At 45.7% G+C, this 288,358-nt stretch overlaps 1 protein-coding gene across 3 annotated transcripts; it reads left to right on the top strand.

Moving 5' to 3' along the window:
- The first annotated feature begins 20,664 nt into the window (after positions 1 to 20,664).
- Positions 20,665 to 210,963, top strand: LOC147709479 (cysteine-rich secretory protein 2-like). 3 transcript variants are annotated; one of them, XM_086928038.1, is made up of 8 exons: positions 20,665 to 20,723; positions 30,424 to 30,485; positions 37,495 to 37,608; positions 89,069 to 89,159; positions 121,880 to 122,028; positions 146,117 to 146,202; positions 174,412 to 174,500; positions 208,653 to 210,963. In XM_086928038.1, the coding sequence occupies exons 2-8, from the start codon at positions 30,426 to 30,428 to the stop codon at positions 208,775 to 208,777; spliced, it is 714 nt and encodes a 237-aa protein (XP_086784164.1). In that variant the 5' UTR covers positions 20,665 to 20,723; positions 30,424 to 30,425; the 3' UTR covers positions 208,778 to 210,963. The 3 variants fall into 3 exon arrangements, 2 of the variants coding, with proteins under 2 accessions (XP_086784164.1, XP_086784165.1); XR_015296696.1 differs by lacking the exon at positions 146,117 to 146,202; XM_086928039.1 differs by lacking the exon at positions 174,412 to 174,500.
- Positions 210,964 to 288,358: the final 77,395 nt, after the last annotated feature.

Here is a 288,358-nt window from a genome sequence, read left to right on the forward strand (position 1 = left end):
AACGGCCATTAAACGTCACCAGTAAATCCTTTCTCCTTCACAATTAGGTTCCATGGGCCATCGGGGAAATATGGGGTCTCCGGAGCGCAGAATGCAGGCAACAATGGGGAAGTCACCGAGGGGGCCAGCTGCTGCAAGTCCCAAGCAAAGCAACAACAGTAGATCAGTCAGGGCGAGTCAATGGACAGTACGTAAGAATCAGCCTAAGTCAAGAACCACCTTGCCTCCACCCATCCGCCCGGCTATTAAACCATAGAAAGTCTCCTAGCCCTGGCCCGTTCTGGGACACGGCCCCTCACCCCTCCTACATGGTAGTCCAGTGCGGTCCAGGAAGACGATAGGAAGCAACCGCCCTAAGGAGGGGGGCGGTGCGTAGGCGAAGGAGGAATGGCGTCCGCTCCCAGGATATAGTTTTCCCTCGGTATCAATCCCCTCTGGCGTGTCCAGGCCACCAAAGTCACAAAGCAAAGCAATCAAAGTTCGTGACAAGAATGCAGTTGAAAAACCAGGAGGGCAATCCACCGGTAGCCGACTTTCCCACGTCGCAGACAGTAGTACACAGTTGAGCTCGGAGCTAGGGGGAAACTCTGTAGCGACGACCGAGCTGTAAAATGGCAACAATCCGCTACCCTCCACAGATGTAGCAACTGTAACACCCACTGTATCCCTTCGAGGAAATGTTGTGGCAGTAGGCTGTAACAGCTCGCGTCTGGAGCTCTGTGGAAGATATGACCCCTGCTCCTGGCCGAAGGCTTGGGCACAAGCATCGAGCCGTATCCCCAACTCGGTATATGTGGTCTTCATCGCTGATGCCAACTCACCCAGGCCTGCCAGCACATATCCAAGGGTGAAGTCAGACCAAAGTGTTCCCGTTCCCGCACGCCCATGGGGGGAGCCTGCCCCGGCCCCCTCAGGATCAATGCGCTCGCTGTGTCGTGGGGAGACTGAGTAGAGTTCCGTATCATGGCGAGCCGCCGGCATCGCCATCTTGTCTTCTCCCCAACGAGATGTTGTGGGGTGGGGAACGGGGGAAGTCACGGGGCTCGATGTTATTGCCGGATCAGTCCCCGGGCGTGCGACGGTCCGCCCGATCTGGGGTAGTGCCCGTGGGTCCTTAGCCAAGCAGTGAGGCAAGCAGTGCCCTGTGGGGGTTGCAGTCAGCGGCCAGTGGGACGAGGAGAGCGAATATTGCATTCATTTACATAATATTCACTCTTGTTTGCATGTTTACACGATCTCAGCTATGTTCCATGAAACAATCTGTAAGCTATCTGATCCTATTGATGTATTTTCATTCTACCCCCAGGATTACAGCATAAATTTGGGCCTCTGTTTTGACCTACCACAGCACCAAACGAAAAATCACAGGTGTAAGGAAACACAGTATTAAAACTAGGAAAACCTGGTCCCACAAGTCAATCAATAAAATCTAGGGACAGATTTCAGCTCTTTTATTTGTGGGTTCTTCAAAATCTTCAAACCTTTTAGAACAACTAATTAGTCTCAGGCAGGAAGACACCAAAACCAGTGGCACCGAGGTTTGCAAAAGTATCCTAGGGGAACTGCACACATCTCAGAAACTGGAGCAAGCTCAGTGATCAGAGTGGGAAAAAAAGATCATCTTGCTTCTGAAGTTGACAATTATGAGACCCCCCTGCAGCGTATTTAATTGGATTTCCAATCCAACTTATTCTCACCTTAAATACATGTCCACATGGAACGCAAAAAATTCTAAAGTGAGAACAAAGATAATACACAGTCTAATTCTTGAGCTGTGCAAAGCTTTCAGACTGAGTATTAAATATTACATTTTAAGAGCCATAACTTATGCAACAGATTGTCAGGGAAGCTGTATTTTTGGAAAAGACTGTGAAGAAGAATGCACCAAGATGGGGCATAAAGGAGCATTTGCAGTGACTTTGGGAGCCAATGACGGCATTATTGTTTAAGGGCTTTGAAGTGAAATCAATATCATTAGGAAGACTTGATTCAGAATCCTTAATGTTCCCTGTGTCCAGCCCTATATTATACAAATGCTGCTGATCATGAAGGCCATGAGTAATCCCCACAATAGACAGCGTCATCATCACAGTCGCCACATTCAGACCAGCAAAATAGGAAGAGCAAAAATCCTTTTAGATGAGGCCAACCACTTCTCAATGTGATGGGAACTGGCAAATAAAGTGTTTTTCAAATCATTAAGCAGGGCTAAGAAGAAGCTCTGGTTACAGTTATATAACATGCTGCTTTGAGACGGCGGGAGGGGGACTCAATGCCATCCTCCTTTGGTACCTCCTGGCCCAAAGGTGTCAAGGGCCCACCCTTGGGCTTGTCATTAAAGGAATGCCTTAAGACATAATATTATGAAGTTGTAATATGAGAGTACCATTACCAATGATTGAAGAATACAATTAAGTAAAAAGCAAAGCAAAGAAAATGCATTGAAATTCAGATTACCTTTAGATTAACGTTTTACCTCTCTAAACACATTAAGTGAGTCTAGATTGGGGACATTTTTCCTCTTAAGTAAAATGCATCAAATCTAAATAGTAACAACGTCTTGAACCCAGGAGACAATACCCATCAGCACCTAATAACAAGTTTATTGGATTCAAATACCATATGCAATTGGGAGTGTGATTGTCTTATTATTTCCTGATAATAAAGGGCCCACCATCTCCCATGGTGGAAAAATGGACATCCACTGTCACCAGTAGAGACCTGCTTGCTCAATTAGGAGAGTGCACACAAGAAGCCCTCCCTGAGGCTGTATATGCAACATGAATAATACACTGTTCAATGTCATCTTTGTCTTACTAAATTGCACCCACAGCTTGGGCAATACAGTTATCAAGAGTTGAAGTTAGTTTATCTTTCTTTATTACCATGCTCAATGAATAAAGGGGATCTGGTAGCTTTTCTGTTTCCATTGTGGAGAAACTAAAAATGAGAAACTAACTAAATTTCCTAAAAGAAAATCATCCTCACACATACTTCTCGGGTGTCCCTGCGATTCCAATCTTGGAAAAACTAACATCTTTCCTATTTCTTTTGGCCAGAAAATAACAATCTGCCCTGCCAGATCTCATCACCTTGGAGAAACATCAAAAAGTCAAAGTGCTCAATTAACAGCTGACAATAGCGAGCCCTAGTTGGGAAAATAACCCACAAATGTTTTCAAATAATAACACAGAAGAACATTTTCAGTGCAACCTTGAGCCTTTGGTCCTGCCATCAGAACTGGCAGAGCCAACAATACGACCCTGGACTAAGGATAAGAGAAAGAGAAGGAGGAAAAGACTTAGAAAAAGGAACAATTAGCAAAAGCCCTATGACTAAAACAGTCAACCGACATATATATTACTATTTTCAGCTCCACGCATGGTCTCTGCAGCACTGTGGCCCTCATCTGTCTAGACCTCTCCTTAGCCTTCGATGCCTTCTCCCACCGAACACTCACCGCCAGTCTCCATGACGCCAGTATACAGGGAACCGCCCTTAATTGGCTCAGCGTCATCCTCACCGGCAGAACCTAAAAAAAATCAGACTCCGCCCTTCCTCTCCGAACCCACAGAGATCAACTGCGAAGTACCTCAAGGATCATCGCTCAGTCCCAGGCTCTTCTACATCTACATGGCTCCCCTTGCCGCCATTGTCAGACACAAAAGAAACAATTGATGGGTGGAATGCTGGACAATGCAAACATTCACTCCCGGTCACAAGGATCTCGGTTTAATCCATCAATCTTTAGTTCACCCCACCACCCCAGTTTGGACAAAGCCATATGCAAATCAGTCTTGACCCTGTTCCTAATGGGAACAGTCCAGCCCGAACTGCCAAACCAGGTCCTCCCTGGACCGGAAACAAGCATCCTGTGACTGGTTTCAGGGCATCACTCTTCATCAGCCATGCTCACTTGAATCCAGTGATGTAGTGAGCACGGGACCCACGTCTGGGCATACCCTTCCCACTTAGGGTGAAAAAAACAATAGATGAACGGAATTCTCGTCAAAGCAAACATTCAACCCCAGTCACAAGGATCTGGGTTTAATCCATCATTATTTTGCTCACCACACCACCCAAGTTTGGACCCAGCCATATGCAAATCAGTCTTGACCCTGTTCCTTATCGGAACAATCCAGCCCAAACTGCCAAGCCAGGTCCTCCCTGGACCGGAAACTAGCATCCTGGGACCAGTTTCAGGGCATCCCCCTTCATCAGCCAGGCTAGCTTGAATCCAGTGATGTAGTGAGCATGGGACCCATTTCTGGCATACCCTTCCCACTTAGGACGACTGTTAGACCTGACATCATTGGCTTGAGTCTCTCCTCCATTTTTTTCTGTTTTGCCTCTACTGTTTTACGATGTTTTACTGGTATATGCTTTGGGCGCGGTGTCACTGCTGATCAGTGCCACAGCGCAAGTGCTCCCTACGTTAAATTGATGTATCGATTGTATCCATGTTTGGCTTATTTGGTTTACTGTCAGTCCCTAGTCTAGTGCACCAGGAGTGCCGGGGCTTGTAAATACAAATGCCGCTCGTGGGCTTGCAGCACGTGTTGTGCCACCCACAGGAGCGGCCTCGTAAAAGAATGTCTACGGGTCGGTCTTTGCGAGACCCACGTGCAGTCTGGTACTGTCACGCCGGCTGCGCAAGTATACCTACTTGCCAGCCCCTCAAACCTTCCCTTGGCTTCATGTTAGTCACCCCTATGGTAGGCCCACGAACAGGGTGCATTGTAAGTATAAGGTAGGATACGCCTGACCAAGTTGGCACGTCCTAATAGTGAATTACCGCCATCTTCGTTCTTCACTATTGCGAGGTAGCCTGCTCTCCATTAGTTAGAATGGGCCGCCGGGATTATTAACGCTATGATCCTAGCTAGCTCGGGGAGCATGGTGCAATGTCGAGTTTGGTATCCCTGAACTCGGGGTTTAATTGCGCATCCGTTGGTGTGGATGGTTTTTGGACTCTGGGTTTGAAAATAGCACTTTTAGAAAGTGTCTATTTTCTTGTCTAACCATTTCTGGTTTCTGCTGGTCTTGCGTGTGTGTGACAGGAGCTGGGTGGCTCCACAGGTCTGGATGAGTCAGTGTGGGATGAGTGGGACATTTGCGTTGAGAGTAGGGGGGAGAGTAGTTGTTGATAGCCTGCCCTGCTTATACAATGCTGGCTCCACCTCCTGCCAAGCGGCTGATGGCTCTGTGCCTGCCATGGACGATCCTAGCCCCACCTCCTGCCAGGAGGCCGATAGCTCTGCTCCTGCCAGTGTCAATGCTGGCTCCACCTCCTGCTGGGCGTCTGAGGACCCAGCCCTGCGCAATGAATAGGCCAAGTGCTTCTGCCTGGCTCCGCCCACAACAGACCCAGGATGTTGGGAAATTCCCCTGCATGGACAAAGGGATCAAAGCCAGAAAGGGGTATAAGAGAAGGACCCCTGAACCAAGAATTTAGATCACTTCTGACAAGGAACCCTGTAACCAAGGACAAGAGGCCTGCTGATCTGAGGACTTGCCTACCCCTTCTGCCAGTGTGCTGTTTGCTGGGGGGAATCCTGCAGTGCTTCTTTATTTTTGCCAAGGAACCAGGAGAGAGGAACTATGTGTGTACCCTCACGCTTGCTAAGAAAATCTCCAAGGACTGGAAGAGTGCCAGTCTCCTGCTGAATAGAACAAAACTTGCTAGCCCTCCTACTTAATTAGTCTCGCCTTAAGTTCATGAGACAACAAACAAAAATCAACGTTTCTTTGTTTGTATGGGTAATTTTATTTAACCCTTTTGTTCATTATTTTTAGTGAGATTTATCTTTTTCCATAGGCAAGAAGAACACTTTATATACACCTATATACAAATACAAAACATTTATACATATTTACAACAACTATACAAATAACACATTGAATCAAACAGTTATCAACAAACTTCACGTGTGAGAAAATATATAGCAATTCTATGTTCACAAATGGTTAATCTTTGTGAAGTAAACAAAGAGGTGGAAAAGAAATAATGCGACAGGAATCAGAAATTAATTCACAATTAGTTCCACCAATAAAGACTGAACCCGTCAAGGGCAAATATTTTGAACTGTCTGTCTGTCGTTTGCCTTGCCAACGCGTTTCGAATCTGTCAAAGCTTACAGATTCTCCTCAGGGCTCTCTCAATGTTTTGGATCTTTATACAGAGTGCGGACGGCTCTCGTGATTCGGTTGTACACGAAGGGCTGTGCGCCGCATGAAGTCAGTACTTTAGAAGAATAATTCTTAGTCGGGTGTGGCATTAGATGCTATCTTAGGTCCACTGTTTGCTCATTCTATCCTTTCCGAGCGACCTAGATTTCTAGTAGTGATCACGGGGCGTCGATCGCCATGCCGTGTACTCGTTGTCCAACTATCACTCGTTCAATCAGTGGCGGGGGTGCGTATCCCTCGCTGTTGTATGCGTCTTACTCGCGCTTTCTTCCTCGGGAGCAAACCAGGAAATGCAAACACAGGAATTATTCTTCTAAAGTACTGACTTCATGCGGCGCACAGCCCTTCGTGTACAACCGAATCACGAGAGCCGTCCGCACTCTGTATAAAGATCCAAAACATTGAGAGAGCCCTGAGGAGAATCTGTAAGCTTTGACAGATTCGAAACGCGTTAGCAAGGCAAACGACAGACAGACAGTTCAAAATATTTGCCCTTGACGGGTTCAGTCTTTATTGGTGGAACTAATTGTGAATTAATTTCTGATTCCTGTCGCATTATTTCTTTTCCACCTCTTTGTTTACTTCACAAAGATTAACCATTTGTGAACATAGAATTGCTATATATTTTCTCACACGTGAAGTTTGTTGATAACTGTTTGATTCAATGTGTTATTTGTATAGTTGTTGTAAATATGTATAAATGTTTTGTATTTGTATATAGGTGTATATAAAGTGTTCTTCTTGCCTATGGAAAAAGATAAATCTCACTAAAAATAATGAACAAAAGGGTTAAATAAAATTACCCATACAAACAAAGAAACGTTGATTTTTGTTTGTTGTCTCATAAACTTAAGGCGAGACTAATTAAGTAGGAGGGCTAGCAAGTTTTGTTCTATTCACTGTAATTTGGGTCCAGCTGCCCCCTGTCCCAGGACCAAACTCTGTGGTTTTACTAGTCTCCTGCTGAAGTCACAGGGCTAAAGGACTTCATCGGCTAAAGTGCTATTTGCTGGAATCGTGAATCCAGCACCTCTGAAAGAACCAGCAATCTCAACGCCGACGGGCGTCGCCGAATCCAGCTCGACGCAGTGGGTAACGGCCCCAGTGTCCCGCTTCCTCGACGACCGGCCGCCGGGCCTGACCGACGCCAGCAGCAACGCCAGTGAGTGGGAGTACGGCTCTAGCTCCAAGGGACCTCGTGTCTGCACCGCTGCTGATCGCATCGGCCTCGTGCCCTCTCGACGCCATGAGCGCTGCTCACTCCGTGCAACCGCATCATCGACGACGACGCCTGCTGAGGCCTGATCGACACCGAAGACGCGACGCCGGATTGCTCGACGCTGCTGATCATCGTGTGCTTCATTTTCCTAAAGAGTATTTATTACGATTGTGTACATTTTTTGTCGTTATTTGGTCTTGTGCTAAGCCTTATATAAAAATACTTATTTTTATAATACTACGGTGTCGTGTCCATTTGTAGTGTATTCACTTTATTACTGTATGTGGTCATAAATGCTTAACACACAGCCTCTGAGATAAGCCTGTCTGCTCTGCCAAGCTACCAAGGGGGTGAGCAGGGGTTATCGAAGGGTGTGATCCCCTTGCCCTGACTAGAAAAGGGGTGTCCCTATTTGTCAGAAGTGTATACCTCTGCCAACTAGAGACAGCCGGTTCTAACAACGACATATACAAAAGAAACAATTGATGGATGGAATACTGGACAATGCAACCATTCACCCCCAGATGACAAGAATCTGGGTTTAATCTATCATTCTTTTGCTCACATCACCACCCTATTGTCAGACAGCATGGACTCAGCATAGTAACCTACACTGACGACACCCAGCTCATCCTGTCCCTCACAAAGGAACCCAACACTACCAGACTCAGCTTCCAGGACGGAATTAAAGACATTGCATCATGGATGACAGAGGTCCTCGTTCTCTGGCCCACCCCCTCAGCTTAGGACAACACATCACCCAACACCTGCTAGACCTCAACTGGTTCCCCGTCGAGAAGAGAGTAACTTTCAAGCTACTCACCCATGCCTACAAATCCCTCCACAACACCAGACCCAAATACCTTAATGACAGAGTCTCCTTCCACATACCCATTAGAAACCTCGCCCTCGCCGAAACCCCACTCATCCGCAGAACAAGAGTGGGTGGAAGAGCCTTCTCCTACATTCTGGTAAAGACCTGGAACGAGCTCCCGATCAATATCAGATGCTCCCCCACTCTGCACACCTTCAGAAAGAGCCTCAAGACCAGGATATTTGGCCGACTCAGAGCTGCACCACTCCACCTTAGACCCTCGCTTCACAATTTCCTGATTGATTGACATCTCTATAGGGACTAGAAAGTAAAAAACAAGAGAAAAAGCATCTACTTAAGAGCACGTTACTCAAACATTAAACTGGCTGCTAGAAGTTGTAACTTTCCAAATCAATCTTCAACCTCTTCCAGCAAATGTGGGAAGTCCTCTGTGCCACCAAAGAAGGTTAAGTCACGAATACACAGTCATCAGGAAGAAGGTCCCTGCAGAAATATTACCTATCCGCCTGTTGTAAGCCACCTACCTGGATCCCAGGTGATTCCAATGGGGCGGCAATGCTAGTTCTCGAATCCCCTTGAGACTTGCCCTCTGTATACAGACGGTGACACTGCTGCAGTGGCAAATCCCATAGGGAGAGAGGTTGAGATGTAGAGAGCATGTGGTGTCAAAAGATGCTATGACTCGTCTACTTAACGCAACACTGCAGTCTGATGAATGGTATCTGGAGATATGTTATCTATAAACAAACAAATAATAAGTATTTAGCCTAGTATTACTGATATCTTTTAAGGTTTCACCTCAGGAAAGCTTTTTATATCTCACCCAACCTTTAGTTTTGTTGTAAGTTTCGAAACTGTAGTGAGTATGATTCCAGCATCAAACCCACAAGCTTATTTGGACAGGTTTAGTTTCACCCAAGTCCTTTCTGGCAGGGCCCTGCAAACAGAAAGTACGAGTTGAAAGGAAACACTGGTTACCTTGTCTGAAAGCATAATGCTTTGATTGAGCCCAGCGCGTATCGAAATCAAGTACGTTAATGTGCCTCTGCTCTTCTTGTTTTTCCATCCTGGTGCGTGACTGATGCGGGACATCTTTTGCAGTGAGGTTGAAGTGGAAGGAAAAGGGAAGCTGGCAAGACAGTGTCCTGGAAGACAGGAACCAGGTAAGTGGCAAGCGAAGAGGCTAAGCAGAGGGTAGGAGTGAATTCAGTCTTTAAATAAGACTGCTTTAGAACATTCCTTAAGGTCACATTCTAAGCGGTTGTAACAAGGAACAGGTGCAGATAATTTAATTGATGAGACTGTCTTCTACAAGGTGTTCTAGAACCTTAACACAGGTTGCGTTCTAAATGCTTATGGCAAGGAACAGGTGCAGATGATTCATTTAATAAGGCTCTATTCTAGAAGGTGTTTTAGAATTTTCACAAAGGTCATATTCTAATTGCTTATAGCAAGGAACAGGTGCAGCGGATTGATTTGATTAGGGCTGTCTTCCGGAACGTTCACATTGAGGTCATCTATGTTTCCGTGGCCCCTTAAACCTGACCTTGCATATGCATGGTAAAATATTTTAAAAGCTATTAAGCCTTTTTAAACAAGCTGGGGAACAGCAGCTGCAGACAGCTGTTACCGGCAGCATGTAATATGGTCAAAAGTCAGGGTACAAGACGTTTGCTCATTCATAAGTGTTCAGAGGAATGATATGAGTCATGCCAGTATATTGTGATAGTCAAGAGAGTTTAGCTGTGGCAGCAATCCTGACACAATCCATGATAACCCCTGTCTCCCCACACACCGAGACTATCAACATCGCAACTTTCACAGAGAGCACTGGCACAGGAATCAGAGAGACAAAAAACGAGAAACTAACGAAAGCTCTGAGCAACATCTCATGGTCACCCATCCTGTCACACCTTGTAACCTTAAGCATAGCCATTTGACAAACAATAATACAGCTTTTTATCCTGAATGCAAATCACAAGGCCCCTGGACCATCTTGAACAGAGGCAATATATTAGGATTATTAAGAGTGCATAAAAATATAGCACACCCAAGATTCTCAGACACTGAAACAATAGAGCTCAAACCTCCCTCAGATAATCACACCAACAAAACCACCATTGTAACATGGTCTTATGCCCTCCCTGCCAGTCAAATTCTGAAAAATTGTCAACTGTTTGAAGAGTTGGGAATCAAAGTAAGCGCAGCTTCTCCCCCTGAATATCCAGCTGTTTTTCTTCTTGAGAAAGACTTTCTAATTGCCCTGTAACCTTTAGTGAAGGAGCCTCTAAGATCATATTGTCCAATGCAGAAAACACCATCAATGTTAATAAATGCAATAGGGCCACTGTCACTCAGGAACCCTTCAATCTGCTGCAACTTTAGGGATCACTTGGTCGCAAACCAAGGGACGAAATTGACTCTAACATACTGCAGGATGATTGGAGCTCAATTCCACTTTTTCTGAACCACAAGGACTCGGCATGAATTAATGGCCACAGAAAAACTCAAAGAACCAACTCCTCAAATGCCCACTCAATGATTTCCTGGAATGTAGCAGGGATAAAAAGATCTTATTGGACCCAGATTTGGAAGATTTACGATCATCTAATGATATAATATGCCTGCAAGAAACCTGGTTGAATAAGAACTTTCCTTTAAAGGGATATACAGGATTTCATGTGCCAGCCAAACAGGGGTAAAAGGAGGCCAATTGAAGGGAGGCCTCACAATTTACATAGCAATTAATAAGACCCTTAAGATATGAGATCTGAACCTAAATACTTTGTGCATGGTACGTATTAAAATCAGCAATTGGAAGTTTAAAGCAGCCAAATGGGCCCTTCTACCACTGAACATCTATATAAATCCAAGACTTCCAGTAAAGCATCACACGATAACGCAAATAGAGGGCTTGCTAGAACAGTTACTGGCCCCATCCCATAGATGGTAACCAGAGATTTTAACTTAAACTTGGCTAATCAGAGTACACGGGATGGACTCTTGAACAAAGTAGATGCCGGATGGAGAATTCCGCAGCAAGTTTTGCCCTTTACAGACCTACCAAAACCAAAGCACTTATTCCTTCGTTTTCTAGAGGGCTTTGGCCTTTGTGCTCCTAATGACCAATGACCAATGACCTACACTCATAAGGCAAGCAAAAGCAGTTCAACGCTCAATTACACTTTTACATCCCTGCCCTTGTTTGGCAAGCTCAGCTCCTTTAAAATAAACCTCAAATGCGTAAGTGACCATCACCCACCAAAAATAGTACTTCAAACTGATTTATGGTGCTGTTGATGTGTCTGTTTTCTTCTTCAGTCTATCCCTTGCGCCGGGAAACCTACTGCGGGTAGCTGTGCGCATTATAAATTCAAATATAAATAAATAAAAACCGAAACAGCTCTTACAACCGGATACTACACTGCAGCTCGCAAGCCGATACACACTTAAGAAAGCGCGTGCTCTGGAACTATACATTGCAGGGTCCATATGACACCACGCTTTGGGTGGAGGGAAACACACTCCAAGAAGAGCTCACCCAGTACCTCAGAGTTCATGTAGCCTCTGAACTCGTCCAAAGAAAGCCTCAAATTAAGAATTGGTACACAAAGACACTTAGAAATGGACAGAAAAATATGGACAAGCAAGTCAAGGCCATCGCTTCCTCAAGTGACACAATAAGTGTGAAAGATAAAGTCAAAAAACTAAGGAAACCCTACAAAGAAATCACACTGGGCAGTGAAACAAAGTAAAGAAAATGAGTTCTGGATACAAGTCCACAAGGCATGCTCTAGTAAAAACCATCAAGAACTTTGGCGTGTGATCAAGCAATATCAAAATGCACCTCCAAGACTTGAAGGGAAAGTCGTTGAGCTCCGGTCCTGCATATCACACATACAATCCTTGCACTTCAGGGACACACCTGACTCGCAGTTAACTCCTTATTATACAGTCCTTCCACCATTGAAGTACCAGGAAAAAGCCATAGACAACTGCATCTGAAAAAGAAGGGGTGATGGTGCCCCTGGCCCAAATGGCCTGCCAGCATCTATGTTTTAAAAGACACAACGTATTGGACAATAGCATTTTTTACAATATTTGGTCATTGCTAAGCAACAAATTCAGTTTCTACTTCTCGGCCTGGCTGTGTGCGGCACCGCCTTCATAACAAAGGGTCCTTACGCAAACCTTAAGAGCAACCAACTGATTGCCTTATTTTGTTAGGCACCTCCGAGAAGATTTAGAATTGTAGGCAGTGTCTGAAAAGCTCATCTGTTTTAACCAGACCAGTGTAAGGCCCAACTCAGGCACTTTAGACAATCTGGTGGCACTTGAAATGAAAGTGGTCAGAAATTAGCAAAAGCCAGTTGCTCAAAGCTTGTTTTATCGACTTCACAAAGGCATTCAACCATGCCCCTTAAAGTCTAACTCCAAGGGATGAATATTCCATCAAATCTCCTTTGTGCAATTCAGCCCCTATACACAAACACATGGGTCCAAGTCAAGCTGGGCGAAATTCATCCGCTGTCTTATGAAATTCAAACAGAGGACTGAAGCAAGGAAGTGTCCTAGCCCCATTTCTTTTTAACTTATTCTGGGCAGATTGTACAACTCGACTAAACCAAGCAGATTCACATCCCCCAAAATTAGCTCAACAAATGATCACAACCTTGCATTATGCAGACTATACAGTACTACTGAGCCAAATCAGTATCAGTCTTTAGAGGCTACTCAATGCCCTGGATACTTATTGCAAGAAAAAAAAATGTTGGCAATCATTCAATCATGTAGGAGTTGTACAGCGTGGCTTATCAGCCTTGAGGGTATCCAGGCTCTAAGCTGTGGGTCCCTTCCTGAAGTCTGTCAGTGATGATGAAGTTCTGGAGGTGTAGTGGGAGGGTGTTCCAGGACTTGGCGGCGAGGTGGGAGAAGGAGCATCCTATGGCGTGGCAGCGGCAGATGTGCAGTGTCTGTGCAAGGGCGAGGTGAGAAGAGTGGAGGTTTCTGGATGGTTGGTGGAAGTTCAGGCGGTCATTCATGTATGCAGGACCTGGTATTGGAGGGCTTTGTAGGTGTGGGTCAGTAGTTTTACTTTCCAGGAAGGAGAGCCAGTGGAGGTCTCTCAGGTGTTGGGGGATGTGGATCAGTGCCTCATTTGAGCCAGTGGTTTCCGGTGCTCTGTACTGGCACTTATTTGTCAGCGCCGTCTATTATGTCAGCTGCCTCATGGTGGTGCTGTTTGTGTAATTTAGAGACAAGAAGTAGAAAACTTGTTTATTCATTCAGTATGCTTTAAAAAGAACTAATACCTGTTGCCCAAGGAAGTCACTGAGCTGTGGGGGCCTCGAACAGTCTGTATTGTCACACTTGTAGCAATGTGATGGTTAGTAGTTGTGTAGGTGCTGTCATTGGCAGCGCTGAAAGTGGCAGTGGGTGGTGCAAGCTACAGTAACCTCCTGACGAGGGCCCTGGCACTTCTTTTTTTACAGATTAAACACTGACGTGGATCCTTTTGGGCAGGTTGAGAATCAGTCTGGCTGCTGCTCTGGGTCGTCTGGAGTCTTCTCATGAGTTTGCTGGTGGTGCCGGCATAGAGTTCATTGCCGTAGTCTCGAAGGCTGGTAATGAGGGCCTGTGTCACTGTTTTCCTGATGCGGAGCCATTTGTAGATTCTGCGGAGCATGTGGAGCGTGTGGAAGCTGAATGCGTTGAGCTGTCGTTTCATGAAGAGTTTGATGTCCAGGATGATGCAGAGATTGCGGGTGTGGTCTTTCGGAGTAGAGGAGAGTCAGAGTTCTGATGGCCACCAAGAGTCGTTGCAGAGGGATGTGTCGTTGCCGAAATCACCACGCCAGTTTTCCTTGTGTTGAGCTTCAGGCAGTTGTCTTTCATCCAGGTTGAGACGTTCTTCATACAGTTGTGAAAGTTGGACTTCGTCGTTCTAGGGTCCACTGAGAGTCAATCTGGAAAAGACACATTGTTTGGAAATGCCTCATTTAAAAAGGCTCATGGCACATGGGCGGTGCCATTGTTAAGAGAACAAGCTTGTATACACATATGAGTGTTTGGCGCCAGGATCATGCATTTCACCTACAGCAGTTGAATGCCCTGAAGCTTAAACTTGCTTTACTCATTTTCCCCCTCAGGTAATTATCAGACAATACAGCAAAGTTCATTACTTCGTGTTGTAAAAGCCAAACTATTTTGAACCTTGGCCTAGTGTGCCGAAGCTTTTCAGAATAATCTGACATTGTTTCTACATGTTGCACAATGCAAAGTATTCTGCATCCTTTTCGGCCATCGCAGTCCCAAATAAAGCTTGGATTTGTGGTGATCAAAATACCCTTTTGTGCTGTGTGGAGCAGATACCAAGATCCTCAAATTCATCTGATTTGGGAAGAAATGCTCACAGATTCATCCAAGAATGCCTGGACAATTGCGCTACAAGGAGCACTTTTAAGCTCAAATCAGAATCACTATAGGGCCAACTTTTAACACAAAAACAGTTTAAATCTTGGCTTAATATACAAGTTTGAAACATCTGGCTCATTACTGATTGGGAGTCCTTTAGACGCAGACGCCACGCTTGGATGTCCATTCACTTCTACAAGTACTTGGCACTGCAGACATATTTGACAAAGAATTACAGACAGGCAAACACATTTTTAAGATCCGGCTGCTGCAACTCTTTGGCAAAGCCCTGACACTCGATCATCAGCCAAAGTGGTTAGAGTGGTTAGACATTTTGAGTGACTTCTCAAATCCTCTTCTATTTCATTAAAAAATTCTGAAATGCAGACTGAAACATGCACTTTGAATACCAGCAGCAGACTTCCCTGGTGAGCAGTAGCTTTACTACAGTGATCTAATGAGCAACTAGAGTGCTAACATTCAGAGTTTATGGCAAATGTGTGACACATCTGAATGCCTTCTTGATGGAACCAAAGTAACCAAAGTAAACAAGCATTGAAAATGCAATAGATCTCGCCCTCGTTTAATTTAAAGCCATTCTGTTTGCAATGAGGTGGCTTTTTAGCTTTGCTTTTATTAGTGTTTTTAAAACTTTCATGTAAATAACATGCATATGTATGCATATATGTATATGTATGCATGCATTTATATTTGTATTTATATAGATATGCAGATTATATATGTTTATATATGTATGTATATATATATACACATAGATATATATAAATGCATATGTATATATATGCATATATATATGTGTATATGTGTGCGTGTAGAGAGAGGTAGAGGTAGAGAGGTAGAGAGGTAGAGGTAGAGAGGTAGAGGCAGAGAGGTAGAGGTAGAGAGGTAGAGACTAGTAGAGAGAGGTAGAGAGGTAGAGAGTAGAGAGTGAGTAATAGAGTTGAGTGAGTAGTAGAGAGCAGTAGAGAGCAGTCGAGAGAGTAGCAGAGTGAGTAGTAGAGAGTAGTAGAGTGAATAATAGAGTGAGTAGTAGAGAGTAGTAGAGAGTGAGTAGTAGAGAGTAGTAGAGAGTAAGTAGTAGAGTGAGTAGTAGAGAACAGTAGAGAGTGAGTAGTAGAGAGTAGTAAAGAGTGAGTAGTAGAGAGTAGTAGAGAGTGAGTAGAAGAGAGAGAGAATAGTAGAGAGTAGTAAAGAGTGAGTAGCAGAGAGTAGTAGAGAGAGTAGTAGAGAGTGAGTAGTAGAGAGTAGTAGAGAGTGAGTAGTAGAGTGAGTAGTAGAGAGTGAGTAGTAGAGAGAGAGTAGTAGAGAGTGAGTAGTAAAGAGTAGTAGAGAGTGAGAAGTAGAGAGTGAGTAGTAGAGAGTAGTAGAGAGTGAGTAGTAAAGAGTGAGTAGTAGAGAGAGACTAGTAGAGAGTGAGTAGTAGAGGGTAGAGAGTAGTAGAGAGTGAGTAGTAGAGAGTAGTAGATAGTGAGTAGTAGGGAGTGAGTAGTAGAGAGAGAGAGTAGTAGAGAGTAGTAGAGTAGTAGAGAATGAGTAGTAGAGAGTGAGTATTAGAGAGTAGTGGAGTATTAGAGAGTAAGTAGTAGAGAGTAGTGGAGAATATTCCAAAGTTTGGCACAGCACCACTTGCACAATAAGTCCAATCAAATCATATCACTTAGAGTCCTTATTGAAGCACTGAATCTTGGTGTATATTCAAATGCTTTTATTTTCCTGAAGTTTATGTACCACAGCCAGCCAACGCATTTCGTTCGGTACAACAGAACTTCTTCAGGGCGTTCTTATTTCCTTCAAGTTATGTTGGTATCCTGCTGTCATATAACTAGACCCCTGGCGCATACCGGGGGCTCCTGGTGGGCTAGTTGGCCCCCAGGGACCCCCAGTATGCTACGGGAATTAGTTCCCCCTCTGCAAACGCACCAGGGTCTGCATTGCAGAGAGGTGGAAAAAGGGGCATAGCCTCATTACACCTCTGCAATGCAGCCCATTGGCGCATACTGGAGGTTCCAAGTGGGCTAGTTGGCCCCCAGGGGCCCCCAGTATGCAAGGGGAATTAGTTCCCCCTCTTCAAACATTCAAGGGGGCTGTGTTGCAGAGAGGTGTTAAAAGGGGAGTGGCTTCATTACACCCCTCTGCATTGCAGTCCCCTGGCGCATACTGGAGATTCCTGGTGGGCTTTCAGGTCTTATATAGTTAGGAATTAGCATAAAAAAACCTTTGAAATTCACTGAAAAAACAATAGGTTTCAGGCCTTATATAGTTAGGAATTAGCATTTAAAAAACCTTTGAAATTCACTGAAAAAAACATAGGTTTCAGGCCTTATATAGTTAGGAATTAGCATTTAAAAACCCTTTGAAATTCACTGAAAAAACCCTAGGTTTCAGGCCTTATATACTTAGGAATTAGCATTTAAAAAACCTTTAAAATTCACTCAAAAAACTATAAGTTTTAGGGGTGTTAGAGTTAGCTGGACATTTCACTCACACAAAACCATTGAAATTGCTCCTATATAGTTAGTTGTACTAACTATATTTCGCGCACCCGCAATCCACTGCTGATGATGTCACATATTACATCATTCATGACATGGTCAGTGACATCACTGATGACATCTCAAATGACATCACTGATGACATCACTGATGACATCATCCACGTGACAATCACATACACCTTTTCGTACACTAGTAAAATCTTTCATCACTCTTTGTAAAATACAGAGTATCATATTTGAATCCATTGTTACAGCAATACAAGTATCTAAAAACCCACTCAGTGATTCATAGATGTATACACACATCTAATCACTTACCTGTAGATTCACTCATACATGCTGTCAATGAACAATAGAACACTATCAAAAATACTTATACACCTAAATCGACATTACACACCAGCACACATCCTATTCATATATGAAGTAATCCTACTCACTTATGCAAACAATGGATCACACTTACATATTTACTTAGCTACACACTTATACAAACACAACTTCATCTATTCATTTAGATAGTAAGTCATACTTAGTGAATTATAAAATCATTATTACAAGTATAACGTTATCCATACAGTCACTCACACAATCATTGAGTCTTATGTGTACTTATTTATATACAACAACTGACACATACAATGCCTTTTATTTTTCTAGTTTGTTGGACATGTACCATTGAGAAATATATTTGCTCATCACCACACCCATAAAGATATTCACTCACCCAAACAACTGTTAGAACATGAAGTTTTAACTTCATACATCTAGTGAATCAACTATTCACACATCTTTGGGCAGTCGCACACCCCCCACCGAACCACACACACATTCACTCTCCCATACAAATACTCAGTTAACTAATCAATAACTAATATAGACTTTCACATAGCTAGTAACTAACTGGAGAACCAGTTTACACAACAACTGACAAAGTGATACAGATATTCAAACAGTTTAGTCACTATCCACTATATTTAGTGAGACACTATAAATTGGTCAAGTAAACAGTCAATTACACTGCTACTAAATCCTCCATCCAAATATTTATATTTATATATCCACTCATTCTTCAATACAAATTGCTATATATATATAATGCATATTTAAATAACGAAGCAAACCACATTCACTGGATGATGTCATCAGTGATGTTCATCAGTGATGTCATTTGAGATGTCATCAGTGATGTCACTGACCATGTCATGAATGATGTAATATGTGACAACATCAGCAGTGGATTGCGGGTGCGTGAAATATAGTTAGTACAACTAACTATATAGGAGCAATTTCAATGGTTTTGTATGAGTGAATGTCCAGCTAACTGTAACACACCTAAAATTTATAGTTTTTTGAGTGAATTTTAAAGGTTTTTTAAATGCTAATTCCTAACTATATAAGGCCTGAAACCTAGGGTTTTTTTCAGTGAATTTCAAAGGGTTTTTAAATGCTAATTCCTAACTATATATAAGGCCTGAAACCTATGTTTTTTTCAGTGAATTTGCAAGGTTTTTTAAATGCTAATTCCTAACTATATAAGGCCTGAAACCTATTGTTTTTTCAGTGAATTTCAAAGTTTTTTTTAATGCTAATTCCTAACTATATAACACCTGAAAGCCCACCAGGAATCTCCAGTATGCGCCAGGGGACTGCAATGCAGAGGGGTGTAATGAAGCCACTCCCCTTTTAACACCTCTCTGCAACACAGCCCCCTTGAATGTTTGAAGAGGGGGAACTAATTCCCCTTGCATTTTTTAAATGCTAATTGCTAACTATATAAGGCCTGAAACCTATGGTTTTTTCAGTGAATTATATATATATATATATATATATATATATATATATATATATATATATATATATATATATATATATATATATATATATATATATATATCTCAAATCCTGTATTATGACGCCTCGTACACTCCACGCGGATTCAAAGCAGGACACGGACCCAATTTCTTTTTGTGCCTCAAATGTTTATTTCGGCCAGATGTCTGAGACGCGTATATATATATGTATATATTCCATAAGAAAACACCCAACACTTGGGGGCCCTCTCACAAGGTGTTATTCTTTATTTCAGCAAGGCAGCATCAACCAGAAGTACGGTGAGTGCAGCAGGGTTTTGCCAAAGTTCCTGACGCGTTTCAGGCTCATCTCGCCTTTCTTCAGAGGGTTGGCAACAGGGAGAGGCAGCTTGCAGGTGTTACTTGTAGTGCTTAACACGACTGGTTCCGCCCAGTGGGCGTATGCTTGCGCTGCATTCTGGTACTTGAAGTATTTTGGCATTAAAACCTGTAGTAGGGCCAGCCACCAAACTCCTCACAATTGTTTAAAACAACCACAGTGGGTTACAGTGTCACCTGTGCTGCCGTGATGCTGTTTTCTCTACTGACTGGAAAACACGATGTTCTCTTGCCACTACGTACTCATGACGGGCTCGACCTGCTCGCCCACAGAGAGGGGCTCTCCGTGACCTAGCCAGGCCACAATATATTCCATGAGAAAACACCAGACACTTGGAGGGCCTCTCACGATGTATTGTTCTTTATTTCGGCAAGGCAGCGTCAACCAGAAGTACAGGGAGTTGCCATCCTTTTGAAGAAAGGCGAGATGAGCCTGAAACGCGTAGGGAACTTTGGCGAAACCCTGCTGTACTCACCGTACTTCTTCTACGGTGAGCTAAGGTTCTTTTAACAAATTCTATACTTTAGTTTTCAAAATTATCAATGCATGATCAAAAGTAAACTAATTTATTTTAGGTGGCAATTTTTTTTCTTATTTTGACCTTCTGGAATATTGTGATTTGATTAATTATATTTACATTAATTGCAAATGTAATTTAAATTAATTTAAAAGCTCCTTAGCATTTTTTAATGTAGTTAATTACTCAAATTAAAAATATGTTAAATATCTATTTTGAGATTAGTAAGCTTTTTACATGTTCCCTATAGTTTAAAATGCAGAGATCTCAAGCCTTCACTAAAATTGCTCTCTGACTCTTTCCAGCCCTCCACAACCTTAAGTACAAATAACATAAACAGGCACTCACATATATTTGATAACCCACATTACCTTTACAGGTAAGACATCAAATAAACGTACGACACCACTTGGTGGATATGGGAAATGTTCGCTGTTGGACGGAAAAAAACTTTTAAACATGAATGCATGCCTTAGCTGGGGCTTTTCTATTTGACTGGAATTGTGAAAATCCCGAATTAAGGCTTCGGCTGCCAAGCCCTTCCGGGATAGACAGGCACTGTCAGACCGGTTCCGAAGCATTGTTTTGGGAGCCCTCCAGTCTGTCGCCGTAATTATTACAATAAACAACACGCTTTTTTAGGATTGGATTTGATGACATCATTCCATTGTGTTTCGTGCTCTATCTCTAGGGCAATTTAGTTCCCCTTACATAATCGGGAAACCACCAAACAGGAAATATGTGAGCTATATAACCCACAGTGACCAAAGAGCACCAAGCCACAAGAACAGAATCGTTCTGCAGGTACAAGGCATCTCTCCACAGAACCGCCCATCAACAGGTGAGCAGTAACCTGTTTGAAACGTTGTGAGGGAAATGCTGATGAGTGCGTTGTTGAGGATTACACGTATTTAATATGTGACAGAACTTATGCTTCATGCTTCACAGCACTAAATTTATTTGAGAAAATGGATGGGCCCAAATAACGTTCAAATGCAAAATGAGGCACTATCATGTTCCTTTAAGTTTTTTTTATAAAACTACATTTAATTAAGGTGATTCCGGGGACTCATTTCCTTGCTTCATTCCCCATTTTTGTGACCGAAAATATTCAGTGAATTGATTTATTTTTTATGTGAATCTTTACTTAACAATGTCATGATTAATTAATCTAGATAGACCCACTCTCTAAGATTCAAACACATAAACCAGCCCTTAAGCATGAATGCAAGACCATAAAGGCATTTCAGTTTGCCTCGATACGTGGATGTGATGTTTAATTGATGCTATCATCCAACCTCTTTCTAGAAATGTCCCTTAAATTACAGTTGAAATACTTTTTTAATGAAACTCCACTCCATATTCTGCAAGATCTACCTGTGAATTATCTTCTTTTCGCAACACACACAACGTTAGGTCGGATGCCTAATTTGCCAAGGGAAGGAGCATTTGTTCTAAAATATATCTGTTTGCAAATATATTTGCAAGCGTCAGAAAGCCACTTTCACAGCTACAGAAAGCAGTGTAAACACCACAGGGACATATGGGATACCTTGAGCACAACCCAGCACTAATTTAACACTCGCCCGGGGCAGAATAGGAGGAATTTGGTAATTCCGCGGCGTTACTATTGTAACCAAAGTTCCCCCTATTTTTGTTTCATCTGTGTGCTGCAGTGTAAGGTCTCTGTGCACTGCAGCCAAGAATAATTGTGCTTGGAAATTGATCATGTGATCAGTGATATTCAATGGCTAATACCACTTCAAAATGTTTCATCATAGAGTCACCTCTAACACCATCCTCTTCGCCTTCTCTAGTCTAACATTCCTCACCCTCATGCTCCTCTCTAATCAAATGTTATATTTCGTCTCTTGCTGATAGAGCGCGCAGGTCACCCGACCAGCATTGTTACCAAATATGCACACTAGGGCCCATAAAATATTTCTCGTAATACTTTAATCAGGTAACGCACACTCTACTATCAGCAGTTCGGTTCCTTTCTATTTATTTCAATGTACCTGACTTACCAATCCTCATCTCAGGTACCTAAGATCACAATGGACCTAGGAGCTAGCTGTGGGGAAAGTAGACAACACAAATACCATATACCATTTCAATTTCTTTGTACTCTTTATAATAACCACAAACGCAAGGAGTTTCAAAAACCTTTATCTAGTTATCGTTTTCTTCAGTTTTCGTGAGCCACAGGTTAATACAAATCAAACTATCTATTACTAAGATTAAGAAAACAGTATAACAATGAATCAAAGTGAGAAACATTTAGAAATTCGGAAAATAAAGGGAAGGGAAAATAAGGAACACGCTAAATTTAGATCAACAGACTTTTATAACTTTACTAAAGGCGGGTAGGAAAAAGGGAACATACTAGTCAGAGCCAACTTTCAGTTATTACTAACAGTCTATGAGAAACGAAACTTATGCAATTTGACTTATACAGATGTGCTTATTCTCTAAAAGGAGGGTAAGAATGGGACAAACTATATATGCATATGATTCTGAATTCGGCTAAGGGTAGGGAGAGAATGGAACATGCTAATACATCAGTTTATACGAGAAACTTATATGTAGAGAAAAACAGGGTAAAGGACAAATAAGTAATTTGCTTTATTCGGGAAAGGGAAGAGAAGCTTAGACAGACAAACACCCACGCAACTTTATATTTACCTAGGACAGAATGAAGACCAACCCTGGCCACGGGTCGGTTGGAAAAGTAAGGAAAGGACCCTCAAGGACTTAGGCTGCCAGTAGGCGAGCAGTAACAGCTCATGGACAGTCAGGACAGGATAACCTCAGGATTTGGATCAGGACTGGGCTCACCAAAGGGTATGACCAACACCTGCAGCTTCGGATGCAACGCCTGCGCTACCCCCTCTCTGCAGGGAATCTGCCAATAACCCTGATTGGGTTCTCGAATCTCCTAGCAAAGTGCTTCGCCAGCACTTAAGGTTTCCCAAACTCCGACTGAGTCTGGGGAAATTACGGACAGAGTGCTCCGCAGCTCTCTGTATCAGTCACCTATAGAGTTTGTTGAGTCAGTGACAGGTCAGTTATTCGGACAAGTCGGACAATTTCTCTAGCTAAACCTAGGCAAATGATACTGTTTTCGGGACAATGTACCACCCACAAATGTTGCAAGTGAAAGGTTCCCTAATTTCTGATTGGGCAAGAGAGGAGGTTAGGTCATGGTACCTCCTAAAATTTTGACTTTCTCAGACTTAATATTCATTTTCGAACCCACCCCTTTCATTACAGTTCCCATGGCAAGAGAGGTTTTAGCAGACAATGGGGTACACAAAATCTAATACACTTGTTGCCACTGCAGGTACAAATCGGCTTCTTTAGCTGGGTTAGAGAGCAGGTTCCCAGGAGCATCTTGGCTTCTGCTGCCAGCTGGCTGGGTTCCACTGTTGCATGACTTTCTTTCCCCCCGTCACATGACTGGCCCCATTCGGGCTTCAAGATGGAGTAGCGGTGCTTCCCAGGCCCCCCCTCCCGAGGATGGTACATGAAAAGTAAGCGAAAACAATTTAGAAATACAGGAAAAAATGAATACACTGTATACTGTGAATGGCTATACTACATCCCTTACTTTATATTAACTATAGCGTTAGGAGTTAAGCAGAATAAATAGCTTTGCTAAAGCAGCAGTGCAAGCACGGAGCATGTAAAAAACAAAGCGGCCATATTTAGCAATACTGCGCATGAGCGACAAGTTCCCTCCAGAACTGCGAGTGCGTCACATCACGTGGGTATGACCGACGCATGCGCAGACTAGATTCCCGCAAAGCAGCAACCATATTATTAGCAAGCTTCATTATTATGAGTAAACACATAGGCAAGCGTCACTGGGACACCCCCGTGTAGTGTAAAAAGGCAATATTAGAAAGACAAAACATATTGAATTCGTTTTATTAATGTTATTCGAGGTTCTTGATACAAGCAAGTCGCGTCACATGCAAATACTTGCTCCATCATTGCCTTCTACTCACTCTCTTGCTCACCCACCTCTTCCTTTACCACTTAGCCATCTTTTTCTTTTTTCTCACCTTCATCTTTTTTATCCTCACACTCTACTATTATCACCCTCCTCCATTTCTCATCCCTGCACCTCATCAACATTTCCTTGTCAAGGCTCTACAATTATTGATCATGTTCGCTGACCTATAGAGCCACAGGTATGGAAGCTGTTCACCCGGGGCCGTATTACACATTATCATTGTTTGCGCCCGCCACACCTTGCAAAGGGTGCGCTGGGCGCAAACAATGATAATGCCCCCTATTATGGTGAACTCACAATGCCCTGGGGGCAGCACATTCATGTGAAAACACAGAGCAGCTGCTCTGTGTATTCACTGTGCAGGCGGCACCCGCCTGCACTTTCCAAGGGGATTAGGGATCACTTTGCAGGCGGGTGCAGTCGCTGAGTGCACCCGCCTGCAAGGGGATGTCTGGGGGGTCCACAGAACCCCCTTTTCCCTCCGCAGAGGGCTGCTCTCGGGGGGCGCACTGATAGTGCACCACCTCTTAAATGGCGTACTGTCAGTGCGCCTGCTGCGGTCTTCTTTGATTTTGCACCCATGTCTGCAATATGGCTGGGGTGCAGAGTCAAAGGAATTTCCTCATTTGCATAGGGTACGCCCCTATGCAAATGAGGGCATACTCTCTGAAGGTAATGCTGCCGCATTCAGTAGGCCAGCGCTAGCAGCATTATAGAGGGGACACACACGCGTCTGCTCCCCTTCTATAACACCAAAGAGCACAAGGGACACGCACAGCAGACACAAATGCCGATTGCGCCCCCGGGGCACATTTTGTAAAATGGCCCCTGGGTTTTCTGGACTACTCATGAAAGGCTGCCACCCCAGCTACTAGTTAATCGGTAGCTAATAACATTCGTGAGGTATGTGTTCTACCTTTCAAAATGCCCAAGAAATAATACAATTATTTCAAGTTCAAAGCACTGTCTTGTTATCCAGATCTGAGACTATGAGCAGTTCAGAATTTTTATATTGATGGCAGAAGATACAAGTTGTCAGAAATGAAAAGCTGACAAGATTTGAATATACCAAGTCACAGATTATAGGAACATATTGGCAGCAAGTGCATTAACCCACTGGGTGATCTTATCTATTTAGAATCCGTCAGCTCTATCTATGTTCCATTTCTATCTAAGCATATGGCAAACAAGAGAATGTGTTGGGACAAAGTTAATGCACAGTCACCGTCGGCCAAAAAGTGCTGTGTTTGCGCCTTATGTTCCTTCTAATTATGTTAGACTCACCGAGTGCCTCTGGAAATTAAGAGTAGGCAGTGCTGCCACAGGAGAGCCGCCAGTGCTGTTTTTCTTTAAATGGGAACTTTACTGCCCCTGCTGATGCTGTGTATGTGTTGTGTTGTGTTGTGTTAGTGAAACTTGTCAAACGTCTTCACTTCAGAAAAGTCGAAATATGTGGCACTGGTGCTTTATAGTGCTGCAAGTTAAGAATAAAGCAAGAAAAACGTTTAAAAAATACTAAGACATAAATACTAATTGTACATTTTCAATTATTTACCAAGGGATGGCAAAATACTATCAGAATATTTTGGCTCTATGTCATCTAGTAAGTATTGTATGTTGAGAGCTGTCGTGTCTCTTTGACATGGTAGGAGATTCACAGGTTTCCCTCCTTTTCACATTTGCATGGTAACAGCTATCCCCACTGACCACACCTGTCCCCAGGCCCTACAGTTAGCCCAAGGCATGGTGTTTTTCATGAATAATAAAGAAAGTAAACTTGGAAAGCAAGGCTGTTGGCCCAAATAAATCATTTAGAAAAAGAACATGCAATGTTTTTTTACTTGCACATCTGCCTTGGGAGGGTCACAGGGCAACCTCAGGAGGGTATGGCCCCCCTGGCCCTCCCTCTAGAACCAGGCCTGTTGCCACCTGGCCAGTTTTGTAAGTTGGCATGAGAGTATTACAATGTCCTGTCTGCTACAAAACAACAAGCATTTGCAATGCAAACCGTTTCGCCTTTGTCACCTTATATGTATTTAGCTATGCAGCACATTAGCATGGGTGCTGAAAAATATATTGGGGCAGATTTATGTTAACTGGCGCATCCCGAGGGATGCGCCAGTTAACGTGCACCACAGTGCACCAAAGCTACGCCACCCATGGTGCGCCGCATTTATAATGCGGCGCACCATGGTGCAAATACGGCACAGATGAGTGACGCATCTGTGCCGGAAATGTGGCGCATTGCTGGAGTTGCGTCGCAGGAACACTTCCTTATGGCGCAGGGCTTTACAACGTGACACATCTCTTAGATGCGTCACGTTGTAAATAGGGCGCATTGTTTGCGCCGCAGTTGCGTCAAATAAAGTGACGCAATTGCGGCGCAAGGGCATCATAAATCTGCCCCACTGTTCTTTAACATGGAGGGAAAGTAAGCACCAACCTGCGTGACACGCCAGGTATGGGAACACATGGAGAGAAATATTGCCTTTCAGCAGGAAATGGTATAGCCAAAGCTCTGTTTTTAATATAAAAGTAGGGCCTTCGGTGCTCATATCACCTAAAATAATAAAATTGAAAAAAATATTATTGTCTACAGGTGCTCATGGAAGACAATTTATATGGACTGGAATCTAGAGAAAGCTGGAGTGATTCTGGAATTTTACTGACCTCTGCTGGTCGTTTTCTATCAAGAACATGAAAAAGAGGCAGTTGCCATAAAAATTAAAAAAAAGAAAGTCCCTCAGCAGAAAGCATTTCTGGTAGTTTACTGACCTCTGCTGGTCGCTTTCTATCAAAACAGTTAAATAGAGGCAGTTGAACAGAAAAAAAAAGTCTCTAAGCGGAAGCAGTCAAGGCCTAGGGGTGATCTCCAGAGCCCACAAAGTACATACACATATAAGTATATACTAAATTATATAAGTATATACTAAAGTATATACAAGAGGGCTCGAGTGCTCGACCTAAATAGACAAAATCACAGAAGGCTGGCATTTTATCCCTTATCAGTACACACTTCAGACAGTAAATAAATGCTGAAAACACTTAAAAACGTGTACTAGTGCTTCTGTAATGATCTCAGACTAATACGTTTAAAAAAAGTACAAAAGTCATGTTACAATGGAACACCAGTGATTTTAAATTAAGTTTCATTCAAGAAACTATAGTGGCCTTTGAAGTGTCTTAAACATGAACAAATGCCGGATATATTTCCTTTGAAAACGCAATCATGATCTATACAGAAATTGCGAGCCAGCCTCATCATGTGGGGCCTGTGCACTGAAGAAGGAAGAGGGAGCAGGCAGATCTTTATCTCTTGACATCACCGCCAGAGGTGGAACCAGTCGCGGCCCATGCAGGTAAGAACGTTGAGGCCGGGTGGGAGGTGGGGTGTTGGATTTCGACATACGACACAGAGGGAACATTTATTATTTATTCCTTCATCATTGTTCAACGCAATCCCCCCACATCCGGCCCCACCGCTCTTACCTGCATGGGCCGCGGCTGAGTGGAACATCAGAAGCCCTCGCTGCAGGAGCAGCGGGTATCTGCTCATAAATAACACGCCCCTTTACAGATTAAATAAAAAGTAATTTTCTGCAAGATGTGCATTATTTTCTTGAATGCCAAACAATGCAGATTATTTTATGGCCTTTAAAAATGCTCCGGAGCTGCTACCTATGCTGCCTTGCAGCCGCACTCTTATTCCTGAAACGCAAGCAGCAAATGGCATCACAACTTGTGACCTTCTGACAACAAGCAAATGACTCTTTTTTTGCCCTCCTGCTTTTAAAATATGAGCGATGTGACAAAATTATAATTTGCTTTTTGATGGTCTCTCCATGCTGTATCGTGTGTGAGCGCTTCAAAGAAGAGACTGCGTGCTTCGAGCAGCATGGGTGCTCACGCGTGTGTGCACTTTACAGAGAACAATGGGCCATATTATCAATCCCCAGCGATAATTATCGCTAAGCGCACTTAGCGCTAGGATCATTATCGGCGGGTAGCGTGGATTTTTATCACTGAGATAGCGTGCTATCAGCAAGGCTTATCTCAGAAGTGATAAAAATCCTTGGATAACTGCCAAATGAGAGATTATCGCTTAAAAACCAACGATAATCTCTCGAAGTTTGGCGTTAGCTTGATGATAGGGGCTCACAAACTTAGCCATGATATCCACCTTCCATAGGATAACATGGCTAAGTCAGGAAAATACCAGGTGTAAAAAAAGCAGCACTAACCGCGGTCAGCGATATCCTTGATAATAGGAGAAATGTCGCTTAACAACATTTCTCCTATTATTTTTCGCTGGAACTTTGCATCCCTTTGCATCTCATTAGAGATGCAAGGGGCAGCGTTGAGAAAAAGGGTGCTAACATGCAAATTTGCGTGTTAGCACCCTGTTGCTGATAGGGAGATAATTTTATCTCCGCTAACTTGGCTTTTAAAGCCAAAAAAGCAGAGATAAATCCCTTGATAATATGCCCCAATGATTGTAATGCGGAATTACGGATAAATTCTGCCTCTCCTCTGGTGGAATATCTGCAGTGGTTGGTTTCTTAATAGGGTCGGAAGAAGGAGCAGTTCCTCTATGTTTAAAAACCACTACTGATTAAACTGCAAAGCCCAGAATGTGGAATCAAAATGAATATAGTGCAGTACTGTTATGGCTACTTCACACTTTGGTGTTACAGAAGCAGCTTTGAGGTTCCCGTACCCCTGAACGCCAGCGGAGATCCTGTGCTGAATCACTCACTGAAGGCAATTTCCTCCTTTATATGATGGCAATCCTCATGCTAATGAAAAGACGTGCACTTCTTCAGGCCAAAACCACACCATTTGTCAAATAAAGAGAAAATAGTTTGGATTGTGTAGATTTTGTCTGCCTACTGCTGACTTTGGGGTGAAATTAAGGACTGATCCTCCCCACGCTGTGCCCCAAGGATACAGTGGCTCAGATGCTTGAAGCTCTGTTCACAAACCAGAAGGTAGAAATTGCTGACCAAGTTGTTTGCAAACAAGACTTTGTTTGGGGGTTCTACTAGGGTAGTAATCAGTATCACTGAAAAGGCTATACTGACAGGAGCCACAAAAGTTCCAGCCACTTGAGTCCAAACACAATTTCTAAATAGTAAGTTGGCCCACAGGGCCAGCTCTCACTGTAGGAACACTTTACATTGTAAATAAGTTACCACCCTAACTTAGGAACTGGCAACTGGCGACTGGTTTGTTCAACTGGATGCTTGTTTCAGGGCAGGGAAGACCTGGCTTGGCAGTTTGGTCTGGACAGTTCCCATGAGGAAGTGGGTCAAGATTGATTTGCATGTGGCTGGGTCTTAACTAGGTGGGGAAGTAAGCAAAATTATGAGGATAGATGTAACCCATATCTAATAGTCACTGGGGTGAGTGTCTAAAAAGTGTTAGCGCTCTCTCCATCATCCTATTGTGTTTGCATTGTTCCCCCTACATTGGCAGGGTATGGCCGATCTGGGTCCCTTGCTCACTTTGCCACTGGATTCAAGCTAGCCTGGCTGATGAGGGGTGTTACCCCGAAACGGGTCCCAGCATGCTTGTTTCTGGTCCAGTGAGGACCCGGCTTGGCAGTTCAGGCTGGATTGTTCCCAAGAGGAACAGGGTCAACACTGACTTGCATATGGCTGGGTCTGGACTTGGGTGGCGAAGTGAGCTAAATAACGATGATGGATTCAACACAGATCAATGACTGGGGGTGAGTGCCTGAAAATTCTGTCATCTCCTTGTGTTTGCAATGGTTGTAATCTTGTATTGTTGCTACTCATAAATGAGAGGGAAATGCCTCTTTGCTGTCAGCTCTGATTTGCAATATAAGTTGCAAAAAGGTATTTTGCAGTTTCAAGTCCTGTGGCATTATATATCAGAGGTTTTGAAACCACAACATAACTTTTTTGCACCTTGCCCTTGAATAAGTCAGGCTGAATGCCTCCATCACGGATACTGATTGTTGTACCTGTAGATATGGTGCCTTGATCTTCACTGGCACCATTCCAGTCCTTCAAGGGGCAAACATGTCCTGACTGGCTTCTGTGACGTCAAGGACTAAACCCAGTCTTCCATGGCTCTGTAGCCAGAATGCACTGGAAACTCTCTATCCTAATGTCAGAGTGTGTCATGGGAGGCCCCTGTTCCCTGCTGGCATTCTCAGGAGCACACCTGCACACTTCAACAGTGGGTATTTGTGTTCAACAACTAGGATGACTCTATGGGCCTAATTACGAGTTTGGCGGATGTGATACTACACTACAAACGTACGCCAAATTACAATTTCTATAGACTGGAGTAACCCTATCCGCCAAACATGAAATAGGCCCTATGTCATAAGCTGTATGGTCAGGGCATTGCGACTGGTGCAGATCTTTGGCATTGTTAGTTACTCCATTTCCAATTATGGTGGAACCATGCATATTAATAACCCACCAGAAAAAACATTAACAAATTCAACTTGATGATGTTCAAATAATAAAGAAACTGTCACTTTCCCTTTCAGGAATGGATACGCTGCTGCTAGCCATGTTTATGGCCTTGGGATTGCATTATTCTCCTGTGCGGGTAAGAAAATTAAATAATTTTTAAGGTAAATCTAAGAAAAGGAAGCACTCCGTAACACAGCTTTCATTGATCAAATCACAAAGATACAACCATGCAGATTCATGTGGTATTTAAGAATATGTAAATACTGTTAATTTCGGAGATAAACCCATAAAACAATAAAAAATATACACAATAGTAAATAACAGTTTGCGATAAAAACAGATCACAAAAATAAATACTAGGGGGTCGATTTGAATGTAGGGTGGATCGCCACCGCCACATGGCAGTGGCGATCCACCCTACATTCGCTTCCACCGGCAACTCATTTCCCCCCCGCCATAATAGTATGGCGGGGGACCCCGGCAGATGGAAAGATCGTCCGCTGTTTTTCCGCCGGTCGACCAGTTGACCGGCAGAAAAAGAGTGTGATATGGTGGAGGTGTCTGCTAGACACCACCATCCATATTAGCATGGGTGCGGGAATAGAGGATGCCACTGCCATGATGGCGGTGGTATCCTAATTGCAGGTGCGGGTCCGCCGCCCCACTGGCGGCCGTTCCCAGCACTGCTAGGATGGCGGGCAGACTTTCGTCCAACCGCCATCCTAATCAGGCCCTAGATATTCAAATACAGAGCCACCTCTTCAGCTGCCTAATGCTACGCCACTGTGGGAATAGGTCAGTAGAAGATGGACAGCTGGAAGTTGCTCATTTAGTAGTAAAACCCTTTAACAGCAGGTTTCCATTGCTGCATTTTGTGTACAGTTTTTGGCATCAAAAGTGATAGCGTGTGTAAAAAGGCTTTGGTTTGTTTTTAAAATCAAGGAAGTGGTCAACAGAACCTCCTGACTTGGATGAGCGGCACCAGGACATCTTAATTTAAGACCAATATGTTTCTTTGAGATATTTCCCTACATCTATTGTCATGGATTTCTGGTTAACACATGCACGATCCACAATTAATAAATCTAGTGAGCATATTATATAAGGTTCCAATTCCTCAGTGCACCAAATTCCGTACCAATATAACAGGAGTCTGAATTTAGTTACATCAGCTATACCTTTCATACCTAGGTGTAGTGGTAATATGGGTCCAGAGTCTTAGGAATTTATTTTCTGCACTAGACAGGACTGACAAATTGTTACAACCCCATAATTCAGAACCATATTGAGCTGCACCCATGGCTTTTGCTTGATACACCTCTAAAGCTGGTGAAACTGATCTAGAACTTCCGAGATTTATAAATTGTTAACACTGCTGATGCATTATGCCAGATAAAAGGCTGGCTCATGATAATTTATGCAGCCCATGATATGTTACTAGACAGCTCCAGATACTCAAAGTGCAAAACAGTTTCTATATTTAATTCATCCAGAGTCAGTAAGCACCTTTGCAATCTATGGGGCCTAAACTCACATATTTATTTTCAGCGGATTCCCATGGCAAACTTCAACTGAAAGTGTTTGTATCGCAATTACCATTACATTTTAGGGACAGAGCATATGCACTTTTGCACTGGTTAGCAGTGGAAAGGTTTCTAAAGCCAACAAAAAGGAGGGCGAAAAATACAGGAGGAAAGTAAAAGTTTTGGGGATGACCCTGCACAAATGGAAAGGTCCAACAAGGGGCAATAAGTGTCAGGCCTAGAAAATCTATTTAGTTGGTTGGCAGCTGCCTCATTTTGTAGTCCAATGCAATACTGACCCAAATCTTCAAAAAGCAAGAGGGCCTACCCACAGTACCTGATCTATGAGCCAGTAAGGTCAATCACGTCTCTTAAAACAGACGTCAAATTGATCCACAAAGATATCCCAGTCTGGATCAGGAAGTTTGGTGTTCATACCAGTGACATTCCAAGACAGGATGTTCACACTGGGCCAAACATCAAACTCTACGTTAGGAGTGAGTGGAGCCTTCATTGAACAGTATCATAGCATTCTCCCCAAAATACTACCAGACAATAGTGTCAAGTTACCTTCTCTATTACTAATGACAGGTATACTGTTACAAAAAGAATTTGCAATTATTAACCCTGGGTGTAGGACTACGCTACGCTCGCGTAGTTTGCGCAACTACGCACTACGCGAATTGCACATAGCTCAGTGCAAAAACGCATAGCGCGGTGGGCATTTTTTGTTTTTGTTCGCAGTCCTCAACGTCAAGTTAGTGACTGCGAGCGAGCAAAATGACATCCCGGCGAGACTTTTTCCGCGTTCGCGATCAGCAACTTCAAGTTGCCGGTCTCAAGCTTGGAAACTAAACCTCCCAGCGAGATTCCCAACACGGGGAGGTCAGGTTTCTCATTGCGAGTGGTCGCGTATGCTCGCGAGAGAAACTACCAATCCGCGTTGAGAAAGCTGCCCCTCAATTACAAATCTACTTGAGCGGCAGAAAACAACTGCTTGCACTTTGCAAGATGCAGTTTGCACTGATTGCACAGTGCAGACAAGCATCCGGCACTCTGCAATCATTACGAACAGCATTTTGCACAGTGCACTATGCGTAGTGCGAACTGCCCTTCGCGTATCGCTACTACGCAAACTACGCCCAGGGTTAGACATTATGCAAGGAACGCCAATTTATCATCCTGAATCTGTGTGGGTTTGGGAACCTCTTGTCAATAAATTTGATTTGTACCCCAATCAGAGTCACTGACGGAATTTTCCTTAGGAGAACCACTGTTAGTCTTGTCAGGTTTTTGTGTTATTAGAAACGAAGAGTTGTACATAAATTATATGGAAGCACTAAGTTTGGGCAACTTGTGGAGATCTAAGGCCAGAAGTGCAATTTTATGCTAGCAAAATTATCTGAAACAGGCAAGTAACACCTAGCCATTACAATGTCAAAACAAATCTACGAATATCAGTGACTGGAGTTCCTAATCCAATAAATGACCTTGTTAAACAATAAATCAGTGTCTTCCTTTCTCAGAGGAGAATGTTTAGCCACTTTCATCATGTACTCAACCCTTTATTTCGATGAGGTGGATTTCCTTGATGTCACAGGGGTAGGATAATTCCAAAAGGACTGTACAAGGTAAATTCTCCTGTGGACTTCTTGGCTGTGATCATTAATTTTTGAAACTTTAGGGAGAAGTGGAAATGAAAAATGTTCCTAGCCAATCAACAGCGATCTTTAAATTCTTTAGATATTCAACACGTCCACAAAAGCACCACAGACTTCACTGGTCTATTCAGCAGTATCATACACACGGTCTTAGAAGACAAGATCTACAAACATCAGAGTAATATCTTCAAAAAAATCAGAGCCATCTCAATGGATCAGTAATTCCACCAGCCATCAATTAATTCCCCTTAGTTGAAAAACGAAAAGCTCTGTATCTTACATCTGAATCATGTTTTAAATTCTTACTTAAGGATCATCTGCAGACACTCTGTCAAAACATTACAACTATCATAAATTCGCTTCTTCATCCTGGCCTAGGTGCCATTATCTCCCATTATGCAGTAAATCCAAACAGGATGTGTGTGTGTGGTTCAGCTGCAGGACATAGTAAAGGTCTACCCAGGCGACACAATAATCATTGAGTGCAGGATCATAGCACATTTTCTCCATGCCACATACAACCTCAAATACCATGACTAAATGAAAATCATTTGGCATCAGATACTTAGATTAGGCTTAAGTGTGGCACTTGGTATATTGCGTTTAGATGGCCCTGAAGATTTTCTTGTGACCATTTTGTGCTGCGAAGTTAGATGAGCTTTTCTCATGTTTATGTGGTCACTTTCCAAAGGGTGAGTGGTTGTGAGTCTCATCTTGCCTCAAAAATGCAGAGTTTCATTGTACCTGTAAGTGGACTCTGTGTGCACCCACTGAATAATTTTTGAATGCAATGATGTTTTTGGCCTCTTTGATTCTGCCTTTTTGTTTCTATTTTCCTTGGCCTTCTTCAGAACTCCTTTAAAATGTGCTCTACCTGGGAGTCGAGTACACAGATACTGCGGCATGCTTGTGTCAGTGCCTACCTGTGTTCTGCACATTTAGACATCAACGACTGGACACAGTGAACTTATATATAAAGAGGTTGTGTGACAGAACCCTGCATGCATTTAACCTGCATAACTTTACAACGCAGTCACTACCCCGACTGCACTGTTACCATGTGTTACTTTACCATGCATGTCATTACAATGACTTGCTTTGGGGGGCCATAGACTTTGGAATAGTCAACATTACTATTCTAACTCCAGTCTACAGATCAGTAGGGAAGGTGTTGGACTTAAAAATCCAACATCCTCCCAACAATGCGCCCCCTTCAGCAAGTTGTTGTAACAAATTACTGGTAAAAGTAATGTGTGGTAACGTCGCAGTCGGGTAGTAACAGCACTGTAAAGGCTGGTCGTTGTTGTGACTCCTGGGTAAGGATGTTTCCCATATAAAGTGTATTCTAACTGATCCTGGAAACTTACAACAAACAGCATTACACCCTGGCCCTAATGGATTTCCTAGAGTTTTTTATGTTTTATTACTATAACTAGGCTTCTTTTTAAGAGTCCAGGCCATTAGAGTTTGTTGACTCGAGGTATCAACTCTTTAATTCCTTGAACCCTAACCACTAACCATGGGCAGTCCTCGGTAGCATCCCGAAGACATATCCTGGAGTATCCTGCAAGCAGTGCTTATCTTCATTTCTGCAGCTTTAATCTCCTGTCCATCGCTATATGGAACTTGTTTCCAATATAAGCTATATCTGAAACAGGTTCCATATAACCTGTCTCTTATAATGTGCAGCCATCTCATTTGTTAGGCTACCTCGCCTGGGAGGCACACAGTCATCTTACCTCTGCCATTTTGTAATTTCATTTCTCAGCATTGATGTGGTGTCTGACATTTCTGGCACAGCAATTGATTATAGGCAAACCAGAGAACTCTTCTTCATAGACACACACAGCAACGTGTGTCCATTTAAAAAAACTAAAACGTAACTAAATCATCAGAAACATCGTATTCTAAAGGCAGATCAATAGGCAGACGGGATAAATGACACCAAAATAAATAGATGGGAAAGAAACCCGTGCTGTGAAGACAATTGGTAGATTTCGGCAAACAATTTAATACTCTCTGTGCTTAGCGATCTAACCCAACAAAACCACTGGCATCTTTTTACAGCATTCATACACTATAGTGATAACACTTGCAGCCAGATTCATCAAGCTTAATTGCGCTCGCAAAGGGCCAGAATCTGAGAATCTGGCCCTTTGCGAGTGCAATTTTTGCATTTGGGATTCATCATCCCAAATGCAAAATTCGCTAAGAAAGAATTCGCACATTTGCGAGGAATTGCATTTAAGGAATCTCTATTTGAGATTCCTTAAATGCAATTCATGAACCATTTTAAAATTGCGAAATCGCAATTTTGGGCCGCTATTTACCGCGAGGTCAAACCGCGTGGTAAATAGCGAAAACTTAGAAAAATGCATTTAAATGCATTTTTCTAAGTTGCATGTTACACACAAACATGTCCTTTGGACATGTGTGTGCGCAAACACCAATGTAGATTACATTTCAAGGGTGCTACAGGGTGTCCTTTGGACACCCCTGGCACCCTTGAAATCGCTTCCTTATTTGCGATTAGCAAATTGCTAATCGCAAATAAGGAATAACTCCCCATTTATTCCTATGGGCCTTTAGCCACAAGAATGAATGGAGAGTTATTCCTTATTTGCGATTAGCAATTTGCTAATCGCAAATAAGGAATGTGTAGGAATGGCAATTTATTTAGCGATTCCTACATGAATCCCGTTTTGCAAGTCCTTAATAGCGATTCCTTAATAATCGCTATTAAGGACTCGCAAAACGGCACTATGATGAATCTAGCTGTAAGACTGCCTTACAACCCTCCTGTTACTAGTGACTTCACAATCAATATGGGCCTACAAATCATTGCCAGATACAGAAATAAATGTACAAATACTCCCAACAATTAATTATTAGACATCTTTCATATGAGGGAGTATGTCACATTATAAACTAGCGTGCACACCACAATTATGCTTTGTAAAACCTTGTGTCTTGCAAAAAACACTGAATATTATAAGGGATTGCACTGACAGAGTGGATGCCCCCAAATCCACCATTGTCTTGTTTTGATTGGATCAGATTTTGAACCCGATGTCTTTAACTAGCTTAGAACATATGTCCAAGGGCCAGCGACGGCTCGTGGAGGGAGTTACGGTGGGGCAGGAGGGCGGGGAGGGGGAGGGGCAGGGCGGAGGTTGCTAAAAACCGGCATATGGATAATTGCAGGTAAGTAAACAATTTAATTAATAAAACGAATTTCGCAGCTCGCACTGCTTTGCATTTTGCGATGCAAGGCGCACTACGAAATTCGTTTTATTAATTAAATTGTTTACTTACCTGCAATTATCCATATGCCGGTTTTTAGCAACCTCCACCCTGCCCCTCCCCCTCCCCACCCTCCTGCCCCACCGTAACTCCCTCCACGAGCCGTCGCTGCCAAGGGCCCAACCAGTGGGGGATGTCACAATTAGTCTCAAAGCAAAAGCCGGCGTCATAAATCAAAGGAATGCTCTGGAATGCCTATTGGTGGTGGTTGTCAGAGATGCAAGACTGGGTAAAGAGAACTGCATTGTGTCTGTACCCTTTATATGGTTGTTGTAACCTCACCGTAGCACACTACAGTATGGGCCCGACTCACAAAGATAAACTTAGACCAAATGAATAACTGAGACCAAAAGTTTAACTTTACTTCTTTTTATTTTGTATTCACAAAGGTAAGTTAGTACTAGTAAAGTTTGACATTTGGTCTAAATTTACCTTTGTGAATACTGAACAGTAGTAAAGTTAGAGTTTTGGTCTAAGTTTACCTTTGTGAATATTGAAAAATAGTAAAGTTAGACTTTTTGTTTAAATTTACCTTTGTGAATTACCGAAAAGTAGTAAACTTACACAAAAGTGTAAGTTTACCTTTGCAAATTGGGCTCCCTATCCATACTGTTCTGACTGCATTAGGTTAACTATTTAAATTGATTATATTTTTCAGAGCCAAGATCCTATACTGGACACTGATAATATCGACATTCAAGATTTGATTTGCTTCAACCACAATGCAGTGAGGCGAAGCGTCGTCCCACCCGCCAGCGACATGCAAAAAATCGTGAGACACATTTTACATTGATATTTAAATAAAAAAATTAGGGATGAAATGTTAATTTCATGGATGTAAAGGAAAACATATTTGCCTTTAGTATTGTTAACCTTATATCAAAGAGAATTCAAATTATCTACAATGCACATCTCTCTAGGAGTCAGTTATATCTATAGTGTGTGTGGTAAACATTTACATGAATACTTATTCTTCTTTTGTTCAAAGTATACAAAACCTGTTCTTAGGTATATGGGGTGAGTAATGGCAAATCGTTTAAATTGGCAGAAGTGCCAAATTCTCTCTCTGAAGATTCTCCTCTATTGAAAATCCACCACAATAAATTGAATAAGCTAAAGCTTTTGTAATGATGCACTTACGCCATAAGTTAGATTCCAGCAGCACAATAAATACAGGTGAGCACCAGGGAGCAGCCGCTATCCAACATCACAGCTCTACAACTGTCCACTCATTCTAAAGATGCCACCATACATTCTACCTGGCATCATAGCATTCTCACCCCACAGCTCGAGCCTTAAAGGCATACACAACACATCCCCCTTCCTTCAATAAAAGAAAGAAGAAATATACACAACAAAAAATCAATAAAAAAACAACAAAATAAAAACAGAACCATAACAATAAGTACTGTCTAACTAAATATCAACGATAAATTATTTCATAACATAGTCTTTGAACCAAGAGGGTAAGGCACTTGTTCTTTTACCATAACCCTTCTCAACACAAATAGATTCACTATAAGATTCATCTTTGTCATTGTCAGAAACACCATTGTTACAATCACTAGCAACCCTTCCCCCCCCTTCACAAGAGGGTAGATCTACCGAAAGTAAGTCACTTACAGCACCATACGTGTCCCCATCTACATCTGTATTGCTGACTATATCTTCACCAGAGTCTCCTCTCTCCATCAACTTCTCCCCTTTCTATTTTTTTTTAAATGTCCTACTTAAAGTCTCTTTACTGTGTTTTTCAAATACTACCCCCGACAATCTCACCTGTATTCTTATTAAAATATATCTTATTACTTGAATTCCAATAATTTCCTTCGATGGCGCTTCTCGTAATGTGTTTCCTTCAACTTCCGACACTTTACGAGATAACCTCTTCCACTTTTCTAAAATGGCCACCGCGTAAGGTCACGTTGCGTGACCTTGCGCAATTGCATTATTTCCTACGCACCAGAACTTCGTCTTTATTCCGATCAGCAGTCTCGCGCACAGCCCGTACCGAACCTCACCACTCGTTTGTAAAACGCAAGTGAGCAGAGACTCAACGGACACTGTGCTTACCTCTCCAAAGCGCTCCGTACAAGAGGTATGAAGTTTTTAATCATTCTTGCTTACCGCCGATCATCTGGTGAATTTCGATATTAAATTTAACCCCTTGATCACTTTGAATAACGAAGTTCTACACAGCGATTCTTCAATGGTTAATAACCCAAAAATTCACTCAAATAAATTCTTTACCACCGCATTGGATTCTTCTCCACGTTCCATCGTCGCCAATTGTAATGATGCACTTACGCCATAAGTTGGATTCCAGCTTTATTCCAGAAGCACAATAAATACAGGTGAGCGCCAGGGAGCAGCCACTATCCAACACCACAGCTCTACAACCGTCCGCTCATTCTGAAGATGCCACCATACATTCTACCTGGCATCATAGCATTCTCACCCCACAGCTCAAGCCTTAAAGGCATACACAACACCTTTCTTCTCCCTTATTCTCGACCACATGACAACCTTACAACTCAGGACTTTCTTATCTAACTAAAGTGATTTCCCCAGATTTCACTAATTTTGGTAGATGAGTCACAGTATAATTGCCCCTGTGGGGATAAGCCCAATGCCTGTAATCATTTGGCCTTTGTCATTTTGCAATGTGTAAAGTATTTATGAAGCACACTAACAGTAATACATTTAAAACACAAGAAAAAACCCAAACCAATAAAAAATAGAGTACATTTTCATGAATATAATTATACCAGGCAGGCACAAATCCCATCAGTAGAACCATAATATTGAATTTTAAAATTGTTTGTGAAAATAGCACCCAGAAGCAGAAAATGCCACTCGGGCTTATCTGGTCGCAAAAGACCCAGGTAAGTCACAAGTTAAGGCCAGCAGAAGTGGGCTCCTGGGTCAGGTACAGAGCCCAAGTTAGTTCCCCTGAATTAACTTCTAAGGTCTGGTGCAAAGAGTTCCAATTGCATTAGAGGAGGGCACTGGAAGGAGGCTTTTGGCAATAAGAGCAGACGGTCATAGCTTTAGCATGAATATCTGATCATCGTTGGATCTTCGCATTAATGGCTCGTCACAGACGGTCTCTGTTAGTGCGAAGTTCAAGTCCCTCATTGCTGTTTGTCCCTCTTCAACGCAAAAAGCAGTAATTTTGTGTTGGCCGTTATCGCGGGTGGTTGAGCCTTGGCACAAACAATCCTGTTTGCAGTCACGAAGAGCCCGAACTCCAGGTTTTCAACTTTTTCTTTCAGGAGGAGCTCCCACTGATGCCAGCCAATGGTGTAGGACTTGGGTGGGGCACATTTTGGGTAACAGTACTCACTACAGCAGAGGCCAGCATCTGGGCTCAGGCGTGTCCAGTTGCAGCTGGTCAGCTGTGCAGTTACAAAGAGATCTCTGGAAGCTTGCTGTGTCCCTGTAGCTCTCACAGTTGGTCAGCCAGCTGACCATTGCAGTCACTGTGGGTTGGCAGGGTAAAGGCAAATATGGGCCAATCTAACTTCTTTAGAAAGTGAGGCTGTCCTGTAAGCAGCATGTTAGTCCTTCTGGGGTCTAAGAGGGCCACCTTTGATGCCCAGTTTCAGCCTTTGTTTGGAGAAATCTCTAACCTACCCTCAAAGCTGGTTCTGGTCAGTTTATTACCTTCTCTGGTTTATCCAGGCTACAAAGTGTGTGTTGACGAAAGGCAGGGCAGTTCCGGCATCAGGTTCTGCTGTAGGCAAATCTCGTTAATGTTAAGTGGGGCTGGGTACAGCTTTGCTCCAGCCATCCTGTCAGGATGGCCCATCCTTCCTACACCTATGTTTCTTTTGTCTCACTGTCTGAGAGCAATACACCAATCCACAACAGCAGGGTCATGTGACCAAGGCTACTGGCAGAAAGGCATAGTAGATTTGGACAATGCACATTTTCTAAAAGTGGCATTTTTATCGCTATAACTTAAAATCCAACTTAATCATTAACAAGAATTTTAAACTACAGTTAAGAAGAGATCCAGAAATAAATCTCTACCTGCTCCCAATATAAAGTTAGTACTTACTAAATGTAACAAAGCAACCCAATGTTAGTCCTTGGGAGGAATAGAGGGTACAACAGTGAAAAATAACTTTAGTAGATTTTCACTGCCAGGACAGGCAAAACATAAAGCCACAAGTCCTACTTTTCAAATACCATGCACTATCTCCTATGAGCTTTTAGGGCATACATTATAGGTGACTTATAAGTATTAAAATGGAAGGTTTAGGCTTGGCGAAAGATTTATTTTCCCTGGTTAAAATGGCAGTTTAAAACTGCTCTACAGAGTGCAGTGACATGAAAAAGTAAGTGTGAGAAAACTGGTGCTCTCAGCAAGACAAGAACGCTAAGGAAAACACAGGCGGAAAACAGAGATCCACCCTGTATCATATAGCTTATTGATTATACTCCTTTATGATAGGCCAACTCTGAAACCATGACCAATAAACAAGCAGTCTCTGCAGAATCAGAGTATGTTTCTTGCACGCTCTAACAAAATCTTTGACATTCATGAAGTTACACTGTTTTTGTGGTTTCCCCATGATTGACTGGAAATTAAAAAAATTTAAACAACTGATATGACCTGGGAGAAACCAATGTTGCATACATGTGCCATTGTGCATAGGAATACTTTGCTAAACTTAAACTGAGAGGGAAATATTAGGCAAACATTTTCAATCTTGATCGCATTATACAGAAAACAGTGGCACAGAATAAGATAAGCTTAAAACAGGAACTCTTGCAGCCCCCACGAAACCTATTATCGAATGGTGGACTTTATATTAAGCATGGGTTGAAAATTTGTTCAGCTTGCGAAATTTGCAGATTTTTGGCAATTTTGCGTTCCGCGAATCACGCGACATTGCCAAACAATCCGCAAATCGCAAGTTCGCAAATTTTTGTTGCTTGTTCGCGCTTCAAAATACAATCTTGCGCGTGCTGCGTTGACTTACCTTGATTCTGAGTTTGCCTAGTTGTTTTCCTCCCGCAAACAAGATGGTCACGCCAAGAAAACGGCCTCATGGGTAAGTTTGCGGTAGCCGCGCTGAAAAATAAAACAGCGAACACGCTAAAATAAAAAAATTCGCAAGTTCGCACTAATTCGCGGATTTTGCAGACAGCAGAACACGAATTCGCAAATTTCGGCCATACTAACTTTATATTATCCATGATATATTTAACGCACTCTTGTTAAATTTTTTCGTTTATTTTATAATTTTATCATACAGTGAATCTTAGTTCTGTCTTACCATGGATTGAGTAATAGACACTGTGTAGATTTACCGTTAGGATGCAAAATATCACCCCACCACAGTTTTGCTTGCCCTCCTTGGGAAAAACTAACATCAAGCAGTTCAAGAGGAAGGAAGTGTTCTTGCACTATGCCTGTCTCTGCACAACATCTCTGAGTGGGAAGCCTCTCTGCCCCTTCACTGCATATGCCCAACAGGACAGCATGTGTCCAAACTATGCATAAATAAACTGGACAGACACTATCTTCCAAAAGTGAGTACAATATAAGAGTGGTACAACTGTGGGAGAATAATCCAGAAACCGCAATAATCAGTTGAGAATTATATCACTGACCTGTGCAAATTGGGTGCTGCATGTAGTTCGAAGGTACTTTTGAGGAATTAATAAAAGACCATATTATGTTGGGCTGCAACACTGAAAAGATCATAGATGAATTATGGCAAAAGTAGGCCCGAATGTTGGACCAAGTGTTACTAATTGCAAAAAAGATCAAACATTCTCTTGCTTATGTGGAGGCGAAAAAAAGAAAATTGCCTGCCACCAACAGAAAAGGTACATATTATTAAAATTATTAAAAGGCTGTTTTATAGCGCATGGCCACTCAAAAGCATCCCAGCACTTACTACTAGCCAGAAGGAGATGGATTAAAGAAGCAAGTCTGTCTTATCTAGCTTTTTGGGAACAGAAAGGTTTTTAACTTTTTCCGGAAGGCGAGTAGGTTAGGCTCTTGACGCAAAGGTGGAGGAAGAGCATTCCATAACCCAGCCGCGTTATGCAAAAATGAACGGCCCCCTGTACGGGCCCTGCTAATCCTGGGAGTTATCAACAGGTTTTGTTGGTTCGATCGAAGGTTCCTAGTAGGTTTGTATGGCCTGATCATGTCATCTAGAATGGGGGGGCCTTGTTGAGGAGTCCTGCGAGACTCTTCTGACGTTTCCTCTCGAGCTGCAAACTCCCAACTCCCTCAAGGATCAACCAACACAATCAGGACTTGGACACTGACTGAATTGACTTCTCCCCCAGGGAAAGGGGAAGTGACAGAGAGACGCACAACAAATTATACAAGATTAAATCTTCGGTTGTGTCTCTCTTTGGAAGTGCTCCGGGCCGAGGACCTTCTGTTAGGTAAATTCTGCGCTGTCTTCAAGCAATACTGCGATGCAATATGAACAATATGAACAACAATTACCTTGCTGCCAACTTCTTAACTAACCTTAACTATTTATTAAACATAGTGCTTACTGACCATAAATCCGTCTGACCCTTGTTCGCACTTTACTGAAGTTTTAACTCAGGTTCTAAATCTCGACACCTTTAGAGTAAACACAACATGTCAAAATAGCTTGGCACTTTAACTGAGTGGACAAACCGATATAATTAGTGTGGTTAGTTTAAACAGAACTCAAAATAACTCATGCAAGATCGTACCTGAGTCTTTAAAATAATTCTTCTGTAAAGAGTCTCTGCAATTGGGAGACAGGGAAACACAGGGAAAAACAGCCTGTCTAAATTCACTCTATCACCTAAGATTATTATTCCAATCTAAACTTGTAAATATGTTAACTTTTTCTTACAACACTCAGAAAATAAGTCAACATTACACAGCATTGTCCATATAGGTTCAGATTGCCTATTTAACACTATTGTATTTACAAAGACTTATTTATTTCACCCAGTTCGCTTTTAAGCGCTTAACTCTTCTCTGAGATTGGCTCTCTTCAAAAGTAGTCATTAATCCCTTTCAAGTCCTTGCTTAAGGGTCTCTTCATGTAGCTAGCGCTAACTCTTTGAACGAAGTTCCAGTTCTCTAATCAGAGTAAATTTGCCTTTGTCAAGGCTTGTTTAAGGATCAGCTCTCCTCGACGCGTTATGCCTCTTAAAGCGTCTTGAGGAATTCAATGAAAACAACCTTTGCCACTTCCTATGTCAATTTAAATTGTTCGTGGCTCATTTAAAGAAAGAAGAAACCTCTTACTGTCCTTTTCCTCATTTATCGGCAACGTGGGACAGGAGACTCGAACTGACAGCCGGAGGAGGAGAGCGGGGAAACAAACCTCCTGTCTGCCGCAGGGAAATGCCGGTAACCTGTCACGTCGTCTTCTGGCATAAATCTATGACGCTGACAGCCAGGGCTTCCGGAGTCACAGGAACAGATTATTTAAGGAAAATGAATAGCGGGGCTTTGGCTAAACAAGCGGGTTAACTGGATATCAAGAACTAGGGTATTCCTACACAGGGGCAGAAGCTCTCGCTAAGAACAACAAGAGACGAAGCGTTTGGCAGTTGGCTGAGGCTTGTATTTATAGCCTCAGCCACGAGACCAGCGCGAGGCTCTCTCTTCATCTCACCTAGCGCGAGGACAGACACGAGCCTGTCTCACAAGAGCGCACAATCTTAGATGTGACACTAAATTGAATTAAATAACAAACAAGCATTGCTAAATGCAATTGCTACAGATTAAACTTCTAAAGGGTTTTTAAAATGAAACTGTACATAAAATAATACACAAAATGAAATCAATAAACTACATTTATCCATTTGATTCATTAAATATACACTGCGTCAATTCTGAATCAGAACCTATTTAAGACGACCAGTAACACCCCTAACAGGCCTCTCCCGTAGAGTGTTTTATGAACCGTGCAGAGTGTCTTGAAGTGGATTCTAAATCATTCTTCACAACCTCAGGAGACCACTGTGTAATTTTACCCTCCATTAACCAACCAGGATTGATTTTGCTCCTTGGTGATCTTCCCCTCATCATTTCAAAAGGAGACAACCCTGTGCTAATCTGAGATGTAGTCCTGTAAGACCACACTGCCTTTTGCACTTGAACTTTCCAATCCATCTTTTTATTAACCGCTGCCAGAATCACACCTTTGATTACCCTTTTGAATCTCTCAACAGTGCCATTACCACTAGGGTTGTATAATGTCGTCGTTTTATGTTTAACACCACACTTTTGAAAATAACTAGCAGCCATGTTTGACAACAATTGCACCCCATTGTCAGTAAGGATACAAACAGGTAAACCTTCCAAAATAAAAATTGTATCCAAAAATTTTAGTACGCTCTGTGTGTCTGCCTTTTCTACGAATCTTACAATTGGCCATTTTGTAAATAAATCAATAGCAACCAACCCAAACTCTTTCATTTCCCCAATAGGCCCCATGATGTCCACCGCAATCGTTTCCCAAGGAAGTTCCGGAATCAACCCCTCACTCATACAAGGTTTCAGAGTCCTGAGAGACTTATCTGCTGAGCTACAAACCTCACAATTCCTGACAAACAACTCTGTATCCTTATCTACACCTGGCCACCAAACATATTTTTTACTATTAATTTGTTCCTCCCAATGCCAAAATGTCCTTCATGACATAATTCCAAAACCTTCTTCCTCAAAGAAACCGGAGGAACAACTCTGTCACCCCTGAAAAGTATATCCTTTTCCAAAGACAACTCCATTCTGACCTCCCAAAATGCAAATTCCCTTCAATAAAACATTGTCTTGGCCAACCCTTACATATATATTCTTTGATCTTTTTAAGTTCTACATCCTTATCCTGTTCATCGAACCACTCTTTGTTGCTAATAGCAGGAGCACCTGAATCGTGAACTAAAGCAATACTGACAGTCCCCAACGGGTCATCTACACACTCTTCAAGTGGAGAAGGCAATCTAGATAGGCAATCTGCAATTATATTGTCTCTACCTGGCAAGTAAATCATCTTATAAATAAATTCTTTCATGCGCATTGACAATCTTGCCATTCTTGCTGAAGCACCCGCAATACCATCAGATGACAGAATTTTAATTAACGGACGATGATCTGTCCTAATTGTAACTGGTTTCCCCCACACAAAAGCTCTGAAATGTTCCAGCGCTCACGCGCATGCCAACGCCTCCCTTTCAATGATAGGGTACCTGACCTCAGCTGGAGAAAGTGCTCTTGATGCAAAAAGAATAATCTTCTCCTTCCCCTTCCCATCTTTCTGGTACAAAACTGCACCAATACCTTTATCGCTCGCATCTGTTGTCAACAAGCATTCAATATTAGGATCAAAACTTGCTAGTGCATTGACTTTTTGCAAATCGATTTTCACTTTTTCAAATTCATCTTGGCATTCTTTTGTCCATACAAACTTCGTGTTCTTCTTAAGTAAATTCCGAATACTAAACACTTTCGACGCAAAGTTGCTCACAAACATCGCGCAATATTCAGCCATTCCAAGAAATGCTCTCACCTCTTCTTTCGTACTTGGCACTCTTGAATTCACAATATTTTCAATTAAAGCCGGCTTAGGTTTCACACCTTCCTCACTTACAATGTGCCCCAAATAAGACACACTTCTTTGGCAAAATTTACATTTTGATAACTTCACTGTCAGTCCTGCCTTTTCAAGGACTCCCAAAACCTGTCTTAAATTTGAGTCATGCTCCACCCTGTTCTTTGCAGCAACCAAAATATCATCCTGGAAAAATGCAATCATATCCATATTTCCCAATAATCTATACATCAACCTCTGAAAGACAGCTGCAGCTGACGCCAATCCGAAAGGCATTCGTCTAAATTGATAACACCTGAAAGGCGTGATAAAAGCTGTTAGGTATCTTGCCTCTGGTTCTAACTCTACCTGATGGTATGCGGCAGACAAATCTATAGTAGAAAACCATGTGGCACCTTTGAAAAGAAGACACCATCTCGTTGATAATGGTATTTGGTAATGGGAATCTTTCTACAATGATATTGTTGTTCAGATGGCGTAAGTCTATGCATAGGCGAATCTTGCCATTAGGTTTCCGTGCTACGACAATGGGACTAACAAACTCAGAAGCCGCCACCTCTTCTATGATTCCCTTTGCCAGTAGACCTTGCAACTCCCCCTTCACCTCATCTCTGATTAGCATTGGAATGGGTCTAACTTTATACACTTTTAGTTCGGCATTAGCCTTTAACAAAATGTTATGCTCAAAGCCATTCAACTTCCCTAACACAGCACCAAACACACCAGAAATATCACTCAACCTGCTCTCTTCATCCATAACCAACACTTTCTCTTCACTGTTTTTTAAATTTTTCTGATCCAATCATCCCAACACTGATGCCCCCACCTTAGACACATATAACCTCCCTCTTGTACTCCTTCGTTTGAATATAAACGTGAGCCATCTATAGCCCAACATCTCAATTCGCTCCCCCGTATAGCTTACTGGACAAATATCAGAATTCCCCAATTGATCTCCAATTTTATCCACAAAATGTTTCTTCCACACATCTTCATTTATGATAGTCCAAGGTGATCCGGAATCTGCATACACTTCTACAACTACACCACCTAAAGATACTTTACATAAAGGTTTCCCTTCCAATGCTTTATCCGAAATATTGATGACGTAATTACCTCTCACACTCTTAACATATTCTTCCTCCTCATCCACAGCTACTTCATCCTCATCCCAAACATACTTGACAAATCTAGGCTTGCGGCACAATTTCGAAAAATTTCCACATTTGCCACATATACCACATTTCTTATTAACAGCAGGACATATCCTACTAAAAGCCAAGTGTTCCTTGCTATCACAGCGATAACATATTCTTTCTTCTCCTCTAGTATCTTTCTTCGGATATCTTGTAGGTTGACCAGTCCATCTTTCTTGCAACCCTTGCTGCGAACCTTGCTGATATTTCATTTGAGGTCTGGTATGTTGTTGTAATTTACAAACAGCACCCGACGTTTTTTCCTGTTCTGTTTCTTTAACCACAGAAGAACATCTCCTAGACATCACTGTCTTTCTCATAATCGCCAACACATCTTCCAATGGTGCGTCTCCAATCACCCATAGTCTATCTTGTAATGTTGAGTTATTATTATGCATAACTAGATGGTCTCAACAACTCAACGTGAAGAGCTCCAAATTTACAATCTATAGCTAGTTTCTTTAAACCATCAATCCACTCATCAACAGTCTCTGTTTTGCCTTGCTTCCTTTGAAAGAATTTGTGTCCAGTCACTCCCATGCACACCTTTGGTGTGAAGTATTTGTCCATATCCTTAATACAATTTTCAAAAACATTTAAATTCACATCCTCCACCTTACTCATTCGTGCGTTTTCAGACCAATTGCTCCTAAGGAATGCAATAAAATCCTTTTCTTTTGTTCTGGTTTCATCTTTTTATCTTCGTCAATTGCCTCTATATAATTAATAAAGTACTCCTTCCACTCGATCCATTTTATCTCTGGGTGAGTACCTGTAGCCCAAAATGGCTGAGGAGTGCTTATAGTAAAATTCTGTAGTGCCATTTTGCCTTCTACGTTCCTACTTGTATTGCTGACTATATCTTCACCAGAGTCTCCTCTCTCCATCAACTTCTCCCCTTTCTATTTTTTTTAAATGTCCTACTTAAAGTCTCTTTACTGTGTTTTTCAAATACTACCCCCGACAATCTCACCTGTATTCTTATTAAAATATATCTTATTACTTGAATTCCAATAATTTCCTTCGATGGCGCTTCTCGTAATGTGTTTCCTTCAACTTCCGACACTTTACGAGATAACCTCTTCCACTTTTCTAAAATGGCCACCGCGTAAGGTCACGTTGCGTGACCTTGCGCTATTGCATTATTTCCTACGCACCAGAACTTCGTCTTTATTCCGATCAGCAGTCTCGCGCACAGCCCGTACCGAACCTCACCACTCGTTTGTAAAACGCAAGTGAGCAGAGACTCAACGGACACTGTGCTTACCTCTCCAAAGCGCTCCGTACAAGAGGTATGAAGTTTTTAATCATTTTTGCTTACCGCCGATCATCTGGTAAATTTCGATATTAAATTTAACCTCTTGATCACTTTGAATAACGAAGTTCCACACAGCGATTCTTCAATGGTTAATAATCCAAAAATTCACTCAAATAAATTCTTTACCACCGCATGGATTCTTCTCCACGTTCCATCGTCGCCAATTGTAATGATGCACTTACGCCATAAGTTGGATTCCAGCTTTATTCCAGAAGCACAATAAATACAGGTGAGCGCCAGGGAGCAGCCGCTATCCAACACCACAGCTGTACAACCGTCCACTCATTCTGAAGATGCCACCATACATTCTACCTGGCATCATAGCATTCTCACCCCACAGCTCGAGCCTTAAAGGCATACACAACACCGTTCCTCTCCCTTATTCTTGACCACATGACAACCTTACAACTCAGGACTTTCTTATCTAACTAAAGTGATTTCCCCAGATTTCACTAATTTTGGTAGATGAGTCACAGTATAATTGCCCCTGTGGGGATAAGCCCAATGCCTGTAATCATTTGGCCTTTGTCATTTGGCAATGTGTAAAGTATTTATGAAGCACACTAACAGTAATACATTTAAAACACAAGAAAAAACCCAAACCAATAAAAAATAGAGTACATTTTCATGAATATAATTATACCAGGCAGGCACAAATCCCATCAGTAGAACCATAATATTGAATTTTAAAATGGTTTGTGAAAATAGCACTCAGAAGCAGAAAATGCCACTCGGGCTTATCTGGTCGCAAAAGACCCAGGTAAGTCACAAGTTAAGGCCAGCAGAAGTGGGCTCCTGGGTCAGGTACAGAGCCCAAGTTATTTCCCCTGAATTAACTTCTAAGGTCTGGTGCAAAGAGTTCCAATTGCATTAGAGGAGGGCACTGGAAGGAGGCTTTTGGCAATAAGAGCAGACGGTCATAGCTTTAGCATGAATATCTGATCATCGTTGGATCTTCGCATTAATGGCTCGTCACAGACGGTCTCTGTTAGTGCGAAGTTCAAGTCCCTTATTGCTGGTTGTCCCTCTTTCAACGCAAAAAGTAGTAATTTTGTGTTGGCCGTTATCGCGGGTGGTTGAGCCTTGGCACAAACAATCCTGTTTGCAGTCACGAAGAGCCCGAACTCCAGGTTTTCAACTTTTTCTTTCAGGAGGAGCTCCCACTGATGCCAGCCAATGGTGCAGGACTTGGGTGGGGCACATTTTGGGTACCAGTACTCACTACAGCAGAGGCCAGCATCTGGGCTCAGGCGTGTCCAGTTGCAGCTGGTCAGCTGTGCAGTTACAAAGAGATCTCTGGAAGCTTGCTGTGTCCCTGTAGCTCTCACAGTTGGTCAGCCAGCTGACCATTGCAGTCACTGTGGGTTGGCAGGGTAAAGGCAAATATGGGCCAATCTAACTTCTTTAGAAAGTGAGGCTGTCCTGTAAGCAGCATGTTAGTCCTTCTGGGGTCTAAGAGGGCCACCTTTGATGCCCAGTTTCAGCCTTTGTTTGGAGAAATCTCTAACCTACCCTCAAAGCTGGTTCTGGTCAGTTTATTACCTTCTCTGGTTTATCCAGGCTACAAAGTGTGTGTTGACGAAAGGCAGGGCAGTTCCGGCATCAGGTTCTGCTGTAGGCAAAGCTCGTTAATGTTAAGTGGGGCTGGGTACAGCTTTGCTCCAGCCATCCTGTCAGGATGGCCCATCCTCCCTACACCTATGTTTCTTTTGTCTCACTGTCTGAGAGCAATACACCAATCCACAACAGCAGGGTCATGTGACCCAGGCTACTGGCAGAAAGGCATAGTAGATTTGGACAATGTACATTTTCTAAAAGTGGCATTTTTATCGCTATAACTTAAAATCCAACTTTATCATTAACAAGAATTTTAAACTACAGTTAAGAAGAGATCCAGAACTAAATCTCTACCTGCTCCCAATATAAAGTTAGTACTTACTCAATGTAACAAAGCAACCCAATGTTAGTCCTTGGGAGGAATAGAGGGTACAACAGTGAAAAATAACTATAGTAGATTTTCACTGCCATGACAGGCAAAACATAAAGCCACAAGTCCTACTTTTTAAATACCATGCACTATCTCCTATGAGCTTTTAGGGCATACATTATAGGTGACTTATAAGTATTAAAATGGAAGGTTTAGGCTTGGCGAAAGATTTATTTTCCCTGGTTAAAATGGGAGTTTAAAACTGCTCTACAGAGTGCAGTGACATGAAAAAGTAAGTGTGAGAAAACTGGTGCTCTCAGCAAGACAAGAACGCTAAGGAAAACACCGGCGGAAAACAGAGATCCACCCTGTATCATATAGCTTATTGATTATACTCCTTTATGATAGGCCAACTCTGGAACCATGAGCAATAAACAAGCAGTCTCTGCAGAATCAGAGTATGTTTCTTGCACGCTCTAACAAAAACTTTGACATTCATGAAGTCACAATGTTTTTGTGGTTTTCCCATGATTGACTGAAAATTAAAAGATTTTAAACATCTGATATGACCTGGGAGAAACCAATGTTGCATACATGTTCCATTGTGCATAGGAATACTTTGCTAAACTTAAACTGAGAGGGAAATAATAGGCAAACATTTTCAATCTTGATCGCATTATACAGAAAACAGTGGCACAGAATAAGATAAGCTTAAAACAGGAACTCTTGCAGCCTCCATGAATTGTGAAAATGAGGATCTTCCCAAAGTTTATGAATAAAAAACAAGTATTGTGTGATATCGTGGTACTGGTGATGTGAAGGGTTGCAGTCTAAATAATATGTAGAGTCAATTATATGAGGGGATCTTAGAATGTTGTACTCAGAAGAATGTTTACGTTCTGTGGAATGTCTATTGCAAGTCAGTTAGGTACTGGCTGATGTGGAGATGGGATGTTCCCTGTATACTAGTGAACCTCAATACATTTATTCAGGCCACATTACTTATACAGTGGTGTCCTACTTCATCACATTGGCGACGACTTGGAAAAGCTTTGTTTGAGAACCCACCCATTTGTGAAGAGGATTTCCATTAGCAGATCAAACTAGGAGTCAGAGACGAAATGTCTCAAAATGTTTATAACTTCAAAAAGGGAGTTACATAATGTACTGATATTGCGCTTAAGTGCCCAAGGTTTTGGGGCTGTCCACTAGCTTCACCAATTTCTCACTTTAAATAAAGCAGATGCAGTTGGATTATATTTAAAACGTGTAGCCCTAACAGCATGTGAGCATCCTGTGCTATCATTTATCTGTTGTATATAAAGTCTGTGCTTGTTCCCCAACTGCATTTGACCAACTTGAACAGTAAAGCCATTGAACAGTCACCTGGAACGTCTCCACAGGTACTCGGATAGCCCGTCCTTGGCAAATTATGCTATTCAATTTTCGCTGTGTGTCCGCCTCAAGCTGTTGAGCCTCACTTCATTCCGAACTGCCGCCGACATACTGAATGTCTCTATGCAACTCACCAGTCTGTGACTTCACCATTAAGGAGACATCCAACGTTGGAACGCACACTACATGCAGCCTCTAAGACGCTGTCAGCCACTTGCTCTGATTGCTTTGGCCACACTGAGGAAACTGTTTCAGGCAGAGAATCATTTTACTCTGGACCATCAGTATGCCACTTTCATAAACTTGTAGGCAGAAGCTTTCATTCCTTTGTTAGTAAGGACATAAATGTTAGTGTTCTTTATTTAATTTTTCTCCATTTCTTATTTTCTTACAATTACAGCAGATTCTCGGGTGCGTGAAAGAGCACCGGTGTCCTTGACTTCTCATATCCTTATATAGTTGTGAACTACAGAAAACCTATTATCGAATGGTGGACTTTATATTAAGCATGGGTTGAAAATTCGTTCAGCTCACGAAATTTGAAGATTTTTGGCAATTTTGCGTTCCGCGAATCACGCGACATTGCCAAACCATCCGCAAAGCGCAAATTCGCAAATTTTTGTTGCTTGTTCGCGCTTCAAAAATACAATCTTGCGTGTGCTGCGTTGACTTACCTTGATTCTGAGTTTGCCTAGTTGTTTTCCTCCCGCAAACAAGATGGTCACACCAAGAAAACGACCTCATGGGTAAGTTCGCGGTAGCCGCGCTGAAAAAAAAAACAGCGAACACGCCAAAATAAAAAAATTTGCAAGTTCGCACTAATTCGCGGATTTTGCGGACAGCAAATTCGCTTTCGCGCAAATTCGCAGAACACGAATTCGCAGATTTCGGCCATACTAACTTTATATTATCCATGATATATTTAACGCACTCTTGTTACATTTTTTCGTTTATTTTATAATTTTATCATACAGTAAATCTTAGTTCTGTCTGACCATGGATGTGAGTAATAGACACTGTGTAGATTTACCGTTAGGATGCAAAATATCACCCCACCACAGTTTTTCTTGCCCTCCTTGGGAAAAACTAACATCAGGCAGTTCAAGAGGAAGGAAGTGTTCTTGCACTATGCCTGTCTCTGCAGAACATCTCTGAGTGCAGAGAGGGAAGCCTCTCTACCCCTTCACTGCATATGCCCAACAGGACAGCATGTGTCCAAACTATGCATAAATAAACTAGACAGACACTATCTTCCAAAAGTGAGTACAATATAAGAGTGGTACAACTGTGGGAGAGTAATCCAGAAACCGCAATAGTCAGTTGAGAATTATATCACTGACCTGTGCAAATTGGGTGCTGCATGTAGTTCGAAGGTACTTTTGAGGAATTAATAAAAGACCATATTATGTTGGGCTGCAACACTGAAATGAAATGAAATGAAATGAAATGAAATGAAATGAAAAATTGCATTTGTATAGCGCATAACCGCCCTGGGGCCTCGCAGCGCTTGAAGATAAAATGGTTTTAGCGCAGGCTGGGGCAGATCAGAGAGATTTCGCAAACAAATGCGTTTTTAGGGCCTTTCTGAACGAGAGGAGGTTGCTGTTACCCCGGATGGCAAAGGGGAGGGCATTCCAGAGTCTGGTCGCCGAATGGGAAAAAGAGCGGCCACCCCAACGGGCTTTGTTAATTTTAGAGGAGGTGGCCAGCTGCAGGGTACCAGACCGAAGGGGGCGTGTTGGAACATAAGGCGTAACCAGAGAGTGCAGAATAGCTGGGCCTACACGGTGGAAGGATTTGTGCATGATGCACAGAGCTTTAAACTGCACTCTGGCAGCCATTGGGAGCCAATGAAGGTCCTTCAGAGCCTTCCTCGCCGACTGCCGACGGGACAGATTGAACAATAGGCGGGCCGCACTGTTTTGTGTGACCTGGAGCCTCTGAAGGACCGAAGCCGGTGCTCCCAGGTAGAGAGCGTTCCCGTAATCCAGGCGAGAGAGAATGAGGGCCTGGACCATGATCCTCCTCGCCTGGAAAGGGAGCAAAGGGAGCACCCGCCGGAGCATCCTCATTAGTCCGAAGCAAGTGGCAGCAGTCTTAGTAGCCTGGACAGAGAAATCAAGGGCAGTGTCAAGCCAGATCCCGAGGCTCTTTATCTGGGACTTTGGCGCAGGAGGAGCGCCAAGACATGGTGGCCAGACGGGTGCAAGAGCAGACGGGGAGGGATTTCCAAGGAGAATGATGTCTGTCTTCTCCCCGTTAAGCTTGAGACAGGAAGCTTGCATCCAGCTGGCAACAGCCTCTAGACAGGGGCCTAAGGTGTTGGATGATCCATCTGCGTGGTCTAACGAGACCACCAGCTGCGTATCATCCGCGTAGGTGACTATACGCACACCAAAGGGATGGACTATCCTGTCCAGAGGTTCCATGTAGGCGTTAAAGAGGGTCGGGCTCAGGGAGGAGCCCTGAGGGACCCCACACCTGAGAGGATGTTTAGGAGAGACTGTCTCACCCTCAAAGACCCGGAAAAAGCGCTCACTCAGAAAGGAGGTAAGCCAGTCCAGAGCTGCGCCCGACACGCCCATGCCCGCCAGTCGGTATACTAGCGTGGCATGGTTCACCGTGTCGAACGCGGCACTAAGGTCTAACAGGATAATGGCCACCTTTCCTCCCCGATCCAAAGTCGTTCTTGCTTCCTCTGTGACCGCCAACATGGCAGTTTCTGTGCCATGTTGAGGGCGAAAACCTGTCTGGGAGGCACGCAACAGACAGTTGGACTCCAGATAGTCTGTTAAGATATTGTTGGTATGCCTCTCCAGCAGTTTACTCAACCAGGGAAGCAGCGAAATGGGGCGGTAGTTGGACAGGTTGTTCTGGTCCAGGGAGGGTTTCTTGAGAAGCGCCCTCACCATGGCACACTTCCAAGCGAGTGGAACCGACCTGGACACAATGGAGGTGTTTAAAGCTTCCAGGATCACAGGACGAATAACGTCCAGTGCCTTGACAAGGATCCGGGGGGGTGCCGGGTCATTGGGGGAGCCAGAAGAAACTTTGGAGATTAATCTATCCAGGCTGGCGGCATCAAGAAGCGGAATTGTGTCCAGTTTGCAGGGAACCGAGGAGTCAGCTGGCCTAGGAGGGACGGAGGGGGTATTGACTGTAGGATTACTAAAAGATGAATATATGGTCGAGATTTTCTTGGAAAAAAAGGCAGCTAGCTCATTACAGCGGTCTTGTGCCCCTTCAACAGAAGGACGCTCAGCCGGAGCTGAAATGAGGGACTTAGCTATCCTAAAGATTTCTCTAGGCGCATTTGCTGCAGCACTAATTTTACCTTCATAGAAGGAGGTTTGTGCCATTTTAATCTCTGATTTATAGAGCCTCATTGCGGACCTGTATTCGTCTTTCCTAGACTGAGAATGGTCCTTCCTCCACGCTCTCTCTAGTTTGCGGCAGTCAAGCTTTAATAACCTCAGAGCAGGAGTGTACCAGGGTGCAACTTTAGGTCTTCTGATGAGATTACAAGGGCGTTTGGGAAGAACTTGGTCTAAAGTGCTGGAGATCCAGTGATCAAAGTTGCTAGAAGCTGAGGCAGGGTTCAAGGCCTTTCTCGGGGGGTCTTGAGTAAGGGCCGTTGTCCAATCGGTGAGGGGAAGTGAGGACCATTTCCTGCCCATGTACTTTATAGAGGCTTCAGGAGGGGGACAAGAGTTAGAAAGCCAGGTGAACGGTATCAAAAAATGATCGGTCCAAGGCAGAGGAACAGGGGACTCTACATTAAGGTTGATATTACTGTATATGTGATCGAGAAGATGTCCCTTCTTATGGGTCGCCTGATAGCCTCTCTGGCAGAGGTCTAACGCTTGCATGTTGGCCCGCAAGTTATTAGCTGCCGTATCCTGGGGGTCATCTGAATGGATATTAAAATCCCCAAGCAGAGTGAGGTTAGATGAGACTGAAAAGATCATAGATGAATTATGGCAAAAGTATGCCCGAATGTTGGACCAAGTGTTGCTAATTGCAAAAAAGATCAAACATTCTCTTGCTTATGTGGAGGCGAAAAAAAGAAAATTGCCTGGCACCAATAGAAAAGGTACATAATGTTAGCAAAGTGCCAACAAAGCACATGGATAGTCTCACTTCCAGCGCTCCCAGTTCCAACCCTAAGAAACCTTTTAAAGGTAAATGTTTTAGGTGTGACTCATTGGGAAACTTAGTGAATGACAAGTCTTGTCCTTCAATACTGTCCAAGAGTTGTATATATAACAAATTGGGGTACCTTGCAAAGTACTGTAAATCAAAACAAAAAACTAAGACAGTAAAAGAAGTCATCTTTGAAGATGAATGTGAGCTTCAGTATGACAATCTATATTGCGGAGAGGTGGTGCTTCAGGTTGGCAAAATATTGGTAACTGCCCTCTATATGGTGGCAAAATGAATGGTCAGCAATAGATATGCTGTTTAAATCTGGGGCAAATATTTATTTTATTGTCAAAGATTTCTATTTTAAAAGGTTGAAAGAAAGGTTGAGGTGTTCAACCCTGATATTAAACCTTTAGCTTATGGTGGTCAGCAAATAAAACTACTCGGAACTTCATAGGTCATCTTTAGTCCTTGGGATCTTTGACAGCAGGGAAGATCTACATCTCATGTAAGGGTGACAGCATCATTAGCTGGTTTCACCAAAAAGACCTCAATGTTATTTTAGATCCTAACAAAAAAACTTGAATTGTCTTGAAAGATACATCGCCCTTGGGAGGAAAAGTGGGAGGTGAAGGTTAATGCCTAAAGCAATGATGGTGACAGTGGTTTGACTTGCGCTTTATGCTGTAAGTTTAAAGTAGTCTTTAGTGAAAGCTTAGTGTTAGACGGACCGGGAGGGTCGGCCGAGATTACGGGGAGAGGTCTCCAGGGAGAGCCGTCTCCAACGACTGTACAGATAAGTAACTTCCCCCCCACAGACGGACACCACACAAGGTTGAAGGTTAACGAGACTTTATATGCAATTCTTAGGTTACGTTGGTATGATACAAGGAGGTCTGGACTCAGGGGTCCCCTCGATTCTAGTCTTTGGTTGAGGAAAGGGGTAGCGGTACAGTCTTAGTTACCAATGAGTACAAAATAGCTCTCAATCCTCGAGCTCGGCGTTCTGGATGATCGGGCCGTGGAGGAGCCAAGCAGGTCCCGAGATGGATGAAGGACGGATGACGGTCCGCGGCGGAGCCTGCAGGTCCCGGTGAAAGATGACGGTTACAACGGTCCGCGGCCACGCCAGCAGATCCCGACGACGATGAAGGATGAAGGTTACGACGGCTGTGGCAGCGCCAACAGGCAGGACGATGGTGCACAGGACAGAGCTATGGCAGCGCCAGTAGTCCGTCCAGGATGAGTTCCTCTTTACGTCTCTCGACTCCAAGATACAACTGCCTTCCTGCTCTGGAGCTGCCCCAGTTATAGGGCTGGAGTGCTTTGATGTCCGGACCTTCGCACTTGGGGGTCGGGAGGTCCGGGATGAGGGGGCCCAGACACCCAGCAGGGGGGTGGAGCCAGTGCCCGGGGAGGCGATGGCGAGCGGCACTTGGCGGGGGAGAGCCATCGACACCTCTTTCTCCCATTGACTTGCCAAGTAGCCCGCTCACCTCCTGGGTGGATGGTGGTGCCGGGATGTCTGAGGTCTGGCCAGGCCCAGGGTTGAGGTCGGCCGGGGAGGCCAGGTGGCCACGTGGTGGAGTGTCCAAGATGGCGCCCCAGGATGGGCGCGTAGGCTGGCAGTGGATCGAACCCACGAGGTTGACATGCTCGAGGGCAGGGGTCCCTGAGGGGACGGAGGACGTGCAAGGGTGGTGTGTGGTACCTGCGGGACCGGGCTCAGGCCGGGTCGGGCCGGGGGAGAGCGGCCTTTCATGTGGCCTGTCCAACATGCGTCCCCCCCAGCTGAAGGCGGGGAGAGTTACCCATCCTCTTGGGGACTCTCCTCGTCGAGGCGGAAGAACCGGGACAGGCCATCCGCGTTGGCGTGATCTGGCCCAGGCCGGTGTTCGACTGTGAAGTCCATACCTTGTAGGGAGATGGACCAACGTAGTAACTTCGGGTTCTCCCCCCGCATCTGCATCAGCCACTGCAGGGGTCGGTGATCGGTCTGTACCCGAAAGTGTGTGCCAAAAAGGTAGGGCCGGAGCTTCTTGAGGGCCCATACCACAGCGAAGGCCTCCCGCTCTATGGTGCTCCAGCGCTGTTCTCGTGGTAGGAGTCGTCTGCTAATGAAGGCCACCGGTTGATCAAGGCCTTCGGTGTTCACTTGAGACAGGACTGCCCCAATGCCATGGTCGGAGGCATCCGTCTGGACGACAAACTCCCGGCTGTAGTCGGGGGCCTGGAGCACAGGGGCGGAACACATGGTAGCTTTCAACTGTTCAAAGGCAGCTTGACACTCTGGGGTCCAGTTGACTTTCTTGGGCTGGTTTTTCGACGTGAGTTCTGTGAGGGGTCCCACTATAGTACCATAGTCTTTCACGAACCTTCGGTAGTAGCCTGTGAGGCCCAGGAAGGCTCGTACCTCAGTCTGTGTGATGGGGGGCTGCCAGGACTGGATGGCGGCAATTTTTAGCTGCAGAGGGGCCACCAGGCCGCTTCCCACCTGGTGCCCGAGGTAGGTTACAGACCCTTGTCCAATTTGACATTTGCTGGCCTTGATCGTGAGGCCAGCCCGCTGTAGGGCTTGCAGCACTGCTCGGAGGTGGTGGAGGTGCTCGGACCAATGGTGGCTGTACACAGCGATGTCGTCTAGGTAGGCGGCGCTGAATCCTTCGAGCCCCGCCAGGACCTGATTGACGAGCCGTTGGAATGTCGCTGGGGCGTTCTTCATGCCGAAGGGCATGACTGTGAAATGGTAATGGCCATCGGGTGTGGAAAAGGCAGAACGTTCTTGCGCCCGGGGTGTGAGGCCGATCTGCCAGTAGCCCGCCGTCAGGTCGAAGATACTGAGGTAGCGGGCAGCTCCCATGCGGTCGATCAGTTCATCTGCCCGAGGGATGGGATGTGCGTCTGTTCGGGTGACCGCGTTCAAGCCCCGGTAGTCGACGCAGAACCGGAGATCTGGGGTGGTGCCGGGGGCAGCTGCTTTGGGGACCAGTACTACCGGGCTGGCCCAGGGGCTGTCTGAGGCCTCGATGACCCCGAGTGTGAGCATCTTGGCTACTTCTTCCTGGATGCAGGCCCGTACCCGATCTGGCACGCGGTAGGCCCGGTGGCGGATAGGGGGGCTGTCCCCCGTGTCTACATCGTGCACACACCAGGAAGTGACACCTGGGGTGAGGGAGAACAGGCTGGCGAACTGTGATAGGAGGGCTTGACATTCCTGACGTTGCTCTCCGGTGAGGGTCTCCGAGAGTCGGACCCCGTCCACGGAGCCGTCTTGCTCCCGAGTCCGTAGGAGGTCAGGGAGGGGCTCGGAGTCTTCTTCAGCCCCAGTGTCTGTGGCCATCAGGAGGCTGAGTTCTGTACGCACAAAGTGGGGCTTTAGTCTGTTAGCGTGGAGGACCCGGAGTGGGTTCCGGGAGGATTCCATGTCAATGAGATAGGTGGCAGGGCCCTTGCGCTCGATTACTTTGAAGGGCCCCGTCCATTTGTCTTGTAGGGCGCATGGCTCGGTGGGGGACATCACCCATACCTGTTGTCCAGGTTCAAATTCAATGGATGAGGCATTTCGGTCATACCACTTTTTCATGTCCTCTTGACTGGCCTCTAGGTTGGCTTTTGCCAGTTCCCGGAACCGCCGGGTCTGGTTGCGGAGGGTTAAGAGATACCGGAAGACATCTGGAGGGTTCTTTAACGGAGGCATCTCCCAGCCTTCTTTGACTAGGCTGAGCGGCCCTCGCACTGGGTGTCCATATAGCAGTTCAAATGGGCTGAAGCCCAGGGACTTCTGGGGGACCTCTCGATAAGCGAAGAGGAGGCACGGCAGCAGCACATCCCACTGGCGACGGAGGGGCTCTTCCAACCCCCCGATCATCCCCTTTAGCGTGCGGTTGAACCGCTCAACGAGTCCGTTCCCTTGAGGGTGATAGGGGGTCGTGAATCGGTAGGTGACCCCGCACTGTTGCCAGAGGGATTTCATGTATTTAGAAATAAAGTTCGTGCCTCTGTCGCTGACGACTTCTCGGGGAAAGCCCACACGGGAGAAGATCCCCATCAGAGCCCGGCCGACTACCGGGGCGGTCACAGTCCGCAGAGGGACAGCCTCAGGGTAGCGGGTGGCGTGGTCCACCAGCACCAAGATGAATCGATGGCCTTGTTTTGTGCGCGGGTCCAGGGGCCCCACAATGTCTATTCCGACCCTCTCAAACGGGGTAGTGACCACGGGAAAAGGTTGTAGGGGAGCTTTTAGTTTGCGGCCGCTCTTTCCACTGGCTTGGCACGTGGGGCAAGATCGGCAATGCTGGTGCACATCGTTCCTCATTTTGGGCCAGTAGAAGTGGGTCACTAGGCGACTGTAGGTTTTATCTTGTCCCAGGTGTCCTGCCAGGGGGACATCGTGGGCCAGGTTTAACAGAAAGTCTCTAAAACGGAGGGGCACTACTAATACTCGGTTGCTCCCCAGCTCGGCGATTCTTTGCTCGCTGTACAGCAGATCATTGTCCCAGTAGACCCAATGAGTTCCGGAGGTATCCCCTGCGCTTTGGGCGAGCGCTTGCTGGCGGAGTCCCTCGAGGGAGGGACAGGTCTTCTGTTCTTGGCGAAATTGTTCTTGCGTGGGCCCCCCCTCTTGAGGCCACTGGTCGAGGTCAGCGAGGTCGGAAGGTTGAGCTGGTTCGGGGGGGATGTCACGGTCGGTGTTTTCGGCTGGGGCGACCGGAGGCGGTGGCGCCGGCCATTCGGGTTCTTCTGGGCGGTGGTTGGCACGGGCGGCCATGGACCGGGTGGTGACGCACGCCCAGTCCGGGACGCCTAACATCCCCAGGTGTTCTCTTCGCTCCACGGCTGCCCACGGAGAGCTTTCAAGGTCATTTCCCAGGAGGCAGTCTACGGGGGCATCGTCTCGGACCGTTACTTTCAACATGCCGGAGACCCCTCCCCACTCGAAAGGGACGCAGGCCATCCGACACAGACTTTCCGAGTTATCGGCGGATCGTACAGGGCAGAGAATGTTCGGTAGATATTGTTCTGGGGTCACCAGGTGACAGCGGACGGCTGTCACACTGGCCCCGGTGTCTCGAAGGGCTTCGGCCCGTTGTCCATTGATGCTCACCCATTGGCTGTACTTCCGGGTGTTAGCGGGTAGGGGGACCCGCGGGACCATGTCTCTTCCCCCTAAGCACGCGAGAGTCATGGCGGCTGGCTCCCACTCTTGATACTCTTGCTCGTCTGTTTCTTGTTCCTCGGAGATCTGTTCTTCCCCTAGTGCCGCGGCGGCCACATGGCGGGGTTTTGGACTCTGATACTGCGGGCAGCTCGGGTCGTTTGCATAGTGGCCGACTCGTTGGCATCGGTGACATGTGACATTGGCTCTGTACCCCGGTCGCGCCGGGGTGCTGCCCCGGTTGGCCGGGGGGGTGGTGCTGGTAACGGGGGCGGCCGGAGTGTTGTCTCTTCCTCGTCCTTGGCCCCCTCCTCCTCCTCTGGGTCGGTGGTGACCATTGTTGTTCCTGTTCTGCTCGTAGGACCCATTCCGGCCCACTCTGGTGATCTCCCACCGGTCAGCTTCGGCTGCGAGCTGCCGGGGATCGGTTAGCTTGCTGTCGAGGAGGTGTTGGCGTAGTTCAATGAAGCAATTGTTAGACAGATGCTCCCATACCATCAGATTGAACAGCTGCTCGTAGGTCGTGACGTTGTTCCCTCTGACCCAGCCTTCGAAAGCTCGGCTAAAGTACGTTACATAGTCCACCCAAGTTGTACCCGGGATGCGTGTGCAGTCTCGGAACCTCTGACGGTACATCTCGGGCGTGAGGCCATAGCGGGTGAGGAGGGCCGCTTTCATATGGTCGTAGGAGGTCATCTGGTGGTCTGGGAGTTGTAACAGGGTATCGCGGCCCTCATTGAGGAATCTGCCCCATAGGCCGGCTCCCCAATCGCTTCTATCGATCCGGTGCGCAGTCATCGCGATTTCATAGGCCTTAAACCATTGCTGGATGTCGTCCTCTCGAAAATATTCTCGGACAACATCCTTGGGGATGTGTACTTTCTTCTCCGTGGTCCCTGGGGTGTGTGGTCTCTCGGGCACCCCTAACTCTTTATTCTGCCGGCGCAGGTTGATCTCGACTAGGTTCCGTTCGTGCTCGTACGCTAGTTTCTTTTCCTCGAGCTCCCTTTGTCTCTGTTTCTCCTCTCTTTCTTCTCGGAGACGTAGGTGCTCTAAGTTTATTTTTTGTTCGGCCAACTTGAGTTCTACGTCCATCTTGAGTCGGGCCATTTCTAGCTCGTGTAGTCGGGTTTTTTCTCTTTCTTGGATCTCGTCTTGTGAGAGACCGGTTCTTTGCCCTTCAGGGGCCGTGTTGGTTTTTTTCGCGGTGCTTTGCTCAGGGGTTTCGGCATCCCCGGTCTCTGCCCAAGATTCTAGGGCATGCTTAAAATCGTCCTTGGTGCTTAGTCCGGTGGTAGCGATACCTAGTTCGATGCAGAACTGCTTTAGTTCACGATGGCTGTACTCCTCTAGTTTTTCCATTTGGAACTTCTCAGTTGATCCGTTCTCTTTAGTTGACATTGTGGTTCGTTGTGGGGTGAGCTACTCTCTGTACGTTATGCGGTGATTCGGATCCCACCGCTGCCACCAATGTTAGACGGACCGGGAGGGTCGGCCGAGATTACGGGGAGAGGTCTCCAGGGAGAGCCGTCTCCAACGACTGTACAGATAAGTAACTTCCCCCCCACAGACGGACACCACACAAGGTTGAAGGTTAACGAGACTTTATATGCAATTCTTAGGTTACGTTGGTATGATACAAGGAGGTCTGGACTCAGGGGTCCCCTCGATTCTAGTCTTTGGTTGAGGAAAGGGGTAGCGGTACAGTCTTAGTTACCAATGAGTACAAAATAGCTCTCAATCCTCGAGCTCGGCGTTCTGGATGATCGGGCCGTGGAGGAGCCAAGCAGGTCCCGAGATGGATGAAGGACGGATGACGGTCCGCGGCGGAGCCTGCAGGTCCCGGTGAAAGATGACGGTTACAACGGTCCGCGGCCACGCCAGCAGATCCCGACGACGATGAAGGATGAAGGTTACGACGGCTGTGGCAGCGCCAACAGGCAGGACGATGGTGCACAGGACAGAGCTATGGCAGCGCCAGTAGTCCGTCCAGGATGAGTTCCTCTTTACGTCTCTCGACTCCAAGATACAACTGCCTTCCTGCTCTGGAGCTGCCCCAGTTATAGGGCTGGAGTGCTTTGATGTCCGGACCTTCGCACTTGGGGGTCGGGAGGTCCGGGATGAGGGGGCCCAGACACCCAGCAGGGGGGTGGAGCCAGTGCCCGGGGAGGCGATGGCGAGCGGCACTTGGCGGGGGAGAGCCATCGACACCTCTTTCTCCCATTGACTTGCCAAGTAGCCCGCTCACCTCCTGGGTGGATGGTGGTGCCGGGATGTCTGAGGTCTGGCCAGGCCCAGGGTTGAGGTCGGCCGGGGAGGCCAGGTGGCCACGTGGTGGAGTGTCCAAGATGGCGCCCCAGGATGGGCGCGTAGGCTGGCAGTGGATCGAACCCACGAGGTTGACATGCTCGAGGGCAGGGGTCCCTGAGGGGACGGAGGACGTGCAAGGGTGGTGTGTGGTACCTGCGGGACCGGGCTCAGGCCGGGTCGGGCCGGGGGAGAGCGGCCTTTCATGTGGCCTGTCCAACACTTAGGATGTCTGTAAAATTATATGCACAAGATAGTAATCAAAGAGAAGCTTTCTCCGGTGGTATGTAAACTGTGTGGAGTACTGTTGGCTTTAAGACAGGCGATGCTCTCTGAACTCAATAAGTTGAAAGAGGAAGGTATCATTGTGGAGACAGAAGGAACAAAATAGCTTGCACCAGTGGTTCTTGCCAGTAAGGCTTCAGGGAAGTAACACTTCGCGTGGACCTAAGAGCTCTGAACAGGGCAGTGGTCGTAGACAGGTATCGCCTCCCCAACATAGCAGAGCTGCTTGCCCAACTCAATGGTTCAATGGTGTTCTCCACTTTGGACCTCAAAGCTGCGTACCACCAAATCAAACTAGACAGTGAATCTACAGACTTAACATCTTTTATCACTCCTTTTGGATTGTTTAAGTTCACGATGTTGCCCTTTCGATTGAATTTAAGCACCTCCTTTTTCCAGAGAACAATGGAAAATGTTCTGGGAGGTAAACGTGGTGTTAAAATTTACCAGATGATGTCTTTATGTATGACTCTTCACAGTAAGAATAAAGCTGCAGGTGGAGGTCAGTCTTGGAAGGGTGTAGAAAGAGGGACCATATGATAAGAGAAACAAAATATAGGTTAAATCTAGATTGAATACCCGGGGCATATTCTAACTAAGGATGGTGTCAGGCCCAAAGAGCAGTTGGTGAGAACCATTGAGAGTCTTTCTGTTCCAGGGTGTAGGGATGGTTTGGTCACTTTCTTAAGGATGGTTGAGTACTCAAATAAATTTGTGCCACTGTTTGCCAGTCGGATTCATGGATTGAGAGCTTTATTCTAAAGAAGGGAGACCAGTTCTTGGCATCTCCTCATTGTGACCCAGAGTTTCAAGCTATAAAGGGTGCTTCGAGTGGTGCTCCTTCCTTGCAGTATTTTCACACCACAAGACAGTGCATTCTAGTCTCTGATTCAAGCTCCAAAGGGTTAGGCGCAGTACTCAAACAAGTAAAGGACAACGATAAGGAGACTATCATGGACATTGACTGGCTCCAAAAATAGATACTCAGTAATTGAAAGAAAACACTGTGTATATATTTGGTTATTAAGAGATTTAAAATTATCTATGGGCGCTGGTTCTGTGGTTAGATCCGATCACAAACCTCTCAAAGATGCTTTTTGTAAGAAGAATTTACACTTGATCTCACTCATGCACACAGCTGCCAGGTCTTCAGTGGGCTGATGTGTGGTACTTCCATCCTTACATTGTGGTTAGGTTTGACATTTCCTTGCTTTATGTGTGATGTCTTAAGTGATCCCAGTAATATTCGGACACAGTAAATCCTCTCTTTGCCAACACAACAGCTGTAAGCTCTGTTCTCCAGGTGGATGCTGTGTTCTCTTGCTCCAGGCTTCAACACTTTCCTTCCATCGGCAACCATCCTAGGTGTCTATTAAACTCTGCCTTCCTTGAATCAAGTGCATCTGTCATACCCACCAGACCCCTGCAATTTTCTTTCCTTCCTGATGGCTGTAGCAGCAGTCATAGCATGCTCCAGAGCACTCCCTCACTCCTGATCCTAACTCTAGCATTGCTCTATCCCGAATGGCCCTTACAGCATCACTGTGTTGCTATTACATCCCTTGCAGGCTCTAGGCTCCTGCAGTAATCACTCCCTACTACCTGGACTCAATACAACTTGCCCCACCTAACTAGCTGTGTGATGGACACATCCTTCTTTAGCTTACATCCTTACGCCAGGCTTTTGCAGTGCCTCCTACCTCTAGCTTCTTCGCTCTTTATCTCTTTCTAGCCTCAAGCTTTCCATGGTACTGCTCTAAATCTTTTGAATCTCGGCTCGAGGACTCTCAATTAATCAATAAATCATTTGTAAAGCGCACTAATCACCCGTGAGGGTCTCAAGGCGCTGCGGGGGTGTAGCTACTGCTCGAACAGCTAGGTCTTGAGGTGTCTCCTGAAGGTCACCAGGTCATGGGTCTGTCGCAGATGGGTGTGGAGGGTATTCCATGTCTTGGATGGGAGGTAGGAAAAAGATCTGCCACTGGTGGTCGTCCTGTGGATGTGTGGCACGGTGGTGAGGGGGAGGTCAGTTTTCGGGTTGTAGAAGGTGAGTCGTTTGTTGAGGTATGCTGGTCAGGCGTTGTGGAGTGCTCTGTGGGCATGGGTGAGGAGCTTTAAGGTGATCCTCTTATTGACTGAGAGCCAGTGCAGGTCTCCCAGGTGTGCTGTGATGTGGGAGTGGCCGGGGATGTCGAGGATGTGGCGTGTGGAGGCGTTCTGTATGCGTTATAGTCTTTTCAGGAGTTTGGCTGTGGTTCCTGCATAGAGGGCATTGCCGTAGTCCAGTCTACTGCTAACGAGGGCTAGCGTGAGCATCCTTCTGGTTCTGGTAGGGATCCATCTGTCGATCTTTTAAAGCATGCAGAGGGTGTTGAACACTGGAGATTGATGCAAATCCCTGGTGGTACTACTGACACTTCAGGAACAATGGTGGTTCTTCAAGTAATGGAGTTACAGCACCATGCATAGCTCATGTCAGTATGCATTGTCTATGGCCCACACATACTAGGGATTTCAAAATGGCTCCCCAAAAGTTGTAAGTTACCATTCAGAGACCTTGAAGGCAAAGTTGGCGTCTGTGATACATCCTCCTCACCCAACTAAGTTCTTGTTAGACCAGTATGCCTTGCAAGGTCAATCCACTTTTGTTGTTTCAGCCTCTTTTGCTTAGTGGGTCTGTTCTTCAATTCAGTTGGTTGAGGGTCCACAACTCCAAATTTATCCTGAGGGGCCCTTTATTACAGACCAACTTGGTATGTGTAGATTTATTTTAATATGTGCATTACTTGCCCATGTTTGTGTGGACACCCCGATTTTTCTTCTTACCTCTCCACTGTGTGCTCCAATCATGAGTGTCACATGCAATGGGTGAATCGCAGTAGTAAAATGTAGCTTTCTTGAAATAAAGAAATACAATGTTATTGATACATATTGTTTTGTGTCACTTGAAGTATATTGAGCACTTTTTTGAGCTACCACTAATTTTCTGTTTTAAAACAAAACCCAGCTCATTATATTAGGATTGCTTCGGGTCCTGATGAACCTTCTATAGCAGTTCAGGGGGGTGGGGGCATGACACATGTTGACCACACTGTAAAACCAAGCTGTTGCTTGTGAAATATTTGGTTTGATAGACACAGATTTCTTGTACGATTTCACTTCATTATATTTGTTTCTTATATATAAATGTTGTCTTAACTCAAAGGTGTTCTTGAAAAAGTCTCTTATGAACTTGGAATGAAATTCAATTAAATCAGAAATGGATTTTATATCATGCTTGCATGTAGGTGAAGGTGTATTACTAATTGCCTCCAACAACTCTTTTTTAGGCAACATTCCAGAGCCACTCACTTCATGTTCTTAATATGAAATAGATTGTACCACTACTTTACATCCTTTTGAATTCTACAGTCAAACTCATGCTTTTCAACACATTCAAAACGTTACTTATTCTCTCATCATATTCCCCTCTCAACCCTCCCTTGATCAAGATATTATACTGAAAATATTGGATGTCTTCACATATCCTAAAACGTTTTTTTAATCAGTTTCACTGTTACATAAACAGTTGTAAACAAGAAGCAATAAACCATAATCAACAACATGACAGTGTTCACTTACATTATAGTCCAATATTCTTTGCCAGTGTGAAGTAGTACTCCCTCTGTTACAGGGATTTACAAATATAGCATCCATTGCCATTTACCCTGGGAATACCAGAAACCGCTGAATCGTCCAGGGCCCCTAGTGGGTCCTAACCTTGTCCTAGCGATCCTCCTTAGGTCATATTATCCACCCTCCACCTGTCTACTTCCGCCTATGCATCAATATTGTGTACCATTGTTGGAACCTCGTGTCTGCACCCAAACGCGGTATGTTCCCTTGCATGTCCAGAAATGCTTCCAGCATGTCCGCCCAAGTCTCCATCTCCTCCTGCATTAACTTGTCGCTTCTACTATGCCACATACGTGTCTCTTCTGCTAGTGCCCCTTCAACAGTGTCACCGTGCCATAACGTACGAGGGGCCTGTGCTACCCAGCTATCCCACTCCTACGCATCGTTTAGCAAGTGCAAGTTGAAAGATTTTCCACTGCATTTTCTTTTAATGGTGCTGCTTTATAATTCCCAAAAGGCACTTCGTCGGGGTGTCTTCCAACAAAATGCCTGTCACATCTCTCCACTGTGTCATAGCAGTCGTCTTTTATGCTTGCACTCTAGGACACTGCCAAGCCAAATGGAAACAGGAGGCTCCAACTATTCACTTCTCAGGGAAAGTTACAGCCCTGTCCCTGTAGGTTCCACATAGTTTGATGGGAGTCAGGTATGGGGGGTAGACTTAATTAAAATGTATCTGTCTGAACCTTGCATTGCACGAATCCATTTTAATCAATACACGCATTGTCTGCCACTCTTTGTCTGCCTTCTGCTCCCCCAGCTCTTCAACCCAGACATGTCAGAATCTGGGGCTTACCTCAACCCTGCCCCTTCAAAGTGCTTTTTTAAAAGATAGAAACCAGGTGTCGGGCAGAACCCACAGTCAGGACCATCTACAATGTCTCCGACTGTGGGGGAGTCTCTGGAAACCCTGTCCATATTTCCTGTGCAGTCTCTGCGAATTTAGCATACTGTAGGAAGTCCAGTTCCCATTGAGACTACATCCCAGGGTTTTGCAGAAGCAGAAGTTCTCCAGCACATAGGTCTCCTAGTGATTTACAGCCACCTTCCTTCCATCATACATTCAACATATCTTCACTAATACATCAGAATGACAACAATGGCCAAAAATCCAAATCTTGCACAAAGCAGGGTTGTCTGAGCACCCTTCTAACCAACCTTTACTAGATATCAGCTGTTGGTTGTACTATATACAGGAAATTTCTAGCTACTCTTGACCATCTCATAAGTAACTCTTTTAGGAGGGATGTTTCCGCACGTTCCTCTCAACAGTCACTTTTCCCAGTTGTCCTCTTTCGCCACCCAATGCATCATGCTTTGCAGCTTAGTGACATAGTGGTACAACTCTATGCCAGGTAACCCCATGCCGCCCTCCTCTAAGCCCAGTTTAAGTATAGGCATCGCTACTCTGCTTCTCTTTCTTGCCCACACTAAGGATATCAGTAGGGGATCCAATACATTGAAGATATCACATAAAAGCATGTGCAGAGTATTCTGGATTTTGTAAAGGCAGGAAGATCATTTTTGCCACCACTACCCACCCGCCACCAAGAGAGGCAGCGTGTTCAAAGATTTGTGGACCACATCAGGCCCCCTAGCACCTTTGTGATGTTATGGAGGGAGTTGGAAAATGCCCTTTATAAAGTTGATATTTACTTACTTTAGCCATTAGGCACCTTCTGCCTATCTCTGGAATACACATCTGTGTGGATGACAGCTGGCTTCATGTATTCCCTCTAGACAGCCACACACAAAGGAAGGGTAGGTATAACTGAGTAGACATCTGCATGTTGATCGGTCATCCTGAGCAGGAGGGGAGGGAGGTGCTGACATTTTACACATGAAAGGGCTGCGTCCTGCCCCAAAACAAAGGGCTATATACCTCCTGTAGTGAGTCTGGAGCCAGGGCAGGAAGCGTCAACCTCTGTGCACTTCAAAGATTTCTTTGCACTTCAAAGGTACAACTGGGTTTAAGTACTGGATTCCTTACACCACAACTTCAGTACATGTCTGGACCTATGATCACTCTGTCAGGAAGAAGAGGACCTGCTGTGCTGCTAAGGGGCTGCCACTCTACTGGAACTACTGTTTGCTGTACCCTTGCTTTTCTCTGTTGCCCTGCTGATGCTCTCTCTCTGCCTGGGTGAAAAGGACTGAACCTGCATGACTTGAACACAGAGTGACTATAAGGGCTTGCTTTCTTGCCTCCTGTCCCCTAAATCTCGGGGAAACAAAAGACGTAGGATCGAATTACAAGTCTGGTGGACTGAGGTCCGCCATACTCGCTGGGGCATGGCGGTAGCGGTCCAGCCACCGGTGCACTGGCCTTCAGACTGCCCAATTTCAACTTTGGTTGTTGGACCATCATTGCACCACCACAACTGCCAGGAAACTGCCTGTGCTCCATTGGGGCGGCCTTGACTTTGTCCCTATCCAGCACGACTAATTAAGTCTTTTGTTGCTAACTACTTGTAAGCGCTATTTCCACATTTAATCTTTGCAAATTGATATCTCTACTTATACTTATTGTTTTATTTATAAAATCATACTTTATTTTTCTAAACTGATGCAGAGCCTTTTTGTGGGGTTTTCACTATTTTACTGTTGCTCTATTGCACAAATATGTAACACAGTGCCTTTCAAGTTAAGCCTGCCTGCTCTGTGCCAAGCTACCAGAGGGTCAATTTAAAGTTTGCACCTGACTTACCCTGACTAGGATTGCAGTTACTGCATGGACAGGGTGCATAATATGCCAAACAAAACCCCAATTTTTAAGAGTCAAGTCAAGTCAAGTCAAAGAATTTATATAGCGCGCTACATACCCAGAGGGTCTCAAGGCGCTTGAGGAGGGGTGGGGAGTTACTTGTCAAATATCCACGTTTTAAGTTGCTTTCTGAATGCTAGGTGGTTCTGGGTAAGGTGAAGGTAAGTGGGAAGAGAGTTCCAGGTTTTGGCTGCCAGATAGGTGAAGGATCTGCCTCCCATGGTGGTTTTGTTGATGCGAGGTACCGTGGCGAGGGCTTGGTTGGATGATCGTAGCTGGCGGGAGGGGGTATAGAAGGACAGTCATGTGTTGAGGCATTCTAGTCCGATTTCGTAGAGTGCTTTGTGTGCGTGGGTTAGGAGCCGGAAGGTGATCCTCTTATTGAAAGGAAGCCAGTGGAGGTTTTTCAGGTGACCAGAGATATGTTCTTTACGTGGGATGTCTAATATGAGCCTGGCTGAGGCGTTTTGGATTCGTTGGAGTTTTTTCTGAAGTTTAGCGGTAGTACCGGCGTAGAGGGTGTTTCCATAGTCCAGTCGGCTCGTGACCAGAGCGTGGGTGACCGTTTTCCTAGTTTCGGTGGGGATCCAGTGAAATGTTTTTTTGAGCATGCGAAGAATGTTGAAGCAGGATGAAGAGACGGCGTTGACTTGTCTGTTCATTGAAAGTGAGGAACCCAGGATGACGCCCAGGTTCCGTGCGTGGTCTGTCGGGATGGGTGCTTTTCCAAGGGCTTCTGGCCACCACGAGTCGTCCCATGCCGAGGGGGAGGTGCCTAAGATGAGGACTTCTGTTTTATCTGAGTTCAGTTTCAGACGGCTGTGTTTCATCCATTCGGCTACTTCTTTCATTCCTTTGTGTAGGTTAGTTTTGGCGGTGCTAGGGTCATTGGTGAGTGATAGGATCAGTTGAGTGTCGTCCGCGTAGGAGATGATGTTGAGGTTGTGTTGGCGTGCGATGGCCGCGAGGGGGCTCATGTATACGTTGAAAAGGGTGGGGCTAAGTGAAGATCCTTGTGGTACGCCGCAGATGACTTCAGTGGCCTCTGACTTGAATGGTGGAAGGCGGACTCTCTGGGTTCTTCCGGTGAGGAACGAGGTGATCCATTCTAGTGCTTTTCCTTGGATTCCGATGTTTCTGAGGCGCTGTAGAAGGGTGCTGTGGCAGACTGTGTCGAAGGCTGCGGAGAGGTCGAGGAGGATGAGGGCGACTGTGTCTCCATTGTCCAGTAGTGTTCGAATGTCGTCTGTTGCTGCGATGAGGGCGGTCTCCGTACTGTGTTTTGCTCGGAAGCCAGACTGTGAGGAGTCGAGGGATTTGTTGGCTTCGAGGAAGGCGGCGAGTTGGTGGTTGACAGCTTTCTCGATGACTTTGGCCGGGAATGGAAGGAGCGAGATGGGACGGTAGTTTTTGAGTTCGGTGGGGTCCGCTGTGGGTTTTTTCAGAAGGGCGCTGAGTTCAGCGTGTTTCCAGCTTTCCGGGAAGGTGGCGGAGTTGAGGGAGCAGTTGATGGCGTCTCGGAGGTGCGGTGCTATGACGGAGTCTGCTTTGTTGAAGATGTGGTGAGGGCATGGGTCTGTGGGGGATCCTGAGTGGATGGAGTTCATCAGGCGGATGGTGTCCTCAGTGGAGATTGGGTTCCAGTCGTTAAGGATGTTCGAGGGGGGTGAAGGTCCATCATGTGGATGGGTGGGTTGGTCTCCGGGTTGGTTGTCGAAGCTGTTGTGGATGTCTGCAATTTTGTTGTGGAAGAATGAGGCTAGGGAGTCGCAGAGGGCTTGAGAGGGGGTGATGTCGTTAGAGTTGGCCGAGGGATTGGTAAATTCCTTGACGATGTTGAAAAGTTCCTTGCTGTTGTGGGCGTTGCTATCTAGTCGGTCCTTGAAGGCGGTTTTCTTGGCGTTTCAGGTCAGTTGGTGGTGTATGCGGGTGGCGTTTTTGAAGGCGTCCTTGGTGCTGGTGGTTGGGTCTTTTTTCCAGGCCTTCTCTAGGGAGCGGCAGAGTTTCTTGGATTTCTTAAGATCATCGTTGAACCAGGAGGCCTTCTTGCTGCCAAGTTTGATTTGTCGTTTTTTCAGTGGTGCTAGGACGTCAGCGCTGTTGGATAGCCATAGTGTGAGGATGGTGGCGGCTTGGTCGGCGTTTGCTGTGCACATGACCTTGACCCCCAACTATCTAAATGTGTCTGTATCCCATCTGAAATCCAGCGGGGGCGCTGCGTGCCCCGGGACAGCCCTCCCAAACGGAACAGCATTGTCTTAAGCCTTTTGATCCTGAGACCAGCCACAGTGCCAAAGTCATCCAGATGGGCAAACAATTGCAGCACAACAACCCAACGCCTTCTCAAGTGAAAAAGGACATTATCTGTGTAAAGAGATATCAGGTGCATAAACTCACTTATTTTGATTCCAAAGCCCTCCATGTCTTTCCTAAGTTTCATAGTCAAGGCCTCGATTGCAAGGGCAAACAAAAGCAGGGATAGAGGACAGTGCTTTTGCATACTACGTTCCACCACCCTGTCCTTGGAGACTACCTGCCCCTTCTGACTGTGGCGCTATACAGAAGTTGCCCTGAGCTGCAAACAGTTGGTGCAAAGCCCATTTGTTGCAAGACCGGCATCAGATTTTTCCAGTTAAGCATATCAAACGCCTCTGTGATATCTACTGACTCGAGTACAAGTACCTGCTGACTATTTTCAGTATGAAGTCACACTGGTCTTCATGCACCAGTGTTGCAACTCATGCTTGCAGCCGCTCAGCCAACATCTTGCGTAGCACTTTTGTATTAGCGCACAGAATGGTGAGGGGTCTATAAGAGGAAAAGTCCATTTTATAACCCCTCTGGTTTGGGCCCCGTACAGATCACTTCTTACTTAAGGGTGGGTGGGACATGCCATTCCTCCAAGCCTCCCGGTACACCTTTAGCAACAGTTCCGCCAACTATGTGGAGAAGGCCTTATAAAATTCCACTGGAAAGTCATCTCCCCTTGATCTTTTGCTTCGAGGGGAAGATTCCCCATTGCTTCTCTCAGCTATTCTGGGGCGATCAGCACTTTAAATTGCTCTCGGATTACTACTGTAAGTTCTACCCATGCCAGGTACATATTGATAGACTCAAGGTCAGTCTTTCACTCCTCGCCATACAGTCCAATCAGATGGTCCCTGAGTATAATATTAATTTCTACTTGTGTTGTTACAATTTTACCGTCCTCTCTTTTAGTGCCATAATAAGGCGCCTGGCAGTTTCTCATTTGTGTACCTAAGCTGAGAGCTTGCTAGGTTTATGCCCTCTCAGTGCAATTTCGGTCTGTGCAATCCGTCTTGGTTACTCGTCCATCTACATGCACTACATGTACCAGAGTGCCAAGGGGCGACCCGGAGGAGAGGCTAGTGGTGTGCGATCCATCTTGGTTGTATATAAACCGCTCCCGTGAGCCCTGAGCTGACGAGCTCTTGGAGACGCACCTGCGCGACGGAGAGGCATCAGGGCCTGTGACGGTTACTTGGCGGCCTTCTCATCCACCCCAAACACTGCTCTGCTGACGAGGAAAACTGTCCCAAAACCCGGGCCATGTCTCGGGTCCAGAGAACTTGGGGATAATGAGTAACTACTCGCACCAACTGTAGTGAACTACTTTTTACTCGTCCATCTACATGCACTACATGTACCAGAGTGCCAAGGGGCGACCCAGAGGAGAGGCTAGTGGTGTGCGATCCATCTTGGTTGCAATTTCTGTCTATGCTCTTTCCTTGGGAGCCCGTCCAGTCTATGCCAAGTTTCTGCCATCGCCAATCTGATAGTCACCATTTCCATCCATGCAGCACAAGAATGTGCTTCCAGTCTTTGTGTATCTGCTAGTCTGCCTTGTACTGTCCCCAGCTCCCTCTGCAGCTGCCTTCTAAGACCATAGATTTTGCTCATACATTTTCCTCACAGGACAATCTTTCAGTGCCTCCCACTCCATGCCTCTGCTGGCCGGTGCTCCCCAATTATCTGCCAACTAGGCTGCCCAGCATATCCCTACAGTCTGTGTCAAAGAGAGCCTCGGACATAAGTCTCCATCTTGGGGGGCCCTCAGAAAGCCCCAACCTATTAAGTTTGAGTATCAGAGTAGAGTGGTCTGATAAATATTGCCCCGGATATGTGGGCGACTGTACCCCAACATTCAAAGCAGCCTCCCCAGGGCATGATCCAGCCTGCTGTATGTGTCATGGGTAAGGGAGTGGCATTAGTATTCCTTTGAGTATGGGTACATTACTCTCCAGATGTATGCACAGCCCCATCTTGCATTGCCTGTCGCAATGCCTCAGTCATACCTTCATTGTGGATTGCCTTGGGGGCAAACTATCCATGTCTCTATTGAGTATGCAATTGAAGTTCCCGACCTACAGTATTTTATTGGCCATGCAGTCAGTCAGTAAGGCCTGTATCTTATTGGGTGTATACACATTCAGGATGCAAACCTCGGTATCACCTCACATCCCATGTAATAGGACATACCTGCCATAAGGGTCTGCTTCTGAGTATTGCAGTTTAAAGGGGACTCCCAGCATCAATCAGACAGACACCCACCCGGGCATATGAGGAATATGTTGATACATATATCTAACCTCCCCATTTCTTTTTTAGCTTGTTTACTTCCTCATCCACCAAATGTTTTCCTTCAAGAAAGATATGCTTACCCCAGTCTGTGTAAGAAGGACATCACTCTGTGTCTTTTCACATACCCACCGAGTCCCCTGACATTCCGTGTCATGATCTTATAGCTAAGTATCCCTTGTATTTAAGCGGTACGTCCTACAGGCCCCCCCACTCCAAACCGATCAGGCGTTCCCGCTGCTTTCCTGGTGTCTTGTAAACTATACCCTTGGCTGCAGTGAACAAACTAAAATAAACATCCACTGCCTCCACTGTCATATTCAGTAACAAAACAAGACATGCATTGGGAACTTTACCTTCTACTGAGTAAATACATAATGAAAACAACAACACTGTGTGCTTGCCCATCAGAGATGGTTAGAATCCGCAAGGCAACCTATCACATCCATTATCGAGATACCAAGATTTTGATTCCAACGATCATCCAAACACTGACTTACAGCTTTAGTGCGCAGAAGGGAGTTAATTGTAAGCAGTCTCCAGTCCCACCAGGTCAAAGTACCACTTGGGCCTCCCTCCAGCTGTCCTCTAAAGCACTAACACTTTTGCCTTTGGACCCATTATTCCTGAGTTCTCCCCCTTCCTCAGCCTATCGGCTACACATAGTTTTCAGATCTTCATGTACCATCTTCATGCACCACCACTCCGGGCGTGAACTGGCTTGGGAGGTGTTCCGATCTCTTTAACTTAACGGTACCCATGTTCCTGGTTCATATACAGAGAACTCACATGTAGCCTTGAGTCGGTCAACTTCCCTGAATGTGAAGCTGCCTTTTTTTAAATCACCCTTAATCCCAATTTCACGTTCTCCGGTCTTCTGATGTACAGGCTCCCCAGGAATGCTAACACGTGGGCTGCAAATCTAGCGAACCACATCACACCATTTCATCTTGCCTCCAACAACTTCTCACTGATTGGAGACCTAAACCTGCACTTTGACGATCCAGCTAACGCCTCATGCACAAACCTGCTGGATGATCTAGCGGCATTGAACGTGAGACTACTTAACTCGGGCCCCACGCACAAGGCAGGACACCTGCTCGACCCTATTTTTTCTAACATTCCAGAATTGAGATGGCGAAATACTACTCCCATCTGCTGGTCAGACCACCATCTTATTTATTTTAGTCTAACACTATCAGCACCTACCCTGCTGAATCCTGTCTGGCCAGCTACTTCAATGAGAAATTGGAAGTCTGTTGACCTTGAAAAACTGAATGAAACTCTAGCCACAAATCCCCCAACTCCTGGACTCGATATGGAAAGCATTGCGAACGCGACACACACTTGGCTTGGAAACGCCGCAGATGGCTGTCTCCCTTCCTTTCACACAAAAGGGAACGTTCACCGCCCCCCAGTCCCCTGGTTTAATGAGCTCCTAAAAGCGGAAAAATCGAAGTGCAAAGCGCTAGAAAGACAGTGGTGCAAAGATTACGCACACGAAAAAAAAGAGACATACCATAAAGCCAGGAATAAATACCACACTGCCTGCATAAAATCTCGAGCCCTTTATGTATCAAATACCATCAATAGAGCACCAAATAGGGCAAGAACGCTCTTCAATACTGTAAAGGAACTAGCGGGTGCGCAAACTACCGCAACTGCCTGCCCTCTTAACAAGCAACAATGTCAAGATCTCGCTATTTTCTTCACTGAAAAAATTGACAAGATCATTATTGATATAAATAGGAACACCCCTGCAAATGACCCACAAGATGAAATGGTTCCCATGCCGGCTAAAATGTACACCTTAGAACACTGGCCTCCTATTACCCTTAAGTCACTAAGGTCCACCCTCAAGACCATCAAGTCACGCTCCCCCCTTGATCCAATACCCATTAGTGTCTTGAAACAACTGGACGCTCCATCCCTGAACATCATCGTCGACACTCTAAACTCTTCCCTCCAACTCTCCACAGTCCCTACACTCTGGAAACACGCCATGGTCAGTCCACTTCTGAAAAAACCCACAGCCAACCCCGAATTACTAGCCAATTACCGACCCATATCTCTACTCCCAGCTTTCTCAAAACTTCTAGAAAGACACATCCACTCCGTCCTCACCCCTTTCACTGAAGAAAATTCCCTCCTTCACCCGTCACAGTCCGGTTTTAGAGCAGGTTTCTCCACCAAAACTGCTCTACTAGGAGTAACTGAAATCATCAGGAAACTCCTAGATGAGGGTCAAACAGTCGCACTCATTTTGTTAGACCTGAGTGCGGCCTTTGATACCATCTCACACAATAAACTACTTGCCACGCTCAGTAGAAATGGTATCTGTGGTGCCGCACTTAAGCGGATCAGGTCTTTCCTGACACAAAGGACGTTTCAGATCACATCCTCCCTCGCTTGCTCAGAAACGTTCAGCACCCAGCATGGAGTACCCCAGGGCTCTATCTTGAGCCCACTGTTTTTTAACCTTTACCTCTGACCCCTGGCCGACTTAGCAGACAGATCAGGACTCACCCTCATGACTTATGCGGATGACTCGCAGATCATCTTCTCACTGTCTGAATCTAATCCCCTAGCCCCATCCCTTCTCAGACAGGGGCTCCACAATATCTTCAGCTGGATGTCTACCAACCAGCTGAAGTTAAATGGTGAGAAAACGGAGATCCTCCTTCCGGGGAAAAACAAAGACCTATGGAACTCCTCCCACTGGCCTTCTGAGTTAGGAAACCTCCCCATATCAGCCACCCAAGTAAGAAACCTGGGGGTCACTATCGACAATGCCCTCTCCATGAAACAACAAGCCAACAAAGTCGTAGGCCTCTGTTTCACCATCATGAAGTGGCTGAGGAAAATCCTCTGGAGGCTGCCCTCTGCGACCCAAAAGACCGTAGTCAATGCACTTATTACTTCTCGTCTTGACTACGGCAACATTCTTTATCTGGGTTCGAATCAGGCTGCAACTTGTTCAAAATTCAGCCGCAAGACTTCTATGCAAAATTCCTAAAACCGCCAGTGTATCAAAACACCTGAAGGACCTGCATTGGCTCAGGGTTGAAAACCACATCAGGTTCAAAGCCCTGAGCTACATGTTCAGGATCAAAGCCGGTACGGCACCAAAATACCTGCAAGCAGTGGCCCGCCCTTGCAATCCTGGACGGAATTTGCGCTCTCAAACTGCAGCAAATTTTGGTGGTACCTAGGTTCAAACTGGCGAGAATGGGAGGGAGGTCCTTTTCATTCCTAGGGCCCACTCTCTTGAACGCACTCCCTCCTCACATTCGCAAGGAAGACAACTATGCCAGGTTCAGGAAACCATCGAGAAATAACTTGAACGATCAGCTCATCTCATACCTCCGTTCAGTGATATGTCTCGGCACCGGGAAAACCCTTTTTGGGTAGCTGTGCACCATACAAGTGTAAAAAATAAAATAAATAAAAAACAAATATGCATCTCCTTCTTCGTCCGGATCAAGGAGTCCTTCTGTTGTGTTGGGAAATACCGTCCCATACCTCAAAAAAGGACCACGTCTTCTGGTCTTCCAAATAAGTTGGTTTTCCCATTGACTATCACCCGAAGGAGTTTGAGATACATCAATATGTATGGTAGATTCATAGTTATGATTTTTTGTTTAATGTCCACATGGGATTTTCTCTGTGGCTGCATGCAGTTTGTGTGCATAATCCGGGGCAGATAGCAATTTCATGATTTTCGTAGCACAGCTCTCCCGCCTCATGGGCACAACCCAAATACTTTCTCTGTCTCTATAGTTAACAATCCTTGCTATCAAAACTAGGACTACCGGTATTATGGTATTTTTTTTACATTTCCATCTATATTTATCCGTATATTTTTTGTCAATTTTATCTGTATTTATCCATATTTATTTAATGCTAAGAGTAAAATCTGATGCTGTAATGGGTATATTTCTACATTTATTTAATCAACGAATGTTTACTCACGTTAGAATGTCCAATGGATTTTAGTTGGATTTTAGTTGTTTAAAGTAACTTACAGTCATTGGAAACCATTTGCGTTGTTGAAAACCATAGACAGCTGCACTGCTTCAGTTCAGTAAATCTTTATTTCAATGATTAAAAACCATCATAAAAATATATTATACAAAATACATTAATCACATTTCTGAACCGTGCATCATTAAAAGAAGAAAGGTTAAAACATTAAAACATATGACAATGTATACATCATTGCTCAGTCTCTTGTGTTTCTTAGTCTTGCTACTATTTTCAAGAAATTCATAATAGAGCACAAGGTACGCATATCATTAGCCTTTTGCAAAAATAATAGGGCAGTCTTGGCTTGGCGGAGTTTTGCCTCTTTTAAAATATCAACAAGGAATCTGCGACGGGGAATTCGGTAAAAAGAACACAAAAGTACAAAATGAAGGGTGTCCTGCGGAGACCTATTGTCGCAGCCACAGGCTCCCTTCTGCTCAATTGTTAAAGTAAAACCTGATGGGTAGGCTAAAATATTATGTAACAAATTGAGCCTAAAACGACACATAAAAAATCTATCCTGTGGTTTTACATTAAAAATAAATAGGGCTCCATCCCTTTTCCATTACTCACTAGACGGTGTGCCACAACCGAACTTTTTGCTGAGTCGGAGCTTGATCTTCTTGAATCAAATTTTTCTAGTAGTTGTTTTTTGATTTGGTGTCTACATGAGGTGGTAATGGAAGTCGGATTACTAAAAAGTAACGCCTGGTCAATGATTCCTAGGGTATCCTTGATATACTTCAGCCAAGGAATTTTTAAGGAATTGTCTTTTTGTAAACAGTCGCCAACTATTACCCTGATTAGTTCAGCTTCGGGGTCCACTGCTGCAGTTATTTCAGCTTCATTACAAAACATTTTACATTTTTTATTAGCTTCCCTGCCTGTCAATCTGCATTGTTATTGTCCTCACCCTCATGACGGACAGAGGAGAGTATTGTCTAAAAGAAAACCTATTTTCTGTATGTATCTACATTTTGAAATAAACATAGACTGGAGAATAGATGTTTTTCTGTCTGTATATTCTGTAAAAATCATGAAAAACGGGCAAATGGGAGCTTTAATCATACCCCTTGGGGGCCCTGGCAGCATCCTCACTGTTAGTGTTCTGTGGGCCCTTTCATTAGCAAACATGTCTGATAACCCTTTCAGTTTCAAAGTATGTATGATCCATTCCTTTAGGAAGTGTTCAGCCGAGTCACCCTCCATTCTCTCAGGGAGGCCCAGCAGCCACAGATTATACCTATGTGATCGACCAACAGCATCTTCAGCTCAAATTTCCAGCACTTTTGGTTTCCACCATCAGCCGTGTTACTTGCTCCTAGAGTGTCACCACCTCGGGACCCATTTGAATGTGTGATCGTTCCGCAGTCGTTACCCTATTGGCAACCTTTTGTATGTCTGTGCGCAGGAGGCCAGCCTCTATAGTGCCTGCATCTAATTTCCCTTCAAGGCAGTGCACTATCCATGAATGGCTTCCCATATGTCCACCCAGATCAATCTGCTAAGGCCCCGTTTGTCTGTTACTTCGCAAGGTAGAGCTCTATGGGGGTCAAATATTGCATAATGGTATTGCCCTAATGGGTCTTAGGGTTCTCATCTTTACCCATGTTGTGTGTGCTACCCCACCTCGGGGGGCTCACAGTCTAGCAGTCCATGTGCAAAAAGATGGGGGGGTTGGTCTATCGCTTCATGTGTTGCAGCATCCCCCCATGTGCCAACCACTATCCGTAGATAGCAACCCCTCATCCATGCTAGCCACACAAACTCGAGGGAGAATTCTGTTTTGCACACCCTACAGTATCCTCCTCATACACCTTCCTCTCAAGTAATGCTGCTCCTCAGCTGTTGGTGTGTCCGTTCTATCTCTCATGTACCAGAGCTTCCCATTTGAGAGTGTCTTCAAACCACCTCTTCTAGGCTTGGCCAAAGGTCAGGACAAGCACCTCACTGCTCCCCACCCCATGCCACAGTCTCCAGCTAGCACATTTAAGCTCTTGCTGTGCTGCCAACCTGTTGCTGGCTCCCTTTGTCTCTCAGCCCTTCTGTTTCTCCTCTGTTGCAGGCTCTAGTCCTACCTCTCCTCCATCATGTAGGTTTGCCAAATGTGGGACCCCATTCTCTCCTTGAGCCCCCAATCACCTCACCTCAGCCTTTTTGTCTCCCAGGATGGGGGGCAGGCCATGCCGATCTTCTCGCCTCCAAGGTATAACATCTAACTAGTGCCAGTCACTCCAAACCACAGCACAGTGGGATGGCCAACTCTGTCTCTCAATGCAGGCCAATGCTGTCACTGCCGGAGCATCCACACAGCCTTGAGAGGCATAACCCATGCCACCTTCAGATCTCCCTGCTCTGATGTGAGCTCCAGACCCGGCTGCGGAAGCACCGTCCGGAGACCCCTGCCCCCCCAACAACATTTCTGCATGTCTCTAGACAGTAGGACCGCTGCTCATTAGTTGACAGGCATTTCAGGTTTCAATCAGGTAGGATTATAATGGATTATTCCTTGGGGTGGTGGAGTGCAGTTTTGGAAGACTGCTGCCACAGTGGCCAACCCAAAAAGTCACGCAGGCAAACTAGAAACACCCAAAAAGATTAAGAAAGCAAATGTTCCTGGTGGTACGCAGAGGCTAAGGCGATCATGGAGAACCATTTCAACCCAGTGGTCTTTTTTAAAAGTTATCTAATGTTAGGCAAGGAAAATGTATCCATCGAATATTTCTGTTCAGGTCTTTGGGATCCACACAACCTGATCACTGGCCCATCAAGTCATGACCAAATGGGATATCCATTCTGCAGTCTCCACTGCTTTAATACCTTGTTTCTTTTCTGTAACTTGTCCAGTTCAACATCTGCTCAATTTCTAATACCCAGTGGAATTGTCCTTGTTTGTGTGCCACTGGAACCGCACTTTCTTTGAACAGATTTCTATGGGAAACTCCATCCAAACATCACCTTTCACCCGAAAATATATAGGGAAATTTCTTTGGAATGTTTCTTTCATGGTCCACATTTTGCTAGTGATCAAAACTCACTCAGGCCTATTGGGGTCTAATATGATACATAAAATATTTTTATCAAGCCATCCTAAAACTGAAGGTCCTTTCTCCACAAAACATAGCTTTTCAACCCCTTCTCTATTAGTACTCTGCCTCTGGCAATCCTTACTCCACAAGGCAATTGAAGGGGTTTAATCAGAGTGGAGACAGAGTAGTCTCTGCTGTGATTAAATCTAAGTTCTGCTTGCTTTTAAATTTGGCAGGCGGACCATAACTCTGGTTCATTATGGTACCACTGAAATATGTCATATCTGATAACAAACAACATTCCTTTTTACCTCTGCCACGATTCTCATATTTGAGGGCGATGTGGCATGCACCAAGGTTGAGACCTTAGATGGTGCCCACCTGGTTGCCCTGGCTATCCTATGATTTGGCTGGAAAGCCAGTTGTTAACTGTGTCCCCTATGTGTTTTTGCACCTTGTTTCTTGCAGCACAGCGTAAGTGGTAAACTCAGTGCCTTCTGCTGCTCCCTTTCAGCACAAAGGACAGCCAAAGCACCCCTGCACCCAGAGCCCCCAGGCTAGTTAAAATTGTTCTGACTGTTGTGGCCTGGTTCTAGGATGCGTAGAACCTTAACCCCGCAAGGGGTCCACGTTCCCGTCATTGATGCTTGTGTAGGTGTTACTGGACAGAGTCGTCAACCTGCTTTAGTAATTTGAGAAGTGCACAAATCGATACACCTCCAGTACCACCTGTCTGCCCCGTGTCCATGCTGCTAAGTTATCTGAGCTCCCTGATTACTATGTGAGGACCACTATCTATGCCAGTGGCTATGCAACAAAGCAGGTGAAAATGCATTATCTGTTCCTTGTTGGCGGCATCCTCATTTCCCCAAAAATTATATCCAATGGCACTTGTAATACAGCAGACAGGATACCCGTCACATTTGTGACGCAGAATCCCATCGCCAAAGATTTTGAACCATTGCTCAAAAACACAGTAAAATATGTGTTGGCTACAGGGAGACACCCTCTTGCGACTCTCTTATGAATGTTATCGACTACTTATACATAGACTGTCACAGCTGCCTACAATTACTTGTATATCCATGCTGTCAAAAAGAGAATATATGACACTGATGAAATTGTAATGTATTACTGATACAGCTGACTTAAGGCACAGAGTACACTACTATCCTATCAGCCCCAGGATGTTGCATGGTGTGAAATTTTACCTTACAATTTTCCTAATGGCATTTGTGAGTGGGTATTCCAGTCCAGGCTTTTCTTAGCATTCTGGTTGTTTTAGTCCTAAGTTTAGTTTTGGATAAACTCTGTACAAACACAAGAATCTAAAAAAAGAGCCTGAACTGCTGAACTGGAATATCTATAGATCGCTTGGGAAACTGGAGGATCCGTGTAACACCATCGCTGTAAATTCAGTTCTCCTCTTTTCTGAGCAAGCAGGACCGGCTCCAGCTAGAAGCAGGAGCTGCAAGAAGGAGATGTGCTTCCAATCAGGAACCGGCCTGGTGCAGATGTGCAGGGTCAGCTCCCAATTCAGGAGATAGCCTGCAGTAGGAAGATGTGCAGGGGCCTGTTCTAATTCAGGGGCTAGTTTACAGGAGGCAGATGTGCAGTCTCCTTCTTGAATTCAGGGGCTAGTTTACAGGAGGCAGATGTGCAGTGTCCTTCTTGAATTCAGGGGCTAGTTTACAGGAGGCAGATGTGCAGTGTCCTTGAATTCAGGGGCTAGTTTACAGGAGGCAGATGTGCAGTGTCCTTCTTGAATTCAGGGGCTAGTTTACAGGAGGCAGATGTGCAGTGTCCTTGAATTCAGGGGCTAGTTTACAGGAGGCAGATGTGCAGTGTCCTTGAATTCAGGGGCTAGTTTACAGGAGGCAGATGTGCAGTGTCCTTCTTGAATTCAGGGGCTAGTTTACAGGAGGCAGATGTGCAGTGTCCTTGAATTCAGGGGCTAGTTTACAGGAGGCAGATGTGCAGTGTCCTTCTTGAATTCAGAGGCTAGTTTACAGGAGGCAGATGTGCAGTGTCCTTCTTGAATTCAGAGGCTAGTTTACAGGAGGCAGATGTATAGGGTCCTGCTCTGCTGCTGGGGCCAGCATATGGGAGTTAGATGTCCAGGAACCTACTTTCATTTAGGGGTCACCCTGTAGGAGGTAGATGTGCAGGGGCCTACTCCACGGCCGATGTGTGGCACTCTACCTTCACACAGGGGCGAGTCTGCAAAAGGCAGATGACTAGAAACCAGCTTACAGATGGTGTGGGGTCAGTTTGTAACAGTCAGATTTGAAGGCAGTGCCTCTCATGCAGGTTCCAACTGTAACCAAGAGGCAGATGCACAGGGACCTCCACTCTAGCATTTTTGTGGCACTTGCTATCGACCAGGGGCATCCCAGAGGCAGATGTGCAGTAGATGGTTCCCCATCAAGGGCTAACCCGATGGCAGGGGTGCAGGGACCTATTTTCCAGCGGATGCATGTGCTTAAAGAAGGCTTGGGTTGGCCTTAAGTCCTCCTTATCACTGGAGAAAGAAGAACGTTTTATGCTAATTAGCTACCAAGTCAAGTTTCATATTTTGATATGTGACGCCATCAACAAATCACAGGTTTCTATGAAAAACCACTTGGAGTTCTGGTGATTCTAATTTCACTTTCCCCTAATTTTATTGCCGATTATATAGTGCACAGCCTACTAGCTCTATGGCTTACATTAGATGACTGGGCTGAATGCTGGCATCAGATGTTGGTTGAAAGTGTTAAGATAGACATGGAAGGGGTGGTTGGCAGCTCCGCCCCAGCATCCAATGACTGTCCTTCAATGAATTGTGCTTTTATGGCGCTTGGCTGTCAAATAAAGTTTTTTTTTGACTGACTGACTGTCCGCCCCTTAATTGGGTGTCTAGAGGATGGATGGTTTGGACTTACTTTACTTTCTGATTGAGACTCTGTGACTTCTTGTGACTCAAAGGCAATGCAACTGCTGCCTCCCAACATTCTGTCACCCAAAGTGATTCTCCTGATTAACTCCTTAAGACGTGGTTCTCCAGAAGTGTAAGAGTCATTCTGCTCTTGCACAGACGCTCATTCACTTTAGTCTTTTTCACTCTGAATCTCCATCTTTGAAATAAGCTCCTGGACTAGGGCGTTGCTCTCTTTCAGATGTAGATGTGACCAGTAGTTCTTTTTATGCAGAGAACAGGACTGGATGGCTCTGTAAACTCTGTGGCGATATTGTCTACTACATAAGTGCACTCTCAGAGGGAAACATCCATACTGGTCTTTAGCATCCTTCCCTGAGTGCATCTACAAAGGCGACACTCAAGCTGTGCTTCCCTTTCCTTCTTCTGATCACAGTAGTCTCCGAGGTGACTGATCTTCTTGCAACAGTGGCATCACAAGGGTATTCTCCTGGCTGTAGAAGCATAAAGATCAGTGTTATGTAGATCAATACGGACACTACAGGATGGATGGGTCATTGTGGGAATGTCCTGTCCATCCTTATCATTTATTAGAGTAAAACACATTTAATGGACTTGTATGACTCCCTCTCTGAGACCATTATCACTTTGGCCCCACCTGTAAGAGGGGTCATATTCTCAGAATCCCGGCTCGACAAGGGCGTTCCTCAGGGCTCCCATTTAAGTCCAGCATTATTTAATGTATACATGGCCCGTTTAGCAAAAATTGTAGAACCACTAGGGCTGGAAATATTCTCCTATGTTGATGATACTCAGTTGATATTCCCAATCGGCCCCAAAATAGAAGTTGAGCGAACTCGAATCTCAGCGGATATGCCCCCACTCCCGCTCAATCGGTGAAAAACCTTGGTTTAAAACTGGACCAGAAACTGTCTATGAAAGATCATATCTCTGCCACTACCAGCTCCTGCTATTACAGTTTATGTCTACTACGTAGGATATTGCCTTATCTGCCCGTTAAACATCGCAGAACCCTGGTCCAGGTGATGGTGATCAGCCGCCTGGATTATGGGAATGCATTGTTAGCCGAAGTTGGTGAGACGTTCCTGGCTAAATTGCAGATGATTCAAAATACCGCAGCAAGAATGATCTTAAACTGTCCTCCAGGCTCTCCATCAGGCCCTCTGTTGAGAGAATTACACTGGTTACCTGTGAAGAAGCGTTCCAACTTTAAAATCTGCTGTCTCACATTTAACGCATTAAATGGCAAATGTACCCTCTACCTCCAAAAGAAATTCATTAAACAGGTATCTGGTCGTAATCTCAGATCTAATTCTTTAGCACTCTTAAAAGTCCCTCAAATACGTCTCAATCGCACGGGAGGTAAGGCCAAGGTACTGGAACCAACTCCCTATTGCACAGTGTGAATGTCTCTCTTATACTGCTTTTAGAAAACAATTTAAACCTTTTCTGTTTTGAATTTTTAATGGCTCCGGTCTGGCCCACCTCTTTCTCTCTAGGTAAGCGCCGCCATAACATAACATAACATAACATATGGTGCATCACTAAATTCTGGCAATGGAAGGGGACTGTCTAGGGGCCCTCACATACTCACAGTGTTGGTGGTTCTAATGGTAACCCATGTGTTGCCATCATAGGATCTAGGTGTGTCTATGCCATCAGGACATGTGTAGATCAGCCTACTCCAGATGGCCATCTTGCAGCAGCTCATGATTGACCTTAGTTCACCCCAGCCCTGGAGGGATCCCCAGACTAACTAGCACTGTTTTGTTTGTCTCTGTTGTAAGTAGTGACAAGTTAATTAGTTTCTTCATCTTGGATCATATGGAGAAGTGTGGCTCAATGGTTAGAGCGGCGGACCCTGATGCAGAGGTCTAGCCCGGGACCAGGGTTCAATCCCCTGCCTCAGCGGGTCTTGGGCTCAAAATTCCACAGACCTGATCATTCTTGCCTCGGTGCCTATTCCAATCATGGAGTCCCACTCTGAAACTCTGGGCAATAGCTTGCTTATTCTCCACAACGGCCCCTACAACGCTCAGGATGCCTGGCCTCCACCTTGGGGGTGCCCAGGAGTGGACGCCTCACAGGGAAAGCCAGGATGGGCTCCACAGCGGTATTCGTCCAAGCGCCTTGAGACCCTTGCGGGTGAGTAGTGCGCTATACAAGTATCAAATTACATTTTACATTTACATATGTTTTAATCGGTGTATTAAAGTGGTCCTCCTACCATGTCTTGCGGGTTGCTTCTTAGTTTGAGTTTACATATTTTAATTGTTCTCGCTGGTATGAAACCTACTACCTAAACCATCTGAGAATCATGGAAATCTACCCTTATCATCATCTCCTTATGGGACAGAGCTAAATTGTAGTGAGTACTGCTAATTACCAGTGAGCAATTCCTGCTTATTTTCTGTAAATTATGCAAATCCAGGTCTAAATGCCTTCACAGGTGTATTATAGACACATTATTTAGTGAATGCAGATATATTAGTAGTCAGTGCTGAATTTGAGCATGTGGTTGTAGGTGGCACCCGCCAGCACTCGTTTATGGGGACCAACCTTCAAGTGTTAGATAAAGAGGTGTGGAGTGTTTTGTGGTGGACTAAAGAGGCATGAAGTGGAATCAAGACTACGCAACCTTGATATCTGGCACACTGACATTCAGTAGTGCCAGCAGTGGGTTTATCAGCAATACCTAAGAACCTGGCACTTATTCTATTACAAATTAAGCACTGCGAGGTAGTGTACATTATTGTACAATGCATCTGTTCTTCGTACATTGCTTATATTTACAGCACACATTTAAATGATGGACTCGAAACCGAGAATACACAAGTTATTGAATTAGCATCCCTTGTGTTCTTATCTACTTGTGGGTAGATATGTGGTACCTCTCTAGATTACTAGATTTCTAGAGCATCCGTTTTTGGTATTTTCCTAACAGGCACATAGTCTTCCTTCACAGTAATTGGGAGGTAGCCAGAATGATACCTTAATTTGTCATTGTGTATACAAATGAATGGTATTAGTATATAGGAACTGTAATTTAAGGCTGTGACATTCTTCTACCTTTCTTTTGCACGCTTGCTTATCTCAATTTGGGCCAGAGTTCAGATATTAGCAGAAAAACCTTTAATACCATTGTTTCTAAATCACCTTACTCCTATGCTGGTCAATAAATAATCAAAACAAACATCTACTCGTATATGTGCTGCAAAATATTTTAGATTGTCACAGAATCGAACTTGTCATTTTGTGAGTGACTAAAAGTAGGGTCCAAATTGAAGTTATGAGGGCCATTTTAAGTTTAAGATGTACATTGGTGATGTTACGATTGACGGCACCTTTTACACTAATAATCAGTGTTATCTGATCTCTACACACATGTGTCCAAGATATGCTAGTTACAAAATGCAATGTTGACTAATTTTTCAATAGACAGTTCATAATTTACCATTGAAGTAAATTGTATCTCTTCTTTCGTGACGATTTAACTTTGGCAGTTTCGTTGTAGTCCCTTCTCTGTGTCTGTGATCTGTCCCAGATCTCGCTTTAGGAATCTCGTCACTTTAGTTGTGTGATGTGTTATGATGGTAGACATGAGGTGAGATTGAAAATGTGCACTGTTATGAAATAAAATTGTACCAGGATCAAGATCCCCCTGTATTCGGGCGTTCTTTCTTCTCCGTTCTTCTTTGGTTACATCGAACCAGCTTTCAAAATCCATCAGTACCACTGTAATCTGGATTTGAGATTTCCAAGCAATCCTTTACCCACTACTGGTATATAACATATGTGGAATTTAGTTTCAATATTCCGACTGCAAAAAATATGATGCAGAAAGAAAAAAACACTTTTACAGACAAGCAACATAATATGTTTTAACTTTTACTGCAGGTGTGGAGCAAAGAAGCCGCAGCGACTGCAAAAAAGGTTGCTGCAAAATGCATTTTCGAACACAGTTCTCCAGAAGAAAGGACAATTAGCAGTAAGTCCAAAATGATGACTTCATACAGTATATACCTATTTTAATGCATACAACATTTTAACTGACCTCTGCATGCCAGAGTAGCTGCTTCTAAGTGCTTTGCAAAAGTATTGTCATAATGTTTTAGAGCGGGGCTGCAGAGAAGTGGAAAAGAAGGAAAATATATTGCTGAACACGTACCCATGGTGTTACTGGTGAAAGATGATTCTCTAAAGTTGAGCAGCCCAGTAGGTTTCCTATGCTACTTGGGTGTAATGTTCGAGACTGCGGGTTAGCAGTCTAGTTAGCCGCGGACACAAGCGTGCGCACACGTGGGTGTAGCACGTCACGCGGAGGACTATAAAATAAAGATGGCGTGGCCGGGCAAGTCAGTCCGGACCACGCGGAAAGCTAAATTGGTGTCCCGAGTCTCTGTGCTGTCGCAGCGCTTACACCACCATGCGCATACGACCTCGAGACTTGACAATGGCGACGAGGATCTAGGACCCATGCTGTGCCCCGTCCGCTACACCCCGTCTGCCCTCCGGAGGTGCGACAACGCTCAACCGGCGGCCCGATCCCCATGCGCTGCAGGCCCGGACCAAGCAGCCCGCCCGAGCCCGGAGCCGGCTGACGACGGCGATCGCGGACAGTGATCCCTGCGGATGGTGCCGTGGACCAAGAAGGCCGCTGACAGGCGTGGTGTGCCCCGAGTGGCGGAGTTGGAGCCCCGACCCAGCGTGCTGCGGTAAGAGTGCCGCCCGCAGGGTTGCGACCAGTAGCTGAGGACCACGGTCAGGAAACAACCACAGAAGCTAGTCATTTCCAGGGCGTGAGGCCCTAGAATCGCCGGCCCGGTTGCACACACACGGCAAGGTTGCCCATCAGCGAGGCTGGGCCACAGTGGAACCGCGACAAGCAGGAACTGCGGCAATACCGCCCCTAGCCCCTGGCTGGGCCGCTCCACGTGCCTACATCGCTAGGCCGCTCCACGTGCCAACATGGCGGCCATCCCCCCCATAGAGCCATTTGTAGTGGACGGCGCCCCTGCATTCCTGGCGCCACGCTGGAAGGACTGGACGGAACGCCTGCAGTTCTACTTTGAAGGTGCGGGCACGGCGAGGGAACGTCGCAGGGCGCTACTCCTTCACCTGGGAGGGAAAGACATCCACAGGATTTACAAGACCCTAGTGGAAGCAACGCCACACACCTACGTCACGCTCCTCAATGCGCTCAACGCACATTTCGAACCAATGGCCAGCAAAGATTATGAACGGTTCATATTCAGGCAAGCTAGACAGGAGGCAGAAGAATCGCTTGATGCGTTCCGTGGCAGGCTTAAAGAACTCACCAGTACCTGTGGGTTTCGTGATGAGCGAGAGGAGATACGAGGCCAAATTATACAAGGGCGCTACTCGTCAAACCTGAGAGTGAAGATTCTTCAAGAAGACCGAAAACCGCTAGCAGAAATCCTGAAGTTAGGACGCTCCAAAGAGCTGTCGCAAGCGAGAGCGTCACACATGGAGGCAGCTCTCCATTGGCCGGTCAAAGCAGAACAGGTCAACACGACTGAACAAGTCAATGTCATCCGGCTGAAAGCATGCCAAGTCGGAGGAAAGAAGCTGCAGGAAAAGCGCAAGGAATCTGGATACTGCGGAGGCATGCCCCACCGCGCTCAAGACTGCCCAGCGTGCGGGAAAAGATGCAGCTCGTGTGGACGGATGAACCACTTCGCAGCAGTATGCAGATCCACGAAGTCGAAGAATGAGGCAGCCATCAGAGAGAGCCCAGACAGTGAAGACATGGACGATGACTTCAACGACTACCCAGTCCACTACGTGCTCGCCATTGACCAGCCGCAGAGGAGGAAGAGGCGCCTCCCAAAGTGCCACATAAGAATACACCAACAGGAAGTAAGAGCCATGATAGACACTGGAGCCTCGATTGAGCTCATGGAGGCAAACCTATATAACCAACTGCGAGAGAAACCAACTTTGAAAACGGCAAAGATCCGGGTGTTCGCATACGGACAGTAGACCCCAATTCCGCTAATCGGGTGCTTCCAAACGTAACTACAACACAAAGACCGGAAAGTCCCAACGACTGTCTACGTCACCAAAGAAGGCAGTGGCATGCTCATCAGTGGGCAGGCAGCCGAAGAACTCCAACTAATATCATTTGCAATGGCAGCATTAGAAGAGGAGCTTGACACGATACTAGAAGAGTTCGAAGACACGCTCCGAAATTGGATGCCACAAAGGGAAGGAGGTGTCACTCCATATTGATCAATCAATTCAACCTGTCGCTCTCAGGCATCGAAGAATAGCATTCCACTTAAGGAAGAAAGTGGAGGAAGAACTAGAAGCCCTCGAACGACAGGGTATCATTGAATAAGTTAGTGGTCCCACCCCGTGGGTGTCTCCAATCGTGGTGGCCCGCAAGCCCAAGCAACCAGGCCAGGTCCGCATCTGTGTGGACATGCGCCTACCCAACGCAGTGGTCAAGAGGGAACGGCACTTAACCCCCACCATTGATGACATTCTAGGAGAATTGAACAGAGCAAAGTGGTTCTCAAAGATGGATCTTCGATGGGGCTATCACCAGCTGCCCCTTCACCCGGACTCCCGCTACATAACCACTTTCTCCACCCACGTAGGCCTCAGACGGTATCGGCGCCCCAACTCCGGCATCTCCAGCGCGGCGGAAGTCTTCTAGAACACCATCCGAGAAGTCCTAAGTGGTCTCCCAGGGGTCCTGAACGTCAGCGATGATCTGCTCATATACGGGAACTCCGTCGAAGAACACCATCAAAGGCTGAGAGGCGTGCTGCGGAGAATCAAGGACTCAGGCCTGACCCTGCATTGCGAGAAATGCCAATTCCTCCAAAACAAGATCAGTTTTTTGGGCTACACCTTCTCGGACCAAGGAATCGCCCCCGACCCGGACAAGGTGAGAGATGTGCAAGCAACTCCAGCCCTTTCCAACATGTCGGAGTTACGAAGCTTCCTGGGCATGGTGAACTTCTGCGGAAGATTTATCACGGACCTATCCAACCTCACCAGGCCCCTCCAGGAACTCACCAAGTCCACCACCCCCTGGCAGTGGGGAGAAGTACAGGACACCGCCTTCCGAAACACCAAGGCCGCGCTGTCGGCCGACAAGACCCTATCATACTTTCACCCGGCGAAGCCTACCAACATAGCCGTGGATGCCAGCCCTTACGGCCTAGGAGCCATGCTGACACAGCAGCAAGGAGAAGATGACTGGGCACCCATTGCCTACGCCTGTCGGTCCTTAACCGAAACGGAACAATGATACTCTCAGATAGAGAGAGAGGCGATTGCGACCCATTGGGCCTTCGGACATTTCCATGTCTACGTCTACGGACACCCGTTTACCGTTTCCACAGACCACAAGCCTCTGATCCCACTATTCCGAGGGTCGGTGTCCAAACCGCCACCCCGAATAGAGAAATGGATCCTATAGCTCCAAGAATACGACTACAAATTAGAATACAAGCCAGGAGCGACAAACCCAGCGGATTACCTCTCGAGGCATCCCCGAGTTGCAACCAGCGGAGAAAAGGAGGATGCAGAGGAAACTGAGGAATATGTGAAAGTCGTGCTGGAAAGATCAAGACCCCTACCGATGAGCATGGATATGATCATCGAAGCAACCCGCAGCCATGAAGTCCTCCAACTGGTGATGAACGCCCTCCAAGCTAACGACTGGAGAGCCATTCAAGCGTCACTAAGCAAAAGGACGCCGCAGGCAAGAAGCTCCTTAGAAACATTTCTGAAGGTGAAAGAAGAACTGTCAGTCAACAGCCAAGGGTGCCTATTGAGAGGACCACGGATTGTGATGCCTAAAAGCCTAACCCAGCAAGCAATTGAGTTAGCTCACCGTGGACATCAGGGGATAGTGAAGACCAAGAGTGGAACTAGCCGTCAGAGAGTGCCAATGGTGCCAAGCCGCGGGGCAACCTGAACGTCCATCCCCGGTCCTCACCGAAGACAACCCGCAGAGACCGTGGGAACGCGTCAGTGCAGACTTCGGACACCTTCCAGATGGAAGATACATGCTCGTCATCATGGACGACTTCACCAAATACCCGGAGGTATAAATTGTGGCAACTCTCACTGCCAAGGAAGTCATTGCAAAGTTTGAGAAAGCAATCCCACGAATGGCATCTTCGAGTGGGTCAAGACGGACAACGGACCGCCATTTCATGGACAAGAATTTGCAGACTACCTCAAGGAGGGGGGAATCCATCACCGGAAAGTGACCCCCGCTGGCCTCAAGCCAACGGGGAGGTAGAGAGGTTCATGCGCACTCTAAACAAAGTCATCCGAATCGCCCATCCAGAGGAGACCCCCTTGGAAAGAGCAATCTACACCTTCCTGAGGGATTATCGGCTCACACCACAACGGAAGCAGCCCCAGGCCCCTCTGCGATGGGGAGGATAGTCAGAGACACACTTCCCAACCACCATACCTGGACCCGGAACAGCGCAGACTCACGAAAGACTCTATCCAACCGAAGACGGTCAAATGACTATGCTAGCTTCCGACGCAGGGTCAAAGAACCGTCAATCCGAGAAAGAGATCAGGTATACGTGAAGGACAGATATCCAGGGAGCAAATTCAGACTCCCATTTGAACCTCGACCATGGACAGTCGTGCGCCGCACAGGCACCATAGTGATGGCCCGACTCATTCTTCAAGAAAGCTTCCCCCACTTCCCCAGTTCCCCAAGGCCAGGAACCAGAGCAAGAACCACCCAGTCAAACGGAGGGACCAATCAGTCCAAGTGGAGGTGAGAATGACCCCCTGTGCGAGGACTCGGTGGCGAGCCCCTCTGCCACTGAGACGCCGAGAATCAGCAGCCCCCGGTCCCCAGATGATCCCTGGTCTGCCAGAAGAACCACCTCAAGAGACCCCACGGAGGGTACTTCCCCACAGAGAAGCAGCGGGATACGGGCTGAGAAGACATTCGGCCCCGTCTTCACAACTGGCGGACTTTGCCGTAGGCTAATCACAGACTTCCCATCCACCAGACTGTTAACAGGCCGGATGGCCCAGTATTGTTTTTAGGTCGAGTTATTTATAACTCGAAACCTATTGGGGCTAAACTAAGAGCTAAACTAAGCTCTCAAAAAATTTGGTTTTCCACGAGTGCATGTCTCGTGCACGAGCTTCTATCCGCCTGCCTGCCTGGCATCACCACATCAAAGCCAGCCATCTGTTGCTTCCCCAGCAGCTTCACTTCAAATGGATCCGCTCAACCCCCTGCTGCATCAAAGGCTTTCATTTCCCGGCCACGTTTATTTACTTTCGTTTCGAGGCCGTGGTTTTTTTTTTTTTGCCTTTCTGCCCCTATTAGACTCGTTGTTGCCACAAGCATGTTTAATTGGAAATTATTTTTGGGGATAATGAAAAAACCCGTAATTCAAAAGGAGAGACTGCCATTTCCATTTGATAAATATAACTACTGGCCTTTCCAATAACGTTTTATTACCGCTTCTACATGTCTTCAGTTTTAGTGTAATGTCAGTACGTAATTTTTCTTGTGGTTTTGTTGAACTTGTTCTCCAAATACAGCAAGAAATAAAATATAGATTATGCCACGTCACGTCTCTGAATACCTCCATTAGAAGTTCTTCTAAATTGCTCGATACTGCCTCTAGATGGCGTTCCAACACTGTATGAATGTGCATTTAACAACCTACCTAAGAATGAACAATCACCGCTCACATTTTAGATTGCTAGGAAAGGAGCATCTTTCTAAACTTGTAAAAATACATTTAAAATCCACATCTTCACCTCCGTTTTTGGGAGCCGCAAAGTCAGTATAGTTAGATAATCAATATATGCCGGACCTAAATACGTATTTCAGGGGCTCTCTTCCTGGAATGAATTCCGTGAATCTGCAGTATCGTTTCAGCGCGCAAACGCATAATGTTGGGAAATACACCGAAAACAGGGTCCGATGCACCAAAGTAAGGCCTCAAAGCAGTTGGCATGTTTTACACGCGAGCTACATAGCGACCGAAATGTAACTTTGCGCTGTGACTAACCGCCTGATTCATCAAGCTTTTTTGCGCTCGCAAAGGGCCAGATTCTGAGAATCCGGCCCTTTGCGAGAGCGATTTTTGCATTTGGGATTCAGCATCCCAAATGCAAAAATCGCTAATTGCGATGTCGCAAATGTGCGAGGAATTACATTTAAGGAATCTCTATTAGAGATTCCTTAAATGCAATTCAGCATCCAATTTAAATTTGCGAATTCGCAATTTCTTGCCACAATTTACCGTGAGGTCAGACCTCGCGGTAAATAGCGAAAACTCAGAAAAATGCATTTAAATGCATTTTTCTGAGTTGCATGTTAAACACACATGTCCTTTGGACATGTGTGTGTGCAACACCTGTGTGAAATTTCATTTGAGGGGTGCTACAGGGTGTCCTGTGGACACCCCTGGCACCCTTCAAATCGCAATCTTATTTGCGATTAGCTAATTGCTAATCGCAAATAAGGAATACTCCCCATTCATTCCTATGGGCCTTTTGGCCCATAGGAATGAATGGCGAGTTATTCCTTATTTGCGATTAGCAATTTGCTACTCGCAAATAAGGAATCAGTAGGAATCGCATTTTATTATGCGATTCCTACATGATTACCGTTTTGCAAGTCCTTAATAGCGAATCGCTATGATTCGCTATTAGGGGCTCGCAAAACGGCCCGTTGATGAATCAGGCTGTAATTTACTCATTTGTCACACTGCAAAATGCCTATTTACAGGGCGTCGTGAAACGTTCTGCCTCATTAATATGTATGAGACAGAAGTACTTTTACGACAGCATGTGCAAGGACTGTAAGTGCAGGCATGACGGCCTTTAATGGACAGCCAAACTCCATCTCTGCTGTGTAATTCATTGAATGCCAACACTATCTTCAAAGCAGTCCTTTAGAGGGGCTAGACTGTTTTCAAAACTAAAAGTTAGTTCAGTGAGTGTCATATTCTCTGTTCTTGTTCTCAGACTTCTTTCTCTCCCTTTTCTGTTCCTCCCTCTCACCATTCCCGCTCTGGTCTTCTGTGCACACTTTCTATTGTTCTTTCCATTCTCTTTCATAATGGTTATCTTTCTCCTGTTTTCTGTACAGCATATACCACTTCTGCTGCGTTTCAACAAATCGCCAATAGTGTTATCTCTCTACCAACTTCAATTTTTGCTTTGTTTCTTGCTTGCGGTCTCACTTTGACTTTCTTTCATAATTATCCATTACTCTACCTCTCTCTCTGGTATTCATGTGTCCTTCTATTGCCCACTTCTTTCTTTTTTTCTTTCAGTTCCTTATTTTCGAAGGGTGTATTTCTATTTAAATAATTCCCATCAGTTTCCGTACCTTTTCAATCACAAGCACTATCTATTTTCTTTTTAATGTTCTATCTTTCCCATGCACAGCGCTCTGGTGCTGCTCCTTCAGGCCTCAACATGTGCCATGCTTGCAGAACGTGAGGCGATCTCACCGTCAACAAGCACAACAAGTGGCAATCTTTATTATTCCATCATGCCGCTTCAAAGAGATTATGAATCATATTCATTACATATTACAGAAGAAGCTGATAGGAAAATTAAAGGATGTAGCTTTTGGAAGAGAAGAAAGATTTTTTATACATTTTGAAAAATTAGAGGCGACCGTGAAAATTACTACTAAATTGAGAAAAATCCTAATTTTAAGACTTTCGGTATTCACAGAAGGCATTTAGGAGTCCTAAAGTTAGGAGTCCTAACTTCTGTGAATACCGAAATGAGTAAGTGCCTTCTGTGAATACCAAAAGTAGTAAGTTCATTCTGTGAATACCAAAAGTAGTAAGTGCAATCTGTGAATACCAAAACAGTAGTAAGTTTAGGATTGAGTCTTAAGTTCATTCTGTGAATCGGGCCCTTAGTAGTTGCAGAAAATCATTATTTTCAGCAGCCTTCTAATTGAGGCATTACAATTGTAGCTGCGACCTTCAGAATGTGCTCTTGTGCTTCAAGTGCACCCAGTGTCTGTGCTGGTGCTACTAAGTTCTGTATTTCCCTTTGCTTTCCTCGTTTTCAGCGGGTAGCTCTACTCACAGTAATTCTGCTCAAGCAATCCTTCATGAGCACCTCCTTCTTCAGTCATTTTCTGATTTAAGCATTGGTTGCAGTGTCTGCATTCTGTGCAGGCAATCCAAGGAGTCGATTGTTTGATGTATGTGCTTTGGTCTTTAAAGGATTTGACCTGGACATAAAATTAGCTGCGCTGCCACTACGCAGTTACAGAATTCCCCTCATGCGTTCCCTCCATCCACCAGTGTTGCCACTGACATTCTAAAAAGGGCACCCTCTTTGACAGGATCTTGTATCTCACCGTTAGATTTCGTCATATGTCTGTCCATATTCAGAAGAAGCATATCAAGTGAGGTGACTTTTTCTGCTATGACTCATTAAGGTGCTTATTTTATTTATTGAATGTCATTCTTCAGGAAGTGACATAAAATCGTCAAGTGCTGCTTGATTTATAAGCTGTACTCCTCCGGTCTTTGGGCTGCCCTCTGAGGAAGGTTAGCCCCGTAGAATGACAGTGTGTACATTATTAAGGGACAACACACGGTCCATGAGCTTCTGCAATCGCTTAACTAAGTTCTTGTCCTGCAGCCCAATATCCGGCAACTCTAATTGTTTGCGTTTTTAATTATTCATCTGGGAGGAAATAAATAAATAACAAAAGCCCTCTGCTTGCATGCTACTTTTGCGGCTATTTTGATGTGCGTCCATTTGCCACCAGCCACTTAGCCACTTTGTGTGCGCGCGCCACCTCTGCTGCCAGGCTTCAGCACACCAGGCTGCACACCCCTTCACCCCCAGTCACTTCATCCGCGCCCACTTAACACGCGCTCTGCAGGTCATAAACAGGACCATCTGCTCCACTCCCAGCGCTGCATGACCGTCTTCAAAGCAAGCTTGTAACACAAGCTGCCCCAAGACGTTCCAAGACACACACTTTTCATGCTTCTGAGGTCGATAACATGAGCCCCGTTGCATTGACACACACTGCCCTCACACACACAAGTTACTGTCACACACACAATGCTCTCAGACACACAGGCTGCTCACACACACAGGCGCTGTTAACACACAAGCACTCTTCACACACACACACACCGACACTGCTCACACAATCACAGACGCTGCTCACACACACAGACGCTGCTCACACACACAGACGCTGCTCACACACACAGATGCTGCTCACACACACAGGCACTGCTCACACACACAGGCACTGCTCACACACACAGGCACTTCACACACACACTGGAAATTCACACACACCGGCACTGCGCGCACACACACACAGCCAAGGGTGCCAGGGGAAACGTATAAATAGGGATGGTTTTAAAAGAAATTTGCACTTGTTGTGCCTTTCTGCCCTCTGCATCACCACATCATCACTCAACTCTACCCCAGCATCACTCAGCACCACCACATTATCATTCAGCACCACCACATTATCACTCAGCACCACCACATTATCACTCAGCACCACCGCAGCCCCACTCAGCACCACCACATTATCACTTATCATTCAGCACCACCACATTATCACTCAGCACCACCACATTATCACTCAGCAGCACATCACTCAGCACCACCACAGCACCACTCCGCACCTCCCCAGCATCAATTATCACCATCCCAGTATCACGCAGCACTACCACAGCACCACTCAGCACCACAGAGCATCACTCAGCGCCACCACAGCATCACTCAGCACCACCTCAGCATCACTCAGCACCACCACAGCATCACTCAGAACCACCACAGCATCACTCAGAACCACCACAGCATCACTCAGCACCTCCACAGCACCACTCAGCACCACTCAGCAACACCACAGCACCACTCAGCACCACAACAGCATCACTCAGCACCACCACAGTATCACTCAGGGGCACCACAGCATCAATCTGCGCAACCATTCAACAACAACTGGTTCAAATATGTTCTCTCAATGGTTCAAGCTTTATTACAAATGTCACAAAAAGATGTTAATATTTCACTTCTGTTCTTGGATTTTCGTCACATTAAAATACACTGAACATAATCTTCACAAATGTTATTTACAAAAGTTTAAGGTATTGCCATTGTAAATTACAATCACTTTTATTTAAGTATTATTTAAAAAAATGAAAAGCCATTGTTATTTGTAATATCAATACATCTAAGTCACGTAAATACAAAACATGTTGCATTACAAATGCTATAGGTGTCACATTTGCGAAAGTTATAACTATTGGCATTGTAAATGACAAAGCTATTAATTTAGCTATTTTCAAAACCAACACATAAATAAAAAAATTGTCATTTACAAGACCAATAGCTCAAACTTTCCTAATGCGAGACCTATTGCATTGCAAATGCTTGTTTTACTACCATACACCCAATGACTTTTATATATATTTTGTTTTGTTTAAATAAAGGTTGAAAGGAATGTAATGTTCGAGACTACGGGTTAGCAGTCTAGTTAGCCGCGCACAATAGCGTGCGCACATGCGGGCGTAGCACGTCACACGGAGGACTATAAAATAAAGAGGGCGTGGCCGGGCGAGTCAGTCCGGACCATGCGGAAAGCTAAATTGGTGTCCCGAGTCTCTGTGCTGCCGCAGCGCTTACACCACCATGCGCATGCGGCCTCGAGACTTGACATTGGGTCCATTCTCAAGGGCCGGGCCTTGATTGTGGAGATATTTCCTTCGCAGGCACTGTTTCTTAATGGCCGGGTGACTCAATGGGGGAGGAGGAGGGAGGTAGGGAGGAGGAGTTTATGAATGGAATGCACAAGGTTCGGATGCAGGGAGTTTGAGCGAGAAGTGTTGTGATTGGATTTTGTTTGGTTGGGAAGGGTTGCTTAGGGGAGGGGGAAGGAGGATTTGGAGTGATAGATTGAAATGTATAGTTAGGCCAGATTGAGCTTCGTAATTAAGGCGTAAAGCCAAAATTGGTATAAAGCTTGTGAAACTGTTTAATTAAAGCGGCCTCTTCCACACTATCACGAAGTCAGTCGTTCTTGGATACGCCATCCTGCCCAAAGGGCCAGCTGCAGCGGTCCAATTTTATTGCCAGCAATTCACCTGCTCTTCCTGTCCAGGTTCTACAACTGGGGTGGAAGCTCTTTCTGAGGTCTGGGTTATGTCATGAGCTTTAGAAATGGTTGCAACTCACTGGTAGCATGCGTGTACACGCCAGAAAGGCGTGCATGTTGGTTACCACTCATGTTTACCACCTCGCATGATGGTAATTAGTTGCTGAATAGCCTATTTAAACCAGTGCTGCTGCCTTTGGTAGGGCTTCATTTGAATAATGGAACCTGACCTGAGCACTTTAGCATCTGCTCCGTTAGCAGAGGAGAAGGTTATGATGGTCTCAATGTCAGACTATCAATCAATGATTGATGATGCTGTGGCTGCTGCGTTATCTCAGTCTTCTGCCAAAAAACAGAAAAGTATGGCTGATGATGAGTAGGACCCAGTGATTGACTCTGAGAACAAATATATTCAAGGAGTGCCTTTTCAGGAGTTGTGGAAGCACATTAGGAAGATGTTGGGATCCCAGCCCCAAAGGTGCTAGACAAGTATTCTCTCAGTGTACAACTCCTCCTATTGAGGTTCTGTCCATACATGAAGTGATTGAGTTGAAGGTCCACCATTACCAGCGTTTGGGGCCAACACCTTGCCATTCCTGCATTTCCTGGCCTACACTCAACCCTGCTAGCCCCCGCCGCCGCTGACCACTCGCGGCCGCCGAGAGGGGCAGGGCAGGAAAAACCACAATCCCCAGCGTCCCCTGCTTCGCGGGTATGCCGCCTGTCAGCTGGGCTTCCGCTTCCGCCGGGAGGCGTACATGAGAGAGTCCTTCCTCCCGCGTCGCGGGCCGCACGCGGGTGACTCCGGGCTGAGCCCAGGCAGAGGGCGGGCCGTCTGTGGCCGTCCGGGGATGACGAGGGACGGGACGGGCCACCCCCCTTGGCCCCATCGGATTTCCAACAACTGACTCAGGTACTACACATCGAGGTTCTGGACTAAGTAACTGCTGTCGAAGCCCTTTATAAAACAATTAGACTAATTTAACGGCTGGAAGAATAGGGGTGTTAGAGAACCAAGTCGGTGCGGTCACCTGTTAATTGTGGGATTACCAATTAATGCAGTATAACTAAACCTGTTTCTGTGGGTACAAGAGTGACTAAGTTGGAGACCTAAGAGGAAAAATGTCTAACCATCCCAATACACGCTCGGTTGTGAGTAAAACTCACAATAGAGAGACCCCTAAGCAAACGAGAGCGGCAACGAAGGAGTTTGCCCTAACAAAAGGAAATAAACCTACTGCAATTGATTTAATGTTAAAAAAGGTCTCGGGGGAAATAGAACGTATGGAACGGAGTTTATCCTCCTCACCTAACCTTAATGCAATTATTCTAACACCCTCTAGAGACCCACCAATTGCAGATAGCCCAAATATGTTAGGAAACGTGACCCACCCAATTAATGATACTGAGGATGTCCCCTGTGCACAATCCCCGGGGACAGAAATCTCTGGGTGTAACGAAATGATCCATCAGAGAAAAATGAAGCGACAGGGGAGGACCAAGGGGCCACAAAGACAAAGGAAAGCACCCGTAAGAGGTAGTCGCTCAACAAGCAGGCAAGAGTTTATACTAGTAGAAAATAATACACAAACAGAAACAACTCCACCAGAATGGGTTGAGGCAGTCTTAGGAGACCTTAAAAAACAACTAGAATCCTTTATCGCGGCACAGCTAAAACCAATTATAAGTAAGGTGGACAAAATTATGTGTGAGCTCTCCAAACAAACTAAGGCAATAGAACACACACTCATGAAACCCCCCATTGATTCAACTCAACTAAATGAGGTGGTTACTAGTGACAATGTAAACAAAAACAGATTGCCAAATAACAACTGTGTTAGTTATACTCAACACACAATCGCCCAGATCCACGAGGCACCAAAAACTTCCCAAAATCAAAGAGGGGGCTCCAACGACAAACCAAGAGGGGGACACACTCAAAGTACGAATTCCAAAAATATGGATAAACCCCCTTTACAACCACTAATGCAATGGAGACAGGAAGACCGCCCCCAGAGGGACAGGAATTACGACCCATGTTATACAGATTCTGACTCTTTCTACACTACAAACAGCCACGCCCCACACATAGATCTCCCTCTAGAGGCCAGCCAATTTGCAATAGTTTTTGCAGGGATGCCCGAAATTTGGCCCACCGAGAGAGAATCACACTATCAACTACACGCTAAAATCTCCAAGTGGCTGAATATACACAGACCCTTAAATAATGGGGACAGAGGAGAGATAGTGCATGTAAGACGAGTAAATTGGCTTGGTGGGAGAAAAAAAGACATTAGAGGGGACTGTATAGTCGCAAATTTCAGAGACACTAGATTGGTTGATTATATCCTGAAGAATCCCAATAGGAATCAAACCAGCACAATCTGTGCACTCCCACTTGGGTATTTTTACCCAAGGAGCTGGAACACTAATCGTGCTGATGATGATGGTGGGTGGATCCCTGGAAGACCACAACGCATACAAAGACCAAGACCTGTAGGCCATCCCGACCAGTTCTTTCCTCCACAAGACTACCCTCAGTGGAGAAACAGATTTTCCCCCTTACAGTCACTTGAGGATAATGATTGACTCATCCCGCTAGAAAATAATTTTGTAACATCCTCAGCGACCAGTGAATGCCCACGCCCAGAAATACAGGGTAAATGCGGGAGTGCTGGGAATGTACAAATCTTGAGGTCAGAAGAACTCTCGAACCAGGGGGAGAAAAGTGAAAACATCACAGATCCACCAATAGTGGGTGAGGTTAGAGTAAATGAATCTATCATAGCGAGAGGGAAAGAGAATAGGGCTGGATTGACCGTGTTATCCTGGAATATAGCAGGCCTGGAAACCAAACTCAAAAGCAAGGAGTGGAAAGAATTCACAAGGCGCTTTCATGTTATAGCTCTCCAAGAAACATGGGCGCGTGATTCTGACCTCTGTCAATTGGAGGGCTATAAGTGTTTTTTCAGACCTGCCCAAGGGACGAATTCTGGGAGAGCTAAAGGAGGCTTAGCAATATACGTAGATTTAGATCTAAAGGGTACCTGGTCACAGTCAGACTGGGCGTCAGACACTCTACAAGCAGTTTCACTATAGCACCAGGGGGAGAGATTACTATTTCTAAATTTTTATAATTCTGGGCCGGTTGATGGGAATCTTCCCATATTATTAGAGCTGGAGAGTAGATTAAATGAGGAATTGGATTCAAGGTTGAAGGGGCCCGAACCAACTGTCCTGCTGATGGGGGACTTTAATTGCCACCTATGCCCTAAGCTATTTCCTATTTCTGCTGATTGGTCTGCCTGCCCTTTAGAAAAGGGTCCCCATTTTGTACACAATAAAGAGGGCACAGCCCTGATGAAGTTCTTAGATAACTTTGCGCTCACCCATGTTATGGATTTAGCTGCACTTAAAGCAGGGGAGACCCCTATACCCACATTTAAAGGGAGAGGTGGTGGGTCTATAATAGATTTTATAATGATCTCTGCTTGCTCTAAAGAGCAGATTCTAAGAACAAGAACGGAGTGGAGTCCCTTCAGTGATCATAATCACCTTTCACTAGAAATTAATTATAAAGGCTTATCAGGGAAAAACCCAGGGGTGGCCACCGAAACCCAAATCCAAGCAACAGACCAAGGGAGATGCATAAGGTGGACAATGATCAACCCGCAAGATTTTTACTCCAAGTTAGTGGGTGTAGGGAAAGATCATATAGAGACCTGCTTAGATCTCTCCATAGAGGGCAGAGGAGTGGTTGTGGCTTTCGAATCTTTAACTAAAATAGTAGAAGGGCTACTGAAAACTAAGAAGCCTGTTAAACAATTATCTTCCCCAAGATGGTTCGATACCAACTGCTCAAGGGCTTTAAGAGAACTAAAGCAGAGTTTAAAAAAGGCCCCGAGGGACAAGATTGAAATTGCCCGATGCAGACAGAACTATAAAACCCAGGTAAAGAGAAGAAAGAGTGCTCTTCAAAAAGAAGTTTGGGCAGACCTGAGGGAGGCAGGAGAAAATAGGGACTATGCTGAGTTCTGGAGAATCATAAATAGACCATGTTTCCGTGACTCAAGCTCCCCAGTCATTAGTTCCAACATACTACCAGAACAATGGATTAACCATTTTAAATCTTTGTATAACCAGCAGGAGGTAGACATTGGAGATGGAATATGGATGGGTCCCAGGGCAGAACAACTAGAATTATCTCTGGAGGAAGTTCTAAAAGCAATCCTAGGGCTGACGCGAAACAAAGCCCCCGGCCCGGATGGTACCCCACCAGATCTATTTTTAAGTAACACTGATTTATGGGCACCAATAGTAACGAGAGTACTTAATGCAGCAATTAAATCGGGCCTTCCGAGATCGTGGTCCACTGCGGTGATTGTCCCTATATATAAGAAAGGCTGTAGGGACAGCCCGCAGTGTTATAGGCCAATCTCGCTGATTGATGTCTCTGCTAAAGTACTCGGAAGGGCACTTCTCAACCGCTTAATAGAGTGGACTGACACTCATAACATCCTGGTGGATACCCAGTATGGGTTTCGAACAGGCAGGTCAACTAGTGACCAATGCCTCAACCTATACCTCCTCACGGCTAAATATACCAAGACGACTGATGGGACCATGTACATGGGATTCATGGACTTAGCAGCGGCTTTTGATAATGTTAATAGAGCCAAACTCTGGACACTTATGTATAACCTGGGAATTGACTCAGACCTTATTAACATTCTTAGGGAGCTGCACTGGAACACCACTGCCAAGGTCCGCTATAGCGCGGGGGGGTGAGTACCGATCCCTTCCCCTGCTCCGGCGGGGTGAGGCAGGGGTGTATCCTGGCGCCGTTCTTGTTCTCCCTCTACATAAATGGTCTGGAGAGTGCCCTAATAGCACTGGGGACTGACTGCCCAAAGGTAGGTCCGCGTCACTTGCCGGTACTTTTGTACGCAGATGACGCGGTCCTCCTTGCGCGAACAGCAGCCGGTCTCCAGCTCCTAATTAAATGTTTTGCTGATTTCATGAGGAATTTGCACCTCTCCGTCAACCTGACACAATCTTTTATTATGGTAGTAGGGAAGAAACCACATAAGAAATTTGTGTTCAAATTGGGGGAACATGTCCTGGACACTGTGACCACTTTCCCGTACTTGGGTCTCCTATTTGACGATAAGATCAAGTTTGCCCCTTTGATTGAGGAGAGGTCTAGGAAACTAGTCTCAGCAAATGGGGCCATATTAAACTTTGCCCGACGAATGGGTCGCTGGTCTCCTGAGCAGGTGATGACATTGTATAGGTCGGTCAGTATCTCGAAGGCCATCTATGGAGCGGAGGTGTGGGGTTTTAGGGATGCACAACAGATACAAGGAGAGGAAGACAAATTCTTTAGAAAACTGTTAAAGCTTCTCCCGAGCATCCCAGCAGCAATAACACACAAAGAGCTGGGCACCCCATACATATCTGACCTGATCAGACTGAGACCAATACTGTCCTGGCTTAAAATTTGGTCAAACCCCAATGCGGAATTATCCAGACACATCATCCAGGATTGCTTACGGAAAGATAGATGGCTCCAAATCCCCTGGCTGAAATATATTAAAGAAACATTAGGGGCTATTGACCAACAAAGGTTATTTTTGGACCCCTCAAATGTGGACATTTATAGCAGACATTATGTACAAAAGCAACTACTGGAAAAATATGATTGCAGGAGGATGGAACTTGATTCTATTAAACCCTCGGTAGTTGCTCATTCGCTTGTTTGTAATGAAGTGGGCATGGAACCGTATCTCTTTTTAATGTATAGCCAACATGAGAGGTTTTTAATGACTCGTTTTAGGCTCAATTTGTTGCATAATATTTTAGCTTATCCGTCTAGTTTTAAGCAAACAATTGAGCAGAAGGGTGCCTGCGGCTGCGACAATAGGTCTCCGCAGGACACCCTTCATTTTGTATTACTGTGTCCTTTTTATAAAATACCGCGTCAAAGATTTCTGGTGGATATTTTAAAGGACTCAAATATTATCCATGCCAAATCTGCCTTATTATTCTTGCAAAGAGCAACTGAAACGCGTACTTTGTTTGCTATCATGAGCTTTCTAAAAATTGTGATTAAACTAAGAAATACAAGGGGTTGATGATGGTGGATGAAAGGGGATGAAACTTAAGGATTTTTGCTGCTCCTTGTCATGCCTACAGTCTGTATATATTAACTACAAAAACTCTTTTTAACTCGTCTTTTTTTGTTAAAAATTTGGATGTTCAGTATGTTTTTATGTGGTCATGTATTATTATGTATTTTTATGATGGTTTTTAACCCTCGAAATAAATAAAGAACTGAACTGAACTGAACTGAACTGAACTGAACTGAGTTGAAGTTCTTCAAAAAAGGGAAATAGATAAGTCGAACTTTCCATGTTTCCTTTTCAAACGTTAACCTATGGAGACATGAAGAAAAGTATCCACATTTTCCTTAAGGAAATACCATTTTAAGTAGTATCATGCCTGCTACGTCTGCGGCATTGAAGAGGCTTCTCTGTCTGCCAGAATGGATGGGAAGATTGAGGGTTCTTTGAAACATTGACATGCAGCAGCACATTTCTTAATTCTGGAAGCAAGAGAATTTCTTGAAAGACCTTTAGCTCCCCTTTCATTGTCTTTAAGACGGAGATTTTAGCAAATATGGAACTGCTGGCTCAGTTTGTTTTGGACTTTTGATTGGTTTCCTCTGGTCTTCTATTTCAGCCTGCATTGCGGCTCAGCATCTGTTGTGGTTAAATATGTTGAAGTTGGAACAGGCTCAAAAGTAGCTACTTCCACAACTTCCCTCTACAGGAGACATACTCTTTTGTGCAGAAGTGGGTGAGGTGGTACAGAAGGCTGTGGAAGAGAAAAAGTTGCTTCAACCATTGAAACCTTTTATGAATAGGCGCTCATTTGTGAACAGCATTCTAATCGGGCACTCCACAATTAACAGCCCTTTCAGGCCGAGCTTGAGGTCGGGGAACCATGAAAGCCGGAGAATCATGACCACAGCAGCCTCGAGAACTTCAGCAGTCTCAACCAAAAGAATGACAATTACTATCCAGTGGGGGAGGGAGAATAAGCCTCTTTGAGGTTGTTGGCGAGAGCTTGTGTCAGACAAATGGGGGCTGACGGTGGTGGATCACGGCTACCAGTTAAAACTCCAGTCTCTTCCAACCGATCACTTCCCTGTGCAAATGCTGAAAAGACAAGGAGAGCTTTAAGGACTCTCTAGCAGAAGGGAGCAATGGTGCTAGTTACTAGGCCAGAAAGGAAAACCAAAGGCAGATCGAAGCTCCCGTCTGCCACCAGATTTGAAATTCCTCAACAAATATGTAAAACAGATGATGTTCAAAATGGTGACTTTATGGAGGATCATTCCTCTGGTTTTTCCAGAAAATTTCCTCATGACATTGGACTTACAGGATGTGTTAGTTCAGGTCCACTCCCAGAGGTTCCTTAACTTTGTGGTATGGTCGAATAATTTATAGTTTAAGGTGTTTATTTTCACCATCTCCCCGTCTGCACGAATATTCACAAGGGTACTCGCACCAGTGGGTGTGCGTTGTGCATTGGCATTTGCTTGTTGTACAAGTCATACAAGTCTTACAATTCTTTCCCTACTTGGATGGTTAGCTAATTGTTGCATCCTCTCTTTCCAAGGCAGGAGAAGATGTGCCCCAAGTGTGCGATGGTCTCAAATCTCTTGGATTTCTCCTGAAAGAAGACAAGTCACAACTGCTTCCAACCCATCAGAAAAAATTAATTAGAACTCTTTTTGATGCAGTGTAGGTGACAGTTTTCTGGCCGGAGGACTGGATGTTGATTTTAAAATTTCATCTCCAAGAGCGTCTTTAGTTTCAGTCGGCTCCAGATCATCACTGTTTAAAGGTTCAGGGCCTAATGCAGGCTTGTACAAATGTGCCATGGGCCGTCTCCATTTAAGGTCGCTGGTACAACATGCTCTCTAGTTCATTGTTCTCCAGTTACATTCTTCAAGTTGATTCTAATGACGGATAAGAGGCTCAGGGCAAGAGGTCTCGGTCAGTGGCTCACAAGTCTTCCAATTGCCAAGAGCTAGCAGCTATTGGTATGGCTCTTCTCAGCTTTGCTCCCAGGGTGATGGGTCATGCTGTTCTTGTAAGGATGGACAATCAGGTGGCAAAGTCTTACAGAAACCGGCAAGAGAACATGGGATCCCACTCCCTAGCCCGATTAACTGACTAGATTTTCTCCTGAGCAGAAGTCCACTTGATAACATTTAGAACAATTAATATTCTAGTAATTTTCAATCTGCAGGCAGACAGCCTGAGCAGGAACATGTCCTTGGATTCCCATCTCAGTTTGCAGGCATTTCAGATGGCAATGAAGCTTTTTTGAGTTCCCTCTCTAGATCTTTTTGCATCCCAGTTGAATGCCCTCCTGCTGTGGTTTTGAACAGTGAAGGTGTTCCCAAGGCCTTGGAGGGTGAATGCCTGAGCAGTTCCATGGCCTGAGGGCCTTCTGTATGCCTTTTCTTCAATTTCCCTCCGGCTGAAGGTGCTACAGTGGATTCAGAGGGAGAAATACCAGTGATTCTGGTGGCAACGTTTTGGCCAAGGATACCATAGTTTCCGTTTTTGACTCTTCCAGCAGCGTATCCTCCCCTTCAATTAACATTCCCTCCCAGCCCTCTTTGGTTCCCATATCTATCTCTCAAACAGACCACCCAGTTATGATTGATGGCTTGGAAATTGAGAGGGGTGGGTTGCAACATTTAGGATGTTCACCACAGGGGGTGACCTGTGATATTCAATCGATAATGAAGGATTCCACAACTACAGCCTATATCAAGCATTGGAGAAAATCTTGTGTATGGTATTCTAAGAATTCCTGTGTCTCTGGTTAGCTATTTCACATTTTTTTATTTTTTTGAAGGATGGCTTCTCTAAAGGTTTAGCACACACTACTTTAGGTTCCCAGTGGGCCACCATTAGATCACATAGGCAGCCTGGAGGGAACTCTCTATTATTCTTCCTCAAGGAAAAAGCTACTGACAAGTCTTGTCTGATTCCTTCATGGGACTTATCAGTGGTTCTGGGGAGCTTGCAGGAAAGGCTTTTTAAAGCTTTGGATCAGGTGAGCTGAGCGTGGCTTTCCTCTAAAGTGATATTTCTGGTCGCCATAGGGGAATTGTCTTCTTTGATTGTCACCTATTTTTATCAAAAGTCTTTCCAGGATAGGGTTGTTATGAGGCTGAAGTTTCACCCTAAAGTTCCTTCCACTTTTCACTGCTCTCAGGAGATTATTTTCCCAATTTTCTGACCCCATCTAACATTGCATCCTCCCGGGATGTCCGTAGAGCTCTTTTCGTGTACCTGGAGCAGGCAAAACCATTCTGGCCACTCATTCTCCATTTGTTTCTCACGGGGCAGCCTGTAGAGGTCAAAAGACATTGAACACTACTATCAGTCGATGGGTCAGGCAAGCGATTGCTCATGCCTATTTTTCTATGGAGTTGGGCTTGCCAGACAGTGTCATTGCAAGGTCTACCAGAGCAGTGGCTGCTTCTTGGGCCCCCGGCAGGAGATCTGCTGAGCCGCTGCATGGGCCAGTTTCTGTCCCACTACAAGTTGGATTTGTTCTCACGAGAGACAGACAATTTTGGTAAATCAGTATTTAAAACACCAATGAAGTAATTGTTGAAAAATATATTTCTGGTTCAGAAGTATATATTTGGCCCTGAGCTGATTTTTTCTTGCACTTGGGTACACCCTCCTATGTTAGTACTATGACGAGGAGGACTTCTGTAGGAGGAATCAAGTAGTAACTTATTATTATTATTATTATCAATTGTGTTTTATTAAGCGCAAACAACCCGGGGGCCTCCTAGCGCTAAGTATTGCCATACTGGACAAGGAAAGCAGAGACCGAATTAGATGAAGAGAAGAGTTTTCAGTTTCTTACTAAATTCCAGAAGGTTAGATTCGCTGCGAAGGGTAGTGGGCAGGGTATTCCAGGCCTTAGCGGCATTCCAAGAAAAGGAACGTCCACCCCATCTGGTTCGTTTGATCTTATTGGTGGTGGCCAGAAAAGCAGTGCTAGATCGCAATGTTCAATGGGGGAGGTAAGGAGTTGCTAAAGAACAAATCATTGCTGGTGCTGTCTTCCACATGGCCTTGTGCATAATGCACATAGATTTGAACAGTACTCTGGCCTTGATAGGGAGCCAGTGAAGTTTTTTGAGAGCCGCTGTGCCTGATTCACGACAATTAAGGCCCAGCAAAAAGCGGGCTGCCGCATTTTGAGTGACCTGTTGTAGATACCGGGGCCCCCAGGTATAAGGAATTCCCGTAGTCCAGACGGGACAAGATGATGGCTTGCACCATTATTCTGCGGGCTTGGGGGGGAAGAAGAGGTAACACCTTCCTGAGCATGCGCATAAGGCCAAAGCAGGTGGCGGATAAAATAGTTGCTTGTTGAGTGAAATTTAAATTAGCGTCCAGCCAAATGCCCAAGCTTTTTATATGGGTTTTTGCTTGAGGTGGGGTGCCTAAGCATGTGGGCCAGTCCAGCAGAGGGCTAGAGATAGTAGGATTGCCCAGAATCATTAGCTCAGTTTTCTCTCCGTTGAGCTTCAGATGCGAGGTGGTCATCCACTGGGTAACCGCTATCAAGCAGTTACTAAGATTGTGAGGGGAGGTATTGGGCTGATTCATAGATACAACCAGTTGCGTGTCGTCGGCGTAGGTCACTATAACTAAACCGAACGAATGCACTATGTCAGCAAGAGGTTGCATATAAATATTAAAAAGGGTAGGGCTTAAGGCAGAGCCCTGGGGTGGTGCCCTCAATTACCTCGAAGGAACGGTTCTCCAGAAAGGACTGAAACCATTGAATAGCCTTCCCTGAAATTCCTATTTGATGCAGGCGGTGAAGGAGGATGCTGGTGTTGACAGTGTCGAAGGCGGCACTAAGATCAAGCAACATAATTGCTGTGGTGCCGCCTTCGTCCATCTGTTTCCCAGCCAATTCAGTTACTTTCAGAAGGGCGGCCTCAGTTCCTAATTTAGGACGAAAACCTGCCTGGGAATCATGGAGCAGATGATTATTTTCCAAAAATTGAGTAATGGAGGCATTGATATGTTTTTCTAGTAATTTACTAACCCAGGGAAGTAAAGAGATAGGTCGGTAATTGGCCATATTTTCAGGATCTAAGGTGGGTTTCTTCAGCAGTGCTCTGACTTGGGCACATTTCCACGCCAAAGGGACTAGGCCAGTGGTAATGGAGGTGTTTAGTATGTTGAGGATAACAGGTCTAATAGTATCTAAGATCTTTAGTAGATGACACGGGGGAACTGGATCGGTGGGAGACCCTGATTTAACTTTCCTCATAAGGATATCAAGAGAATCCTCATTAAGCAGAGGGAACTCTTCCAATTGGTAAGACCTGGTTTGCGATGGGAAAGTTCCTTCGTCAAAGACCAGAATGGGTGGGTCAAAAGTGGAGGAGATATTCTGTATTTTCTTGTAGAAGTATTCGGCCTGTTTATCACAGCGCATCTGAGCTTTACTGGGGTCGAGGGGAATAGGGGGAGTGTCAATAAGGGATTTAGCAATTTTAAAATTTTCTCTCGGGGAGTTGGAAGCGTTAGTAATTTTTCCTTCAAAGTAGGAGGCTTTCGTGCTTCGTATTTCAGCTTTGTATTTTTTTTATTGCTTCATGATGTTTCGCTTTATCTAAATTGCTGCGGGATTCCCTCCACGTTCTTTCAAGTTTCCTACAGACTCTCTTCAATTCCTTGAGTTGGGGGGTGTACCAAGGTGAGTCCCTTGACTTAGTCTTCTCTTTAAGGGCTTTCTGGGGTATGATAGCATCGAAGGCCATACATAGCCAATTGGTATAGTTGTCGTAAAGAGATGTAGGGTCAGCCTCAGCTTGGGAGGGGGCAGGGGACAGAGACTTGATCCACTCATCAGTGGACAGTTTTGTCCATTCTCTCCCTTGTAAAATAGTACGAGGACGTACCAGGGCCGAGGTGACTGGCAGCCACTGTATGGGAATCAAATAGTGATCCGACCATGTAAGAGGCAGGGGAGTCCCTACCTCAAGTCTTGGATCATTGCTAAATACTCCGTCTAGGAGGTGACCTTTTTCATGGGTAGGTTTAAAACCCTTCTGTGTGATTTGTAGGGCCTCCATAATGTCCAGCAGAGACTTGGTCACCGGGTTATTTAGATCATCCAAGTGGATATTAATGTCTCCTAGCAGGGAAAAATGAGGTCTAATGACTACTGCCTCTGCAGCTTTGGATTGAAGTGAATCAAGAAATTCTCCCATTTGATTAGGGGGACGGTAGATAAGGATACCGGAAAAGGTAGCGGTGGGAGCAAAATCCAATGCGAAATGCATGCTCTCACAATTAAATATTGTAGCCGGACTGGTCCTACAGTGATAGTGGTTTTTAAAAAGTATGCCCAGGCCTCCTCCCCTGCCCTCCGGTCTGTCGACCCTCTGAAATCCATATCCCAATTGCATAAGGGATATGATATCCGGATCAGATGTGTCTTTAAGCCACGTCTCAGTCAAAAATATGGCATCAGGACTGTATTCTTCTAAGAGGAGTGACATTTGAACAGCGCGTTTGACGAGGGAGCGACAGTTTAAAAGAAACATTATATAGGGTTTTACCGTGTGTGGATTGCTCCCATGGCTAGAAAGTAAAAACTTGCAATGAGAGCAGGTGTCACTAGTTGTACTACAGTTAACTGAGTGCCAGCAGAGATCCTTCATGGGCGGCATTACATTTTTTAGAGTATGGGGATCATAGCGTATTGGTATAATGCCATCTAGTCTGTTTTGAGCAGGGGGGTGGCCCCTGGTCCCGTCAGGTCGTGGACGGGCGCAGACGGGCATGTCCGTTGTTTATATCCATAGTTGTGGTGGGCGGGAGGAGGGTGGGAGGGACGATCAACTGGACCGCCGACCTTCCCTACCTAAGATGGCGGGTCCGGTAGGTGGGGTGAATGAACAGCGTCTAGCACGAACCGCGCTGTGAGGGCCGGTCGTGACGCTACCTGGGCGAAGCAGTCTCGCACCAGGTAAGGAACAAGCGAGTTTAAAAACTGCAATTAAAATATTTACACTTCTAAAAAGGATCTTGCTCCTAAAATACCGGGTACTCACAGCGAAGATACCCAAGATCTCGGAGTAATAAGTCCGTGATATTATTCTTAGTCAATAATATATGGCTATCAACAGAATGCGCAAGAGAGCGCTAAGATCCCCGGCTTCCGCCTCAGGGTAAAGTTCAGCAATACTACTGTAAGGTAGGGAGCAGCCCTTAAGTAGCCTGGGAGGGCGGGAGGGACGATCAACTGGACCGTCGACCTTCCCTACCTAAGATGGCGGGTCCGGTAGGTGGGGTGAATGAACAGCGTCTAGCACGAACCGCGCTGTGAGGGCCGGTCGTGACGCTACCTGGGCGAAGCAGTCTCGCACCAGGTAAGGAACAAGCGAGTTTAAAAACTGCAATTAAAATATTTACACTTCTAAAAAGGATCTTGCTCCTAAAATACCGGGTACTCACAGCGAAGATACCCAAGATCTCGGAGTAATAAGTCTGTGATATTATTCTTAGTCAATAATATATGGCTATCAACAGAATGCGCAAGAGAGCGCTAAGATCCCCGGCTTCCGCCTCAGGGTAAAGTTCAGCAATACATCAAGGTATTTATCAAGTATGGTAAATACCTGCTATTCCTAGTGTCCTCTTGAGAATTATGCATAACATACAGAACAGGTATTTAACACATTGAGTTCTGAATGTTTTGCCTTTTTTACGTGCCTGATTTAATTTGATCAGTTTTCCATGTCAGATGCTAAATTATAGGGGGGCGGTATTTAGCCTCAACTTATAATGAGGGCATAAGACTGGAGAAACCCACACCTACAGTAAATGTTTTTGTAAATTAGACCCAGAATGCTCCAGCAAGTGGAGACATGCATTGGGATAAGAGGACTTTGAAATCCTTGACTTTCCTGTGCACCTGACTAAATATGTAGAGGGTAATTGTTTTGTTCCTGCGGTTATAAGTTCTAGACCTATAACAGGCCTTGAACGCATGTTTCTTTCTTTCCATGGACTTATTTTATATATTTAAAATTGCATCTAGACTGTGAACATTGATATACATTGTGTTATCATCACAGTATTCACTATCTAAACATAATTGCCATATGTGGGAAGAGGGATCTGGTCCGAAATCTATGTATTGATGTTTCGTTAAGCAGCATTTGTCTTGACTTACATAATCACAAATTGGAAAACTGGAGAATGTAAAAAGATACATATGGGGTCTCAGTATTTTCAAATCTGACATATCTCAAGTATTTTATACCAGAAACATCACACAATTTTTTGTTTATAGCTATGTACTTACAAGTGCTTTTTAGTAAGAGTTTTTTCTCTCTAGCGGCTCACCAACAGTAATTTGGCAAGCGCTTGCGAGAAATAATCAATCAGTAGACCGCCTCCTGGCGAGATTTCTCATCACATGGGTTCGAGGCAGGTCGCGACCACTCGCATTGAGAAATCTGCCATTACCATTGACGAAGCTGCAGCTCGAGTAGAATGTCTAATCGACTGCCAGGAAGCAGCAGCACCCTGTGGCGCGACACGTATTGCCATATGTGCTGATTTTACAGCATGGGACAAACTCCTGCTAAAAATCTGTGCAAGCAGGGTGACTTACCAAACTCCACCCCTGCAAGGTACATGGAGGGGTCCCCCTCCAGACTCAATCAGGAGCTCTCAGGCCAGGGTACTCTACTGAAGGGGCCCCCCACGGCCTAGGGGCTGCAGGGGCCTCTGTTACGCCACTTCAATGTACATAGATGTATGGTGTTTTTTGTCCTCTCTCAATTTGCAGTATGCTTGAATGAATACTTAAATAATTATGACTTCCCTTGCAAAAATATTAATAAAAAAAAAAAAATTAAATAATTGTTCAGTATCACATAATATGATCATGTGCAAGCTGGGATTGAAGCAAGGCGTTTTCCTGGTTTCACTTTACGCAATTCAGTTGCTACATGGTTATTTCTTTCTCTTTACAATTTTGACAACCCCCATGCTTTGTCTTACGTTCTTTGAGGAGATAAATCAATGCACTGTGATAAATATATCTGGATTTTGTATGTTTGAACAAGACTGGTGATGGTATTTTAATGAATAAGCTAAAATTAAAACCAGACTATCTACTGTTGCTCAGTGCTCACAAAGCTAAAAGTACTTATTCATTGTCAATCATTCTTTAATTCATTTATCCACCCACTCCTAATAGACCCTTACAGTCATTTGTTCATTGTGCCACGCAGCCAGTTCTCCAATCTTTAGACAATCAATTATTGGGCATGGTTCTAAAATGAAAAATGTGTTAAAAAATTATATTTGTAATTTGATTTAAAAAATGTCTTGGTGGTGGAACACCGGCCTCTCCAAACTCCCTTACAGGTCAGGCTTGTTTGCTGCGTGCTGTATGAGGGCTGTTCTCAGTTCTTAATTTGAGCGGGTGGTTGCAGGTGGAGCCCACTGGCACTTAGTTTTGGGTACTAGCACTTATTTGTTGCTCAACAGACTCTGAGCAATAGAAAGAAAAACACAAAAGGGGGAAAGAAGGATGAAGAGAAACAAGGGAAAACAGAGAAAAAGAAAGAAGGCAGGTGTGAAAATAACCTGTAAAAGTGGGATAAAGAGATGGGGAGTGTCTGTTGTTAATAAAAGAGGCATGAAGTGGAATCAAAACTACGCAGCCCCCTCACTTGATAGAGAAAGCAGCAGACTTCCCAGCAAAGCTGTGGGCACCGCCACTTATTCTTTTACAAATTAAGCACGGACAAATCTGAGAAATTGAGTCAGGGTTGTTCCCAGTGCGGCCATTACTAAGATGGTCAGAGAAATATGATACAAACTGGGGGAACATTTTCCAAAGCACAGGTTTCAGTGTTGCTGTAAGAAAAAAACAACTGGTTTCAGACACATCTGTATTCGGAGGCCATAACTTGCGTTGTTGTATTTGTGAGCGCTGGAACACTCGTTGGAGTAGCTGTACGCTTTACAAGTGCCAGTTGATTCATTGTTTTCATTTGTGTGTTCTGATGTTATAGAAAGGGCTTCCAGGGACAGAGAAGAAACCATTTGTTGCAGAAAACAGACACCATCCTGCAAGTGGAAGACATGCTTTTGATGCACATTTTCATAAAATGACTTTTAATTATGCCGGTCTCGGCCACCATAACTACAACAAGCCTTACGCGTGTTCATATGGTCTGGTACTTCCCTAGGTTCCTTCTCCCACCAGGGACTACCCACTCACATAGTATTGGACACCACACCAAGATTGTTTATACATATTGGATTAGGTGGGTGTAACCCCCCTTTAGCCGTATTTTATTAAACAATCGACAAACAATTTAAAACTTTCATTACAGAAATTAACGCAGAAAGTACAGTTACATTGATAGACACAGGTTGTTCAACGGCTAACCTGAAAATAGTCTCATACAGAAGGCACTCCTACCGTAAATCTAAGAATGCATGATTTACTTTCTGTGTGTCACCTCTAGAGCCTACGGCAAAGTCAACGCCTGGCAAATCCCTCCCCCCTAGTCCCAGGATGCTACCCATATTACTCCCGGAGCAAGGTTGCAAAGGGGGTACAGCTTATCGGACGGGTATTTTCCCCCGGGCCCCCCCTTCGCCCGTTGTCTTGAACTCCCTTAAGGGGGGTGCAGACTTCTGCATAACTGCCCCTTGCTGCGCATGCAGGTACAGGGGTGGCAACAGGCCGACTGGGGAGGATGACTCCCCCGGCCCCCGCACCTTGACAGCCTACTTATCAGCTGTCACTACCCCTGGAGTTACATGGTGCTGACCGCTAAGGACCACAGATCAGGCTTACCAATGTTGAACTTACCGCCACAGGCCAGCTTAGTTGACCGACTAACTGGCCTCCCCCTCAGCTACCTCATAACGGCCCTGAAGCACGTCTCAAACTTTCCACCCATGCTAGGATGTCCTCCATAAATGCCTGGTTCCCCTTGTGTGAGAGGGGCACCCCATCTTGTAGAAAAAACTGTTCCCCCTTTATGTACCGGTGACCTATGGTCCTCAGTCTTGGAGTCCTGAATAATTTATTGAATTTGCTGTTGAGCCGCTTTACTGCGTGAATCAACACCCTGACTGATTTTTCCCCCCTCCAATAGAACCTGTGTATCATGTGGGAACAGGCTATGACCGAGTGGGGGCCCTGTCTTGCTAGCCACCCAAACCTCTGTGAGGAGTTCCTCCACTAGTACCCTATTCCCCAGTTTCGCCAAATCATTGCCTCCCAGGTGCAGGATCCAGATTGCCGGTGGTTCCGTGCTTGTCACTAAAGCGTGGTTCACCAGTTACCTGAATTGCCCAACGCACAAACCACCCTGACCAAAGAATGACCAATTTGCCCCTGCCCGGCATGCCCTAGCCCCGACTGCCCCTGTAAAGAAATTATTCAAACGGCGAACATACGAATGTCCCACCACCCAGATCTCCTGATTTTCTTGGTACGAACCACATTCGTCATTCGTCGGTGGTCCGCTGTCTGTTGCGCTCTAGGATCTTCCTGCGGTGTGTAGTCTACAGTGGAGGCAGGCCTCTTCCCCAAGTCACAGGATGAAGAAGCTGCAAGTAAAGTATAAAAGAAAGCCAAGGTAAATGCATTGCCTACAGCAGCATATGCAACACATGACTGCAACAGTACGAAATCACCATTTATTTAGTGCAACCAAGAAACCCCCACATTCCTGAGTAACAGTAAGGAAAGGCCCCGCAACATCGCGCACGGGCGCAATGCCAGACAGCTGAGCTAGAGCATATGCAGCCGCACATATCTCTTGTAACAGTTTGAGGTCCACCCACCAATTCTCTTCACTCTTTCACCGCCCAGCCCTCTCGCCGCTGCCTCAGTTGCCGCCCCTAGCCTAAAGAAATAAGTTCCAAAATCAGCGCTGTCAATGCCTACTTTCCTTAATGCAAGGAGCATGACTCTCTTGAACTGGAACACTGTGAGCGCTACACTGTACCCATGTATCAAAAGCGGCCCTCCCGAGACATGTGGCCTTTGGGCCAGGAACGCCTCCAAACAAGAGACAGGGCAGCAAGATGTATCCCCTGCTCTGTGCAAAACTATGCTGTCCCCCTTTCCTTCCTGGTCGGTTTTTGACTTGATAATGGAAATTAGCACCGCGTCTTTTTTGATCTTCACGTGCCCCGCCTGCAAACCTCCCAGCCAATCTTTCTTTGGGGCAAAATGCCGCCTGAAACAACACTGTCTCGCCTGTTGAAGCGCGGACCTCTGCCAGCGCCCCAACCAGTTTCCCTACTGTCTCCAAACCGATGGGCTTTCTGACATCTGCCTGCCCCCTGCAAACGCTGCCATCCTTTCAAGGCCTGCCGTACCACAAAATTCTTTGTGGGATACCCATCCGCCTTTCAGTTTGGCGAAACATGATATGGCCGCCATATGCCTCCTTCTTGCCCCCGCCACTGTGCGCCCCTGCTCCCACATGAAAGAAAGATATGCCAGCATTGAAACTCAATCGTGCCATTTGTGCTCCCACTGTTCCCCTAGAAAGATACAAAAGGAATCAAACGCCCCTTCGTAGGCGCTCCTGGTCTTAGTTGCTAGGCTTACTCCCACAAGGTGCGATACTCTGGGGCACCAAGTTGCTAAAGCTGTTCTGGGAAATGCGTCGGGTCGACCGCCGCCTCTGGGACGTGTGACCTGAATATCTGCATTTTGAAACGAGAGAGTGCGTCAGCCTCATGATTCAATACACCCGGGACACGTTTGGCTCTGAAAAGGACATTCAACTTCATGCATTGTAAATCGATCTCTTTAAGCAGTCGGAGCAACATACTGCACTTGGCCGTTTGGATGTTTAGGCATTCTACCACTGCCATGTTGCCTTACCAGAAAATGACTGATCGGTTCCTCAATGCATCCGCCCAAACGGACAGTGCAACCAGAATTGGGAAGAGCTCCAGGAAGCTTATGTTACTGGTGAGCCCAGAGTTCCTCCACCAGTCTGACCAGTGCTGTGCCACCCATTCGCGGCCTAGAATTGAACCGAAGCCTTCGGTGCCCGCCGCGTCCGTCATCAGGCCCAGCTCATGACTGACCAAGGGCGCACCTGGTCACACCACCCTCCCATTGAAATCACGCAGGAAAAACATCCAAATCCGCATATCCTGCCTGACTTCACTGGACAGCCTGGTGTGGTGGTTATTCTCCTTAAGACCTGCCATGGCGTGAGCTATGGAGCGGGAGAAAGGGCGCGCATTGGGACAATGCGCAGTGCAAAGTTCAACTGCCCTACCACTCTCTGTAACTGGTGTAATGTCACTTTCCCCCTGCTAAGGCACTGTCCCAGGGCCTCCCTGAAATCCCTGACTTTCTCCTCTGGCAGTCGAGACACCCCTAGTTCTGTATCAAGTTCTATGTCCAGGAATTTCTATCGTGGTGCTTGGGCCCATCGCCTTACCAGGCACCAAGGGGACCCCAAATTCACTCATGAGGGCGCTGAATCTTGCCAGCGCCGCCCCGCATTCCCCAGAACCCAGGGCTCCCAGAAACAGGAAGTCATCCAAGTAATGGCTCACCCAGTGATGTCCCGAGTCCCTCCTGAATGTCCATTCCAGAAAAGAGCTGAACTTTTCAAAATAAGCACATGACACTGAGCAACCCATCGGCATACATTTTTCCACATAATACTCCATGTCAGATTTTGCTACTAACGCCCCCTGACCCCCCTGACGTCCTGAGCATTTCTACTGCTTGGTCAAAGGAGGCGTATTTTACACTACAAAGGGCGTCAGCAATGGCATTGTAGATAGGAAGGAGAGAAGCAAGCCCCAGGTATAGAGGACCATAGAGAACTAGCAATTGGCATTTACAAACCTGGCATGCTTATTTGTTGAAAAATTGTAGAAGAGTGCAGCAGCGCTGTTTTTTCATGAACAGAAGGTACATGAGGCACAGCAGAAGTACCAGGGGGAATCTTGGTTACACTACGACAAGGGCTTTCGAGAAAAAATGCAAAAGTGGCCAGTGATCGAATGGGACCACAAGGATGTGGAGGGTTTCACAAGCCACATGGTAGCAGGCAGAAAAGGGGTTGTAGCTCGTGAAAGCCATTTTTCTACCTCAGGTTATAAAGGGAAATTCGAGAGTGGCACACAGGGTGGGAAAGCAGTACTGGTGGGCGGAATTTGCGTAATCGCGTTACGCAAATCTCCGCGAAACGGTACAAAATCTCCGCCCACATTGAGAAATTCCGCAATTGCTTGTTCGGGATGCTTTTTTCCTGTTCGCAATTGCTGTTTGTGTGCTCGGGGGAAATATCTCGCGAACACGCATATGGGGAACGCAAACAAGCAAAAAATTTCAAAGGTTGCGGAACGCAGAATTTTGGGCAATTTTGCGTTCTCCGTGGAACGCCTAATTACCCAAATTCCGCAAATTCCGCGAGCGTAATGAAATTTAACACCCAGGCCTAGAAAGCAGGGAAAGGCTGATCAGCCACATGTTGGAAATATGACAAGGACGAATGCAAATGGGGTCCGGCTTGCAGATTTATACACTGCTGTGGGATTTTTTGGAGGCACCCACCCGGCCATCCGATGTAGGCAGCTCAAGGGAGCGTAGGAGAGAGATGACAGCAAACCCAAGGAATAGAGAGGAACAGGCACAGGGGCAAAGAGAGGAAGCAAACATGGCACCAACACAAACACTACCCAGACCCATAATAGTTCGAAGATTGGTACAGCTACTAGGTGCATAACGAAGTAGACAGATGGGCAACTCTTAGAGAGGGGTAGGTATCGTTCTACCATGGTGCTAAAACAATGCTCATGTGCTGGCATATAAACAAGGCGTAAATCAGGCTTACACCTAGGATGCAAACCCTACTCTAAGTGTACCTAGAGTGTATGTAGGTGTAGAGCCAAGAATCCCCCCAAGGAACAATTCAACTGCATTACCTGGGAAGGAGTGAAGGACCCCGTCTTGGTCACGAGCTGGACACTCTTCTCGAGATGTCAGGCCACTGCGTGGTGATCTCTCAGCATGCACGGGACCTCGGTCTCAACGCAAGTACCTCCTCTACTAATCTATCAGGCTGCTCATCTTTTATAATAGAAATGCGATGTACGCTTAGATTAGTGATGTTGTGGATATATATATATATATATATATATAGTCTTGTTGCCCCGTGGATGAAGATAGTGCAAGACCATGTTCATGATGTTCAGTGCGTTGTAATAATGTTGCTAGATATAAAAGAAGTTTAGTTTCACAGAAACTACTCCAACATTGCTGTGGGTGCAAATGTATGCCAAAGGTCGCATTTTGGGGAATGTTATTCGTGAGGACAATGTAAGAAATGCGCTGCTTCACTACATGGGCCTAAACTGGGAATATAACACAACCTTGCAAGTATTTAATGAACATTGTCTTGTTTTCAGCATCCGTATGTGGGGAGAACCTCGCTAAGGCAAGCGGAAGGCCTTTATCGTGGGATGGTGTTATGCAACTGTGGTTCGACGAGGCCAAGGACTTCAAGTACGGCGTTGGTGCAACAAAAGAAGGGGCAGTAATTGGCCATTTGACTCAGGTATTCAAACCTAGTGCTCTTAATTTATTTCTCTTATAGACTATCTTTGACCTGTTCTTTTGTCAAAAAACCATAAGCCAAATTGACTTACAATGAACGCCTTAACAATATGTGATTAGTATTGCAATGTGTTTTAATATAAAAATAGATATGATAGGGTTTAAGGAACAAAGTTTCAAACTATTGTAGAACTTTGGATGTGTCAGTGCATACTATTTTGGAACAGCACACTATTGATGGATGGACGTTTCTGGTTCGTTAAAAGCTTAATCGGGATCCATTCCAAGCTAATAAATGGAAAATGTGTACGTGTAAACAGTCCAATAAAAAGTATATAAAAGATTTGCTGTGACAGAGCTAAAATTAGTTTTGAACAGATGCTCCCATTTCAGATCAGAGGTTGGTTAATTTAATTTATATTGAACGCTGGCAAACAGCACCAGATTGCGAACACTGCATTCACCTGTGTGAAGTAGTCTGCTTCGACAATAATGACTGCACTCTGACATCTAATAAGAACATAAACCACTGATCAGCCAGGAACAAATGTGCTCCGATCACCCTGCCACCACATGTTACAACCACGTGATGGTCAAAGCTTCAAGGAGCTATTCCAAATGCCAGTCTACTCACTGCATATTAAATTCCAAGCTGAATGTCAGAAAGACCATTTAATATGTGGATAAATATTAATTCACTTGATACATATTTCTTGTGGATATCCTGAAGCGGCGGAGGCAGTGGTGTCATTACAGTGGCGGCAGGAATCTGTTGGAGGCGGGTTGGTTGTGTGCATGCAAAAAATGAAGAGGTGCACGTGTGCAAATATAATTTAAGAATACAATCACAATCCTTTGTCTTTACTATTCAACCTAGAACAAAAAACAACGATAGAAAATTTAGCTAGGAACTTTACGACTTTAGATGTTGTTCCATCTAATAATCTCCGTCACATCAGATGGGCAACTTTAGCAGGCAACCCAGAGGATATGCAGGTCCTTGAGGGGTTAGTTATTGATGAAGTCGTCAGACTACAGGTTTTAATGAACGATGAAAATTTTAAAGCAAGGATTGAAGAGTCACAGCCAAAGTTCTTTGCTAGTATCCAGAAGCTATTCTTTAAAACAAACAAGAAGAGGAAGGGTATTGGACCACCCATAAAGAAGGGATGGTACGACCAACAATGTAGAATAGCAAGACATAACCTTAGTATCGCATTAAGATCTAGAACGGGAGTTCTAAATGCAAGGGATGAATATAGAAAAACCCAGATTAAGGCAAAAAAGCAATGGGACGAGAACCTTTGGCTAGATTTGAAGAAGGCTTGTGTTGATAAACATCAGAAAGAGTTCTGGGCCATATTAAAGTGGGGCTCAGGGGGTGTAGCTGAATGCCTGAAAAATCATGTACCTAAGGAGTCCTGGGTGGAGTTATTCAAACCCCAATATGCTGACAATCCAGGTCCACAGGCTGTTCCCCCTTCCAGAAAGGGTATTTTTTACTAATGAATTATTCTCATTAAAAGACGTACACGAGGCAATGGATGGAGTGACCAGAGGCAGGGCACCAGGAATCGATGGCATACCGGCAGATGTTTTCCTATCGGACAGACATAGCTGGTGTAAATACTTTGTATGGCTTGGAAATGCCATTGCACAGGGGGCAAAGATACCAGCAACATGGAAAGGAGCAGAAATAATCCCAGTCTACAAAAAAGGGGACAAGGCTCTACCAAGCAACTACAGGCCCATCAGCCTCATCGATTGTGCCCAAAAACTGATGGGCAGGATGGTTCAAAACAAGATACAAGCCTGGATAGTTGATAAGGACATCCTTTCCCCTTACCAAGCGGGATTTCGCCCTTTAACCAGCTCTGTCGATCAGGTGTTCCACTTCCTAACTATATACTGGAAAAATGTTACCCTGCTAAATGGTCCTCTGTTTGCTGTTTTCGTTGACCTGAAGTCAGCGTTTGATTTAGTTCCCCGGCAAAAACTCTGGGATGTTTTAAGGGATTTAGGAATAAGTCCTGAATTATTAACTTTGCTTGTAAGGCTCCATGAGAACAACTATGCCCGGATAAGGTGGGGAGCCCAGGGAGAGGTCACGGAATCCTTCCCTGTTGAGAGAGGCGTAAGACAGGGTTGTGTCTTGGCCCCCACCTTATTCTCCCTTTGCATCAATGGCATTGTGGACTTTCTGAAGCAAGTTCCGACGGATGCTCCATTACTAGACGGGAAGCGAGTTCCAGTACTAATGTTCGCAGATGAAACCCTGCTGGTCTCGCGGACCCCTAGTGGTCTACAAAAGACAATAAACGCTTTTGGTGATTTCTGCCGGATCCGGGGCTTAGAAATAAACACAACCAAGACAAAATTTATGAATCTGAATCCCTCTAAGAAATTCAAGGGGAAAATGGTTTACAATGGGGCTTTTTTGGAAGAAGTGGATGCCTTCACCTACCTAGGCATCTCCCTGAATGCTAGTATGAATTGGAGATCTCATATGGACTTTGTACTGTTAAAATTTAATCAGTTGGCAGGAGCAAAAGCCAAAAAGCACAAATCTTCATTCACAAAACCAATACAGCCAATAATGGAGATCTATGGCATGAAAGTGCTGGGTGCATGCCTTTATGGATAAGAACTTTGGGGTTCCACCAATTTGAACACTTTAATAGTGGCAGAAAACAAATTTCTGCGGGGCCTAATCGGTGTTCCACAGAGCACTCCCTCAACTCCTCTCCACTACGACCTTGGGAGGAAAAGGATTGAGGACATGATCAGACTGGGTCCCCTCCTATATAGGAGGCGTATAAAAACCACTCCGGAGTTGAGTCATTACGCAGCTGCCCTTCTGGATGTCGATAACTCTGACATTTTCCATAAAGTTGTTTGGCTAAAAGAAGTGAGGAAATTACTTCAAAAATTGCACCTTGAACACTTGTGGTCCGTAACAGACCCAGATGATTTTCCTTCAAAGACTACACTAAAAAAGTTATACTGGGACATGATAAACAATGCTGCACTGACCTCTAGTCAATCTCCTGCCCTGACATCCCAGTTCCTAGAAGTTAAAACTTCCCCAATGTTTGAACAGTATTGGGATTTGATCTCCAAGCCTCTAGATAGGAAATTGTTTTTCCAGTTCAGAATTGGCACGTTGCCCCTAAATGCTTTTACTGTCAAATGGTCTTCTGATAATGTAAACACATGCTTCCATTGTAAATCCCATGTAGAAGATATCTTGCATTTTCTATTTGTTTGTCCCTTATATGCTGCCCCAAGGAATAGATGGTTGAAATGAAATGAAATGAAATGAAATGAAATGAAATGAAATGAAAAAGAATTTCTAAAGCGCATGGCTGCCCTTGAGCGTCCCAGCGCTACGTGTACACACAGACAGACCTCCTCTGAACCGCATCCCGAGATGTTAGTCATTCTGGGGGAAAAGGAACGTTTTCAAAGATTTTCGGAATCTGGTCAAGTTAGGTTCTTTCCTCATTGATGTTGGGAGGGAGTTCCATAGCTGGCCCGCATTTATTGAGAAGCGGCGTCCTCCGGCCCTTGCTCTTTTTGCTCTCGGGATAGCTACCAGGTTTTCCTCGCCAGAGCGGAGCGTTCGTGATGATTTGTAAGGGCGGATCAGATCTCTGAGGATCGGAGGGCCTGTGCCTTGGAGGACTCTGAACACTGTACAGAGCGCTTTGAATTTCACGCTCGCTCTTATGGGCAGCCAATGGAGTGCTTTCAAGGCCGGTTTCGCTGACGTTCTTCTGGGTGTATTCGTCAGCAGTCTTGCGGCTGCATTCTGTGCCCTCTGGAGCACGTTCAGGGTGTATTCCGGTGCAGCCAGGAAAAGGGCGTTGTTATAATCCAGTCTTGACAAAATAAGGCCCTGTACCAGCAATTTCCTGGAGTCTAGTGGGAGTAAGGGCATAACTTTCCGTATTGAGCGGAGCAGCCCATAGCAACACCCTGCGGTTTTTTTCGCCTGAGTGTGCATCGACAGCTCCGGTTCAAGCCAGACGCCAAGACTTTTTATGGATCCCTTCGGGGTCGGAGGATCTCCTAAGCAGGCCGGCCACATACATTTGGGGAGGGAGGTGCAGAGATTACCCAGCAACATCACCTCGGTTTTGGAGGCATTAAGCTTGAGTCTTGAGTCGGCCATCCATGCCATGATGTTGGTAAGGCAGGCGGCAAACTTCTCACCGTGGTTTTCTGCGAGCGAGAGCGAAACAATCAATTGGGTGTCATCCGCGTACGTTGCGAGTTTCACTCCAAAGGGTGCGACCTCCCCCTCCAGTGGGGCCATGTAGATGTTAAAAAGCGTAGGGCTCAGTGAAGAGCCCTGCGGGACACCACACTGAAGGGGGGTGGGCACTGATCTATTGTTGCCCTCGCACACTTGATATGTTCGATCACTCAAGAATGACGTTAGCCAGGTGAGCGCCAGGCCTCTTACTCCCAGCTCCTCCACCCGGTGGATCAAGATCTTGTGATCCACCGTGTCAAATGCCGCGCTCAGATCCAGGAGGACCAGGGCTGCTGATCCTCCTGAGTCTAAGATGCACCTGCCCTCTTCTACCATGGTGATCAGCGCCGAGTCAGTGCCCTGACCGGGCCGAAAGCCAGTCTGGGTGTGCCGTAACAACTCGTTGGATTCCAAAAAGGATGAGAGTTGCCGGTTAACCCATTTCTCAGCGATCTTTCCCATCCCTGGCAGTAAGGAGATTGGCCGAAAGTTGGACAAATCGGCGGGGTCAAGGCCCGCTTTTTTTAGCAGGGCTTTTACTATAGCCTGCTTCCAACTGGGGGGGACCTTGGCGGCGGCAAAGGAAGCGTTGAGTAGATCTACTGCCGGACCCGCTATGACATCCGTAAACTGCTTTAGGATGTACATAGGCATGGGATCCGTCGGAGAGCCACTTTTTTGCGCGGCCAGCTCTTTACAGAAAGCTTCCCTAGTGATCGGGGCAAACTTGTCTAGCACAACTCTCTCAGTGGCCAGACAGCTCTCCCCTAAGGGCGGGCTCTGACGGGGCAAGGGGAGGCCGGCTATGATGTTTTGAATTTTCTGGTCAAAGTACTGGGCCAGAAGGTTACAGCGGTCCGTACTCCCCTCTGAGGGTTCTGGAGATACTGGTTACTGGTTGAAACCCGCATGCAGAAATTTGGGTACAAGGAGATGTTTAGAGGCATTTAGGGTCTTGAAATCAAACTGTGCCCCTAATCTTGCAATTGCTGTGGCTAAATTCCTGGGGTGGGCTTGGATAATACGCACGCGCACTTTAAAACTCCTATGAACTACTTGAGCTTCCTTTGGGCTGTGATATTTTTTTTTTTTAAATTGTAATTTTTAAAAATTGTTATTCGCCAACAAAGTACAAATTGTATGGTATTTAATACGTTTTTATTATTAGATTAGTATTTATTCTGTCTAGTTTAGGGATACAAGCTTTTATGACAATGTTGTCGAATAAAGTATTTAAACTTGAACTTTGATTTAAGAATATAAAAAACACCTCGCTTCAGGACGTCCTCACTCCGGACCCCGTCGCAACTGTAGTTTAGGCCCTAGCAGCTCCCTTGATAAATCCTGGCGCTGCTCTCAGCAGCATAGGATAATTGCCACATTAGAGGGAGTGGCCTGTCTCAGCACTTCACAGCCCTCTGGAGGCCTACACTTGCTGTAACCCAGCTGTCTGGCTCTGCTGCTCAGATATGTCTCCCTGCTGCTCCTTGACCAGTGCAAAAGAAAAAGAAAATGATAATAACAAGAGGTTATTATCATTTTATTTTTCTTTGCTCCAGCAAGGTCTGGCGGGAGGGGCTGGCTCGCCACAGAGGGAGCAGGAGTGGTTTGCACTCCTTCCCTACATGTGCATGGGGGCTAAGCCGTCAAGCGCACTTGTCATGTTCTCCACAGAGGTGTGTTGCACATCCCCCATGGAACAGGCCCAGCCTCCCAAGGCACTGCCTGAATGCCCGAACAGGCCACTAACACCAATCACGAGGCTGCTCAGGCCGCGTCAGGATTGACTTGGAGAGTCTGGAAGCCTAGGTGCTTGTGGTGCTGCCAGCAGCCGGAAGAGAGGCATGTGGTGGCGGGAGAGGCATGCAGCGTCGACTGCAGCATTGAGGAGGTAAGTTTATTTTTTTTTTTTCACCCGCCACCCGACCCCCATGCAATACCATCCCTGTTCAGAGGCAGCAGCCTTAAAACAGCTGGGTTAGTGGTTTCAAATTGCACATGCCTGGCTGGCCGTTGCAAGACAGCCAGCCAAAGGGACATGCGCTCTTTGAAAAGTGCACAAACAGCTCACCCTCCTCCCAGCTGCTGTTCCCACTAAGCCCAGACGCATCATGGCTATTAGTTCAGGATGGAATGCTGAAAAATAAGATGGTAATGAATTTCCATTTTATTTTTAGTCTCATGGCTTGGGGGCATTTAAGTGTGGCTATGCTCCTTAACTCCAATGTCATTATTCACTAGGCCTGCACTTAGGAGCTGATCTCGTGCTACAAAGGTTTATTTAAGGTTTTAAGCCAAAGTTGCACTATTTACAAGCCAGCTAACACGGTTCTCACCACTAGATGATGCCAGAAGTTGCATCTTCTTCCGCTTTCCCAGTAGGACATTTTTAAATCAGGCATTTGAAAATAGCTTTTGATTTTACTGAAATTATATGAATAATATACTTCCAGCCCTCTTTCAGTCAGACCTCTTCACCCATTAGTCTATTATTGTGCCATTCACATTTTTCTTCCATCTATTACAGTGTACAGCATGGGCCAGTGGGTGAGCCCGATTAAGCCACTGCATAACTTCACTGAGATATACATATATAAAACATATTTAATTTTCAGAAAAACGCACATTCAATGGAGGATGTCATCAGTGATGTCACTGAACATGTCATGAGTGATGTAACATGTTACGTCATCAACAGTGCATTGCAGGCGCGCGAGTTATACTTAGCTGAACTAACTATAACGGGGGAATTTCAATAGTTTTTTACAAGTGAAATGTCCAGCTAACTATAACGCCCCTGAAAAGTATGTTTTTTTTCAGTGAATTTGTAAGCTTTTTGTTGGACTTGGCCCTTCTGGCAGGTTCACCCCTGAACTTTTTGCATTGAACTCTGAGATAAGTATAGTGATTTCTGGTCTTTACGCACTTTAGCACTGTGGCGCAGTGTACAGTGCGTGCGCTCTCTGAGTGTGCGGGTGAGATTGGCCTGCCCTCCCATAGGAATACATGGGGGATATGTGTGTCCATGGTAATTCCTGATGCGTGGGGAGTGCAAGGTTGAGTTTGGTATGTCGAACTCGTGAGATTGAATGCTGCGCGATGATGTGTGCGGCTTTAATGTGTCTAGTGTGGGAGTGCCACTTCTAGAAGTTGGTGTGTCCGTGCAGTGAATGTGCTGGCTTGTGATTGGCTGGAGCTGGCTGGTGTGCCAGGCTCCTGGAGTCAGGATGGGTCTGCCCCGGTGGTGAATGGGGAGATCTGCATGCTGATGGCAGGAGGGGCTGCACCAGGGACCTGAATAGGGCTGGGCTTTCCCTCCACAATGCTGGCTCCACTCCCTGTGGTGTGTCTGATGTCCCTGGCCCATCCTGTGAATAGGCAGAGGGGCTGAGCAAAACAAAGAGCTCAGGAACCAGTTGCATCCGGTTCGCCCCTTGCCTGCACCTTTGACAGAAAAGGATTTCTCTGTATAAAAAGAGGCTGTGACCTCTTGTAAAATGTTCTTGTTTGCAGACTTGAAACTACCAGGGACGTGCTGCTGCTGGAGCCCAGGGGAAGGCTTGCCTCCCTGGGCTCTGCCCAGCCCCTGGATGCCTGGAGGACTCTTTGGGACACCTCTGCCTTTCCTGGGAAGACTGGGGACTTTGCTTTGGCCTGGAACCCCTTTTTGACTTTTTCCCTTTGACTCTCTAGGACCTTTGGCAGTATGGAGAGGCTGCATTTTACCTTAAAGATACTAGCCTAGTGAGCGCTTTATTTCCCCTAAAGGAGCGCTTTATTTTTATTGCAGGAGCCCACCCTGCATTATGCCAGTGGATTGTGTGTTCTACTCGAGCAGGAGCCTACCCTGCAATTGTTCCTTCATTGTTGCCTACGGGTGCCGCCCCGTTGATTTAATTATTTAGGCGCAGGTGCCCCCCTACGCCTTCCTGTTTTTTAAATGATTCCAGAGGGAGCCTACCCCTCATTTTGTGCACAGAGAAGATCACTGCCACGGCCGCGTTCGGCTGCCGTGGAAGCCAGGCACTCCTGCCCATGACAGGGGCGGGGCCTGCAGCTGGGCCGGAAGGGCGTGTCCTCACAGCCGGGGGGAAGCAGTTCAGCATCCTGCGGGCGCTGCTTAAAGTTCCGGTCCCGAGATGGGGGGCTGGGTGAAGATGCGCCTCGTACCTGACGAGGCATTGTATGTGACGGGTCTCCCGTGAGCGAAGGGGAGCCCCGGAGGCCGAGTCCCACCAGCAGTCCCCGAAGAGGAGACAACGCCTGCAGAGGTCCTGCAAAGCCCCGGTGAGTGCGGGCTACAAATACTCCCACGTTGGGGACCAGTTTATTCCTAGAGCCCCGTGTGGCTCCTCCGATCTGGGGCAAGTCCTCTTTCAATCTGGCCACAGTTAATTAAGGAGCCCCGTGGGGTCCTCAGGGGCCCGTGCTCTTGCCCTAGGTGGTGGTTTTTGAGGCCCAGGACCAGGTTTCCCCTTTAGAGCGAGCCCGGGTGGCAGAGGGCCACTCCAACCTCGTGGGCATATTTATTGCTAGTGCCAACGTGCCTTTCAGTATTTGGGGGCCAGTTCTTAACCCTAGTTGGCGGACAGTTCTTTATCTAGCGCCAGAGTGCTCCTAGGGTCATACTTTATTTCTAGAGCCCCTTGGCTCTAACATTTGGCCACATTTGTTCTATGGGCTAGTGAGAGTCCATGCCACACTTTTATTCCCAGCTGCCCAGCAAGTAGTGGGCAGCTGCTACATTTAGGTTTTCTCTCTAGGGACATGTGTTCTCTGGACTCAGGAGTGAGGAGCACTCCTTCGCCCCTACTTTGGCAAATGCTAATTCCTAACTATAACATTCCTGAAACCTATGTTTTTTCAAGTGAATTGCAAAGGTTTTTTAAGTGCTAGTTTCTAACTATGCCTACCGAGGTAGGACATGTGAAGAAAGAGGAAAAAAAGAACAGAAAGAAAAAAAAGAAATGCAGAAAGAAGCAACAGAATTCCTCAAAGGTGAAAGCAGAAAGAGGCTTTGTTCCTAATCATCCTGTGCCCACAGATTTTTCAGATGGGTACTGACGTTAACTGATTCTGACTAACCAGGCCTAGAGCCAGTGGTATGCTAAAAAACACAATTATAATACATTGAAAAGACCTACATACACTAGGGAACACTATGCGGTAGGGTACCCCTGTGATTAGCATGACATCCTCTGTAAGCCCCTAGTACATAATAGGGCAGAGGAATTAAAACTAGCTCTTAAAACGCCCCACGGGGTGCGTTCGCACACTGGTAAAGGGAGGGGGAGAGTCTGAGGTAACATGTGTGCAAACACGACCTGTGGGCCTTTTAAGTTAAGAGATAAAGTCCCCTTGAATCCTGAGGGTTTCTGGGGTACAACTAACCCACTAGGTACCTCCAGTAAGCGCCACAGAGCTGCATTGCTGAGAGGTGTAAAAAGGGGCACAGCGTAGACCACCTCTCTGCAAAGCAGGGCAGTGGTGCTTACTGGAAGCCCCTGGTGGGCTAGTTGGCCCCCCGGAACCCTCAGGACTGAAGGAGATTTTTCCCCCAACTTTAAACGCTCTACAGGACGTTTTTACACACGTCACATCTGGCCCCATCATCTCCCTTCACCACTGTGTAAACACGCCCTGTGGCTGTTTTAAGTTGGGAGATTAAGTTCATTTGCATCCTCAGTGTCCATAGCGGCAAAATAGCCCCCTAGGTACCTCCAGTAAGCGCCACATAGCTGCGTTGCAAAGAGGTGTAAAAAGGCCACCTCTCTGCAACGCAGCACAATGGTGCTTACTGGAAGCACCTGGTGAGCTAGTTGGCCCCCAGCGTCCCTCAGGATTGAAGCGGAATTACTTCCCCAACTTAAAACGCGCCACAGGGCATGTTTGCACCTGTCACCTCAGTCCCGTCCCCTCCCTTTACCACTGTGTAAATGTGCCCTTTGGCCATTCTAACTTGAGAGATTAAGTCCCCTTGAATCCTAAGGGCGGCTAGGGTCAAACTAGCCCACTAGGTACCTCCAGAAAGTGCCACAGAACTGCGTTGCAGAAAGGTGTAAAAAGGGGCGTGGCCTCTGAACACCTGTCTGCAACGCAGCTACCTGGCGCATACTGGAGATACCTGTTGGGCTAATTGCCCTTAGGGACCCTAAGTATTGAAAGAGAATTAATTCCCCAATTTACAACTCGCCAAGGGGTATGTTTGTACAATGGTAAAGGAAGGGGGCGAGCCTGAGGTGACATGTCTGCATACACGCCCTGTGGCACATTTTACGTTGGAGAATTAATTCCTCCTAAATCCTGAGGGTCCCTGGTGGCCAACTAGCTCACCAGGTACCTCCAGTATGCGCCAGAGAACTGTGTTTCAGAGAGGTGTTCAGAGGTCACGCCCCTTTTTACAACACTTTGCAACGCAGCTCTGCGGCGCTTACTGGAGGTACCTGGTGGGCTAGTTGGCCCCCAGGGATCCTCAGGATTGAAGAGGAATTAATTCCTCAACTTAAAACATGCCACAGGGTGTGTTTGCACACGTGTCACCTCACGCCCTGTCACTTCCCTTCACCACTGTGCAAAGGCACCCTGTGGCGGGTTTTAAGTTAGGGGATTAACTCCCCTGGAATCTTGAGGGTCCCTGGGGTGCAACTAGCCCACCATCTACCTCCATTAAGCGCCACAGAGATGCGTTGCAGAGAGGTGTAAAAAGGGGCGTTGCCTCAGAACACCTCTCTGCAACACAGCCACCAGCGCAAACTGGAGGTTCCTGGTGGACTAGTTAGCCCCCAGGGACCCCCAGTATTCCAGGGGAATTCGTTCCCATCAGCAAACACGCCATGGGCATGTTTGCAGAGTGCTGCAAGCAGGGGGAGTGACCTCCGGCGCGATGCTGGTCTTTTATTTTATTTTTAAGAAGGGGGCCTGTGTAGACCCCTTCTTTTTCTAATTTATTGGCCCTTGGGACCCCATTCCCCAGGGCCTGCCCCCTAATGTTTTTATTTTATTGGGAAGGGGGCCGCCTGGCCCCCATCGTGAGGCCTTAATTGGCCCTGGGGACCTCATCCCCTGGGGCAAGGCCTCTTTTAAAATTCTTTTGGAGGGGGGCTGCATTGCCCCACTCCTCGGGACATGAGCCCCCCAAAAAAGCTTTCTTAAAACCCCGGGTATGGCGGTCCCCCGGGCTTGGGGGTCCTTTGAGCCCCCCACCCATGTCTTTTTGTAGCCGTGGGGGGTGGTGGTCCCCGGGGCTGGGGGCGGCTGTGAGTCCCCCCCCACATAATTGTTAAAAGCCCTGGGAGTGGCGGTCCCCGGGGCTAGGGGTCCCTCTTGGCCCCCATTACATAACAATATTACCCCGGGGGCCAAATTTCAAAGAAGCGTTTTTTCTTTTGTGCCCGCTGTTTTAAAAAATAATATTTTTATGGGCCCTGGGGGTCAGGGTGTTTCTAACCCCTTCATCCTTTTTGTGTTTTGCGCATTTCTTTCATTGATTTCTTGTGCCTCGGATCTACTGAGGCAAAAGATGGCTGCCAACACTTCCTGGTTTAGAGTGTTGACAGCCAATGACCATAAAGCTTGTGATCGGGAGGGTGTGCGGATCCTCCGCGGCCATAGATATATATGTGTATTTTCTTTTGAATTTCTCAGAAACTTCTGAACGGATTTACATCATTTACCAAAAAGGGTTCTTTCTGAACCAAGAACTACCTCTTTGCCAAATTTGGTGTAATTCCGTTCAGCAGTTCAGGCTGTAGCTGTGTCAAAATTTTCCTATGGAAAATTGCATGGAAAAAACATGGTTTAGGCCCCCCTTTTTTCTCGGCCCCCGCTTGCCGAATCACCCAGAAACGTTCACGATAGGAGCGGACCGGACCTCCCCACGAGTTTTGAAAATTTCACGAAGATTCATCAACTGGCGCCAAAGATATTGGAAATAAAATGTTGTGAATTTCCCTATGCAAAATAGGTCCTAACTATAACCACCTACTGGCTAGCCAGTAGAGAGTATATAACACAAAGAGCCCTGTAGCGCTGTAGCATTCTGAGAGCACACAACAACGTTCTGGCTCTTCAGCATAAATTCACAGCCTGCCTTGGTGCTCCACATTTTATTTATCGTACCGACGCGTTTCAGGGCTGCCATGCCCCTTCATCTTGGGCTGCACAAACGAAAATGAACAAATGCATTGGATTTGATTTCCGGTTCCTTTTATTGAATACAAGCCCTCATTAGGCGTTTGCTAAGTTCAGAGCCTTCATGATGCTTCATGCGACTTGAAGTACCATAATGCTCGATAACACACCAACTTTAAGTAAGTTTCATTGTTCGTTCGTAAATATTGCGTAGTCTATTATGTACCTTGAGTACCCTGCTTTGCACTCCGGCAGGTTAATTAAAATGAGAACGTTGTGCCCCAGAGTCTCACATGGATGGAGATTCGAGCCTCGCCCTGCTGAAAGTTGCTTTCAGCTTCCTGCAGGTGATGGTGCTTCTCAGCACGGCCGGGCCGCCGAGTGAAGGATATGAAATGGAAAGTGTCCTATAGCATTCTGAGAGCACACAACAACGTACTGGCTCTCCAGCATAAATTCACCGGCCATGCTGAGAGGCCACTTTTTGTAAATTTGGTGTAATTATAGATGTACTAGCTTTTTTAACATGTCTCGCTGACCTTTACACTTGCCTTGAAGAGGGGTAGATTGACTGTTATGGGACCCATGCCGACCCACGGCTCGATTTTGTTATAATTTGTAAATATATCAACTCATGCCCGTAATTTTCTTGTATTTGAACCGATTCACGGTATTATTGTCTCACAGGATATGTATATATATACATTATATGTATTTGACTTAACCTTTGACAAGATGGCGTCAATATTCGACACTTGGGGCAGTCCCTTGTCTACGTTTACTCCTGCCATGGGGCTTTAAGTGGGGTCATGTGTCAAGTGTCATCGACACTGACGAAGGCTTACGCTGAAATGCGTTGGTTTGCTTTTCATTAAAGATCGCTTTTGAATTTGCCGCCCCCGGAGTGCTGTTGTCTTTTTTGGAAGCAAGAGGATTTGTGAGCGATATATATATATATATATATATATATATATATATATATATATATATATATATATATATATATATATATATATATATATATATATAAATATATATTCACTGAAAAAACCATAGGTTTCACACCAGTTATAGTTAGGGATTAGCATATAAAAAACCTATTAAATTTACTGGAAAAACCATAGGTTTCACACCAGTTTTAGTTAGCTGGAAATTTTACTGACATAAAACTATTGAAATTCCACGTTATAGTGAGTTGAACTCACTATAACTTGCGCGCCTGCAATGCACTGCTGATGACGTCACATATTACATCACTCATGACATGGTCAGTGACATCACTCATGACATCACTCATGACACCATCCTTGTGACAGAGTGACAGACCTCCTTTCACTGCAAAGTAACACTTGAACACACATATTCAAAAATAGTAACTAACATTTTCAAAAAAGTAGAGATACCCATACCAGTTACAACAACCAATGGTGCGCCCCGGTGCACGTACCGGGGCGCTGCCATAGATATATATTTATTTTTGAACCTAAATTACTCAAAATCCACTGGAGCACATATCTTGAGACATAGCAAAGGCACATTGGGCTACCAGTCCCTACAATTTTGCCAAGTTTAGTGGAAATCCATTCAGCCGTTCGGGCTAAAAAAGAGTTTGACCGCCCTATGGAAATTAACATAGGGAAAACATGTTTTGGAACCCCCCTTTTATCTCGGCCCCGCTTGACGAATCCCCCCCAAACTTTCAGGGAAGGACCGGAGCGCCGCGAGGCAAATTTGAGGACATTTTCAGGCAGATTCGTCAATCAACCGACGCCAAAGTTATTCACAATAGAATTTTGAGATTTTTAATTGAAAAAAATCCTAACTATAACTACCTACTGGCGACCGCCAGTAGGTAATATATATATGTGTGTTGGGTCGAAAAGAAAGAATAAACTAGACTTTGCCTAAAGTACTGAGGGGTCTGTGCCTCCTTCTTCGCCGTACCGCCGCTGAGTGGGATTCGGAAGTGGCTAGAGTAGTCATGTTCGGATATATATATATATATTACCTACTGGCGATAGCCAGTAGGTATATATAGTTAGGATTTTTTCTCTATGGAACTTTTGAAAATTCTATGTGTAATAACTTTGGCGTTTGTGGACGGAATCGGCTGACATTTTCAGGAAAATGGCACATTTTGTTTCTGAGCAGCCCCTGAAAATTTGGGGGGGGGTCGTCAAGGGGGGGCCGAGAAAAAAGGGGGGTCCCAAAACGCGTTTTTCCCATGTTAATTTCCATAGGGCGGTTGGCCTCACTTTTAGCCCGAACGGCTGAATGGATTTCCACCAAACTTGGCAAAATTGTAGGGACTGTTAGCCCGATGTGCCTTTGCTGGGTCTCAATATATGTGCTCCAGTGGTTTTTGAGAAATTAACGTTTAAAACAAGATATATATCTGTAACAGCGCTCCGGTTCGCGTACTTTTCGCGTACTTTTCGCGTACTTTTCGCGTAACGGAACTTTGCGATGCGAAGCTGATTGGCTCTCCGGTGTCTGTCAACATTCTAAACAGTCCGGAGCGGCCGCCATCTTGTCTCTCGGTAGGATCGAGAGACAAGAGGAGGCCAAAACAAAGGGGGAAATGAAGGAAAGGGGGCAAGGTAGACCCCTTCTGACCCCCTAGGATTGATGAGGGGGATATTATAGAGCCACGCGGGGGCCCCAAAAAAAAAAATCCGATTTTTTCGCCATAGAGGCGCGCCCCGGTACGCGAACCGGGCAGCTAACCGGGCAGCTAACCGGGAAGCTAACCGGCAGTGTAACGGGAGTCTGAGGAGTAGCTGATTGGCTGTCAACATTGTAAACATTCCGGAGCGGCCGCCATCTTGTCTCTCGGTAGGATCGAGAGACAAAAGGTGGCCAAAACAAAGGGGGAAATGAAGGAAAGAGGGCAAGGTAGACCCCTTCTGACCGCCTAGGATTGATGAGGGGGATATTATAAAGCCACGCGGGGCCAAAAAAAAAAAATCGGATTTTTTCGCCGTAGAGACGCGTCTTGGTACGCGAACCGGGCAGCTAACCGGCAGTGTAATGGGAGTCTGAGGAGAAGCTGATTGGCTGTTATCATTGTAAACAGTCTGGAGCGGCCGCCATCTTGTCTCTCTGTGGGATCGAGAGACAAGAGGTGGAAAAAAAAAAGGTGTAAATGAATGAAAGGGGTAAGGCAGACCCCTCCTGAACCCCTAGGATTGATGAGGGGGCTATTAAAGTTCCCTGCGGGGCAAAAGAAAAAAAAATCGATTTTTCGTGGTAAAGGTGCTTCCTGGTACGTTAACTGGGCAGCTAACAGGCAGCGTAAAGGGAGTCCGACATATTGTGTTTTTTGAACGTTTGTGATATGTGCACGTGTGGATTTTGTCTAATTGAGGTTAAAAAAATATATATATATCTTTAAGCGTGTTCTGGCGCGCTTACGTTTTGTGTTTGGTTTGCGCTGCAGAGACGATACGTCACTGTTATGCGATGCATCATGAGGCGTCTCACGGGCTACGTGATACGTCACTTAAGAATATATTTTACAGCTATAGATATTAGCTTTTAAAAAACCAATGAAATTCACAGAAAAAACCATAGGTTATAGACCATATATAGTTAGGAATTTGCATTTACAAAACCTTGAAAATTCACTGAAAAAACCATAGGTTATAGACCATATATAGTTAGGGATTAGCATTTAAAAAACCTTATTTTATTTGCACAAAACCATTGAAATTCCATATATAGTTAGTTGCACTAACTATATATCGCGGACCCGCAATCCACTGCTAATGATGTCACATATTACATCATTCATGACATGGTCAGTGACATCACTGATGACATCACTGATGACATCTCAAATGACATCACTGATGACATCACTGATGACATCTCAAATTACATCACTGATGACATCACTGACATCTCATTTGACATTACTGATTACATCACTGATGATATCATTTATGTGATAATACATCTTCAGACTCTAATATAACCTTAGATACACTCAGTGTAAACAGGCACTCACAGACTGTCACACATCCATGGAGTTACTCACACACCTAGTCAGTCATGCAAAGAATCAATCACATCTCCATTTCCTCAACTATACAGTTATACACACCTTACTTATTCAAATATATACTAACACATATTTACTCTCTTATACAATCCTTGATACAAGTTCACAATGATTCATACAGCCACTCTCACATTCACTGGCTCTTATGTTCAGTTATTTATATATGTCAACTCTCACATGGAGTCTGTTTTACATATGTACTTACTTTGACATGTAGCACTGAGATATCCATTCACTCACCAATATACTCATGCACACAGTCAACTGTCCATACAGCTGTTTCTACATGCACTTTTGAACCCATACACCTAGTGAATCAACTGCTCACACATCTATGCACAGATTTATACACCTCCCAGCCACCCACACACATACTCAGTCTCCCATACAAATACTTGGGCAACCATTCAATAACCCATATAGTTTCTGATATAGCTACTGATTTAAACATGCAGCAGTTTACAGAACAACATAAATAATAATTGCCAAATTAAGACACTTTAATCACTAACCCATGCACTCAGTGAGACACATTTAATCATTCTCTCATACAGTCAGTCATGCACCTACTAAATCCTTCATCCAGACACTTATACATCCACTCATTCTTCAATATGTAAGACATATTTTAACTTTACAGAAACATACAGTCACTGGGTGTTGTCATCAGTGATGTCATCAGTGATGTCATTTGAGATGTCATCAGTGATGTCATCAGTGATGTCACTGACCATGTCATGAATGATGTAATATGTGACATCATTAGCAGTGGATTGCGGGTCCGCGATATATAGTTAGTGCAACTAACTATATATGGAATTTCAATGGTTTTGTGCAAATAAAATAAGGTTTTTTAAATGCTAATCCCTAACTATATGTGGTCTATAACCTATGGTTTTTTCAGTGAATTTTCAAGGTTTTGTAAATGCAAATTCCTAACTATATATGGTCTATAACCTATGGTTTTTTCTGTGAATATATATATATATATATATATATATATATATATATATAAGATGGGCTTACCGCTAATATCCTTCAAACAAAGGTTGCCCCGAGGAAGAGTTGCACAGGTAGGTAGATTCTCCACTTTTTTTTAATGAAGTCAAACATCAGAGTAGCGTGGAACCTTTCATGCTCATTTTCGCCACGCCAGACTCGTTTCAAGCACTTTTGCCCTTAATCATTGGCAGCATTCAAGAAAAGCAGGATTCAAATGTTTAACCATTTATACTCTCAAAACCGCCCCAGTGGGCGTGACTGCTCCTGTAGCCTTGTGGTTCTGGTAGTCACACTTTCAATTTGCCTTAAGTGAGGTTTTGTCATGCGGTTCAATACAAAATGTTAAATCCCACTTGGGTGATGCATGTTCCCACATACACTATGGTGAATCTTAATACCGTTCATTACTGACTACCTTCCGATTCAGTCGGGAAGCCGATTAGCCTTACCTCGTGTCTGCATACATGCAGCAGTGCTCTTCCAAGGCTGGGCTTGCCTCTAATATCCACCAAACAAAGGTTACCTACAGGAACTGTAAGGTAGGCCTCTTCATCTGTTGTTTGGTTGTGTCATTTGCCATTTTCTTCTACCCACTACGGCAGGGGTCTCCAAACTGGAGGGCCGGATCCATGCCAGATTTTTTGGATATCCCCATTGAGATACATGGAGTAATTTTAAAAATCTGGCATGGATCCGGCTCTCCAGGACCGGTTTGGAGACCCCTGCACTACGGCATACAGCATGAAGCCAAGGGTCACTTACTTCTGTCACAGGCTAACTTCACTGCTAATTAAGGTATTTTGTTTTTTCCCAAAGAGCATATTCAAACACATAGTAGTTCTCTAAAGAGCCAGGGGCTGCTATGGAAAAGTGTGGTTTGGGAGGGCAAACCTATGTAGCTTTTAGCTCTTTTTTCTTTTTATATTGGTGATGACCTGGCAGTTTCTCAAAAATAAAGATTTACCAAAAGCAAAACAAGGATTGACAAGGCCAAAAGGCTGGCAGCCAACACCAAACCTATTGGTTATGGCAATGCTTGTTTTAAAGTTTGAAACCGGTCCTCAGGCACCTACTCACATTATTTACCTGGTCCAAGTAAAAGCTTTTAACATGACTGTATCTAGCACAGAAGCATCACCTCTTCGTGATAGCTTGTGACAGTTTAACAACCAGTCAGACCATGATCAGCCACTCCTATGAGCATCCAGGACTTGCTTATGCCTCTAATGCAGTCATACACCTATTTCTTCAACAGCCAGATGCTTCACACACAGATCCTCTATGCCAGCGGTTCTTGACCTTTAGACTAGTGTAGACCCCTACAAAATTATTACTGGAATCAGGTGCTCCACTGAGTCATGGGAAGCCATTTCACCTGCAACCTAAATAATATACAACACTTGATGAAGGCAAAAAGTCATTTTAAACTATTGCAAATCTAGCCAGAGCACATATTAAATCTATATATTACTTACGGAACAAGAGCTCTCTGGCTGCCTCTCTTGCCCTTATATTATACATGAAAAAACAAGATGTGCTGGTACTATCTCTCTTAAATGAAAGAAATGCAGTACACCCATGCCCATGAATACCCGCCCACATATAGCAATGCGCATGTTCCAGTCTTTCTCTGGAATAGGAAACCCTCTAGGCTGGCAATGCAGAATCCTAATTTCCAATTTATGGTTAATTAAATTCACGGATTTCCCTAAATAGTGCCGCATTGTCTTGATACACCATCTTTTAAAATGTTTTTAGCAGGTTTCTGTGTGAGAACGGACACATCTGGATCATACAAACAAAGAACCGATGAGTTTCTTTAGGCCTCACTGGTTAAATCTCCAAGCTCAAGATTTTTGCCAAGTCCTTAATCTTCTTTAATCCAATATGTACTGTGGATACTAAAATCCATTTTCAATGTAAATGTTTAAGACAAGTTGATGAAGTTATAGGAGTAGTGTTTGGAAAACATACTGAATTTGAGGGATGATGGACTTCCAGGAGTTCCTAGGCCGAGGAGCGGATTTTGGCCAGGAGGAAGCAGTATGCAGAAGAGATCAGTAATTGGGCAACATGTGAAAGTCTCCATGTGGGGCATCGTTTTGGTGGCAAGGGTGTGCAGTTGAGCAGTCTCCTACCTTTGTCTGGATTGGGTTCTTGCTGATGCATCGTACAAATCACCATTTGGGAATGTATTTCAGAATCTTCACCCTCCCACTAATATCCATACCACCCAGACACAGCACAGAGACTGACTGGCGTTGGATGCTAGAGGCTTTCCTGGATTTCATGATATCTCTCCTAGAGGTTTCACATCATCTCCTTTCTCTGTGTCCTCTTCTTTACTTCTCAAGCAGGAGTTTTTAATTCTCTATCATTGTATCCTTTCTTTTCAACAGTAACCTCAATGCCCCCTCAATACTGTCAAGTTTATCAATAGTTTAGGAGTCACTTCCTGTAGATTTCCCAAGCCCTCAAAGTGGCCAGTAACATTTGCAGCAAACATGAAAATGTCAGGTCATTCCCATAGTTGCACCACCCCTCTTACTGAGCTATGATCATAGGGAATATGGGTGTTTAGAACCATACAAATCTGTCAGAGACCCTGACCCTGTGCCCCCAAATCTGTGAACACACACATTTTGGTATTTTGTAATGATTTAGAATGTATTATGTGCTGTTATTCCACAAAATATATGTGTTAGCATTACTATCAGGATGGCCCTTTAAAATAAATCAAAAAAGGAATTATGAAGTAAGTGAAAGGAGCAATAAAAAACTGTGACTAATAAAAGCTGCCACTGCACACTAAAAAATACCAAAGAAGATATAAAAAATGAGCTGTGGGGAACAAGAAGAAAAAAGTGAAGGAGCCTGTTCTTTAGAGGTAGAAGATAATAAAATCAAATGTAGGAAGGTAGGTGTGTTTGAATAGTTGGGGTAAGATAAAATATGAGAAGATGGTGGGAGAAAGATTGTAGGGATGGTTCTGTACTACTAGGAAGGAGTTACACTTCTGGGCTGAGTTTAAATAGGTGTGTTTATTATCAAAGAATTTCTTCTATACATTTCAGTTCTTCGAACAAACAGTCCCAAAGAAGAAATGGAGCCCCTGCATGCAACTGGGCTGCAGCCAATTTTGTTTTACTATTTTTTGTGAAGTCATACCATACCCTAGTGTTTTGGGGTTTTAATTCTTTTTGAGTTTTCTAGGGAGAAACACAGGCATTAAGATTGATGATGGAAACCGCAGAACGTATTTCTAGCTAACTTGAATTTGATTCTAGCTTCTTAGAGATCGGACTGTTGGAGACGAGCTCCTCAAATAAAAGTCATCAAAAGCCAAATTGATGTCCAGCCATGCTCATATATGTGGTGCCAGACTATATTATTTGCAGTGCAAAATTGCCTAAAGTTAGGGAGGCCAGGAAACCATAATGAATCACATTCTGATGTTAGTGTTTTTCTATACTGACCTGTTTGTTATTGTGCTTTCAGACTGTATGTGCTGTGTTCTGTAAATATTTAGGTGCACCGTGTGCATAGGGTGGGAGATGTGTATGTATCAAGTTCCCTCGCTACTTGCAGAGTAAAGAAAGCTTCAGTGAGATGAAGGGGTTGCAAGACTGGCACTGGTGTACCACGCCTCGTAGAGTCTGTGATGAATTCCTGTGCTTTCTCTAAACACTGCTGTTCAAGCCTTTAAAGTGATGTCTGGCATGTCCAAGCATCCTTATCTTGAGCACGGGGCCCTGTGTAGCACCATCTTGAGTACAGGTGCCGTGCAGTGCATGGAATAGATCTCAGGAGAATGGAAGCCTTATGCAGGGATGTGCTTGGGATCTGTGTGGTGTGATAATGTTCAAGTGCGTGACTTAAAATGTCTGCAAAGAGGCTACAGATATATTGTGTTTTATAAGTTCTAGACTCGCCCCCTCTCACACTGACCATGCCCCCACCGGTGCGGCCCTCGGCCACAAACTACACTGTAAATTTGGCCCCTTAGAGAAAGTTTGTGAGTACCCATGTTCTAGAGCAACGGTTCTGAACCTGTGATCCGAGGAGGGGTCCCTCCTCGGATCACAGGATATGCAGCCCATGGCTCCATAGAAAATTAAATAATTGTAACATATAATTAAAGTCTGTCTAAATAAAAAAGCAAAAAGTAAAAATTAAAGATTGTAAAGCTTCTTGTAAATTTGAAGATATTTATAATTGGAGGCTACAAATTAAGTTAGCATTCTCGGATTCGTGTGTGGGGGCAGAGCAGGTGCATCAAACAGAATATAGTACGGACAATGAGAGGCCTCAACTAAATTTTTTTTAACCCCTTCGATGCTGATGACGAGCTCAGCTCGTCATCAGCCACGGTGGTCGTGTGCAGATGACGAGCTGAGCTCGTCATGTAACGCTGCTTTTGGAAAAAAGCCGTGCAGCGCAAAAATAACCGCCGCAGCGATGCGGTTAAACTAAATTCTTCCAAATTAACGTTAACATGCTTTTTTTTAAAATACTTGTTTGTGAATTAAATAACATGTTTCATTCTTTCTGTACTTATTTTATGAATGCTTATATCTTTATGTTTGTGTTTTGGTTTGAGTTCAAATCATCAAACATACTTAGGCCACGGTCCCTGGCTTCCACTAATGACTTGGTGTGGCCCCAGGATTCTAGTAATGATTCAGTGGGGGTCTGTGGGTTCTAGTAATGATTGCATGGGGGTCTACAGAAATCAAACATTTAAGAACCACTGCCCTAGGGAGGTGTTTTCCCTTCGAGCGCCTATGCTGGCACAGGCCAGGTGTGGGTGAACTTCGGAAGTTTGGGTCGAGGAGGGTAGTCTGAAGAAAGGGTGGTAGTCTCCTGGTGTTGCTTGGTTTCCCACCACTCCAGTAGAAGGAATAATATTAACTGTTCTTCATTAAATGTACTGGCACAGTGATACTTCCTCAGAGCTTCACAACTAGTTTTTTAAGGTAAGTAATATCGTTTTTATGAATATCATTGTTGCTAATATTGTTTAGAAAAATATTATTGTAAAAAATATCGCTTTTCTATTATTTTTATGTGTTTAGATTGTAAGATTGTAATTGTATATGTTATATATTGTTTGGATAATTATTGTGACTGTTTTTAAATATAGTTTGTAATTTTAAGTGATGTATAATTTGTATTTAATTGATAATAGTGATTTATAGCGTCATACCGGGTTGTGACGTTAATAGTGGCATAGAGTGGGACGTTTATGAAGTATAATTACTTAATAATTAATTTGTAAGTGATATAATAATTTAATTGATCATTACTTATGTAAATTGTGTTAAAAAAATATTTATGTTAGGTTTTAGGTGCGGGTTGTTGGGGTTACAGGGGATAGGATGGGAAGTTAATTAAGTATTAATTAACTGCTAATTATTTATTTAATTATGTAAATTGTGTAATCATTATTTTTGAAGGTTATGTTTTAGGTGTAGGTTTGTAGGGTTCTGGGGTCACCATGCAATTTAGAGGGCATTATTACAAAGTTGGAAATTTCCCAACCAAATATTAGTAGCCCAAGGGGCCACTAACAGGGCAAACCCCAGCAGGACATCACTCTCTTCCACATGCTGCCAGGGTTTACAGTTACTCCTGGGCCGATCTTCCATGTTTTATTACACTAATCTTTCAATCGCACCACGCGCTAAGGATTAACACAGACCTCGAGTAGAGGCGTAATGCTTCAGTCATGTCAGGCAAAGGTCCAATTATATGGAGCTCCCAGCTGACCAGGCTGAAATTGCCAGATCGCCTCAGGCAAATTTGCATGCCAGCTCAGGAGAAAAAACACACTGGGCTTGTTCAGGACATGGTGGCCTAAAATGATTGGAGGATCATACCGCGAGGTCCCAAACACTTTAGGAAAAAAGGCCGCCGAGGAGCGACAAGCGTTCCTGCTGTTGCACCTGCAATAAAAACACAGCGCAATACAAGACATCGCCAAAATACAATGATTAGCAATACCATAAATAATAGAGCAGTGGCCTAGAGGCACTTGTCTTGGCTGCTGGAGCAGCAAAGAAAGAGGAGGTAGCAACAGGGATGAGGGACTTTCAAGCTGTCCCTGACTGTGTTCCGTAGACATTGTTTTACTGTTGACTTTTTCCAGGGTTTAGGGGAAATGAAGTTTTTTATTATCTGTTAGCATGGCTGCTGTAATAAAAAGTGGAGAAAGTACCACCATAATCTTCGGCTCCGGTCCTGATATAGACTTTAAAGAATACGACAACCACAACATAGTGCCACCTACAATAAATCCAAAGACTATAGTGCTATGATCTGACAAATGAGAATTTAACTTAAAGTGGACATAAATCTTTAAAAAACATGAAATAGCTCAACGCAAATTTTTTGGGGATATATAAAAAAAAACGTTATGGAATCATTAGAAGGAAAATTAGCTGAGGTTTGTATATCCTTTAGGAAGGCAAGTCTGAATTTCTTTTGCATAAATTTGTGAAAATGCTGCTAAGATAATGAAAGTGGTAGTAAATGTAATGCATATGTCTATTTTAAAAACGTTTGTAAAAGATATCACAATCTGTATTTGAGACATATAACTGCTCCAATAATAATTATTAATCTTTAAATATAAAGTGCATCTGGGGTTCAACGGCACTTATTGGATGCGCCTGTCAGAAATGTCCGGATTTTTACCTCTATGTTTGCCATTACGGTCCTCCGTAAGTACTGTTTTTTTCACTTAAATCAATGTTTTCTTATAATGTTGCCGCCTAGTGTTAAGCTGTGCTGTTTACTATTACTAATGAAATAATGCTTAATTCATCAAGATATACTACCGTTGTGAAACTTTACCGCATGTCACCATTAAGTTACATGTGTTGTTTTGCATGAAAATAGTGTCATGTCCACTACAACAACATAACCACTACATTGCAAGGTATGCCTAGCTATGTATATGTGGCGTTACTTCCTTTTGACATAGTACTAAGGTTGATGTAGTGAATGCAATATTATTGTAGATGAATATTACTGTTCTGGATGTATTGGCATCCGAATATATCTTGCGGTGCAAATACAAGCTGTTATGAGTGTAAAATCCCATTCAAGGAATCAGGAACTGTCGAGTTTTGTCCTTTTACATAGGGTTTTACCATTGCGGAAGAATTTCCCCATGACCAAATTAGCTCACAGTGTCTTGTGTGGCTGTTCCACAGTGAGACCACCTGCAAACCCTGTTGATAAAATTCTGAGTATTCACAAACAATTAGCAGAAAGTTTTTTGGGGGGAGAAATGGTCGTAGCGTCATTTCTGATAAGACTAGACAAATACTTTTTTTAGAAGGCCATGAGAGGGGAAGGCCGCTAAAAATGTTGGTGGTAAAGCAGAGCAGTACTACTACATGAAAGAAACTCAAGATGCTCATTCTCTTCGTATTTCCCCATGTGGAAATGTACATGTATGTGTGTGTAATTAGGGACAGACAGGAGTCCACCTAAGAATGTGTCACTATGTGGATTTCTAAGAGTCCCCCTAGAATTCTTGATAAATTCCTGAAAGTCAGAAATGAACGTGAAGGTAGGTAGGAGTCTACTTCAGCGACTATTTGACTATTCAGAAGACAGATTAATAAGAGATTATTGAAAAAGAGGCACTGGAAGCCACTTTGTCCATTTATACTAAATTAATATATAATGTAATGAGACTGGAGATCTTATTTCCAAAATACATGCGTCCAATCCCCCTGCTTTACACGGGCAAAAGCTGTGCTCAGTGGGAGGGCTGGCTGAATATGAACAAAAGAGCACAAAAATTCACTAGAAAAAAAAAATAAAGGTTAAAGTGACATGTTATGTATGGTATTAAGAGTTTACCTTGCATTAAAAAAAATTACCATTGAAAAAAAAAAAGATTAAAGTGAGGTCATACTTAGGTGTTGAAATAACTCAAAAACTAAGGTTTAAAAACAACAAAAACACTGAAATTCACGAGTTACAGTTCCCTGAGCTAACTATAATTTGCACCTGTGCCATGCACTGCTTATGAAATCACATTTTATATCACTCATGGTATGATAAATGACAATATTTATGACATCAACCTGTTCTTTAACATCCTGAACCAGTTTCTTGTGGTATTCCTGGAGGATATTCTGATATTCTTTGCTTCCCTTCTGAAGCACTGAGTACAGGTTCAGTCCTTCCTCATCTCATGGAAACCAATCTATCCTGTAAGGTGACCTGTGAATTCAAGAGGCCAGAAGTGTAGATTGCCTAAGGACTTTCCTAAGAGCTCTTCTTTTTTGGACTGGCCAACCCCCAAGTCCATCCAGGAGACTCAGAGTTTTTAGGTCTGCTTAACTTTTATAGACATAAAAAACATTGCTGATGACCTGACGCTTTTCGAGCCCCTTTGAAGAAGGAGAACCTAGATAAAGGTTTTTATCTGATTTCAAAGGCTCATGGAGCCCTTATTAATCTCAGGAAGACTTTTACCCAAACGCTTATTCTCCAACACTTGGTTCCATCTAAAAAGTTTATCATGGTAACCAATGTCTCTAATTTTGCTGTGGGAGCAATTCGGCTTCAGCAAAATGAGGAGGACATCTGGAGAAAACCATTGTTTAGCTCTCCACTGTCTTGAGTATTTGTGAACAAAGGTATTCTATTTTGGAATGCAAACTTTTAGCAATTAATCATGCCAGCATGAGGTAGTAGCATTTATTAATGGGAGCAGTTGAACCCTTTGAGGTTCATACAGGCCATCAGAATCTCCAGTTTCTTTGGAGAATGCAGCAATAAATAGCAGACAAGCTTGCTAGGCCTACTTAAATTTACAATATGATGTTTTTGTCCCAGCACAGAAAGGTCAAACCTATAATTTTTTGTGTAGACTTGTCCACCCCAACTGTGGAGTTTCAGCCAAAAGCGGTACATTTACCTTTGTAAATCAGGCCCAATTGTTTAGGCGAAACTCTGCTTATTTTTGCAAATGATGTGAAAAAATATGTGGCAAGTTCAGTAAACCTATATTTATGTGATAAATGCTGCAGTGTCAGAATCACATACGTCATCTAGCCAGCTCGATTATTTGATCAACAATGTATTCATGAAAGTAAGTCTAAGCATTCAAATTCATATCAGTGTGCATGGTTAGCTGCATTTTTTTTAAAACTAGTAATTTCTAGATCACTACCCCAAAATATTCAGGTAACATGAGTAATATAGTTCTATATTGCCATCTAGGGGTTCACGTGAGGTGTCATTTGCAAACCAGTCATGTCACCACAACCCCTCAATGGCAATATTGGACAATATTACATGGTCACCTGGTATCTATAGATGCGTATGCAAAAGTCCTGTGCAGCAGCCCTCCCATCCCTTCAGTGCCAGTGCTCTCAATGTGCAGCAACAGGAATCCTGCCAGTCATAAATTTGTTAAAAAGTATGAGACATTCTCAGGAGCTCATATGACTGTTTATAAGTGCAAGACGCTCCTTGGATCAGGAGCTCAGATGATGATTATTTGACAGGCGAATTATCATCATATGAGCACATGATCCTGGGAGTGCCATGTACGTTTGAGCTAAAATGTTCACTGAAACAACCCAGACCTGAAGTAGGCGATTGTCGGATGCTGAAAATATATATAAACAGACATCTCAAAAATAAAAATCACATGACCTAGCACTCTTCTTTTAGGGATCTAGCTATAATGGGCACCTTCATCATGCACTGCTTATGGCTGCAAATCCCACATCAGTCATGACATCTCAAATATCATTACTGATATTACTCATTATATCTCAAATGACATCATTGATGACATTATTGATTACTGTATGTTGTAATTGTGACAGCATCCTATAGGGTGTGTGGACTGAAGAAATTCAGCAAGCTACATCAGTGCCCAATGTTCCATTATGTATTAAGTGATAAAGGACATGGGGGCGTGGCTTGGACGGCAGGGGAAATGGCCGCCTGAACCAGGAGCTCTGTGGATCGGGAGAGGGATGCCTTTAATTATCCCAATTTCCCCGCTGTAATCACGAGCCAAACTCAAGGACCCAGCGCCTGAACTCAGGAGGAGTCCTCCGACGGGTTGACAGCCGCCTGATGCTGCCGCTTCCAGTATTTCTCGGACTTTGGTGACGAGCGCGCTGAGTCCCGGGCGGTATCTAAAATGGCGGCGCCCGGTTGCGTCTCCACTGCCTGACGCCGAGCATTAAAAAGACTCATCTACAGCCTTCAGCCACCTACCACACGCTGGGTAAGTGAAAAGGTCAATGGACAGTGCCCCTGAAAGTCACCACGGGGGAAAAGATGCCCTACAGTCGACTCAGCACCTGAAAATCGGCACATCTTGCCTGACCCTAAAATGGCGGCGCCGAATCCAGCATAAACACACTATCTGCCCATAAGGTGTGCTCCTGCTGCATTTCAATGCTAATCCTTCAGTTCTTGAGGGTCTCTACTGCACCAGAACGGCTCCACTTTGCTTTGGCATGCATGGAAACAAACTGCTCTTGTCCAGTGTTGCCTACCACGTGGCCTTTCATGTTTCTACCTCACCACTGAGTGCCTCCACATGGTCGATGACACACAGACCACAGCCTAATGTATAACGGAGTCCGCCTTTCGATGTAACTTTCGCAGGCTATACGGACCACTCTCGAAGCCAAACCCAGCAGATGGTCAGCATCCCTGCCCTACTGGCGTAGGTGACCAGCATCAGCACTACACAGGGTCTTCTTACCGACTTTACAGGAGCACACACCTGCTTCCTACAGCACTTAAACTACTATAAACTGCGATGGCTAACAGAGAGGACAGAAACACCTCCAAAAAGGTGAAGCCAGACCCACTTATCTCGGACTCCCCCATTAAGAGCAGATCAGACATGGCTGCCACGATGGAAATGATCCTCAGGAAACTGGCTGACCTCCACAAACTTTCTAAATCTACCAAATCTAATACCGACTCTATGCAGCTAGAACTCACAGCGATCAGAGCCGATATGAATACAATAAACACAGGTTTGGGGGCAGCCGAACAACGTATAAGCAACATGGAGGACCTGGCTTGACAATCAGCTTCCAAAATCCAACGCCTAGAAAACGCCACGGACGAACTCAAACGCCACAACGCGGAGTTGGAAGATAGGAACAGGAGAGGAAACATCAGAATTTTTGGCGTTCCAGAGAACTCGGAGAAAGATGCGGATTCCTGCGTGGCCTTCCTCGAATCGTGGATTCCTATGATCACCAACATAGAATTCCCACACGGCCTTGAACTAGATAGGGCACACAGGATCCCTACCTTCGCTACCAAGAACTCCAAAGGCCCCAGACCGTTGATATGCAAACCACTCAGATTTCAACATGTAGAGATGATCCTCCAATTCGCAAGGAAAAATCATTCCGTCTCATGGGAAGGTCATAGAATCATCTTTACACAGGACTTCTCAAAAGATACGGTGGTGACCCGTAAAGGTTTCCAAGAACTCAGAGACAAACTTAGATCCAAAAACATTGCTTTCTCCTTTGCCGGCCCGGCGAAATTCAGAATTGTAGTGAATGGACACCCAAGATTCTTCACGGACCCCAGAGCCCTTGCAGACCTACTAGAAGATCGCTGCGAACAAGAAATGGATCTATCGTCCGGCCTCTCGAACAAAAGGAAAACATGAACTCATCCACCTCACAAGTCACCAAATTGTCTGCTATTACTCTATGCCAACAAGCCCTGCCTGGTCCTTAATAGGTTTGTTATGGTGCTAGCCCCATGCTCTGTATTCGGATAACATCCGCTTCAACACTACAGTCCTTCATCTCACATGATCACTCTCCTGTATCGTGAGTTACTGTTCTTATAGTTGTGTCATTTGTTTCCTATACAGTTTGCAACTCTGCGATTGCAGGTCTATACCACTTTTCTACATGCAGGCCGTGTACTTCAACACAATGCCACACTATTGTTATTCACCAATGTTATTCAAGACTGTTAGTCACTATTGCTGTCCGTTAACGAAATATAGCCTTAGCGTAAACTGTTTATGCTCTCACGCCACTACCGATGTTTACGGCTATATTTAATGGTACTTTTTCAGCCGCAAAATTGGCTTGACGGGTATGACAAGTTTCAGGTTGATTGATAATATGCTAGTTTCGATGTTTAGGGAATTTACAAGCTACCAGCTTAGTACTCCTGCTTCCACCTAGCACGGTACTGCCGTCGTACTCTCTATGTACGTATTTGGGGGGAAGGGAGGGAGAGAGGTGTGGGGGGGTTGGAGGGTAGTTCTGACAGGGGGGGAAATGGAGCTAAAAGAGTTCAAGAATCTCAGTTTTTCTTTCTGTATTGTACTGTCTTTTGCTTATGTTCATTTATTACAGGTATGACACACGTCTCTCACTGCATTCCAAAACCCTATTTCAATGCTGTATCTTATGCCCTGTCCTTAGAATTGTATCTACACATTCTGACCCACACTGTGTCCAGCACACGGCACTACACACAGATATCTTTCGTCTACCAGGCAGCCTCTCAGCGATGATACCTCACTCCAATGTCTAATACAAAAGCATTAGCCGATGACCTCACGATAATCTCTCTTAATGTTAAGGGCCTCAACCATCCGGTAAAGAGGAGGAAAGTCTTTGAACATCTCACCAAATCGAAGGGGGACATTATTTTACTCCAGGAAACCAAATTATCTGAAGATGACCTACATTTCCTGAACATCCATTGGGCGTCACACATATTGAACTCACCAGCGACTCATAAAAAAGGAGGGGTGATCACCCTACTAGTGAAAAAAGCTAATCTAACACTAGTCTCGCACTCTCATGACGAAGATGGTAGACTTTCCGTTACACACTTACTAAGGGAGGATGACCCCATTCATGTAATAAATATCTACGGCCCAAATGCTGACGACCCGGAATTCTGGGACTCGGTTTCGCGCTCATTTGAACCCATCCCTCCAGACGACCTGATGATAGTGGGAGGCGACTTCAATCTCCCCCTTGACCCGATTCTAGAAAGACAATCCAAATGTTCCTTCCACCCATCCTGCTCACACGACGCCCTCCTTCGCCTCTGTGATAGATATTTTCTGAAAGATTCCTGGCGTCTCCAAAACCCAGACAGTAGGGACTATACTTTTTACTCCGCCCCACACAAATCATATTCACGCATCAACTTCATTCTGATCTCAAGCCCCTTCACACACCTGATAGAGGAAACTGAAATAGCCCCTAAATTGGTCTCTGACCACGCCTGTATTCGCACCAAGCTGGCTGGCTCCAAATCGATTCTTCCAACCAAGAGATGCCGCTTCAATGATGAAACCCTTTCAGATCCAGCAAACAAATTATTAATAGCTAATGCCATTGATGAATACCTAACCTTAAATGACACCCACGACACTACACCTAACACCTTGTGGGATGCTCTGAAAGCAACAATCCGAGGGGTCATCATCAACATCAGAGCCAAGACGAACAAGACGCTAAATAAAGATCTAGAATCCTTAGAACAATAGATTGGAGCACTAGAATCCCAACATAAGTCCAACCCTCTGGACAATAAGACACTAGAAACACTAACCAAAAAAAAGTACGAATACAACACCATCACCAGCAAACGAGCGGGGGTGTGGATCAACCGTTTCATAGCCCTAAAACTCTGCGAGGGCAACAAAGCAGGAAAACTTCTAGCCTCCTATCTCAAACATAAACAGAAATTGTCCACCATAACGTCCATTAAAGACACTAGAAACATCACTCATACCAAACAATCTAGTATCCTCGACACGTTCAAATCATTTTACGAAGACTTATACAAAAATGACAAACGACTAGATGAATCAGCCTGCAATGACTACCTTGAATCGCTTCACCTCCCCAGACTCTCAGAAGCAGATATGACTCACCTAGGTCCCCAGTCACTAGCGCAGAGATCAGAGCAGCAATTACCACACTAAAGAATAATAAGGCCCCCGGACCTGACGGCTTCATGGCGTCATTCAATAAGGCCTTCACAGCTCAACTTAGCCCTCCGCTCCTTAACCTTTTTAACTCCACAGCGTCCAGCGGCAGTGTTTCCCCATCAATGAGTGAAGCGACGATCATAGTAATACCCAAAGAAGGGAAAGACCCCCTCCTCACTAAAAATTACCGTCCCATTTCTCTGATAAACCTTGATTGTAAAATATATGCAAAAATATTAGCGACCAGACTATATTCCGTCCTCGACAAACTAATCAGCCCCTCGCAGGTTGGCTTCCTAAAACACCGGATGTCAAACGACAACACTAGACTGCTGTGCCACCTTCTGGAGAAAGCAAAGACCTCTTCCGCCCCAACTGTAGCGATAACCTTGGACGCGGAAAAGGCCTTTGACAAGGTCTCATGGTCCTTCCTCCGGCATTGCATGCACTCATTCAACCTCGGCGACTCCTTTGCCAAAATGGTGATGGCCCTATACTCTGCCCCATCTGCTAGGAAAGCTATAAATGGCACCCTATTCGACCCGTTCCGACTCCATCAGGGAACCAGACAAGGCTGCCCTCTCTCCCCAGCTCTTTTTCTCCTAGCCCTTGAATCCCTCCTTACAGACATCAAAAACAAAAAAGACATTGCGGGTGTTTCCTTCGGGGACACACGAGTTAAGTTAGCAGCGTATGCAGATGACATCCTAATTACAACGGAAGACCCTACTACCTCCATCGCTGGGCTTATGTCCTCGATTGATAAATACTCCTCCCTATCCGGCTACAAATTAAATAGAGATAAATCCGAGGTAAAACCTCTAAATGTCCACACCTCTAGGGAAGTGTTAGGCGACTCTGGACTGACTTGGCAAACTAGCGGGATTACATACTTGGGGATAGAATTTACCAATGACCTTCTAAGTACCCTTAAACATAATGAGACCACGACCCTGTCCAAAATCAAATGACTGCTTGACGGTTGGTCCCCCCGGTTCATCACTTGGTGGGGTCGTATAGAAACTATAAAAATGAGGATATCCCCCTTAGTCAACAACCTTATCACAATGCTTCCACTTATGCTTTCCAAATAATTCCACAGTAAATTAGACAAACTGATTTCTTCCTTTCTATGGCAGGGCAAGAAAGCCCGAATTCGCTTAAAGAAATTACGATTAGATAAAACCTTAGGGGGAGTCAACCTGGCGGACTTCAAACTATATCAAATTGCCTTTCTGGAAAATTGTGGGTTTGTAATGCACTAGAATCGACTCCCGAAGGAGTATCTCTGCGCAGTAGACCGCTGGGGAACCCGTCCTGGCTTTCCCTGTGAGATGGTCTCTACTGGGTATCTCCAAGGTGAAACCAGGCATCCCGGCGTATGTGGGGGGCCGTTGTGGAGATGAGGCAAGCTAATGCCCAGAGTTGCCGAGTGTGATCCCTGGTTAGAGTAGGCACCGAGATGAGAATTATCGAGTCCGCTGACCCTGGTCCACAACCCTGCCGCGTCAGGAATTGAACCCTGGTCCCAGGCTGTCCTCTGCTCTCGGTCTGCTGCCTCTAACCAGTGAATATATAGAAAAACAATGTCCCACTGGGTATCAATAACAGAGACAATTCAAACTATTGCATACAATACGTATTGCAGAAAAGGAACACCAGGGAGTCTCAGTACATTGTGTGAGAAGGTTATTAATCACCAATTACATTAAACATGGGAAGCACAGTTAAAAGGCAGCACTGTACATGAAAAGCAACCATGGAGCAACCCAAATGACACTTGGTGACAGTGTGATGACGCAGTGATAGTGACGACGCAAGTGAAGGTGAAAAGCAGCGTGGTCGGCGCAAAGTGATAGAAACAATCAGTTAAAGGCTTTCACATTGAGTATATACAAATAAACAAGTTCAATTTAGCATGGTGATAAGCCTATTGGTAGTGCACCGTGAAATCGCGCTGTTGTTGTCGACGGCGTTTCGATCCTCTATGATTCTGGATCCTCTTCAGGACAGGGTTGACATTGAGTGAGGATGCTGGAGTATTGGAGCGCTGACTGAATGTAGGGGTCAGTCGTCCACAAGGTAGTAGGTCGGGGTACTCGTGTGTAATTAAGGAGTACCTGTTCAGGTATCCTCTTGTGGAGTCGGCGGGGCACCTGAATCGTTAGGAACTGAAGGTCACCGGTGGCAAGTCAAAAGATCACTGCTAGGGGGTTAAATCTCCTCTGTTCGTGCCGGCTAGGCGCCTGGATTAGTCGGGCGGGGGGTGCCGGTTGAATTCTCTGCGGTAACGTCCCGCGCAGAGTACCAGTGAGCCACACCACACCACTACAAGGATCGTATTGGCTAACCTCACAGACGGAGTATACCCCAGTGTGGCTCTCTGTAGAAAGGTCCATATTGCAAGGTCTCCCCTGTGCCTTGCTCACCATTAAACTCCGTCCCAACTTAGGACCGGGCCCTATCTTCAAAAAAACACCAAAATGGCTCTTCTCCAAGTTAGCAAACACTTACCACATCAATTCCGGCATTCAAATTGGGAGTCGCTCTGGCACAATACCACCTTAACATACAAAAGGAAACCCCTAAACTACTCTTCCTGGATAGAAAGAGGTATACTCTTCCCCCACCAACTCGCCGAAAACTCACTACCACTCACCTTCAGTGACCTGCAGAACAGATTCCTCCTACACCATATAGAATTCTATAGCTTTTTACATATCAAAGTAGCACTAGCGAAAGCGGACCTGAAGGATGTCACCCCCTCCCTGGATTCCTCACTTCACTTAATAAACTTGGCCACCAAGTCTCTAGAATATATAAACGTATTCGCACACAAACGTCCTCCCTAACCAAACCACTCCAGCTCTATTAGGACTCGTTCTCAACAACACCTACCTCAGCGACATAATGGCCAGAACCTTGGAGTCCACCACTCGCCACAAAATAAGCCCTACACTCTCACAAACCAAGTTCTGGCTACTTCATAAGGCCTTCTGGACACCTAGGAGGCTCTTTCTGCACAAAATCAGGGACGATGACACATGCTGGAATTGCAATGGTGTGGGAGGGGACCTTGAACACTTAATTTTCAGGTGCCCATGCGTCACCTCCTATTAGGACAGAATCTTTGATCTCATATCAAAAGCCCTACATATCACCCTCCCAAGGGAATTCTCAACGCTCGTCTTCGGATTTGCCAAAGCCGCCACACTCAATGATAATGACAAAGCCCTACTCGACCTATTGCTGACGGCTGCGGTTAAAATCATACTCAATAATTGGAAAAGCACAAACAAAGCTTCTTTCCCCCATTGGCTTAACTGGGTCACCAACTTAAGAGGAGCTGACAACATATCCCTCGCTTCAACCCCGTGGCGCCCGCCACTCAGAAAACGTTGGGCCTCACTAGATGAATACTTTGATCTACACAAGCCTCCCTGATACATGTCAGTCTCGAGACCATCCCGTACTTCCACCTGCCTAATTAACATGTTGTAGTGGTAATCTTATCACTCTATGACTATGTATGCCTTCCATCCTGTAACAATAGATGCAACTCTCCTTATGCATACCTGTACTTTCAATGTATTGTATAACTTATGATTTACTTAATTTACTGTAAAATACGGACACGACTCATGTGTATTTTCCATATACCCGCTTTTATTATTGTTTTGTTTACCCTATATGTGTGTATCCTTTATTCTGTTAATTTATTTTGTTCAGCTGTATGTCTTATATGCTCCGAATAAAAAACTTTTGAACACAAAAAAAAAGTGATAAAGGACATAACATTTTGGAAAGGGTAAAATTTTTGAATGATTGCCAACTCACCCATATTTAAGAACTCATCAGCTAAGTTCTATGGCTAACTCTTAGTAATTTTGCAAAATACTTTTCACACATATGCATTATGAGTATGTGAACTGGACAGAATGGCATGTAATCTTACAGCCATGCTTAGAAAAGTACTGTGAGTAAAGCCTTGGCTAAGTGAATCACCCTTATGTTTTATATTATTCAACAATGTGCAATACTTTAACGTCTTCAGTGGATTTCTGGAAATAAACCTCCACATCTAGATGTCAACTTTGTATAGAATTTCTCCAGAGCACTGTATCATAACAACTTAACATGGGCACATTCCCTGACATCCACTGGTCGGTAACGTATTTGGTACTGCAATTCTTTATTCAATCAATCAATAGACTTTATTTCGGTCAGAAGACCATAAAAGCACAGGATAAAAAAGACAATGCAATATGTACAATTCAATTACTAGCAAATGCTCATGTCCGATACACAGTTGATAATTAGTATCAAAACATTAATAAAATATGTACAAATAGAAATACTGTCAAAGTTTCTTTGTAAAGTACTGATTGATCATACCCTAGGAATACAAAAACTTCTTCTAAAAACACAAAAAATATGGGCTAGTAAAATGTCCGTCAATCGTGCACAACGGCTTCGCTAGGGTTACCATTTAAAATACATATGGTCAATGCATCTCTAGCCTATGTACATAGAAGTTTTTGCATATAAATCTTTAAAAAAAATTGACTGACAGTTATGTAACTAGTATAATAAAATGAGATAAAAGCACGTGCAGGGAGTTACAAAAAAATCGGATCCCTAGTCAGTGAATTAAATACTGTGCACTAAAATTCACGTAGCCGCCTTTTCTGAAAGACCCCTGCGTAGATGCCACATCGAATTTAAGAAACAGGAAACTGCAAACACTATGAGCGGATGGGTATCATGTTTTAATAATCTATAGGCCTCTATGTGGGACCTAAACCCAAGATTTTTGCATATTTGGGTTAGCCACCTTTTGCGTGGGAGGTGGTATACCGGGCAAAACAACAAGACATGAATTTCAGATTCTTCTCTATAATTGCATGCAGGACATTGCTTCTTATTCTCTGTTGCCCAATTGCTGGTAAGGGCATTTAGTGGTACTCCCCACTCCGAACTGCATGTAGAGTTTCCTGGCCTGTACAGGGTAAATCAGGTCCAGGAAATCTTCCTTCCTGTATTCAGCCTTTATTAACAGGAACTCCGAAGTCATCGAACCCCCTGTGGCACTCCCCTAAATGGCTATCAGGTTTGCCTTTCTATAAAGGTAAACCAAGTCTTGCCTAGATATTGATAAGCATGATGTCTCTGGGGTTAGCCAGAGATCCAGCCTACCTAGCCTAGCCAAGAGATGCTTTATATGGCACAGCCACAAGATATTTTTAGTTGGTAGAATAGTAAGAATCTCCCTTAGCTCCCTGTAGGCGAAAAGTTCTGGGGTCACCCACACCCTGCGCCAAAATGTAATGGGCCTCAAGGCAATTTCTTCATTGAAAGGCCGCAGGCCCAGATCCATGCGAAGGGGCACCAAGGGGGAGCTCGGTGGCAGACCCACTATCTGTCTCATACAATTATTCTCTATCTTTAGGAGATTAGTTGTGGGTGTGTGTCCCCACAGTTCAGCCCCATATAGGGCAGCCCCTCTCGCCTGAGCTTTGTATATTTCTACGGCGGGTGACACTGGCCTATATGTAGTTGACCTATGGTATTTCATTAACCCTCCCAGTGTCTGTGCTAGTTTTAATCTTGCCTTATCCATTTGTGGTTTCCAAAGAAAGTCTTCTGTTAGCGTAATGCCTAAGTAATCAAATGTCCTCACCCTATCTAGGGTTATGTTGTCAAGAGTGGGATTTGGCCGAGTAGATGTAGGCGGGTTGAAGATCATATATTTTGTCTTAAGTAAATTTATCTCCAGACCCCGCATAATACAAAATTCGGCGAATCCGTCCAGGGTGCGTTGGACACCTGTTGGAGTTTTAGACAACAACAAGGTGTCATCCGCAAACATTAGCACAGGTATCTTCCCCAGACCCAGTTTCGGTACGTCAATGTCCTTGATGTTGTTAAAATTGGTAAATGAGCCCATTGATGTACAGACAGAATAATGTAGGGGCAAGGACACATCCCTGTCGTACCCCATTCTTGACTGGGAAGCACGCAGATAATTCCCCATGTTTCCTGCTTCTGACTTGCGCATAAATCCCTGTGTGTAACCTCATGAGGACTTGTAGGAGGTAGGGTGGGATCCCAAGATCGTTTAAAACCTCCCAGAGTTTCCCTCTAGGGACCAGGTCGAAAGCCGACCTCAGATCAACAAAAATAAGATAGAGGCTGCCACTCTTCATCTTAACTGTTGTCCAGAACAGTAGTTGTAGCTTTAATATCTGGTCCACAGTTGAGGTGTTTGATCTGAAGCCGGCTTGGTAAGGACTTTGGATATCTTTCTCCTCCATCCAACTTTGTATACGTTCAAGGAGAACCCTACCCATCAATTTTTGTGGAATGTCAATAAGACTGATGGGTCTATAGTTGGATGGTAAAAGGGGGCAACCTTTTTTATAGATGGGGACAATCTCGGCCCCGCACCAGGTATCCGGCGAGGCCATGCCCTTCAGAATGGCATTGAATAGGGCACATAGATAGGGGGTCCAAACCCCAGGTTCCGTACGGAAGAGCTCCCCAGGGAGCTTATCTAAGCCTGGAGCTTTGTTGAGGGGTAATCTATTGATGGCATTCCCTACTTCAATCAAGGTAATATCCCACAACCCTTTTGAACTAGACTCGTAGGTGATTCCCCCGGAAACTGATATTTTATCACCCACCGATTCCTCCCATATAGGTCCCAAAGTGCCTCTCTCAGGCTTCTGGCGCTATGTTGGGCTCCCGGACTGCTTAACCTTCTCTATTTCCTGCGCTTACTATCGCCCAAAATGATTTCAGGTCTCTATTCTTCAGGGCAATCTAAAGTGCTTCCCATTTTTCGGTTTCCCAATTATTCTTTTCCCTTTTTAAGGTCCTTTTGTAATTTGCCCGAAGGCATTTGATTTGAGGTCTATCCTTTGCCTTGACTGCGGCTATTAAGTCCTGCTTGGCTCTACGGCAGGTGGCATTAAACCAGGAGGTTGTATTATTCTTAGTTCCTCTAGATGTTGTAATGGGGTATGCTATCTCAATCAGACTAGCCGTTAGCTGCTCGTAAATTTCACCTGCCCTGTTTTGGGTCCCCTGGCAAATCTCCATCTTGCCTAGTTCCCCCATTTCCTCTATCAGGGGAGTTGCCAGCTCATATACTTTGGCCACCTTAGTTGGCAAATGTTGTATTTTACACCACCTAACTCTTCGTCTGTTATTTGAAAGCAGCAATGGGTCAGGCCCCTTAGACAGTGGGAGTGATGCGTTAGGGACACCCATGTTCTCTGTGTTCAGTGACAATACCAAAGCGTTGTGGTCACTGTCCTGCCTCTCAAGTACCTGGAAATCCAGGACCTTATCCCAGGATTTGGTTTCCACTAAGATGTAGTCGATCAGAGATGTTTGACCTTCCCTGTTGAATGTGGTCTGGCCTGGTTAATCAGATTTTGTTCTCCCATTGCAGACCCTAAAAGAGTGAGCTAGGGTCAATGAATGGAATTGGATAGCCAACGGTGTCCAGATTTTTATATAGGGCTAACTTGTGGTTCAGGTATAGACCAGTAGCGGTCTTCTTCTTAGGGGTCGCCTTGGTTTGGGTCAGTTAGTGGTTCATACTGACAGTTGAAGTCTCCTCCTACAATCAGCATTATGCCCGGCTTTAGACCTGATAGCAAGCTTCCCAGTTTGTCCAAAACCGCTGATTCCTGTATATAGCTTACAGGCCAAGAATACACGTTGATGAGGGCTATTTTAAATTTATTTGGAAATGTCAACATGACACAAAGAATATTGTTAGTTTGCAAAGTTATTTGTTCTGCCTTTGCCCCAATATGCATGCCCAGCCAAACAGTTAAGCCTCCCAACGGTCTGCCCCTTCCACAGGAGGAGGCCAGAATACTAAAAGATGCAAATCCCAACCTATATTATTCCTCCATGGCCCATGTCTCCTGGAAAAGGCAGATGTCGTGGTGGTCTATGAAGCCTCCCCAATCTGGGCAGGGTAGTTTGTTTTTAAGTCCTGCCAGGTTCCATGATAGAATCTTTATACTATCCCCTGCTTTTCTAGGCATTTCCTGCACTTCTGTGTTGGAAGTACATGGGATTCCAGGGGAGTTATTGCCCAACTGGCCTACATCGCATGGCTCTGTCCTTGCCGCTAGAAGTGGGACAGTCGGATCAGTTAATTGCTGTGTTCCCTGTCTCAATGAGTACACATTTAATAACCCACTTTCCCCAGCACTATTAGCTCCAAAACTCCAAATTACTTATAGAGGCAACCCCCTATTGTTCTCCAATAGGACCTTTGCTGGGTAAGCTGGAGACGAATCCCCCTGCCTTTGGGAGAAGGTAGTATGAGATGATTTTACATGTGTGTCGGCCAAATAGCCACCGTTGTCATTCATGGGAGTTTGTCAATCTACCAGATCAAGGAGACAGTATCTGTTACTTAGAGGTATATTAAAGCAAGGGGTATTGTCCCTCTCCCAACCACCTTTCTGTATATACCTTGTGTGGGCCCAATTTTTTTTTGGCTAAGGCCATCCTCTCTTCAGAAATGCCCTCTGGATAGAAATAGCAAAGTGGTAGTGTTTGCGTGTCATTACTTGCCATAAAAGACGGCCATCCCGCGATATGCTGGACCGTGTACCTATCCCTAAAATTAATCAGAATACAATCCCCCTGTATATCTTTCTGCCTTTGACCTATCCAACTAACCCTACACACATGGATAATTTTGCTGTGAGCCCAAGGGGGGAAGAGGTCTGTTGCTATTTAACCAGAATAGGACTTTGTTTCTTAATTCTGTGTATGATTCCACCCTACTATTATGCAGACTAGGTACTCCAGCTAGAACCACTACATAGGGAGAGGAGGCTGGTGGCAAGTCTATTCGTGGGAGGCGAGATTCACTTGTCTGGGTGGTTTGGCCATGCATATCTTTTTTGCTCTTAACTCCCTCATTGGGGTGCCTACGGGCCTTCTCCAGATTTGGCGTTCCCACAGGACGTTTCTCAGGGCCCTTTCCTTGATTTAGATCTTCCCCATTTGGGAGACCACTGGCTCCCATTTTGTTAATGGCTGGTCCTGGCCAATCAGGGGCCGGGCAGGAGCGGTTGGGTCGATCGTTCGGAGGTGCTGTTACCGTAGTACACTCTTCAAGAGCTGCCCTTGGGGTCACGGCTTTGGCACACTCAGCCCCTTGTATAATGGGTGGATGTTTAGTTTCCCAGGACTCTGCTAATGTTGTTAATGGTTGAATTTTCCTCAATACTTTGTCTATACTATTTGTGATCACCTGGTCTATATAGGTTTTGAGATCTTTTATCATCTGTAAGTCCCAGTTTGGGATATTCCTTCCTTCCTCGTTGCTTAGGTCCAGTATGTGGATATTAGTTGAGCTCCTAGATCAATCAATCAATGAGGAGGGACTAGGGATTAGAAGGTCTGTTTCATTCCCCAGGGAAAGTACAAGGTTTATCAAAAAGGAAACAGACACTTGTAACACTAGGCCATTGGTCATATAAATTTAGAGTAACCTCAAAAACCCTATGCACATGTGGATTTTGCGGTATATATGGTTCATCCGCCCCGCATATGGGTTGTTGGCAGTTATCATTGGTTTCTCTAAGTTAGTGATGTTGCCAGCCTCAACCTGAGGCACCTCTGGCATATAGTGCAGTGTCCAGAGAAGCAGAAAAAAGTGGTGTGTCAAAAAAAGAAAAAAGAAAAAAGAAAAAATGGTTTTAAAAAAAACTGAAAAATCACCCTGAGTGATTTTATTTAATGGTGTGATTTCCAGGTTTGTTAAAAAAGATCTGTTACTACTAAATTGATCGAGTTACTAGATCATAGTAGTTGAAAAAACACTTATTACACAAACGTCGACATGTTTCTGCTCTTTCGGCCCACAGGGGTCTATAGAGCATTCGTCAGGACTAACAGTAAAAATAGACAGACAATGTTCGAATTACTCACACCTTTTGTGTAGTATTGCATTAATAACCTGTATAATTTTCAGGGTATTGACTCCTCCGTTTTCTGAAAAAAATAGGAAGAGAACATCGAAAAAGACACACTCTTTTTATACACAATCCTAATTTAGGCAAGTGCACAGGGTAGAATAACATTATTATTCATTCATTACTTATAATCAGGAATATTCATCTCTGAAGTAGGGAGGGTTTGGGAAATGGTTAGAGCTTATCGCGCTGTGGACAGGGAAATGTACACACATTACAAGCACCTGCAGCAAGTGTGAATTGAAAATCGTACGCGCCGGCCTCTTGTCTAGCAAGCAAAGCGGGTCAGTTATTTTTTAGATATGCAGTCTATAGAGCGCGTGGTGAAGCAACTCGTAGAAGGGAACCTATTAGGTAAGATGGGTGAGTTATGTTAAACGCTGCGCAAGCGCGTACCTTGTTAACAGAGATTACTTGCTTGCGTCGGGGGGCCCTCAGGACTCAGAGCTGTGTTTAAAAAATATCGGGTTATTGAATATTCTGCGTGGTCACCTTACCGTGGTTCAGTAGGAAATGCTGCACGACTCCGCCATTACCCGCGTGTGCTAGTGATCACGTCTTGTGCTGACTCTGCCCCCGGAAGTTAGTGAATCCGGTTGGGCAGGCATTTTTAAAGGGCAGGCACTTTTTGCTCACGTGTTAGCGAGCGTATCTAGATGGGATGTTTTTTATAAACAAAACTTTATTGCTCGCCTCAAGATGAAAAGGGAATTTGGCGAGTGTTGTTATAAAACAGGCAGTCTCTTGTGTTGTAGTTGGTACAGACACTCTGGGCTCACGTGTTTAACTAGCATATTTAGGTGGATTCTTTTGCATAAACAGAGCTTACTAGCACACGCGGGTAATGGCGGAGTCGTGCAGCATTTCCTACTGAACCACGGTAAGGTGACCACGCAGAATATTCAATAACCCGATATTTTTTAAACACAGCTCTGAGTCCTGAGGGCCCCCCGACGCAAGCAAGTAATCTCTGTTAACAAGGTACGCGCTTGCGCAGCGTTTAACATAACTCACCCATCTTACCTAATAGGTTCCCTTCTACGAGTTGCTTCACCACGCGCTCTATAGACTGCATATCTAAAAAATAACTGACCCGCTTTGCTTGCTAGACAAGAGGCCGGCGCGTACGATTTTCAATTCACACTTGCTGCAGGTGCTTGTAATGTGTGTACATTTCCCTGTCCACAGCGCGATAAGCTCTAACCATTTCCCAAACCCTCCCTACTTCAGAGATGAATATTCCTGATTATAAGTAATGAATGAATAATAATGTTATTCTACCCTGTGCACTTGCCTAAATTAGGATTGTGTATAAAAAGAGTGTGTCTTTTTCGATGTTCTCTTCCTATTTTTTTCAGAAAACGGAGGAGTCAATACCCTGAAAATTACACAGGTTATTAATGCAATACTACACAAAAGGTGTGAGTAATTCGAACATTGTCTGTCTATTTTTACTGTTAGTCCTGACGAATGCTCTATAGACCCCTGTGGGCCGAAAGAGCAGAAACATGTTGACGTTTGTGTAATAAGTGTTTTTTCAACTACTATGATCTAGTAACTCGATCAATTTAGTAGTAACAGATCTTTTTTAACAAACCTGGAAATCACACCATTAAATAAAATCACTCAGGGTGATTTTTCAGTTTTTTTAAAACCATTTTTTCTTTTTTCTTTTTTCGACACACCACTTTTTTCTGCTTCTCTGGACACTGCACTATATGCCAGAGGTGCCTCAGGTTGAGGCTGGCAACATCACTAACTTAGAGAAACCAATGATAACTGCCAACAACCCATATGCGGGGCGGATGAACCATATATACCGCAAAATCCACATGTGCATAGGGTTTTTGAGGTTACTCTAAATTTATATGACCAATGGCCTAGTGTTACAAGTGTCTGTTTCCTTTTTGATAAACCTTGAGCTCCTAGATCAAACAGCCGAGATTTTACTTGTGTGTTTATTACCTGAGCTACCTTTACTTTTCTTTTGGGACTTCTTGGTCTTAGATAGAATGATGGAATGGTTTCGGAACCTCCCCCCGCATCTCCCCCTTGCGTTGGTATTAGAACTACTTAACCCTGCATCACTGCTACCTGACAATTGGTTAGGGGGTTAGGTGAGAGATCTCGTGTTGGGGTTCCCAAGTTGGGGCTATTTCCAAGGTTTGTGCGATTGGAGGTAATGTTGGCGTTATTGATAAACGCCTCTCAGTTTGTGAGATTTCATTGATTACTGCACCAAAAGCCTGCTGCAGCATTTTATCTATGGCAGTGTGCTTTACCACTGGAATATGAGAGTGCGTTTTCTGCCTGGTACTAGCTCTAGGTGGTGGGGGGTGTGTTTTCCCATACTTCACTTGATGAATGTCGGGAGCAATCACCTATTTTCCACCTCTTGGTCAAAGAGCTATATAATGGTAAATTTTACAATTTAATGTCAACAATAATAAGCTCGTAGGAGAGCAAATACAGGGGTGAACAGCAAGTGAAGGTGCTTAGTTGGGCTATGGTGATCTGACAGTCAAGCTCCTGAATGGAAAGCAGTCTGGAGAACTCAATCACAGTACCTTGCTTATAGGTCCCAGGAGTAAAAAGTCAGAAAGTAGGCCCAGCCCGGCCTCCACCGGCCAGTGACGGCTAAGGACGGGCCCGCCCTTGGCCTGGGCTTCGCCCGCACGCGTCCGGCGCTGCGGGGGGCTCTCCTCGTTATTATGGCGCCTCCAGGCGCAGGCTGGGGCGTCACGAACACGCCTGTGGCCCCGGAGCAGCTGGGAAATGTGATTTTCCCTCGTTGTGTCGGGCCGTTTCCCTCACGGCGTGGCAAAGAGAGCTAGACACACAGCTGTTTCCCTCACGACTTCCGGATGTTGCAGGTCAGTTACAGCGTCCCCAAGGGAGTGTTCAACTCAATTTTAGCATCCCACGCTGCGGGGGCGCCCCTCGTTTTTATGGCGCCTCCGGGCGCAGGCTGGGCGTCACGAACCCGCCTGTGGCCACGGGGCAGCTGGGAAATGTAGTTTTCGGTCGTTGTGTCGGGCCATTTTCTTCACGGCGTGGCAAAGAGAGATAGACACACAGCCGTTTCCCTCACAGCTTCCGGTTGTTGCAGGTCAGTTTCAGCATCCCCAAGGGAGTGTTCAACTCAATTTTAGCGTCCCGCGCTGCGGGGGGTGCTCCACGTTTTTATGGCACCTCCAGGCGCAGGCAGGGGCGTCACGAGCGCGCCTGTGGCCCCGGGGCAGCTGGGAAATGTAATTTTCCCTCGTTGTGACGGGCCATTTCTCTCACAGCGTGGCAAAGAGAGATAGACACACAGCTGTTTCCCTCACAGCTTCGGGATGTTGCAGGTCAGTTTCAGCGTCCCCAGGGGAGTGTTCAACTCAATTTTAGCCTTCTTTATTCATTTTAAAACAAGTGTTCCAGATGTATAACGAAAGGAATAAGTACAAGTCACAGTGTGAAACAGAACATCAACAATAACTAATACTCCAGAAAATAATGAAATTTGCGTAGCCTGCGACAGCGCTCCAAGGAGGGTGGCTAGTGATGAACATTGCGTTATGAGACAAAGAAAATGCAAACGTAGTCATGAACAGAACAAAACACATTAAATATAATCTGTAAAAAGAAAAGGAGAAGAGAGAGAAATTAAAGGGGGGAGAGAAAAAGTAGTCCCAATATCAAGAAATAAAGTGATCCCACCCCCTACACTGCTCACTCCATCCATTGCAAAGCTCATTCCAAATACTGCAAAGGTCAGATTGGTGGTATCTCAAGTGACCCCCTGACATCCTGTAAACCAATCAGCTTAAGACAAGGTAAGGAGAAACCTCGAAGTAGAACCACGGTGCCCATCAGGGCAAATGATAGTGCATACCATGAAGAAGGATGGGTTCTAGAGAGGCCCATAACACATACCTGGTGCTCTAGGTAGCCAATGTGGAATGTAGGGGATGTGCTTATAGCATGTACGAGAAGGGGCACACTTACTTACTGAAAAAGGAGCCCCAGGCCTCATCAAAAGTCTGTAACTTGCCGTTCAGTTTATAAAAAAATCTCTCATATTGTACATATTTCCAGCCAAGCTTGGATAATGGGGGACCTTGAAGTCTTCCAAAAACCCAGGATTACCATTTTGCCTATGCCCAGAACAACTGAGAGACAACTTTTAACATGTTGCATCAGAGAGGGGAAATCAACAGAAGCGTTGGCTTTTCTGACAAAGTTTTTGCAAAAGTGTTCAGCTCCAAGCCACATCCTATTGAGAAACATGCTGATGCAACCCATAATAGGTCGGTCAGCCTTTCCCTGGTACATGCACTACTGTTTAAACCTGAAAATGTACTTATAGGTAAACTATGTATCATATAACCTCAACCTACACGATTTCCATTCTATACAATCACACTTGCATAAACAGTAATTCTATGGAATATAAGACTGTAAACCCTTAACTACAACTTTCTTTTTCAAGATCATGCGAGAGTTTATTGAGTAATGTGAATAGTAGTGTCATGGATAATGTCATCAGTGATGTCGTCAAGAATGTCATTTAAAATGTCGTTAGTGATGAAATATGTGAGTCCATAAGCAGTGCATGATGGGGACCCATGTTCTAGTTAGTTGACTAAATTATACATGATGAATGTTGGTGTTTTTATGAGTTTTTAAACATTATTGTGGCATTCTGTCACCTAACTTCAATGTCACTTTGTTTTTATGAGTGAATTTCTGGGATTTTTCTTTTACATATATCAAGATTTTGCATCATACCTAAGTATAACACTACTTTAAGCTTTAATTTTTGGTTCAAGGATGTTTTGGGACTTTTTAAAAACATTTTCTAAATTTAGCAGATATAACACTTTGTTCAGACAACCGACCCCAATATGCATGGACTACAGCCATGCAGTGACTGTTGGGCACAGTCCTGGTTTCCAACAAAAGCCGTGCACTCTCTGAAGGTATCCAACCCGACCCTCTAGTTGTGTGCTCAGGAGACATTAAGTAAAGGTTTATTCATGATCGACTTTTTAAATTTACTACATGATGAGCCATAAAACATTCACAAAAACACATATACAATCAGTCTTAAATACATCTTACTAAGCAACAGTTTAGCCACTCACACCATTATTTTCCTTTCCACCATCATCGGAAATTTTACAAAACAGCTCTTGTAATGCTCTCATCTGTGTTTGATTATACAGTTTTCTAAGAGGTTTTCTCCTTTCTGACATTAGAAACGGGCAAATGCAGACCACATGAATGCATGTTTTTTGTGATTGTTTACAAAGTTTGCATATCTTGCCTCTCCTTGTGATTCCATCTTCGGGCAAGGTCAAGGGAGGGTAGACAGCCCCAAAACATAAAAAAGTATGTTTTGTAAAACTCGAGTATCTGGTCGAGAAGTATGCTTGAGCGTGCAAAGAGGTATAGCTATTAATTACCATGTGGGCATGTGAGCATGTTTTCTGTATCTTTAATCCTGATAACGTGATACATTCCTCATATTTTTACTAAGAAGTTTTTTTTTTAATTATGATTGGTGCTTTCCATAGGTTTTTTGCTTGACGATTAGTCAGGGCTGCTTCAATATAATGATGTGCAGGAAAGGTGTGCCACGGTTACCTAGTTCATCCCATAATAATTTACTTAGGCAGTGATCTTGTGCTGATCTGAGTTTAAAAAAACACATTTTAGGAAGGCTCTTCGGTGCAAAGTTTTTTTGCTTTATAAACCCCAACTCCATGTGACCTTGTGTCGGTGATGCTGATTTTGGCAAAAAAAAAACAGATTTTATAACATTTTGTGACTATTTTATGCAGGGTAAGTGCATCCTGCCACCCACGGGCTTCACACCCACAACCAACAGTAGGAAGCAGATTGCCATCTACAACCTTTAATATTGGATCCAGTATAGGGCTCTTTAAAGTTTTGTGGGGAGAAATAAAAGACAAAATTAGGGCACAAGCCTTTGCCCGTAGTTGCTCTAAATGAGTAAGGCATGATCACGCGAGCCTATGGTTATGCCCAAATATTTGTATGCCGAGACTCTCTACACCAGTTTTTCTTTTGTAAATACCATGCACCATTCCTTTTTTATCTCTTCATCGACAACAATTATTTTGGTTTTGTTTAAGTTTATCTTCAGTTTAATACACTGATATCTTTGAGAAGTCTTTGAGGACCAATTTGCATTTTATTGCCAAAACCTACATTGTCAATGTTTATTAGATGTTATAATAATTTCTGCCTAACTTTGGTGGATGGGAATCTGTCTGTTCCAAAACAATAGAGAGATCTGATAATTATAATTTAAATAATAGTGGGGCGCACACACAGCCCTGCTTTAGCACTATGTATGTTGTAACTTTACGTGATATTCGTTTTCCATTTTTAATCTTCACTCCAATCCATGTATTGCTCTATTCAATATGTATGGCTCTAAGTAGATCATCTGGAATATCCAAATTTACCAGCTTTGTCCCTAGTAAAGGTCTGAGCATGCTCTCAAATTCTGATTAAAGTCCAGAAACTTAAATGCAGAAAGACATTTGACAGAAATTTTTTACCAATGAGGAACAAGAAGGCAAGCAGATGCTACTGTGCCTTGGCAAAAACCGGTTTGATTCAAAGGATTTAGCTGAGATGATATTGCGCAATCATTTAATTTGTTTAATGGGAGGGATGCAAAATGCCTGGCATTGTTATGCAAAACAGTGATTTGTCAATAATTAAAACATTAGATGCAGGAAACCTCTCCTCCATGAGTCTTGGATCATCTCATTAACCATGTTTTTAGATGAGAACTCTATATTCTTCTTAAATGAAGCTTCGGAAAGGGCATTTGCCATGGGGTGCCGTCTTTCCGATTTTTACGAGGAATAATGGTGATTTGTCGGCCAAGAGATCAATTCGTTTTTCCGAGATAACCTATTGAGCTGAAAGTGTACAATGCTTTCTTCAATGACAGCTTGTTGGCTTAAGGTCCCCAGGGCCACTCGGGTCAAATGTCTCCGTTTTATTTAATTACTGTTTTGCACTAAGAAGCACTACCCACAAGTACTCCAGAAAATGTGCATTGTTTGTGGTCATCCCGCCTCTCTCTGCCTGGTTAACTATCTGCTTTTATGTCTGTTGGTGTAAAGGAGCTTAGCCCAAATGTTCTCTTCTTGCTGTTTGTTAGTCAGCCATAGGTTTTTTTCCTGAGACTTTTTATAGCTTCTCCTACAGTGGTAATTAGTATGCCATTCTTCGGGTTCAACCTGATGTTTTTTAGTGCATGATTAATGTTTCTCATAAACATTTTGATGGCCCTTGTTTGAAAGCATCTCATATTTCTCTAAGAGCCAAGTTGCTTGCCTTTATTAGACTGATCATTTCGAAACTGAACCAGAAGCTCCTTCATTAAGGTTTCCTCACTTGATAAAAAATGACAGCCTTGATTATCCCAGAACTTTAGCCACTCCCTGCATAGATGTTTTGGAAATTTCCAATTTAATCTCCTATTGGTTTCTGTATGCGAGAATGCAGCTGGGCAATTTGTCATCTCAAGGGATGGTAGACCTTTGTTCTTCTCAATAGACAGGGGATCCCTTTTGGATCAAGTCACAATCTGAAATTGTTGAATAAATCTCCATTGATTTAACTTTTAATTATAAAATGGATGATTGATTTTGAAGCATTTTTAAATGGTGTCCCAGATTGAGATTTATCTGCTTTAAGTCTTTCATTAAGTATTCTCTAACCAACCAGAAGTAATCTCAAGGACAAGGCTTTTCCAGCTTCCAAACACCACTATCTTTAATTGGGTCCACCTGTTCTAGTATATTCCACATAATCTCTTGCTCCAGGAATTGATCGTCATCATACATATCAAGCAGATTTATATTCAAATCTCATATTAATATTATGTTTGTTGTAGTATGATCTTGCTTGATCTCCATTAAGATCAAAATTAATTTGGACATGGCCTTACGCTTCTCCTTGTGTGATGTCGGAATATGAATGTTGACGAATATCAAGCAGAAGTTTCACTCCTCTGTGTGACTCTCAACCTTAACTGCTAGGAGCCAAGTTTCCTTAAGCGGTATGTGGGTGCATACTATGTTCATAAAGCCTAGTAGAAGTGGTGCAGTGAAATCTATGAGACTTCACAGCGCCACTCTTACGGCTTGACTCACCCCATGTGTGGGAGATCACACCACAGTCCCCACCCCAAAAGCACTGGTGCGTGGTCCAAGAGGTATTGCCCCGAAACCTGCGTATGCAATGCCATCACAGCAGCCTCCCCTGAGAGCAGGAAGCGGTACAATCTACTATAAACTGAATGAGCGGGGTGCAGCATGTGTGTCCCCCTCCTCCGGGTACATCCTGCGCCATGCGTTTGTACAGCACACTGACTCAATTACCCATCCGAAGTGTGACTGTTATTTTCTGTTTAGAGTGGACCCTCGGGGATGCCTTTCCAAGGAGCTGTCTAAAACACAAATTAAATTACCAGCCCACACCACTGGGATCCCCATATATGCCAGTAGAAGAGCCTCTGAGTGTAGGTACATATTGCAATTTTCGATATTTGGGGCATGAATATTCAGTCTGCAGATTTCCTTACCATCTATATCTGCCTGTACCAGGATATACCTCTCCTCTACATCAGCCCCACTGACAAGGACTCTGAACGGTACCTGCTGAGCCACCCGGATAACCACTCCCCGGGCTTAGGAGAAAGTCACAGAGAACATATGGCCTCTCCATTTGTTATGGCTGGATAAAATATTTCAACATTATTTTGGGGAAAATCTGCAAATGCAATTTTAACAGTAAATGTGGGTTTAGTGATGAAAATGGCTACATTTACACCAAACATAAACACAAACAGATTGCTGCAGGTGTATACATTTACTACTACAGATTTATCTGCCACAAGTGTGTAAAAACCTTCAGTAGTAAATCGCACGCAAGGAAGTGGGTGTTACAAGTCATGGTTAGCTTAGTAAGTTTGGGAACTCCTTCAGCTTCATCCATTTGTGGACATTTTGAAATTTCTATCCAACTGTTTCCCATCATTGAAATGGTCAAATAGACTCCAGTCTAGGGCTAGAGTACCTTTCTTTCCAGAAGGGAAAGGGAACTGATGAACCCCAGATTTAGGAGAGATGTAAGTGAAGAGCTTTTTCATGGGGAAAATGTTATCATCAGAGATCAAATAGAAGGTCAAAATGGGTGTATGCACAGCGGGCTCCATTCATCCTTAGAGTAATTAATGCTATGCAGACTTAACCACACCGGGAATAGGACCTCAGGGAATATTGTACTTGCAATTCCCAGTAAATACTCCTGGAAACCGCAAGATGCCAGTTTTCCAGACGTGCTACTGGGAGTATTTGTAAATACATTATGTTGTTAATCTGGACCTGTACCTAGGCGCACTTTTATGGGTACAGATTTATCGCTTTTTGGTTGCATTGCCCCCACTGTTTCCAAAAACTAACGAGAGAACTCTCATGCTAGGGACTTTCTTAAACAGAAGTCACTTATTCTTGGGAACCTCAGGAACCAGTAGCCAACCCCAGCTCTTGATCATGTAAATTCATCCTCTGGAGTTCTCACCACCTTCTCTGACTTTATTAGTTTGTTGATTGCATCTCAAACAATGCATGCTCAGGAGAAAAGCTCTCTACAAATATCCTACTCCTGGAACCTCCAAGTAATAGGGTCTTAGTCAATTCTATGGACCTGGTTTAATGAGGCGTCAGATTCAGACACACAGGAGTATATAAAGTAGTACTTCTGCAGTACTTTTTATGTACCAGGGGTACTCATATACAATAAGTGCAAACAGAACAGCCTTGGCCCTCTTGCACTTATATTTACTTGGGGTTTTTGGAGAGGACTCACAAAGACACGTAACAGTGCCTTTGTATATCATCAATGTGGTTAAAACCTGAAGCACCTACATATGAAATGTGGCGAGCAAAGTTTTATAATATTTTTCATTTAGAATTTAATTTATATCGCATTAAATCAATTACGAAAAAGCGTGGGTACAAAATATGGCAGACTCTGATAGATTATTTGGATCACTAGTCACTACTATTCCTGCCATCAAATAAGGCAAGCTGCTGTTTAGACTGTATTTATTTGATGCTAAAATCATCTCTATTGCTTTTATGTTTATTTATGTTGAATATGTAAATCACCAAGTTGAAATATCGACATGTATATTTTTTCTATATATGGCTTTGAACTGAATCAATAAAAAAAAAGAAAAGGCACGTAACAGTGCATAAAAGAGTAATCCTGTATTACTACTCCTTATACTCACAATCGATTGTGCAAATTTGCCAAATTTTGATTAGAATACGGTTGCTTCAAGAAACTGTTTTTCTTCAGTAAGTGTGATATTCTTCTGGACATTAAGAAGTGTCAACTGCATTTTCAGTCGTTCACACATACACACTGAAAAAAGCCCTGTGAAGTGGACACATAATGTGAATGAAATGGTCTGCATGTGGCTGGCGTGAAGCACAAGAAGGATACCTCTACAATATGAGCACAAGTGTTTCTGAATTCACGACTCCCAGGGCTATCTTGACACCCACTTACAATGGACCCACAGTGCAGCAACAGCTTTTTTGTATATCATGAATGACTTGTGCTATAAATATGTATTGTGGGAGGTTTACTGCTCCACTAAAATATTGTTGAACAATGTATTATTTCCTTCTTCCCCTGTTCTTGAATTTGAATTTTTGGCATCCTATGAGGTTTGCTCAGTGCTCTACTTGCCTGGTGGAAATACTGCTCTTTTTCTGCTTTGCTATCTGTAATCTCTAAGTATACTTATATTTCTGTGCAACACAATACAAAACTGTGTAAAACTGAATAGTAAATGTATATTTCTTTTAACACTGTTGCAGGGGAAACCTTGCTACTTCTATCGCTAAACCGTACAAGGAAGGTACCCCATGCAGCACATGTCCAACGAATTGTGAAAACAAACTTTGTAGTAAGTACATTCAAATAATTTTTTCAACATTCCAGAAATTAATATTTAAAAAAGATTTCAAATATGTCTGCACTAATGAAGGAATATAGGCAAAGGATTAATGCAGCAAACAGGGTGAACTATTAGCTCATGTCTACATTTTCCTTCTGTGACCTACTGTATTTTTAATCCACGAGTGGTTCAATTCCAATTTTGATAAACAATCCGATTTCTGCTGAAATTCTTTAGTTTCTGTCACTTAAGCAATATTTGTGCCCACTGACTTTATATGCAAATGTATTTCAACAAGAATATCATTTAAGGCTGTGTAGGCTTCTATCAGGCACTTATACACTGTCCTTTCTGCCATGCAAGGGTTTTAAATAAATCTAACTTTGATTTCAAAATTATGCTTCATTGAAATTGGATTTGAATTCTTTTTTAGCAATGGTATACAATGTTACCCCCAATAGATACAACTTTGTATATAAACAGCCCATAGAAAATAGGGGGGCTAAGTTAAGAGCCCTTTGCCGCGCAGTTGCGTCACTTTTTGTGATGCTCTGGTGGTGAAAGAATGCGCCGTTTTCCGCCATATTTACCAAGGGACACACCTAAGCAGATGCGCCACTTTGTAAAGCCCTGCTCTACATTATACCTGCGTCACATATAATGTATGTAGGGTGGGCGTTCCACCGAAAGTAAGGTTTGTAGAAGTGACGCAGTGAAATTTATGAGATTCCAATCCAACACTTCTAGGACGTCACTGCGTCAAAATCTTACACCTGCCTCACACCGGTCGCAAGACTGACGCAGGCCCTTTGACATGCGACCTGCCCCATGTGAAAAAACACATTGCTGGAGTTGCATCTGTTTTCAGACACACCCCAGTAAAGCACTACTTTTGCACCTACCGATGCATCGGGAATATTGACATATATGTATATACTTGCGACATGGCGTGCCGTACAGTAAATATGGTGCAGCCGTAGTGTCACAAGTAGGGCCCACTGAAAAGTGTAACATCATTTTTTCCATTAATTTCCAATTAATGGAAATCTCAGAGCAAAGGTCTCCACACATAAGGTCTGATTCACAAACTGCATGTTGTAGTACTTGCATTTATTCTACAATACTACTACTTATATCAAATATTATTCGCAAACCTGCAGGTGTCAATCTCAACCTTCACTTTTTTCTTGTCTTTGTTTTGGGGCATCCAAGATAGTTTTTTATTAGCTAGTGTTAGGGGCATAGACCTTTAAAAGTCTTTTTGTGCGCTCACTTGTTTGAAGACATTGGTGGAGCAATCTCCATTTGCGTCAATGTGTAACCTTTTTATTTCTATACCGCCGCGTCTAAAGAGCAACAGAGCCACTTCCCCTTTCTTGAGCTGTCAAATGGCAAAGATTTGTCTCGGGAACCACCAAGATTGGAGTCTGTGGCAGTCCTGGAGGAGGAGATATCTTTCTTGTAAAAGTATGATGTCTCCTCCCATTTCCTTTAAAAGGTACAGGGTGGCTATCTGTTTTGACAAGGAGTTTGGGCCCTTAAAATTTGAGCTAACTACCTTCATCACTTCTGGTGGTACAGTGTGTGTTGGTTTTGAATGGGAGGCTAAGACAATTTAACATGTTCTGGTGTGGATGTCTGTTGTGGCGAAAAAAAAAAACACAACATGAAAAAAATGTACTCGGTAAGAAACATGGCAAAAATGTGAACAAGCTTACTACTCTGAGATTGTCCAGCTATCCATGCAAACTGATCATTTTTGATTGACCCTCAAGCTATCTATGTAAACCAATCCTTTTAAGTTGACCCTCCATTCCACAGAATGCCCTATAATTACTTAAGGAATATGATGGGTGTAGGAGAGTAGGGTCTGCTATCCTATGGTCACCCCAAATTTTTGCTTTTTGCTTCACTGGTTTCTGACTTAATGTGGCTGTGGGCCTGCTAATCAGACCCACAGCCTGCTGTTCTCTCTCTAAATTACTGCCAATGCACTCTAGGTGCATTACGAATTGGAACTGGTTCACCTTATGAGCCCCTGTAATAGTGCACCCTAGGTGCCCAGGGCATAGGTGTATCCAAGGCCTACCAGGGGCTGCAGCACGTATTGTGCCACCCCTGGCCTGGCCTCCATAATTGACACAACTGGCTGATCACTCAGCTGGGGTAAGTCGGTGTAACCACCTCTTACTTAGGTACAGTATGCCTGTGCCTAACCCTAAACTGGACACATACGTTCCTATCAGCCACTCCTATGGAAGGCCTCATCAATCCTGGAGGCAGAGTGCTTGGAAATATGTGAGATGGTGCTCTAGCATGAGCTGAGCCTATCTGCAGCGGTCGGGAACAACTCCCTAAGCTGTTCCGGGATATTGCCATACCATATACTCTTAAGTGCATTATAATCCTCGCGGTTAAATGCTATCTTTGGTTTGGCTTTATCAAAACATGTCGAGTAAGGTGTCATACGAATTGGAATACTATCCCCTCGCCAATTCTGGCGACGGGGATAGCATTCCACCCTTCTAGAGGGACACGACATGTGTGTAGCCTTAACCCCGGTTAAAGTTAAACAGAGCCTCAGCTTCACAAAATGGACGCTGCCACCACAGACACAAGTCTGGCCTCCTGCTGCTGACCGAAACTCGGCAGATGGTGGCCTGGACAAAGGGTTTCCTGCCTTGGGAGGTGCGAGCACCACCCCAGACAGGATTTTGTGTATTGGGTAGGACAGGGCTGAATAGAATCAGACATGCCCGGGGCACACAAGGTGTCCCCGTGCATAGGCCAGCCCAAACCGGTTCTGGGGCCTTCCAGCCCCAGTCCTGGCGCGGAGCTGGACAAAGGAAAGGGGGTGTAACCGCCCCCCTTCCTGGTTCCTCCCAGAGGAGGGACCTAGTAGGTGATCCACCCCCTAGATTGGAATAAGAGGGGGAGCAGTGCCATTGCACAGCAGATCATCCCGAAATCAACTTAAAACTAAGAAGAAGACTGGACTTCGACATTCTGCTGCACAGAAGACTGAAGAAGAATCTCCCTTGTGGCCAAGGAGTGACCACCCTGTGAACACAGGTACCAACCAGCAACTCGACGTCTGCTTTGCCGCCGCCTCCCGCCGGAGCCCGAGCCCAGAGCCCGACAAGAACCAGATTCCCAGACCTCTCAGAGCCCGATCCACAGTCCCTGCAAAGAAGGGACCCGTGGAGGCACCGAGTGACGTGGGACCGGACCTCTTGAAAGACACCCGAAAAGCTGACTGCGCAGCTTCTGAGGCATCCTCGACGTTGTGCTTTGGGGATTGAGAACCCCCACCACCGAGCAGCCCTTGCACCGAAGATCAGCCCTCCAGCATCTCCACGATCTGCGTGGGGCCCTTTTGCATTGTGCCACTCGACGCGCCATCCCGGCCACTAGCCACGCGGCCAGCGGCCATCTTGGCGACGAACCCGAAGATTTAAACAGCAGGTCTGGTTGCTCCAGACCTACCCAAGCTCCTGTGAAAAGGAGCACCCGCTCTGACCTTGCTGGTCCGAGTGAACAGCATCTTTCGACTTCTGCGTGGCTTACATTTGCCAAGGCCTGTTTGCTCCGATCAGGTCGCCGACACCGCCAACAGCGAGAAGCCTACGTGGGACAGCTCGTGACCAACTCCTGGACGTCCTCGACCCCGGGTATCCACGTGGCTGCAGAAAGAAGCTACCCAACAACGCCTGTTTGCACCCGACATCGCCTGGTTCCAATCTGGTTCCACGGTAGTCACTGGCTAGTGACTTTGAACACTGTCCCCTCTGCTTTCAGGTCTTCAACTCTTCAGATCCACCCTTGGATCCACCGGAACTCTTCTCATCGAGCCGCCTGCAGCATCTTCAGCTCCAAGCACCATCGACCAGCGTGACGAAACCCGACACATCTTCGACCCTGTGCACCCGCTTCCTGTGGGTGAGGTAACTCAGCTCCGCCGGTGCTCCTGCACTGGTACACATCCCAAGGGCCTGTGTTTTAAGTTTCAGCTCCGTAGGTCACTCGGAAGGTTCCTAATTTTCTAACTTTGTGCTTTTTACGCACCATAGACTTTGTATTGTAAAGTGCGTGCACTTTGAACACTGCATCCGAGTCCCGTGGGCCTTTCCCGACTTAGTTATTTCCAGTCTCGAATAGCTCCAGCGATTCCCAAGGCCCTAGGCCTCTTCACTTTCCTCCTGGTATCCCTTATACCACTTATTTAGTATATGGTTTAGGTGGCCCCTAGGGCTCATCCATATTGTGCAACTTTTGTGTATTTTAAACTGTCTTGTGATTTAACGCTTGTGCTTCTGTGCTCATAAAGAGTCCAGGGGATTTTATAGTTAATAAATCAATATATATTTTCAATATATATCTGTGTGGTGTCCCTTTCATTTGGTATTCAAGGGGGTTGTGTATGGTATAACAGCTGGCTTCACATGCCTTTCAGAGTTTAGCCTAAGACTGCTTTGTCCACGTTACCACTAGGATAACTGGTCTACAAGGTTGAATTACAACCATCATCATAAGGGTTGCTTGGCATGGTACAAAGTGATCACTAGAATTAGTGAGCATTATATACCAGGCCAACTTCTCACATTGGTGAGCAGCGGATTGGGATCTGAGCTTGCTGTTGTTTTACCATTACAATCTTTGAGATTATCATTTGAAAGATCATACAGGTACCTGCTAGGTACATATAAAACAAGACTAGTATACTTAAGTTCTACTGAACTTAGTTGTTGTAGAGCAAAGGGAGTAGCACACCCTAGCTACAACTACTAGATAGGTTTAGTAGGTAAACACCAGTGTAGGTAGATTGCAACACATCCACCCACACTAGAGCAATGTCTGGAACAGAGGGGTCCAGTGGACTTACTCCTGTTGAGAGTGACCCTCCAAGGGCACCATCCCAGTTTGCTATTTTTCCTTTTAAGGAACTAAGACAGCTTTGTGTCTTAAGGGGTCTGAAGACAGGGCCTTCCCCTACTGCAGACCACCTAAGAGAGCTTTTGGATCAGTCTGAAGCTCTAAAGACCTCTAAAGCAAACCCCACAGGGAATGCTGAAGGAGGCCATCCTTCAGAGGATGACACTGTAGACACCCCTACCCCTATCATCCTAGTAGATGAGGAAGCCTCCACCACTGGAGCTCCTCAAGTAGATGTAGAGGAAGAGGAAGAAGAAGAGGAGGAGGAGGTGGAAAGCAGTGAGTCAGATGATGACAGAGATAGTCAGGTGCTGGTCAGTAGACTGAACCAGGCTAACTTAAGTCAACTTGGGAATGAATCAGGTAACAACCCATTCAGACCCTCAGGTGGACTTAACCAGAGCCATAGGAGGAGGAGGCATCACTCAGGTGAATCCAATACCTCCCATGTCTCTAGAGGCTCTCATGGTCACTCCAGAAAGGAGATGACTAGCCCTCAGAGAAGGGAACATGAGGCCAAGATGAGAGAGGCTGAGCTTAGGATCCAGAGGCAAGAATTAGAGGTTGCCCTGGCTAAGGAGAAACTTGCTAGAGCAAGACAGCCTAGAGAGAGTGGGGTAATAGAACCCACTGGTGGCAGCAATATCCACAAGGATAAAGACAGGTCTTTTGATAATAGAAACCTGAGTAAGATTGTGCCCCCCTACAAAGCTGGGGATGACATCCATAAATGGATTACTGCAATGGAGAGAGCCTGCAGAGTACAGCAGATCCCTCAGGAGCAGTGGGCAGCAATCTTGTGGCTCTCCTTTGAAGGTAGAGGCCGAGACAGACTCCTCACAGTTAGTGATGGGGATTCTAGAAACTACCTGGTCCTGAAGAGTGCTCTGATTGATGGGTTAGGCTTAACCACTGAACAGTACAGGTTAATGTTCAGAGATACCCAGAAGACACAGACTCAGGACTGGTCTGAATTTGTTGAGTGTGCCACTAAGGCTCTGGAGGGATGGTTGCTGGGAAGCAAGGTTACAGACTATGAAGGATTGTATAATTTGCTGATGAGAGAACAAATTTTAAATAATTGTCAGAACCAGCAGTTGCATCAACATTTGGTTGACTCAGATTTGACCTCTCCCCAAGAATTGGGAAAGAGGGCAGATAAATGGGTAAGAACCAGAGTTAAGCAAAAGAACCAGAACCAGAACCAGGGTGGTGACCAGAAGAAAACAGACCAGAAGGGTGGGGAGCAGAAAGCTAAAGACCAGAAGTCTTCAACAGGGCCCCAAACTGAGACAGAGGGTGGGTCCCAAACTTCCAAGAAGAAGAAGAAAGAAGGTCAGAAGAAACCCTGGTGTAAAACTTGTAAGAACACCTCTCACTGGACAAGTGAGTGTAAAAAGGGTGGAGCCCCCAGCACTGCAGCCCCTAAGGCACCTGCACCCACTAGTACAGTTAGCAGTGCTGGTCCTCAAGCCAAGGGTTTAGTGGGAATCACTTTGGGAACTGAAGGAGATTCTGACCTAGTCAGAACTCTTACACAGGCTGTTCTGGTTTGTGAAGGGGACATAGATTTGACCCCTGACATAAGTCCCAGTAACCTGGGCAAATACAGACAGACACCTTTGATTAACAACAAAGTGGCTCAAGCTTACAGGGACACATGTGCCAGTGTCACTATGGTGACACCTAACTTTGTGGACCCTGGACAATACATGCCAGGCGATGATTACCTGGTGACCAATGCCAGCAATGTCACTACTACACATAGTGTGGCACTTGTTAACTTTTCCTGGGGAGGGGTAACTGGCCTAAAGAAAGTTGTGGTTAGTGCTGATCTCCCAGTAGAATGTTTGTTGGGCAATGACCTGGAGAACTCTCTATGGTCAGAAGTTGAGTACAGGACTCATGCAGAGATGTTAGGGATATCATCACATGTCCTTGCTGTGACCAGGTCACAGGCCAAAAAGTGCCTCTCTGAACCTCAGGTCTTGGATCCTGGAACAATGGACCAAGTACCTCCCAAGAAGAAGAACAGGAGGGTTAAGGCTGCGCCTTCCCAACTGCCTACAAGTGAGGATCAGGCTTCACAGGAAACTGATCTTGAGACCCCTGAAGGAACTGTCCCTGAAGAACTTGAACCTGATCAGGTTGAGTTTCTGGGGACAGGGGGACCTTCTAGGGCAGACTTGGGGCAGGCTCAGTTAACCTGTCCTTCTCTTGAACCCCTCAGACAGCAGGCTGCTGCTGAGGCTGCTGGGAATGCTCAAGGTGCCCATAAAGTATATTGGGACGATGGACTCCTTTATTCAGAGGCTAGAGACCCCAAGCCTGGTGCTACCAGGAGGTTGGTTATACCTCTGCAATTTAGGGGCTTCCTACTCACCTTGGCTCATGATATTCCTTTAGCAGGACACCTAGGCCAGAACAAGACTTGGGACAGGCTTGTCCCTCACTTTCACTGGCCTCACATGTCTGAAGACACCAAGGAGTTTTGTCGCTCCTGTGAAACCTGCCAAGCCAGTGGTAAAGCAGGTGGAACAACAAAGGCCCCCCTGATCCCACTACCGGTGGTGGGGGTTCCCTTTGAAAGAGTGGGGATTGATATTGTTGGACCAATGGATCCCCCTACAGCATCTGGGCACAGATTCATACTGGTGGTAGTGGATCATGCCACCAGGTACCCAGAGGCAATTCCCCTTAGGACCACAACAGCTCCTGTTGTGGCCAGGGCCTTACTTGGAGTTTTCTCCAGAGTGGGGTTTCCTAAGGAGGTAATATCAGATAGAGGTACCAACTTCATGTCTGGATATTTGACAGCTATGTGGAAGGAATGTGGTGTAAACTACAAGTTCACCACTCCTTATCACCCACAATGCAATGGGCTTGTTGAGAGATTTAACAAGACCCTAAAGGGCATGATTAAAGGATTACCTGAAAAGCTCAGGCGAAGATGGGACATCCTTCTGCCCTGCCTTTTGTTCGCTTACAGAGAGGTCCCTCAAAAGGGGGTTGGCTTCAGCCCCTTTGAATTGTTGTTTGGGCACCCTGTAAGAGGACCCCTGTGTCTTGTGAAGGAAGGATGGGAGTTACCTCTCAAAAAGCCTAAACAGGACATAGTGGACTATGTACTTGGTCTCCGCTCCAGGATGGCAGAGTACATGGAAAAGGCATCCAAAAACCTTGAGGCTAGCCAAGAATTACAAAAAGCTTGGCATGACCAAAAGGCTGTCCTTGTTGAATTTCAGCCTGGACAGAAGGTATGGGTGTTGGAGCCAGTGGCCCCAGCAGCACTCCAAGACAAATGGTCTGGACCCCATACAATTCTGGAAAAGAAGGGAGAGGTTACCTACTTGGTGGACCTAGGAACTCCCAGGAGCCCCCACAGGGTGCTCCATGTGAACAGATTGAAGGCATATGTCAGCAGGGCAGACATGGGCTTGCTCATGGCTACAGATGAGGGACAGGAGGAAGAGAGTGACCCTCTCCCAGACCTGCTCACTCAGAACCCTGAGGATGGCTCAGTTGATGGTGTGGCCTTAGGTGGCAGCCTCACTGAACATCAGCAACATGACTGCAGACAAGTTCTACAGGCATACAGGCATATGTTCTCCTTGACCCCCAGTCAGACTAACTGGTGTACCCATGTGGTGGACACTGGTGACAGTCTTCCTGTAAAGAGCAAGATTTACAGGCAACCTGACCACGTCAGGGACTGTATAAAGACTGAGGTGCAAAAGATGCTGGAATTAGGTGTCATTGAGCCTTCAGAGAGCCCCTGGGCTAGCCCAGTGGTTCTGGTCCCCAAACCTCACACCAAAGATGGCAAGAGAGAGATGAGGTTCTGTGTGGATTACAGAGGACTCAATGCTGTCACCAGGACAGATGCACACCCTATTCCAAGGGCAGATGAGCTCATTGACAAGTTGGCTTCTGCCAAATATTTGAGCACATTTGACTTAACAGCTGGCTACTGGCAAATCAGGTTAGCTGAGGAGTCTAAAGCCAAGACAGCATTTTCTACCCCTAGTGGGCATTATCAGTTTGTGGTGATGCCCTTTGGTTTGAAAAATGCACCTGCCACCTTCCAAAGGTTGGTGAACCAAGTCCTCACTGGGTTGGATGACTTTTGTGCAGCTTATCTGGACGATATTGCTGTCTTTAGCTCCACCTGGGAGGATCACCTGATCCACCTGAAGGAAGTGCTTGAGGCTCTGCAGAAGGCAGGCCTCACTATCAAGGCAACAAAGTGCCAGATAGGGCAGAGCAAGGTTGTATACCTGGGCCACCTTGTAGGTGGAGGCCAAGTTCAACCACTGGAGAGTAAGATCCAGACCATCAAGGACTGGTCCCCTCCAACTACCCAGACTCAGGTCAGAGCTTTCTTGGGCCTGACTGGGTACTACAGGAAGTTTGTTAAGAACTATGGGTCCATTGTGACTCCTCTTAATGATCTGACATCCAAGAAGATGCCCAAAAAGGTTCAGTGGACAGAAATCTGTCAAAAGGCATTTGATGACCTGAAGAAGGCCATGTGCTCTGCACCTATCCTGAAGAGTCCTGACTACTCAAGAGAGTTCATTGTCCAAACAGATGCTTCTGAGTTGGGAGTGGGAGCAGTGCTTTCACAGCTTAATGTAGATGGCCAGGACCAGCCCATTGCTTTCATTAGCAGAAGGCTGACCCCCAGAGAGAAACGTTGGTCAGCTATAGAGAGGGAGGCCTTTGCTGTGGTGTGGGCCCTGAAGAAGTTGAGACCATACTTATTTGGCACTCACTTCAAGATTCAGACCGACCATAAGCCCCTCCTATGGCTTAATCAGATGAAGGGTGAAAACCCCAAACTACTCAGGTGGTCCATTTCCCTACAGGGGATGGACTTTACAGTGGAGCACCGCCCAGGGACTGACCATGGCAACGCAGATGGTCTCTCCAGGTACTTCCACTTAGAACATGAAGACACAACTGGTCAAGGTTAGTCTAATGTCCCTGCGTTTGGGGGGGGGTTATGTAGGAGAGTAGGGTCTGCTATCCTATGGTCACCCCAAATTTTTGCTTTTTGCTTCACTGGTTTCTGACTTAATGTGGCTGTGGGCCTGCTAATCAGACCCACAGCCTGCTGTTCTCTCTCTAAATTACTGCCAATGCACTCTAGGTGCATTACGAATTGGAACTGGTTCACCTTATGAGCCCCTGTAATAGTGCACCCTAGGTGCCCAGGGCATAGGTGTATCCAAGGCCTACCAGGGGCTGCAGCACGTATTGTGCCACCCCTGGCCTGGCCTCCATAATTGACACAACTGGCTGATCACTCAGCTGGGGTAAGTCGGTGTAACCACCTCTTACTTAGGTACAGTATGCCTGTGCCTAACCCTAAACTGGACACATACGTTCCTATCAGCCACTCCTATGGAAGGCCTCATCAATCCTGGAGGCAGAGTGCTTGGAAATATGTGAGATGGTGCTCTAGCATGAGCTGAGCCTATCTGCAGCGGTCGGGAACAACTCCCTAAGCTGTTCCGGGATATTGCCATACCATATACTCTTAAGTGCATTATAATCCTCGCGGTTAAATGCTATCTTTGGTTTGGCTTTATCAAAACATGTCGAGTAAGGTGTCATACGAATTGGAATACTATCCCCTCGCCAATTCTGGCGACGGGGATAGCATTCCACCCTTCTAGAGGGACACGACATGTGTGTAGCCTTAACCCCGGTTAAAGTTAAACAGAGCCTCAGCTTCACAAAATGGACGCTGCCACCACAGACACAAGTCTGGCCTCCTGCTGCTGACCGAAACTCGGCAGATGGTGGCCTGGACAAAGGGTTTCCTGCCTTGGGAGGTGCGAGCACCACCCCAGACAGGATTTTGTGTATTGGGTAGGACAGGGCTGAATAGAATCAGACATGCCCGGGGCACACAAGGTGTCCCCGTGCATAGGCCAGCCCAAACCGGTTCTGGGGCCTTCCAGCCCCAGTCCTGGCGCGGAGCTGGACAAAGGAAAGGGGGTGTAACCGCCCCCCTTCCTGGTTCCTCCCAGAGGAGGGACCTAGTAGGTGATCCACCCCCTAGATTGGAATAAGAGGGGGAGCAGTGCCATTGCACAGCAGATCATCCCGAAATCAACTTAAAACTAAGAAGAAGACTGGACTTCGACATTCTGCTGCACAGAAGACTGAAGAAGAATCTCCCTTGTGGCCAAGGAGTGACCACCCTGTGAACACAGGTACCAACCAGCAACTCGACGTCTGCTTTGCCGCCGCCTCCCGCCGGAGCCCGAGCCCAGAGCCCGACAAGAACCAGATTCCCAGACCTCTCAGAGCCCGATCCACAGTCCCTGCAAAGAAGGGACCCGTGGAGGCACCGAGTGACGTGGGACCGGACCTCTTGAAAGACACCCGAAAAGCTGACTGCGCAGCTTCTGAGGCATCCTCGACGTTGTGCTTTGGGGATTGAGAACCCCCACCACCGAGCAGCCCTTGCACCGAAGATCAGCCCTCCAGCATCTCCACGATCTGCGTGGGGCCCTTTTGCATTGTGCCACTCGACGCGCCATCCCGGCCACTAGCCACGCGGCCAGCGGCCATCTTGGCGACGAACCCGAAGATTTAAACAGCAGGTCTGGTTGCTCCAGACCTACCCAAGCTCCTGTGAAAAGGAGCACCCGCTCTGACCTTGCTGGTCCGAGTGAACAGCATCTTTCGACTTCTGCGTGGCTTACATTTGCCAAGGCCTGTTTGCTCCGATCAGGTCGCCGACACCGCCAACAGCGAGAAGCCTACGTGGGACAGCTCGTGACCAACTCCTGGACGTCCTCGACCCCGGGTATCCACGTGGCTGCAGAAAGAAGCTACCCGACAACGCCTGTTTGCACCCGACATCGCCTGGTTCCAATCTGGTTCCACGGTAGTCACTGGCTAGTGACTTTGAACACTGTCCCCTCTGCTTTCAGGTCTTCAACTCTTCAGATCCACCCTTGGATCCACCGGAACTCTTCTCATCGAGCCGCCTGCAGCATCTTCAGCTCCAAGCACCATCGACCAGCGTGACGAAACCCGACACATCTTCGACCCTGTGCACCCGCTTCCTGTGGGTGAGGTAACTCAGCTCCGCCGGTGCTCCTGCACTGGTACACATCCCAAGGGCCTGTGTTTTAAGTTTCAGCTCCGTAGGTCACTCGGAAGGTTCCTAATTTTCTAACTTTGTGCTTTTTACGCACCATAGACTTTGTATTGTAAAGTGCGTGCACTTTGAACACTGCATCCGAGTCCCGTGGGCCTTTCCCGACTTAGTTATTTCCAGTCTCGAATAGCTCCAGCGATTCCCAAGGCCCTAGGCCTCTTCACTTTCCTCCTGGTATCCCTTATACCACTTATTTAGTATATGGTTTAGGTGGCCCCTAGGGCTCATCCATATTGTGCAACTTTTGTGTATTTTAAACTGTCTTGTGATTTAACGCTTGTGCTTCTGTGCTCATAAAGAGTCCAGGGGATTTTATAGTTAATAAATCAATATATATTTTCAATATATATCTGTGTGGTGTCCCTTTCATTTGGTATTCAAGGGGGTTGTGTATGGTATAACAGCTGGCTTCACATGCCTTTCAGAGTTTAGCCTAAGACTGCTTTGTCCACGTTACCACTAGGATAACTGGTCTACAAGGTTGAATTACAACCATCATCATAAGGGTTGCTTGGCATGGTACAAAGTGATCACTAGAATTAGTGAGCATTATATACCAGGCCAACTTCTCACAATGGGGAACCATTCTCTTATGATTCTTCCGCAATGTTTTGCAGATGCTCCTCCTTAGTGGCCTGTATGGTGTTAATCCCCTTGTTGTCAGATATTTGCAATAAGCACTTGCCATTCTCTTTGGGATCCTTTGTGACTTTTTTCTAGCTACCTTTTTGATTTTTTGGGACAGATCTGGGATGTGCTGACTGATTGTTAGCCTCTCCGTCTAATGAGTGTCTGATCCCGCTAAATCTTTTGCTTTTGTTAAAGAGCAAGTGTGCGCCTCTTTGTCTTCCCATTAGAACATTAGTCTAAAAGGATGTGTGCAACCAATGGAGACAGTCAGGGCTCTTAGTACGACCGTCATTGGATTGAAGTCTCTTTATTTCTGTAAAAGCAAATGTGAAAGATCGTGAAAATTCGAATTGTATTCCCCTAATGCATAATTTTCTTCATTATTATGGCTGTCTCTATTATTCTCTTTATAAATTGGAATTTTGATCTGGAACTTATATAGTGGGAATACTCTATATTGTTCAGTCGACAAGGGGATAGTACTCAGTGTGTTCTATCGGCATGTGAGGATTGAGAATACAGCAGGTATTCTCAAGACAGTATTCTCAAGAAGGTATTCAAGAAATTCTCAAGAAGGTTTTCGGTCTTGTCCCAACCTCCAATGCATATTTTGTTCTCTTCGCACCTGACCGCCAGATCTTACAATTTACCTTGAAAAACAATGTTTTGTTCTTGTAGAATTATGATATCTTCTTTGATAAACTCGTGTTCTTCATCTCCAGTGTCTCTGTGCTCCTCTAGGGAAAAGACCAACTCCACCAGGTCCTAATGCCATTCTTTATTTTGCACATTTCTTTCCTTTGGTCATCTTACAGTCCTGTTAAGTTGCTGTTACTTACTGCAAATACATGTATCAAATTTTGCCTGGTGATAGAAAGTGGTGCCTTTACATCGACATGCCGGTCCATCAAAATGCTTGTGATTTTTCATTTACCACTGTTCTGGGGAACAAGACCTGGTTAATACACTCCTAGGGGTCTGTTAGGATGGCGGGCGTACTCCAGTCTGCCCGCCACCCTAGCAGTGCTGGGACCGGCCGCCAGTGATGCGGCAGACCCGCACCACCAATTAGGATGGCACTGCCACCATGGCGGTTGCATCCTGTATATAGTTAACATTGTGGCGGGTGGTGCTGTATTCAGCACCCGCCACAATGTTACAAGGGCATGTTGTGCAGCCACCTTGCGCATGCAAATGTCGGGGGTACCATGGGTACCCCCCAAGTGCAGCCACCCACCCCCAAAATCCCCTGGGGGCCCGCAAAAGGCCCCGAAAGGCATTCTCTGCATGCCTTTCCATGGTAGAGTCTCCACAATGGGAAGGCATGAGACTGCCATCATCAGGCCTATTGCAGGTCTTTTCCGGGCAGATTGCCTACCGACAGAAAACTGGCGGATGGTCTTTCTGTCCGCCTGGGTCCCCATCACCACTGGAATATTACGGGAGGAAATGTTAGGTGGGCGGATGGAAATGACGGGCGGATCGCCACCGCCATATGGGCGGTGGCGATCCGCCCACCATCCGAATAGACCTCTTAGTGTTGTGGTCCTTCTTGCTTTAAGATGCCATTCCTAGCTGACTGTCGTTTGCTACCTGGCCCCATATGTTTGGTCTTCTGATTCTTTGTTCAATAGTGACCTCAGCTGGAGGTCTCCACAGTGAGGCCTCGCTGAGATAAGTATCACTGATGTTGATGGGTATGTAAAGTCAGTCTTTGTTAGAAGGTGTATACCTATATTATGTGTTTCTATTTCAGCTGGAAGGTTAGTGGCCATCTTTTTGTCGCTAGTGGAACACTTTAGGAATGTCAGCTGTGATAGAAATTATTGAGAGTGGCCCACTTTCAGGCACATTTGCATAGAATTTTTATGTTTTTTTAAATTCTTTTTAGAAAAAATGTGAAATAAGGCCCTTCCTCAGATTGGTGAGGTGAAGGCGCAATGTGCTTTTAAAATACCCCTCACACACTAAGAATCCCTTAGTGTCATGATTCATCATCGGGGTCTTCCCGTCCCTCTACGGGGCGGGGCGTGCTACGACCTACGAGCTACGCTGGAGCACTATTATTGTGATGAAAGACTATGTGTTGGTGCACAGTGGGTGAAATTAGTGAAGTATAGTGAAGTGTAGGGACCTTATGATGTGAAATAAAAAAAATAAAAAAATTCCCTGGCTAGTGGAAAAAAATACTTTTATTCGCTTCCCTGGCTGGGAATGTTAAAAAGGGGTTGTGAGGTAGGGCTATTTGCACCTACCAGGTCGACATGTTTCACAGACAGTCCCCTACTGTCTGCTCATCAGGACCTCTGATGGTCCCTACTAACAAGGCACTCAGTTCTAAAGTTTGCCTAGAGTCCTACAAACTGATAGCAAAAATAAGCTGTCAGTTTGTGCTTCGGGCATGAGTTGGCCCAGGGTGAAGCTAAAAGATATATTTTGTCAAAAAAAGACGCATTGGTCTTTTCCAAGTTGTGTTAACGTGCCTCATGAGCCGGCAAAAACAAGTGTTTTCAAACGCGGTCAAGTAACCGCTAGTATTCAGTGCTTCATTCCTGCCCCCGTGCCGCTCTGAAGTAAGTAAGGTTACTTCAGAGCGGAAAGTTAGTGCTAGGAGATAATAGGGTTCATGGATTGTTAACAAATGTAGTGATGGTCAGCCCATAAAGCTCTAGCAAGCCTACAGAGATGGCATACCGGTTGTGTCATATCATTCCATGGCCACGTGTGGTTCAACTGTGAAATGTAATCTAAGTCTAATCATAGCCTCGTTAAACTGATCCTACTCCTGTACCCCTTGAGATGAAGGTCAGACCGGGAGATGATCTAAAGGTTCTTGTGCCTCAGCACCCATTGAATTTAACAACACACCTTTCTTTTTGTCAGTAGGAAAGAAATTCCCATCAATAGCTACAGTACAATTGTTGTATACCCCAACCACTTAACTCCACTTCATGGGTTGATCACCCAGATTCTGAAGACGTGGAGGTAGAGGAATATACCACTGCTGCATCTTGAGAAATATGTATAGGTTGAAAGACCATATAAAAAAAAATTTAGATTAACCTCAGCACCTGAAGAGATGGAAAAAATAACTGGATGAAGCAAGTGATGCCAAGGAAGTGTGGCAGCAAAGTGAAACCCTAAGGATAGCTGATAGCTTAAGGCAAACACTGCAGAAGCTATAAAATGAAATGTGTTATCAATATCAGATAAGGTTTGTATAGGAGCTGATTTAGTCACAGTGTCAGACGAGTTGGAGCGAGAAGTCCAGGTTAACTCAAGATGGTAGCACGCTGGAACATTGGAACCGAATGGCTCATGGCAGCATGCAAGCGCTGACGCAAGGAGGCAGCAGAATGTTTGAAGGTGATGAGCGAGTCACTACAGAAATTACAGCAGGGTTGTGCAGAAGCTAGAACAAAGGTTGACAAAAGTTTATTGCAGCCATTTCAATCTTTATTTCGATCTATAGATCATTAAAGATATACAATCAATAAAATCATTTCACAAATCAATAAAACATTGCTTACAAAGTAATACTGCTACACATTAATCAATTCATCATCAAAGTTTAAACAATCAGTAATGAGGTTAAGTTAGTTTAAAAAGCCAGTTCCATCTTCAAAAGGCGATAGAGAGTGAACCACATTGCTGTTAGGTACTTTGCCACTGCAAACACGATTGGGGGGGAGGCATCAGTTTTTAAAATTCTGTACGCAGGAAGGAACTGTCTGAAGCCCAGATTTTTAAAAAGGGGCATTAGCCAATGTCTTCTGATTCTTTTGTAAGCTTTGCAAAAGAAGACCACATGTAGATCATTTTCTTTAAAATGCGAACATGCCGGGCAGTGCTCAGTAGTCGGGGGAGACGACCAGGAGCTGGTAAATGTTCTAAGGGGAAGTGTGCCGTATCTCCATTGCAGAAATACCTTTCTGGTCAGCACAGGAGTTATACCATCCAGAACACATTCCAGTAAGTAAGAGTCTTTGCTTTGAATGAATGAGTTCGTTAGGGATCCCTCACGCATTGTGTTCAAGATATTGGCCAACTTTCGGTCATAATTGACTTTTGACAATACCTTGCGTGGAATCCTGGTGCTTGCATTTACCGGATCAGTCCAAAGTTCTGGTAGGTCCAGGCTCTCGCAGGAACTTTTTATGTATCCAAGCCATGGGATGTTGGAGGCTTTTGGTAAAGTTAAAAACTCCTGGAGCTCCATTCTGTAGTTGATAAGATCTTGGCTGCTCCATAAACGTCGCCAGAAGGTTAGCGGTTTAAGACCCAGTTCTTCTGCAATTGGCCTGATACCCAAATCCATTCTCAGTGGGAGTAAAGAGGTACTTGGTGGGAGAGCTGCCAACTGCCTGATGAATTTATTTTCCGTGCTTGTTAAGTTTTTGGCAGAGGTATGGCCCCACAACTCACCCCCATAGGTGACTTCCCCCCTTGCCTGGGATTTGTAGATCTGAATGACAGCACCAAGTGGACGATATGATGATGTATTCGCCATCCTGGAGATACCACCCGTTATCTGGACCTGTTTCATATTCGCCCTGCTCTGTTGTGTACCCCACGTCATGTTCTGATTGAGGGTTACTCCCAAGTACTCAAATGTAGATACCCTCTCTAGCCGCGCTAAGCTTAGCGAGGGATTGGGACATGATGATGGGTAGGGTTTAAGATCATATATTTTGTTATAGTGACATTAATCTGAAGACCCCTCTCCGTGCATAATTCTAGAAACCCATCCAGTACACGTTGTATTCCCATGGGAGATTTCGACAACAGCAGGGTATCATCCGCAAACATAATTGCGGGTACCCTGCTGCCGTTCAATTTGGGGGCATCAATGTCATTAATCCTGGTCAGATGGGTGATTACCCCATTCACAAAGAGGCAGAACAGGGTCCGTGCAAGCACACAGCCCTGTCTCACCCCTCTGTCAACGGGGAAACTTTCAGTTAAATTGCCATTTCAATCACATTTGACACGGGCAAAGTTATTCTGATGCAATTTCATCAGAATGGCCAGAATGTATAGCGGAACACCTAGATCAGCCAGGACATTCCACAACTTGGATCTTGGCACCAAATCGAAGGCGGCTCGCAAGTCCACAAAGACTGTGTATAAGCTGCCGCCCTCGACTAGCGCAGTTCTCCAAGAAATGAGATTCAGGCGGAATATCTGATCAGTTGTGGACACCCCCCCTCCTGAATCCTGCCTGATAAGGACTCAGAGTGGCGGTTTCCTCCAGCCAATTCTGAAGGCGATCCAGGATGAGCCTACCGAAAAGCTTCTGGGAAACATCTATTAGGCTGATGGGCCTATAGTTGGCTGGGAGCAGAGGCAAGCCCTTCTTAAATATCGGAACTACCTCTGCACCCAGCCAAGTATTTGGGACCTCCATGCCCTTTAGAATGGCATTAAATATTGTCAACAAATAAGGGGTCCAAAAGTCAGATTCTTGTTTAAAGAGGTCGCCAGGGAAGCCATCCAACCCCGGAGCCTTGCCTGATGATAGGCGTGCAATAGCAACTCGTACCTCCTCTTCTGTAAAGGGGTACCCCTCAGGATAAGTAGTGTTATCAAGGGAAGGATAGCATGTAGCTCCAGTTTCCTCTGTGTAGAGGGACTGAAAATGCTCCTTCCATACCCTGGGTGCAATATTTGGTTCTATTGCCGATGCCAGGTGCTCGGATCCCGTATTGACAATTCTCCAGAACTTGCGGTAGTCCCTGATCGCTAAAGAATTTGAGAGGTTCTCCCATTTATCTTGGTCCCATTCAATCTTGGCCTGGGTAACCAGTTTCTTGTATTCTCTTCTTTTGACCTGTATCTCCTGTCTTCCTTTACCCTTCTTGATACTTATCAAGAGATCCCCCTTCGCCTTGCGGCATGTGGCGTTATACCATGTATTGCGGCAATGTCCACCACCCTTGGTTTGTCCCATGGAAAAGAGATCTGTAGCCAGAGTCTTAATAAGTTCCTCATGTGCCAGACCAAGTCATTTGCGGGTTTCCATTGTACTGGGGTCCTCACTTAGAATGCCCACTTTTTCCAGTGTCGGACTAAGTCTAGCATAAAGTTTGGGAAGATTCTCTCTGCCAGACACTAATTTTTCCCACCTTATTCTTCTCCTGTTTTCGAGTGAGAGCCCTGTGTTTGTAGCTCTCGTAGTTTGGTCCGAACCCTCCTTGCCAGGGAGGGTATAGACCTACTCGAGGGCGTTGTGATCGCTATCCGTTCTATCTATTACCTAAAAATCAATGATATGCGACCACGAAGACAATTGAACTAGAACATAATCCAATCTAGACTCCCTGCCTGATCTGTTGAAGGTGTATTTACTGGGGATATCAGATTTGGTACGCCCGTTACACGCTCTGAGATCGTATTTAAGAGCCAGAGCGGTAATCTTAGGGCGAGGGGCGTCCATGCTCTGGCCGGCGGAGCCACCATGGGGGGTACTGGCCACCTTGCGTCCTCTTCCAAGGAGGACCCATCCAAGAGGCCTGGTAGGGGCTCAAAATGTGAATTTAGGTCCCCACCTACCACGTATGCAGTCCCCTTAGGAATTTCATTAAGGAAGTTTGACAATTCCTCAATGGTAGCTGATTCTCGTCCTATATTTATTGGCCTAGAGTATACATTTATTACAGCTAATCTAAGGGAGTTTGGCCATTCCAATAACACCGCTAATATGTCTTCAGAGGGCAAGGGGAGGCGAGTGGCTTGACAACCCAGGTGGGTAGCCACCAAGGTTGAGAGGCATCCGGAGGGGCGGCCCCTAGCCCCCCATTTCGCAGTGATGGAGAATGCGGCGAAACTCTGGCAGGAGTGCTCGTCCCTTGCCCAGGTTTCTTGGAGCAAACATATATCCTTTGAATTGATGAAAGCAATCCATTCCTGGAGTTCGAGCTTGTTGCCCAGGCCGGCCACATTCCAAGATATTATTTTCAGAGGTGGCGAACCTGGGTTAGAAGCTGGGACGGGGGATGGATCGATGTCATTTTCACTTCCCTGGGACCTTGTGTTTGTATCCAAGTCTCCATTTGCTTCTCCTAGTACCATTACAGTGAGAAGAGGCAGGTCAGGATTAACCTGGTTGTCTTCCGAGCTGTACAATATAGCTTCGGGCTGCCTGAGCTCTGTCATCAAAACAGTGGTGGATCTATGAGGTATGATGTCTAATTCCTTACCCTCACGTGGGTGGCAGTACTGATTACTGCCAACACGCATAAACTGTCAATCCACCATATTTAAGTGGGAGTACCTATTTGATGTCGGGAAGAATGTGGGGTGGTGGGCTCTAGGGCGCCGGCAATCTCCCCTCTCTCTACCTCTCCAGTCACCCCCCTCCCATAACATGTTTTCCAGCCCTCCTCCCCATTGTTTGATGTAGAATACGATTGGTATTGGATTCTAGGGTAGTAGAAGTCTCCTCTCGCTCTTACATCCCACCTGCCCACCCTCTCCTGTAGGCCATCCCATTTCTCTTCCTCCCATACATGTGTCAATGGTGGGTAGAAGAAAGAAAGGGGTAGGGGCTGAATGTTGCTCTCTTGGTCGTCAGGAGACCAACCACAAATGTGGGAAACGGTCCTAGGGTCTCTAAAACTAATCAGGACACAGTCTCCGTTGATAGATATTCTAGTGCTACCCACCCATGGGACCCTTCTTACCATGAGGACCTCACTCATAACACCTTGTGGGAGTGGTCTATAGATAGATTAATGTAGCAGAAAAGCGAGATGCATAATCTACACAAACTCAAAGCTTACCGTGATGATAAGGACCCATCAGAGAAAGCAAAGCTACAAAGTATTCCTCTGCAGTGAGTACATTTCCACAGCTGGGAACAGTTCTTCTCATTGCCAAATCGAAGAAGACAAGGTAGAACAGAGGAAACTTCAATAACTTTATTGTCATAAAAAGTCCCCAGGAGCAGAGGACGTGGCGGCCAATGCAGGAAAGAAGCAGAAAGGGACTCCTTTTCAAAATTCAACACTCTAAACAGAAGCGGAACTGAACTGCCTTGCGCTACTCACAACCGCGGTCCATGCAGGTAACAGCGGTGGGGTGGGGTGATGGGGGATTTTGAGGGACGAGTCAGAGGAAAAATAAAATAAATCATTTTCTCCCTGCATTGTCCCTTGAATTCCCCCCTACCCAGTCCACCGTCCCACCGCTTTTACCTGCGCGGAACGCTGTTGGCTACTCACAAGCTAAGAGTAGAATAGAATACAACAGCCTTGCTCTAACATAAGGTAGGTATTTATAAAAAAATTATAAAATAGAATAAATGAAATGCCAAAGTAGTATTGAGGGATAGTTTGAGTTTAGGGTTCAGGGATGGATAGTGAACGTAGAAGCGCTTAACGGTTTTCTAGGGTTCATGTAAGGATAGGGATACGGGGTAGTAAGGATTTGTTAGGATTTTGGGAAGGTAGTGCTTGGTACTAGAAAGGGTTTTAATTTTTGAGAAAAGGACAGCGTTAAGGGGTGGCATGTTTTTAGTATTTAGGAAAAGGTAGCGTGAAGGGTTGATAGGGATTTAAAGGTTCATGGATGGGAATCTTTAAGGAGCAAATTGGGGTTACTAGACTACAGTTAAAACAATTAAAGAATGCTTGTAATAAAGGGGCCTTTTTGAACTTCAACATTGTTTGAATTGTGATAGTTAATAATGAGAGCCTCAACACTATGACCTCATCATTTTCAAATTGACTTTAATGTAGTTAGCCCTTAAAAGTCAACTCTAGTATGTGCTGCTATTTTTGGCTAGTTGTCCGCACTTCAAAGACAGACCAATCTGAGTTCCCATTGCTTTCTAAAAATGGATTGTAAAGGATTATATAACTTCGAGTTTTAAACTAACCCAGTTACAAAGTAAAAATCTCATTAAAAATAAAGTACTCAAGGCACTATGAATACCTTGGTAACATTTTCAAAAGAGAAGAAAATCTGTAAATGGGGCCATAAAATTCGAAAAGCACTCAGCATCCTTAAATAATACTCAGATAGTCAAACCATGCTTTCACACTCTTAACAGCAACATCAACTCAAAGTGAGGTGGTTGCCAGCTTCAAAGTAAAGGATGCAGTTTCAGACCACTGAATCAAAGAGCCCAAAAGCCTCTTCATGGGTGTCAACATTCTCAGTGGGAAATTAAGAAGACACAAGACTCCTGTTGGATCCTTGCTTGAAGCTGATGGCTATCAGCAAAGTGAATAATTGCATTATGAGGGCTTCTGGTCAAGACAAGTCCACCCTGACTCAGAGTGCGTGAAGACTTTGTGGTTCAGATGATGCTGTATGGCTGTTTTTGCTAGGTATTGGTCCTTCTTGCATTGAGCATAGCCTGACTGATTTGCTGGTAAAATGCTGAGGAATTTAGAGGCTTGAAGTTTAAAATTCAGGGAAATATGCATGTAAATTGGCAATGCAACCTGTAGGCTTCTACATGGTTAGTGTTATGGAAGCACAAAAAAAGGCGATGGAAGGAATGGTTGCAATAAGTCTAACCGCTGGTAATTACTTGAAGTAGCAAGCCACCCCATTGTTCTTTTTTCTCACCATGCACCTCAGTATGGACCTATTCATATACAAATCAGCCTTGACCCTGCCCCAATAGGAACGTACCACCCAGAACTACCAGGTTAGGTCACCCCTGAACCAGATCACAAGCAACCTGTTGACCTAAGCCTCTCTGCTGGTTCACCCCCAAACATGTTGCCTTTATCCTCTGTTTTCTGCTGAATTAATTTTTGTTGGCTTCAAGACTCACTGCTAACCAGTGCTAAAGTGCTTGTGCTCTCTCACTAAAGCAAGATAAAATTGGCTTACACCTGGTTGGCATACTTCTTTAACCTATAAGTCTCTTGTAGAGTGGTGTTCAATATACCCAGGTCCTTTACATTAAATGCTAATAGTGGGCCTGCAGCACATATTGACCCACCCACTTGAGTAGCCTCTTAAAGCATGTCCCAGGCCTGACATTGCAACCTGAATGCATTTTTAAATTGCCAATTTGACTTGGCAATTTAGCACTCTTGCCAAGCCTTAAACTCCACTTTTATTACATATAAGTCACCCCTAGCATAGGCCATAGGCAGCCCATAGGTCAGGGTGCATTGTAATTAAAAGGCTGAACTTGTACTTTTACGTTTTACATGTCCTGGCAATGAAAAACTCCATTTGTTTTTCACTACTGTGAGACCTTCGCGACCCATAGGATAACATTGGGTTTCCTTATTACATTTAATAAGTGCTAAATTTGAATGGGACCAGGTGAGCATTTCATGTTTGGTATCTATGAAAATGTAATGAAAAGTCTACTTTAAAGGTAAAGTCAGATTGGTAATTACAATTTTGAAAATAACATTTGTAGAAAGTTAGAATTTTCCTGCCCTCAGCCATGTGGTGAGTGCTGCCTGTGATAGATAGATAGATAGATAGATAGATAGATAGATAGATAGATAGATAGATAGATAGATAGATAGATAGATAGATAGATAGATAGATTGATAGATAGATACTTTATTGTACAATTAATTAAAATTGATACAATAGAAACGCCAACATCCATTTAAATGCAATATATGGTTAGCTAATAACAGATTGATGCTAAAAGGACATGCTTAAAAAAATGCATTAAGAACAGCAGTATGAAATCCTCTGCATTCTATGGCTGACGGGTTAGCTTTGCCCCCACTGGGAGTTCCGATGCTGAAACCTAGGTAAAGTGCAGAGTTTATGAATATTTCAGTTCCTAAAGTGCTAACTGTACATCCAGTATAGTTTACACGGCTGGGGCCTAAGTGGATGGATTATAATTAGGGCTCTCGGTTTTATGGTATTTATTTATTTACCATTTCCGTCTGTACGTATCCATATTTATTTTTTTCATCTTATCAGTATTTATCCATATTTGTTTTGTAATCTGTGAATAAATTAAGTTGTAATATGGTATATTGCCAAATGTAAACAGACATTTGTAGAGCGCATTCTATCACACCGAGGAGCATCATGGCACTATGCGGATTCCTGAATAGAAAAAAGGTAGCTGCTAGGGAGGGAGGAAGTGAGGTAAGAGTGAAGAAAATGTAAAATGTTGATAGGGCAGTATGCGCAGTGCAGTGAAATGATGCGTTAGTTGTAATTCCTCATTAATATTGACACTTAAAACACTTTGAGTTTCAGCGCGCTGTTTTAAAAATCAATTTTCAGGCAGCAAATTGGTAAAACGAATTTAAAACTTCAGGCAGGGTTATAAAAACAATTTCCCAAGCAAGGTTAAACTTATCTGGCAACTAAGGCAGCCACTATCAGCTTATCCGCTGCACGTCGGTGCCATCTGGCAGTTAAATACTGTTGGCTGGTCGCTCTGGGGGGAGAATAGACCGTCTCCCTCTCAAGATGGCTTCCGCCTGTTGGACTTGCGGAAGTGAGGCAAGTTGGGTGTAGTTCCGACCTCCACTCAAACAGCAACAGCTGCGTTGGACCGGGAAGGAAGTGTCGGAGAAGGGCAGTGCGGGGAGTAGTGAGGTAAGCGTGAAGAAAATTTACAATTTTGATAGGGCAGTATGCGCAGTGCAGTGAAATGCAGCGTTAGTCGTAATTCTTTATTAATATCAGTATCATAAAGTGACCCTATACGTATGAGGTAACGTTGGGGCTGAACCCTGATGTACAAAAGACAATCAATATCTAGTGTGGAAACCCACTGTGCGGATTATGGTTCTATGGCGTTGATGCGTTTCGATGGTATTATCTTGATGTAAACCATCTTTATCAAGACTAAAGATATTACTCTCTGATGATATCTTAAAAAGTAGCTTGACCAAAGTGCAGAAGTCACTTCTATCCTGAAACTCCTTGTCGGGAATATAAAATGCTTCTTCCAACACCAGAGAATGTTTTAAAAAACAGCTTGTATAAGGATCAATACGAAATGCAGATTTGAACAACAGCTAGCCTCACTGTCCTTTCGTTGTGGAATCTCCAGCACCAATAAGGGATAACCTCCAATGTTGGTATAATGCTGCCTACTTAGGCCTGAATGATATGTCATAATGTTCCTATATGCCCTTCATTTCTGAGGGTCTTAAATCCTTAAGTATGGCAGTGCCACTCCGCATCCGTCCGCTGTTGTTTCTCAATAAACTAATAAATGTGCACTCATACTTTGACACCTGTCACGCTTTAGTGAATTAAGCCACCAAATAGAAGAGAACCATACACCCAGAGGTGAAAATTAGCATTTTAATGCAAATGGATGTTGACATATGTTGTTATTTAATGAAACCTCATCCTATTTTTTAACTCCCCCTGGCATCTATCTGCTCAGCAGTTGGCCTGGAATTAATGAACCGCAATATGGGAAGGCACTCCGAAGAAGCCCAGTTGTCTGTATGTTCCCATTTTTTAAAACTGAATACAGACAAGAAACACATTGATTTTGTTTGTATTTATTTGTAAAAATCAGTGGAAATGTAAAACTCTGAGCCCCAATTATGACATAGCATGTATTTGTAAATCACACGTTCAAGCAAGGGTATCTTGGCGCTGAATAACAGATGTTTATCGTCACCCAACTCATTTTATCAACCTTAAATGGATGAAAGGGCGAGTGGACCCACCAGGATTTGAACCTGTGATCATGAGGTCGAAAACAGACCCCTACAGTAGACTGATTAGTCCACTAAGCCACCCAACTCTGGGATATATGAAATTCAGTGTTTTAACTGCATAGTTAATTCAGGGGACTAACTTGGAGGTGGAAAAGAAGCAATACGCTTAAAGTGTATGGGTGCTAATAGAGACTGTACAATGAGGAGGCCTACATTAGAAGTAGTGATATATACCATCCATGGGCCAGGGTGATCTGTTTTCTTTGAGGCTATAGCCTAAATAAAGTTCAAGGTTTTTCTGCAGGCTACTAATTGCCTTTAAGTTGGAGACCTTTAAGTGTGATGAATTAAAAAGCCTACAATGGAAATATCATTTTCTAGCCTTATGCTAATATAGATCGCAGAGGGTATGAGAGTCCATCTTCACCTTTTTCCCCAATACCTGACATACTGCTTATCCCGTGTGCAGAGTCATCTCATAACCCTTGTATAAAGTACAGCATTTTTTAGTCTTTGGTCTTAGCAGCCTGTCCGAAGTTCGGTATCCACCACGATGATGGGAGATGCTAGTTCAGTTTTCATGAATTGCAGAAATCAGACCACAAGCTGCAAGGAGTCTCCTTTTAGGCAGCCTTGCATGATGCCTTCGCAAGTCGTGATGTCTAGGTCACACCATATTGGTCACAGCAAGAACTTTCTTAGTGGAAGTAGCTTTTTGCAGATATAGAGAATTTGAATCAGGGATCTATCCACTTCATTTTTCAATAGACTACATTGTCTGTCGGGGTCATCGAGATTCATCTGGCCAAACCAATACTCTTTTAAAGGAATTAGTCCAAATCGAACGCTCAACAGCTGTTCTTTCATAACCTTACCAAAAGGCAGTGAAAGGTAGATCGTCAGGACCCCAGGTTCATACAATGTTATAGCCCAGACCCCATGTGCTACACTCTTCAGGGCTTGAGCTTCCGGTTCCGTCAACATTAGCTTTGCCTTCTTGACCAACCGTTTTGAAACGGTGGACACAGGGAGGTCACTTGACCAGATTTCATGGGCTCCCAAAACATTTAATGTAATGTTTAGATTTCTATGCCAACTTGTCAAAGGGTTGTTTATGACTTCCCAATTTACAAGCGTGCCTTAGGGCATATATAGGAGTGTAATTGGCAGTTAGACGTTGTGAATTACTCCCAGACAGTCACACAATAGAGGACTTAGGTGGGCGTGATTGGGCCATCTGCTGGCAGGATGGGGTGACGGAGCTGGGCACAACCCCACTTGCAACTCAATAGGGTCTGCCTTCACACAAAGTGCTTGTCGCCTTTACATTGTCTCTGCGGTCAGCTTGGAACCAGGGAAGGGGAGTCAGGAAATTTCAAGAACTTCAAAGAGAAACCTCTAGAAACGTCTCCTAACTTCAAAGAAGGCACCAGGTATAAAATGAGGCCCTTAGACCTACTCTTTAGTTCACTTTCTGGACCTACAGAAGCTCTTTCAGAGGACTGCCTGCTGCTAAGCCTGCTGTAAACTCCACAAGACTGCTCTGCTGCACCTGAAAGGGCTGCTTTGCTGCTTGTATAGTACCTTGAACCCTCAGAGCCCAGCCTGCTCTTGGGCCCTGCATTTCATCTGAATCCAGGATTACCAGATTCACTCCAAGGGCTAGTTTGCTGGCCTACTGTTCAGAGCCACGGAGATACATAAAACATTGCCATCATCTTGAACCCACATCTGGACCCAGCCAGAATGAGTCCTGAACCCCCAAGTAGTGTCCCACCAATCCTGGACATTTGGGTGTGGTGCTAAATTTGTCCAGATAGCTAAAATTCTAAACTTGGGACTTAGAACATTTCTGGCTAAAATTTTCTCTGACTGGTTGGCCTGACTTCACAGCTGCTCCCGCTAAGTTTTTCTCCACAGTAGCAAATCTTGTTCATCATTCCTTCGCAAAAAGGGTATCCAATGTCCTGAAAATGTCTTCAGCTACAGCCTCCTGCCCTGTGCCAATGGAGATTTTTAGCTTACATAAAAGTGACTAAATTCGAACATAGAAATCTTCACTGTGACTTCATCCAGTGGCTCCCAAACAGCGACGTTCCTTCCTCGGACACAGCTGCAGCTTTGTCATGCTAAACTTGACCTTCTCAGAACATATTTCTTTGAAATACTTCTATATCTGAAGTTAAGCAACTGGCCCCAATACACTTCTTGTAACTGACCTGTGCTCCATCACAGGCAAACATATTTTTTGGCTTTGGCCCGGTTTCACATGACTAGACCGGGTCACGGTTGGCAGTTTGACCTTTAAGCCTTTAGTTTATAGTTACAATTTGAAAAATTGATGACTCCAGTTCTATTGATTGAAATTCTGCCATTTGGTGTGAAATAATGTATCAAAATGTATTCTATTTTTCTAAATTGGTGTTGGATTTTTCTTGTGTTGTTTTTTCACATCATTACTGCTAGCGTACGGCATAAATACAATACACATTGCCTCTAATTTAAATCTGTCTGCTTATTGTGCCACGCTACACAGGGTTTTTGCATAGGTAATTTAGTGACCGTTTTGTAGTTCACTCTGTCCGGTATTGTGGCTGTTGCTTAACCAGGGCTAACACCAACAACCCAATCAACAAGGTCAACCAACCACCCAGTTTTCACAGAACTCAAGACTGTTTTCACCCTGATTAGGGCTCATCAGTTGGGTGTCACTTGGTTCCAGTGGCACGCTGAGCAAAAGAACCATGTCTGGTTGGAGAAATTACAACGATTCTACCCATCACTTTTTGGGTGCCTTCTCTAACAGAACCTATTCTCTTGCGTTAGTCCCGAGTGTAGCTCCCTCTCATTTACACAGTACTCAAACCTCCCAGGGCAAGTTCTTCCAGTAGAGGGCTCAAAATGTTTTGGTAAACAATAAGAAAGGAAACTATGATCCAATTGTAGTGACATATTTTAGAGCTAGAAATTCAAGACAGAGTTAAGGATGCCTCTCCCAAAAGCCAGATGGGAATTATAAGGCAGGCTGGGACTTTGGATTTCATGTAAATTCTCCAAACCTCTTTTTTCCATTCAACCACTCCAGTCAAGGGTAGATCTACTTTACCTTTGGTGATTATTCATAACACAATTCTGGACTTCTCACTTTAACTTTAGAGACAGTTTACTAAAGCTTTTTGTTCTGAGAAGGTGAATAGTTACCTCAAATATTCCTGAAGGCCTTAGCCTTTTGTATTTAAAAGGAATAACAGAAAAAATCAGCAACACCTTTGAAACTCTTCGCTGTCCCGCAACTCCATCTATTTCGCCGCCACTGCATCCTGCAGAGCTACCAAGGACTTCTTCAAAAAGCATTTAATCCATTCATTATGAAACGACTGAGCCTCCAGAGCAGTGGTGTCACTAGGGTGGTACGGGGGGTGCGGACCGCACCGGGTGACACCCTCTCATGGGGTGACACCATCTGGTTACGCGCTGTGTATGTAACACAGCTCTGCAGCCTCGCCTCTGCGTCTATTTAAACTTATCCTCAGCGGCACGCGCACGAATTCAAAGCACATTATTTCATGTGTTTATTTCAGTCACTTTGAGAAAAGCTAGAACTGTGAGGGAGAAACCATGAGGGGGTGGAGAAGGCGACAAGGAAAGGGTTAAAAGAGCAGCAGGCGGGGGAGGGGTTGCAGGTGGAGGGGGAGGGATGGTGCGGGCAGAGAGGGAGATGGTTCAGGCAGAGGGTGAGATGGTGCAGGCGGAGGGGAGATGGTGCAGGCAGAGGGGAGATGGTGCAGGCAGAGGGTGAGATGGTGCAGGCAGAGAGAGAGAAGGTGCAGGCAGAGAGAGAGATGGTGCAGGCAGAGAGAGAGATGGTGCAGGCAGGGGGCGAGATGATGCAGCGGAGGGGAGATGGTGCAGACAGAGGGAGAGATGGTGCAGGTGGAGGGGAGATGGGGCAGGCTGAGGGGGAGATGGTGTAGGAAGAGAGGGAGATGGTTCAGGCACAGAGGGAGATGGTGCAGGCATAGAGGGAGATGGTGCAGGCAGAGAGGGAGATGGTGCAGGCACAGAGGGAGATGGTGCAGGCATAGAGGGAGATGGTGCAGGCAGAGAGGGAGATGGTGCAGGCAGAGGGTGAGATAGTGCAGGCTGAGGGGGAGATGGTGCAGGCAGAGGGGAGATGGTGCCGGCTGAGGGGGAGATGGTGCAGGCAGAGGGGAGATGGTGCAGGCAGAGGGAAAGATGGTGCAGGCAGAGAGAGAGATGGTGCAGGCGGAAGGGAGATGGTGTGGACAAAGGGAGAGATGTTGCAGGCGTAGGGGAGATGGTGCAGACAGAGGGAGAGATGGTGCAGGCCGATGGGAGATGGTGTAGGCTGAGGGAGAGATGGTGCAGGCAGAGGGAGAGATGGTGCAGGCAGAAGGAGAGATGGTGCACGCAGAGGGGTGATGGTGCAGGCAGAGGGTGATATGGTGCAGGCAGAGGGAGAGATGGTGCAGGCGGAGGGGAGATGGTGCAGGCAGAGGGGAGATGGTGCAGACAGAGGGAGAGATGCTGCAGGCAGAGGGAGAGATGGTGCAGGCGGAGGGGAGATGGTGTGGACACAGGGAGAGATGGTGCAACCAGAGGGGAGATGGTGCAGGCAGAGGAGAGATTGTGCACGCAGAGGGGGGATGGTACAGGCAGAGGGTGAGATGGTGTAGGCTGAGGGAAAATTGGTGTAGGCAGGGGGTGGAATGGTGCAGGCGGAGGAGAGATGGTGCGGACAGAGGGAGAGATGGTGCAGGCAGAGGGTGAGTTGGTCCATCCGTTAAGTTGTGAGGGGGTGACACCATGAGTTACACGCAGCAGGTGACACCAACCCTACTGAAGCCACTGCTCCAGAGTCTACATTGCCGAATCTGGCTGGAAAAATGTCTACTTGGTCCCTTTCAGAAAGAAGTGTTTTTTAAGCAGGCCCTAATCAATCTGTCCATTGCATTCTGTGTGCAGTAGGAGTTCCCTTTTATCACGATTTGATAACAGAGTGATTCATACCGCCGAAGTGCTGGGGACTTTTCCCAAATATGTTTTTCGTATTCTTTAACTGTAAGACTGATGACTGGAATATAACTTCACCAATGACGATTTCAGACCAAGTCACTTGCATCTTCTGAATTACCTCTGCTTGCATTTACCATTCGCATGCACAGATATGTTATCCTTTCTTAGTACTTGCCACATATACCTTTACAGGGTATGAATGACAGGGTCCAGTCAATAGGCTGCAGCTTCAGCAGAAGTCAGAAATTCTTGGGCCTAGTTCACAAAGCTGTCTGCTCATTTAAGCCTGACTTCCATTCAGATATATCCTTTTGTAAGTGCAAAACAATGTTTTCAATTCACAGATCTTAGTTACATGCAACAGTATTTGCTCACAAAGGTTTCAACATATGTATTTTAAACCCTTTTTGTTAGATTTTGTGCAGATTCCATATACAATAAAGGTTTCAATATGAGTACATCTCCTGCAGGTGGGAATTTGCAGTTTCTATGATGCAAGGCCATGAAAGTGTATTTACTCCTGCATACCTACCTTTTGTGGATACTTACAAAGCATAAGCGACTCCCGGCAGCCTGGAAATCACCAGGCATTGTCTCCTTGAAAGAACAGGCTACTGGCTAGAAAGATCATTTGCACCGACTCTCTTGCAAAAATAGACTTTTATACATCTGCCCATTGGAAAAATATATTCCTAAAATGATTTCAGGATTATCTTGGGTGAACTATTACTACCAGAGGTTTAAAGGAGTAACATGAAAATGTTGTGTGGATCTCACACAATTGAATCACTGCACCCATCAAAGGTCAGAAATCCGCAGTTGCATGTTGGAAATTCATTAGTAAAATACCATCTGGGGGAAATATCTGTCCTAAATGTCACTTACAGGCTGTATATTGGCTGTTATTAACTAGAATGTAAATACATCTGTAAATGACATTTAGGACAATATTTTATTTGCAATATTCTAAAACCATACCGAAACTTGCAGGGGCACATTCAATTTTTAACCGCGCTCCAGATACCTGTATGAAAATAAAACAGAGAAGGTAGCAACATGGTATGACTCCTTGCATGGACCTAGAATGCTATAAGTGTAAATTGGTTCTGGTCGTAGATTGGGGTAATGAATCTGAGGTTTCATGAACCAGATACCTCCCTTTAGATAAAGACAGATGAAGTACAGCCCCTGGTGAATCGGTATTCCTACCTGGGTATATTAACTGTAGGGAGAACGCTAAAGTGATGACCACATTTGTCAGTATGTGAAAAAATAGAAACAAACATTAGTGCAATCCTACTACTCCTTCTGAACCCACCTAGCTTCGAAAGGATATGTTGCATGGGGATGGATAAGGACCCAGTTGGTACCCTAAGTCTCAGACACTTTGTTCATCGGCTGTCACTCTCCAACTTTTAGACCAATCCATATTGTAGGAACTAAATCACCTGAACCCCAGCCCATAGAAGTGGCCCTCTTCCATTAGATCCTGATGTGGTGGTTCCAGTTTATAACTTGCTGATGGATGACTCCTTTGATCATATGTGCTCTAGGGAAACTCCATGAATTATATATGTTAATTGGGCAAAGTTGGATCTCATTCAGAGCTGAGGTTGGTGAGGTCAGCAGCCCAGCAACTCGCAACTGCTCTAGTACTGTATGTGTGTGTGTACATCCTAATTTTTTTTAGTCCCTCATCGTATGTTTTAAGAAGTTGCCAGCAACATCATTTGGATTAAAAAAAAATAAAGACAGCATAAATATAACACCCACATTGGGAAGTTACCATTGCTTTGGTCTATCTTGGATCTTTCGTCGGAAAGGAATTATCCACAGCGCCAATGCCTTAAAACCACTCTTCAATCTCTGGTAATAAATCTATTTGTAGAGGGTTACTCCAATGATGCTAGCCTTCAGTATCCCAGGGATGGGCACTAGCAGCTGTGCACTCTTCGATTCCCTTGGCTCATCTGTTTTCCTCAATTCAAATTCCACTAATATGTGGTGGATGCCCTGCCAACCACCTTTAAAGTGCCACTGACCTCAATGCATTCTTAATACAGGCAGATGGGACATCCTCCACTTACTGGTAAATGTCCCACATCTGCCCAACTCTAACTAAGCCCTTGGACTGTTTGGTGTTATCATTGCACATTGTATGTTCATTCCATATCAAGGTCAGATTGTAGCACATACTATACAGAAAGAAAAGTATTCAACCCTCCCTCCCCTCTGCTTCTTCCTTTCTCTATCCATCTCTCCATTCCTCCCTTCTTTTCTTCCTTCCTTTCAGTCCTCCCAATTGAAATCAATAAATCCAGCAATCAATAACCATCAATATTCGAAATCTATATAAGTATTTGGATCTTACTCTTTAGTTTTACTCTGGCAACAGCCACAAGATTCTGAGACAGCCTCCTACCTCCTTTTCTGGTCTCCTCTTTCATTATATTTAGCTTTAAATGAAATTAACCCTGTAAATTCTCAACGTGTGACTCGTCTGGATCACAGATTTTTTAAAAGCCCTCTCACTTTCAATGAGCTTTTGGCACATTAATTAAACTGCTGCCAAAACAGTGAGTGATAGGGAAATGTAGAGACTGGCAGATGGTGGGCGCCCCACAGAAAATAAGGCGATTGTCCAATTTGGGGATAATATTAGGGTTCGCCCTCCAAATTTAGAGGTGAGAAACTACCAGGTTTCCACTGGCTCCGGTGAGGAAACCGCTTGACATGTTGACACATCAAAAACTGGCCCACCAGGCGACAGTGACAATTGTCCTGCTCTATGTGGGGCTTGGTAACCATCACTGTTTTTTCTGCCAAGGCCCTTCATGCAAAGCATGGCGGATCTGGGCAGGGAAAATAATTAGTGTCCAGGTAAGGTTTTTTATTTTTTTGCTTTCTAGAAATTAAACCCAATTTTAAGATTTGTGTCTGAAAAATAAAAATAAAATCAAAGCTATCAAAACAATAGGCTGTATCTATTCAAAAGTGATGAAAGTGTACCCACTATATCAGCAGACACATTTAATCAAAAGGTAGATGAGGGTCACTAAAGACTGTAGGTGATCCTCCTACGGAGTTTGAATGGCCCGGCAAGCTGATGGGCTCAAGGAATGCCCACCAGAGGCCAAATGACCCATTGACCCCACTGACTCTTGTACAGAGACTCTACTTGGCTTTGACACTCTTGCAAACTCCCCATTTTGTGTTTTATAAGTATAATCAAGTATTTGATTTTTGAGACTTTTCACATATTTAACAAACAATTGAAACATTAATTCAAATCTAACAAGCATGTTAAACAATAATGAACAGATATTATCCCAATAATATACTACTTTATTACATCATTATGAATAAAAAGGAGGTAGTTAGAGAATGAATATGAAATTAGAACAAAGACTCCATTTTGCGTGAGCCTTGATCTGCCTCTATAAATGAACAAGGCTTCCCCACCTTCTTAGCTTCATGAGCTCAGTGACATAATGCCAAATGATGGCACCCCCATGTCCTGCAGAATGTGCTGAGGAGCACCTAGAGCTGCCATATCTCACAGATAATCATGAGCATTAGGCCGAAATGGGAAGTATATGTACGGGCGAGGGCGCTTATAATGCAGTGATATGCATTACACCTATGCCAATGCTGCACAAATACGTACATGCATTATCTTGTATCATCTATGAATGAAATTGTTCTTTTCACGTTTCTCTTGTTGACAACTGTGTGTTCTATTTTTTTCAGCCAATTCCTGCTTATACCCGGACCTCAATGAGGATTGCTGTAAATATGAACAATATTGCTACCAACCGTCTATATCCAGTGTATGCCAAGCAACATGCAGATGTCGCAAATGCTCTACGCTGTAGGAATGTAAGAGGTGTACGGGCAGGAGTAAAATAAGTCACAACACATTTTTTCTTATTTAGCATCATGTACTAAATTCTCCTACAAGCATGCTCACTAGGCTACTATCAGGATTTGTATGGTGTATTTTACATCTCTGTGGTGCACTGCTGAGTTTTATGCTAGTTCTTAAAGACTGTATTCCCAATTCCTGGAGTGACCTGCAGGTGAGGACTGGTGATGAAGAAATGGCTATTTAAGGGCCAATATAGCCAATCAAAAGGCATATAACACTGACAATTGTGTACGCATTGAGGGAAGACGGTTCTGAGTTGAACAGGAAGGAACATAATAATATACATTAAATGTTGGACTAAAATTCTTCCAGCAGACGTTAATCATCCTCTACTACTTTATTAACTACCAAAGCCACCGACATTCAAATTTTCTAACACTGAGATATGTTGCACTGTACATCCAACCTTATATTGGCTCTCAGTTTCCAGCACCCCTTGTTGCACTGCAGGCTGCATTTAATAGTATCTTTGATTTTCTTGGCAGCTGGCTTAAGTGCAAGGGTTTTTAGAACTTTGGACTGCTGAGACCTCCATTGTGGACAATGAAGCGGCTCAGGCCTAATAATGGATATTAGATCATTGGACTGTTGAGACCGCCATTGTGGACAATGAAGCGGCTCAGGCCTAATAATGGATATTAGATCATTGGACTGTTGAGACCTCCATTGTAGACAATGAAGCGACTCAGGCCTATTAATGGATATTAGATTATTGGACTGTTGAGACCTCCATTGTAGACAATGAAGCGGCTCAGGCCTATTAATGGATATTAGATTATTGGACTGTTGAGACCTCCATTGTAGACAATGAAGCGGCTCAGGCCTAATAATTGATATTAGATCATTGGGCTGCTGATCCCTCCATTGTAGACAATGAAGCGGCTAAGGCCTAATAATGGATATTAGATCATTGGACTGTTGAGACCTCCATTGTAGACAATGAAGCGGCTCAGGCCTAATAATGGATATTAGATCATTGGACTGGTGAGACATCCATTGTAGACAATAAAGCGGCTCAGGTCTAAATGTATATTAGAACATCATGGCTCATCATTAATAATGGATATTAGATTATTGGACTGTTGAGATCTCCATTATAGACAATGACGCAGCTCATTGCTAATAATGTATATTAGAACATTGGACTGTTGAGACCTCTGTTGTAGACAATGAAGTGTCTCACGATAATTGATGGGTATTAGAACATTCGACTGCTGAGATCTTCATTGTAGACAATGACGCGGCTCAAGCCTAATGATGGGTTGTATAGCCCTTCTGCTCCAACATTCCAAAGCATGTCTTCCTGTTCCCACATTTTTAATTTAACATCTGTAATTTTTAAAGGTCCTCTCCCTCATTATAACATTACATATTACAACACATGGCAAAATGTTGTGGAAAAAGGACTTTGAATGTGTGTTGACTGTTTGCAGAGGGATGGGTTCAAGCCTGACCAAATGCCAGCCAGGTGCATAACACATGCGGAACATGTCAACTAAGCCTCACAGCACAATGTCATTAGTGTAGTTGTTTGAATATAATCAGTGATGTTAATAATAATGGCATTTAACATGTCATGAGCGGTGTAATATGTGGAATCATAAGCAGGGCATGATAGGGCGCAAATATAGTTATTTGACTAAACTGTAAGTGGTGTATTTCAGTGGTTTTGGGTTTTTTAAAGTTAGCTTATGTCTCATTCTGAAACATAATTATAACATCACTTTAACCTTTGTTTTGACAGTGAACTTCTGTTTTATTTTTTTAACATAAGTTTAGGTCTTAGATCGTAACATAACGCTATTGTCGCCTCACTTTTACCTTACGTGAACACATATACATGTATATTTGTCACGAGAAAAGCTGTAATTATACAAAATGATTCTAGCAACCGAGACCAAATGTCCAAATCAGTGTTTAGGCTGGGAACTGTCAAATGAGCTGTTGAAAGCTGAATGTTATAGTTTATTGAGCAATGCATTAAACATTGTTGCATTTTTCTTGGCCTATCTTCAGAGTGAGAGCTGAATTCCATGATATTTCGAATTTATAAAATGTATTGCCTTATCGGTTGTGACTTAATAACCGGAAACATATTTTCATTATTTTTTTTAATAAATATGTGTTTCTCAACTGATTGAGTCCGTAAGTGGTTTTGTGTACATTGTTACAGAAAAATTAAACAGAGGCTCGTGGCATTGTTATTCTCGTCCAAAAATAAAAAATAAACAATTTTTTGATTTTATAGGACTAGTCAAGAATTATATGCTTTGACTATTAAATGCATTTGCCTTTCTCACACACGCCCATCATATCCTTTTGACTGCATGTTACAAGGCAGTGGATACGGGTAATGAGCCTCTACCATTTTCTAATGAGGAGACACCATGGGGCCATTAGAACCCGATCTAAGTTGGCACGTATTACATTGTTCTTCTAAGGAATAAAGGTCACGTTACATATACAGGGCATTGAACATGAGGTTTGTATATCACACACAGACTTCAGCAGAGTGCTTTTTGTTATGTTATGTATATAGGTAAAGCTTGCTACCGCCCACGATGGTATCATAGTACTGAGTAGTTCTATGTGCCGAGCCACACCTATGATAGGTTGGTTAATTGAAAAACCAGATCTTCTGCTTCTTGCAGATTTCTGAGAGAAGAGGAGGAGACTCTGATGTGGAGAAGTAGGCTGTTCCATGCTTTAGGTGCGATGAAAGAGAATAATTGTCCTTCTGATCTGGTTCTATAAAGGTGCAATATTTTGGTGCGTAGGACTCTTGCGGAGTGGAGGTATTTGGATATATGGTTTAAGGAGATGCAACTGTTCAGATAGATGAGGAGTTTAATTTAAGTGCATTTGTGTTTTGGAAGCCATTGTTGTTCCCTAAGGTGTGGTGTAATGTGAGTTCTGTGTGGGAGGCTGATGAGTCTGGCTGCTGAGTTCTGTATGGTATGTAGTGTTCTAGTGAGTTGCTTAGTGATCCTGGCATAGAGGGTGTTTTCATAGTCCACTGGTCACCAGGGCTTGAGTGACAGTTTTTCATGTGTTGCTTGGGAGCCATTTGCAGATCTTCCTCAGCATCTTCAGGGTGTGAAAGCGGGATGCATTGATGGTGTTGACTTGTACAGTCATATCCAGTTTGCTGTCAATGAATATTCCAAGATTCCTGTAGTGGGTTCTGTGGGTGGGTGTGGGTCCGAGTTTGATTGGAAACTGGTTACATTCTCATGCCAAAGATCACTATGCCTGTCTTGTCTGTGTTGAGCATTATACATTTGGCTTTCATCCAATTAGCAGCTTCCATCATGCACAGGGTGAACTTGTTTTTTGTGGTGGGAGTCTTGTCTGAGAGTAGAGCATGAATTTCCTGTAGTCTGCGTTTGAGAGGATGTTGGAGTCGTATGCGTTGAGGAGGATGAGGGCCAAGCAATGAGGCTTAAAGGACTACGCAGATGTCTTTGTGGGCTTCCAAGGTGTAAGGTGCCAGGCTTACAGCTTGTGTTCTATCTGTTAAGAATGAAGAGATTCAGCAGAGAGAAGCTCTTGAATGCCAACCTGTTGCAGACGCCTGATGGGGATGGGGTGTGACACCTTGTCAAATAATGCAGAAAGGTCAAGGGAAATGAGGCCTGCTGTGTCTTTGTCAAGGATTATGCTGATGCCTTCTGTGGCATGATTATGTTTCTGTACTGTAGTTGGGCCTGAATCCAGAATGCGTGGCATTGAGGAGCTGGTGGCAGCTAAGTTGGTTGGTGAAGCATCAATTTATTAGATTCTGTAAGTCCTTTGCCCGGTATGGTAGGAGGGAGATTGGTCTCTAGTTAGAAATAGTGTCTGGATCAACGGTTGGTTTCTTGAGCAGAGGCAGGACAGTGGAATATTTTGAAGTGTCAAGATAAGTGGTAGAGTTGATGGAGGCATTGCGGATGGGGGTTAGCATTTTACTGATTAGTAGGAGTCATTTTGTGAAGGCATGGTGGGGGCAAGGGTCAGATGGAGCCTCCAAGTGGAAGGTGTTCAGGGATGCATTGATTTCGCTGGTGGTGATGGCACCAACAAGGTCAGGGTCTGTTCATCGTCCATAATGGAGAGTTGATTTGCAATGGTAAGGGGGTGTGGTTGCGGTTTGAAGTTGCTGTATATGGATGTGAATTTGTGACAGAAAACTTACAAGAGGTTGTTGCAAATGTCTTATGAAGGGGTGATGTTGGAAGCAGCAGAAGGAGTGATGAAATCTTTGATGATGGCAAAGATTTACTTGCAGCTGTGGGTGCTGGTGTTGTTCAATCTGCAGGATTGATGTTCCATATCTGCTGGTGGTAGCACCTTATGGCTAATTTGAAGATGTCTTTATACACAGTGAGCTTTATGGATACATGTGCAAGGATTAAATACTAAAATCTGACACATTAAGGCATAAGGAAAAAGATCTCCTTGAAAATTGTAAACTTATTCCTATGTTGGTAAGTATTGTCAAAGCTCTTACAATTAATAGTGCTAGAGTGTAATAGACTAAGAAATAGACCTATTAAATAGGGATATGATAGGTATGACGTCACCACACTTCCTATTGCATTGCTTCCTGTAAAGGCATCACAAACTTTGTATGCTAATTTGTCTCCCCACTTACTTTTTTTGAACTTGTGCCAGTCTTTAACTTGTATGAAAATATAGTGTTAGGACACAGGAAGAAATTATGTAAGAAACTGGGTTATTGGTTGAGGGGGGTAAAATCCTTCTCAAGCAGTAACTCAGGGTGGGCGTAACTCGCTGGGTTTTACTGGGTTGAATTCCGCGGAGTTACATAAAAACTCAGTGAGATTCTGCTGAGTCCTGCCTACCCCTAGTTTTGCCTATTTAGCAGCACAATTTCTACATAAATGAGTGCCGTTTACTTGGGGTGGGGGGGGGGATGATAAGTCATGTAATGTGCTCTTCAAAGGTGAACACACGTGACAATAAGCGCTAAATGTCCTGCCGCTTTGGGAAGCTAAGGCCAGCCTGAACTCCCTGCTGGAGGACAAGGAAGGGTAAAGATAGAGAGACTGACTATTGCACAGTATCACAGAGCTAGCCCTGCGTGTCAATAAATTCAGCCTCTGCAATTGGCTACGGACTTCTGTGTATAATAAAACCAAATAACCTCAACACTGCAGTGTGCAGACCTGTCGCTGGAACAAAGCTCTCTCCTGCCACCTCCTGTTAAAATATGAAACCTTCTACTGCTGGAATTTCAGTATGTTATGTTATGTTATGTTATTAAAACTTTGGAGAGCGCACGTATACCCGTAGGTGTCTTGGCGCTATGGACGGGCGAGGAAGTCTGCACTGTCGGCTAGTTCTGGAATAGCCAAGTTTTCAACCCTTTCCGAAAGCCGATGAGAGAGGAGGAATTTCTGAGCTCAAGAGGGAGCGTGTTCCAGAGTTTAGAGGTAAAAAAATGGAAACTACGCCCACCCCATTGCACAGTGCGGGTTATTGGTACCTGGAGTAGTTTAGAGCCCGAGGACCCCAGATTCCTGGTTGGTTCATACCAGGAGAACAGGTTTTGTAAAAAGGTTGGCCCTTTGTTGTTGAGGGCCTTAAAGGCTATGGACACAGCCTTGAATTTAATCAGTTGCTCAACCGGAAGCCAGTGTAACTTGCGGATTTCAGCGGAGACTGAGTGAGTTCTGGGGATCCTGGGAAGCAGTCTGGCGGTCGAGTTTTGCACACTTTGTAGTTTTTTAAGACATTGTTTTTGGGCGTTGCCTAGTAATCCGTTGCAATAGTCCAGTTTGGACTGGATCAAGGCTGTGACAACAGTCTTTCTGGCGTCCACTGGAATGTAGGGAAGAATTTTTCTGATCTTTTTTATGAGAAAGTGGCTTGCTGAGACAATAGCGTTTGTGTGATGAATTAGAGTAAGTTTAGGATCAAGCCACACCCCTAGGTTCTTAACTTTTTCCGCCGGTCTAGGGGGTTCACCCATCTCCACTGGCCACGAAAGGTTACCCCAGGATGGTTGGACATTGCCAAAGGTTAAGATCTCTGTTTTAGAGGAGTTCAACTTGAGGCAGTGGGTGTTCCTCCAGCAATTGACCGTACGCATGCAAGTTTGAAATTGTGTAGCGGGAGATGGTTCTTTTTTATGTATTGTTACGGCAATCTATGTGTTGTCAGCATATGACGTGAGGCAGAACCCAAAGTTCTGAATTATTGGGGCCAGCTCTGAGACGTACACGTTAAAAAGTGACGGGCTGAGGGACGAGCCCTGAGGCACTCCACAAGGGAGGGTGTAAGTATCCGAGCGGTAGGCATCCAGTACAGTGCAGCAAGTGAGCCAATCAACAGAATAACATTTTCCTGATTAAGTGTTGTGCCTCAAGGGTGAACATCACACAATTCTGGGTTTACAGCCAAAAGAACAATAAATACTAGAACTCTCAAGTCAACTGTGGCCACCTGACAGCTATGCAACAGACCATAGACTATCCTTAACCAGCAGTTCACAGTACATTGGCCCCTCATAGAATTAGCTCACCATGAGCCCTCTTTCTTCTCCGCCTCCCCTCACATACCCCGATATCTCAACAACTAAAGGCACATGGCCAGGGCAAACCATTCTTTACCTAGGTCCTTGTCATTGAAACTAAGAGGATTGTCCAGTTCCGTATAGACCTTGGACAACAGAGAGAGATGCTTTAGTTTCAATAATTCTTCCTGTGCAATATCCGCTATTCTTCTGACAAAGTCTCACTCTACAATGAGAGGAAACATCCTATGAGGAGGGAGAAATGTGGAAGCATTTTAGGGCTGTCAAAAAGACACATAACATATCACAGCCTATGCCTCCACTGAACAGTTGCAACAGCAAGGCTATTCGGCCACCGTAGGAAGGAAGATTTACAATAATAAATGAAATGATTAGTCATGTGCATCAATTGTATTATATTGTATTGTAATCGCATTTATATAGAGCTTACTACCCCTGACAAGGCGTCAAAGTGCTTTTTCAGCTGGTAGCACGCTACTCCGGGACCCTTAGAGGATTAGTGTTGAATTAGTATAGTGAAGCATGCAAGTAAATTTTAAGTGGTGCATAGGTTAGTCAGTTATTTGGATTTGGAATGATAGCAGAAGGATAGAGGAGGAAAAAAAGGTTTGTATTTATATAGCGCTTGTTACCCCTGTTGGGGTGTTGAAACATGCTATTCAGGAAGCCCATAAATGATTAGTGGTGAATTAATATGGTGAAATATGAAAGTAATTTCAGTGGCGGATATTAGTCAGTTATTTGGAGTGAGAAGGATAGTGGAGGGATAAAAGGGGAAGAAAGGTTTGCATTCATATAGCACTTGTTACCCCTGATGGATGTTGAAGCGCTTTTCTGGCGAGTAGCACGCCACTCCGGAACTCACAAAGGATTAATGTTGGAAATTAGTATAGTAAAATATGAACTAATTTGAGTAGTGGATATGTTATTCAGTTATTTGGGTAGAGAAGGGTAGGTGGCGGGATAGTGAAGGAAAAGAGGCTTGTATTTATATAGCGCTTGCTACCCCGATGAGGTTTTGATGCGCAAGTAGCACGTTACTCTGGAACCCATCAAGATTAGTGTTAAATTAGTATAGTAAAAAATGAAAGTAATTTTAGTGGTGGATATGTTAGTCAGTTATTTGGATTGAGAAGGGTTGGGGAGGGGTATAGGGAAGAGTTTAGAAAGGTTATATTAAAAGAGGTGGAAAATGATGCAAGGAGGGGTAGAGTAGGAGAGAGTCTAGAAAGGGTTATTTTGGGGATCATAGTAGTGGTATGGGGTTTGGGGTTAAATGAGAGAGTGGATGTAAAGGATATACTGAGCGAAGAAAGGCTGAGAAATAGGGAAGTGCATTGGAAATGCTAAATTAGAAGAGAGTGATAAATATATAGATCCATAAGTACTTTGAAAGTATATAGTTGCATAATGGAGGTATGTATACTGGGCAGCATTTCTGGCCCTGGTGCAGGTCAGGCCCTGGTCAGTCTAGAACAGGGTCAAATAGGCAACTGCCCTTGTCCTCTCCGCCCTTAACAGGCTCAAACAGGCAACTGCCCTTGTATTCTCCACCCTTAACCTCGACGCCCTAAGCCTAGTAATCAGGTGACCCCATCAGCCAATGGTGGGAATCATAGCCCTGACACTATCCAATCACAACACTAGCCCTAAAAATCTAAAACAAATAGGGGACCAGGACCTTACAGCCAATCTTAGCCCTAGTCCAAGCACCCAATCTCTACATACAATAGAGGCCCTAGCCCTACCAGTAGTCCCACCCCAAGTCCAAGCAACCAATGGCACAGGAAGCCCTTGTCCCTACTTCCAATAGAAAGCCTAACCCTACTCTTAGTCCCACAACCAGTCCAGCAACTAATCACACCAGAAGCCGTAATCGCTACTTCCAATTAAAAGTCTAACCCTAGCCCTAGTCCCACCCCAGTCCCAACAACCAATAACACAGGAAACCCTAGTCCCTACTTCCAATAGAAATCCTAACCCTAGCCATAGTCCCTACCCTACATTGATTGAATCACAGACCCAGAAACCAATCAGAACACTCAAATACCCAACCAATGAAGACATTAACCCTGATTGTTAGAAGGTGGTTCTGACACTAGGGGCCGCCCGCATTTTTCGCTTTTTGAGCACCTAATTGTTGAGCTTTTACTGTGGGGGAGCCTCATAATGGGGCACTCACCCACAGTGAACTCATAATAAAAGGAGACCACATGGTAATTTTACTGGTGTCCCCCTGGCTTGACTAGGCCGCTGCGCAGCAGCTGGAGTCTGGGGTACCGTGCTGGTTACATGCAGACACAGGTGTACATGCGAGTGCACACGTGGTGGGGCTGCTCAGGGGATATACCTAGCGTGCGCAGTCCAGGAGCAGCTACAGAGTGAATGGTGTGGCAGGACTTATGCAGAATTGGGTGGTGACATGGAATAGGCTTAATACCCTGGGAAGGAACATGCCAGGGAAGGTCAGTGTGTTTTACTGTGCTTTCACTTCATTATTCCCCTATGGGGATGTGGGGCCCATGGCTAAAATGACTTCCCCAAGGCTTACATATTCCAGACACGCACTAAAGTCCAGCGTAGCGGATGTGAAAATGAGTATTCTGCAGAGTCCAGAGTCATATTTGTACTGCTTTTGGGTCATCCAGAAATGTCACATTTCTCTGAGTCCCTTGCTGGGGTCTGGCCCTGGCAGGTTAGATTAATGACCTTTCTTCCCAGAGTGAAGATCTTCCCTCCAAGGAGAAAAGATAGGTGGAGCTACAAGCCAATCCATCAACTACTGTTACTTGGTGCCAGGCACCAAGCTGAACCACGGTAAACAGTGCATGGGCAAAGTTGGCTCTGGCCCAAGGCCCCAGCCTTTCAGCGGGCCCCCTGACAGAGTCAGCACCGTTCTCCAGAGTTTTGCCCTAATGACCTTAAATATTTCTGAAATAGATTGTTTTCAAATACTGTTTTCCTTTAATTTATTTTCTATGTACCTGATGTGTGATAGTCCAATAGAGCCATTTTGCAGAGAAATGTTGTGTTTATGTTTCATGCAATATACATAAAAAAAGTTTCTTTTAGATCAAAACAATGCCTAACATATAAGAAATGGGAGGGCGTCGCAGAAATTATTTGCAGTAATATTGTTGAGCTGCTGCTATGTTACAATATTGATAACACACATAACTATACCTGAATATTAGATATAAACACATTTAGGGCCGTATTGCTGAGAAGTGATTCATCGCTGTGTGAAAACAGGGATGCGCCACTTCTTAGTGTGCCCTCCTTGCGACATGAAGCGTCATGTTGCAAGGAGTTACAGATACGTCAGTATTTCTAACATATCTGTAGGCGCAAAAGTTATGTATTGCTGGGGTGTCTCTGAAAATAGACGCAACTCTAGCAATGTGTCCTTTGTTATATGTTATGTTATAATGGATTTATACCGCGCACAAATACTCGCGAGTGTCCTGGCGCGCAAAATAACAGTAACCCGGTGGAATGAAAGCTTTAGCAAGACTGCTTGAAAAGGAAGGCTTTCAGTTGCTTTTTAAAAAGTCTGGGGTCCTGAATGTGCCGTAGTTCTAGGGGCAAGCCCCATGTAAAAAGGCCTGCATCAGTTTTACGCCTGCTGTGAAGCAGGTGTAAGATATTGACACAATGGCATCCTAGAAGTGGCGCACTGAGTTCTCATAGATTTCAATGCGCCACTTCAGGGCTTTTTGCAGGGGAACAACCACCTTGCATACATTATACCTGGCGCAGGTATAATGTGGTACAGGGGTTTACAAAGTGATGCATCTGCCTAGATGCATCACTTGGTAAATAGGGCACAACATGGCACATTTTTTATACTGCTGGTGCGTCACAAAAAGTGACACACCAGCGGCGTAATAGTGAAGCAAGTCCTCATAAATAAGGCCCTTAGAATTAGGACAAGTGTTCCTTTGCACTGTCAGGGACCTAATGAAATGAAATAGTATATTTAATAAAGCACGCAGCTACTCAGACTAGAGTGTCCTGGTGAGTGACAGTGGGAGGAAAACGTGCATAAAAGACCCATCAGTTATTAAAAAGCCAGGTTTTTAAGTTCTTCCTGAAAGAGAGTAGGTCTGTGGGAAGGTTCAGAGACTTAGGGAGTCTATTCCACAATTTTGCACCTAGAAAGCCGAGGGATCTGGCCCAAGTGAGGGCACAGCATATTCTAGACATGATGGCCAGGTTGGCATTGGAGGATCTTAGGTGTCTAGATGTTGTGTAGCGATTAACATTCTTATTTAGGTAGCTGGCTCCTAAGCTGTTAAAAGCTTTAAAGAAGATGGTCATCGCTTTAAAGTCAATCTGTTCTTTTATGTGGAGCCAGTGTAGAGACTTAAGGATAGTTGTCATACTAGATCTGGGTTTAGGTCTCAGGATGGCTCTGACTGCTGCTTTTTGTACCACTTTTAGGCGCTGGATAAGGGATTTGGGGAGACCAAAGTACAAGCTGTTGACATTGTTAAGCTTTGATATCAGCAGAGCCTTCACCACAATCTTTCTGCTCTCAAGCGGTAACAGTGGAAGGAATTCTTTTTGCATCCGGAGTATGCCAAAGCAAGCACCAGTTAGGTTTTGGATTTGAAAGCGCAAGGATAGTGTCTTGCCTATGACAAGTCCTAAGTTTATTACTTTCTCCGTTTCTGCGAGCGGGGGAGGCAGATCTTTTGGCCACCAAGAGCTCCAATCAGGCATTTCTGGATTACCAAAGAAAACACCTTCAGTTTTGTTAGGATTGCACTTCAGCTGATTGATCTAAAGCCAGTTAAAAACCTTTGTGAGGCAAGACCTAATCACTGCCCCGTCAAAGTCGGTTCCTTTTTCACATGTAAAAATCAGCTGAATGTCATCAGCATAGGAAACAATGTTGGCACCCTCTTTCTCTACCAGAAATGCGAGGGGTGATAGATATATAATAAAAAGGGTAAGGCTGAGAATGGAGCCCTGATGGACACCTACATTCATGGCTGGAACTGGGGATGAGAAAGGGGAGAGCCAGATGTCCTGAGATCTATTTGGCAAGAAGGATGATATCCATGTTAAGCCGGTCTGCCCTAGGCCGATGTTAGCAAGTCGCTCCAGGAGCCTCTCATGTGGGACCATATCGAAGGCCACCGACAGATCCAGCAGTATCAGAACAGCCTTGACTCCCTGGTCCAGCTTACCCTTGAGAAATTCAGTCACTTCCAGCAGAGCAGACTCTGTACTGTAGTTAGCCCAAAAATGGATTGGGGCTCATGAAGGAGCTTCCCATCTTCAATGTGGTTGCGAAGGGCCTTGTTTACATGCTTCTCTCAAACTTTGGAGAGGGCCGGAAGAAGGGAGATTGGCCTGTAGTTGGCAGGGTCAGTCGGTTTGGCGTTAGCCTTTTCTTATACGTGGAAGAATCTTAGCATTCTTCCATAATTTGGGCATGTTGCCTGAGGAGAGGGAAGCAATAATCAATCAATCAATCAATCAAAAACATTTGTATAGCGCACTACTCACCCGGAGGGTCTCAAGGCGCTTGGGGAGGGGGGTCCGCTACTGCTCGAACAGCCAGGTCTTGAGCTGCTTCCTGAAGGCGAGGTGGTCTTGGGTCAGGCGGAGGTGAGTCGGGAGGGAGTTCCAAGTCTTGGCGGCCAGGTAGGAGATGGACCTTCCTCCTGTGGTGGCTCTTCGGATGCGGGGGACGGCGGCCAGGGCGTGGCTGGTCGATCGAAGCTGACGAGTGGGAGTGTAGAAGTTGAGGCGGCTGTTGAGGTATCTTGGGCTTTGGTTGTGTAGGGCTTTGTGTGCGTGGGTGAGGAGGCGAAAGGTGATTCTCTTGTTGACCGGGAGCCAGTGCAGGTCTCTCAGGTGTCCGGAGATGTGGCTGTGTCGGGGGATGTCGAGGATGAGTCTTGCTGAAGCGTTCTGGATCCGCTGGAGTCTCTTCTGGAGCTTGGCGGTGGTTCCGGCGTAGAGGGCGTTGCCATAGTCCAGTCGGCTGGTGACGAGGGCCTGGGTGACCGTCTTCCTGGTCTCGGTGGGGATCCAACGGAAGATCTTACGTAGCATGCGCAGGATGTTGAAGCATGACGAGGAGACAGCGTTGACTTGTCTGGTCATGGAGAGGGAGGAGTCCAAGATGAAGCCCAGGTTGCGTGCGTGGTCTGTTGGTTTGGGTGCGCTGCCCAGGGCGGGGGGCCACCAGGAGTCGTCCCAGGCGGAGGGTGAGGAGCCCAGGATGAGAACTTCCAGCTTGTCTGAGTTCAGTTTCAGACGGCTGTTCGTCATCCACTCGGCTACGTCTTTCATCCCTTCGTGTAGATTGGCTCTGGGGGTGGCGGGGTTGTTGATGAGGCAGAGGATGAGCTGGGTGTCGTCGGCGTAGGAGATGATGTTGAGGTTGTGTTGGCGTGTGATGGCTGCAAGGGGGCTCATGTAGACATTGAAGAGGGTGGGGCTGAGCGAGGAGCCTTGAGGAATGCCGCAGATGACTTCGGTGGCTTCTGAGCTGAACGGGGGTAGGCGGAGTCTCTGTGTCCTTCCGGCGAGGAAGGAGATGATCCATTCTAGTGCCTTCTCCTGGATTCCAACGTTGCTGAGACGCTGCACTAGGGTGCGGTGGTAGACAGTGTTGAACGCCGCGGAGAGGTCCAGGAGGATGACGGCAGCTGTTTCTCCGTTGTCGAGCAGGGCTAGGATGTCGTCAGTGGCTGCGATGCGGATGATCTCGGTGCTGTGGTTGGCCCGGAAGCCAGACTGCGAGAGGTCGAGAGATCCGTTCGTCTCGAGGAAGGCGGCCAGCTGCTTGTTGACGGTCTTCTCGATGACTTTGGCCGGAAACAGGAGGAGCGAGATGGGACGGTAGTTTTTGAGTTCGGTGGGGTCCGCTGATGGTTTCTTCAGTAGAGCGCTGAGTTCGGCGTGCTTCCAGCTCTCCCGGAAGGTGGCGGTGTCAAAGGAGGTGTTGATGATGTCCCGCAGATGGGGTGCGATGACAGCGTCTGCCTTGTTGAAGACGTGGTGAGGGCATGGAGTGGATGGAGTTCATCGTACGGATGGTGTCTTCGGTGGTGATCGGGGTCCAGGCGCGGACGGTGGTGGTGGTGGTGGGGGGCGTTGGTGCGGTCGTGGGGTGCGTCGGTTGTGTGCTGAAGCTGTTGTGTATGTCTGCGATCTTGTTGTGGAAGTAGGAGGCGAGGGAGTTGCAGAGGTCTTGAGATGGGGTGATGTTGTTGTTTCCGGCGTTGGGGTTGGAGAGCTCTTTGACGATGTTGAAGAGTTCCTTGCTGTTGTGTGCGTTGTTGTCCAGTCGTACCTTGAATGCAGTTTTCTTGGTGGCGTGGATCAGTTGGTGGTGTTTCGGGTGGCGAGCTTGAGGGTGGTCATGTTGTCTGGTGTCGGATCCCTGCGCCATGCTTTCTCGAGGGCTCGGCAGTTCTAATTGGAGCTCTTGAGTTCGTCCGTGAACCAGGATGCTCTCTTGCTGCCGGGTCTGCTAGGCGGGGTCCTCAGAGGGGTGAGGTCATCTGCACAGTTGCTGATCCACTTCGTGAGGTTGTTGGCGGCCTGGCTGGGGTTCGCTGAGCTGGTGGGTGGTTCCTGGCTTAGGGATGTGGCGAGCTGGTCGGCTGTGATCTTGTTCCAGCTTCTGCGAGCAACCTGTTGCTGGTGGTGGTGGGTCGTGGTTCTTCTGAAGCCGAAGTGGACGCAGCTGTGGTCCGTCCAGTGGAGTCCGATGGCGTGGCTGAAGACGATGTCCTTGCTGGATGAGAAGACGGCATCGAGTGTGTGTCCGGCGTAGTGGGTGGGGGTGGTCACCAGCTGCTTGAGACCGAGGTTGTCGAGGTCGTCCAGCAGGGTGGTGGTGTTGCGGTCGTTGTTGTTCTCCAGGTGGAAGTTGAGGTCCCCGAGGAGGATTTAGTCAGCGGAGGCGAGGGCGTGCGGGCTGATGAAGTCGGCGATTTCTTCGCTGAATTGTGTGCGTGGTCCCGGGGGTCTGTAGATGAGGGTGCCTCTGAGGGTGGTCTTGGGGTCGGTGTGGATCTGGAAGTGCAGGTGTTTGGCGGTTGTGAGGGTGTCGTCGGTGTTGGTCATGATACGGATGGTGTGTTCGTGGACGATGGCGATGCCTCCTCCCGTCTGGTTGGCGCAGTCCCTCCGGGTGATCTTGTATCCGTCCGGGATGGCGATGTCGGGCGCTGAGGAGGCGTTCATCCAGGTTTCCGTGAGGAAGGTAACGTCTGGAGATGTGGTGTCGAGGAGGTTCCAGAGTTCGATGGCGTGCCTGTGGATGGAGCGGGTGTTGAGCAGGATGCACTTGAGGTGGTTGCTGCTGGTGTTCGGCTTGGTGGGTGCTGGTGTAGTGTAGGTCCGGTTGCAGGTGAACTTGCAGGAGTGGCAGCTGAAGGGTCCGTGGGTGCGTCTCGGGGTGGCTCAGTGGCATCTCGGGACTCGGCCGGTGTTGAGTGCGTTGAGTTCGGTGGAGTTGTAGGTCCGGTGGGTGGGCTGGTGTCTGCGGGGGCCAGGGGTCCTGGCGCTGGGCGCCGTCCAGGCGCGGACGGGCGTAGACGGGCTTACCTTTAGCGCACCTTCGGCGCTCAATCAGTGCTCCCGCTGCGCGCGTCCGCTGCGCGGTCGCTCAGGGGGCGTCCTTAGTAAGGAGCCGGGAGGGTGGGTCCGCTGGGTGGCGGGAGCGGGGCGGCCAATGGGCAGGAGGGGGGCGGAGTCGGAGGAGGTCTGTGGCGGGAAGGGGGTCTGAGGGCGGCTCAGCGGCGGCTGGGTCGTCCGGCGGAAGGGAGCAGCACACAAGGTAGGGGGAGGGCAGCAGAAGGGGGGAAAGGGGTACACTGAAGGCAAAAAGGCAAAACAGACGGGAAAAACGAATGCAGCAGCAGAGGGGAAAAAGAATACACCGAGGCAACAACGAGGCAGCAGAAGGGGGGAAAAGTTAACAGAAGGCAGCAACGAGGCAGCAGAGCAGAGCTCAGGCAGTCAGGCAGTCAGTGGGCAGGAGCAGCGGAGTGGGGGCGACCTCGCCTGGAGCAGGCTCAGGTAAAGAGCTGGTTTACCGTGGTATTTATGGTGGGAGCAAATAGGTTCAGGATATTCGCTGTACATGGGTCGGTAGGAGAGCCAGACTTAATGCTTTGGAGAAGGGTCAGTGACTCTTCAAGCTTAAACTTAGGGAAAGCTAGTAAAGATGAAGGATCCAAGAGATGAAATTTGCTATTAGAACTAAGGTAAAAGGTCAGTTCTTCTGCTGAGATGTTAGTGAAGGGTTGTTGTATCACAGAGATATTTTTGTGGAAGAATTCAGCTATTTGCTTAGACCATTCTTCTGTGCATGGCGCTTCCTTTGCGCCGGCTTTCGGGGCGGTAAAGGATTTAATTATGCTAAAGATTTCCTTTCTCCTATTTTGGGCATTTTCTATCTTGGTTTGAAAGAAGTTTTTCTTGGCTGCCTCCACAAGAATGTAATGAGCTTTTAAGGTGTCTTTATACACCTTCCTGTGCTTAGGTAAAATGGATTTACTCCATTTCCATTCTATTTTTCTACAATTTCTTTTGCTAGATCTGAGGGAATCGTTAAACCATTGAGCTGGTGGGGCCGACCTCTTTGAGGAGTGGGAAACAACCGGTACTGCTGCACCAATATTGGTTCAGAGCCATTAATCTATTTAGAGGCCCTCCGAGTCGGGGCAGCCAGACAACTCTGACGAGGAACGACCAAGAGCATCTGCTAACATCGGGATAGATATTTTATGGAACGTTCTGTAATTAGGGACCCTCTGCCCTGCCTTAGCCCGAGAGGGCTGTGGCAGAGTTGGGAATGACAAATTTTAATTTGAGGTGGTCAGACCAGGTAATGGGAAGCGGTAAGCTTACTGATATGTCAAAGTTGTGAAAGATTTGGTGTAGGGCATGGCCCTTCTCATGGGTGGCCGAAGAAAGAGAGGCACAGGGAGCCAGGGAAGACCGCTCCCTGCAGAATGCCCCCTCTTGGAGACCCGGAGGATGAAGGAGAGTGCTCCCAGTGGCTGGGGGGCACCACCAGGAGCAAGAAGACGTGGTAATGGGGCAGATCGGACCCCCAGGGGCTGACATATGGCCCCCGGAAGGTAGGCGACCTTTGACCCCTAAGAATACCGACAACGAAGTGTGTGGGGCTCCGCCGCCGGTCTCAGAGATGCCCCCGAGGTGGGTCAGGTCACGGGGCTGCCCCACAAAGAAGTAAAGCCGGGGTGAGCAGTCGCGCACCCCGTGAAACTGCACCCACGGGGTGCCAGGAGCCCACCCTTGCCGCCGCTGAAACCTGCACCGGAGAGCCCCGTTGGGCTTCCTGTGAACTCCAGGCCCCCAGGTGACAAAGTGAGGCGGAGTGCGGTCGCACCCCCCCGAAGAAACCCAGGGCCCCGGGACCCCATCCCCGGGCCCCGACGAAGAGGAGAAGGCTGGGGGAGTGCCGCCGCACTCCCCCGAGGTCCTGTCTGGACCACTGAGACCTCGTCTGCCTGCCAGAGCAGGCAGACCGGAATATCTCGGCCGGCTCCCGTGGCAGCACGGAAGAGTGCTAACCGAGACGGCAGGGGCAGCTGGGGGTAGAGCCTTCCTGGGCTGCCCTCCACCACTGGCGACGTGCGAGGGTCCCGGGTGGGATCGGGGCCCTCAGAACAACTAAGTTGGCGTCGGGGGGCCCGGCTGGGACCGGGCCCCTCAACAACTGGCAGAGCGGCCGGAGGTGGGCTTCCCGAGTGGCATCCTCTCACCTGGGGGTCCGGGTGGGACCGGGCCCCCCAACAGTCGAAGAAGTGTCCAGAGGCCCACATCGCGGCTTTTCCCGAAGCAGCGGGAGAGCTGTTCATCAATTATGCGGCACAGCCCATAATGCCTTGCAGGCCAGGACCGGCCTTCAAGGGCAACCTGGTGTTTTCTTGGCTTGTGGTGGACCCAGGAGAAAGGGGTCACCACCCTACATGTGCAAAGGTGCTGGGGGAGCTGCTGGAGAAGGGCAGTCTCCCCACAGCATGAAGAGCAACGTCCCACCCCAAGTGTCTTGGGGATTTAAAGGAATCAACCCCTCCAAGGCTCAACCTGCATTTAACACCTTCTGGGCTGGAACTTTTGTTCTTCAGCTGAGGGTGCTTTGCTAATTGCATCAAGGAGTGAAGGGCTGAGTTGGGGATATCTGGAGAAGGGCATCCCCTGGAGGTGAAGAGGTGTAATTGCACTGAAATGCATATATTAGTGGTTATTTTTTTAGAGGGACTGACTTCAATGTGAAGTACTGGTGTAAGGTGATGTCATAAGCAAAGTGGATTTAAGTGGCTAGACACTCCTGCTAGGTTGCCTGACTGTATTTACAACTTAATCCTGTGATCATCTGTGATGCCTTTAGGGGCTGTAATTGCAATGCATTCTAATGATATCCAAATGTTATGAGTACTGTCACTCTAAAGTGGTGCTTAAACATGTATTCTTGCTGCGCTTAGGTGAAGAACTCAGACTGTTAGCCCTTAAGATATAGAGGTGCATACCTTATGGTCAGTAGGAAATGCTCGGTCAGGGTCGTGTGTCACCAAGGCAGGGTTACCTATTTTAAATGCTGGTGGAAGTACTTGAATGGGTCGAATACTGGGATGGTGCCAGTACTCAGGGCACTTGCTCCAGGTTATGATGTACTAACTGCATTGGGGGCAAGGTGATGTGCATACATGTGAGTGGTGGTACTAGACCCCACCCCCCCCTTTGCGGGAGGGGTGGGAATGTTATGCAAGGTCACAAAGTAATTCCAACAGCTTATGTATATTTGTAAATTGGTGCATAGTATTGAGTAGTGTGTGTGTTTAATAAATGTACTCTTACTTTTATAAAGCAAAGTACAGACTGGACAATCAATTATTGAGTGTTATTTTTGCGCCCCTGCAAATGGCGATTACTAGCCCACACAACCTCCCTTGAGTAAACCTCAGGCAGCTCTGCAACGCTACCCTCTGAGAGTCAGTCGCTACAATTGGGTGTTTGGTTCCCAGTGAAGGACAAATGTAGTCATGGTATTTGTGCAGGCCTCACAGATGCTGCCTCGTTTTCCAACACTAATCCAATAGAAACATCAGATACAACCACCAATCATTGTACACATGTACCAAACAATATCAGACCATATAAGGTCCCAGCGACCTCAGAAAAGGTTTTTGGCCAGGGAGTTGGAAGCTGCTTTTCCTGTTCAGAATCTCCTAGGAGACAGACAGGCTCAATCCACACTTTGGACTTCTGCAGGTAGAGGCCTCACTAACTTGAAATCTAACAATACTGTTTGAATAAATCTTTACTCCCTCTACTGGCCAAAAAACGAAGTGCACAGTCCCTTGTAAACACAGTTTAAACAGCTCACAGAAGCACCCTCTGATGTAGAATATCCCTGTTGCTGGGGGGGAGACCGGGGGGGGGGGCTGGTTTCACTGGCTTGTGAACACAAAATGGTGGCTGGGGGTGCACTGTTTTAACATACAGGTCTTAGCAGAGAGCAAAGGGGAAAATTGGAGGGAAAACTGAAAGTCATCAGCAATGAGAAGGAAAAACTACAGAGTATGGACTGCAAATCCCACAATTCAACACATTAAATGGTAGCAATCATGATGTAGCGATTTCAGCCAGCAAACGCCGGGGCAAGGTAGTGCGAGGTATACACTGTTGCTGCACTACGTTTCCCAGAACGCCCTGGGTCATAGCGATCAGGAACTCGCAGCCAGATGCAGAGATATAAGCCCCTCCCAGGCTGTGCTGGGGTCTTGTCAATTCTTCCTTAAACTTTGGTTAAGCCTGACTTGTTTGTGAGCTCTCGCCGCTGGGTTCCGCGGACGCTTTCTTTCCCGCTAGGAGGACGCCGCCGCTGGGTTCCGTGGACGCTTTCTTTCCCGCTTCGGAGGTAGGATCTCGAACCATTGCCCGGCCGTGCTGGTTATACTGTCTATTGCTAAGCAATTACGTTGTATCACTCCTCGAGTACCCTGAACTCTTGTTTGCGTCTCCCTTCACTCTTTTTCTTTTGACACCCAGTTCTCACTGTTTCAGTAGTGACTGTAACTACCCCGTATTCTACGACGCATCTCCACATTGCCTTCCGTTCGTTTTGGGCTGTGACTGAACAGCTGCAGAACTCAAGAGTCTCTTTACCCACTCCTGATTATACAGCAGAGTCTGTACAGGACATTACTGAGTGGGCAATTCTGTGAGTATTCCTTGTGTTTTCCTAATTGAGATAGGTTAGGTGAGCTTAGAGTCCACTATAATCAGCTTTACTTTTTGTCATTATAGCAACGTTGTGCCCAGAAGACCTCCCTACAATAGACTAGACCGAGAGGGGTACCTTCTCAAACAATTTCTTTCTTATTTTGTCCCCTTCCCTTTTCCCCGCAGTGCGACCTGTCCTAAGTGTGTGTCTCACATTAGGAGAGTGGCGCTTGCGGGAACTGGGAGGCCTCTCCTCGAGCTGTGGTCCCCGCTGGCTAGAAACCTAAAGGTTAGTGGCATGTGTGTTATCTTTTTGGGCTACTTAACATCTGCTAAACTTGACACATGAGCAGGAAAAAACACAAGTTTAAAACGCAAAACAGGTGATAAAATATCCACTCACAAGCAGGTTAAAACTACAATTTTTAAACTGTAACAACCACAGGCAAAGACAGAAATCACAGAAAGGGAAAATCATTTTTTTTTAAACTTTTGTTTTGGGGAAGAGACAGCACTAGTCTGCCTCCTTACCACTTCTTGGACTCTGCTCACTGCAATCTGAGGCACAGGGAGGTCCGCGCCCACCCCTCCTCCTGTTGGGGAACCTCTATCTCCCCAAGGCAAAGATCACACCATGACCCCCGCATGCTGTCAGAGCTACACAAGGCTCTATTGACTTTAGTGACACAGTGTGGCTCAGAAACCCCGAGCGGCCTAACACGATTTTAGTGCGGCTGTATGTGGAGTGGCGCGTACCATGAAAACAAGTGATTCAACAGACACAGGCGTGAGTGACTGCAAAATTACATCTTGTAACAGAGCAGGCAGCTGAAGATAATCATGACTGTGCACTAGGCGCTGCTAGTTTAAAATTAGAGTCTTTCACTTGAAGAACCGGGTTTTAGAACCCAGCAGCACCAGGGAAAACGCTCGAAGTCTTCGGATTTCCCTGCCTCGGCAAACAGAGACACGGGACACTTCTCGGTGACGTCAAAGACCAAAGTTTATTGGCTGCAACCAGGAACAGAGATCTACGAAGCACAACATGGGTGGTTCGCTAGAGACTGCACAATTTCAATGAGCGGAGCATGGGCTTTTATGCCAACAATCACATTCCAAAGTAGCATTGATTACATACAAACTAACCAATGACAGTGTGACATTTCAAAAGTAGCGCATGACGACAATCCCATTTTCCGTTGTCCAGCCCACCAGAAATGACCAAGCACATTCCAATATCCTGTTGGATCAGGCCGGACAAACCCATCATAAAACCTCAACCCAAATCAGTGATTATGTCGTAAAGGAAGGAGCAGAAACAGATGAGAAGTGAGATAGAAAGGTGGGTGCAGTGTACTGTAAACTCAGCAATGTCCTGCTCTTTGATCTTTATCTGACCAGCTGCTTAAAAAGGAACTGGCTCAGCGAGGTCAGCCTCGGGCAAGGGAGTCAGTTCGGCCAGGTCATTCAGAAGTCGGCTAAGGTGTAAGTGTCCCAAGGACTCGCTAGGCCGCAGTCATCGGCCTATGTGAGGGCAACCACAAAAAATGGCTGCCGTCCACAAAATGGAACCCAAGGGTTCAAACGAAATCCCTGAATACGTAATGTTCTCATTGATCGATTAAGATGAAAACACTCGTACACACCGCACTCGTGATTTGAAGTCCGCTGACACCAAAATCCTCTATTTCCGACGACCTTTATTGAACGGGTTCGGAACCACCGAACCACAGACCCTCAAACTATGGAACTACAGACCCTCCTTTTGCCCTTACATAGGCAATAAACCCAAACCCATGTCAATCTGAATCTAGGTCTATCTTCATCAGATCATCTATATGTTGCTGTAGCATCATCCTAGTACTTAGTACCTCTCTCTGGACAGGTCTCCTCGCACACGAAGTAGCACAGAGGCCACAAATAGCGGGAGCACACTGTACACAGAGACAGAACAGGAAAAGGATAGCTAAGACCATCCCAATGACCATCAGAATCTTCCATCCCCACGTGGATATCAATCCCCAAAACCATCCCATCAACGACCAATCTCCTTTATCTATATGTACAGAATCGGAGATCTTATGTAACTTGGAAATGGCCTGGAAGACTGACGGAGCGTTGTCTGGAATGAAAACGCAGCAGCTCGATTGAATCAGTTTACATACTCCACCTCGGTCTGCAAGTATGACGTCAAGAGCAACTCTATTCTGAAGTGTCATAAGTCGATCCGACTGAAGCTCAGCAGTCAAATTACTAAGGGCACCGGCAGTTTCGACTATCGTGGACTCAACCACTCTTGTCAACTGGCGAATGTTCCTGCTGTTAGCCATCGGTCCCCAGAACGTCAGAAAACCCTTAAAGAAATCTCCCAACCGTTGCCCTGCGGTATCTTCCTGACTGAAGACACCTCTAGCAACTCTCGTCTTATGGTAATATGCCGCAGCTGTAAAAGTGGGGGGCAACAGGAAAGAAACAAAACATGTGCCCGAAAAGTCAGGGGGCAACCATGTATACACTTTGTCGTAACAAACAAAATAAGTACCCTTAGCTGCTAGAAACGCTGGGGAAGTCTGAGACGTGAATACATAAGTCTCAGTGCAGACACTCTTCCCTAACTGAGCTTTCGGATTCTTGCCATTACCCTACAGACAAGAGCGACCCTGATGGGGCACTATCCAAATCGGTGGAGAACTTTTCGCTCGCTGGTTAACACTCAGACTAACTCCATATCCAGTAACGTCCCAACCGCTATATGGTTGTTTCTCATCTTTCGGAATAGTCTCAACTGCATTAGTCCCTTTACCCATGTCGACTATGCCTCTAGCTAAAGCACTATTCTTCAGATTGTCTTTCGGTGAACGTAAGGGATAGACACTATGGGCACAGATGAACATCGTTCTATATGCCCAAATAGAACCATTAAGGCTGAAAGGCAAAACCAAGTACGGAATACCTTTACCGGTTGTATGGGGCATTAGGCCACAAATCCAACAATTTGTAGTGTTCATAACAAGCTGGTGTTGGTGCAAAAGTTGAATAAAGGAATTATTGGCAAATTCCAATCTTCTAACTACTTCATGTTCGGGCAGAGGATGAAAAGAATGAGAAGAAATAGTAGGTGTAGGTGTAGGTTGCACAGTGGGAATAAACGTCACTTTAAAAGAGAATGTCACATAACCAATTAAAAATATCATTAAACTCAGTAGCAAAAATAAGCACAATATTAAAAATCTTTTTCGTGTCATTAGTTTGTATATCTTGCTCTTAAAGCTTATTGTCTCTACAGGTCTCTCCAACTCGAAGAACTCCATCCTCACTAAATATGCTGCTCGCAGTGGTAGGGTGTTCTATGCTAAGGAATGCCTCTGTCAGCCCAGGGCAACTCCCTTAGGCCAACCAGAACCGTTGACCTATTGTCTAAGGCTTGCACTCCAAAGACTTGTCAACCGCGACCCTACAGCTGAACCCGGATGGCGGTTCGAAAAACAAAAATGAATAGTTCCTCGGAGGAGAGTTAACCTGCAAACAGAAAAATCATAAAAACTTCATTTATTTTTATTTGTCAATGACTCTCGGTCGCAAATTATAACAATCTTTTCCAGGCAATGTCTGTTCTCTAAATAGTAGTTCAGGCTCAGTAGTGTCCAATCGATTCAAAGGAGGCACAGCTTCTTGCAGGAGATCGTCACTTTCTTTCTCAGTGTTCGTTCCAATCAAACGGGCATTGCTGAATGGCAAAAAACGTGGCACAGTTTCAGTTTCAGAGTCTGGAAGTCCCTTCTGGGCCCACCGGTCGTACGGTAAGGGCAACGGAGCCCGTTTGCAGTGTACGCCGTGGATCCAGTTTTTCTTGCCTTGTACTCGAACTGCAGAACGTGTAGATAGTAAAACCAGATAAGGTCCTGTCCAGCAGGGCTGCTCGTTCTTGCTCCGATGAAAATTCTTAGTGAATACCCAGGCACCGGGTTTAATGGAGTGGCCTGGATCTTCAGAAGCCTGTGGTAGACTATCGTGAACCTGTTGGTGTAAGACACGCAGTTTAGCCGTCAGTTCGTACAAGTAATCAAGTAACACAGGGTGTTCAAGCTCACTAAACTTTGTCGGTCTTGGCACGCTCCAAATATTCGCCGGGCGGCCAAACACGACCTCATACGGACTCAAACACATTCGCAAGTACACAGTCATTCTTGTGGACAGAAGGGCTAAAGGCAAAGCATCTGGCCATTGCAAACCAGAGCTCGCCTGAATTTTGGCCAATTTTAATTTCAAAGTGCCATTATAGCACTCAACTAAACCAGCTGATTGGGGGTGATTTGCAGCGTGGAACTTCTGCCTAATTCATAATCCCTCACATACTCTCTTCATCACTTGACCCACAAATTCACTCCCGTTGTCACTCCAGTTCATTCTCGGCAATCCAAACCTAGGGAAAAACTCTTTGATTAGGGCTTTCTCTGTGGACAAGGCAGTATTGTCCTTCAAAGGGTAAGCTTCCACCCATCTAGAAAAGGAGCAAACAACCACCAACACATATTTCAGGTTGTTGCCCTTCTCCATGTGGATGAAATCTAGCTGCAAAGCCTCGAACGGATACGTAGGAGGAGCAAAATGACCAGCCGGGGTTGGAGTTCCCTTACCAGGATTGTACATCAAACGCACCATACAATTCTTAACCAAATTCTCTGCACATTTGAGAATTCCTGCATTCTGCTAAACCGGGGCCAACACCTTGCAAATCCCTTTCACGCTTATATGTGCCATCCCATGAGCCATCGTAACAACTGGAAGCACATACGCGTCGAGCAATAACCATCTTTGAAGCTCAGACAAATCAGTCCAACAACCATTCGAGTCCAATCTACCCTTACTTTCTCTCAATTCATTCAACTCTTTCTCTGTAGCTTCAGCTTGGATGGATTTCACACTCTCAATCGTATCTTCACACATACTTTTCTCTGGAACCCATCTCGCCGGACCTGCAACATACATTCGGCTCATCACATTTCTCGCAGTTTCTTTCGCAAATTCATCCGCAAAAGCATTTCCGCGACCAACATCATCTGTGACTTTCTTATGGGCACTGCATTTCACAATTGCTACTTGCAATGGCAAAGTAAGTGATTCAAGGAGTTCATTCACCAACTGGCCATGCTGGATCTTCATCCCATGCGAAGTCAGGAGCCCAAGTTCACGCCACAAACGTCCAAAACTATGAGCCACACCAAACGCATACTGACTGTCAGTGTACACATTCACTCATCTTCCTTTCGCCAACACACATGCTCTCGTTAATGCAATCAACTCTGCTGCTTGCGCTGAATTATGTGGGATACGTGCAGCTTCAACAATCGTATGCAAAGTTGTAACAGCATATGCGGAGTCGTATCACCATTCGGAAGCTTGAAGCACGAACCATCAACCCACAAAGTACCATCACACTCTGGAAAAGGAGTATCCCTAAGGTCTATCCTCCCTTTCGTTTCTTCCTCAGTTCTAAGGAAACAATCATGCTGTTCTTCAACATTATCTGTCTCAGCTGAAATCGGCAACAACGTGGCTGGATTCAACGTGTTGCATCTCTTAATATGCACATGACTCGCTAACAAGGTCAATTCGTAACCCGACAACCAAGCACTAGTTAAATGCTGTGTCTTGGTACGATTCAACAAGGTATCCACTGCATGTGGAACCATCACATTCAGTGTATTGTCCATAACCAAACCAGCAGACTGTCGAATAGAAACAGCCACTGCTGGTGTATCTCTCAAACAACTCGGCAACGCTCATGCTACCGGATCTAAGGTCGACGAAAAATAAGCACATGGACGCTGCTTATCGCCAAACTGTTGAGTCAACACTGACAATGCACATCCCTCTCTCTCGTGGACATACAATGTGAAAGGCTTACTGTAGTCGGGAGTACCCAACACAGGAGCCGAACGCAACGCATTGCGTAATTCTGAAAAACTCTTCTGACATTCGTCAGTCCAAGGAATAGGATTTGGAGTATCCTTAACAGTAAGAGCTATCAAAGGCTTTGCTAACAATGAGAAATTAGGGTTCCACTGTCTACAGTACGACGTAATACCCAAAACGCACGTACTTCTCTCTGTGTCGTAGGCACACTCATTTTCGCAATAGCTTGAATTCTTTCTGGGGTCAATTTCCTTCCCTCCTTCGATAAGAGGTGACCTAGGTAGGTTACTTCTTGTCGACAATATTGCAACTGCGAGAGAGAAACTTTGTGATGAAAATCAGACAAGTGGCACAACAGCGACAAAGTAGCTTCTCTACAAATCTCATCATTGTCATCAGCAACTAACAAGTCGTCAACATATTGAATAAGAGCAGCACCATCCGGTAAAACCAACAAATCAAGTTGCGTCTTCAAAGCTTGGCTATAGATCAATGGACTCTCACAGTAGCCTTGAGGAGCGCGCTTAAAGCGGAAACTTTGTCCTCCTAAAGAGAATCCAAAGATATCTCTACTCTCCACAGCAATCGGGATGCTGAAGAAAGCATTCTTCAAGTCAATCACCGAAAACCATGTGGCTGTAGCCGGGATCAAAGTCAACAAAGCGGTGATATCAGGTACAACAGGAAATTGCGGAACAACGATCTTATTCACCTCACGAAGATCGATCACGAACCTATATACAGGAGGCTGTGAAGAATCTGTCCTCTTCAGAACAGGCAAAACCGGACCATTGCACAAATTACCTCTCGTTTCCTCAATCACACCCTTTTCAATCAGATCATAAATGATCGCCAAAAGTGCTTGCTCACAATCACTCGAGATACAATACTGTGGAATATGTGGTAACTTAGCATTCGCCTTCAGGGTCACAACATATGGCGGAATCTCCAAGAGGCCTACATCGTTCGGACCAGTAGCCCAAAGCGAATCAGGGAGGGAAGACAATTCGGTGGTAGTCTATCTTTAGATATATACATTGGAGAGATCACTCTCTCGCCAAATGTAAGATGTACTCCTGACGGAGAACAATACAGCGTCGCATACAATCTCTTTAACAAGTCCAATCCCAACAAGTTCTCACCACAACCGGTAGTCAAAATGAGGGGTGCTTCAAATCTACGAGGTCCAACAGAAAGAGGCAACGGAGTAGAAATCGGATTTGTAACTGGGGCGCCGGAAAAACCTACTGAAACATTCTCAAAGCCAGACAAAGGTGCGCCAGGGAGTTTAGAGTGCATAATAGAACTCTTCGCAGCACCAGTATCCAACAGAAAAGGCTCTGACACACCTGATGCAATCACTTCAACATAGGGTCCACTCTGATCTACTGGAACTGAAACAACTCCCACTCTTTGTCTATGGCTGTTCTAGCAATCATTACCATCCATTTCCTCACCTTCGACGTAGTAATCGTCTGTATAGTACTGAGCTGTCCTACCAGACGCACCTTCTGCTGATCAAAGCTATTCATAGAATTCTGTGGAGGCAAAGAACGAGCATTCTGACCACGACCTCTACCTCTAGGCACTTGTTGAGCACCTCGACCTCTCACACCAGAAGCACCATTTGTGCGCTGTAACAAAACCGGACATCTATTCTTGAAATGGCCCTCTTCTTTGCAATACGCACACTGATTAGGCCCATACGGAAAACGTTGTTGAGAAGACTCGTTCCTTTGCGAGTTTCTCGAATATTGCTGATTCTGCTGATAATCGCGTTGATTATTACGGGGCGGATAAGCTTGTTGTAGAAGAACTTTAGTCTTCAATTCCTTAGTCTTCTTATACGCTTTCTCTACCTCATCTTTGTGCCTATTTTCATAGTACTGGGCCGTAGCTAAAATCTGCGCTGACGTGGAAACAGCCCAAGCACTCTCAGAGTCTTTCAACTTATTACACAACTCGGGAAGTAACTTATGTACTAATTTGTCGACAAACAATCTCTGGCCACCCTCGGTAGTCATGTCCTGACCACTATGGTCTACAAAGGTCTCTTCAAACCGCGTGAAAAAGTCGGACACAGTTTCATCTTTCTTCTGCTTGCACGCAGACAACTTGTCCCAATTGACATGCACTTCAGGCATTAGAGTCTTCATATAAGTGATAATTCTACCAGGAAGTTCAGTAATCAAATCCTCAGGCTTAGCGCCACCTACTTGTCTATTATCGGAATCTCTAAGATTAACCCATGTCTCACCCAATTCTTCCGCATGATCCGTATGACGAATCTCACTCCAAATAGGCTGTGGAACAACATTCCCAAACAACATATCTATATCTGCCAAATGAACCCACAGTCTGAGTTCGCTCTTTATAGTACCCTGCTGGATTTTTGCGCGGATCAGGCAAAGTCTGCTTAAGCGCTAATACTTCAGGAGGCTGCCAAGGAACATGTACCCAAACACGCTGAAAATGTGCAGGAACATTTCCATCGGCAGCTCTCCAAACTGGAGGAACCTCACGCATCGGATACTGACGCGCTTCTCTCCTAACTGACGAATCAGGCTCAAACAGTCGTTCAGAAGGGGTGTCACTACGGAAGGACAATAACGTCGCAACTGCTTTCTCAATGTCGAGAAGACCCACAATGGTCCCTTTCGCAAATTCGGAACGTATTCGGTACAACTCAGAAGGAGCTTGTCCTACTTCATCAATCCATAGTTCATGAAGGAACACACACATCATCTCAAAGACGTACCGTTGCTTTGGTGCTTCCCATTGTCGGAAAACATCCATAATACCCTCAAGATCATACTGTGTAGAATATGTAACCCATTTACGTGCCATGTGATCCAGAACTGTCCGTTCATGAGCATCAGGCAACTGACTACGTGATTGTCTACGCTCAACAACAGGAGACATACCCAATGATCCCAACAAAGGAGAAAAAAGACTAGAAACTGCAGCAGTCATTCTCTGTCTAGCAGAAGGAGAAGGTGACAGAATAAGAGAAGACGGAACAATAGTAGAAGAATCCAAAGTCGGAACAAAAGGAGTGTTCTAGATGGGCGTAGGAGTAGCAGACGAAGGGGGAGGTAAAGTTGGCGGCCCTTGAGGAGGCTGCGCCAAAGGAATAGTAGCCAACAGAAGAGGAGCTGGCTGTGGAGGAATCGCAGGTGGCAAAGCAACCGGAGGTTGCGCAACTACAACTGGTGGCGGTGGTGCCGTAGCATTCTGTGCATAAGGGGGTGGTGAACTCAATAGATGCGACATTAAAGGATCTTTCGCAAGATCTTTCTTGTCTTCTTTCTCTTTAGACGGCAAAACTGGGTAGCACTTGTCTACCGCTAACTTCCTAACCCTAAGCATCTGTTCGCTCTCTTGCTCTTCCTCATTATCCCTAAACGCTATAGCAGCTTGCACCATTGACAAACCTCGTTCTCGTTTATTCTTCTTCGCTAATTTAATTTCTTTCTGTTTGGCTTCTTTGCGCCATATGCGGAAAGAGTCAAACATTGCCGGCCGGGCTTTCTTTTTAAACAGTTTAACTTCAAGATGGTCTAAAATCTCTGTTTCAAAGCTACCATAACGGGGCCACTGTAGGACACCGTCTTTCCTCGTATATTTAACCCAGATGTCATTATAACCGATGGGGCCCACACCATGTTTTACATAGAGCTCATAGGTTGGAGTTCCAATCGGAGGAACCGGACACAAATCCTCCAACCGGGAATCCCTAGAACAACCACAACCAAATATCTTTCCAAGTCTGCTAAGACCAGGCATCTTCGCTCACTAGTCTAGCTTCAAACGTCAAGGGAAATCTCAAACGATAGTCTCGAGAACACACGAGTCCCTTGGCTTTGGGGCCTGCAGGTACCAAATCAAATCCTTGAAGGGATACCAAAACAAACTAAGGACTAGGAGACGCTCCATTCATACTTAACTGAAATGTCGATGGCGTCACCAGAAGGCCTGTCTATCATCTCGCTCTACAAATCGTCTATGGCTCCAAGACAGGGCAACAGTCAGGGCAGCAGTCCTTCGTAGCCGTCGGAAGGCGGGGAACCTCGCAGCAAAGGCTCTCGGACCACGACGACATACAGGGGTCGATGAAGTGGCAGGCCTTCCTCCAGAATTTCCACACAAAGCTCTCCACGATCTTCGGGCTTGGACCGGTACGACTGGTGGTGGTGGTGCCGTAGCATTCTGTGCATAAGGGGGTGGCGAAACCAATAGATGCAAAGTCGCCCCATGATGGGCGCCAACTGAAGAACCGGGTTTTAGAACCCAGCAGTGCCAGGGAAAACGCTCGAAGTCTTCGGATTCCCCTGCCTCGGCAAACAGAGACACGGGACACTTCTCGAAGACGTCAAAGACCAAAGTTTATTGGCTGCAACCAGGAACAGAGATATACGGAGCACTACACCAGTGGTTCGTTAGAGACTGCACAATTTCAATGAGGGAAGCATGGTCTTTTATGCCAAAAATCACATTCCAAAGAAGCATTGATTACATACAAACTAACCAATGGCAGTGTGACATTTCAAAAGTAGCGCATGACAACAATCCCATTTTCCGTTGTCCAGCCCACCAGAAATGACCAAGCACATTCCAATATCCTGTTGGATCAGGCCGGACAAGCCCATCATAAAACCTCAACCCAAATCAGTGATTATGTTGTAAAGGAAGGAGCAGAAACAGATGAGAAGTGAGATAGAAAGGTGGGTGCAGTGTACTGTAAACTCAGCAATGTCCTGCTCTTTGATCTTGATCTGACCAGCTACTTAACAAGGAACTGGCTCAGCGAGGTCAGCCTCGTGCAAGGGAGTCAGTTCGGCCAGGCCATTCAGAAGTCGGCTAAGGTGTACGTGTCCCAAGGACTCGCTCGGCCGCAGTCATCGGCTCATGTGAGGGCAACCACCCAAAATGGCTTCGGTCCACAAAATGGAACCCAAGGGTTCAAACGAAATCCCTGAATACGTAATGTTCTCATTGATCGATTAAGACGAAAACACTCGTACACACCGCACACGTGATTTGCGGTCCGCTGACACCAAAATCGTCTATTTCCGACGACCTTTATTAAACGGGTTCGGAACCACCGAACCACAGACCCTAAAACTATGGAACTACACACTTAAAACGGCGGCCGCGCGGCACTGGCCCTTTGCGGCGGCCTTTATAATTTATTCTCTGTGTCAGTGAGTGTTCCCAAATAAATTATAAAGCCCGCCGCAATGGGGCAGTGCCGCACGGGCGCACCCCTCAATATAGTGCTGCCTGGGGCAGACCACCCCCACCACCCCCGCCTAGCTACGCCGCTGCAGAGTGCAAGGCTAGGACTTTGCTAGTCCTGCAGGTGCCTCTATGCGCCTTTCCCAGCCATGATTTACTGCCTCAGGCCACAGCAAGGGTTTGCGTATTCTTCATTAAACTAGTGAATAATAGGTTATTATTAATTACTGGAATTGTAAAAAAGGGTCCGATAGAAGGGCGAGCACTATTGAAAATAATAGGTTTTATTCTATGAAACCTGTATGTAGTGAATCAAGAGGAAGAAATTCAGAGCTGCTTCTTCTCTTGCACATACAGCCTGATTCATCATTCTCCCGTTTTGCGGGATTAAGGACTCGCAAAACGGAATTCATGTAGAAATTGCATAAAGAAATGCGATTCCTACATAATCCTTATTTGCGATTAGCAAATTGCTAATCGCAAATAAGGAATAACTCCCCATTCATTCCTATGGGCCAAAAGGCCCTTAGGAATGAATGGGGAGTATTCCTTATTTGCGATTAGAATTTGCTAAATGCAAATAAGATAGCGATTTGAAGGGTGCCAGGGGTGTCCAAAGGACCCCTGTAGCACCCCTCAAATGAAATTTTACACAGGTGTTGCACACACACATGTCCTAAGGACATGCTTGTGTGTAACATGCAACTCAGAAAAATGCATTTAAAAGCATTTTTCTGAGTTTTCGCAATTTACCACGAGGTCTTATCTCTCGGTAAATTGCGGCCAGAAATTGCGAATTCGCAAAACAAAATTGGATGATGAATTGCATTTAAGGAATCTCAAATAGAGATTCCTTAAATGTAATTCCTCGCAAAATTGCGAGATCGCAATTAGCGATTTTTGCATTTGGGATGATGAATCCCAAATGCGAAAATCGCACTCGCAAAGGGACAGATTCTCAGAATCTGGCCCTTTGCGAGCCGATTTCGGCTTCATGAATAAGGCTGTTGGTTTTTCCCAGAGATCCTGACCCAGCCCCTTTTGCCCCTTCGATTTGTACCAGATTTCTGATTGATGCTATAATTAGAGTCGAGGACCTAGTTGATCGAGAGCAAGATTCTTACAACCTTGTGCAAGTAGTTGAGACTGAAGAAGTATTCCGTTTTTACAGCTGAAGTGTTTCCAGTCTTCACCCGTGCTACTGTCCGTTCAAGCTTAAAACTGCTTCATTTACCACACGTTTCTGCAAAAATGAGCCTCCTGATGCTAACCAAGAATTGTTTGGTTAATGTTTGCGCTCCTTAAATATGGGACACTTTTTTGGGGCTGCCCAGGCCTATTTTTGGTCCCAATCCAACCCTGCCGACAAATATAAAAATAGCAGCCCATTTACGCCCACGCATTCTAATGCAGGTCATGCATATTTATCCGGAAATCTGACGGATTTATGCATTCTGAAAGCTGAATGTGCACTCATCCCACCACCCGGGACATCACTTTAAATGTTTGCAGCCTCTTCGGGGGTGAGGGAGCGGACCAATGCTGAAAGTCCTCGTCGGAAGGCCAGGCCAGGTCAGGTGTTGTGGCTATTTTCACCTCAACCTGGCTGGTTCAAATTTCATTAAGTAATCTACCTAGCACATGCCCAGGCCAGGATATTTTGCTTACTTATAGCATTATTACTTGCTGGGGGTGAGCTGTGTTTTGTCTAGTCTTGTTTAACTCAAAAAAAGTTAGCAGAGCGGGTTTATATGCCTGCTGCAATATACAACGTGTAGATTGCAGATCACAGATTTGTATTTTATGTAGAAAGATCAATGGGTTACTGCTTAGACATTCTTTTGTTACTTGCAGTTTATAAATTATAATCACCGACATTGGAATTACATTGGAATTATGCGGCAGGGAGGACCAAAATATGCGGCAGGGAACTCACTCTTGGGGCACAAAAAGACATATTAGGCAACTTTTTAGTGGTATTGTTCCATTATTCAGTCATTTTCTAACATTATCATCCCAGTCTGGGAAAAAGTTTCACCTCATTAGTATCCGTTTAATAATCAAATACAGCAATAACAACTGAAAGAGGACCAGTCAACCTTTGAGAAGGGCCTTCCAATGCCGCAGGATCGTGTGTCGCCAAGTTTAAACTGACTGAGCTGGAAGCAATTCTTTTCCTTAAAATCTGCGTATTATGCAGTAGATGAAGAATTTAGTGGCACATCCATAATTACACAGAAAATGCTGTGGCTGCTGAATCACATAATTCCAGTGTCCCTAGTTATAAGCCATCCAGTACAGCACAGTGCACTATGAACCAGCATCAAGGAGCTGCATGAAGACTGCAAATCATAGAAACTGACTTCATTTTTAATCAATCTTTCTTTATTTTGATAGGGTTCCATGGGTAGTAATAAACTGTCATTATTGCAGATACCCACAACCACTGTGTTATGTTTTAATTCTTGTCTGTGTTTTACCAGACCAAGCACTCTTAACATAATATACCAACCAAAATGGAAGATATGATACTTTTACACCTCATAACCATCATGGTCTTATGTAGCATTTCCTATGAATTGATTTACACACTTGTATGATTCATTTTCTGTGTAGAATATGTGAGTATGATGTAAATCGCTATGTCACTCTACACTTGGACGCAGAGCACTATCAAAGAAATTAAATATGAAACTAGATGATGCCTTACATACAGGGGTTGAACGAATCAAAAAGCTGCTTTGAAAGTGGAGTGGTATAATACTTGCTCTGCATTCCTGTGAGCAAGCAAAGCAAGTATGCCCAACTTCAAGTAAGGTTCATGGGGGTCTCCCCCTAAAAAATCTTTTTAAAAGGAGGTTAAATAGTGTATTTTAATGCAGAATTTCCACATAAACATGCTCAAAAACCATTGTCCCCCATAGGGAACCTACTAAATACTGAAGTACTTTAAAGGTGTGCCAAGTCAATAAAAACGTTTGACCGCATTTAATTCAAAAGGTGCAGCGGGTGCCCTTATATGTAAATAATTATCTCCATGTGTCAGGGCTAGAATTAGTTTGGTAAAGATGGTTCCCATATTCCATGACTCTCTGTTAGTGCCATACAGTATGCCAGTGGCACAATGTTGCCTTTCACTGCATCCATATATATGATGGTTGACCCAAAGGACAAAATATTCCCTAGAATGTTAAGACCAGAATTTTGCTGTGGGGGCCTGCATCCCCCGCCCAATATGCCATGGTTTTCCCTGACTAATGTCCAGAATTATCTTGAGTATTATAGCACCAGCATTTTGCTATAGGTGTTGCTTATGCCACAAATGATCTCCAATATGTCAGTGTCAGCACTTTACCACTGGCATCCCATAGACAACAAAGTACCTTTAGTGTGCCAGCACAAATTTTTGCCCCGGGTGCCTCATCCTGTATGGCAAGAATTATCTCCAATATGCCAGGGCTCGGGACCTTTTCCATAGTTTCCCTTGTACCAAGAATCATGCTCAGTATGTCAGCACCAGCATTTTGCCATGGCTGTTGTATATGCCCGGAATTACAGCTTGTGTGCCTGTATTTTACATAGGTACATCATAGAGTATGAATTACCACCTCCACTTTTCTTCATTCTCACCCACTCAGTCTCTCAAGCTCACTCCCACTTGCACTCCCTTTAACTCACTCTCTAATTCTAATTTCGTTTTTATTACTCCCACTCCCTCTGACTCACTCAATTTCACTTAGTTACACTATCACTCATATACACAGCTCACATACACCCACGTTTTACAGGGTTTTATTTTACTTACATACCTTCAGCTACCTGACCTGTTGGGCTTCAGATAATGGTATTGGATAGACTCTCAGGGCAGGTACACAGCTTTTTCCAGCCTCGGTAACTGAACCACAAAGTTTGAGTTTGCACAGTAATGCATAGGCTCCAGCTGTCATTTTCTTGCTTTTTAATCCTCATCTTTTCATGAAGTAGGGTGCAGTGAATGAGGCTCTTGCCAACTCCTCTCCCCGTGATGAGAGAGGATGAGCTGACAGCAAGACTGATGGGTAGCCTTGGGCACGGTAGGGATTACCACAACAGCATCCAGGGCTACCTGTACCAGTGACACTGTAGCTAATGTGGAGGTCTTGAGGCCTGGCAGGATCCAGAGGGCCACTGGCGTAGCTAGAGCTTGTGGCGCCCGGGGCTATCCTTCAGATTGCCGCCCCCCTAGGGGGTGCTGAGGAACAAAGATGGCGAGCACCTGAAAGAGGTCCGAGAGACACATAGTATCGCCGCTAATAGTTACCTCGGTCATGCAAGTTACATGCACATACATGACACATCCCAGGGCTAGACAGCCCGTCCCACAAATAGTGCCGCCTGGGGCGTACCACCCCCATCTAGCTACGCCGCTGAAGAAAAAGCAAAAAGAAACCCAAAACTTACATTAGTTCTACCTACCCGGTTTGTGATATTTCTCACTCAGAACATCACAGCTTGTCCAGGAACCTTGTCCCCTATCTGCCCCGTCCATGACCTCAGCAATGTCTGCAGACCGGTCCACCACCTTGGGTCTGACCACAATTCCCCTGGCAGCACCTTCAGGATACTACAGGTGAGTCCAATGCACCTAATCACTAGACTAACTTGAGTTCTGCAGTGGGGCAGTACCAGGCCGGATGAGGGGGAAGAGGGTTGTGAGGAGCAATAAGTTAAAAACAAAGCTGGAAGGACAAAATATGTTTATTCTGTCCCAGGTTTCGATTGTCTTCACCTTCAGGTAACAGCATATAAAATAAAGGCACACTGTATGTTTAAAGATAAAATCCAAGTTAAAGTAATCAGTAGGAAATGCATGTGTTTGCATTATAATATTTTATTGATTAATTCAGTCACTACAGATGAGTGTAACCAGACAGTAAAGGAATAGATTGCTGCTGGTGGTTGTGGGTAAGGAGTGGTGGTTAACAATTTCTGTATTTAGTGCTACGATGTCCCAGCCTATGACTTAAAGCACAATGAATATGCAATTCATCATTTTAACACAGTATAAAATGTTTTTGAAGTGTCACATTTCGCTGTGGAATGTTTTTCATAAGTCACTGCATCAATGGAAATGTCATATTAGCAATGCAGCTATGATATTAACCACCTGCGCTATCTCACACAAATGAAACCTGCCACTACATGAAACTCCCATCTCTCTCCAGCAGGTAAATTAATTACCAGAGTTTACTTGACACTGTGTGTTGCCCGAAAACTGCTCAATAGACAAGGAACACTGTAGCACTTTTAACACCTCTGTACTGCTACAAAACTGCAAAACAAAAGTTCCATTACTGAAGAGAAGAGTATTTTGAAGTGCAGGCCCATTTAAAACACTGCCCCGGCAGGTAAATGAATCACCTGAGTTTACTTGACTTAAGTGACACAGTGTGGCTCAGAAACCCCGAGCGGCCTAACATGATTTTAGTGCGGCTGTATGTGGAGTGGCGCGTCTTCTGAAAATGAGTGATTCAACAGACACAGCTGTGAGTGACTGTAAAGCTACATCTTGTAAAAGAGCAGGCAGAGGAAGATAAACATGACGGCGCACTAGGCGCTGCTAGTTTAAAATGCAAGCACATCTTTAATTTTATGAGAAACTAGCAGAGTGAGAGATACCGTTACTTCACTCTATGCACTGACTCAAGATGTGTAGCCAGTCGAAGGGCTTTCAAGTGACCCGGTTTGAAAGGTGCAGCACCTACTGCCTCGCAAGGACTGACGAGGTTCACAGTACTTCATGTAGAAGTAGAACCTGGCTGTAATAACTCGAGCCGGCAGCACTGGATGAAGTTAAACAATATGTCCAACAACCCTCTGGATGCAATGTTAACTCCCGACACACCCTAGACAATATGCTAAATTAAACAGTGATTTACCCGGACGCATACCTCACAAGACTACAAGCCCATGTAAAATAGAATAGAATATAATGCATTGCATTACATTTAATATGGAGTAGACAGGACTTTATATCTCAGAATGCACCATGCATCCCTCATAGAGCGTAAATATGTTCAGAAGCCTGGGTTGGTATCATACACAAGACAGGAAATGACAAGTCACAACCTGACACCAAATACTACATGACGTGTGAACTCCCCTTTTCTTCGAGCCACATAATTAGTACACCTCCTCTGGTTTTTAGGGACCCCCTTTATGCACCGCAAAAACAGCACGATTTTGTGGTCACAGTAGAGAGGCTACAGATAGAACGGTGAATCCTTCGTAAAAAAAACCAGAGACCTTCACTGTTGTACAGGCGCTGCCTGTTCTTGCCCTGGGACATCGCTTGGGATACTGCCTCAGACCCAGCCCGCCCGCCTCCCGCCGTGGGACCCCTTCAGCCATCTCGGGAGTCCGGCTGACGAGTGGAGTGTGGGCGTGGCACAGGCACAGGACCACAACACCCAGCAGGCTTAGCGGGACATACCGCGATATTTCGGCGCCTGGAGGCGCATAAATCAAGCATCATCCCGGTCGAGGGGGTGAATCCTTCGTAAAAAAAAACAGAGACCTTCACTGTTGTACAGGCGCTGCCTGCTCTTGCCCTGGGACATCGCTTGGGATACTGCCTCAGACCCAGCCCGCCCGCCTCCCGCCGTGGGACCCCTTCAGCCATCTCGGGAGTCCGGCTGACGAGTGGAGTGTGGGCGTGGCACAGGCACAGGACCACAACACCCAGCAGGCTTAGCGGGACATACCGCGATATTTCGGCGCCTGGAGGCGCATAAATCAAGCATCATCCCGGTCGAGGGGGTGAATCCTTCGTAAAAAAACCAGAGACCTTCACTGTTGTACAGGCGCTGCCTGCTCTTGCCCTGGGACATCGCTTGGGATACTGCCTCAGACCCAGCCCGCCCGCCTCCCGCCGTGGGACCCCTTCAGCCATCTCGGGAGTCCGGCTGACGAGTGGAGTGTGGGCGTGGCACAGGCACAGGACCACAACACCCAGCAGGCTTAGCGGGACATACCGCGATATTTCGGCGCCTGGAGGCGCATAAATCAAGCATCATCCCGGTCGAGGGGGTGAATCCTTCGTAAAAAAACCCAGAGACCTTCACTGTTGTACAGGCGCTGCCTGCTCTTGCCCTGGGACATCGCTTGGGATACTGCCTCAGACCCAGCCCGCCCGCCTCCCGCCGTGGGACCCCTTCAGCCATCTCGGGAGTCCGGCTGACGAGTGGAGTGTGGGCGTGGCACAGGCACAGGACCACAACACCCAGCAGGCTTAGCGGGACATACCGCGATATTTCGGCGCCTGGAGGCGCATAAATCAAGCATCATCCCGGTCGAGGGGGTGAATCCTTCGTAAAAAAAACCAGAGACCTTCACTGTTGTACAGGCGCTGCCTGCTCTTGCCCTGGGACATCGCTTGGGATACTGCCTCAGACCCAGCCCGCCCGCCTCCCGCCGTGGGACCCCTTCAGCCATCTCGGGAGTCCGGCTGACGAGTGGAGTGTGGGCGTGGCACAGGCACAGGACCACAACACCCAGCAGGCTTAGCGGGACATACCGCGATATTTCGGCGCCTGGAGGCGCATAAATCAAGCATCATCCCCGTCTCGCGGGACGCCGGGCGAAGCCCGGGCAAAGGGCGGGCCCTCTGAGGCCCTCAGAGGACGAGGAGGTCGGGTTGGGTACACCCCTCTATCATCTTTGCCCAACGTCACTCCAGATACACTTTTATTATTACCTGTATGTGTCTAAAAACCTCCCTTGCTCCTTAGTATACAAAGCCTAAACAGCTTGCACGATATTGAGTTCCTCCGCATCAGATTGACTGAGAGACCTCTGTTCTTTCCTATCACTGCTTACTATTGCATCCCGGCCACAATTATACCGCAATGTCTACCAGGGGAAGTAGAAGCAAAACTGCTGCTGCAAATAGTACATCCATCATTGGCCCCATTGACAACTTTATCACGAGAACTCACGACGCTATTGATTTAAGCATCTCTCTCCTTGAAAGAAGAGTCTCACAAGACTTAGAAGCTGCCAAGCGTAGGGCCTCATATGAACTATTAACAACTAAACGTTCCTCCCTTGGCGAAATTATGTTGGCAAAAACTCCTGTTAAACAACACGAACAACAACTAGGCTGCTTGCAAGAAATACGGCCTGATATTCATACCATTCCTAATGAAATCAATTTATCGGCCACAGACCCACTGATTGAGTGCGATTCTGACACGAGTAATGATCTTGAAAAGACACCAGATCTAAACATAAATCTTACTCCGGAAAACACAGAACCGAATAGTCCCATATTAATAAGACCCACTGAAGAGGGCGCTATTCGTAAACAGACTCAACAACCAACAATAAGTATCCCTTCTGTGGGTAAATTACGTAAAAAATCTAAAGTTCCATCTAGAAAAACCACAATCAAGTACCCCATAACCAATGGAATAACTAAACAACCCGACCTCTCAACGGAAGCCATGCAGGAAAAGGTCCAGGAGTATATAAATAACCTTGACGCATCAGTAAAGCAAATAAAAGACGACCAACTAATAGAAAGTGTCGGTAATCTCCTGGCAATTTACATCTCACCAATCGAATCTAGACTGACTAGAATTGAAAAGAAACTTGAGGAACTCATCGCTGTTAACAAAAAGACTCTCACTAGAGACATTGTACCTACTAATACAGCTGGAAAACCAAATACCAGTAAAACTACTACTATAAAACAGACAGAAAAAGTTACATCATCTGCAACTAGAACAACAAAACCACAGCCAAACTCATCTATTCTAGTAAGCAAAGATAAGCCTACAAACAACTCTACCACAGGAAGTGGCCCAACTTTAAGCACAACCACTAGCACTCAGGCGGTAAACATTACTCCAGGAAAGACGACAACATCATCTCAGGAACAAAAAAAGAGACACAATCATTCAACCTCTACTACCACAAACTCTCAAAAACCCCGGTTAACACACGATCCACCATATAATTCAAGGCAGATCCCTTCAAGAATTAATCTTCCTCCCGAATGTGGTGCTTATGTATTGATTTTGGTTAATGTGCCTAGGCTTAGGAATGATCAAGAGGAAACTCACTCATCTTTGAAAAATAAGATCCTGCATTGGTTGATAGCAAACTGTAACTATCCGATAGAATGCACAGGAGAAATAAACAATGTACAGAGAGTAGGATGGATAGGCCCTTTAAAGAAAAAATTCAAAGGTGATTGTGTATCTATAAGTTTCAAGAATCCACAATGGGCCGAGAAAACTCTGGCCAGAGCCCCTCCACCTTCCGTTTGGGAATTTAATACTACCTTACTCCCGCTGGGGTACTTCTATAGGCATCTGATCACTGACGTACCAACAATGGAATCTAACCTAGCCACACCTTTCTTCGATCATCATCCAATGTTTGCAAACAACTCCCCCTTTTTACAGCAGTATCCTAAATTTAGATATCCGAACATCCATATGCAAAAACATCAACCACAGGTCCATTCTCATTTCACATCTCACCCTTACTTGTCTACAATGCCAAACAAAGAGTATAGGGACCCTCGTTGGCAACATGTTGCCGCGGCACCTGGCAATCTTTATAGTATTCCAACACAAAATAGGTTTGCTGCACTTTCTACTCTTGACTTCAATGATTGACAAGAAAATACCTACCTTGTAGGACTAGAGAACCATACATTAAACCCAGAAGGCCAGATGTCAGATAGCCCCCTTAATACTCATGGATTAGACATCCATAACATAATACCAGAGAATACCTTAACTACCCAAAATCAAGCAGGACCAAATGACGAAACTAACTTAGCACAAACAAAAATTAGTCACCAACCTCAGGGAAACTCATTAATTAAGAAAACTTCGCACAGTAATAACAAAAGTATTTCCTTAATACACATAATTTTCTGGAACATAGCAGGCTTGCTGGCTAAAGTAACAAACCCTAACTTTTTAAACCAAGTGACTGCGAGCAGTATTATCTGTCTTCAGGAAACTTGGGCTATCGACCCACTACATATAATGGGATACAAGACTTTCCTTTCTTCAGCAAAAAAATCTTCATCTGGAAGAAACAGTGGCGGTTTAACTATCTATATAGCCAACACTTTACACCATGAAGAGATAGTTCCAGTTAAACTACATGAGAATTACCAAATAGTCATTCTAAAGACAACTAAACATACGTTATACATTATTGTAAACTTCTACAATAACAAAAAACTAGATGATCTAACTAACCTTCTTCAAGAAATTTCTGGTACTTTACAAAATCTAAAAGAGAAATTCATTAATAAAACATGCACCATACTCTGGGGTGGTGACTTTAACATCCACTTATGTGACAATAATAATACAGATAAATGTGGGATAGTAGAAGATGATGGCAATATGATCACTCACTTTACTCACTCACATGAAGGTGAAAGAATGAATGAGGCTGTAACTGAACTAGAACTGGGCTTTGCAAACGAACTAAAAACCTCCCAAGTACCTTTTACCCCAACCTTTAATGGCAGGGGACTGACGAGTCTGATAGACTACGTTATGATCTCAGCACATAAAGGTCCAAATATAGAATTATTTGAAGTAGTCAAAAACCCTTTAAGTGACCACTTCCCGATTGCAATCAGCTTAAGAGAACAAAAAAAACAAAAAGATTTTGATACATTTTCTCTACTGCATCAAAAAAACTTAGAGATGGGGTCTCTTAATGGCTACACCCTAAAATGGGGAAATGTTGATAAAAAAGCGATCACCTCAGGAGTTGTTACAGCATGTAAAAATGAGATATCACTTTGTCTAGACTATGAGGCAGAAAGTTCCAAGACAATAGCTAGTTTCAACACTATTACAGAAAAGATAAAAAAGGCTTTAACCAGATCTTGTAAACAGATTAACTGCGATAAGAAAGGCTGGTTCAATTCAGCTTGTACTAAAGCACACATAAAACTAAAAAAAGCATTGGCCAGTAAGCATAGAGACAGGGTGAAAATTACCGCTCTAAGGAGAGAATATGCCTTAGCAATTAAAAACAGAAAACACGAGATAAAAACTGAGCTCTGGGAGCGTCTAAAAAAAAGTTCAGAACTCAAAGATAGTGTTGAGTTCTGGAAAATAGTAAGGTCACCATACCTCATAGGCAAGGAGGATATACCCTCTATCGACGTTGCGATCACCAACACTGAATGGGTAAAACATTACTCAAATGTTTTTGGTTTAAGTCCATCAGATAATACGGAAACAATGGACTTGCTGAAGCAAGTTATCTATCCGTTAAACCTGCAGTTTACGCATGAGGAGGTACAGAAAGCATTAAGATCCACAAAATTAGGCAAAGCCCCGGGGCCTGATGGGGTTCCCGTTGATATTTATAAATACGAGGAAGAACTCTGGTCCCCGCTCTTGACAAATGTTTTAAACGCATCCCTAGAAGAAGGCCTGATAAAATCATGGAAGACCTCTGTACTCGTCCCGATTTTTAAAAAGGGAGACCGAAACTCACCAACTTGCTATAGGCCTATCTCCCTCCTGGACTCTCTCGGGAAGGTCGCTGGCCGGATCATTCTCGAGAGACTCCAGGAGTGGGCTGTTACTAATAATGTTATATCAGATATACAATACGGCTTCCGCGAAGGTCTAGGCACTGTGGATCAAGCGCTAAACCTGACCCTATTGGCAGGAAAGTACTTAGAGGCCAAGGGGAGTGTCTTTCACATGGTGCACGTGGACCTATCGCAAGCCTTCGATTGTGTTATACATTCAAGGCTGTGGATGATTCTGTTGAATATGGGAGTAGATCCCCCTATTGTAGACTTCCTACGAGAACTCTATACTGGAACAACAGGCAGAGTGCGATTCGTGACAAAGGGCCAACTGTCAGGCAGCTTCTGTGTGGAAAAGGGGGTCAGACAGGGATGCGTACTGGCCCCCTTTCTATTCACCCTCTACACAAATGGCCTTGAGACAGCATTGCTTGAGGGAAGTAGAGACCTCCCCTCGGTCGGTCGTCGGCATATACCCGCGTTGCTATATGCCGACGACGCGGTCATTTTGGCTAGAACATCTGTGGAACTGCAGCGAGAACTGGATAGATACTGTGAATTCATGTTAAGTCTGAACTTGTTTTTAAATGTTAAAAAAACTTTTACTATGCATGCGGGGAGGAAAAACATGAAACCTAAAAGACTATTTGTGAAAGGAGAAGCTCTGGAAAGAACATCCACTTACCAATACCTGGGAATCGTCATCGACGACAAATTTAAGTGGAAAGCGGCAATTTCGGCTGGAAAATTATCATTTTTAAAAACAACAGCGGCCTTGAGATCATTTGTTCAAAAACTGGGTCATAAGCCACCTCTAGAAACCTTAAAAATCTACAAGGCAAAATGTGTCAGTACCGCTATCTATGGGGCAGGGATATGGGGGCTACGCAAACGTGACTGAATTACAAAAAATAGAAAACGCCTTCTTAAGATCCCTATTGGGGCTGCCGAAAAATTCTTCTACATACGCCTGTCACGAAGAGCTGGGCATAGACCATCTAGAGGACATTATAAGAACCCAACCTATAATGCTCTGGCGCAGAATTTGGGTCACTGAACAATGCCATCTAACCAGACTCATTATCCAAGACATTCAGACGCTTGAGCACTATGGGCGGATGAAATGGACAGCCTATGTAAAAGCCTTTTTTACAGACATGGGACACAGTCATTATTTTACAGATCCATCATCTCTAAACAGTATTTCCAAACTAGAACTGAGGAAAGCATGTCTATCACATCTGCACCAAACACGTCTGCTAAAAGAAATCCATAAATCTTCTGTACAACAAAGTCTATTAGTCCAAACAGTATCATCCGTCGAACCTTATTTGATGTACAATATGACCCAATTTGAAAAACTACTTCTGACACGCTTCAGGTTCAACATGTTCCACTTAATGGTCTGTTTTCCCACACAAAATGATTGGTCATCTAAACTGTCATTGTGCCCCTGTGACTCCCAATCAAAGCAGTCGACGATACATACAGTCTTATTTTGTAAATTCTTTGAGGCACCCCGCAGACAATGGCTATTGCCCATATTTAAATATTGGGGCCTACGCCAATGTCGCCCAGCTTACCTGGCGTTACAATATCTGGAAAATGAATTGATAGCAAAAGCAACTGTACGTTTTCTGAAATTTTGCATACGCCATAGGTCTAATCTCTGAAAATCAAATGTATGAAGAGACTATAAGGGTTGGCAGTAAGAGTCTAGCCTTTTTTTTATGATTTTATAAAATGTATTTTAAATTCATGATTTTTAACAGTCTTTTTTTAAATTGAATCAATGTATAAAAATGTATCTCTATGAACTTTTATGGTCTTCTTTGAAAAACCGAATAAAGTGATTTTTGATTTGATTGCATTGCATTACATTTAATATGGAGTAGACAGGACTTTACATCTCAGAATGCACCATGCATCCCTCATAGAGCGTAAATATGTTCAGAAGCCTGGGGTAGTATCATACACAAGACAGGAAATGACAAGTCACAACCTGACACCAAATACTACATGACGTGTGAACTCCCCTTTTCTTCGAGCCACATAATTAGTACACCTCCTCTGGTTTTTAGGGACCCCCTTTATGCACCGCAAAAACAGCACGATTTTGCGGTCACAGTAGAGAGGCTACAGATAGAACGGTTGTAATATTTCCGCCGCACCCGCCTTCCGCTTCGCTATGCTGTAGAAAGGCTCAGACTCTGGTGCTGTCCAGAGCCATGAATACCAGACTCATGCACACACCATTCCCCGCTGAGCACCTAGATGTGATTGTATAAACAGTGTGCGCTGGATGATGCTACCGCACACTTACCTCCCTGGCAGAGACACAGGGCGAGCAGTGAGACCAGACAGCGGAGCTCCGTGACCCTGCACTACCCACTTCCGCACCCAGGATTGGTCATGGTCACACAACAATACCACGATTTAAGGAAGAGCATCCATGACGGGTAAACGGCTGAGCCAATGGCGAGCGCAGATTCTCCACCTTGAGCAAGAAGAGGCGTCTGAATTCTATCTGAGGCTCAGCAGACCGCGGCTGAAGGCACAAGAGGCTTTCACTTAAAACAGCGGCCGTGCGGCACTGACCCGTTGTGGCGACCTTTATAATGTATTTGGGGACACCCTGTGTCAGTGAGTGTCCCCAAATAAATTATAAAGCCCGCCGCAACGAGCCAGTGCTGCGCGGGCGCCGCCCTCAATATAGTGCCAACTGGGGCAGACCACCCCCACGACCCCCGCCTAGCTACGCCGCTGCAGAGTGCAAGGCTAGGACTTTGCTAGTCCTGCAGGTGCCTCTATGCGCCTTTGCCAGCCAAGATTTACTGCCTCAGGCCGCAGCAAGGGTTGGCGTATTCTTCATTATACTAGTGAATGATAGGTTATTATTAATTACTGGTTTCGTAAAAAAAGGGTCCATTAGAAGGGCGAGCGCTATTGAAAATAATAGGTTTTATTCTATGAAACCTGTATGTAGTGAATCAAGAGGAGGAAATTCAGAGCTGCTTCTTCTCTTGCACTTGGCTTTTCCCAGAGATCCTGACCTAGCCCCTTTTGCCCCTTCAATTTGTACCAGATTTCTGATTGATGTTATAATTAGAGTCGAGGACCTAGTTGATCGAGAGCAAGATTCTTGCAACCTTGTACAAGGAGTTGAGAATGAAGTAAGTAGTCCGTATTTACAGCTGAAGTGTTTCCAGTCTTCACCAGTTATACTGACCTTTCAAGCTTAAAACTGCTTCATTTACCACACTCTTCTGCAAAAATGAGCCTCCTGATGCTAACCAAGCAATGTTTTGTGAATGTTTGCGCTCCTTAAATGTGGGCCACTTTCTTTGGGGCTGCCGGGGCCTATTTTTGGTCCCAATCCGACCGTGACGACAAATATAAAAATGAGACACGAGGAGGGAGCCAGGCCCTAAGGGACAGGTGAGGAGGCTGGGCCTTCTTTGAACAAACACACCAAAAAATTGCCTCTCCACCTACATTTAAATCCACACTTGAGGAAAGTTGAACACGCTAACTGTCGTAATCCACTAGGTATTGTTATTTATACCAACACATTTTTTCAGTTAGTCAAAGTTTGTCAAAAATCATGAATGGGAAGACACACAAAGACAGTTATCAACAATACCGATCAGGCAGAGCAAGGACTTACTCACCTTTCGTAAAGGATTATAAACATGGCTGTTCTCTCAAGCTTATCATTAAGCCACTATGGGGCGTGGCTTGGACGCCGATCGGGATGGCGGCGTGAGCTCGCAGCTCCGCGCGGAATCCCGCTAATTCTCCTGTTTTTGAGACACTAGGCGACCCGAAAACGACGTTCCTGCCCTCTGAAGTGTAAGGGGACAGCTGGGCATAATCGGAGAATCGCTGGGGGACTGCGGGCCCTGAGAAGATCGAGAGAAGAGGCGGCCGAGGTGTTGCCGAGGGTGAGAAGAAAATGGCGGCGAGGAGATCGGACGGTCCCGAACTCCAGCCCTGAGCCAAGTTGTCACCGAGTGGCAAGAGATCCAGCACTCGGCTGCCCGAAGCACTAGAATTGGCGGTGCTGTGCACTGAGATCAGGGGACGCTGACCCGATCCACCCAGGAGCTCGGGGACCCTCGTTGGCCACCGCCCTAAGACTCATCCTCCCCCCCGCAGGCTGCAGGGGGGTGACGGAACCGAGCCCATCCACCTGGCCATTGCTCCTGAGACCGTCGGTGGGGACGTAGTACTGTCTGGTGACTGGAGACCGGAGCGGACCCACGGCCGAGCCAGCAGGACGGACGACTGGATCTGTGACGCAGTGCCCTAACATGGCGGCGATCGGAGGATCGATGCCCGGGAGCCGCGAGGGGGACTCGGCGACGTCGACCCAACTGAGTGGAAGTCCCTCCCCGGAGCCTGACCAGGAACAGCGGCTGAACCGGCGCTTGGATGCCATCCTTGAGGCGATCACCTCCACGAAGGAGGCGCTACACAATGACATTGCCCAAGTGGCCACGGGCCTGGGGCTGCTACGCGCGGATCACGCGAAGCTGGCGGATCGGGTCAAGGACCATGACCAACTGTTGCTGGACCTGAAGCCTTCGGTGGTGACCGCAGAGCACAGGATCACAGACATATTGGCTCGACTGGATACTCTGGAGCGGAGGGCGGAGGATGCCGAAGGCCGTAATAGGCGGAACAACGTGCGGGTAGTAGGCCTGCTGGAACGGATTGAGGGGGAGGACGCGGTGGCCTATATGGAGAACTGGTTCCGTACTGTGGTGGCGCCGGAGGGGCTTACTCCATTTTTCACTTTGGAGCGAGCTCACCGAGTGCCCGCTCGCCCTCCGGGGCTTGGCCGCCCCCCCGACCGATGGTGGTACGGCTCCTCCACTACAAGGACCGAGATCTCCTCATCCAGCGGGCCAGGATGTCGGGCCCTTATGAGGTGGAGAACAGCAAGGTGACGATTTTTCCGGACTATACACAGGCGGTCCAGAAGGACAGGGCCTCGTTCCTCGCTGTAAAGAAGGAGCTCAGGGAGGAAGGCATCCAGTACTCCTTGCTCTACCCGGCCAAGCTGCGGATTATCATGGATGGCACCACACACTTTTTCCAGACTCCGGATGAGGTCTGGCAATGGCTAGAGTTGTACAGAGCGGGGACGGACAGAACGCACCAAAGTCGGCGGGACCAGCCCAAGCAGCCCCGGGTGCGGCAATCGCAACGCATCAGGTCCCGCAACAGGCGCCAGCGGGAGAAACGGGAGGCTCAAATGGCGGCGGAGAAGAGGGATGCCCTTGCAGCGACGGCGGCCATAACAGGGTCACAGCAGAACAGTGAACGGACCGAAACGGACTCGGGTGGGGAAGGCAGCAGAACAGGAGGGGAACTTTCGGAGGCGGAGAGCCAGAAGGGGCCAGATGTTACCCCACAGACTTCGGATAATATCATCTGCGGCTGAGATAGACTTGGGATTAGATCGGGACTTCATGGTAGGATGATATCCTGTCGCTGGAAGGCGGGTTGCCGGGTGGGGGAGCTGAGTGACTTGGTGGGGATGATGGGCGGGACGCGGGCTCCGCTTGCTGGGGTCGGCGGCGACTCACCCCCCTAGGCCCTTAAGGTCGACTGTGGTGGAGACCACAGGATAAGTGTGCGAGAAGTTGGGTTAAGGTTTGGATGGGGGCGGCCATCGGGTTCGTGTGCTCTGTCCTGGGGTGTGGGGTTTGGGGTATGTTTCAGTTTTGGGGCTGTTTGGGGGGGGGGTAACTGCATTGGGGGGGGCATTGACCGTTGTCTTTTGATTCGGACTGCACGGGACTGGAATGGGGACATTACCTAATTTGAAGTGCCTAACGTGGAATGTCCGGGGGTTGCGGACTATGGTAAAACGTCACAAAGTGCATGCATTCCTGGTACGCAGGGGGGTTCAGATAGCTATGCTCCAGGAAACCCATCTCACCAAAAAAGAGTGCGCTGCCCTGCAAAAAAGATGGCGGGGCCAGGTCTTTGGCACCACCTATTCGGCGTACGCCAGGGGGGTCTTGATCTGGGTGAGGGCGGGGATACCCTTTCAAGTGCTGAACCAGGTGGTGGATCCGGAGGGCAGGTTTGTAGCGGTGGAGGGGAGGTTATATGGACGCGATGTGGTATTCTGTTGTGTTTATGCACCGAACACTGACCAAGGCCGGTACTTTGATAGCCTCTCGGGGTCCTTGGCCTCTTTCCTGGCAGGTCCGATAGTGCTAGGGGGGGATTTCAACTCGATTACGGATGTGGCTCTGGATAGGTCCCATCCCCCCCTAGTGGACTCTCCTGTGCGCAGGCTGGCCGCGCACAGGAAGGACTGGCAAGAACGGTGGGGGTTGCTGGATATCTGGAGGGAAAGACACAGGGGAACCAGGGATTACTCCTTTTATTCCGCTCTCCATGATCTGCATGTCAGGATCGATTCGGTGCTTTGCGGGAGTGCTCTATCCCCATTGATTACCCATGCGGAATACCTAGCTAGGACTATATCCGATCATAACCCCCTATTGGTGCACATTCAGTGGCAGAGGGAGCGCTCAGTGATACCAACATGGCGGCTTCGGCCGGAGACGCTGGAGGATTCTGTGTTTGAGGATGCGGTCCGGCAGGGCATTGTTAGTTATTTTGGTGTGAATGGGGGCACGGCAGCGAGTAGGTCTATTGAATGGGATGCAATGAAAGTGGTGGTGAGAGGGGTGTGCCTGGGCAGGTTCTCGAATGCTCGAACGACTGTGCTGAATGATCTAATGAAAGCAGAAGACACTTTGAGGGACCTGGAGCGCCGCAGGCCGACCAGGCCTGGTTTACAGGCCCAGTTATTGGAGGCGAAGGAAGTGGTAGCTGCTGGGACGGAACGCTTGAGATGTTATGATTATAGGCAGTACATTATCAGGGCACACGCGGAAAGGGACAAGGTGGGAACCCTCTTGGCCAGACTAGCGAACCCGGAGCTTAGGGGTTGCCCGATCCTCAGCATCACTAATGCGCAGGGTGAGTTGGTGTACTCCCAGGCGGCTGTACTGGACCGCTTCAGGGGTTATTATGAGGACTTGTACCGGAGTCAGTTGGAAGTGGGGATGCAGGACATCGTGGAGTACCTGGGGGAGAGGCTGCTTCCGGTCCTTGATGAGGAGGACGCGAGGGACCTGGGTAGCCCCATCACGCTTACGGAAATCCGAGTGGCTATCAAACATATGGCCCGTAACAAGACGCCCGGGGTGGACGGATTGCCGATCGAGTTCTATCAGCACTATGCGGACGTTCTGGCGCCCAGGCTGCTGGTGGTGTACACGGAAGCCTTCGAGAAGGGGGCCTTGCCTGGCTCCATGCGGGAGGCCTTGATAGTGCCGCTCCTCAAGCCTGGCCGGGATGCCGCGGACGTGAGGTCTTATCGCCCGCTGTCCATGTTGACGGCGGACTATAAGATCCTGAGTCGCATCCTCGCCACTAGACTGGCTCCGCACATGACGGGCCTGGTACACAGGGATCAGGCTGGGTTTATACCCACGAGGAGCACGGCGATGAATATTCGCCGCCTGGTGGGAATAATGGACGCCATCTTGGGTGGGGAAGGAGCGCCGGCGGTTCTGTCCGTGGATATCGAGAAGGCCTTCGATAGCTTGGAATGGCCCTTCTTGGATGGAGTGCTGGAGAGGTTTGGCATGGGTGACGGGTTTCGAAGGTGGACGAGGGTCTTGTATAATTCAGCGACGGCGAGAGTTCGTTTGGGCGGTCTGGTCTCAGCGGCGTACCCGGTGAGCAGGGGAACGCGACAGGGGTGCTCTCTCTCCCCTCTGTTGTTTGCCCTGGCGATGGAACCCTTGGCGGTCCATGCGAGGTCGGGCGACCGATACTCGGGTATAGAGGGTGATGGACAGTGGCATCATATTTCGCTTTATGCGGATGACCTGCTCCTGTACCTGGCTGATACCTCGGGGGCCCTGGTTGGAGCGATGGCTCTGCTGTCCGAATTCGGCCGGCTATCGGGCCTTAAGGTCAACTGGGCGAAGACCTGCGTGTTCCCGCTGAGGGCGGGATCGCCAGCCCCCGACAGCGACTTGGGTGTGGCATGGGAACCCTCTTGCATCACCTACTTGGGTGTCCGCATTTACCACTCAGCTGCTGACCTTTTGGAGGGTAACATTGGCCGTTGTGTTCGATCACTGCGGGGCAGCCTGTCTTTCTGGTCGACCCTCCCGCTGACAGTCCTGGGCAGGATAGCACTGCTGAAAATGGTGGCGCTCCCCCGCTTCCTCTACTATTTCCGAACGCTACCTGTCTGGATTCCTCAGGGGGTGTTTAGGGAACTGAGGTCTATGATTACTGGCTTTCTCTGGGGGCATGGCCGTCGCAGAATAGCCTTGAGCACGTTACTTCGCCCCAAGATGGAAGGGGGCATGGCTGTGCCCGACCTAGAACTGTACTACCTAGCGGCGCAGCTGCAGGTCCTTACACAGAACGTAGCCAGGGTGTTCCGGGGGCCGGAGGATGACCGGGATCGGGGGATACAGCGCCACGTGCTGTCGTACATCGTTATGCAGCAACGGCTCGAGCTGCGGGCCCTCTCCATGGAGGAGCGGACGCTCCGGCTGTGCTGGCAAAGGAGCCTTCGGAGAGCGCGGGCATCAAGGCCTTACGCCCCGGAGATTCCGATTGGGATGTTGACGGCTTTGCCGCACGGAGGAGATTGGTCCCCGTTGTTGGGTTGGGAAGAGGCGGGGTTGCAGGTGGTGGGCGATCTGTACATAGATGGGGCTCTGGCGCCGTTTGACGTGCTCCGGGACCAGTTTGGCCTGCCTGAGGGGGGCTTCCTCCTGCACGCGGCGGTGGTGGCAGCCATACAAAAGCATTGGAGAGAGGGGCTCCTGGAGCCCACGACGACCATGGCGTGCCAGTATGTGGTGATGGCGGCTGGCACATTCAAAGCTGTGACATGCCTCCATAATAGGATGCTGACAGAAGGGCTGGAACCGCTCCATGGGCTCAAAGCTAAATGGGAGGCGAGTGTTGGTCGGCCCATACCGGATACGGCATGGGGCCACATCCTGCGACGCACGTGGAAGGGCACCAGGAACGCCCGCTTTCAGCAGGTCCATTTCTATGTGCTTCATAGGGCCTACTTGACCCCAGAGAAATTACAACTGTACTTTCGGGTGCCGGATGCCTGTTGCCCCCGGTGCTCGTCCCCAGGGGCGGATATGGACCACTTGTTTTGGGGGTGTCCACAACTGGGAACCTATTGGGCAGAGGTAGGGGAACTTCTGAATGAAGTGACCGACAGGGAGGTTGAATTCGACATGGCAGCGTGCCTGTTGCTTTGGTTCCCGCATACTAAGCGCACCAAGGTGACAAGTAAATTCATAGATCTGGCTCTGATATTGGCACAGAGGGAAATATCATGGCACTGGAAGTCTAGGGGCGGTCCCTCACTGCGTAGATGGAAGAATGAGTTGCTGCGGTGGTCTGACTGCGAGAGCGTGCTCCGGATGAAGCAAGCGGTAAAGTTGGGGAATGAGAAGGTATTGGATGCGGCGCGTGCATGGGAGTTAGTGGTACAGGCTTTGCGTGATGCTTTGGTTGAGGATGACGACAGTGAGAACTAATCCGCTGGGCACCACGGGGCATATACAAGAATAAGGAACCACGCACTGTATTGGACCCATCCAGTTCAGCGGAGCGAAACGCGCACCTTAGCAGTTGCCCGGGGGGGGGGGGAGTTGGGGGGGTTAGTTGTGGGGGGGTTGGGGAGGGCCGGAAGCCATTGGAGGGTTGCGGGCTGAGGCCTTGGACCTACTGGGACAGGGGGTATTGAGTGGTGGATCGACTGAATGGGTGGAACGGTCTGGTAAGTAGGCCGCATAGCCTAGAGCAGGCCCCGACAGGGGCGATCACATTACTTGCACGGAGATGGCTGACGGGAATGTTGTTGCGGGTGGGGGGGGTAAAAGCAGATACGCAAAACGATCTATCGCCAGGGTCCCAATGGGACGTACACTGTGTTGTGTTCCTTTCGAGCGAAGTGATATGCCGCCCGGCCTCCGGGATGCGGGCTGAATGGCTGTGTACCACTGTGAATTGTCATTGGACGGGGGGGGCCACGAGTGTGCTGGCTGTTTACTGTTATCCTGTGGTTTATAACTCTGCAATAAAAATATAATTAAAAAAAAAAAAAATCATTAAGCCACTATTAGCTCGGTGTTATGTTGGACTGATCCCTCACCTCTTCTATAGTGCCATGAAGCCCACGGGCGTACGAGCGCTTTATAAATTGATTTTAACATAACATAACAATACATATTTACACCAAAATTGATGGACTAATTACCATACAAATGTATTACAAACTAAGAAAAGACGTTCAAGCAAAAATGACGAGATAATTCAAAAACAAACAGAACAGTTTAAACATGTGCAACGTAAGACAGTAAATTTTCTACAAATATAAAGAATGAGTTTAGTACCAAATGAATTCAGAAAAAAGGAAAGGAAATAGCAAAGAAGCAAATACAATTTGTAACTCTTTTTAAAACCAGCGAATGCTGGTATAAAGGAATGGATCGCAATTAATCCTTGCTAACTGGCCGACGCGTTTCGAATCCATCAGGGCGCAATTAATCTGTCTGTGGGGAAAAGGTAGAGGGTAACAAATTTTAATCTTTGTAAACGTAGACACTAAACCCTATTTATGTGACACTCCGAGGTTGACATGAACCTACCAGTGTAGGGGATGAAGCGGATTCAAGAAAAAGAGCACGTTGAGTCTGGATGTGCAGGAATGGACTTGCCGTTGTATGATCAAGGTGAGGGCGGGGGGCACCTAAAAACGAATCAACCATTATATGACTGACACCAATTCCCTGTACGTAGTCAATAAATGAAAAAGAAGTGAAACGACATACCGTCAGCTGGTGCACTTAAGGAGAGCTGACGGCTGGCGCTGAGTTGACATAGTGTTCCATAACGGGCTTAAGTAAAGCCGTGAGGCTCGAGCGCTGTAGGGGCAAAGGGGACAATTGCAGATTGTCCCCATGACGGAAGGATAGACATTATTGCCAATAGGTTAAAAACTCTAGTTAAAATAGGGCTACATAAAGCTATTTTGCTTTTATATACATCGATGGGAACCCCATCAGGGTCAGGTGCTTTTCCTCCCTTACTACTAGTCAGTCCATCTTGTTCTCCCTCAATAGTAATGTTTAATGGCACCACCGGCCACTGACTTCCTATTAAGCCTTGCGAGCAGAATGTATTACAATTAGATGGATTAAAAATACTAGAAAAATGTTTCACCCACGCCTCACAACTAACGTGCAAGATTAATTCGGGATAGGAATGATTCTTTAGGAATGGTGAATTGATGGTTTCCCAGAATAGTTACTGTTGACTATTTCAGCTGCCATGGTTAACTTATCCCATGCAACCTCCTGGAGCTCCTTTTTTCTAGCCATGAGAACCACATTATAATTATAGCGTACATTTTCTATGGTCTCAGTGTTTCTTGGTCTACTTCCCAGGGCTTGTTTGAGTTGGTTTGAGGCCTGGGTACAGATATGGTCAAACCAACCTCTAGGTTGAGTACTATTTTCCCTAGGAGTGGCGGTCAATATCCCCTCGATTATCACAATAATTCTTTGAAAGTTAGCTAATAATTGATGAGAATTGACATCCTCATTTAGGCAATAACACATCTCCATCTCACATTTAGTGACAATTTCTTGAAAAACTTTTACAGGGTCTATAGCAGCCCATTTAATTCGTATCCCATTAGGCCTAAAGGGGGTGATGCTAGTTATCGTATAATAATCTACTGACGTTTTTGCACCCCAACGTAGTGTTAACATAGAAATACTATTATGGTCACTTAATAACTGATCTTTAATCCATGGGGTAGAAAACAAGTAACTGCTATTGGATGAAATGAGCATGTGATCAATGGTAGAAGCCACATTTCTGCCAGTAAATGTAGGAATTGATACTCCATTAATATCCCGTACACATGATAATAATTCTAAATCATATTTGGTCATCAATAAATTAAGATCTTCTCCATAATCATTATAAATAAAGTGCATACATTCGTCTTCCTTTCTGTGGGAGTACCCACATACCTTAGTTATTGAAAATGGGCAGGGTTGGATGTTAAAGTCCCCTACCCAGATTATAGTAATAGATGTCCTAATAAAGCTTATAAATGTATCCAGCACTTTATCCAATTTCAACACGACATTGCTACGGGTTGAATCAAAAACATTATTGTAATAATTAACCACAATCATGTCCCTACCGTCTTTGCAATTTTAACCATAGAATCTGAATATGATTTCCCACAACAACAATTCTTTTACCCTTGAATACAGTTATCTTATTTGAAATAAGGATCAGGAGCCCCCTTTTGCTCTGCCCACTAGCGAGGGCACCGCCGGAAGCCAGTAAGACATAAACCCGTTAACATATATTAGTTCAATACACCACGGGGCAGATGTAGGTAGCCAAATACCAATCAGTAACGTTCGAAATTACCGAATTTCGTCCGTTACCGACCGGTATTTGGAAAATGAGATCTAGGAGTCAAAAATCTACAGATTCGGTAAATATGAGTCGGTATTCTACCGAATCAGAATTTACCGAATCCCTATTTACAGATTTCTTATTTACCGAATCGGTAAATAAGAAATGGTAAAAAATGTCCATCGAGATGTAGGAAACCCGAAAAAATACTAAATTTCATGAAATTCGGTATTTAAGAGTCGGTATTTACCATGAACTGAAAGCAGGTGGTAACCAGGTGCAGACTGTAAAAGAAGGTCCCAAAATGCAACAGGGCAACCAGAATGGCGGCATTCTACATCATAGCAAGGTGGATACGGCTACAGGCAGCAGGAGAGAGGGTATGGAGAAGGGAGGAGCAAGTTTACAGGCAGAGGATAACGCTCTTTCAACTGACTGAGCCAGAGATTCTGCAAAGGTACAGGCTACACCCAGAACCATCCTGGACTTGATTAGCGACCTCCACCCACACCTGGAACACCCAACACCAAGGGCTCACGCTATCCCATCCCATGTGCAGGTGCTGTGTAGCCTACACCTGCTTGCCTCTGGGAGCTACCAGAGTGTGATTGCTGCAGTAGGTGGTGTGTCTCAGAGCTGCCTGTCCTGTTTCCTCAGGAAGTTCCTTGAGGCCATGATGCAGAAAATGCATAATTACATTGGGTTCCCTGACACACCTGCAGAACTTCCTAAGACCAAAACAGATTTCTATCAATTGGCACACTTCCCCCACGTGATAGGCTGTATAGATGGCACCCACATCCCACTATGCCCACCTGCAGCAAAGAGAACACATTTACAGGAACCGGAAGTCAACGCACTCAATTATTGTGCAGGTGATATGCAACGCAGGCAACATCATAACAGACATTGTGGCCAAATTCCCAGGGGGTACCCACAACTCCTACATCTTCCAGAATAGTGGGATATACACACGCCTTGTTGCCAGTGAATTTGGGGATGGATACCTGCTAGGTAAATAACAGTGACACACCCTGATAGTCAATGCAGATGGATCAATCATGAGTATGTGACTAATGTCATGCTCTTTTACACCTAGGTGATAGAGCATATGCTCTGCAGTCCTTTGTCCTCACCCCCTACTTGAATCCATCCACCAGGAGTGAGAGGCATTACAATGTGGGACACAGAGCAACATGCAGCGTTGAAGAATGCACTTTTGGACTACTAAAAAGCAGGTTTCGCTGCTTCCATAAGAGTGGAGATGCACAGCAGTACACTCCAATCATCTGCTGCAAAATAATTGCGACTTGTGCCATGCTGCACAATCTTGCCACCAAGGAAGGCACAGAGGTTGAGATCACACATCATGAGGACATTGATGATGGAACAGAACAGGCAGAGCCCTATGCAGCAGGCGCAGCGCCAGCAACAGATGGTAGACTTAGACGTGCAGAAATCACACGCAGATATTTCTAAGTAAGTTAGGAGACACAGGCATGCTAAGTATTTGAAGTACGTAGTTTAATAGTCACTACAGCACTTCACTGATACCAGACCATGGCAGTACAATATCTGTATTCCATACTGGGTGGCCACAGTTGACCTCACTGTGACCTGTCCTGTGGTTTGAGGGCATTGTCAATGTTTGTGCCCACGCACTACAGTGCGGGATGTACGGGGCTGGGTGTCAACGTGCGCAGTGGTGCCTGGGTCAGCAGGTTGGAGCCTGCTGCTCCTACGAATGTCAGAAACAGGAGTACTAGAGCCACTCCTGCTGGTGGAATCTTCTGTGTCCCGACACCTGTGTCTCCAGCAGTGGCTGCCTGCTTTGTCAGCAAAACCTCCATGGAAGAGGTGACTCTCCCCATCCCCCTCGACAAATCACTGCAGCAGTGCACAATGTTATCCTGCATGGTGACTGAGCACCGGCATAGCAGGTTGCAAGCCAGTTCATGGCTTTGGTTTGTTGCCGCATGCAGTGACGATCCCTGCGCCTTTTGGAGTGGTCACTCTCTAGTTTTTCACAGAGGGCACTCATGTACTGTGTCATTTCCCTCATCCCCTCTGCCATGTATTTAATTCCTTCTGCCATGGAGCCAATCCCCCTGTCAATGTTAGACATCCTGCTGTTTAATATGCGCACCTGTCTATGCACCGCTAAAATGCCCTTTGCCTGCAGGCGCTTGACCTTCACCATGGTTGCCCCAAGACCACAGAAGACCCCCTCTCCATCCTGGCCTTCGCCTCTCTTCCGTGCCCTGCGGCCTCGGACACCAGCACGCACAGCTCCAGATGAGCTCTGTTGCCCAGCGTTGTCAGACAGAGGTGGAGTACTTGGTGTGAAAGCCTCCACATCTTCCTCATCTGAGGTTTCGAGGATCCTGAGAGGGGGCACATCATGCCTCCTTGGCCTTCCCAGCACAGAGGACTCTGAGGTTGGTGTTGGGGAAAGTGCAGGTGCTTCCAAATTCTGTGACACAAACAGAAAAGGTGACAGTGGCTGTGGTGTTATGGCTTGCTCCAGTGCGGTGGCTGACTGCGCTGTGGATGTAGTTTCAGGTACAGTGCTTGGTCCTGATCTGTCGGGTGTTTTCTCCCTCATCTCCGTTGCCGGTGCCCTCTCCTCCCATTCCTGCGCTGTACTGGGCGATGACTCTCCTGTGGGCAGATATGGACAATGGGTCAGTGGTGTTGATCACCTGTGTGTCATTATTAAATCACATTCCTATCACACAATTGCCTAGTCCTCAACTGCTTATGGATATAGTGTGTGGCATGCCATGATGAATTCTATGTTGACTGCATTGATGTGTGTTCCTATGACTACGTCTCCCATGATGCATTGGTGGTAAGAACTAAAACCAGTTCTGGATTGTTATGCAGACACCCACATTGGGGAAGGGGCCAGGGAATAGGGTGGGGATTCATGTCCATGCATCTTGCCTTGTTTTCTTGCAGTTCTGGCTGAGCTGTCAGCATCCCCAATCCCATGTATGCTTTCAGGCTCCAGGGTGGATTCCACAAGCTGTTCCAGGTCTGTCAGTCTTTGTGCATGGCTCCTCCCTCCACCTGTGGCTCCAGCTTCTTTCCTCTGTGTTGCAATATTCTTTTTGGTGATGATCCGCAGATCAAACAACCTTTTTTTGAGGTCAAATATGTCCCTGTGTATGACCCCAATGGCATTGACTTTTGTCTGTATCTCCAGCCAGGTGTTCCATTTTACAGACTCTGCTACATGCAGAGACTGTTTGCGAAAGAGCTGGGTGTGGTGTTTTACCACCTCCTCCACCAGCACCTGAAGTTCAGCTGGGCTGAATTTCATCTTCCTCTTACGCTCAGCTCCATCCTTCTGGCCTTCCTGGGACTCCATTTTGATGCTCTGCTGTGCTCAGGGCAGCCTGCTCCTCTGTGTTTCCTCCAGCTCTCCAACCACCAGGTACTGGGGAGGGGTAGTTGCATCTGATTGGATGGTTTCTCTGTTGCTTTGTTGTGGGGTGTGGTAGGTGTTCCTGGTTGGTTGACTGGCTCACATGGCTTCTTTTCAAATTAACCGATTCAGTATTTACTGATTCGGTGTTTACCGATTCGGAAAATACCGAATCGGTAAATACTGAATCGGTAAATCCCATTAATTCCTAGGGGCCTGGATGCCCATAGGGTTGAATGGGTTTTACCGATTTGGTATTCACCGATTCAGTATTTTCCGAATCGGTAAATACCAATTGGGGATTCCGAATGTTACCGAATCGGTAAATTTTACAGATTTTTTACCTACCTTTTCCGATTCTGAAATACCGATTCTGTGTGATTCGGTATTTAAAAATCGGTAAACTGGAATTACCTACATCTGGCCCCACGTCTCTTGGGAGACAGATTATGTCTTGATCAGAAGTTATAAAATCCTGCCAGGTTGGTAAATCCAGTTTTGCCCTTAGGCCTGCGATGTTCCAGGTAGTAATGATATAACTGTTTTCCAGGCTTTTCCCAATATTACCTCCTACTGGCTTGCCATAACTTCCTTTTGCTATAGTTGCTAGAGCGGTCTCAGGAGATATACTCTCGGTGATATTTAAAGGCTCATTCTGGGGAAGTTCGGGTATAAGGATTCCCCTCCATGGTTATCTTTAACCATTCCTTCATTGGGCAGTGTTTCTAGTCTAAAAAGATTGGTACCCTTATGTCAATCGTTCTGATCGAGTGAACTCAGAGCTTGGTATCTGTTAGAGACTGATAAATCTTGGTGGTGTAGATTTGGTATGGGTGGATATGTCCTCCGGGGATTGATATCATCACCCATGTATGTGTGGCCCTTAGATGTCTATAAAAAAAGCCGAGTGGTAACAGTGTCATGCATGATTCAAATGGTAACAATGGGGGTGCTCTTACCAGAGTATTTTTAGCCCAGCTAGGTTTTCGAAAATTAATGATTATGCAATACCCTTTCAAGTTCTAAGAAAGGGGGCCAATCCAGTCCACCCTACGTGTCAGGAGTATCTCGTTTGCACCTACCACGGGAAAATCACAATTCTTATCAAGCCAATGTACAATTTTATTCGTTAAGGCTGTGGTTCCCAAAGTGTGCGCCGCGGCGCTTCGGTGCGCCGTGATGAGAAGCCAGGGGCGACGCGCCGCTGCCCAGGATGTGTCTTCCCTCCATGTAAAATGGGTGTGAATGACCAGACTCCGGCCGGCTCTCAGATGTCGCACGGACCCCGCCTTCGCCGCCCGGCCGCATGGTAGAGGCAGCAGAAGCGCCGTGTGACCCTCTGCATATCCTCGAGGGATCCATCAGGAGCCTGGACATTTCTCCCCTCCTCGGGCTTCCCTAGTATGTCTGACGCCCAGGCCAGGTTCTGCAGCTATCGAAGGCCGAGCGCACAACAAGTCAGGGAATTGGCCTGAACAGTACTGGAATTGAAAAACAGTTTTACTTCTGGGAATCCATAGATTGGGGGTCAACGTGTGGCAGAGGAAGGTGGCTTGGAGTCACGAATGGGCGAAGCTTTAAAAACAAAGTGTAGCTGCCAACCATACCTGCAAATATTTAAGAGAAAAGTGGGAGAAAAGTGGGAAGTTAAAAGAAAATAATCAGAAGAATGTATTTCTCCCATTGAATTCTATCGAAGAAGATGCAATTGCAGGAGGGAGGCAATCAAAATAAAGCCATTCCGACCGGGTCCCAAGTCTGAATCTGGTCTATTAGCATGTATGCTGTCAACTTATACTTTTTTATTTAAATCTGCTGCAAAGAAATTGCCCACAAGGACACGTGGCAGCATTTTTTTTCTAGCTTACCTAATTGGTGACAAAGAGGCTGCGTTTTAAAATATCGTACAGGGTAAGACACCTGCTGAAGAGATCTTTGTGTGCCCTGCAATTTTGAAGGGATTAAAATAGTGGTAACATAACTCTGTTGGTCAATGCAGTTCTGGGAGAGTTCTGTGGCTTGTTCAATCACATATTTGACTCAAAGTAGCATAGAGGGTCCATGTCCCTGCTGTAAAGCACATTGTGTAAAATTCCGATTGCATTTTATGTCGATAGGTAAGTGGTCTACTGCTCTTGCACTATGATAATTCCCCCAGCACCCTGCTGCGGTGCCGGGTTGCTGTGTACCCTAAGCCCCTCACGGGACCTCCCCCCACGCAGCATAGATGGCCGGGACTTTGCGGCCCCACCTGCTGTCGGACCGAGGCAGCCTGGCGCACCGGAGAGCGGCCCGGGGGGCAGTGCAGCACCCCGGAACCTTCCAGGCAGGCAAGTACTTCCCTTCGCCAATAGCTATAGGGGCACATTCAGATTCACCATTGTACCGGGAATGTCAGCAACTCCTACATCCCGGGGGGGGGGGGGGCTCTCAACGGGGCGTGGCTGATGTAACAAAGGGCGTGGCGTAAAAAACTAAAGCCAAAAATCCGTGCCTAGCACAGTGCGCTGCCTGACCCACTGGCAAAAAAATGGTGGGAGCCACGGCCAACCGCCAACTCGGTCAAGGGAGCCACGGGTCAAAAAAGTTTGGGAACCACTGCGTTAAGGTATCGTTGCTCTCCGTAAGTCCTGGTTGTAGGGGTGGCGCATTCACCAGAACTGCAACATACGGGCAGCACTATGGAGGGTGGTTGATAGCAACATCTACTTTCCTCTCTTGGCTTAGGTTATAGCATGCTTTATTTGTGGTAGCACTTGGGTAATCCTGTCTTGGTGGTAAATGGGCTATTGATTCGTTATTTCGTATGCTTGCCATGTCATTACGTCCCCCAAAAAGATCGCAACCTGGTCCTTTAGTTGTAGTATTTACACTAGTGGTAGCTGTCCTGTGCTCTGCCTCTTTAGTTCCTCCCCAGGAAGCATCCTTCCTTGACCTTTCGCTAATGTTAGAATCCATCATTAAACCGCTAAACTTGGTCAATTCACTAGACAATTTATCTATTCTCTCGTGAAGCGGCCTAAGTAACTCCTCTATCTTAGAGGTAATTGTGGCTATAATTAATAAAGTTTGTGGGTTGGCGTTGATATCTTGGGCAACTTGGGTATCACTTGTCAAATCTATGGAGTTCCGCGTGGAACTTTTCTTGCCTTTCGAAATGCACACCCCGTTTGTCTCTTCTTGCCTCCTTTCTTCCTCTTCGGGTTTGGCGACCTGCCGGGTATATGTATAGCAAGGGAATCAGGTTGGGTGGGTAAATTATTGGAAAGATCTAATACATTTGCCTGGGGGCTACAAGTGCCATTGTGAACATTAGAAGCAACTTCTGCATTTTGCATAGGGCCATCCTGATGGAGTCCACTATCATTACTTAATTAGTTGTTCCCCAGCCACCATACTAGAACTCAGCGATACGCGGCGTTCTTTCCTATCAATTTCATCAGTAATGGCACTGACTGCTCTCACTAAAAACAAATCTATTGTGTTGCATGGTTTCTGAATTATAGTCTTCGGAATTCTACGTCTTGCCATAATGACTTCTTAGGCAATATTCATATTAATATGGGTAAGTATAAGGGATGTAGCTGGGAATAGTTGATATAATCTATGGTCTGAAACCCCCACTGCTATGGGATAAAGTATGAAGTGCCTAGTGCGAATACAAAGTGCTAGGCTACAACAAAGTGCTAAGTGCTAGGGCGTTTGTAGGAAGAACAGCATCTATGGTCTAAAACCCCTACAGCTACAGGATGAACTATAAAGTGACTAGTGTGAATACAAAGTGCTAGGCTTTAGCTAAGTGCTAGGGCATTTGTAGGAAGAATATTATCTATTGTCTGGAACCCCCACAACTACAGGATGAAGTATAAAGTGCCTAGTACAAATACAAAGTGCTAGGCTTTATCAAAGTGCTAAGTGCTAGGGCGTTTGTAGGATGAACAGTATACAGTAAACAAGGATCTGCACTCCAAAAGTGCAAAGTGCAATATAAAAAGGACCCTATATCTTTTAAAAAGCACACAATAAAATACAATACAATACACAACACACCACAACCGAGCCCTTGAAAAATGTCTCTGCAGCTAAAATACTTTCGTTAAGGATGCAAATTAAATAAACCAAGACAAAAATTAAAAGGAGATATTGTCACTCAGCTTGGCATCCTAGTGGGACCTTGGTAAGATAGCACGTAAATAATGGTCCTCTCTATAGGAAGCAAAATCAATGGGGGTGGCCCGGCCTGACCTCAAACGGCCACGGACAGGCACAGACAGGCCCAACCTTGGCCCGGGCTTCGTCCGGGTGTGGCCCGGGAACGCCCGCGCGTAACCCGCGTTGCGGGAGGGCCGCTGTTGTTTTTATCACGGTGTGAGGTGCGGTGAAAGCAAGGGCCTCTGGGGATTACAGTTCGTTGGCCCGTTCCCCTCACGGCCGTGAATAGAAATGAAGGCCATTCCCCTCATGGCGGCAGCGGAGGCTGCTTCATAATGGCCTCGGTCAGGTTGGTGTGCCGCGTTGGGGGAGGGCCGCTATCATTTTTATCGCACCCCCTGGCGCAGTGTCAGGTGCGATGAAAGCAAGGGCCTCTGGGGATTGCAGTTCGTTGGGACGTTCCCCTCACAGCCAGGAATGGAAATGAAGGCCGTTCCCCTCAGTGAGTATATATGGTTAGAAAAACCAAATGTTTTCGCCTTGTTTCCTGTGAGGTTGGCTATATTGTCATACGCCATTTTTTTGGGTTGGTGCGATCGGATTTGGACAGAGAAAGTAATTATCAATGCAAAATAGGTTTCCGTCTCACTTGTGGTAGTTAAGGTTAGCTCTGTGTAATGCGCCTGCCCGAGGCCACGCAGTGGCCATCAGGAGGGCGGGCTCCTAGTCACGGAGGGCTGTCCCGCCCCCGCATGACGCGGTAGTTCCTCTCCTGAGGCAGTCTCCCCTGGTTGGTGGAGACTGGTAGTGATGCACGTCCGGGGCGGTGGGGAGGAGCCGTCTGGAGTACATCAGACCCCTGCCCTGCTGGGGAGGCCTCTCTGCCGCCCCGGACGTCGCAGTTCCATGTTGGGACACTCTTTTCATCTTTGGGACACTTTAGACGCGTGGTAGTGTCCTCGCGGGGGACGCTCTATTTCCGGTTGCTGCTGGTCTGGCGTCGTGTTGTTGGCTTCATAGTGTGCGGTGAGTTTGTCCTGGTTGTGTGTCGTGAGGTACGACATTACCGGCAGCGGCGGGTCCCGTAATTCAAAGCCTGCGAGGGCGGCGCGAACCCCCCCCATTTTGGTATTTACGGCGGCGTATTTGTCAGGTATCGGAGTCGGGCGTATATGTAGTTTAAATCGGGGCCACGTGCTGGGTCAAGGGATGTTGTTATGTTGCGCACACGTCCGGCCCGTGATTTGTTTTGTAGCTGTCCCGGACTTGGCGCGTAGGGGCGTGTAAGAGGCATGAGGTCATTTCCACAGTTGAAGCCCCGGGCTATTGGCTTTGTAATGCGGCGCTGCCTGCGGTGGTTTCTTCGGTGTGTTTTGTCCACGGCGCTAATTCAGTTAGGCACCCGAATTGCGTGGCCTCCCCACCGTATATTCTCTTCTGCGACGGGTCCTACATGTAAACTCGGCGACATCTGTGTATTCGCCTCGAGCCGTTATCATTGTCTTACCCGGCCTCTCCCCCCCCCCTTCCGTAGCCGCCTGCTCCCTCCTGGCGTGGTGTGGGCCTGGCGAGGCGGCCCGCTTGAGCCGGTTGCTGCGGGGGGGGGGGACGTCCGGTTTCGTTCTCGGGCCCCCGGCCTTTCGTCCTCCGATGGTTGTTTCATGTTCAGTGCGGGCCCGGCCTGTTCATGTCGGGCCCCCGCTGTATAATTTTAATACCTGTTAGTCTCGTTCCACGCCGGATTGGTAACGCTATGATTTGTATAATTTCTCTGGCCTTGGGGGGGAGGGTGAGTGTACGTTGCCGCAAGGTGGGGCCCTGCATACCCGGTAAGTACGCTCATTTCAAAGCTCCAGCCCGACCCTCACATCTACCCTCCCAACTCCTATCCCCCATGGTCTGCTTGTCGCTCAATGTATATTCGCTGTTCTATGTTATTTACAAACGGGATATCCATGTCTGTATTGATTTCTATCGTCAAGTTTTCTTGCCTCGTGCTGTTCCATGTTTACCTAAAAACGGCATATCCATGTCTGTATTGATGATGTCTCGTCAAGTTTTATGCTTTGTGTTTGCCGTTTATTATACGCACAGTTGGATGTTTGTCTGGTAGGGGTGGTTCTACCATGTTTCTGCGTATAGCTTGTAGGGGTGTTCGCGCCGACCCGCTCCTACCATCCTCCCAGCGGCTATCTTGCATATGGCTTCACGTATCCGATTTCAGCCGGGCGGGGGTCTTTTAGTAAATTTAGCTGGTCGTACTGCAGAATGGTCTCTGCACGCGGGTGTATGATACTTCACAACGTTCCCTCCGGTTTCTAGATGAGTTCGCTTCTTGCCGGTGTTATTACGGAGTGGGCCCCACTCGTTGGTATGCTCGTTCCTTTGTTTCCCTTGCTCTACACGATCAGAGCGCCCGTTGTGCACCGTTTCGCCGTTGTGCATTATGTGCATACTTCATACTGTGTTATGTGTTGTGGCCCGGGGGTACTTCGGGGCATGTGGAACTTGCATGCGGTGAGCATGTTACCCCGGTGGTCGGTTGTTTCAGCGAGTGGCTTGGCTCGACCTGGTCCGCTTCCTGCCTGACATGTCGGGGTATTTAGGAATGTTCTGGCGGTACAGAGCGCTCATTGGCAAGCGAGGAGGGGGGTATGCATGTGAATGGTTGACATACTATTGGAGTTGTGATGCGGTTTACGGCTGCACTGTAAATTAGTAAGCTACCAAGGCAGTATCTAAACAGTCATGGTGCATAATTGCTATCTCTTATCATGTGCATCCAAAATCTTAAGACTAGGAAATAGTCTGTCCATGTATGTAATACCATGTATGTACCCTTGTGAATTTTGTTATCTCGTATTTCACAGAAATGTGCCAGTTACATGTAGCGCTGCTTCCAGGAACTCAGACCTGATTAAGTGATTGTCTCCATTCCTGGTTTCTTAGAGAATCCTTCTCGTCGGTGCCCGGTCTGGGCGCCTTCCCTGAGACTTGAAAATACTACATTATTTCATTTGTACAGGAACTACACTGGCGATTGACGATTATTGGGGGGATGCTTAGCGACACCGCAGCAGTGTGCATGAGTCTGCCAGCACTAGGAGTAGTGTGCTTCTTTTAATTACAAATACCCCTTTTAGGGACAGGACCACACGGATGCCAGGTTTTGCTAGGAAAAGCTGCCCAGGGAATGCTCGGTGATGGGAGCGATCTGCCCACCCTGTATTCTGCTCCCGGCATAAGTCTCCCTGGTTCGCACCTCCAGTAGCGTCCGAATGTTACCCTAACTGGCTATGACAAGCTCTCACAGAGGGCCTAATTAGATATATCACACAACCTATTAATGTAAGAAGGCAGCTTATAGTGGATATGGGGCCAGTTTGTCATTACAACCCGCTGTAGCTAAAACCTACATGTTCATTGCTTGTATCCATTCAATTTCAATTGAAGTTGCTCAAAGCTGTATTGTTTGGTGGGGACTACTAAAAAGTATTTTGTTGTGTCATATCATTGTCCAAAATAGTCTCTTTTTCGCATACATCGCTGTGGATGTTCAGGTTTTTCCTAGGCAGCACTTGCGCCCGTTTTCTGCCCATCTTTTCTTTTAGTTGGATCGTGCATTTAGGGGTTTTAGCATGAGTTGCCGTAGAGGTCAGACTGGCATTGTAGGTAGTCATCTACCCAGTAGATACCCAGTAGAGTGGGTACCTACTGGGGTATTGCTGCTCACGGCATAAGACCCCGGTGCCAGTGTTCGCAGTATCAGTAGAGTCCAACTGGTTCCCTAACAGGCAACGGTAAGTTCTTGCAGAGGTCCAATCCCATGTAGCACGCAACCCAATTATTTGTTAGAAAGGGTACTATAGTGGATAGGTGGCCTGTTCAACATTAGGATCTTCCTGTGGTTACACCTCTACCAGAAATTTGTTATCCGGTGTGTGCAGCACTGTCCAATATAGTCTTTTATTTCGTATATTACTTACCTTTCTTCCTTGTGTTTAGCAAATTTGAAGTTATGTTTCCTGCAGATCAACAGTGGGTTATACTTTGTTTTATTCATGCAGTGTATAGGGCTCGGTCCCTCCTTGGCAGCACTTGCGCTGGCTCTTCGAGGCATGATGCAGGCACATTAAGGGCATGATGCCCCACCCGCTTTCTGTACATCTTTGTATTGGATTTTCTTTTGGGTTTTTAGCATGGGTAGCAGTAGTGACCCTAGTTTGCCCTGCTCATTCGTACTAGCAATAGAGGTTTCAGGACTGCCTTTGCCCCTTGTAAATTCTGGAAGTGGTAGTGACACTGGTCCCATTTTTAGCCCTGGTACTCCATTATCAAGCTAGAGTGGCTATATGCCTTGTCCCGCCACAGGATCGCACCAGTTGGGCCCGCTGTGTCGAGCTTGGGCCAGACCATTTTCCCTGAGTTACTTACGTGTTAGCTTGTGGGTCGTTACGAGTGGAAAAGGGTCCGGTAGGCATGCTGCAAGAGTATATTATGTGCAGATGGTGTGGTGTTTTAAGGGTGTAGTGCGCACTTTTAGTAGTGGCCCAAGCCAGAGAGCAGGCAACTTGCTGCGTATATGGGGTGGGGGCAGTCTTTCACCCCATCTGTACTCCTGGGAAGGAACCCCGGAGCCGGGGGAAGTTTACCCTACAATGTGGCTCCTTCCAGTCCAGGGTAGGGGCTTGTGTTTCAGGGAAAAGTGACTTTGCTGTAGTGATCATGGCTGCAATTTCTTCATCCTATCACCTTCCTGGGGCCCATATTCTCCTCTTAACAGTGCCTATGACACACTCATTGCCCTATTTAGACAGGGATCACGCACCCAAACCTTGCGATTCCTGCTCAAAGTAAACAAGGCAAAACACGGCTATGGGTGGTGCTGCACCTCGGCCCATGTTACGTAAGTAACTGTCGTCTGGGCTACGCACGACTACTGTGATTTGTTAGTTCTGCCATGTACCTGACGCGCAGGTATGCTCCAAAGAATATCCAGTATCTTTTATGTATTATTATTTCCAAAGCACTTAAGTTACCTTGACCCCATTTACCACAGAGAGGTCTTCATCCTAATAGTTAGGCACAACGGCTGATCTCCTTTAGGCCTTTTCTAACAGGCGTTGAAGTGCTGGACATAGACATGCATATGTCACGTCAAAAAACAAAAAGGACTGGATATGCCACTTTCATATTCCCAGACGTTGTCAGCTATGTATAGGTCCTCGTAATTACTCTAGTAAGTTAAACAGGAGGCTTGCTATTATTTGAATACTGGGGGTTTAATTGTTGGACAGCCCAGGCTAAGTATTGAGTTACACCTGAGAATTCTGAATGGATCTACATGTGTTGCATTACTAACTAGGGTAATTATATATGTTTAGAACTCTGGGAGTTGATAGTACCCCCTATTATTTTGGGCAGGCAAAGGGGGTACAGCACAAGTGATTGTGCCAGGCTCGTCGGCAAACTTGCCACCCTGTGCGGGGTTCAATAGGTTTAGCACGCAGTGCACACCAGACTCCCAAGTACAAGAAGAAACGTTCGTAGGCTATGTTTGCAACGGTGCAAGTGTTAAGATAAGCACGTGAAAAATAGCAAACAGTGCGTTACGAGAAGTGGCATGGTTGTGCAACAAAGAGTACCAACACAGGTACATAGAGAGCACTGCAATAATGGCAACTACTTTAAACTGAGAAATTCTACCTGTGCACCCTTGTTAACACTGCAATAATGGCAACGACTTTAAACTGAGAAATTCGACCTGTGCACCCTTGATAACGGCACATGTGTTGCTCTTCCATGAATGGGCGGGTCATACGTTATAGCATGCCCCCCCCTCCTTTGGTTCTCCTACCTTCTTTTTCCTAGGCTCTGGGTCCCACTGGCAGCTCACTTGCGGTCTGCAGCCTTCAGTGTAACACTCAATTCAGGTATAACAGAGAACAACTGTGGCTTGCACTGCCCGAGCACGGACTGCCAATAATGGATGGAGGTGGGCCCGGGAAGTCTTTTAGGAATTAATGCATTAACTAGGGGGGGCAAGTGTCTCGGCTGTCCCCGTGGTTTTCAGTTTGTCTTTTGCAAGACCACTTCGCTAGTCACTCCAATATATGCATTTGCGTACTGCAATAGACCTCTGTATCCTGTGGGGATTAGTTCCTGAAGCGTAATCTGGCAGTTGATTGGTTGTGACAGCGCTTGTTTATTTGGGAGAGATTCTCTGCAGGGGGGCCCTTCCAATCTCCTGGTCTCTTGCCTGGGATAGTCTTCCCTATTGGGGTAGAGGGATTGTTCCCGGGTGGTTATGCCTATTGGTATCGGAGTGGCTGGCATCTATCCATGCACGCCCCTGCGCGGGTCAGCCGAGGGGGCTCTCTGTTGCAGGCGCTGCGGTCCCCGGGAGGTGGTCATAGTCGGCCTTCAGTCTAGCTAATTTAACGGTACTATGTCTGAAGCCGCTTCCAGCCAAAAACCTAAGAGGGCAGGGGATGCCGGCTGTTGGCCTGTGGACCCGGATTATCGCTTAACTGGGACTCGTCCAAGTTCTATAGTATGTGCGGTGCCCTCCTATTCCCTCGTGTCAGTAGGCACTCTTACTCTCCCTGCTGGATTATGAAGACAGTGATCAGATGTATCAGTGGCTCCTTGGCGCAGTTTTCTGACGCTCAGGGGGAAGGAATATGTTGGTGTCCCAGCGGCTTGCGCTGGATAGCCTATTTCATGTTACCTAGGGCCTCGGTAGTAGGGGCCCCTTCCTATCCCTTTTGTTTCCTGAGGGGTTGTAGGACAGGTTTATTGGTGCCTGATGGTGGCACCCCACGCCTATGGGCGTTGCCTTGTTCCTCCTCTGTCTGGAGGTGGCAATTCTAGGTGTAGGTTGCAGGTAAAGAGCAGTAATTTTGGTGGGGGGCCCGTGCGGCAGCGGGAACCACCTCACGGGCTGTGGCGGAGTTACTGGGCGATCCGGAAGAAGAGAGGTGCAAACGCTGGACGTCAGCGGGCACATAGGGGTGCCAGAGCATAACCTCAGAGCCTAACCCGTAACCTCATGGGAGGTGCAGGAATCCGTGTCGGCGCCCCAGTAGTCCTTCGGGCGGTTGTGGGCCTGCGCAACCGGGGGTTTGCCTAGTCACGCCCCGCAATGGGCATGTCATTATAATTATGGTAATTGTACAACAGTTGGGTGGTTCGCCACTGTGTTGTTTGGCTCAACAGGCGGGCAGGTGGCGAGAATGCGGCCTGCCCTAGGATCGCCCGTAAGCTAACCCACCGTCATTACATATGTTGTATGTATTAAACCTGCAGCAATTTTTACCCAAACCTAATACTTGTGTCTTTGTGTTATTTGCGGGTTTGGGCATGTGGGGCGGGGGTTCATGTGGCCCTGATGTGACTATGCGCCTGCCCGAGGCCACGCAGTGGCCATCAGGAGGGCGGGCTCCTAGTCACGGAGGGCTGTCCCGCCCCCGCATGACGCGGTAGTTCCTCTCCTGAGGCAGTCTCCCCTGGTTGGTGGAGACTGGTAGTGATGCACGTCCGGGCGGTGGGGAGGAGCCGTCTGGAGTACATCAGACCCCTGCCCTGCTGGGGAGGCCTCTTTGCCGCCCCGGACGTCGCAGTTCCATGTTGGGACACTCTTTTCCCGCCCTTCCTCGAACCCAGAGTGTCGGCTTGAGGGGTCTCCGGGGGGAGCTTTTAATATGTTTCTTTTTCGTTGCAGGCGGAGTTACTGGGCGATCCGGAAGAAGAGAGGTGCAAACGCTGGACGTCAGCGGGCACATAGGGGTGCCAGAGCATAACCTCAGAGCCTAACCTGTAACCTCATGGGAGGTGCAGGAATCCGTGTCGGCGCCCCAGTAGTCCTTCGGGCGGTTGTGGGCCTGCGCAACCGGGGGTTTGCCTAGTCACGCCCCGCAATGGGCGTGTCATTATAATTATGGTAATTGTACAACAGTTGGGTGGTTCGCCACTGTGTTGTTTGGCTCACCAGGCGGGCAGGTGGCGAGAATGCGGCCTGCCCTAGGATCGCCCGTAAGCTAACCCACCGTCATTACATATGTTGTATGTATTAAACCTGCAGCAATTTTTACCCAGACCTAATACTTGTGTCTTTGTGTTATTTGCGGGTTTGGGCATGTGGGGCGGGGGTTCATGTGGCCCTGATGTGCCTATTTAGGTTGATGTTATTCACGTAAAGGAATGAGTCTGTAGGCTGTTGCCTTCTGTCCTTCGGCGAACCGTGTTGTTAAACTGAAGATGCCTTCTCCAACAGGATACTCATACAGACACTCATTCAGTGAAAAATTCGCTTTTCACCACATGGTTGAAGTGTTAAACTCAATTTATTTTTCGAAGAGTTTCACTGAATATTATCATGTAACATATACATTTGATGTACTTTATAGATTTCCAAATTCTTCTTTATATGTTTCAATAGCATCCAAATTCTTCATCATACAATTCAATGATATCCAAATAATTTTCATTACATCATCACAGGGTCGTTAATTGCCCTTATGCATTTCGGGACCTGCCCTTCGTCAGGGGGTCTACCCTAAAACAAGGTAAACAAATAATTATTCAGCTTAATCCAGCAAGTGAAATGCAAGAAATGTTCACGTTAATGTAGTTGTAAACAAGAGCATTGCTGTGTGTAAGTGCGGTGGTGCCTGCATATAAAGCTGTGTGATTAAAAAGGGGGTGTGAACAATTTGAACTGCAAAAGTTGAAAAAACAGATATAGTGAATCGACTGTGTCAATATATACATGGGGTGGACCATGTAAAAACTTCACCGCTGTTTTTGATCATTGTGGCATTGAGAGTAATGATGGATTTAAGCCCAGATCTCTGTACTGGGGTGAATGTATGACATTGTTCTGCATTGCTGGCTGGAATCTATGGAATCTACTTGGTAATGCAGCGTGGCCATCAAACTATGAATAGTGCCTGGAGACTGGATCGTGTGGAGCCCCAAAGTTTTATCGGCATCAAAGGCATGTGGGCCCGCATAATGGGGACCTTTGCATGCATAGGTGTCAGGTTGATGATAAGTGGATTCACCGGTTGCGGGATCCGAAGTGACGCGCTCCATCGATTGTGCCCCATTGGCCACAGGGTCAAGACTTATTTGGAATGGCATGGTAAGCAAAAAAACAATGGATCTCTGTACTGGGGTGAATGTATGATATTGTTCTGCATTCTGTCCATCAATTGTTCTTTTTGCACTTGCCACCCCAAGTGGGACAGGTATTTCCAGACGTGGGTCCTTTGCTCTCCACTTCACTGGAGTCAAGATATGCTGGCTGATGAGGGTTCAAAGCCCAAAACCGGTTCTAGGATCCTTGTTTCCAGTCGAGGGAGCACCTGGCCTAGCAGTTTAGGCTGGACTGTTCCCATTGGGCGCAGGGTTAGGACTGATTTGCATATGACTGGGTCCAAACTGGAATGGCATGCAAAAAACAATGGATTTAAGCCCAGATCTCTGTACTGGGGTGAATGTATGACATTGTTCTGCATTCTGTCCAGCATTTGTTCTTTTTGCATTTTTCACCCCAAGTGGGACGGGTATGCCCAGACGTGGGTCCCGTGCTCTCCATGCCACTGAAGTCAAGCTATCCTGGCTGATGAGGGCTGAAAGCCCAAAACTGGTCCTAGAATGCTTGTTTCCAGTCCAGGGAGCACCTGGCCTGGCAGTACGAGCTGGACTGTTCCTATTGGGCGCAGGGTCAAGACTGATTCTCAAATGGCTGGGTCCAAACTGTAATGGCATGGTGAGTAAGAAAATGATGGATTTAGGTCCAGATCTCGGTACTGGGGTGAATGTATGGCATTGTTCTGCATTCTGTCCATCAATTGTTCTTTTTGCATTTGTCACCCCGAATGGGACGGGTATGTCCAGACATGGGTCCTGTGCTCTCTACGCCACTGGAGTCAAGCTATGCTGGCTGATGAGGGCTGAAGTTCCGAAACTGGTCCTAGGATGCTTGTTTCCAGTCCAGGGTGGACCTGGCCTGGCACTTCGGGCTATACTGTTCCCATTGGGCGCAGGGTTAGGACTGATTTGCATATGGCTGGGTCCAAACTGGAATGGCATGGTGAGCAAAAACAATGATGGATTTAGGTCCAGATCTCGGTACTGGGGTGAATGTATGGCATTGTTCTGCATTCTGTTTATCAATTGTTCTTTTTGCATTTGTCACCCCGAGTGGGACGGGTATGCCCAGATGTGGGTCCCGTGCTCTTCATGACACTGGAGTCAAGCTATCCGGGCTGATGAGGGCTGAAATCTCAAAAACTGTCCTAGGATGCTTGTTTCCAGTCCAGGGAGGACCTGGCCTGGCATTTCGGGCTGGACTGTTCCCATTGGGCGCAGGGTCAAGACAGATTTGCATATGGCTGGGTCTAAACTGGAATGGCATAGTGAGCAAAACAACGATGGATTTAGGCCCAGATCTCTGTTCTGGGGTGAATGAATGACATTTTTCTGCATTCTGTCCATCAACTGTTCTTTTTGCATCTCTCTCATGCGTCATGCCAACTGCATGCTCATTGCATGCACTGTCAGATTTACAGGTTGTGACCCTTTGAGGTGGGGGCATATCGTACTAGTGCCTCATTCTACCTCGTGAGATATTGCTGAACTTGTGCTTGTGCGTGTGTAACCGAAACTGTCTGGGTTGACCAATATCATTGTGCACTGGTTTTTGTGACTCATTCCCGGAGAGGTACAGAATTGCAACTCTTTGCTTTTGTTACCTGATGGCCCAGTGCTACTTGTATAAGCATGCACCTGATGCTGCACCCATATTGTCTGGTTTGACCAATATCACTTTGCTCTGGACGTTGTGCCTCCTTTGTAGAAAGGAACTGATTTTGCAAATCTTCACTGTGCATGACTGGAAAGGTCTTGTGCAACCCATATCATCCCACACCAGCCATTCTGCCCAGATCTGATCAACTTGTACATGATGGGTGCCTCCTCCTTCCAAGAGGCACCAAACTTCTGCTGATTTATTCCACGATTTTTCTCTTACTGATCCTCAGCGCGGCAAACCAACTTCTCTCGCCTCATCTGACTTTTCCTGACAACATTGTGGTGCCAAGTGATATTGTCTGGCTAGGGCGTGGATGGTGGTAGTGATTGACTAGGCTGGAGGAACGCTTCAGAGAATGATCAGAAGAGGGTCATAAGACTGCTTGAATCCCCCCCTGTGCTCTGTGAAACTAGGCTGGACACTTTGGTATGACCAACTATTGACAACCCCTTCCTGCTCTGCCTCCTGTGGGTGAACATCTTGAGTGGTTGCCAATTTGCTGATTGCCTTCTAACTGACCTTGCTGCCTACCCTCACCTTCTTACCTGGGACCCTCACTAAGAGTGACTGCAGCTGTGTGTGGCCTAGTGCCTGTGGGGAGGACAGGTTGTTTCCAATAAGGGGGAAGTAGGATAGTCGGGTAAGTTGTAGGGTGGAGGGAATTTTGGTGTTGTAGGGTCCGTAGCATTTTACCAACTGACCTGCAGGGTAATAGTAGCACTGAATTACGGTGCTGGGGCATATGTTTGCAAGCATGTGCCGTATGGACCTGCTTGATGGCACCACATAGCTGTGCGGAGTGAGTTGTTGTGCGGGAGTGACAGTAGGTGGACCGCCTGTGATTTAAGACACTTGCTTGCGCTTCGCCGTTTGCAGAATTTCTTGCTAGAAAACCATTTAATTTGACATTAATTGTACCCAATCAGCCTTGTCCTGCGATGCTGCAAATATTTGGTTTAATTCAGTGCATGTACATATTTTTGATATCATTGTGACCCGGGTGCATCTTCTAACTGTTTTGTGTTGACACACAATATTTGCTGGGGTGGGCGTGTGGTAAACAACCTATTGCACCACACAGGGGTAAAAGGGTGAAGGATCAAATATTTCCCAAATATGCATATTGCTGATGTTATTAGACTTGGCCTAGTACGGCTATAAATAATTCCCAATGTGATTTATGCCCAAAAATACACAACGTTCATATTATGTTGATTATTATCTGTGTGTTGAATACAAATGTTATTTACATACATCATGTGTGAAGCCTCTTTTGTGACGCTCCAGTTTTATATCATGAGTGAGTGCTGTGCTAATGCTTTACACATTGCCTTTGTGGTAAGCCTGACTGCTCAGTGCCAATACAGTGTGTGTAATGACCTGTCTCTGATGTGATGTGAGTGGTAGGTACTTCCTGGCTGGGAGATTGCCTTAGCCAACCAGAAAGTGCCAGTTCCAACACTCAGGCCCTGATTATGAGTACAGCAGTCTCCGACCGCCGCCTCCTCGTCGATTCAACTGCCGAATTACAAGGAGGGCAGTCAAACCGCCACAAAACTGCCGCAACCAACAGGATCTTGGATCCCACGACGGAAGGGGAAGCGGCAGGCTATGTAGGTGGTGTTTGCGGCACTGTTGAGCAATTAAAACCTGCCTTTCTGCGGCCCTTTTTATGGCAGGGATCCCACCATGAAAAAGGTTGGCAGAAAAGGAGGGGGGGGGGGGGCAGGGTTATTTTGCCCATTGTTGACTTTGCATGGGTTCACATGTTGTGCTCCGCCCTGTTTGTACTGCCATGAGTGCTCTGTGTGCCGTGCATGACATGGTGCATGGTACACAGTGCACTGAATATGCAAGTGTCGCTGCACTGTGGCCACCATACCACTAGCCTGGCAGTAGTGTCCTAATATGGCTCCCAACCACCAACGCTGTGGCCTGTAGGACCAACTGCCAAAGTGGTAATCAGGCCATTATTGGTGCCCAGGCCTGTTTTTTGTCAATTTCAAAAGAAGGGGGACCCCGCATCAATACAAGGCAGGTAGACGGGGAACAAAACAGAGTATCAAAGCAGAAAAGGACCTGCCTGAGGGATAATAAGGATGGCCTAAAATAGGTCCAAAAATTACATGTCACTCTGAACCCACGAGGATATTTCACAGACACATAGCAAAGAAAATTTTATCAAAATACATTTTATTATACATTATGACAATTCATTATTTTCTTTAATTTTCATTAGACAGTTTAAGGTTATAAATATACAATAAAAAGATTTTTTGAATAGAATAGCATAGGTTCTAGACAGGGCCCATATTCACGCAGTTAATCTCACCGACACACACACAAACATTCATAATTATTCATACTTCACTTCACACAGTTGCCACAGATGTGTAAGATGGACAAGGGTCAGAATGGTATACAGTCCCAAAAAGGTTTTTTGTAGGTTCCAGAGATGGAACAAGCGCCGACGCGCGTTTCTGTGTATGGCCGTAGTCGGGCTACACCTTCATCATGGCGGAGGGAAGTTGGGGCAAGAGGCAAGATGTGGGCCACAGACGATAGAAAGTTTCCTGTTAAGGTAATATATTAAAATAACATTAGTTCAGTGAGCATCCAAAAAGGGGTTCAGAGTGATCAAGTTTCAAACAATAGGAGCACAAATTTACTGCAGGGAAGAATAATAGTTACAGGCCAGGGGTTTCAATGATCAGAGGGCCTGCTTACAAATAATATCCCTACACACAAATGGCAACTCTCGATATAGGGTAGCTTGTAAAATATCACAATTACCTTAGGTAGATAAAAGGTGTTGTTGAGCGACGGTACCCTGCTCGCTAAGGGATCTGTAGTTACCAGAACAAGAAGCGCCTGGGGGATATCAGGTAGTGTTTAATTTCCCAAGTCAGGAGGTCTGATGAAACTGGGATCAAAAGAGATAAAGGGAAAAGTGGACGATTAGAAATGAGGTAAGATAACATGGTGGATAATTTCAGGGGATCCATAGGGGGATAGAAGACCCGCCTACCAAGAGGTTTAAATCGGATGGATAAAGAATACGCAAGATGCGCATATTAAAAAACAATAGCGGGACGGAGGATAGCACGGGGAGCAGAGAGGTTTAACTAAGTGGGGGAGGTGGATTTTTATGGGGGGTCCGACACTTACCTCTTCTAGGGTTACACTAAGAGTAGCCTCCTGGGTTGGAGGAGGGGAGGGCACGAGGGGGAAGGATGCCCGTTCCTCTTTGGGACTCCCGGAGAAGAGAGTTAGTGCTGTGGAGGTTGTCTCCTAAATGTAAAAGATAGATAATGTAGCTATGAAGTCAGGGGCTGACTCCCAAGGGGTAGAACGTTAGGGGAACGGGGCCTGTAGGATGAATGATACGGCATCTTACCTGTTTATTCAATTCAGTACGCTTGCAATTTAGAATGTGGACGCCATCTCTAGGTCCAAGGAGGTGGTTTCACGGGAAGGAAGGACAGGGTGAAGGGTGCCCGTTCCTCTCTAAAAGCTCCCGAAGGAGGCAGTGGGTGGTGGGAACAACGTCTCCTACATGGGGAAACAAATAGGACGAAAGTGAGGTCTGGGGCAGACTCTCGCTGAGTCAAGCACCGGTTAGGTGATACCCAAGGATCGATATCACGGGGTCGGGACAGAGTGGCATCTTAACTGTTTATTAGTAGGAAACGCGTTTTCTCAGGGGGATGAATCGACCGCTCGCTGGGGGCCAGATCAGGGAATGGGAAAGGACTCGGGGGATCTGTTAAAGCGGCCGCCGAGGTCATGACCCGGACAGGATCTCGCGAGCTTTCAGGGGATCCGAGAATGGAAAGAACAGCTAGTACGTGGCAGATACCGGACGGGAGAGGAAAAATAGCGCGGCCATATTGGAATATCGAGGATAAATTCGGGCCAGAGGGAAGGATGGTTTGAACAGCGAGTTTATGTCAGAGTCCATTTTTTAGGGTGGATAATGGTGAGAAATAAAGAACAACAAGATTAACAAGCATTGGAGTTAGTATATAAGGAAAGTGTCTAAAAATTGAATACGTAAATTGCAGTTAATGCGTGCTGGTGGTTAAACACGTGGGTTCAGCATCTTGCTAGACTCAGATACGCCTATCTGAGTGTCTGTTTTTTGCCAATGTCCAACTCTGGTTGTAGAATCATTACTAAAGTATATTCATGGGTGCTCTAACCAGAATTAGATAGGCGGCAATGCACTTTTTCATGGCATGTTTGACCCAAAAAGACGACAAGGAGGATAAAGCAGAGGTCTGCACACTATTTGCAGCAAACAAAGCATACAGCAGGATCTCACAGAAAACATAAACAAACACAAATATTGCTAAAGCCAAAAGAAGTGTCATTGAATGCTAGCTTTTTGGCTTTATCAATAACTTTGTTTTGTCACATGTGTTTGTAAACCTTTATTGGTGGGGGAGCTGCCAGGCCCTCAGCAAATATTTTAAAAAATGTCTGACAGCAAACAATTGTTTTTGGCCTCAGAAAAGCACACATTGCCACAGTAGTGCACTGAAAGGAACTACTTTGTGTGTGAATGTGCACCTTGCGAAAGAGCGATGATGATGAAGACAATTGGCTTATCCATTCTTACTCTGTCAATAGTCTAAGTAAAGTGTAACATCCTGGCATTTCTTTCAAATGACTACATCCAGTCTGCATTACCGGGGCATGGGACTTGATTATGAAGAATTAATACCTTAAAAACCCATTAATGGGAGAAAGATGTATGACTAAATGCAGAAAGGCAGAAAAGCTATAGTTATATTTTATTAATTAGTATTATAGTAAATATAATAAATGCTTCCTGTAAATGGAAGAGGTCAGTGCAAGAAATGAGTGGGACTCAACTAGACCTAGCATCTACAATTGTCCAGGAACAGGCTAGCCCAAGTACAATAAGCTGAATTTCAACCTGTGTAACAGGTTGGCACTTGGACACATTTAACAGGACCTGCACATTGTTTTGCTTTCAGAAAGCTACAGGGCGTTAATGGGGTTTCTATTTTCACTTCCAGCAGGGTCAACACAAAGGCCTGACTCAAAGGGTCATCATACCTCCTTTTTTATGCTGGCTGGAAGCTATCTGGAGCTAAACACCTAGATGCCAATACAATGATGCAAATAAAAGCACTGTTTGGTATAATTTCTCAGGTGCTTAACAGCAACTATGATTTTGGGGCAAGCTTTTTACTTTTCTTCAATCCCTGCATATAAGAGATATGAATGCACTGTACTAATTAATTTTTCATTTAAACTAATGTTATAACTCTACTCCCCCCAATGTATGGTGTCGTGTCAGATCCCTTTACATTACACACAAATATTATACAGGAAAAAATTATATCACAAGTGTGCAAATCAATGTACAGAAAATGCTACATAAGACAAAGAGGAACACAAAGTGTAGGAGTCACATATCATCTATACTGTTAGACATTATATATTGGGAATGCTTGGTCTGGAGAAACATAAAATCAGGATTTAAAAACTACAGCTTGCAGTTTCATGCAGTTGTAAACGAATCTAGGACCCTAGTGTAATTTTCCTGATTCATGCCCTTATATAGGTATACTTTATCAAATCCTTATATAGGCATAGAAATCATTACCATATATGGACTAAGCCTTGCAGCCCAAACACGGCATGTGTACTTCCACTAAGTTCCGAGAATCCACAACGATTTCTTGGAGAAGCCCACCTTCAGCAGCTAGAGACTTCCCCCTGCCTGAATATTAATTTATCCAAGAAAACCTGAGGCCTCATTTATGAGGCCGTGCGTCACTTTTACGCCGCCGGTGCGTCACTTTTTGTGACGCACCAGTGGTGTAAAAAATGCGCCTTGTTGCGCCATATTTACAAAGTGACGCATCTAGGTAGATGCGTCACTTTGTAAACCCCTGCGCCACATTATACCAGCGCCAGGTATAATGTATACAAGGGGGGGGTATTGACGCAAGGAAGGGTCGTAGAAGTGACGCAGTGAAATCTATGAGATTTCACTGCGTCACTTTTAGGACGCAGTTGCGTCAAAATCTTGCGCCTGCCTCACATTAGGCGTAAGACTGACGCAGGCCCTTTCAC

Source organism: Lissotriton vulgaris, chromosome 6 (assembly GCF_964263255.1).
Source record: "Lissotriton vulgaris chromosome 6, aLisVul1.2, whole genome shotgun sequence".
Taxonomy (NCBI): Eukaryota; Metazoa; Chordata; class Amphibia; order Caudata; family Salamandridae; genus Lissotriton; species Lissotriton vulgaris.

Excerpts from the sequence above, each read along its gene's own strand:
- LOC147709479 (XM_086928038.1), top strand. The coding sequence starts at position 30,426 with ATGGATACGCTGCTGCTAGCCATGTTTATGGCCTTGGGATTGCATTAT. Across the intron at positions 37,609-89,068 it reads CCAGCGACATGCAAAAAATC|GTGTGGAGCAAAGAAGCCGC; the intron begins GTGAGACACATT and ends CTTTTACTGCAG. Across the intron at positions 146,203-174,411 it reads GTTTGCCATTACGGTCCTCC|GGGAAACCTTGCTACTTCTA; the intron begins GTAAGTACTGTT and ends ACACTGTTGCAG.